At 44.9% G+C, this 288358-nt stretch overlaps 5 protein-coding genes and 6 gene segments (V, D, J or C); 4 read left to right on the top strand and 7 right to left on the bottom strand.

The window, feature by feature from the left end:
• Positions 1–4843: 4843 nt before the first annotated feature.
• On the bottom strand, positions 4844–5695 carry LOC119048489 (T cell receptor beta variable 6-5-like). The segment is given in 2 exon segments: positions 4844–5417; positions 5518–5695. Coding segments are annotated over 2 exon segments (465 nt in total).
• A 1258-nt stretch (positions 5696–6953) lies between these two features.
• LOC119048498 (T cell receptor beta variable 5-1-like) lies at positions 6954–7549 on the bottom strand. The segment is given in 2 exon segments: positions 6954–7309; positions 7441–7549. Coding segments are annotated over 2 exon segments (405 nt in total).
• A 17831-nt stretch (positions 7550–25380) lies between these two features.
• On the bottom strand, positions 25381–26072 carry LOC119048506 (T cell receptor beta variable 9-like). The segment is given in 2 exon segments: positions 25381–25736; positions 25868–26072. Coding segments are annotated over 2 exon segments (405 nt in total).
• A 12742-nt stretch (positions 26073–38814) lies between these two features.
• LOC119048505 (T cell receptor beta variable 9-like) lies at positions 38815–39435 on the bottom strand. The segment is given in 2 exon segments: positions 38815–39224; positions 39356–39435. Coding segments are annotated over 2 exon segments (459 nt in total).
• Positions 39436–55672: 16237 nt separating this feature from the next.
• LOC119044621 (T cell receptor beta variable 3-1-like) lies at positions 55673–56471 on the bottom strand. The segment is given in 2 exon segments: positions 55673–56100; positions 56212–56471. Coding segments are annotated over 2 exon segments (477 nt in total).
• Positions 56472–65278: 8807 nt separating this feature from the next.
• On the top strand, positions 65279–69518 carry LOC119044340 (trypsin-like). The gene is made up of 5 exons (XM_037138623.2): positions 65279–65339; positions 66962–67121; positions 67830–68083; positions 68632–68768; positions 69296–69518. The coding sequence occupies exons 1-5, from the start codon at positions 65300–65302 to the stop codon at positions 69443–69445; spliced, it is 741 nt and encodes a 246-aa protein (XP_036994518.2). The 5' UTR covers positions 65279–65299; the 3' UTR covers positions 69446–69518.
• Positions 69519–75650: 6132 nt separating this feature from the next.
• On the top strand, positions 75651–82439 carry LOC119044613 (serine protease 58-like). Its single transcript, XM_037139076.2, has 5 exons — positions 75651–75690; positions 76969–77125; positions 78846–79096; positions 81760–81896; positions 82290–82439. Exons 1-5 carry the CDS (start codon positions 75651–75653, stop codon positions 82437–82439), a joined length of 735 nt encoding a protein of 244 aa, XP_036994971.2.
• A 4274-nt stretch (positions 82440–86713) lies between these two features.
• Positions 86714–93293, top strand: LOC119044352 (probable inactive serine protease 58). Its single transcript, XM_037138631.2, has 5 exons — positions 86714–86753; positions 88575–88713; positions 88940–89196; positions 92917–93056; positions 93144–93293. Exons 1-5 carry the CDS (start codon positions 86714–86716, stop codon positions 93291–93293), a joined length of 726 nt encoding a protein of 241 aa, XP_036994526.2.
• Positions 93294–100834: 7541 nt separating this feature from the next.
• On the bottom strand, positions 100835–101902 carry LOC119044607 (T-cell receptor beta chain V region E1-like). The segment is given in 3 exon segments: positions 100835–100987; positions 101108–101406; positions 101691–101902. Coding segments are annotated over 3 exon segments (507 nt in total).
• Positions 101903–106633: 4731 nt separating this feature from the next.
• Positions 106634–114005, top strand: LOC119044334 (putative DBH-like monooxygenase protein 2). The gene is made up of 13 exons (XM_037138613.2): positions 106634–106921; positions 107827–107973; positions 108477–108638; positions 108886–108969; positions 109726–109893; positions 110052–110154; positions 110326–110492; positions 110824–110915; positions 111199–111295; positions 111433–111492; positions 112527–112657; positions 113221–113335; positions 113645–114005. Exons 1-13 carry the CDS (start codon positions 106634–106636, stop codon positions 113888–113890), a joined length of 1860 nt encoding a protein of 619 aa, XP_036994508.2. The 3' UTR covers positions 113891–114005.
• A 4330-nt stretch (positions 114006–118335) lies between these two features.
• MGAM (maltase-glucoamylase) lies at positions 118336–279722 on the bottom strand. 2 transcript variants are annotated; one of them, XM_037138991.2, is made up of 72 exons: positions 279597–279722; positions 271240–271418; positions 269259–269385; positions 266952–267043; positions 262402–262522; positions 261330–261439; positions 260637–260788; positions 259907–260078; positions 256233–256332; positions 253948–254060; positions 253545–253670; positions 252129–252260; positions 251862–251978; positions 250895–251008; positions 249155–249239; positions 247696–247813; positions 246276–246447; positions 244866–244982; positions 244175–244329; positions 243270–243354; positions 242471–242527; positions 241832–241956; positions 238804–238892; positions 237983–238032; positions 237391–237558; positions 234433–234585; positions 233864–234064; positions 231946–232100; positions 230664–230832; positions 230309–230405; positions 229141–229253; positions 227912–228037; positions 226498–226626; positions 226135–226245; positions 225791–225853; positions 224316–224450; positions 223786–223873; positions 222868–223006; positions 221905–222038; positions 221742–221776; positions 221532–221648; positions 217414–217562; positions 216972–217056; positions 216067–216123; positions 210630–210754; positions 160782–160870; positions 159961–160010; positions 156951–157115; positions 155401–155556; positions 153943–154212; positions 152205–152359; positions 151034–151202; positions 150075–150171; positions 149499–149611; positions 148932–149057; positions 147068–147196; positions 145803–145910; positions 144158–144220; positions 143178–143312; positions 141569–141653; positions 140446–140584; positions 136702–136835; positions 136446–136480; positions 136229–136345; positions 135526–135674; positions 135335–135419; positions 134648–134704; positions 134113–134237; positions 133340–133428; positions 127109–127158; positions 126274–126447; positions 118346–124316 (listed from the first exon to the last, which is right to left on the bottom strand). In XM_037138991.2, the coding sequence occupies exons 2-72, from the start codon at positions 271246–271248 to the stop codon at positions 121464–121466; spliced, it is 11004 nt and encodes a 3667-aa protein (XP_036994886.2). In that variant the 5' UTR covers positions 271249–271418; positions 279597–279722; the 3' UTR covers positions 118346–121463. The 2 variants fall into 2 exon arrangements, with proteins under 2 accessions (XP_053512591.1, XP_036994886.2); XM_053656616.1 differs by lacking the exons at positions 210630–210754; positions 216067–216123; positions 216972–217056; ... (40 more) ...; positions 271240–271418; positions 279597–279722 and adding exons at positions 161709–161833; positions 162364–162420; positions 163266–163350; ... (15 more) ...; positions 190864–190943; positions 195562–195667 and having other exon boundaries at positions 118336–124316.
• Between the last annotated feature and the right edge of the window lie 8636 nt (positions 279723–288358).

Genomic DNA, 288358 nt, shown 5'->3' with positions numbered 1-288358 from the left:
TTTCTGGGGAATCACTCTGCTCAATTCCTTTGCTATTTTTTAAATTGAATTACATGTCTTTATGTATTATTGATATGTAGGAAGTATTTATATTTTGGATACATGTCCTTTTTCAAATTACACGTATTTATGTGTATGTATATATACTTTCACATATGTGTATATATTTTAATATCTTTTGATGAACATGACTTTAAAATTTTATGGAAAAAATGTGCTTTTTAAGTTCAGAATATTTTTTTTTGTCCTAAGAAATGTTTGCCTAACTGAACATCGGGAAGGAATGGGCTGTGCTTCCTTTCAAAGCTTTATACATCGTTGTGAATGCTGACCCATTTCACATTCACTTTGGTTACCGCTGAGTCAGCCAACTCTTTCTGTAAAGGGGCAGGTAAATAGTTTGGTTTTCTGTGCCAGAGACTCGGCTCTGCCACAGTCTTGTCAAACCAGTCCGAGACACTGCATACCTGACTGAGTGGGGACATGTTCCCATAAATTGTGTGTATGAATGCCAAAATCTGAGATTCCTATAATGTTCATGTGTCAGAACATATTCTTCCTTTTATTTTCTTCAATCAGTTAAAAATACAGACAGTATTGGTTAGCTTCTGGGCTATAGAAGAATAAGGAGAGGCCAGGTTGGTCCCACTTCTGCTTCATGAAGTGAGGTAAGCACTGAGGTTCATTATTTTCCCCTATGGACATGGGCTTTCCAGCACTACTGTTGAATTGACTATTCCCCCCTTTCATGCAACCCTTAGTGTTGGATCTATAGAGTGCAGTGGGCATGCATCTTTACCTTTCACAGTCTACATCCCAAAATGTTACTAACCCTAGATTTTTCACAGATGCCCTGGATTCGGGGAAGGGTGCTTCCAATTACTTGTAATTTAAGAAGAGTTTTGAACAGAAATAGTTGTTGGAATGTATCAAATGTTCTTTAAGCATCTATAGATATCATCCTATCATTTTTTTGCATTTCAGTATTTGAGATGTTAAACTTCCTGGATGTCCCTATAAACGTTAACAGTCAGGACTCTGTAATACTGAGATAGACCCCCCCTTGGTTGTGGGGTGTTATCCTTTTCAATGTCGTATTTGATACACTGGAATTCTAAAGGTTTATTCATCTGTGCTCACTAGGGATATTGTCTGTAGGGTGTTTTTATGTTTTGTTTTGTTTTGTTTTGATGATACGTGTTTTTGATTTGGGTAAAATAGTGCTGGCTCAGGATGAGTAGGAATATTCCCTAATTTTTAGGTTTCTCCCTAAGTATTCCTAGTGTGGCATTCTACTGATTTTCATATATTATATTTTCATTTTTAGTAGTTAAAATCCCTTTATCGTTTCCTTTTGATTTATTCTTTACCCTATTGGTTATTTAGAATATTGTTGTTTAGTTTCTAACATTTGGAATTTTTGTAGAGCTCTTTCAGTTATTGATTTCTAATTCAGCTCCTCTGTGTTCAGAGAACACGATTTGTATGACTTGAATGTTTTAAATGTACTGTTACTTATTTTATGCCCCAAGTTCATAGTTTGTCTTGTTACACAATCTGGGTGCCTTTGGTAAGAAGGTACATTCTGCTGCTGTTGGGTGAACTATCCTGTAAATGTCCATCAGGTCAAGGTGATCGATCATGTTTTCTATGTCTTCTGTACCCTCACTTTTTTTTTTTTGGTCAAGTTCAATCAATTCAATTCAATTACTGACAGGTGTTGAAATGTCTGATTGTGATTGGGAATTTGTCTCTTTCTCTTTGCCTTTTCGGCTTCAGTATTTGGAAGCTCTGTTTTTAGATGCATAAATATTTCTGATTGCCTTGTCTTCTTGATCGATTGGCCCTTTTATTATAGAATATGACCTTTGTTGTCTCAAATGAGGCTCCTTGCTCTGAGATTTGCTTTGTCTGATATTAACATTGCTGCTCCAGCTCTCATTGGATTAGGGTTAGCATGGTGGATCTGTTCCATTTCACCTGTGAGTCTTTATGCTTCTAGTGCATGCAGTTGGTGGTAGGTGGCATACATCTGCTTTCTTTCTCTTGTATTCAGTATCACAATGGATGCTTTTCAATTTGGGCATTGAGATTCTTTAGAGTTTATGTACATATTGTTCTGGTCATCTTCATGTTTGTCATTTTACTATTTGTTTTCTACAATCATATCTGCTCTTTGTTCCCTTGTTCTTTGTTTCATGCCTTCTTGTGTATTAATTAGGCATCTTTATAATGAATCCATTTCTGTGTTTGTTGGCCTATGAGCTGTATAACTCTGTTTGCTATTTGAGTGGTGACTCTGGAGTTAATGATTTACCTCCCATCTCTACCACAGCCCATACCCCTCCACATGGATCAGGAAGACCTCACAATGGTAAGACACGTGTGCATTACCTGCTGCCTGTCTTGCTATGTCTGCTGCACGCATTTTACTTTCACCCACAGAAGTGCCCCATTAGCTGTAGTTTCACTTCCCAAAGATTCAGTTTCCAAAGGTCAACTGTAGTCCCCAAAGATTAAATGATAAAGGCCAGAAAAAAAGAATTCAACACTTCTCAATATGCATCATTCTGAGGAGTGTGGTGAAATCTCACACTGTCCTGCTTTCTCCCACCCAGGATGTGAACCACCCCCTTGCCCAGTGTCTCCACACTGTGCACCATCCCTGCCTGCCACTCACTGGCCTGTCTCTGGTATGTGACTGACTGTCCTGTTCGGGCAGTGCTTGAGGTCCAGTCACCCTTATTTTACCTACAACATCCATGAAATGCAGGGGTAGTGATGCCAGCAACCAGATCTCCCAAAGAAATGCTGTGAAGTGCTTCCTTCAAAGTGAAAGGTGCAAGTGTGTAGGGAGAACAGTGTACATCAGGTTCCATCATACCATTGGCAATTTCTGCATTCCACTTGGTGTTAGAAAGTATCTCTGGAAAATAAGGGGGGAATCATTATAATTATTATTTAGCTCTCATTTGAATTACTTCCCTGTAAAATGTTCTCAACTCAGGTCTTTATTAATCCAAGCTAAATTTAAATTCTATTAAAAATAGGCTAGAAAAGAAGGAAATTAAATATGGAATGCCTGTAGGATTGTCCAGAAGAGAATAATAAAACAATACTTATACATACATTAATGTTCTTTATTGTGCATGTGATGGGTGCTCATGATTGATTTCAATGACAGCTTTCACTAAGGAGTGTAATTTATTTATTTTTAAGGTTGGTGGCTGCATGTGACCTAACAGAGCTCTTCATGGCTGCTCACATGTGGGCATCACGTGTCAGCATCAGTGACACACAGGACGAGGAGGTTGTCACACATGTGCTGAGACTTTCTATTTGACAAGAGAAGATTTCACCACACCTGAGACAGAACTCTGCTGCTCCAGCTCAATTATAGAATCTTGAGGTGTATGAAGGAATCCCAGAAATCCAACTTGCTGTGTTCTGGTTTTTACTATGAGAAAAAGCATTGAAAATCCAAATGCACTTAAGTTTCTTGATGAGGGAAGAACAGGGCACCTCCTTTATTGGGCAGTCTTGGAGTCATGAGCAGAGGGGAGCACAGGAGGGTTTGTGGGCTGGGAGGTGGTGATGGTGACACACTGTGGTTGCACTGCTGGCACAGAGGTACAAGGCCGAGTCCCCTGGCTCTGCAGGATGGATGCTCAGAGTGGAGTTGGAGCCCTCAGGTCTCACAGCAGAGAAGCGATCTTTAGGCATCCCGGAGGTGTCCACCGCTTCCTTGCGTTGAAAGTACATCAAAAGCTCTGGGCCCTGGCCCAAAGTCTGTTGGTACCAGTAAAAAACATTGTGTCCAGAAATTGGATCACACCGAAATGTCACATTCTGTCTTCTCTTGGTGACCTTGTGGCTGGGGGACTGGGAGACTCCAGCCTCTGTGTGACCTGGGAACACAGAGGTTGACAAAAGAATCATGAAAATATTGTAATTGTCAAACACACACACACACACTGAACTACTTGGTATTCTGAGGACTCACTGGCCCCGAGGAGACAGAAGGTCACTCAGCAGAGGAGCCTGGTGCCCATGGCAGGGTCAGGGTAGAAATAAGAGGTTCACTAAGGCAGGTCCTTGTGAGCAGGAGCATATGAGGAGGAACGTCCCTTGTCCCCACAAGGCAGCTCCCACAGTGACTTCACTGTCTCTATTAGTCCTCTCGACCTCAGGGACACATGAGAGCACTTATGCATGACTAATTTAAGCACCTTTTGAACAAAATCCATGCACAGCAGTCACTTTGGATCTCGGCTGTCTGCATGCAGGTGACTCACACTGAGTCATTCACTTGTCATCCTGGTCAACTGGCATTTTCACTAGGACACATAAACAGCATCATCAGTACAGCACACCAAAGGGTGAATTCATTGCCCCCTCTGCAATTCAGGATCTCCTGGGTGTACCCTGTTCTGTCATGGTCCCCTCTACTCTCCTAGTCACACATGCCCAACCCTGTCTCTTTCTTAGGTGAGGGTGGGTGTCGGGGTTGACTTGGCTTTGCCCTGGACATGCTGACCTACTCAGAGATGCACAGATGGAGCATCTAACCCTGGAAACATCTCAGTGGGAAGCTCCTATTCCTTCTGAAGGTCATGACCAACTGTCCCCTTTGTGCTCATTAACTTCCATTAACTTCTGTGGGTAGTCTCCACTGCCCACAGAAAGGCCTCTTAACCTTCTCAGTCACCATGCATTTAAAAATATTTTTCTCACAGCATCTTTCCAGAGGGAGACTGGAATACTTGTGATACACCAGTGGGCACAGATGTGTCTGATTATTGATGACAGTCTACCCTGATGGCCTCTGACTCAGGCTGGTGGCAAGAAAAGCAAGAGCTGGGGACCAGCTAAAGGACCAGCTGCAGAGGACACAGAGACAGACAGCAAAGGTGGACACCTGTGTGTCCAAGGCCCTGGGTTTGGTCCCTGCCTGGCAGACACTGCCCTAGAGGGTGACCCCAGCATACACAGAGGGTCACCCTACAGGCAGCAGCCACCAGGGGCTCCAAGGTGTAGGAGTGTGCACAGGGCTCCCTGAGTCCAGGTGCTGGGCCTCCCCCTGACTTTCTGTGCAGGGAGGAGGCAGCTGTGCAGCACTGTGGACTCACTGCTGGCACAGAAGTACACAGACGTCTGGGAGGGGGTGGCCGCCTCCAGCGTGAGTGGGAAATCCTCTTTTTTGGATCTACTGACACTGTACCCATCAGGGACTTCTCCTTTGTCAGTTATCCCAACACCCACTGAGTTATGGATCAGCCTCAGCCCATGACCTAGGTCCTGTCTGTACCAGTACATAATGTTGTGGTTCAAGTCCTGGGTACACCTCAATGTCACCTTCTGTCCTGTTGTCAGGACCTGGAATGTTGGGGTCTGAGTGATGCCGGCCCTCCCCAGACCTGTAGGAATAAAAGAGGAAGAGATGCTGCAGCCACCAGAAAGCAGCTCGGTGCAGGGCTTGGAAACTCTTCCCACAGAGGGGCCCAGCCCAAGACCCACCTGTATGGAGGAGACACAAGGCCACACAGCACAGGAGGCCGCCATTCATGGCAGGAGCCAGGCTGATGCAGGGTCCAACTGGGTGTGTGGGAGGCTAGGATGGAGCACGGCTCTCCAGGAGTCTCTCAGAACTGTCACTCCCACTGCCTGGGCCCCAGAACCAATTTGTGACAAGAGGACACGCCCCTTCCCTAAGCATCAAATCCGAAAGAGATTTGCAGGTGAGCAGCTTGAAGAAAGAGGAATGCTTGTGCCTGAACCTGACAGGAGTCCTAGAGTCCTTCTCTCCCTCTTGTTCACAGTGTGTGACTTCAGGTGTGCTTCATCCTGTCTGCGCATCTTTGTGAAGCCCTGGTTTGCTGTGTATACAAGCCTCTGGGCTTTTGCATCTGAGGGAAAACCCTGATGGCTTTCTGATGCCTTTAGGACTCTTGGGTCCAAGTCATCTCTCAGCCTCTTTTTCTACTTTGCTGGTCAACCAGCATCTGCCCACTGTCCCTCCTCCCACAAGGATCCTCCTTGTCTCTGGTGGCCAAACCTCAGGGGCAGGCTTTTCAACCCTTGAGGAGCCCTTGGCTCTGTGTCCTATCCATCCCCCAACAGATGGGACCCCCACCAGATGCTCCACAGTAGCTTCAGAATCACCTTAGAAAGTACTTCCCATCTTCAGGATGAGGCAGCGGCCAGTACATCCAGTCCAAGCTGGGACCTCCCTTTCTGTGTGGTGCTTGGATCTGCAGATGCCCTGCTGGACCTTAGGGTTTCAAAGGGTTGTGGGGAAAGGTGGCTGCCACCAAGGTGAGAGAGTGAAAAATGCTCTTTTGAAATTGAAGCATTGTTCCACGGGAAATATCTCCCTGGAAAGCATTGCTGACATTAATTATGATAAATATAATGAGTCTTTAAACACTTGTAGCTAATCTACCCTCAGTCCCATGCTTGGCAGGACCCCAAACTTGCTTCAGGGCTCTGTGTAGGTGCAGGTGACAGCCACAGATTGGGAAACTGTGCCCTTCTTTTCTGTCACCAAGAAGGATGGATGAATATTGGTTGCCTGAAGTGGAATGTTCCTTGAAGCTGTCAGGAAAGAGGTTGACAATCCCAGATGGTGTGTGATCATCCCAGGCCTGTTCATCTAGACCTGGAAGAGGGAAGCCAATGTGGGCACAGCCCTGGGAGTGGGGGCGGGGCAGGAGCGTAAATCCACGGGTGTTGAGGAACAGATTTGAGTGATTTCTTGCTCCTTCAGTTATAAAGTCTGAGACCCAGGAACATTACTTCCCATCAAGTGTACATACAGGAACAATGATACTTAAGCTGCATGATGTCCATCAGAACAACTCTTACCCCATCTGTAAGCAGCAGAACAGTGCCTGAGACAGGCGAGCTACAGTCCTAGGCCTGAGCCTGCCTGGCTGGCAGCAGCCACTTTGTGCTCACTTCCTGAGTGGGGCAGAGGGTTTTTGTGCAGGCAGCTGCAGCTCCTGCAGGGCTGTGTCAAGGCTGCTGGCACAGAGGTACAGGGCTGAGTCACTCAGCTCCAGGGAGCTCGCATTCAGCTCAGAGCGGGAGTCACTGAATTGCTTCACTGAGAACCGATCAGGCATGTTCCCTTTACTTTGCTCTTGCCCATTGTAGTACTCAACAAGGAAATCAGGGCCCTGACCCTGGTACTGTTTGTACCAAAACACAGAGACGTGTCCAGAGATATAGGAACAGCTCAGCGTCACTTGCTGTTTTCTTGCTTTGATCAGGTATTTTGGGGTCTGCGTGACCCCAGAGTCTGCTGGGCCTGTTGGGAGGAGACAGAGAGTAGTCAGGGGTCAGACCACAGGGAGCCACCCCCGGCAGCCATTACCCCAGGCTTCCATGTCATGGATGTGACTGTATGTCTGAGACTTACACACAGTGTCCAGGGCTCACCTGCTCCCAGGAGACAAAGGGCCACACAGCAGAGGAGCCTGGGGCCCATGGCAGCTTCCCAGGACCTTTCCCAGCTAAGGGTGGGGTCCCCTGTTGTGAGCAGTCTACAGTTCCGTACTCCCTGGGCCCTGATAGGAGCATTTGCTATGACACCACTGCTCTGATGTTTTAATTGCTCCATTGAGACTCTCCAAGAAGGCTGCCCCCTGGTGCTCTGAACCCTTGGTCGGACCCAGGTTCGATATTCTATGCATCATTCCGTTTCTTGCACAGCCCCATGGCTAAGGGTTGCATATCCCCATGTGCCCACAACACTGTCCCTACCTGCCCCTGCCTGAACTAATTTCCAGACCTTGCTGCTGACCCTACATCCCTCTTTGCCCTGGGGGCTCAGGGAGAGGCCTCCTTGGTGTCTCCTGAGGTGTAGGCACGTCCCGTCTTCCTGGGCAGGAGGAGCCTGTGCCAGCTTCAGGCATCCTAGGACCCCTTGGTGATTACAGCTGCTTCCCTCTGCAGACATGTAGGACAGAGGAGACATCACTGTTCTGTCCTGGGTAACTCCTGGTTTCCCCAGTTCTGGGGGACAGTTAATTCTCTGTCTTCACCTGCCCCTGCCACCAAGGCTGTCTTGACCAAATCCTTCATTGTGGGTCTTTTAAAATTTAGTGGGACCTCCCACCCATTCCACAGCTGTAGGTAGACTAGTGATGACTGAAACCTGCCCTGTTGGATTCCTGCCCAGGTCTTCTTAACCCTTTCCTGCTCTCCCAGACTCTCTCCCTCAGCCCTTTCCAGGTCAATGGCTTCACAGCGCCATCTGCTGGCCAGTAACTGACATCTCATTACTGTGTCTTCTGCCACAGCCCAAGGGATGCTGGGACTGTCTGCCTGGTTTACAGGCTGAAGGTGCCAGAAGCACTATCCTTGATGTGGTGTCTCAACATCCTTAACCCTAATTTCAACATTAATTCCCATTGTGAGCCTCTTTCTTCCAGTTTCCATGCCTAGTATCCCACCCCTATTCTACTGAAGCACTATCACATAATCTACAGCTACAGGCTGGGATCTGCTTCCTTCAAATTGTCTTGTGAAAGGCAGAGGGAGAGAAGGGCAGTGAAAGAAAATAATACATATTCCAAAATAGGAAGGAAAACACACAAGATGAAGTATAAACAGTTTTTTAAATCTCCATTGCTAAAGTAAACATAATGGGAAAAAGAATAACAATGGTACTAAATAGTATCCTAAGTAAGCAGAGTTGGCCAGGGTCAGGTGCTTGGTGGTGTAATAAACAGAGACACAGTCGGGGAAGGGGTCCCTGATAGCTTCACAGGGACAGAGAGCTTCCCTGGGAGCCCAGGGCTTCCTCCCTCCCAGGAGGCACAGGGACCTGAGCAGAGTTCAAACATGACCTGGAAAGGTCCCTTCCTGGGACTCTAATTCCCTGGGTAAACAGATTTGGTGTCATGGCCACCACCATTTTTAGGTGGATTTGGAGGGATTTTCACTGTCGTTACCTGCTATGCAAGGCTCAGGCACCTCGATCTCCACAAACTCTGTGACATTCATCCCAGTCTTAGAGCCGTAGGTTACCTCATGACTCCCAGAAACCCATGATGCAAAGACCTAACCCCTCTGCCCACGGCCATAGATTTCCAAGGTATCTGCAGCTGCGCCAACAGACAGGGATTCAATTATTTATATTTATAACAAATAATATATACCTACATAAAATATAAAATAAAAGAAATAAGGGATGTTTTCAAGAAAAAGTCACGTCCTATTGAGTCAAAGAATTCAGGGAAATTGCTTCAAGTCAAAATGCGAGGACGCCAACAAAACCTTCATCTCTAGAAGGGTTTCCCATGGGGTCAAGATCAAACTGAGAGGTCATGTAAGTATCTGCAGTCTGACACTCAGGGTGCAGTGGAGGGAAAATGAAACCAATATAGAGTGTGGGCTTCTGCAGCCTGACAGAGGACATGAAGCTGTTCTGTGATCACTCGTGTGATTCACAGTCTGTGGGCATGAAATTGGTGTGGACCTTCACTTCCAACAGGAAGGAACCTCTGACAAGTTGCTGCACAAAGCTCCCAGTGTGATGGGAAACTTAGAGAAGGATGCGCAGGAAGAGAGTGTCACCAATTTTCCAGATGCAGACAACCCTGAGGAGCTGGCACACCCTCTACCCAGAGCAGAGCTGCATTTGGGGCTGAGACCCACAGTCCTACCAGAGAAAGTTCATGTCTGTGATGCTTGGTCCATGCCTTGGGGCACAGATCTGGATCTCGGTATTCTCCTTGTTTAAAGATTTCATTTATTTCCTCTAGAAAGGCGAGAGGGAATGAGAAAGAGAGGAAGACAAACATCAGTGTGAGAGAGAAATATCCACTGGTTGCCTCTCCTCTGCACCCCAACAGGGATCCAAATCTGCAATCCAGGCATGTGCCCTGACTGGGAGTCCAACTAGAAAGCCTTTCATTGGCAGTGCAACCCCCAGCCAACTGAGGCACAACAGGGCTTTGTTCTCTCTTCCCAAAGGACAGCTGATGAAGAGAACTGTGTCTTCAGTTGGGAATGATGAGCAATGAAGAGCTGCTTTAGCGTTGCGGGAGCTGCATGGAGAGAGAAGTGTGAGGGTTTTTGTGCATAAAGGGGGACACGTCATCACACTGTGTTGGAGCTGCTGGCACAGAGGGTCATGGCAGTCTCTGCCACATGCAAGGCACACATGGTCAGATCAGCTGTAGTTTCTGAACTGTTTTCCTTTGAAGCGATTTGGGAAGTTTTATTGCCCATACTCCTGCTGTTTGTAATACTGACTGAGAAATTGGGGATTGTGTTTGAGAGCCTACAAGTATCAGTATATAGTCTTGTGTCCAGAGATGGGGTGGCATTTCAGAATGGCTTCCCCACCAATACCATTTTTGAGGTTTCTTGGGGACTAAGTGACTCCAGTAGCCACTGACCCTGTGGATGAAGGACACGAAGCTGAGACCAGCCAAGGAGACAGATGCACACTCCAGAAACAATCAAGAATGTCAGGTTGGCGGATGTTCCACATTAGTTGAGACTCATCTGCACCCAGAAGACACAGGGCCATTCAGCAGAGGAGTCAGGTGTCATTGGAAGATTCCAGCAGGACAGGACTGCCCACGTCCCTGTTCAGGGCTCTGGTCTTGAGATGAGACAGCAGAGGTTTTGCCCCTCCCCTTGCTCTGTGCAGGGCTTGCCTGTGACGTCACTGTCTGTGTAGGTCCCACTCACCCCAAACAGGATAGTCTCATCCAGCGTTTCTACATTCTGTCCATCTTCCTATGAGCAGGTGCAGCTGGCTGTGCTGAGCTGCCCCTCCCCCCCAGATAAGAGGGCCGATGGCCACCCCTGTAGCTTTGGAGCAGGTGCTCTGCTCTCTACACCTGGATTGGATTTTCCAGGCTGCCTCACTGAAGCCCCATCACACTTTGCATCAAACATAGGCTCCAAGAGAGGCTGTAACTCCATACAAACTGAGTTCATGCCTCCCTGCTGTGACAGAAACCTGCATATCCGTTCATGGAAAAAGATATGGTCAGCAAACTGTTTACTCATCAGATAATTTCCCTAATGAAGGGACCAAGCCAAGACTCTCCCTCTTCACCTCCCTCTCCCACAGGGCACCCTCTGCATCTCACTCTGTGGATCCACAGCGCCCTCAACTGGCCACTTGTGCAGCAGCACTTTTGACACCTCCTTCCAAGGAAGCCTGGGAACCATGGGCAGAGAGGAGCACAGGGTTTGTGAGCAGGGAGGATGTGATGGTGACACACTGTGGTTGCACTGCTGGCACAGAGGTACACGGCCGAGTCCCCTGGCTCTGCAGGATGGATGCTCAGAGTGGAGTAGGAGCCTTCGGGTCTCACAGCAGAGAAGCGATCGTTAGGCATCCCAGAGGTGTCCAAGGCTTCCTTGTTTTGAAAGTACATCAAAAACTTTGGGCCCTGCCCTAGCATCTGTTGGTACCAGTAAAGGCCAATGTGGCCAGAAATTGGATCACACCGAAATGTCACATTCTGTCCCCTCTTGGTGACCTTATGACTGAGGGACTGGGAGACTCCAGCCTCTGTGTGACCTGGGAATACAGAAGTTGACAACAGAATCAGGAAAACAATTGTAATCATCAAACACACACACACACACACACACACACACACACACACACACACACACACTAAAACTACTTGGTAATCTGAGGACTCACCAGCCCCCAGGAGAGAGATAGTTGCCCAGCAGTGGAGCCTGGTGCCAATGGCAGGCTCAGGACAGGAAGGGGATGTCCATGAGGTTCTGGTCCTTGTGAGCAGAGGTAGAGGAGAAAGACATCCCTAGTTTCCACAAGGCAGCTCCCACAGTGACATCACTCTCTCTATCAGTCCTCTTGACGTCAGGGACACATGACGTATATGAGAGCACATATGGATGATGAGTTTAAGCACCTTTTGAACAAAATCCATGCACAGCTGTCACTTTGGATTTGTGCTGCCTGCATGCAAGGGACTCACACTGAGTCTCATTCACCTGTCACCCTGGTCAACTGGCATTTTCACTGGGACATGTAAACAGCCTCATCAGTACAACACACCAAAGGGTGGATTCATTGTCTACTCTGCAATTTAGGATCTCCTTGGGGCACCCTGTTCTGTCACCATCCCCTCTACTCTCCCAGTCACACATGCTCAACCTTGTCCCTTTCTTAGTGAGGGTGGGTATCGGGGTTGACTTGGCTTTGCCCTGGACACACTGACACACTCAGAGACTCACAGTTGGAGCAATGCCCTGGGAAATATCAGAGTAGGAAGCTCCTCTTCCTTCTGCAGGTCACGACCAAAGCCCTGCCCGTGCTCATTAGCCTCTATGTACTATAATGTCCACACAGCCTGTAGCAAAGCCTCATGTCCTTCTCAGTCACCACATATTAAAAATCAACTTCTTAAAGCTTCTGTCTGGAATAAGACTCAATTTCCCTGACCTTTAAGACACCTGTGTGTGGTACGCAAGAGGGATAGTTGGATCTGATTATCAATGACATTTGACCCTGGAGGCATCAGACTCAGGCTGATGACAAGGAAGCTGGAGCTGGGGAAGTGCCTTCCCAACTAACATGGCAGCTGCAGGGAGGGACAAACTGAAGGACAGCAACAGGGGAAGTGTGTGTGCCCGAGGCCAGCAGACACAGCCCTGGAGGTGACCTCTTCTCACATCCAGGCTCACTGTGCAGGCAGGAGCCACTGGGGGCTCCAAGGTGTAGGAGTCTGCACAGGGCTCCCTGAGTCCAGGTGCTGGGCCTCCCCCTGACTTTCTGTGCAGAGAGGTGGCAGCTGTGCAGCACTGTGGACTCACTGCTGGCACAGAAGTACACAGACGTCTGGGAGGGGGTGGCCGACTCCAGTGTGAGGGGGAAGTCTTCTTGTTTTGATCTGGAGACACTGTACCCATCAGGGACCTCTCCTTTGTCAGTGATCCCAGCAGCAACTGAGTAATGAATCAGCCTCAGCCCGTAACCCAGGTCCTGTCGCCCCTGGTGCTATGTACACTTGGTGTGACATAGCACCAGGTTTGATATTCTATGCATCATTCCCTCCTTGCACAGCCCCGTGGCTCAGGGTTGTCTTTCCCCATGTGCCCACAACATTGTCCCTGCCTGAACTAATTACCAGCCCTTGCTGCTGACCCTACACCCCTCCTTCCCCTATGAGATCAGGGAGAGGCCTCCTTGGTGTCTCCTGAGGTGCAGGCACGTCCCCTCTTCCTGGGTAGGAGGAGCCTCTGCCAGCTTCAAGCATCCTAGGACCCCTTGGTGACTCCAGCTGCTCCCCCCTGCACACATGTAGGACAGAGGAGACCTCAGTGTTCTTTCCTTGGACACCCCTGATTTCCCATAGTCTTGCGGGACAGTTAATTCTCTGTCTCCACCTGCCCCTGCCAACATGGCTGCCTTGCCCAAATCTTTCACTGTGGGTCTTCTAACGTTTAGCGGGACCTCCTACCCATTCCACAGCTGTAAGGAGATCTTTGACAACTGAAAACTGTCTCAACATCTGCCCAGGGTTGGATCCCTGCCCAAGTCTTCTTAACCCTTTTCTGTTTCCCAACTCTCCCCAGAGCTCCTTCCAGGTCAATGGCTTCACAGTGCCATCTGGTGGTCAGCAACTGACATTTCATTGCTATGTCTTCTTCCATAGCCCTAGGGATGCTGGGACTGTCTGGTTGGTGTACAGGCTAAAGATGCCAGAAGCACTATCCTCTAAATGGTATCTCAACATCCTTAACCCTAATCTCAATGTTAATTCCCACTGTTACCCGATTTCCTCCAGTTCCATGCTTAGTATCGCACCCCTATTCTCCTGAAGCACTATCGCATAATCTACAGCTACAGGCTGGGTACTGCTTCCTTTATATTGTCTTCTGAAAGGCAGAGGGAGAGAAGGAGATGGGAAAAAAATAATATCTAGTCCAAAGTAGAAAGCAAAACACACAGGGAAAGTATGCAAAGTTTCTTTTATCTCCATTGCTCCAAATGAACATAATAAAAAAAAGAGAAGAGGTATTTTATGTTATCTCCAAAATAGACAACAGCAAAAGACTGGAAAGATAATAATATTACCTTCAAGATGGAGTCAAATTGTGTGAATAAAAGTTAAAATTGAAATACAAGTAAAATGTAACACATACAGTTCGTTAGTAGTCATGGAGAAAGGATACCTAATGGGGAACTGAGGACACTGCAACTGAGACCCAAAAGCACAGTCCACACAAGAGGAACAGCCTGTACAATGGGCATCTGCTCTGTGACCCTGAAGTTGACTTGGGTAAAGCAGTGTCATTGTGGGGGATAAGCAAATACTGGTACCAAATAGTATTCTAAGGAAGCTGAGTTGGCCAGGGTCAGGTGCTGGGCGGTGGCATAAATGGAGAAACGGTCCAGAAAGGGTCCCTAATGTCTTCACAAAGACAGGGAGTTGTCTTGGGAACTCAGGTCTTCCTCATTCCCATTAGACACAGTGACCTGAGCACAGTTCAAACATGACCAGGAAATGTCCCTTCCAGGGACTCTTATCCCATGGATAAACAGATTTGGTGTCATGGCTACCACCATTTTTAGGTGGGTTTGGAGGGAATATCACTGCCCTTACCTGCCATGGAAGGCTCAGGCACGTTGATCAGGACCGAATTTTTTTTATTTTTTATTGATTTTGCCATTACAGTTGTTCTATTTCCCCCTTCATTCCCCTCCACTCTACCTCCCCGTCCCCATTACCTCCCCTTTAGTTTATGACCATGTGTCTCAAGTTCTTTAGATTCTTTATTTCCCATACTATTCTTGCCCCCCCATCTACTTTCTATCTACTGTTTATGCTACTTATTTTCTGTACCATCTCCCCATTTCTCCTCCTCCCACTCCCCTGTTGCTAACCCTCCTTGAGATCTTCATTTCTATGTTTCCACTCCTGATCTAGCTGTCCTTTTAGTTTGCTTTTGTTTTAGGTGTGGTTGTTAATAACTGTGAGTTTGCTGTCCTTTCACTGTTCATGTTTTTTTAACTTCTTTTTCTTAGATAAGTCCTTTTAACATTTCATATAATAAGGGCTTGGTGATGATAAACTCCTTAAATTTGATCTTATCTGAGAAGCACATTATCTGTCTTTCCATTCTAAATGAAAGTTTTCCTGGATAGAGCAATCTTGGTTGTAGGTCTTTAGATTTCATGACTTGGAATACCTCTTTCCAGCCCCTTCTTGCCTGTAAGGTCTCTTTTGAGAAATCCGCTGACAGTCTGATGGGAACTCCTTTGTAGGTGACTGTTCCCTTAGCTCTTGCTGCTTCTAGGATTCTCTCCTTCATTTTAATCTTGGCTAAGGTAATGATGATGTGCCTTGGTGTGTTTCTTCTTGGGTCCAACTTCTTTGGGACTCTCCGAGCTTCCTGGATTTCCTGGAAGTCTATTTCCTTTGCCGGATTCGGGAAATTCTCCTTTATTATTTGTTCAAATAAGTTTTCCACTGGTGGCTGTTCCTTTCCCCCTTCTGGTACCCCTATAATTCTGATGTTGGAACGTTTAAAGATGTCCTGGAGGTTCCTAAGACTCTCCTCATTTTTTTGAATTCTTGCTTCTTCACTCTTTTCTGTTTGGCCATTATTTGCTTTCTTCTGGTCGACTCTATTGATTTGAGTCCCAGTTTTCTTTTTCATCGCTATTGGTTTCCTATGCAATTCCATTCATTTCAATTAGTTTTGCCTTCATATGTTTATCTAATTTGTGGCTATAATCAACCAGTTCTGTGAGGATCCTGATCACCAGTGTTTTAAACTGTGCATCTGAGAGTTCCGCTATTTGTTCATCACTTAGAGTTATGGGCTCTGGGGCTTTGAGATCTTCTTGAGCCATTTTTGGTCTGTTCGTGCCCTTTAAGTGTGGGGAGCGGAGCCTTGGACTCCCAGATAGCTGGGTTGTGACACTGTATGTGGGGGCGGGGTCAGAGCGGGGAAATGACGGTCCCCTCTGCTGTTTCGCACTGGTGGGTGAGGAGTAGAGCTTTAGGTGGTTCCCCAGGGTCGGGCCATCAGAGTCACTGGGTTATGACGCTGTAGGTGGAGGTGGGGTCAGAGCGAGGAAATGGTGGGGCCCACCACTGCCGCTTGCTGTGGGGACCTGCTGGGTCCCGGGCCAATCGCCCACTCCCTCGCTTGTCTATCCGCGCACAAATGCGCGACCACAGTCAACCTGCAGCCCTGCTCCCTCGCTGTTTCCCCACGGTAGCTTGCTCGGTAGGTCGCTTGCTCAGTCTCTCACTAGGTCCAACCCTGTGCCTGGATTCAGTGCGCCTGAGTCCCTCTGACCAAGTTTTCCTGTGCAACCCCACTCCACCAGCTGCTGGTTTTGCTCCTTACCGGTCAGGCTGAAGAATTTGTTGTTAACAGACTTCCGAAAAGTTCAATTTTCTGTGTTCTGGCTGTGTTTTCTGTTGCTAACATTTAGTTGTCTCTAAACATGGTTGTGTGAGAAGGCACCACGTCTCCACCTTTGCCTCCATCTTGGCGGAAGTCCAATCAGGACTGAATTTGTGACATTGAGTCTTATCCTAGGGGCTGTAGGTTACCTCTCAGGACTCCCAGAAACCCATGATCCAAAGGCCTATTCCTTCTGCCCATGGCTAGAGGTTTGCTAGTTATCTGCAGCTGCCCCACAGGCAGGGGTCCAATTATTTATATTTAAAACAAGTAATACATGTTATATTGGTAACACAGAAAATAAATGAGAAATAAGGCATATATTCAAAAATAAGGTCATATTGAGTTAAGGAATTCGGGAAAATTAGTTCAAATCAAAATGGGAGGACTCCAACAAAACCCTCATCTCTAGAAGGATTTACCCATGGGGTCAAGATCAAACTGAGAGGTCATGGAAGTACGCTGCAGTCTGACACTCAGAATGGAGTGAAGGGAAAATGAAAACAAAATGAGTGTGGGCTCCCTCAGCCTGACAGAGGACATGAAGCCTTAGCGTTATTACTGTGGTGAGTCTCAGTCAATGGGAACACATATTGTGAAGACCTTCACTTCCAACAGGAAGGAACCTTTGACAAATTGCTGCAGAAAGCTTCCAATGTGATGGGAAACTTAGAGAAGGATGCATAGGAAGAAGGATGTGCAGGATCACCAACATTCCAAGTGCAAACCCTGAGGAGCAGGCACCCTCCCTACACAGAATGGAGATATGTTTAAGGCCAAGACCCACAGTCGTACTGAACATGGTTCTTGTTTGTGAAGTTCGATGGGTGCCTTGGAGAAATGAGCTGTCTCCGGGAATCCTAATTTTTGAAGATTTTATTTAATTACCTTTAGAGAGATGAGAAACGATGAGAAAGAAAGGGAAAAAAGCATCGATGTGAGAGATGAACATGGATCGGCTGCATCTCCTATGTGCCCCAATGGGGATCAAAATCTGCAACCCATGCAAGTGCCCTGACCAGGAATCAAACCAGAGAGCCTTTGGTTGACAGCACTATGCCCAGCCAGTTAAGACTCACCAGGCAGGGCTTTGTTCTCTTTTCCCAAAGCACAGCTGATGTTGAGAACTATGTCTTTACTGAGGAATGATGAGCAAAGATGGGCTAGTTTGGACTGTGGGAAGTGCATAGAGAGAGAGGTATGAGGGCATGTGTGCATGAAGGGGGTAATGGTACCACACTGTGGTGGAGTTGCTGACACAGAGGGATGCAGCTGAGTCCCCCAGCTCTACAGGCTGAACCCACAGAGTGGATTAGGAGCTCTCTGGCCTCTCAGCAGAGAACCAGTCCTTAGGCATCTTGGAGGAGTCTGAAGAATCCAGGATTTAGTACATCAAAATCATTGGGCCCTGTCCCAGGATCTGTCTGTGTTAGTAAAGATCAAGGTGTCCAGAAGTGGAATCACACCTGAGTGACACAGCGTTCCCTTCTTGGTGACATGTGAAGTGATGCCTGGGAAATAGCTGTGTTGGAAGCTCCAACTCCTTCTGCAGGGCATGGCCAAGAGCCCTGTCCTAATTCATTAACCTGCACATAGTATTATGTGTCTCTCCTGCCCATAGAAAAGCCTTGTGTCCTCCTTAGTCACCATGCACATGTTTCTCATATCTTCTGTCTGAAGAATGACTCAGCATCCTGCACCTTTAACACACCTGCAGATGACACTCGAGGGGATCTATGTGGATGTGCTGTTCATGAATTCCCACCCTGGAGGCATTACACTCAGGCTGATGACAAGTAATGCTATAAATAGCAACCACCTTCCTAGATAACAGAGCACCTGCCAGGACAGACTGACAGACATCAACCAAGCAGACCCTGGTGTGTGCCTGAGGCCCTGGATCTAGACCAGGCCTGAGAAAAACTAACCTAAGGGGGACCATATCACACACCTGAGATCACCCTGCAGTATTGGGCACTCGGGGCTCCAAGGTGTAGGGGTTTGCTCAGGGGTCACATGAATCCAGAGTGCAGAGCCTCAACCATATTTTTTGTATAGAGAGAAGGTGGCCATGCAGTGCTGTGGATCAGCACTTCTCTGCTGCCACAGAAGTACACAGATGTCTGGGAGGGGGTGGCCGACTCCAGCATGAGGAGAAAGTCCTCCATATTCAACCTAGATGCACTGTACCCATCAGCATATTCTCCTTTGCTGGTGATCTCAACACCCCCTGAGTAATATATTTGCCTCAGCCCATGGCCCAGGTCTTGTCGATGCCAGGACATAGCATTACGGTTATCAGTCTGATGACACCTCAGCATCACCTTTTTTCCTGTTCCTGTGACCTTGTACCTTGGACTCTGGGTAATTCCTGCATCCAAGTGTCCTGTAGAGAGAGTGACAGAGCCTTATGTTGTCATCCTACCACCAAGACTTGGGCTGAATGCTGGAAATTCCAGGGCAGGAAGCCCAGCTGCACCCACCTGCCCCCAGGAGACAAAGAGCCACACAGAAGAAGAGCCTGGGTACCATTTCAAGTCCAGCGCAGAATGTCATGTCTTCCAGTTCTGTTTGGGGAAATATAAGTTAGCCTCTCAGGGACTCAGTGATATCACTGTCCTTCACCAATGTTTGGGCTACAGAGCTAACCTGCCACACCCCTTCCCACAGGAACAAATAAGTGACATAGAGACAGTTGACAGTGCAGCATGGAATAAATGTGAGAGTCAGTTTTTTAAAGAAATCTTAGCAGTATATATGCTTTCCCCTGACTTTTGGGAAGGAAATTTATTCTTCCATCTATTATGATACAATTCCTTAATTGTGCAGTGTACAATTTTCCATTGTATTACTGGAGACTAGAAAATGTTCTCATAGCAACCGTCAAACTTTGGGGACTGCTCTGATCAATTTTAACCTCAAATATGTTCTTCTGGTTTTTTTCTTTGCATAAACTCCGGATAATTTTTATATCAACCCAGAGGGATCCCTTCCATTTAAGGAACTAAGTGTTATCCAAAAAGTTTTCACAACCTCAGGGTCACAATCATTGGAATCTGAGAATTATTTTATGTTTTCTCATGAATCACCCACTGGTAGATCCCCATCACCTGAGCTCAGGTCTCTGGGTGCTGACGGGTAAGTCTCCCTCGGTTCCAGCTGAGGCCCCAGGAGACTGGACACCTTTGCCCCTGTGACTGTGCTTTCTGTAAAAAAGAGAGGAGCCTTGCCAGTGATGTGGATGAGGTCCTCATGCTGCTACCTCTTGCACAGGCCATACCTCAGTGTGAGGTGACCCTGTCTCTGTGACTGTGTATCTGGATGTCATCTCATTTGGCAACTTCAATCACCCAGCAGCAAGAAAGGACTCAGAGTCAGGTACCAGAGGTAAGAAAGAAGTTGAGGTATCATCTCATGGACAGGCTTCCAGCTCAGGGCCTGGCAACCCCAGGAATGGCTGTGAGGTCACATCCAGGACATATTTGTTCCCAGGAGACCCAGAGCCACATAACAAAGGAGCCGACTTCCTAAGCTTGGACCAGTGCAAAGCACAGGACCCTTTCATGGAGGCTCACGTTCTTTGGGTTACAGGACTGGGATTCCCAGAGAGGTGAGGACTGTTCTCATGTGATGTGCAACCCACCCATAATATTAGTATTCTCAACAATTCCCTAATTCCTTTAGTGATATAAGCACCTACCAGGAATATTTCTTTTGTGATTCATTTGTAAGTTAATTCATTAGGGTCACATATCTGATGTTTTGGAAAACATGCACCTCATCTCAGAGCTCTGTTTGTTCTGTGTGTTTGTTCTGGCAGCTCCCAGCCCCATCAGCAGCACGGCCACCACTAACATGGTGCTGGCAGATTGACGACACAGAAATGACGGAGAATTTCAGGCTTCCTGATTCTCACAAGTCCTTTTCAAAACTTCTGCCATGTTGCTCTATTCTCTTTTTCAAAGAGCACCCTACCATTTCATCAGCTTTCATCCCCACAAAGCCCCACCTGCTCTGTACCTACAATCCACGAGGGCTCATTGAAGGAATGATGGAAGGAATGAATGGGTCTGAGTCCAGGAGGACACATCTTCTGTAAACATAACCCAGTCTCGTCAGTGACGAAAGGATCAGAGCGTGAAGGGAGCAGAGACCCATGTGAGTCTCTTGGGAATTCAAAATAGAGCAAGAAGAACTGGGAAGAGATCCTTCATAGGCATTATTGTAAGACTTTGTTTTTTCATAAGAGTTGTAGAATGAATGGATGGCAGAGTGAATGAAATACCAATGGTGGTCTCTTGCAGGGGGAAGGGTGTTCTGATGATCACTTTGCTCCATCCCTGTCACAGGTCAGGCTGCTTCCAGGGGCACAGTCTGAGAGAAGGACTTAGGAGCAAGAAGCACATTTGGAAAATGACCCCAGGAAGCAGGAGTCAGAGGTCAGAGAGGAAGAAACATTGAAGAAGAGACTAGTATGAGGTGCGGGGTTGCTCCTGTGCTGGGACATCTGGAGATGGATTTTGTTAGAACCAGCAGAGAAGGACCCACAGCACCTTCCAATCTGTCCTCCTGAGCACAGAGGCTGGAGCTTTTGTCCCATGCTGTGTTCGACTCTCTGACTCCCTGAGAGTGTCAGCACTTCTGTAGCTGTGGCTGTCCTGGTGAGCAGGCCTCCTGGGCTCCTGGAAGAAGGAGGATACCAGAGCAAAAAGCAGAGGGACTCCCACTGGACTGTGACTGGGTGCACTCGGTCCCAGGTAAATGAACACAGTCTTGCAGGGAATTGCCCACTGCAGCTGAGGCTGAAAGCAGGGCGAGGTCAGCATGGGATGGAGGCGACAGAGACCCCACAGGGATGGCTTTTCTCTAAATGAAACTGCCCCTTCTCCTGTCCTTCTGCTGTGTGATCACCAATCACCCTGGAGCCGCAACCTTCTGGAAGCATCACAGCTTCTTGTATGTCAGACTTCATGTCAAACAGGAAGTGCTGTTGTGGGTCCCATATTCAGTTTCCCTCAGAAACAACTCTTTGTACAATAGCTCACTCACCTAACAGATTATCAGAGGTCATTACTTGCATTTCAGAGGACTCTGTATGGGGACGTCTGTGAGGTAGGGAGAACTCACCTGTGCCTGCACTGATCCCTGCACCGCACTGAGTAGTGATTGTGCTGGACAAGGGAATTGTCACAGAGTTCATGGGCACCTAAGAACACTCAAGCCCATATTGTTTTATTAAGCAATTTGTTTTATTTGCTTGCGTGAAATCTATGCCAAACATGCATTATTGGCCCCACTTTATAAATGCAAAAATTCAGACAAACATCCGAGGCACCAGCCCAAGGCAGGGCAGAAGATGACAACACAGGTCTCTGAAGCTGGATCTCTTCCCTCTTCTGCCTGTCATTATACAGGTGGAAGGTGTTAGGCCAGTGATTTGCGTCAAAGCCAGCATGTCTGAAAGGGACCCTTGGGGCAATGTTCCCATTTTGAAGATGCCTCCTCACCAACGTGCAGAAGAGTGGATGACTTACAGCAAGGGTGGGAGTCAGCGTGGCCTGTGGTGGAGTCCAGTTCTGATCTGCGTTGCCTGCGCTCACTTTAGCAAATGCTCTAACCTCTCCAACAATCAGTGTTTTCACCTGTAATGTGGGTCGCACACCTACCTGACAGAGAAGGAGCAGTGATGTGAACAAACACGTGATTGACTACGGGAGTGGGCGGCTGTCCAGGTGAAGGGGGCAAAGGGGGCAAAACTTAGAGGCATGAGAGCATAAACAATAGAATGCTGGGAAAATGCTAATAACGAATGTAATTGAATTAAATGCACACAATGAGTAGGATTAAAGTCATCTGTGTTCCCCATAGATTCCCTCTGCACTCCGTGTATGCCTCCAACTTTCCTTCAATGGCCCTGACGCTCAGCTGTTGTCTGCAGCTCCTCACCTGGGAAGGTGTTGCAATTTCAGATTTTCTGACTGGAGGTGGTGGCTCTGAGGACAGGCTGAGATCCCTCACCCTCCTCTACCCCTTGCAGTGGTTTAGAAACACGCATTCCCAGCATGAGCTCCCATGATGCTGCTTGTTATTCCATGTGGGCTTCTGTTTCACTCCGAGAGTCTCCTGACAGACTGGAAATCCCCCGGGGTCACTTAGCTCCTCTCTTAGGGGAATATCATGGCCTCACCCTTGCTCTGTCTGGAACTATGTCAGGACAGACACATGTCCTCTGGCTTGAAGCTCTATGTCCTAGAATTTGATAGGGGATCAACCGTGCACCCTACATTTGAGGTGTTACCTCCTCATCTCAGCTCAGAGATTCTTGAAATGGGAGACAGTGTGCTCTGTTCTATCTCATGGACAAAAGCCCTTGCAGAACCATGGATCCAGGGTCTTGTTGACTTCAGAGGTGTGGACATGGAGGACGGACATTCATGGAATAGTTGGAACATCCAGGAGCTATAGCTCCCTGTCTATGAAATGGTGCACCGAGTGCTCCCCCTCTGTAAAGTGGACATAGGGTGTCCACTAGGACTGTGCACCACAACACACAAGGTGGGCCTCCACTGTGTCACTGAGGAGGGCTTCCTACCCTGTGCTTGGAATTGCACGGGGCTGGCAGAACTGAAAGAACATTCAGGAAGGCTCTGGCTCAGCTCAACAGGGCAAGGGGAGTGTTAGAAAACATCTAGTAGCATCTGTGGAACTCAGCTAAGGCCCTTTCTTATACTTGCAACATCCTCAGCTGGAACAGGGGGGTGTGGGTACAGAAAGCCATGGCCCCTGAAGGGCTATGTCTAAGCTGCAGGCACAGAGGTCGTGGCCAAGTCTTCTAGCTGCAAGGCTCACACAGCCAGCTCTGAGCGGTAGTCACTGAACACTTTGCCTTTGAAGGGTTCAGAGATATCTCCTTTCCCATACCCCTGCTGTTCCTAATACTGAGTTAGGATCCAGGGGACTTTCCCTGAGCCTGCAGATACAAGTACACACTCTTATGTCTGAAGATGGGGTGGCATTTCAGAATGGCCTTCCCACCACAACCTTTGATGAGGTGTCTAGGGGACTGGGTGACTCCAGCAGCCACTGACTCTGTGGAGGAAGGAGACAGAGCTGAGACAAGCCCAGGAGGCAGATGGACACTCCAGCAACACCCAAGAACATTGGGGTGGAGGGACCTCCCACCTGAGCTGAGACTCACCTGCCCCCAGGAGACACAAGGCTGCACAGTAGAGGAGCAAGCTGCCCCTGGAGGATTCAGGAAGCACAAGACTGGCCATGTGCCTGCTCAGGGCTCTGGTCTTTGGGGTGAAAGAGCAGAGGTTTCACCCCTCCTGTTGCTCTGTTTGCAGGGCTTGCCTGTGATGTCACTGTCTGATATCACTGTCTGTGTAGGTCCCACACACTCTGCACCCCCCAGACATGGTCTTTGGGCATAGCCTTCCCTGATTCTGTCCATTTTTCTATGAATATGTACAGCCGGCTGTGCTGAGCTGGGCCCTGCAGATGTACTGGGCGGGAGGCCCGCCCCATAGCTTCGGAGCAGGTGCTCCTCTCTACACCTGGCTTGGGTTTTCCAGGTTGTCTCCCTGCAGCCCCATCACACTCTGCACCAAACACAGGCTCCAAGAGAGGCTGTAATTCCATGCAAAACGAACTTCATGGCTCCCTGCTGGGACAGACACCTGCATATCCGTTCATGGAAAATGATATGATCAGCAAACTGTTGATTCATCAGATAATTTCCTTAATGCAGGGACCAAGCCAAGACTCTCCTTCTTCAACTTCCGTCTCCCACAGGGTGCCCTCTGCATCTCACTCTGTGGATCCACAGCGCCCTCAAGTGGCCACTTGTGCATCAATGCTGTTGATACCTTCTTTGCTAGGGAGACTGTGAACCATGAGCAGAAGGGACCACAGGGTTTGTGAGCAGGAAGGAGGTGATGGTGACACACTGTGGTTGCACTGCTGGCACAGAGGTACACGGCCGAGTCCCCTGGCTCTGCAGGATGGATGCTCAGAGTGGAGTAGGAGCCTTCAGGTCTCACAGCAGAGAAGCGATCGTTAGGCATCCCAGAGGTGTCCGGGGCTTCCTTGCTTTGAAAGTACATCAAAAACTTCGGGCCCTGCCCTAGCATCTGTTGGTACCAGTAAAGGCGAAAGTGGCCAGAAATTGGATCACACCGAAATGTCACATTCTGTCCCCTCTTGGTGACCTTATGCCTGGGGGACTGGGAGACTCCAGCCTCTGTGTGACCTGGGGACACAGAAGTTGACAAGAGAATGAAAAAAACAAACATAACCATCACACACACACACACACACACACACACACACACACACACACACTAAAAGTACTTGGTTTTCTGAGGACTCACCGACCCCCAGCAGACAGAGGGTCACCCAGCAGAGGAGCCTGGTGCCCATGGCAGGGTCAGGACAGGAATGCGAAGACGATCAGGTCAGGTCCTTGTGAGCAGGAGCAGAGGAGGAGGAACATCCCTTGTCCCCACAAAGAAGCTCACAATGACATCACTGCCTCTGTCAGGCCCCTTGAACTCAGGGAAAAGCAATGCACATGACAGCACACTTGGGTGACTCGTTTAAATACTTCCAAGCTGTCGGGAAAGAGGCTGACAATCCCTGATGGCACTTGATCTTCCCAGGCCTGTTCATCTAGACCAGAAAAAGGAAAGCCAATGTGGGCACAACACTGTTAGCAGCGGGCAGTGAGGAAATTCCAGGTGTTGAGGAACAGACTTGAGTGATTTCTTGCTCCTCAGGTTATGAAATGTGGGTCACAGAAATATTCCTTCCCATCATGGGTATAAACACAAACAATCATACTTAAGCTGCACGATGTCTGTGAGCACTAAATCCTATCCCTTCTCTAAGCAGCAGAACCTCGCCTGGCAAAGGCCTGAGCCTGCCTGGCTGGCAGCAGCCACTTTGCACTCACTTCCTGAGTGGGGCAGAGTGTTTTTGTGCAGGCAGCTGCCACTCCTGCAGGGCTGTGTCAAGGCTGCTGGCACAGAGGTACAGGGCTGAGTCGCTCAGCTCCAGGGAGCTGGCATTCAGTTCAGAGCGGGAGTCACTGAACTGCTTCACTGAGAACCGATCAGGCATGTTCCCTTTACTTCGCTCTTGCCCATTATAGTACTGAACGAGGAAATCGGGGCCCTGACCCTGGGGCTGTTTGTACCAATACACAGAGAGGTCTCCAGAGATATAGGAACACTTCAGTGTCACTTGCTGTTTTCTTGCTTTGACCAGGTGTTTTGGGGTCTGCATAACCCCAGAGTCTGCTGGACCTGTTGGGAAGAGACAGAGAGAAGTCTGGAGACAGAAAACAAGGAGCCTCCCCCAGCAGCCATCACCCCAGGCTTCTATGTCAGGGATGTGACTGCGTGTCCAAGACTTACACACAGTGTCCAGGGCTCACCTGCTTCCAAGAGACAAAGGGCCACACAGCAGAGGAGCCTGGGGCCCATGGCAACTTCCTAGGACCTGTCCCAGCTAAGGGTGGGGTCCCTTGGGTTGAGCGGTCTACAGTCCTGTACTCCCTGTACCCTGATAGGAGCATTTGCTATGATGTAACTGCTTTGATGAGACTCTCCAAGGAGGCTGCCCCCTGGTTCTCTGAACCCTTGGTGGGAACCAGGGTCCAGAGTCTATTCATCACTCTGTGCCCTGGAGAGCCCCACAGCTAAGAATTGCCTGTAGCTTCAACAGTGTACCCAAGTACCCACAACACTGTCCCTGCCTGCCCCTGCCTGAACCAATTACCAGCCCTTGCTGCTGACCCTACATCTCTCCTTCCCCTGCAGGCTCAGGGACAGGTCTCCTTGGTGATTCCTAAGGTGTACGCACGTCCCCTCTTCCTGGGTAGGAGGAGCCTATACCAGCTTCAGGCATCCTAGAACCCCTTGGTGACTCCAGCTGCTTCCCCCTGCAGACATGTGGGACAGAGGTTTGTTCACTGTCCTCTCCTGGGTCACTCCTGGTTTCCTACAGTCTTGGAGAACAGTTAATTCTCTGTCTCCACCTGCCCCTGCCAACATGGCTGCCTTGACCAAATCCATCTACAGTGGGTCTTTTAATGTTTAGCGGGGCTTCCCACCCATTCCACAGCTGTAAGGAGACTGGCCACAACTGAAATCTGCCTCAGCATCTGCCCTGTGTTGGATCCCTGCCCAGGTCTTTTTAACCCTTTCCTGTGCTATCAGACTCTCCCTCAGCCCTTTCCAGGTCAATGGCTTCACAGCACCATCTGCTGGCCAGTAACTGACATCTCATTACTGTGTCTTCTGCCACAGCCCAAGGGATGCTGGGACTGTCTGGTTGGCGTACAGGCTGCAGATGCCAGAAGCACTATCCTCTAAATGGTATCCCAACATCCTTAACCCTAATCCCAATATTAATTCCCACTGTGACCCTATATCCTCCAGTTTCCATGCTTAGTATCCCAACCCTATTCTCCTGAAGCACTATCACATAATCTACAGCTACAGGCTGGCATCTGCTTCCTTCAAATTGTCTTCTGAAAGGCAGAGGGAGAGGAGGGGATTGGAAGGAAATAATGCTTAGTCTGAAGTAGGAAAAAACATCCAAGTTGAAGTATGAAGAGTTTCTTCTATCCCCATGCCAAAAGCAAAAATAATGCAAAAATGCAAAAAAGAAAATGGGTTTCATATTATCTTCAAAACGTAGATCAGCAAAAGATTGGGAAGATAATGACATTATCTTCAAGATGGAGTCAAATGTGTGTGAATAAAATTGAAATTGAAATACAAGTAAAATATAACACATAAGGTTTTTTAACAGCCATGGAGATAAGATACCTAATGGGGAACTGTGGATGCTGGAAGTGAGACCCCAAAGCACAGTCCACACAAGAGGAACAGCCTGTCCAATGGGCATCTGCTCTGTGAACTTGGAGTTGATTCTGTGTAAAACAGCGGCATTGTGGGGTATAAAAAAACACTGGTACCAAATAGTATCCTAAGGAAGTGGAGTTGGCCAGGGTCAGGTGGTGGGCGGTGGCATAAATGGAGAAACAGTCCAGGAAGGGGTCCCTGGTGGCTTCACAAGGGCGGGAGCTGCCCTGGGACCCCAGGCCTTCCTCACTCCCAGGAGGCACAGGGACCTGAGCAGAGTTCAAACACGATCCGGAAATGTCCCTTCCTGGGACTCTCATTCCCTGGGTAAACAGATTTGGTGTCATGGCTACCACCATTTTTAGGTGGGTTAGAAGGGGTTGTCACAGTCCTTACTTGTTATGCAAGGCTCAGGGCACCTCAATCTCAGCTCTGTCTGTGACATCCAGTCTCAGTCTTAGAGCTGAGGGTTACCTCTCAGGACTCCCAGAAACCCATGATGCAAAGGCCTATCCCCTCTGCCCATGGCTGGAGATTTGCCAGGTATCTGCAGCTGCCTGCACAGACAGGGGTTCAATTATTTATGTTTATAACAAGTAATGTATACCTACATAAAACATAAAATAAAAAGAAATAATGCATGTTGTGAATAAAAGAGCACATTATATCGAGATAAAGACTTCAGGGAAATTACTTCAAGTCAAAATGAGAGGACACCAACAAAACCCTCATCTCTAGAAGGAAACCATGGGGTCAAGATGAAACCAAGAGGTCGTGGAAGTATGCTGCAGTCTGACACTCAGGGTGGAATGGATTGAAAATGAGAACGAAATAGAGTGTGGGCTCCTGCAGCCAAACAGGGGACATGAAACCGTTTTGTGATTACTCAGGTGATTCTCACTCAATGGGCTCAAAAGCTGTGTAGACCTTCACTTCCAACAGGAAGGAACCTTTGACAAGTTGCTGCAGAAAGCTTCCAATGGGAGCTTTTTCAGGGAGACTTAGAAAACGATGCACAGGAAGAGGGTGCAGATGCAGCCTCTTTTCAACATTTCAGATGCAGACAAGCTCTGAGGTGCCACCATGCTGTCTGCACAGGCACAGAGCTGTGTTCTGGGCCAAGGCTCCCAGTCCTAGCAAAGACAGTTCATGTCCATACCATTCAGTCCATCCCTTGGAGTCCTGAGCTGTCTCTGTGTGTCCTCGTCATTTAATTATTTCATTTATTTACTTCTAGAGCAATGAGAGGAAATGAGGCACAAAGGGAGAGAAACATCAGTGTGAGAGAGAGATATCAATCAGTTGCCTCTCACATGAGCCCCAATGAGGATGCAAATCTACAACCCAGTCACAGGCCAGGAATCGAACCAGAGAGCCTTTGGTTGGCAGCACTATGCCCAACCAACTGAGACTCACCAGACAGGGCTTTGTTCTCTGTTCCCAAAGGACAGCTGATGTTGAGAACTGTGTCTCTGATTGGGGAATGATGAGCAAAGAAGAGCTGCTTTCCACTGTGGAGCTTCATTGAGAGAGCAGTATGAGGGTGTGTTCCCACAAAGGGGGTGATGGTGCCACGATGGGGTGGAGCTGCTGGCACAGAGGGACATGGCCAAGCCCCCTGGCTCTGCAGAGTGAATCCACAGAGTGAATTAGGAGCCCTCTGGCCTATCTGCAGAGAACCAGTCCTTAGGCATCTCGGAGGAGTCGGGGGAATCCAGGATTTGAAAGTACATCAGAAACTCTGGACCCTGTCTCAGGATCTGTCTGTATTAGTAAAGATCAAAGTGTCCAGAAATGGAATCACACCTGAGGGCCACACCCTGGGCCCACTTGGGGACAAGTGGAGTGATGCCCAGATAGATATCTGAGTTGGAAGCTCCAACTCCTGCAGGGCACGAACTAATGCCCTCTCTCTGCTCATTAACCTCCACATAGTATCTTGTCTCCCCTGCCCATAGAAAAGCCTCGTGTCCTCCTTAGTCACCATGCAGAGGTTTCTCATAACTTGTGTCTGCAGGATGACTCAATGTCCTGCACCTTTAACACGCCTGTATGTGACACTCAAGGGGATCTACGTGGATATGCTGTTCATGAATTCTCACCTTGGAGGCATCACACTCAGGCTGATGACAAGAAAAGTTAGAAATAGCAACCACCTTCCCAGCTAACACACCACCTGCCAGCACAGACTGAGAGATATCAACCAAGCAGACCCTGGTGTGTGCCCAAGGCCCTGGATATCGACCAGGCCTAGGAGACAGTAACCTTGAGGGGGACCTCATCACACACTGAGGGTCACCCTGCAGATACTGGACACTCGGAGCTCCAAAGATGTATCAGAGTGCTCAGGGGTCACATGAATCCAGAGTGCAGAGCCTCAACCATATTTTTTGTATAGAGAGAAGGTGGCCATGCAGTGCTGTGGATTCACCATTTCTCTGCTGGCACAGAAGTACACAGATGTCTGGGAGGGGGTGGCCGACTCCAGCATGAGGAAAAAGTCCTCCATATTCAACCTAGATGCACTGTACCCGTCAGCATCCTCTCCTTTGCTGGTGATCCCAACACCCACTGAGTAATATATTCTCCTCAGCCCATGGCCCAGGTCTTGTCGATGCCAGGACATAGCATTATGGTTATCAGTCTGGTGACACCTCAGTGTCACCATTTTTCCTGTCCCTGTAATCTTGTACCTTGGACCCTGAGTGATTCCTGCATCCAAGTGTCCTGTAGAGAGAGTGACAGAGCCTTAAGTTGTCATCCTAAGACCAAGGCTTGGACTGAATGCTGGGAATCCCAGGGAAGTAACCCCACCTGCACCCACCTGCCCATAGGAGACAAAGAGCCACACAGAAAAAGAGCCTTGTGACCATTTCAGGTCCAGTGCTGAATGTCACATCTTCCAGTTCTGTTTGGGGAAATACAAGTCAGCCTCTCAGGGACTCAGTGACATCACTGTTCTTCACCAATGTTTGAGCTGCAGAGCTAACCTGCCATACCCCTTCCCACAGGAACAAATCAGTGACACAGAGACAGTTGACAGTTCAGCATGGGAAAAATGTGAGAGTCAGTTTTTTAAAGAAATCTTAGCAGTACATATGCTTTCCCCTGACTTTTGGGGAGGAAATTTGTTCTTCTATCTATTATGATACAATTCCTTATTTGTACACTGTATAATTTCCCATTGTATTACTGGAGACTAGAAAATGTTCTCATAGCAACTGTCATACTATGGATGACTTCTGTGATCAATTTTAACCTGAAATATCTTCTTCTGGCTTTTTTCTTTGCATAAACTCTGGATAATTTTGATATCAACCCACAGGGATCCTTTCTATTTAAGGAATTAACTGTTATCCAAAAAGTTTTCACAACCTCAGGGTCATAATCATTGGAATCTGAGAATTATTTTAATCACCAACTGGTAGATCCCCGTCGCCTGCACTCAGGTCTCTGGGTGCTGATGGGTAAGAGTCTCCCTCGGTTCCAGCTGAGGCCCCAGGAGACTGGACACCTTTACCCCTGTGACTATGCTTTCTGTAAAAAAGAGAGGAACCTTGCCAGTGATGTGGATGAGGTCCTCGTGCTGCTACCTCTTACACAGGCCATACCTCAGTGTGAGGTGACCCTGTCTCTGTGACTGTGTATCTGGATGTCATCTCATTTGGCAACTTCAATCACCCAGCAGCAAGAAAGGACTCAAGAGTCAGGTACCAGAGGTAAGAAAGAAGTTGAGGTATCATCTCATGGACAGGCTTCCAGCTCAGGGCCTGGCAACCCCAGGAATGGCCATGAGGTCACATTCAGGACATATTTGTTCCCAGGAGACCCAAAGCCACTTAACAAAGGAGCCAACTTCCTGAGCTTGGACCAGTGCAAAGCACAGGAGCCTTTCATGGAGGCTCACATTCTTTGGGCTACAGGACTGGGATTCCCAGAGAGGTGAGGACTGTTCTCATCGTGATGTGTAACCCACCCATAATATTAGTATTCTCAACAATCCCCTAATTCCTTTAGTGATATAAGCACCTACCAGGAATATTTCTTTTGTGATTCATTTGTAAGTTAACTAATTAGGGTCACATATCTGATGTTTTGGAAAACATGCACCTCATCTCAGAGCTCTGTTTGTTCTGTGTGTTTGTTCTGGCGGCTCCCAGCCCCGGCAGCAGCACAGCCACAACTAACATGGTGCTGGCAGATTGACGACACAGAAATGACGGAGAATTTCAGGCTTCCTGATTCTCACAAGGCCTTTTCAAAACTTCTGCCATGTTTCTCTATTCTCTTTTTCAAAGAGCACCCTACCATTTCATCAGCTTTCATCCCCACAAAGCCCCACCTGCTCTGTACCTACAATCCACGAGGGCTCATTGAAGGAATGATGGAAGGAATGAATGGGTCTGAGTCCAGGAGGACACATCTTCTGTAAACATAACCCAGTCTCGTCAGTGACGAAATGTTCAGAGTGTGAAGGGAGCAGAGACCCATGTGAGTCTCTTGGGAATTCGAAATAGAGTAAAAGGAACTGGGAAGAGATTCATTGACAGGTGTTATTGTAAGACTTTGTGTTTTCATAAGACTTGTTGAATGAATACATGGCAGAATGAATGAAATACAGATGGTGGTCTCTTGCAGGGGGAAGGGTGTTCTGTTGGTCACTTTGCTCCATTCCTGTCAAAGTGTAGGCTGCACCCAAGGGGCACAGCCTGAGAGGAGGACTTAGGAGCAAGCAGCACATTTGGAAAATGACCTCAGGAAGCAGGATTCAGAGGCCAGGGAGGACGAAACAGGGCAGGAGAGATCAGTATGAAGTTCAGTGTTGCCCCTGTGCTGGGACATCAGGAGATGGGTTTTGTTAGAACCTGCACAGAACCTGCACAGAGCCTTCCAATCTGTCCTCCTGAGCACAGAGGCTGGAACATTTGTCCCTTGTTCTTCCCACGCCTGCCTCTAACCCCCACTGAGTATTAATTAGCACTTCTGTGACTCTGGCTGCCCTGGTGAGCAGGTCTCCTGGGCTCCTGGGAGAGGGAGGATCCCAGAGCAAAAAGCAGAGGGACTCCCACTGGACTGTGACTGGGTGCACTCAGTCCCAGGTAAATGGACACAGTTTTGCAGGGAATTGCCCACTGCAGCTGAGGCTGAGAGCAGAGCGGGGCCAGCATGGGATGGAGGCACCAGAGGCCCCACAGTGATGGCTTTTCTCTAAATGAAACTGCCCCTTCTCCTGTCCTTCTGTTGTGTGACCGCCAATCTACCTGGAGCCACAGCCCCTGCAATGTACCCAGTAGTGACTGTGCTGAACAGGGGAATTGTCACAGAGTTGAAGGGCACTAAGAAGACCCAAGCCCATATGGTTTTATTAAGTAATTGTTTTATTTGCTTGTGTGAAATCTATGGCAGACATGCATTATCGGCCCCAGTTTATAAATGCAAACACTCAGGCAAACATATTAGCCACCAGCCCAAGGCAGGGCAGCATGTCTGAAAGGGACCCTTGGGGCAATGTTCCCATTTTGAAGATGCCTCCTCACCAACGTGCAGAAGAGTGGATGACTTACAGCAAGGGTGGGAGTCAGCGTGGCCTGTGGTGGAGTCCAGTTCTGATCTGCCTGTGCCCACTTTAGCAAATGCTCTAACCTCTGTAACATCAGTGTTTTGACCTGTAATGTGGATCACACACCTACCTCACAGAGAAGGAGCAGTGATGTGGACAAATACATGGGGATGACTACAGTTGTGGGCAGATGGCCAGGTGAAGGGGGGCAAAGGGGGCAAAACTAAGAGGCATGAGAGCATAAACAATAAAATGCTGGGAAATGCTAATAATGAATGTAATTGAATTAAATGCACACAATGAATAGAATTAAAGTCGTCTGTGTTCCCCCATAGATTCCCCCTGCACTCCGTGTATGACTCCAACTTTCCTTAAATGGCCGTGACACTCAGCTGTTGTCTGCAGCTCCTTACCTGGACAGGTATAGCAGTTTCAGATTTTCTGACTAGAAGTGGTGGCACTGGGGACAGGCTGAGACCCCTCACCCTCCTCTACCCCTTGCAGTGGTTTAGAAACACGCATTCCCAGCATGAGCTCCCAGAATGCTCCTTGACATTCCTAGAGGGCTTCTGTTTCCCTCCTAGAACCTCCTGACAGACTGGAAATCTTCCGGGTCACTTAGCTCCTTTTTTAAAAGAATATAATGGCCTCGCTCTGTCTGGAACTATGTCAGGACAGACACATGTCCTCTGGCTTGAAGCTCTATGTCCTGGCAGGAGATCAGCCATGTACCCTACACCTGAGGGGTGACCTCACCATCCCGGCTCAGAGGTTCTCGAAATAGGAAAGACTGTGCTCTGTTGTATCTCATGCACCAAGGCTAGGGCAGGACCATGAACCTAGGGGCTTGTTGACTTCAGAGGTGTGGACATGGAGGACAGACATGCATGGAACCTTTGGAACATCCAGGAGCTTCAGCTCCCTGTCTGTGAAATGGTGCACCAAACGCTTTCCCCTTTGTCAAGTGGACACACAGTGTCCACCAGGACTGTGCGCCACAACACACAGGGTGGACCTCCACTGTGTCACTGAGGAGGCCTTCCTGCCATGTCCTGGGAATTGCACGGAGCTGGCAGAGCTCGGAGAACATTCGAGAAGGCTTTGGGTGAGCTCAGCAGGGCAAGGGGAGTGTTAGAAAACATCTAGCAGCATCTGTGGAACTCGGCCAAGGCCCTTCCTTATACTTGCAACATCCTCAGCTGGAACACAGGGGTGTGGGTACAGAAAGTCACGAACCCTGAAGGGCTATGTCTAAGCTGCAGGCACAGAGGTCATGGCCAAGTCTTCTAGCTGCAAGTCTCACACAGCCAGCTCTGAGTGGTAGTCACTGAACACTTTGCCTTTGAAGGGTTCAGAGATATCTCCTTTCCCATACCCCTGCTGTTCCTAACACTGAGTTAGGACTCAGGGGACTTTCCCTGAGCCTGCAGATACAAGTACACACTCTTATGTCTGAAGATGGGGTGGCATTTCAGAATGGCCTTCCCACCACAACCTTTGATGAGGTGTCTAGGGGACTGGGTGACTCCAGCAGCCACTGACTCTGTGGAAGAAGGAGACAGAGCTGAGACAAGCCCAGGAGGCAGATGGACACTCCAGCAACAGTCAAGAACATTGGGGTGGAGGGACCTCCCACCTGAGCTGAGACTCACCTGCCCCCAGGAGACACAGGGCTGCACAGTAGAGGAGCAAGCTGTCCCTGGAGGATTCAGGAAGCACAAGACTGGCCATGTGCCTGCTCAGGGCTCTGGTCTTTGGGGTGAAAGAGCAGAGGTTTCACCCCTCCTGTTGCTCTGTTTGCAGGGCTTGCCTGTGATGTCACTGTCTGATATCACTGTCTGTGTAGGTCCCACACACTCTGCACCCCCCAGACATGGTCTTTGGGCATAGCCTTCCCTGATTCTGTCCATTTTTCTATGAATATGTACAGCTGGCTGTGCTGAGCTGGGCCCTGCAGATGTACTGGGCGGGAGGCCCGCCCCATAGCTTCGGAGCAGGTGCTCCTCTCTACACCTGGCTTGGGTTTTCCAGGTTGTCTCCCTGCAGCCCCGTCACACTCTGCACCAAACACAGGCTCCAAGAGAGGCTGTAATTCCATGCAAAACGAACTTCATGGGTCCCTGCTGGGACAGACACCGCATATCCGTTCATGGAAGAAGATATGGTCAGGAAACCATTGATTCATCAGATAATTTCCCTAATTCAGGGACCAAGCCAAGACTCTCCCCTTTCCCCTCCATCTCCCACAGGGAGCCCTCTGCATCTCACTCTGTGGATCCACAGCTCCCTCAAGTGGCCACTTGTGCAGCAATGCTGTTGATACCTTCTTTGCTAGGGAGACTGCAAATCATGAGCAGAAGGGACCACAGGGTTTGTGAGCAGGAAGGAGGTGATGGTGACACACTGTGGTTGCACTGCTGGCACAGAGGTACACTGCCGAGTCCCCTGGCTCTGCAGGATGGATGCTCAGAGTGGAGTAGGAGCCTTCAGGTCTCACAGCAGAGAAGCGATCGTTAGGCATCCCAGAGGTGTCCATGGCTTTCTCGTTTTGAAAGTACATCAAAAACTTCGGGCCCTGCCCTAGCATCTGCTGGTACCAGTATAGACTAATGTGGCCAGAAATTGGATCACACCGAAATGTCACATTCTGTCCCCTCTTGGTGACCTTGTAACTGGGGGACTGGGAGACTCCAGCCTCTGTGTGACCTGGGAACATAGAAGTTGACAACAGAATCAGGAAAACAATTGTAATCATCAAACACACTGAATCTGCTGAGTTTTCTGAGAACTCACCGGCCCCGAGCAGACAGAGGGTCACCCAGCAGAGGAGGCTGGTGCCCATGGCAGGGTCAGGACAGGAATGGGAGGTTCACCAGGTCAGGTGCTTGTGAGCTGGAGCAGAGGAGGAGGAATGTTTCTCGTCCCCACAAGGCAGCTCCCACAGTGACATCACTGCCTCTGTCAGTCCTCTCAACCTCAGGGACACGTGTTATATAGGAGACCACACTTGACTGACTGGCTTGAACATTTATAAGCTCCTTTTTCAACAAAATTCATGCAAGGCTATCACTTTGGGGTCCCCCACTGTCTAGCCACAGGGTTCTCACTTAGCATCTCATTCACCGATCACCCTGGTGGACTGGCATTTTCACTATGACATGTCAACAGTGTCTTCGATACAATACAGAGAAGGGTAATTTTGTTGTCTTCTCTGCAATTCAGGATCTCCTGGGAGCACACTGTTCTGTCACCTTACCCTCCTCTGTGCCAGTCACACATGCTCAGTCCTACCCATTTCTTAGGTGAGGGTGGGCACTGAGACACTCAGAGACCCACAGATGGAGCAATGCCTTGGGGACATCTGAGTTGGAAGCTCCCATCCCTTCCACGGGTCATGACTGAGTGTCCTCTCTGTGCTCATTAACTTCCATGTAGTATTATGTCCCCACAGCCCACAATAAAGCCTCTTGTCCTTCTAAGTCACCACACATTTAAAATTGGGTTCTTACAGCTGCTTCTTGGAAGAAGACTCGGTTTCCCTGACCATTGACACACCCGTGTGTGATATACAGCGAGGTCTAGGAGCAGCTGATTGACTGAAGACTCACTTTCCACCTTGGGGGCATCAGACTCAGGCTGATGACAAAGTTAGAGATGGGGAAGCACCTTCCCAGCTAGTGGAGCAGCTGCAGAGGACAGGCTGACAGACAGCCACAGTGCAGACATGTGTGACTGAAGCTATGGATCTAGACCAGGCTTGGCAAACACTGTCCTGGAGGTGGGCCCTAGCACATTCCAGGGGTCTCCCTTCAGGTGGGGGCCCTGAGGGCTCTAAGGTGTAGGAGTCTGCACAGGGCTCCCTGAGTTCCAGTGTGGGCCTCCCCCTGACTTTCTGTGCAGAGAGCAGGTGGCTGTGCAGTGCTGTGCACTCGCTGCCTCACTGCTGGCGCAGAAATACACGGATGTCTGGGAGGGGGTGGCCGCCTCTAGCGTGAGAGGGAAGTCTTCTTTTTTTGATCTAGAGACACTGTATCCATCCGAAACCTCTCCTTTGCCAGAGATCCCAACGCCGACTGAGTAATGGATCAGCCTCAGCCCGTTACCCAGGTCCTGTCTGTACCAGTACATAACATTGTGGTTCAAGTCCTGGGTACACCTCAATGTCACCATCTGTCCTGTTGTCAGGACCTGGAATGTTGGGGTCTGAGTGATGCCAGCCCTCCCCAGACCTGTGGAAAACACAGTGGAACAGATGCTGAAGCCACCAGGGAGCAGCTAGGTGCCTGGCCTGGGAACTCTCCCCACAGAGGTGCCCAGCCCAGGACCCACCTGCATGGAGGAGACACAAGGCCACACAGCACAGGAGGCCACCATTCATGGCATCAGCCCAGTCAATGCAGGTTCCCTCAGGGTCTTTGGGGGCAGAAAGGTAACAGGGCTCTCCAGGGAGTCTCTCTGAAGTGATACTCCCACTGTCTGGGTCCCAGAGCCAACTTGTCACAAGAGGACACGCCCCTACCCTGAGCATCAAATCAGAAACAGATGTGCAGGTGAACAGCTTGGAGTGAGAAGAACGCTTGTGGCTGAACTGACCCAAGTCCTAGAGTCGTTCTCACCCTCTGTGTTCACGGTGTGTGACTTCAGGTGTGCTTCGTCCTGTCTGCAGATCTTCGTGAAGCCCTGGTTTGCTGTGTGTACAAGTCTCTGTGCTTTTGCATCTGAGGGAAAACTCTGATGGCCTTCTGATGCCTTTAGGACTCCTGGGTCCCTGGTTTGCTGTGTGTACAAGTCTCTGTGCTTTTGCATCTGAGGGAAAACTCTGATGGCCTTCTGATGCCTTCAGGACTCCTGGGTCCCAAGTCGTCCCTCAGCCTCCTTTTCTCCTTTGCTGGTCCTCCAGCATCTGCACACTGTCCTTCCTACCACAGCAACCTTCCTGATCTCAGGTGGCCAAACCTCAGGGGCAGGCTCGTCACACTTGAGGATCCTTTTATTCTGTTTCCTATCCATCCCCCAACAAACGGGGCCCCTGTCACTCGCTCCACAGTAGCTTCAGAATCACCTGAGAATGTCCTCCTGTGTATGGGGTGAGGCAGCAGCCGACACATCCAGCTCGCCCCTTGGGAACTAGCTTTCTGTGTGGTGTTCAGCTCTACAGGGGCCCTGCTGTCCCCTAGGATTGCTGAGGGATGTGGGGAGAGGTGGATACTTCCAAGTCGAGAGAGTGTAAATGCTCTTTTTAAACTGAGACATTATTCCGTGGGGGATATCTCTCTGTGGAGGATTCCTGACATTAATTATGATAAATATAACGAGCCTTGAAAGACCTATAGCTAATCTACCCACATTCCCATGCTTTGCAGGAACCCTAACTTCCTTCAGGTCTCTTTGCAGGTCCAGATGATGGCAACAGTGCAGGAAATTGTGCCTTCCTCAGTCGCTAGTTCAATTCCCAGTCTAGGTAGGGCACATGCCTGGGTTGCAGGCCAGGTCCCCAGTAGGGGGCGCACAAGAGGCAACTACACACTGATGTTTCTCTCCTCTTTATCCCTCTCCTTCCCTCTAAAAATAAATAAATAAAATCTTTAAATAAAAAAGAAAAGAAATAGTGCATTTCTTTGCTGTCATCATGAGGGATGGATGGATATTCGTTGCCTTGAAGTGAAATGTTCCTTGAACCTGTCAGGGAAAGAGGTTGACAGTCCCAGATAGTGTGTGATCTACCCAGGTCTGCTCATCTAAACCTGGAAAAGGGAAGCCAATGTGGGCACGGGACTGGGAGAGGTAGAGGGGACCAATCCACAGGTGTTGAGGAACAGACTTGAGTGATTTCTTGCTCCTCAGGTTATGAAATGTGAGACCCAGGCACATTATTTCCCTGTCACGTGTATAAACAGAAACAGTGATACCCAAGCTGCACAATGTCTGTGAGCACTAAATCCTATCCCTTCTCTAAGCAGCAGAACCTCGCCTGGCAAAGGCCTGAGCCTGCCTGGCTGGCAGCTGCCACTTCCTGAGCAGGGCAGAGTGTTTTTGTGCAGGCAGCTGCCGCTCCTGCAGGGCTGTGTCAAGGCTGCTGGCACAGAGGTACAGGGCTGAGTCTCTCAGCTCCAGGGAGCTGGCATTCAGCTCAGAGCGGGAGTCACTGAGCTGCTTCACTGAGAACCGATCAGGCATGTTCCCTTTTCTTCGCTCTTGCCCATTGTAATACTCAGCCAGGAAATCGGGGCCCAGACCCTGGGGCTGTTTATACCAATACACATAGAGGTGTCCAGAGATATAGGAACACTTCAGTGTCACTTGCTGTTTTCTTGCTTTGATCAGGTGTTTTGGGGTCTGTGTGACTCCAGAGTCTGCTGGACCTGTTGGGAGGAGACAGAGAGAAGTCCGGAGGCAGAAGACAAGGAGCCTCCTGTGACAGCCATCACCCCAGGCTTCTATGTCAGGGATGTGACTGCGTGTCCGAGACTTACACACAGTGTCCGAGGCTCACCTGCTTCCAGGAGACAAAGGGCCACACAGCAGAGGAGCCTGGGGCCCATGGCAGCTTCCCAGGACCTGTCCCAGCTAAGGGTGGGGTCCCCTGGGGCGAGCAGTCTACAGTCCTGTACTCCCTGTGCCCTGATAGGAGCATTTGCTATGATGTCACTGCTCTGATGGGACTCTCCAAGGAGGCTGCACCCCAGTGCTCTGAACCCTCAGCGTGACCCAGGGTTGAGATTCTATACATCGTTCCCTGTCCTGTACATCCCCACAGCTAAGGGTTGACTGCAGCTTCAGCACTGTCCCCACCTTCCCACAATATTGCCCCTGCCTGCCTGACACTATCTGCCCAGCCTTTGCCACCCCAACCCCCACATCCCGCCTTCCCCTGCGGACTCAGCGAGTCACCTCCATGCGCCTCCTGAGATGTAGGCATGTCCCCTCTTCCTGGGCAGGAGGAGCCTGTGCCAGCTTCACACATCCCAGGACCCCTCAGGGACTCCAGCTGCTTCCCCTGCAAACACATGGGTCAGAGGTCCCTTAACTGTCCTCTCCTGGGCCTCTCCCTCTGCCCCTCCCAGTGATGCTGGCAGCCCTGTGATCCACAGCGCCCCCCAGGGGCCACAGTCCACATCTCCAGGATTCACATCTATCTACACCAAGAGCTAGAATTTGCCCCCACCCCCTTCCCCTCCCACTGGCAAACTCTACTGTTTTCCCCAGCCTGGCTGACACACGGTTGATCTTCACATACACTCTTCATTTTGAAGCAGAGATTGTATGAACCAACATTTCAATCAGAAAAAAATTACTTTGCACCATTGCAATCCATGTCCAATAACAGAAGAGACAGCCAAAATGATACGGGCCTGAACACTGAAGTTTGCAGATCCTGAGTGGGTCCAGCCCGGAAACGCTCTATTCCATTGCTCCTCCTAGTAATCACATTCATATATTTCCAAATATGTAGTTAGATACTCAGGTTTCTCTTGAAAGCATATTAATCTCTTTCCTTTTACCAAATATGTAGTTGGAATAATTATTAGCACACGTTAGAGAGTGCATTTTTAAAAACATTTATTCATTCTTAGGGAGGGGGGGAGGGAGAAAAACATCAATATGTGGTTGCCTCTGGCATGCCCCCTACTGGGGACCCGGCCTGCAACCTAGGCGTGGGCCCTGACTGGGAATTGAACCAGTGACACTTTACTTTGCAGGTGGGCACTCTGTCCACTGAGCCACACGAGCCAGGGCAGTTAGTGCGTTTTTACAAAGACAGTTTAAATATTTTAGCTATTCATTTCTGAGACTTCATACCTTGCCTACTCCACCCTGTGAGCTCTAATTAGGTGAGACCCCGTGGGACCTCGCATGCTGTCCTTACCCAGAGTGTCCCTGAGCCCTGCTCAGTGACATCACCCCTTAAATAAATGCCCACAAAGAGAAACTCTTTCCACCTAGTGTGTCTCCACAAGGAAACACACACACACATAACGTGCACAGACACCTCTGTAAGTAGCAAGGACGCCAAGGGTCTGCGAATGAACACAGCTCTCTCTTTTCTGGGTGTTGAAGGTTTAGGGAGGACAGAGAAAATGATATGATACAAATAACATATTTAAAACAATCTTCTAGCTCTATCTTTATTTTAAACCATCTTTGCCATATTTTATTTTCTAGACTTTCTCCAAAATCTGAATTTCTTTTCCCTGAATTTATAAAACTAATCCCAGGGATTCTATTTGCTAGACTACACATTTAACCAACAATTTTGATCCTCCAGTGAACTGTCCCCACAAAAAATAACTGGGCAGCTATTAAATGGCCAATCTTTCCTCTGCCCGAGAACCCCAGAGTGCCTGCAGGGAAGGGAAGGTTGCAGTGAGCATGCTGACGTAGCACCTGAACAGGAGTTCTTCTCCTCTGTTGCCCTAGAAAGGCCGAGGTAGCTCTCCCAGTGCCCAAGTCACCCCCAGTACCCAGCGGGCCCCAGGTTCTCCCAGGTCTATCAGTTCTGAGGTTGCTACTCGTTCGCGCAGGGAGGTATGTGAACAGAACCCAGGTGACTTTGCAGGGCTGTGCTGAGCTGCTGGCACAGAAATGCAGGGCTGAGTCCTTCAGCTCCAGGGACCTCACAGTCAGCCCAGAGCTGCAGTCACCCAGCTGTTTCCCTGAGAATCGATCAGACATGTTTCCCCCATGTTGCTCTTCCCCGTTGAAACACTGAAGGAGGAACAGGGGGCCTTGACCACAGGCCTGTTGATACCAATACACAGCGGTGTGCCCAGAGATCAGGGAACATCTCAGTGTCACTGTCTGTCCTCTGGGTTTCACCAGGTGACTTGGAGTTTGTGTGACTCCAGAATGCACTGGGCCTGTGAGAAAGAAAGACAGGAGCTGGAGAAAGAACAGGACCCAGACTCTGATGGAAACTGTAAATGGATTCAGGCCCTGTCAGGATTGGAACAGACATGTCCCAGCTGTGGCAAGGGCATACCTGCTCCCAGGAGACAAAGGGCCACACAGCAGAGGAGCCTGGAGCCCATGGCAGGACCTGGCAGCACAAGGCAGTGGCTCCCTGCTCAGAGCTCTGGTCCTGTGGAGCTGATGTTCCGGGCACCTTCTCTGATTGGGTGTTAGGCAGTGATGTCTCTGCTCTGATATCATTGTCTCTGCTAGTTCCCTGGAGTCTGGGTTTCCTGCCAGCACCCTGGCTCAGCTGATGAAGGCTCCTGCTTTGTCCTGGAAAGGCTCATCCCTGACACACAAGGCTGGGTGAGGATGACGGGGCTGCGACCTGTTCAGGCAGCATGCCAGTCCACACAGATCCTATACCTTTCTCTCAGGCAGAGGTCCCTCTGCTGGGCCTGCTCCCAGGGCCTGCAGGCTGCCCCCTCCCAGCTCCACACCCTTCCCTTTTCTTGTCTGCTCACAGAGCCTCCCTAACCACTCACTGCACAGGGGAACTTCCTGGCTCCCCCCTGAGACAGCACCTAAAGTTAGTGCTTATACTATCTGACCTTGCAGTGGATAGAAGCACCAATAGGCCTGGCCCTTAACCATTGCCATCCCAGGCAGCCGGCTCTGACCCTTCTGTCCCAGGAACATTTGGAGCTCAGCATCAACACAGCGCCCCCTTGTGTGGTGTGTTGGGGCAGAATCCAAGATATTTGCCTTGGCCATGATGCAAGAGGACAAGACTCTTGAGATGTGTTTAAATTAGGAACGATTCTACCCTTTGCTGTTGCACCGTACATTTTAAAATTAAAAGTACAAAAACTCAGTTTGAGCTGAGTTTGGAATTTGTATTGTAACAGAAAACATGACTGGGAATGGACACCCAAAGACTTTTTGAGGATTAACAATTAACAGAACTTGTTTTAACTTTGATGACCCCGACCATTGACTCAAGGCAGATGATTTAGACAGACCTCTTTGCAAGATGCCCACTAGTCAGCTTACCCCCAAATGTAAGTAATAATAAAACTCATTTTTCCCACACTGCTAAAAAGTGTATTTCTCTTCTACCCTCTTGCTTTTAGAAATCCTTTATTTTTCCCTCTATATATTGATAATAGTACACTTCCCAATTTCTTGTATGGAAGTGCACGCATGTACATGATTAATTTTCTCTCAGTGTTTCTCTGATGCCCAAGTAGGAAATAATATGTTCTAATCCTCTACACTAGTAAGTGGGGAGGAAGAGGCCAGTCTCAAGGATTAAAGAAAACAGCACAGAAACTTGGGAGAAAAGAATCTGATGAGGACTCAGTTCAGACCAGTTTGAATGGTAAGACCCTGGAGCTGGAGTTGGCCCCCGAGAGTAGCCTGAGGTGGACAGACACCATGACTGTTGCCCACAACGCTGTCACTACAGGAGAGTACAGGGCACACACCCCAGACCAGGGTGATGGGTTCAGTCTAGCTTGCTCAGAATCCATTAGAGGGCATTGCTAATGCCAAATTTGTACTTCTTTGACCCATGTACCCTTCAAGCACAGGTTTTCTGACCATAAATTCAACACTGGATTGTGGGTCAGCCATAGTCCCTGTGCTGGGTTTTGTTGATACCACTACATTGCAAAATGGTTCATATCTGAGAATATTTTAAGATCAGCTGCTTTTTTAAATCTCCACAATAGAGATCTAGTCACCTGTTTGACTTAAGCATCCATGGGTTCTGTTTAGGATGATATGGAAACTCAGCTGGAGATAAGGAAGCAAGCCATTGTCCAGGTGAAGGAAATACTGAAGACCTGGCAATGAAAAGCTCACATCAAAAGTTTCCTTGTGTTTCTGACTCACCAGCTCCCAGGGCCACAAAACAAGAGGCTGGTGCACATGGCAGGTCGGGGAGGCAGGGTGTCTTCCCCACTCAGGGCTCTGGCTTCTAGGGTAAGGACCAGAACTTTGAGACAGTGCCTGTGTAGACATGTGACTGCCAGGGCTCAGCCCCACGTCCTGCAGCATGCAGTCCCACAGGCTTTGCCTAAAATACTGGGGCTGAAAAGGGCCCTCAGAGGATGGGGGCTTCAGGACAGTAGGACCAGGCTGGAAGACCTGCACCCAAGGGGGACCCAGTGTCCCCTCTCATGCTCAATGATCCAGTGCTATGATCCAAGGCCAATGATTCAGTGCTATGATCCAGAGGCCTGAACCATGTGACTGGTAGTCATGTCAAGGGTAAAGAGATAACCCCAAAAAATGAGGGAACTATTGTCCTCAGGGGTGGGAACTGACAAAGTCACATGGTGGGGGATGAGAGGTTTTGGTAACAGCCAGAGCACATTTAGAGCTGGATCCGTGTTGGGACCCAGGTGTCACTTGGATGGAAAATGAAGTCAGGGAAAGGTACCTAACAGAGGGAGTCTGGGGTCACACTGTAACGTGTCTCATGAAAGACTTCCCAGGGTCACAAGCTGATAGGAAGAACCTGAAAAACTTATGCTTCAACTTTTCTATCCAGGGACAGTGTTGTTGAGGACGAGGCCAGGTCACAGGCTGCTGTCTGTGTGGGAACCCAGTGAATTGACAGGCAGGATTCTGCTCTGAGGTTGCTGTCTCAGGTCTCACAGGAACTGCCCTAGGGAACCTGGTTTCCCCACAGCTTCCTGGGTGGACCCTGGAGGTTTGTGCACAGGGACATGGTGGCTCTGCAGGGCTGTGTCTTGGCTGCTGGCACAGAGGTACAGGGCTGAGTCTTCTGGCTCCAGGGCATCCAGGTGAAGGTGTAACTGAGAGGTGTCTGGGCGCTGGGGTGTGAAGCGTGTGGGGATGGTATTATTTTCAGTCATATCATTATAGCTATAGATAAACAGGAGCTGCAGTGCCTTGTGAGCCCTCTGTTTGTACCAGTACATAGTGTTGTGTCCCAGATGTTGTTCACATTGCAAAACCTTCTTATCTCTCATTCCCATCACCAGGAACTTTGGTACCTGAGTAATTCCAGTGTCTGGGCAGACTGTGGGGGAAAGGGACAAAACTCAGACCCATCCCAGAAGGAAGGGTGTTGCTGCAGCCACAGGGGCATGGCTGAGGGTCCAAGGGCAGCCCACTGGAGCCCCACACTCACCTGCTCCCAGGAGACAGAGGGCCACACAGCCCAGCAGCCAACAGTCCATGGTGGAGTCTGGATGAGTGGAATGTTCTAACTAGGATGTCCTGGAGCAGGAGAGAGTGGGCAGGATCCAGGCTCTGATCTCCTTGTCCTTGGTTGGTGGCTCTGCTTGGTTGATGTCACTGTCCCTGACAGTTTCCCCAGCCCCAGGAGACACCTCCCCCTCTAATGCCTTATAAAGGTTCTGATAGAAAGAGGAACTCAATGGACTGAGGTGGATTGTTCCCCTAACAATTGCTCTTTGCCTTTAGCCTCTTCCTCACTGTGTAGATTCTCTCTCCACCCTCCTCCCTTCCAGGACCCTCTGTGAGACACAGACCCTCTCAGTCAGGCAGGATGTTACTCCAAATATTGTTTGTCTCCATGTCTAGGATCCTTGGAGCCCCTCTGCCCAACTGAGTGCAGTGGGTAAGTTAGGATGGACCCACACCCATCATTTTAAATGTGTGAATGTGATTCCAGCCTGGGCCAGACACCTGGAAGCGTGCTAAGGGACGTGTATGAGGGTCAGCCAGTCTCTGCACCTGCTTTGAGGTTACAGGGTTTGGCTGGGCTTAGCACTAACAGTTGTTGAAAGAGAACACGAGTGTTGGTGTTTGACAAAGGTAGATCAATTTGAAGACAATTTTAGTCTAATATCATTGGGATGGTCCCAGCTGGTATGAGGTTGGAGCCTCAGGCTCTAGTGTCCCCTCATCACACCCCTCCCCCACTCCCAATCCTGTCCCTTCCCCAACTCAGAGGTTTCAATGGAGCCACAGCTCCTCCTTGTGGCCAAAGCAGCAGATTTCTCAGATGTTAGGACTCCTACCAACCAGCCCAGGGCCAGCAATGCAGACCCACCCCTCATTCTATGGGCTAGGAACAGCTATGATGGGTTGAAAACCTAGGGAAGTGTGAAGAGGAAAGAAGCAGCCAGAATAACAAAAGTAGTCAGCAACAGCACCCACTGATCTACCTACCTAGGACAGCCAGTGCTTACTCAACAGAAAGGGGCTGTGTCTCAGTGCTCAGTAATGAAGGAAACACAGCCCTGCAGAAATATCCCAGCCCCTGTGGAGCTGAGAGGCCAGCTTGGTTCACCAAATGGTCCCCCAGCTTCAGCCAGGAGCAAGCATCAAGCATGGAAGGTCATGCTCACCCACGGAACTCTGCTGCAGTGGGGTCCTCCAACATAGTCACAGGAAATGGCAAGGGGACTCCATGCATCATACAGTGTCTCAGAAATGGATTCAGTGTTTCAGGGATCAGGGCGCTTTGAAATGTCTGACACTGTAGACAAGGATTACATGAGGGGCTGCAATGAAGTGACTCCAAAGCCCTGTCCAGGTCTACCATGTTGGAGTTCAAGCCAGGACTGTCATTTCTGGAGAGAGCTCTCCAATTTGGGACTAGTTAGGGTGACCTAGCAGGAGCCATTCCTACTTCACTGCCTGTTTGTCCTTTTTACCTGCTGAGTTACTGGTGTATCATGTAATTTGCTCACAGGTACCATTTGGGCAAATATTGAATTTTCATATCAGAAAATGTACATGGATGAACAAATACAAAAATGAAAGCATCTATAAACTGCTAAATGACTTTTTACTATACCAGGTATTATTCTGTTCAGTGTTCACCACCAAATGGGAATAACAAGGATTTATATTCATCCGTGTTGGGGGTAGAGAGCTTTACGTCTGAGTGCTGTGTCAGATGGAAAGTGGTAGTGATTTCTAACACAATAAATTCTGTCAGATTTTAAATAGGGTCCAAAAAAGAACTAAACATGAAGGCACACAGGTTAGAATGTAAGCAAGGAGGGTGGATATTCTCCCTGAACATGTGGCATGTGTGGTGGACCCTCAGTCCACTAGGGTAGGAGATACTCCATTCTCAGATAAGAACCTGGAGTTAGACCTCCTTGCAAGGCTGGCATTGTTTCTGTTAACATTGCTATTTTACGTACATCCACCACAGCAAGATCACACTCTGATGGCCCCTCTAGATGAAACAGTGAAAGTCTGAATATATAAAGTTGAATGACATTTCTTGACTCCCAATAAGTAAGACAAATTCCAAAGATTTTGCAAAACAATCAGAACTTGACTGAAACCTTGAACAATGAGGGAAAGTGAAAGGCTTGTTAGCCCTGAAACAATGGCCAATGTAAGTGATCCTGGAAGCCGGCGGTGGGTGAAAGGTGGGTTAAATTTATCCAACTAGGGAATGAGCCTGAAGAAGGAAAGTATTTGACAGGTGGTCTTAATGACAAGAAGACATAGTAAGAAAGTGAATAATAAATATGTAACTATATTCAAATTAACGTTGCCGATATAAAATAATAGTGGCACCTGTTGCTGGAAGATGAATAGGAAAGACAGAACTGATTCCAAGACAGCTAGGGTTTGGAGTATAGGGAACAGAAAAGGATCCCCAAGGATGCATGGAAGGAAGTCCTTTTTTCATGACTAATTCCTAATGGGTATAGACAGTGAGGCACTAGAAGGCTCAGACCAAAACAGGTGGTGGAAGGCTGGAGAGCTGAACAAAGATTTGAGAAGACTCTCACATGGATGAATATGCTGTGATTTGCTCCAAGACCCCAGCAAAAGCATACACTGGCTATAAGAACACTCATGGGCTCACAAAGAGAAAAAAATAAATTGAAATAAATTCTGGCAAATGCCACATTCAAACCTTCCAGGATAACACTTAACACTCTTCAGAAGAACATATCATAATCCAGAGTCCTCATTCTACAACATCCACAATGTCCTATGTAAATAAATCCCTTTATAATTCTTCATGTAGAATATTTTAGTGGTCTCCTAATTGCTCATTCCATTCCCAATCTATCCTTCTACCACTGTGCTTTGTATGAAACCCAAATTTCATCATGTCATTTCACATCAGGTAGGATCAAGGACTAGCCACTGGCTGCGGATTTGTGTCCAAAGTCCTTCCTTTCCATGTCTCATAACATCCTCCATTATGTTGCTGCTGCCTCCTCTGCAGGGGGCTTCTCAGATGAGAGTCAGAATAGGGAGGGATCCCTGGTCAGCTCCTGGGAGTGAGAGTCTGCAATGCACAAGGCTACCTCTGTCAGCTCTTCACCCTCCCCCTTTCTTTCTAGCTCATCTATTCCCATGGACGTTCATGCTTCTCCAAATATTTTTCTATTCAGCATGGAACTCACTGATAACACAAATTTCCTTTTGCTCTTAGAAATGTTTCACTTCATGTCTCCTTTTGGCTTTCACTCATCAAACATTTTCAACAAACAGTGTGTTTTTAGTAATATTGTTCTGTGTAACATGCACCAATATGTACAGTAGAGAAAGCAAAGGAAAGGCTCCTTCCATTTGTTAAGATCTTCAGTGGCTGGGCCCTGTCATGTCTGTGGGGTCCTGCGTGCTTTGGTGAGCTTACTGGAACCCCTGCTGTAGCTGGTGGGTGGAATCTGTAAGAGTTCTGGGTGCATGAACTGCAGAACTGCCCTGTTGGGTATTAAGGGCTGTGGTATAGATGAAAGTCCATCAGGGGCCTCACAGATGGGAGCAGAGAGCCTTGTTGTTTGAACATGTTTTACCCCAGCTTCCTGGCTGGGCCTGTGGGTTTGTGTAGAGGGAGGTGATGACTCTGCAGGGCTGTGTCTTGGCTGCTAGCACAGAGGTACAGGGCCGAGTCCTTCAGCTCCAGGGAGCTCACAGTCAGCTCAGAGCTGTAGTCACCCAGCTGTTTCCCAGAGAATCGATCAGGCATGTCTCCTTTTGCCCCCTCTCCTCCTCTGTAATACTGAATGAAGAACTTAGGACCCTGGCCCTGGGCCATTTGATACCAATAGACAGCGGTGTGCCCAGAGATTGGGGAACATCTCAATGTCACTGTCTGTCCTCTGCGTTTCACCAGGTGACTTGGAGTTTGTGTGACTCCAGAATACACTGGGCCTGTGAAAAAGAAAGATAGGAGCTGGAGAAAGAACAGGGCCCAGACCCTGACAGAAACTGTAAATGGATTCAGGCCCTGTCAGGATTGGAACAGACATGTCCCAGCTGTGCCAAGGGCATACCTGCTCCCAGGAGACAAAGGGCCACACAGCAGAGGAGCCTGGAGCCCATGGCAGGACCTGGCAGCACAAGGCAGTGGCTCCCTGCTCAGAGCTCTGGTCCTGTGGAGCTGTTGTTCTGGGCACCTTCTCTGATTGGGTGTTAGGCAGTGATGTCTCTGCTCTGATGTCATTGTCTCTGCTAGTTCCCTGGAGTCTGGGTTTCCTGCCAGCACCCTGGCTCAGCTGATGAAGGCTCCTGCTTTGTCCTGGAAAGGCTCATCCCTGACACACAAGGCTGGGTGAGGATGACAAGGCTGTGACCTGTTCAGGCAGCATGCCAGTCCACACAAATCCTATACCTTTCTCTCAGGCAGAGGTCCCTCTGCTGGGCCTGCTCCCAGGGCCTGCAGGCTGCCCCCTCCCAGCTCCACACCCTTCCCTTTTCTTGTCTGCTCACAGAGCCTCCCTAACCACTAATGCACAGGGGAACTTCCTGGCTCCCCCCTGAGACAGCATCTGAAGTAGTGCTTATGCTATGGGACCTTGCAGTGGATAGAAGCACCAACAGGCCTGGCCCTTAACCCTTGCCATCCCAGGCAGCCAGCTCTGACACTTGTTCTGTCCAAGGAACTTCTGGAGCTCAGCAGTTACACAGCGCCCCCTGTATGGCCTGTTGGGGCAGAATCCAAGATTTTTGCCTTGGCCATGATGCAAGAGGACAAGATTCCTGATATGTGTTTAAATTAGAACGATTCTACCATTTGCTGTTGCACTGTACTTTTTAAAATTAAAGGTACAAAAACTCAGTTCGAGCTGAGTTTGGAATTTGTATTGTAACAGAAAGCGTGGCAGTTGTAATAGATAGACTGGGGATGGACACCCAAAGACTTTTTGAGGATTAACAATTAACAGAACTTGTTTTAACTTTGATGACCACGACCATTGACTCAAGGCAGATGATTTAGACAGGCCTCTTTGCAAGATGCCCACTAGTCAGCTTACCCCCAAATGTAAGTAATAATAAAACTCATTTCTTCCACTCTGCTAAAAAGTGTATTTCTCTTCCACCCACTTGCTTTTAGAAAACCTTTATTTTTCCCTCTATATATTGATAATAATACACTTCCCAATTTCTTGTATGGAAGTGCATGCATGTACATGATTAATTTTCTCTCAGTGTTTCTCTGATGCCCAAGTAGGAAATAATATGTTCTAATCCTCTACACTAGTAAGTGGGAGGAAGAGGCCAGTCTCAATGATTAAAAAAGACAGCACAGGAACTTGGGAGAACAGAATCTGATGAGGACTCAGTTCAGACCAGTTTGAGTGGTAAGACCCTGGAGCTGGAGTTGGCCCCCCAGAGCAGCCTGTGGTGGACAGACAACATGACTGTTGCCCACACCGCTGTCACTACAGGAGAGTACAGGGCACACACCCCAGACCAGGGTGATGGGTCCAGTCTAGCTTGCTCAGAATCCATTAGAGGGCATTGCTAATGCCAAATTTGTACTTCTTTCACCCATGTACCCTTCAAGCACAGGTTTTCTGACCATAAATTCAGCACTGGATTGTGGATCAGCCATAGTCCCTGTGCTGGGTTTTGTTGATACCACTACATTGCAAAATGGTTCATATCTGAGAATGTTCTAAGATCAGCTGCTTTTTTTAATCTCCACAATAGAGATCTAGTCACCTGTTTGACTTAAGCATCCATGGGTTCTGTTTAGGATGATATGGAAACTCAGCTAGAGATAAGGAAGCAAGCCATTGTCCAGGTGAAGGAAATACTGAAGACCTGGCAATGAAAAGCTCACATCAAAAGTTTCCTTGTGTTTCTGACTCACCAGCTCCCAGGGCCACAAAACACAGAGGCTGGTGCACATGGCAGGTCAGAGAGGCAGGGTGTCTTCCCCACTCAGGGCTCTGGCTTCTAGGGTAAGGACCAGAACTTTGAGACAGTGCCTGTGTAGACATGTGGCTGCCAGGGCTCAGCCCCACGTCCTGCAGCATGCAGTCCCACAGGCTTTCCCTAAAATACTGGAGCTGAAAAGGGCCCTCAGAGGATGGGGGCTTCAGGACAGTAGGACCAGGCTGGAAGACCTGCACCCAAGGGGGACCCAGTGTCCCCTCTCATGCTCAATGATCCAGTGCTATGATCCAAGGCCAATGATTCAGTGCTATGATCCAGAGGCCTGAACCACGTCACTTGTAGTCTGATCAAGGGGAAGGAAATAACCCAAATGAATGAGGGAACTATTGTCCTCAGGGGTGGGAACTGACAAAGTCGCATGGTGGGGGGATGAGAGGTTTTGGTAACAGCCAGAGCACATTTAGAGCTGGATCCGTGTTGGGACCCAGGTGTCACTTGGATGGAAAATGAAGTCAGGGAAAGGTACCTAACAGAGGGAGTCTGGGGTCACACTGTAACGTGTCTCATGAAAGACTTCCCAGGGTCACAAGCTGATAGGAAGAAGCTGAAAAACTTATGCTTCAACTTTTCTGTCCAGGGACAGTCTTGTTGAGGACTTGGCCAGGTCACAGGCTGCTGTCTGTGTGGGAACCCAGTGAATTGACAGGCAGTATTCTGCTCTGAGGTTGCTGTCTCAGGTCTCACAGGAACTGCCCTAGGGAACCCGGTTTCCCCACAGCTTCCTGGGTGGACCCTGGAGGTTTGTGCACAGGGACATGGTGGCTCTGCAGGGCTGTGTCTTGGCTGCTGGCACAGAGGTACAGGGCTGAGTCTTCTGGCTCCAGGGCATCCAGGTGAAGGTGTAACTGAGAGGTGTCTGGGCGCTGGGGTGTGAAGCGTGTGGGGACGGTATTATTTTCAGTCACATCCTTATAGCTATAGATAAACAGGAGCTGAAGTGCCTTGTGAGCCCTCTGTTTGTACCAGTACATAGTGTTGTGTCCCAGATGTTGTTCACATTGCAAAACCTTCTTATCTCTCATTCCCATCACCAGGAACTTTGGTACCTGAGTAATTCCAGTGTCTGGGCATACTGTGGGGGAAAAGGGACAAAACTCAGACCCAGCCCAGAAGGAAGGGTGTTGCTGCAGCCACAGGGGAGTGGATGAGGATCCAAGGGCAGCCCACTGGAGCCCCACACTCACCTGCTCCCAGGAGACAGAGGGCCACACAGCCCAGCAGCCAACAGTCCATGGTGGAGTCTGGATGAGTGGAACGTTCTAACTAGGATGCCCTGGAGCAGGAGAGGGTGAGCAGGATCCAGGCTCTGATCTCCTTGTCCTTGGTTGGTGGCTCTGCTTGGTTGATGTCACTGTCCCTGACAGTTTCCCCAGCCCCAGGAGACACCTCCCCCTCTAATGCCTTATAAAGGCTCTGATAGAAGGAGGAACTCAATGGACTGAGGTGGATTGTTCCCCTAACAATTGCTCTTTGCCTTTAGCTCCTTCCTCCCTGTGTAGATTCTCTCTCCACCCTCCTCCCTTCCAGGACCCTCTGTGAGACACAGACCCTCTCAGTCAGGCAGGATGTTACTCCAAATATTGTTTGTCTCCATGTCTAGGATCCTTGGAGCCTCTTTGCCCAACTGAGTGCAGTGGGTAAGTTAGGATGGACCCACACCCATCATTTTAAATGTGTGATGTGATTCCAGCCTGGGCCAGACACCTGGAAGCGTGCTGAGGGAGGTGTATGAGGGTCAGCCAGTCTCTGCACCTGCTTTGAGGTTACAGGGTTTGGCTGGGCTTAGCACTAACAGTTGTTGAAAGAGAACACGAGTGTTGGTGTTTGGCAAAGGTAGATCAATTTGAAGACAATTTTAGTCTAATATCATTGGGAGGTCTACCACTGATGGTCCCAGCTGGTATGAGGTTGGAGCCTCAGGCTCTAGTGCCCCCCCTCATCACACCCCTCCCCCACTCCCAATCCTGTCCCTTCCCCAACTCAGAGGTTTCAATGGAGCCACAGCTCCTCCTTGTGGCCAAAGCAGCAGATTTCTCAGATGTTAGGACTCCTACCAAACAGCCCAGGGCCAGCAATGCAGACCCACCCCTCATTCTATGGGCTAGGAACAGCTATGATGGGTTGAAGACCTAGGGAAGTGTGAAGAGGAAAGAAGCAGCCAGAATAACAAAAGTAGTCAGCAACAGCACCCACTGATCTACCTACCTAGGACAGCCAGTGCTTACTCAACAGAAAGGGGCTGTGTCTCAGTGCTCAGTAATGAAGGAAACACAGCCCTGCAGAAATATCCCAGCCCCTGTGGAGCTGAGAGGCCAGCTTGGTTCACCAAATGGTCCCCCAGCTTCAGCCAGGAGCAAGCATCAAGCATGGAAGGTCATGCTCACCCACGGAACTCTGCTGCAGTGGGGTCCTCCAACATAGTCACAGGAAATGGCAAGGGGACTCCATGCATCATACAGTGTCTCAGAAATGGATTCAGTGTTTCAGGGATCAGGGCGCTTTGAAATGTCTGACACTGTAGACAAGGATTACATGAGGGGCTGCAATGAAGTGACTCCAAAGCCCTGTCCAGGTCTACCATGTTGGAGTTCAAGCCAGGAACGTCATTTCTGGAGACAGCTCTCCAATTTGGGACTCGTTAGGGTGACCTAGCAGGAGCCATTCCTACTTCACTGCCTGTTTGTCCTTTTTACCTGCTGAGTTACTGGAGTATCAGGTAATTTGCTCACAGGTACCATTTGGGCAAGTATTGAATTTTCATATCAGAAAATGTAAATGGATGAACAAATACAAAAATGAAAGCATCTATAAACTGCTAAATGACTTTTTACTATACCAGTTATTATTCACTTCAGTGTTTACCACCAAATTGGAATAACAAGTATTTATATTCATCCATGTTGGGGGTAGAGATGTTGGATACCCATGCTTTACATCTGAGTGCTGGGTCAGAAGGAAAGGGGTAGTGATTTCTAACACAATAAATTCTGTCAGATTTTAAATAGGGCCCAAAAAAGAAACTAAACATGAAGGCACACAGGTTAGAATGTAAGCAAGGAGGGTGGATATTTTTCCTGAACATGTGGCATGTGTGGTGGACCCTCAGTCCACCAGGGTAGGAGATACTCCATTCTCAGATAAGAACCTGGAGTTAGCCCTCCTTGCAAGGCTGGCATTGTTTCTGTTAACATCGCTTTGATACTGACATCCACCACAGCAAAGACACACTCTGATGGCCCCTCTAGATGAAACAGTGAAAGTCTGAATATATAAAGTTGAATGACATTTCTTGACTCCCAATAAGTAAGACAAATTCCAAAGATTTTGCAAAACAATCAGAATTTGACTGAAACCTTGAACTATGAGGGAAAGTGAAAGGCTTGGTAGCCCTGAAACAATGGCCAATGTAAGTGATCCTGGAAGCAAGGGGTTGGTGAAGGGTGGGTTAAAGTTATCCAACTAGGGAATGAGCCTGAAGAAGGAAAGTATTTGACAGGTGGTCCTAATGACAAGAAGACATAGTAAGAAAGTGAATAATAAATATGTAACTATATTCAAATGAACGTTGCCGATATAAAATAATAATGGCACCTGTTGCTGGAAGATGAATAGGAAAGACATAACTGATTCCAAGACAGCTAGGGTTTGCAGTATAGGGGACAGAAAGGGAGTTCCAAGGATGCATGGAAGGAACTTCCTTTTTCATGACCAATTCCTACTGCGTATAGACGGTGAGGGCTCTAGGAGGCTCAGACCAGAACAGGTGGTGGAAGGCTGGAGAGCTGAACAGAGATTTGAGAAGACTCTCACATGGATGAATAGCTGTGATTTCCTCCAGGATCCCAGCAAGTGCATGCACTGGCTATAGGGACACTTGCACAGGCTCCCTCAGAGAAAAATATTAATTAAAATAAATTCTGGCAAATGCCACATTGAAACCTGCCAGGATAACACTTAACACTCTTCAGAAGAACATATCATAATCCAGAGTCCTCATTCTACATCATCCACAATGTTCTATGTAAATAAATCCCTTTATAATTCTTCATGTAGAATATTTTAATGGTCTCCTAATTGTTCATTCCATCCCAATTCCATCTTTCTACCACTGTGCTTTGTACGAAACCCAAATTTGATCATGTCATTTCACATCAAGTGGGATCAAGGACTAGCTACTGCCCAGAGATTTGTGTCCAAAGTCCTTCCTTTCCATGTCTCATAACATCCTCCATTATGTTGCTGCTGCCTCCTCTGCAGGGGGCTTCTGAGGTGAGAGTCAGAATAGGGAAGGATCCCTGGTCAGCTCCTGGGAGTGAGAGTCTGCAATGCACAAGGCTACCTCTGTCAGCTCTTCACCCTCCCTTTTTCTTTCTAGCTCACCTATTCCCATGGATGTTCGTGCTTCTCCAAATATTTTTCTGTTAAACAGGGAATCCACCCAAATTTCCTTTTGGTCTTAAAAACGTTTACTTTCACATCTCCTTTTGGCTTTCACTCATCAAACATTTTCAACAGTGTGTTTTTAGTAATATTGTTCTGTGTAACATGCACCAATGTGTACAGCAGAGAAAGCAAAGGAAAGGCTCCTTCCATTTGTTAAGATCTTCAGTGGCTGGGCCCTGTCATGTCTGTGGGGTCCTGCGTGCTTTGGTGAGCTTACTGGAACCCCTGCTGTAGCTGGTGGGTGGAATCTGTAAGAGTTCTGGGTGCATGAACTGCAGAACTGCCCTGTTGGGTATTACGGGCTGTGCTATAGATGAAAGTCCATCAGGGGCCTCACAGATGGGAGCAGGGAGCCTTGTTGTTTGAACCTGTTGTACCCCAGCTTCCTGGCTGGGCCTGTGGGTTTGTGTAGAGGGAGGTGATGACTCTGCAGGGCTGTGTCTTGGCTGCTAGCACAGAGGTACCGGGCAGAGTCGCCCAGCTCCAAGGAGTTAATGTGAAGTTTCAACTCAGCTTTGTTTGGAGATTCTGGTAAGAAGCAACTTGGAACTGTCTCATTTAGAAAAAGCTCCTTATTATTGTAGGCAAACATAACCTTCAGCAATTGCTTGGAGTCTTGCTTATACCAGTACATGGCATTGTGGCCCAGCTTCTGTTCACATCTTAGGGACGTCTTCTTTCCCGCCTGTGCAAGGAGGTACTTTGGAGTCTGAAAAACTGCTGCGTCCAAGAGATCTGAGAAGAAAAGAGGCAGAATTCAGACAAGACCCAGGATGCAGCATGTTGCCGTTTTTGTGACTATGCTGGAGACTCTGAGTGGGTCATGTCACCTGACTCCACACTCACCTGCTCCCAGGAGGCAGAGGGCCACGTAGCAGAGGAGCCTGGAGCCCATGGTGGGTTCAGGGCCCTAGCACAGGATCTTGTTCCCGGTGGTGAAAAGACCAGTGCTCCGCGGCCCCAACGCAGGCTTTGCTGTGGCATCAGAGCCTAGAACGATTTCCCCATTCTCAGGCTCTCCTCAGATGGGTTCTCTTCTTTCTTTACATCCTGCCCTTGCTCCTTTCAAAGGAGTTTCAACTTGCACTGTTTTCAAAGTACAAGCGCAGTCCTTTGACTTTGGGGTTTTGACTTTGGGGTAGTTGGATGGGGCAGGCAGGTTGTCTCAAGGATGTTCATCTGACGTCATCCTGCCCCAGCAACGGGCCACCTCCTCCCTCCCTGTGCCGCCTGCACTCAGCCTGCTCTCCTTCAGAGTAATGCAGGACGATCCCACTCACATCTTGGCTCCCTTCCACGTCTGATTTACACTCACACATCATTTCAGCTGTGGGCAGAGACTGGCCGTGAGGTCTCCCCCGAGAACCAGCAGAGACCATTTCAAATGGCATGAATTGATGGTGGTTAGGAGCAGACCCTGTTCACGGGTCCTGGGGGAGATGAACCGCACCTCTGAAGTTTTTCAGCCTCAGCAGTCCTGACATGTTGCACAAGATAATTCCTCCTTGTGGTACCTGTTGTCCTGGACAAACAAGGTATTTAGTAGGATCCCTGGTCTCTAGCCACTACATGCCAGTGGCACTCACTGCCTGCCTCCACTTATGCCAACCAAAACTGCCTCCAGATTCCACCAAATCATTTTCCTGGAGAAATAGCGTTCTCTTCATTCCTCCCTTCTGTCCTGGACCAACCTTAGGGGTTTGGGTGGTGCCACAGCACCTCCTGGAGGTCAGCAAAGCACAGTTCTCAGCTCTCAGGGCCCACTGGGCCAGGCTCCAGCCCTTAATAATCCCAAATCAGCAAGGACCAAGGGTGAGGTGGGGAACCAGGGCAGCCTCTTGCCTCAGGGACATCTTACACACACACACACACACACACACACACACACACACACACACACACACACAGTTTGGCAACACAGTCAATTCCCAGTGGGAACCCCTTCTAAGAGCCCCCAGTGTTCATATTTTCTTTATCTCAACACAGAGCAAGGTCTGGAGATACAGGAGTAAACCAATCAGGTGGATATAGTAAAAAAAAAAAAAAAACAACTCTACCAAAAAAACTGACAAGAGGCTACATATAATACTTTGAAGATATGTGAAGATTGTGAAGATATGAAGATGTAACCATTGTTAACAAGTAGATTCCAGGAGAATTATGCTTTACTATTTTTTGCGAGAGCTCTTGAAAAATCAGATGCGCCTCATCCAATGAGGCCCTTGTAAAGGGCCTGCTGTAAAGGAATGTGAGCTGGTGACGTAAGGTTAGTTCCGGTTGTTTTATATTTGTTACAGGAGAGGTAGGAAAGGACGATTTTTTCATTGCTTGTCAATAATCATGCAAGGGATAAAACAGAATATGGAAATGGGTCCTTCGATCCCTCTTTGCTGAACTGCAGAAGGGGAAGCCTTGACAGAAAGAATAGATGGCGGGCACGGGGGTGCCTGGGCAGTGCCCGGGTTTGATAGCAGCAACAAAGTAAAGAGGAGAAGACACTGCAAGAGAATTAGCATGAAGATAACTTGATCCACGATGAGGTGGGGGGTCCTGGGACCAGTGGGGGTGAGGCTCAAGAAGAACTGGAACAAAGGGGCAGTGGCTGGGCAAGGGGCAGAGAGCAGAAAGCGTATCTGGACATCGGTCCTATTTGGGGCTGTCCAATATTTACTCTCCTGCTTCTGTGTGGACGCCTCCCCAAGGTCTGGTGTTCCTGGGAAAAAGCATGTGTGCTGGTTTGTTTAAAAGCCAAGTCTGCTTTCTATTCTAGAAACAAGACCTCCATCATTGCTTCTGCTTTGTGTGACTTCAACAAGGACACGACTCTGCCTGGTGAAGCTGCCTCCTTCCACCAGCTCTGGAGAACCCAGGCTGTGTGCTCTGGGGAACAGGCACAGAAGGGAAACCTCTTGTGTCCAATTCTGTCACACTTAGTTACCTGGGCACGGAGTCCCAGGGAGATGCCAGTTTCATCAGACTCTGTCTCTCTCTCACCGGTGCTCAGAACTGGTTTCTAAAACTAGGACCACGACCCTCTCCCGTTCTGCTCAGCTGGCTGCTGGTTCCTGCTAGCTCTGACCTTGAAAGAAATCCCCTTTCTGTCTGATAACAATACAAAAGTCAACATACATATCAATTCTTGAAGTCACTTGCCTGTTGGTGGACCAATGGTTGTTGGTTTTCTTTAAAAAAAAAAGATTTTATTTACTTATCTTTAGAGGGGAAGGGAAAGAAAGGGGGAGAGAAATATCAATGTAAGGTTGCCTCTTGTGCATCCCCTGCTGGGAACTGGCCTGCAGCCCAGACATGTGCCTTGACTGGGAATCAAACCATGATCTGGTTCTTGGTTTTCCAAAAGAAAATCCAGATCCAAACCAAATGGTACAGGCTGCTGGTCATTCACCTTCATGAACCTTCAATCCATGCTGTTGCCCTGTGTAGCTACTGAAGTCTCATTTAGCCACTTAAAATATCCATGCTGACTATTTCTACTGGATTGTAAGTGTTTAATCTGGAAGTCACTTGAGTGTAACATGAGCAACAATTAACAAAAATTAAATGTAATACTACGATGCACAGGCTTTATTTATTAACTTTCAAACATGATTATATGTCTCCTATTTTTTTTAATTTAGAAGAAGCTGTAGGTGTTTTGTGGTATGAGGAAGATTTGGGGGGACTCTGACTTCTCAAGCCTTAAGTTAAAGTTAGTCTCAAAGAACATTCAATATTGAGTTTAGAAGTATGAAGTGTGTGTTTCTGGGTTTTCTGGTAGTGATAACTTCCAACTGATTTTGAAAGTGACTTAAAATACACACAGTTAAGAAATTTAGATTTGCATGTAGGCAAAGGAGTTGGCTGTCTTTGGCAGGTTCTTCTGTTCCAGACTAAGGTGAACCACAAAATTAACCTTCACAGAAGGGCTAACAGTTTTGCTAGGGCTAAGGGTAAAAGTGCCCACCAGCTAGACTTCCGCATCAGGCAGTCAGGTGGAACATACACCTATTCTGAAGCTTCCTCCTGCTGTGTACAGCTAGAGTTGGCGTCAAATGTAATTTCATGGACTTCTGGGATTTTTAAGAAGCAAGGAAAATTCCAGTGGTTAAAAAAAAATCAAAACCGGAGCCTGGAATGAAAAACAGTGAGAAGCCCTGTCTTAGATCCGGGTTTTGGATGTCTGTCTTTTTTATCTCTAGGTTCCTTGGTATCAAGTATTTTCGACAATGTCCAGAAGGACGTCGTTGCTGGTATTTTGACAGAACCGTTTTATCAAACCCAGAAGGGTTTCCTGTTATTGCCAAGAACTCTCCTGCTCCAAGAACTCAGAAGACCACCCAGCAGAGGGACAAGAATGAAACCCTTCCTGGCTCAACTCCCTGATTCTCTGGAGTGAGGGGAGTGGGGCCTGGGGTCTCCCTCAGCTTGGTAGTTTCATGTCCCTAGGTTAGTGTCATCTCTGCAAGGTCCCCAAGAAACTTGTGGCCGGTCAGGCTTCCTGCCTGAGCTCCAGGAGCTCCCCTCCCAGCCCCACAGCCTTCAGGTTGTCTCAGGAAAGCCCCTAGCCCGCACCTGTCTGCGGGCTCCACTCTCCACCACCCTGCTTCTCCCTACTTGCATGCAGGCCCACAGCAGCTGGTCTGGCAGTGCGGGCTGTGCTGGGACAAGAACACCTGCAGGTCCACACCAAGCAGGAGACTCTGCATTTAACCCCTCACATTGCAGCGCTGACTCCCAGCCTCTGCCAACCACATGTTGCAAGCAAAACCAGACTTTTCCTTAACCCTCTTCCATCCAGGGGGGTCCTCTCAACTGCTTCCTGCCTCTCAGTAGAGTCACAGCTCCTCCTTGTGGCCAAAGAGAAAATGAACATCAGGACCTGGTTCTCCCTCAGTGGAGAGTGGAGGGCGGTAGGGGCCTTAGAGAGAAGGATGTATAGCCACAGGGTTGTAATTGGCCCTCAGCCCTCCCGTCTCAGAAGGAAGTCTGTCAGGATGAGGCTTATTGTTGTAGCTAGACAGGAGCCCTGCAATTCCTTAGTTAGCATTCTGTTCATATCAGCACATAAAAGCATGTCCCAGCCATGGCTGGTGTGGCTCAGTGGATGGAGTGCCCAACTGCAAAGCAAAGAGTCGCTAGTTTGAATCCCAGTCAGGGCACATGTTGCCTGGGTTGCAGGCCCGGTCTCCAGTAGGGGGCACACAAGAGGCAATGACACATTGACATTTCTCTCCTTCTCTTTCTCTCTCCCTTCTCCTCTCTCTAAAAATAAATAAATAAAATCTTAAAAAAAAAAATCATGTCCCAAATGTTTCCACTTCCATTTTAGGGCTTCTCATACTTTGATCCAGTGTTCCATCTGTCATCTCTCCTTTCCTCTGCCCTGTTCTCTGTCACCCCAGCCCCAACCCCCCTCTCTTCTTCCTTTTTCCCCTAAAACGTGATTTGAGGTAAAGGCAACAGAGAGATATTTGTTTTAACATTACTGATTTCCTTTCAAGCCAGACCTTATCATTGAAACGGAGCCACTCCCCTGTTTCAAGTCTGGATACAAGGCACTGAAAGAGTTTCTTCTCTAGCTTCTGGAGCAGGGTCAACAAGCTGTGTCCCAGGGACAAGTCGGGCCCCCAGTCTGTTTCAGTAAATGACATTTTACATGTGGTCGCTTTCCTGTTTCAACAGCAGAGTAATTGTGACAGGGGCCAGGCTGCCTGCAAAGCCTAAATTACTTCCTATCGAACCCTCCACAGAGCATCACAGGTAGCCAGCATAGAAATGACTCCCAGACAAATGCCACCCTTGAGTGGGCTTCTCAAGGAAACCCAGGTCTGGTTCTGGGGTTGACTTTACCCAGGAAGAACATGCTAGTCATTGATGTTTCATGCATGGCAAAGGGCACAAGTTCAGCTTAGACACACAGGTCAGCATCGCGGTTACTCCACAAGCACATCCTTTGTCCCTTGGAGGTTCCCCCCCCCTGTAATTTGCTGCCCTGTTTACTCCAGTTTTTTTAAAAGATAAGTTTCTTAGTACATGTTTTTTGAAGGAGAGTAATTCTCATTTTTTACATTTTTGCGCAGTGGATCTGCTAAGAGCCAGCATGGCCTCAGTGAACAGAGAGGGTGAAGCAGGGAGGTGGCTGGAGAGGCTAAGGGAAGAGAAGAACCAGCCCCTGTGAGAGAAACAGGGTGAAATGGCTTTCAGAGGCCGCTGACTTGCTCCTCCCAATACAAAAGTCAATATATTTGCTGGAGCCCGGTCAGACTGCAGTTTAGGAAAAAGTTAGTGTAGTCCTCCAAGGCCACTGAGTGATGTGCATGGGAAAGCAAGGGGCCAAGTACAGATTAATTAAATACAGACCCACGCCTCTGGGCCACCATGGGGGTGAAGGGAGGGAAAGAAGACCAGGCATCAACCTACTCTGCACAGGTAGAGTGCGGGCATTCCCCACACGTGGCTGACAGCTCTGTTCACAGGAGGGACCTGTGGAAACAGACCTGCACACCATGTGGCATGTCCTGTGTTGGTTGTCAACGGAATTCATCAATGTCACTGAGATCATAAGTTTTGCTCACATAAAGGACAGGCAAGAATATCTTTTGACTCTGGGAGCCTGCAGCCCAATTCTTCAGGGTCCAGCTTCACAGGATGACTCACAGTATTTGAGAAGGAAAAGGCATCTTGTTGGTCTGTGAAGGCTGGACCTTCACAGTCATGTGAGAGTATCTTCTTCAGATCTGTTCACCCCGTTCACATCAGTGACAAACTGCATGTGGGGGTTTACATAGAGAGACTCCTCACGGGGACCCAGTTTTCCTGTCCCCTTTGGCAGGGAGCTTCGTCCTAGTCACCTTCACTTAGAACACTAATGGCTTTCACCTGACCTGCTGATTGGCTCTGCCCCACCCCCTCCACACATGGCCACCACCACCACCACCCTCACTGCCAGTGATCTTTAATTTTTCCCCCTCTTATTTTGTCCAACCATCTGCCTAACCTGTGGTGTGCTCATCACTAGTAGTCTTCAATGTGATTTTATTTTTATCTATTTATTTATTTTAGAGAGAGAGAGAGGAAGGGAGGGAGAAATCAGGGGAGAGAAACATCGAACAGTTGCCCCTCATACATGCCCCAACCGGGGATTGAACCCCACAGCTTTGGCATGTACCCTGACCGGGAATCAAACCTGCCACCTTTTGGTCTGCAGGACCACAGCTCCAACCAACTGAACCACAGTGGCCAGGGCCAACATGATTTTAGATAGTGCTCAAAAAGCCGGATGTATTTAAAGAGTTATTTTATTAACTTGCATATGTTCACATTAATGTGCATTAGGTAAAAACTCACCAACATACAAAACATCAATGTCTTTGCTTAAGGAGAGACTTGTGAGTGGGTAGGGAGGAAGTCTATGTAAATATCAGAACAAAACTATGTTTCAGGCACTGGAAGAAGTGGCTTACGTGCTCCATGCGTGACAAGGGGAGAACTGAAGCCCGAAGCCCATTGCTTGGCACTTTCGCCACATCCCCACTGCTGCTATAGGTGAATGAATCATCCCACTGCAGCCAGACAGGCCCCTGTGCCTTTGCTTCAAGTGTGTCCTTGGGGATTTGCAATCAATCCTAGCTAACTCCCCTTACCTGGCAATCCCCACTCTTTCCCTCCCTGGCAGAAGGGGCAGGGGGTCTAAGGGACAAAGCCAAGGACACACAGGAGACAACATTCTAGGACAGAGCTGCACACGGGCCAGCTATTGGGAAAACTCTGTTGTAAGACATTGTATTTCTTATGCTGCCCAAGATGTCTGGTAGGTTCAGGAGCAGTTTCAGGGGTGACGTAAAATCAGACAGCCTCCCATATTGCATCGTGAAGGTATCAGCAATGCAAGGGAATCAAACAGGACAAGAAGCCTCTCCTTTTCTGGACCAAACCCTCCTCTTCCTCCTTAGTATCTCCTGATTTTTAGGGACCTGTAAAAAGCAGCTCACTGCCTTGTGAATCACTCTTGCAGGAGTTACTGAGCACCTCAGGTGGCCTGAAGCCAGAGGCACTTCCCCATAGAGCCTGAGTAGTTCCCTTGCCCACCTTCTCATTCTCAGCTGGGGATGACTTTGACCCCTGAGGGACATTTAGTAATATGTCTGGAGACATGTTTCTTTGTCATAACTCGGAGGAGGGACCAGTGCTACTTGTAACCCAAGGCCAGGGTAGCTGATTAATATACTACAGTATGGCCCTGGCCCAGTGGCTCAGTTAGTTGGAATGTCACCATGCGTACCAAAACGTTGCGGATTCGATCCCCAGTCAGGGCATGAACAGGCGGCAATCAATCAATGCTTCTCTTTCTTCCCTGCTTCCTCTCTCTCTCAAATCGATAAATAGGTTCTTGGGTGAGGATTAAAAATATACATATGTTTAATATGGTACAGTGTGCAGGGCAGTTCCCCACAACAAAAAATTATCTGGCCCAAAAAGTCAATGGGGTTGAGAAACTCTTCTAGTAAATCATCTTCATATCAGCAAAATTTCAAAGGTAAAGGAAACAGGACCTACTTCTGGAGGGATGCTTTGCTGAAGCAGCCAGAGCGCCCCAGTGGACCGTTCGGGTGTACCTGCGGATGTAGAAGCCGGGGGTTAGCTCTCACTGAGTGCCACATACTCTGGATTTCCCTTCTGTGCCCCATTAGTATGATAATTCCCGCTCCGGGAACCCATTTCTTAGATTTCTCAGAATTCTCTATGCTTCCTGGGGTCATCCCTTAATTGGATAGCATGCAGCTTGTTGTCTTTGCTTATGATCATGGTGTCACAGTGGAAGACATGAACCTTGATACAAGGCTGCTTGAGTTTGAACCTTGTGTTGACCACTCTATAGCTGTAAAACTTAGCGCAAATCACAAAACTTCTCTCAGCCTCACCCTTCTCACCTACAAAAAGGTAAAAACCATAGGCATAGTCATAAAGCTGTTGGTGAGGACTGGATGAATCGATATATGGAGATTCTGTTCACGGTGCTTGACACATTGTGAGCACTCCTCAAATTTCAATGGTCCTATCATTGGCCAAGAATTCTGTCATCTTGGTCTCCAGGTTTTGGTGAACTTACTGGAGAAGTGTTTCCCAGTGGTTAATAGCATGGACTCTGAAGCCCAATTTCCTGGGTTGGGATCCTGATCCTACCATGTACCCGTTGCATGATTTGGGTCAAGTTCCCTACACTTTCGTGTGTCTCTGTTTTCCCATCTGTAAAGTGGGGATAATAATAGGTGTTTGGTAGGGTCAGTATGAGCATTACTAAATTAACCATAGGCAGAGTATTTAGAAAAGTCCTAATACACAGTAAGTTCTAGATACATGTGAGTTATTCTTTCACTCTCCTGTTTAAATCTCTTGTAATTGCCAATCAGAGTAATTTTCCTCTTCTCAGGGGAGTAAGATGCTTCTGTTAGTCACAAAAAGTTAACATGAATATATGAGACCAGAGTTGCCACAAGAAAAGTTATATAATTGCAAAAGAGCCAGAGTTAATTCAACATCAAGGGTACAGTGTACAAGGTCCTCTTCAGGATAAAGGTTCACAGCTGTTGGAGGAACGACCAAGTGCTGAAGCCTTTTGCCTGGGAATCAGAACATCTGCAGCCTTGTTCCATGACCTTTTTCCAACTTACTTTTCTATCACAGGGCACAGCTCCCACCAGGTGGGGCCCTCACTTTCATTCCCATAACCTTCTGGGAAAAGTGGTTAATGTTTACATTTAATGCTGAATTATCCTCAATTTGATACAGAACTAAAATGTAAATTGGGATTTGTGAGTTGCCCATGAAATCACGTGTCTGGCACCTGTGGCCATGGCGGTGATGGCAAGCCTGGAGGTATAAATAGTGGAGGAATAAAGCCCTTCATCCTATGCGAATCCAGACCTGGTGAGCAACCATGAAGGCCTTCATCTTCCTCGCTCTCCTGGGAGCTGCTGGTGAGTCTCTGTAGCTAAATGAATCCATAGGTGTCCAGCATATATTTAAGCTTGCATGTCGTACTCTGGAAGACAACAATGAGTATGGAATGTAATCTCCTTTGTAGTCAAGAGTCTTAAAACATCAAGACAGCAAGTGCATAGTCTATATGTCTACAGACACATAAACCATACTTGTTGGGGAGAGATTGCTGAGTGGAAGTGATCAGGGTAGAGTAGGCATAAAGGGGCAGAATCTGCCCTAAGATTGAAGGTAAACTCCATGAAGGAGAGGAGAGAGGAAGGGATACTCAGTGGTGAGGAAATGCACCTCTGACCTTGCTAAGGATTTGGAGTTAATAACCAGGACTAATGACAAACCTTGCGCCCCTTGCAGAGGCTGGGAGGGTCAGACCCTGAGTCTCCTCTAGACTAAAGGGCATCTTAGCAGGGATCATAACAGGCCAAGATATTTTATTTCTCATGAATAAAAGCTATGGGTAGGGTTTTATATCTCTGCTAATTAAACCTCTCCACTGTAAAAATAACATGTCAGTCGATCATCAAATGAGATAGAGAAATGACTATTTTTATACTACTAAATTTTCTCAAATTGGGCAGGTATAAATTCCATACAGTGGTCTGTATACCTGGAAATGTCTTTCTCAAAACTACTTTAACATACATGGACAACAGGGCACATAGAATATGATGAAATACTTTGTGAGCCATAAGAAACCTTAGCATATCTGAATCAATTGAAAAATATTGGAGAGCTAATTGGGGTAAAGGGAGAAAGGTAGGCGATGAAAAACTTACAATGCTCTATAAAATTATTTTGTGAAAATTTTAGGTGAGAACCTAAAAGAGAAATTCTGGGGTGGTGGAGGGGGATGGAAGTACAGAAGTCCCTTTTTTTTCTAGGATAGCACATTCTCAGGTGACTTCTCAAGGCTTTCTTTCTGTTACCTCCTGGGCATATGTATCCTGTGCCAACACAGACAGACAAACATAACCCTGGGTACTGAGAAGCTTTACTGAACACCCGTTTGCATGGATGCTGAGCACAGCCTTATTCTTAGGTGGTGGGGTTTGGGACATTTGTTATGTAAAGAGTCTCCTATCTATGTGTGGAGGGCATCACATATGAATCAAACAGTATATTTATCAAACTGAAAGCATAAACTAAAAATCATGCCCCTGGCTGGCATGGTTCAGTTGGTTGAAATGTCATCCTGTAAACCAAAAGGTCACAGGTTTGATTCCCAGCCAGGGCAAATGCCTGGGTTGTAGGTTTGGTCCACAGTTGGGGCGACTGAACATTGATGAGAAACATTGATGAGATGTTTCTCTCTCTCTCTCTCTCTGATCACTCCTTTCCACTCTCTCTAAAATGAATAAGCATGTTCTCGGGTAAGGGTTTAAAACAACATAGATACTTACCAGTGGATAAGTAGGGTATGTGTTAAAGGTAAAAAAAATGAGGTTTTAGAAAAATTACATTCAATATCACTATTTCCTGATTATGTGTGACAGGAAAATAGTATTTGATCTTTTCTGGTTAATCTGCAAATACTTGGAGGTGAGTCCAAATTCCAAGATGGACTCATTTAACGGGCAGTTTTCCAACTTTCCTCTGTCAGTTGCTTCCTCCAGTGATGATGATGACAAGATCGTCGGGGGCTACACCTGCGAAAGGAACTCCATCCCCTACCAGGTGTCCCTGAACGCTGGGTACCACTTCTGCGGCGGCAGCCTCATCAACAACCAGTGGGTGGTGTCCGCGGCTCACTGCTACAAGTCGTAAGTAACCGAAGCTCACATCCCTGTGCGTATTAACTCATCCATCCCCCTGCCCTGCACGGCCCGAGAGGGGTAAACAACAGAGTTGGGATCAAGGGGTGAACATGCATGTTCTAAGAACTTCATTGTTCCCCCAGGCACTGAAAGATGTCTTGAGGGACTTTCACGTGGTTCCCTTAGCGTTCCCAGATATCCTTCCCAATAAAGACAGGGAAGGGGAATAGGGAGTGGTGAGGTATATATACTGGTGAGGACAGCATTAATCCTTATAGCTCACCCAGAAACAAGGCGATATGGAGGTAATAAGATACATGAAATTCCCTGGACATTGACAATAAGCAAGCTCATTCTGCTCTCATAACTCTGATTGCCGCCACATCTCCCTACCATACTTGGTAATCCCAACCAGGGGAGAAATGGTGGGCTTCCCTTATTTCCTGTTGTTTCACTGGTGTCATTGGTTCCCGTTCCTATACCTCACTCTTCCAATGAGAGCAGGGACTGTGAGTCTGTGCCTGCAGTGACACCCACCTAAGCAATACTCTAACTGCACCGTGTCTGCTGGGAGTACCTTAAGTGTACAGCTGCCTGTGTGTGTGAATGTCGGAAGCAGGTGGTGTCTATGCACATGCCCGTGACTGGGGCTCTCCAGTAAGGGGGAAAGCTTGAGTTAAAAACTTAGAGAAAACTTTTAATCCTTTCATCCAGCCGAATCCAGGTGCGTCTGGGAGAGTACAACATTGAACTTTCGGAGGGCAACGAGCAATTCATTAATGCGGCCAAGATCATCCGACACCCCAATTACGATGCCGATACCATCGATAATGACATCATGCTGATTAAACTGAAATCACCCGCCACCCTCAACTCTCGAGTCTCCCCTATCTCTCTGCCAAAAAGTTGTGCAAGTGTTGGTACCCAGTGTCTCATCTCTGGCTGGGGCAACACCAAGAGCTCCGGCAGTAAGTGTCACATGAAATGTGACAGGTCTGAGAATCCTGAAGGTCAAAGGCATGTGGGGGGTCAGTTAGTCCAAACTGCTGCTCAAGTCAAGGTTCCCAGAGGAAGTCTGTGGATATATGGAGCCTTAGAATATATTCATGGGAATGAGGAAGATTTCTTTGCTGAAAAATACAACACAAATGAACTGTAATAAAGATGCCAGGTAGTCAACAGAAGTGATTAGTGATTTGCAGAGAATTGGGAACTGAGCAGTAAGCAGAGCCAAAGCTAAGGGATTTGGAGCTGCCTGAGGCAAAGACATGCTTGAGAAGTGAAGTCTCTAGATTTGAGATCTGTGGCCACTGACGCTAGTCTCAGAGAGGTAACTGCTTGTTGATTAAAACTCTTTGGAAGGTCTTCCAGACAAATTGTTCTTCCAAAGTAAACCTTACTGGCAACCCGAATGAAAGCGTGGCAGTATTGGGAAGGAGAGGAGAGATTGTGGAACAGAAATTTGCTAGGAATCCTATGGATAACCTTCTTCTATTCTCACTCCTGTGCCCAACAGCTAGCTACCCTGAGCTGCCACAGTGTCTGGATGCTCCCATCCTCTCCAGCAGCACTTGCCGCAGTGCCTACCCAAACCAAATCACCAACAACATGATTTGCCTGGGCTTCCTGGAGGGTGGCAAGGACTCTTGCCAGGTGAGTTCCTTCACATCCCTTCTCTTTCCAACTCTATCTCAGCCACTGCCACCCAATTTTCCCTCTCCTGGAACACAGAACATTGAAAGGCTTTCTCTGGGACTGATCCTGAGGGGTGAGGAGGAGGTTTGTGACAAATGAGTTTTTCTTTTCGCCATATGAATGGTTAGAATTAAGGGTAAAAAGATACACTGAAGGTAATTTGCAAATAGGACATCTAAGGTGCCCTTCAGAGGAGGCCTACTGTAAAAGGGCACTCTCTGAAAGGAGAAGGGCTAGCAGGGCTTACACTCGGCCATTCCCACCTCTTCTTGGACAACTAAGGAACAAGAAGGAGCTAGAAGGAGGGAGGAGGAAGAACAGGGATAAGGTATGGAGATGGAGGCTGAGATTTCCAATGGGGAGAGAAGGGGCTTTATGCAGGACCAGCAGCCTGAAGAGATGGTCCCTAGATAATGAAGAGACACTGAACCTTTACCCATCTGGGTGTGGCTGAGAGTTCTGAGTGGCTTTTCCCTCTTGCTCAGGGTGACTCTGGTGGCCCCGTGGTCTGCAATGGGCAGCTGCAGGGCATTGTCTCCTGGGGCTATGGCTGCGCTTTGAAGGGCAAGCCTGGTGTGTACACCAAAGTCTGCAACTACGTGAGCTGGATTCAGAAAACCATAGCTGCCAACTAAATGCACCTTCCTGCCAGACAACATCGCCTTCTTCCTATGCCCAAAGACAGTACCTAAATAAAAGTGTTTTGTCCCGCACCAAATATGTCCAAGAACTGGCCTTACTGCTATTCATCAGCTTTCTCTTGAAACTGGCTGCTGCATCAGAGGGTGGTCATAGAATGGAACTCTTATATGAGGGTAGAATTCGAAAGGTTGTTTAGTTATTTATTCACCTAATCAAAATAACTTCATTGCTCACCTACTCTATGTCATGCTGTATGGGACATTGAGGATATGAAGACGAATAAGGTGAGGGGTCACTGTCACCATCACATTTTTAAACACACAGTGACACTGCAATGTAGAAAGTTAAAAACTGCCTTCCCGAAGTTACTCAGCTAGTGTGCAGGAAAGCTGGGAGGAAGCCCTGGCTGTCCTCATCCCCCAAGCATCCCTAGAGCTGCCACCCTGCGCTCTAGCTACATTTTCCTCTAATCTCCATGCAACTCTGTGAGGCTGGATAACAAACATCTCCAGAAGGAGAAAGCTTTTAAAATCTCAGAGCTCCTACATTATTCAAGATTTCAACTATTTATGTGACAGCTGTCCAAGATCTTTCTTCTTTTCTAACTGGGATTTTATTGCTCTAGCAGGCATGATGCCAGCAGCAATCCAGGCCCCTCTTCCAACACCAGTCTCTCCAGCCTCCAGCCCAAGTTATTTTGAACTGTATGCAAAGAAAAAAAAGTGAGAATGCAGATAAGATTGCAGAACATAGACCTATAACTTTAAGGTCATAGAAGTCTTGGTGAGAGAGGGCAGATATTTGTTCTCTCAGTTCTACCTGGAAAGGCAGCATGGGCAGCCTGCTGTAGCTCTGCAACACCCTCCCCCAGCTCCAGGTTTTCCCACAACCATCCAGAGGATGGCTGGGAGCACGAGGCCCAACACGTGGTTTCTGTGCATATCTGGCTTGGCTCAAGGAGAAAGACATGGCGAGGTCTGAGCATGGAAAGACCTCCATGCTGGAGTAGATGGGGGAGGTCTGAAAGAGGAAAACGTTTGTGGTCCCAGTGGGCAGGTGAAAAAGAGGTGCGCCTTTATCGGTTTGAACTGCTGTCACCAAAGAACTGTAGACTTGGTTTCTTGAACAACAAACAATTTCTCACAGTTCTGGAGGCTGGGAAGTCCAAGATCAAGGCTGGGAAGTGCCAGCAGGAAGTGGTAAGAGCCTACTTCCTTATAGACAGCTACCTTATCCCTTCTTCTCACATGGCTGAGAGAGCTAGTTCTAACGTCTTCTTCTTATAAGGACACCAATCCATCATGGGGATTCAACCTGGATGATCTCATCTAAACCTAACTACCTCCCAAAGGCACAAACTCCCAATAACAACCCTCTGGGGGTTGGGGCTTGAACTTATGAATTTGGGGGGGATACCAACACTCCACAGTGAGTACCGTGGGGGAGGAGAGTATAGGAAGGCACATGTCCCCACAATAAATTTTCTATCCCTTTGTAACTCTGGGTGGTATGCTTGAAGGGAGAAGCCCTGACCCCTTAACATCACCTATTGCTGCCATTAGGGAAAAGTCCAAATTCCTGAGCTTTGCATTCCAGGGTCTTGAACATTCAGTCATAATTAATGGGCCCTGTCTAATTTCCTTAGTTCTCATTGGTTGCTTCTATATTTGCACATGGCCTCAATTAATTACAGATATAACTTCTCTTTATTAAAGTAAGTAGCCTTACATTTACTCAATGAAACATATCAGGCTTCTCCCCAGAAACAAATGCGTTGAAAGAGTCCTGTTTGCTCTGAGATGGTTTTCCACCCATCTCACCCCCATCATCAATATACAGCTATGCACCAAACCACCTTGGGTAGCGGGGAGATTCAGAGACCTGACAAAGATTAAGTGAGGTGCATAAGAGAAGAAGGACCAGGGCAGCACAGAGAAAACAATGATAGGGACAAATGAATCATTTTTCTTGATGCCACCCACAAGTCCCTTTTCAGCACATCTTGTCACTTTCTCTTTTGTTTAAAAGCTGTTCACAGTTTGTGAATTTATATTAAGGTGAAAGTCTGCATGCTCTTTAACCCAGGAATCAACTTCTAGAAGTCTATCTCATTAACATATGCATATAAAAATGTATAAATGGCCCTGGTTTGTGTACCTCAGTGGATTGAGTGCAGGCCTGTGAACCAAAGGATCCAGGTTCGATTCCCAGTCAGGGCACATGCCTGGGTTGCAGGCCAGTTCCCAACAGGGGACACACAAGAGGCAACCATACACTGATATTTCTCTTCTTCTCTCCTTCCCTTCCCCTCTAAAGATAAATAAATAAAATCATTAAAAAGATGTATAAATTTGAGTGTATGTTTTAGGAATCACATGGCTGTAAAGAAAAGAATATCCAACTCATACAGCCTTTAAAAATGCACTAATAAAAGTTTAGAATTAGGGAGGCCTTCAAGGATGGTTTGATCTCAGCAATTCAAAAATGCTATCAAGGACCCACTTCCTTTGTGTCTGCTCTCCAAGTTACTGTTGTCTCTCCCCTAAGAGTAGAGTCTCAAGGCAATGCTCCCCCTGGTTTGCATCTAGGCAGAGGAAGAAACAGAGTGGCTCCCAGAAGGTCTGAGAGGCTTCCTTTCCCAGAAGCACCCAGCAGATACTGCATGGTATCACCTTAGCAGAATTTGGTCACTTATACATCCTTAAGCCAACCATTAAATGGGGTTACACTATTAACTTACAATTGAGTTTCAAAGCATTCCATCAGAGTGAGGGGTGGACCTTTCACTCTGCATGAGATAAACATGGCCTACCTGGCACACATTTGGTGAACAGAATAATTTAAGGGTAGTTAACAAGAGGAGGAGGAGTGGGTGTTAAGAAGGCAGCCACCACCTCATTAGACTAATCCAGGATGTTTCTCAATGCATTGTCTGCCTAACCCTGAAATTCCAGCAACAACTCACATATCTATTAATAGAGAATTGATTAAATAAACCTGGTGTGTCCAGTGGGGGACTCAATGTAACTCTTCTATCCATGTATCCAACCCTTTACTCGACACACTTATGGACAGCCTGACCCTGCTTTAGTCACTAAAGATACATTAGGGAAGAAAACAGTCAAAACCCAGTCTTCATGGCACATGCGCGCTCACTGGGTAAGCAAAGAGAAGTTATAGACTATAATGCTAGAAGTTATAGACTATAACTAGACTATCAATGCCCATGCCCCCCGTCAAACTGGAGAAAGGAGTGGGTGAGTGGAGAGCAATCTCCTTGTAATGAACTACAAGAAGCATTGAGACCAACGAAAACACAGCACAATTTAAAATAAAAAGCCATTTTATAGTCAGAAAAGATAGCTCTGACCAAAATACATTTACTACAAGTAAATACTGAAGTTCTGATTCAGTAAGACCCAGAAACACATGCTATTTTTGTAGCAAAACTAAGAAGATTTAAAGAGGGAACAATCTGAGAATAGGGACAAAGCATAGAGATTAAAGATTTGGGTTTGGGTTTTTGTTTTTTGTCTAATTACAGTAACAGATAAATTTAATTACCACTTGCTCTGAGGCGAAATTCTGAGGTAATGGCACTCACCTGTCAACTTCGAGGTTACGACCTATTTCAGGCATGAAAGATAAAGCAATATCAGCACGTAGAAGCTCAGCTGTAATTTTCTTTTTCACATAGGCTGCATACACTGGGTAGTCTACTCAGTACACTTCATAATCTAGTCTCTCAGCAGAGGAAGCTCTGCTGAACTGGGAACACCTTCACCCCACAGGTGTGTGACAATTCTGAATCCCTGACTCCAGGAGGAAAGGTGCTCTGGGGCCTGCTGGGGCTGAACACACAGTCTGTGGGCCGGGAACATGCTGAGGGGCTGCTCCCTGGCAGAATTCAGGACACATTGCTCGCTTCTGCAGAGAGGCAAATATGTGTTCATAAAAACAAGCATTTCAAAGTATTTTCTCTGTGCCACATGCAATGTTTGTGCTTTTATATTTTAAGTTTTTTAAAATTAATTAATTTATTTGTCTTTAGAGGGGAAGGAGAGAGGGAAACATCAATGTATGGTTGCCTCTCGTGAGCCCCCTGCTGGGAACTGGCCTGGAGGGAACTGGCTTGCAACCCGGGCATGTGCCCTGACTGGGAATTGAGCCGCGATCCTCTGGTTCAGAGACCTGAGCTCAATCCACAGAGCTACACCCAGCTAGGGCTTATGTTTGTGCTTTTAAATAACACTTAACTAGTTAATCCTCACAAGTAGCCTATGAACTAGGTACTAACATCTCTCTTACTTTATAGTTTAGAATCCAGGGGCTCACGGAGATCCTGAGGCTGGGATTGTAGCCCTAGAAGTTTGACTCCATGTTCTCTGCTCTTTGCTGTTATGTTAACAAACATGAAAATGCTTGTCTTTCATGCCCTCAGCCATGAAGATCCAAAGAATTAAGGACTTCACAACAATCCCTGGCCACTCAGATAAAAAGATGTCCCCAGAAGCCTGGAAAACATGGGGATCCTAAGGGTACAGCTATTTTATTTCACAAGCTTTTATACAGCATTTACTGTTCACCACTGCGCGGCACCATTCTAAGCACTTTATAAATAGAAAATCTGAACAAATAACCAGGAAAGAGATGATAGTGAGATGAATTCTACCAAATATTTGAAGAATTAACACCAATCCTTTTCAAGCTCTTCCCCCCAAAACTAGGGAGAGACACTTCCGATCTCATTCTATAGGGCCAGCACTTCTGTGATACCAAGGCCAGAGAAGAACACCACAGAAGGCTATCTAGGGGTGTCCAAGTTTTGGCTTCTCTGGGCCACACTGGAAGAAGAGTTGTCTTGGGATACACATTACCTTTCGACATAAAATCACACAAAAAAACTCATAATGTTTTCATTTGCAATTTTGTCTTGGGCCACATTCACAGCCATCCTGGGCCACATGGGACCCGAGGCCCCAGGTTGGACACCCCTGCATAGCCCTGATTGACCCTGCTGTTTATCATCCCTTGGAGAGGGGGGATGGGAAAGTTTTCATGTAAGGCTAACTTACAAAAATGAGTGTGGGGCATCGGAAAGAGTAAGTGTCAAAGACCCCTGAACAGGTGAAGAGATCGATTTTATTCAGACTCTTGGAATAAGAAGACATTCTGGACTCAAAGAAAATCTCTCAGCAGGATGGTTTTGCCTCAGAGTTTTGTTGGGAGAAACAGACAAGTTGCAAGCAAGGAGATTCACAGAGAGGCTGTTTTGGGATCAGGGCACTTCTCAATTTACTGTCCACATTTAGCTAGTTTCCGGGGAAACAGCCCTAAGCTCAGCTAATCATTCACAAGGCAAAGAATGAGAAGCTGGAGGGTCTGTGTCCCGCTCAGGGCAAACAGGGAAGGTCTGTGCTTGACCTTGTCATGGGGAACCAAGTAGTCATCTGAAGTCTTAGGGGAGCCTCGAGAAAGTCTCTTCTAACTCACACAGGGAAGGGTATTTCTTTTTGGCAAGCCATTTGCCAGAATACAAAACTGTCAGGGGACATGGGAGTTTTTGTCTAGGGCCAGCAAACCGAGAAGTGCCCACTGCTTTTCTCTGGGAGCCCAGGGCTCAGGCACAGGACAACCTGTCCCAGGACATCTGCAGACTCAGGTCCAAGTCCTGACACTACATTGACTTCCCTGAGGACCACAGCATCCGCCTCACTCAAATGCAGGGGGCCAGGGATGATTGATTAAATTTGTTTCCTACCCCAGTGTTGCATGCATCTATGAGATGGCTCTCTGAGGGCCTCTGGGGAAGGGGAGGTGACAAGTGAGGGCGGGGAGAGAAGGTAGCAGTCACAAAGACAGGAGGGGACAACAGAGAAGGGCTATGTCACAGAGAGGGGTGGGAAAATGGCAGCAGACACCTCAGTACTCCTGAGATTTTAAGGGGAACAGAAGAGGCACCAGGGGCTTCACTGGGTGGGCTCCTTCCTCTCTTTCACCCACAGCAGTCACAGCTCCCAGCTTTTGTCCTATAAAGGGTTCAGATATGGACTAGATAGATCCCGTAAGATCCCTGCGTCCCATCCCCCCCATTAAGGTTCCTCCCCAGCTGTTCTTAACACAGATACTTGGAGCAAAGACTTGGAATTGTTTCCAGTTTGAGCCAATGCATAAGCTCCTGGTGAGATTGCAGCCGCCATGAAGCACTGTCTCTTTGTCACTCTCCTGGGCGCAGCTGGTGAGAGTCTGGGCCCTTGCCTTGCGAGAGATGGGTTGAGGGGGAAGGGTCATAAATGGGGGGAGTTGCTAGCCACAGGAGAAGGGCTAGGGAGCTGAGGGCATTTGCTTCAATTAACTGAAGGAAACAGAAGGAACCACTCTCGCTCAAGGGCACAGCCCACTCCATCAGCGCTCTCCCCAGGCCCTCCGAGGCCCAGCCCAGGAGCCTGTTAGATGTGTCCCTAGTAAGTGCCTGACTCTTGAGTGTGGTATGTGCTGATGGCCATGGTTCCTGCACAGCCACAGGAAAAGTAGGCCTTCCCTCAATGTGGGTTGCGGAGGCTTGAACATGGGAAGCCTGGAGGCCCCACCTCAAGCTTGTCCATCTCTTTCATTACTAGGAAACCCAAGTTAGGGGGCTCCCCCTCCTAAAAGATGTTACTGGGGAGACCTAAGTCAGGAGCTCCTCCTCCTCAGTTCTTACCTTGCTCACAAGAGAAGAATTCAGACCAGAGACAAACATGTATAGTGGGACTGAGAGAGCAAGTTTATTTATGGAACACATACAAGCCCGAAGCCGCAAGCAGGCACCCAGCTAGTCTGAGTGCCCCCCATATGAAGGAAATAAAATCATTAGTGAGTTTGTTTTTAAGTTGATTAGTAAGTTTGTTCTATTCACTTGAGCACCTGGCAACAAGTGGGCTGACTATTGGCGTTCAGGGGTGATGTACTTCAGTCAGTGCCTAAGTTCCCCTCTTCTTCCCACTTCTAGACCTTTGGATTAATCCACAGTTTTAAAGGTTTTCTTTCCCAGCTAGTGGAGATGATATATAAGAATTTCAAGGGCTCGCCTCCCCCTGAGCTATCATAGTGTTGTTGCTTGTGATTCTCAGAACGCCTGGCAACTGCATCGGACCAGGCTCAGGACAACTGGGTCAGCGGGTGTGTCTCCCTTTTGTCTCCAGCCTCCTGTGTTAAGTTCTCTGTTAGACTGCTGTGGCAAGGGGCCCTGCTTGACTTCTCCTCCAGCTGCTCATTCCCAGCTGCTACCTAACGCTTTCACCTATGAAGTCAGGGAGCATTTAACTTTGTCCTTCCATGCCTGGCAGGGTTTCCTTAACAGGGACAGCTTGAGCGGCACACTTGGTTCTCCCCAATTTAAGCTGAATATTGAATGTAATTTGAAGACCTCGAAAATATCTTTGAAAACCTTGGGCTAGGAAAAACTACCCTGGCCAACGTTCACCTCTCAACCTCTTTGTCTCTCTTTCTACCTATGACCTCATCAATTCTTTAGCAGTCATTCTGGCCAAAGAGTCTAAAAAGGAAAAGTTGAACTCACCAGGCGATTTTACTATTCCTTACTTGGTCTACCTGCAGTCCAGCCCGGAACCCTGTGTCGGGTCTCTCATTAGCCCAGAGTGGATCCTGACAGCTGCTCATTGCCCCTTACCGTGAGTATCCCTTTGCTCAGGAGCCAGGAGGGGCATGGTTAAACAAAAGGGGGTCTGGCGAGGCATTCCAGCATGTGCTAATGGCATCCTAAGGGAATAGGAGGGCCCAGTAAGAGAGAGGATCTCCTTCCCAAGGGGGAAAATCAGACACATTTGTCAGTTTAAGAGAGGTCAATAGCCTTGGCTGCTATGGCTCAGTGGATTGAGCACCGGCCTGCAAACCAAAGGGTCACTAGTTTGATTCCCAGTCAGGGCACATCTCTGAGTTGCAGGCCAGGTCCCAGGGAGGGGCAAGAGGACACCACACATTGATGTTTCTCTCTTTCTCCCTCTCTAAAAATAAATAAATAAAGTGGTTTTTAAATAAAGAGAGGTCAATAGGAAGGTGCCAGGAAGACTCTAACTCATGCAGAGTAAACAGTGTCCTTCCCTTCAGTGTCTTTACTGAACACTCACTGTATGCCAGGGACTGCTTAATGCATTGAGAAAACGACAAGGGGAAAAAGATGGAGATACATTTCCCCTCATGGAGCCTACATTCCAGTAGAGGAAGTAAGCCAAAATAAATAAACAGTCCCAAAAAGGAAGCATGAAAAGAGTGGCACGCTGTAATATACAAGAATGAAACAAGATCCGCTTCAGTTAGGGTGGCCACGTGTGGCCTCCTTGCCTAGAAGGGACCCACAGGAAGAGGGGGCTGGAGCCAAGTAACCACAGCCTGGGAATAGAGTCCCCAGGTAATCAGGGTATTAGAGGGACCAGTGTTGGCTGAGTATACCGAGGGGGCAGGGCAATTCCCAGGACAAGGCTGCGTGGCACAAAATGATGCTGTCCCTTGCAAATCTCAGCATCTCCATTGTGACTGGGTCCCATCGCGTGGTGCGACCAGCACCTATTCAGAGTTTCAAGGGTATGCAGAGGTCATTTCACACTCAGAAATCTCAGCTACCTGGTCACTTAAGACAATTTGCTCGAACACAGATGGAACCCTTGCTCTGCACACTATGAGAAATACAAAGGAAATAAAGACAGTTCATCTCCTCTAAGAAACTGACATTCTCCATGAACTGTCCGTAGCAGGCAGTGGCTCTTGTATCTGGTGCATGACTGGATTTCTGGCGATGGAAGTGAGTGGGTTTGAATTTGTCCAGGGAGCATAATGGAAAATGGTGAATGGGCATCCCAACGGACTGCCAAGGGTTGGATCGATCTGTGATCAACGCAGGCAGCACATGGGTTCCGTACAATAACATGGGCCTGAGAGGAACTAGGAGGGGATTAAGGGTGTCTAGAAACAAAGCGTACAATATGCTTTCTCAAGAGGTGCTTGAGACAGGGTGGTATAGGCAAGGGCTCTGGATGTGTTGTGGTACCATCTCTATTGCCTGCTCATTCAGATTATCCAAATCATCTTCATCGTCATCATCATCATCACCATCATCAAATTAGACTGCACAGGTGGCAGATACCATATCTGGTTTTTTATATACATTGATTCTAACATAACAGTGCTATAAACTATTGTGACTACTGTTTTATAGACCAAGGCAGGTCGTTTCAGTTCTCAGGTCTGAGAGATAAAGTGAAGATGATTGTAGAAAGGTGCCTCTTTTGTATCTTGCTGTTCTGACATTTTATGACCCTGTTTTGTTGTGTGTGCACGTGTGTGTGTGTGTGTGTGTGTGTGTTTAACCATCTCTCTTCCCTCTTTCTTCCAAAGCATTAAAATTCGACTAGGAGTTTTTCAACCCACCATCAAAAATAACAAAGAGCAGATACGGAATTACTCATTGACCGTGCCCCACCCTGAATTTAACCTGCACATGCTGGAAAATGACCTGATGATGATAAAACTATCCAAGGCTGCTGCACTCAACACCCACGTGGGAACCATAGCCATAGCCCTGGAACCTTTGGCACTTAATGACTCCTGCTTTATCCCAACCTGGAGGTGGAATGAATATAAAAACTGTAAGTGCTTGGCTTCAAGCTGGGGACAACCTAGAGGGATATACTTGAGGGAAATAGGGGCTCTGAGGTAATGTTCTTGACTTTAGAGCAATTACTTTCAGGACCTAGTAATACTGAAATTAGAGGCCAAAAGATAAAATTCATGAAGGCTGATAAAGAGCAGCCAATGGACATCAACGAATGGAATAGGCAGTAATTGTTGTATCTCCAGAACCAGAATCTAGTCCTGGGAACTGAACTTAAATGAAGGTGGGTTAGTGGCTCACTCTAAAGATAACATCAGCCCTGGCTGGTGTAGCTCAGTGGATTGAGCGCGGGCCTGTGAACCAAACAACTGTGGTTTGATTCCCAGTCAGGGCACATGCCTGGGTTGCAGGCCAGTTCCCAGCAGGGGATGCACAAGAGGCAACCATACATTGATATTTCTCTCCCTTTCTTCTTCCCTTCCCCTCTAAAGATAAATAAATAAAATCTAAAATAAATAAATAAATAAATATAGTATCAAGGCGTAGTATGGGAGAGCGACTTGCTGCCTCAGGGGCAGCTACTGGAAGTCCACCAAGCCATCACTGAAACAGCAGTGGGGAAACCAAAACAACACAAGTGCTGTGAGGAGGCGGCCGAGGATACTTCCCACCCTGGCCACAGACAACCCAGCCCGTGTCGATGGTGATTCAAGCGGACCCTGAGCGATATGGAGGTGGTGCAGCGAGCCATCTCTTCTGTCGCTAGATCTGTTTCCACAAGGAGAGTGCTTCTCTTCGATCTGCTGCTCCACCAGATGGTTCCCACTTAGGGGTGGGGACTGACAGGGATCACAGGAGTTGAATGTTATGAGACACCCATGGTGTCTCTTTGGCCATCTCTCTGGCCAGACAGGCATTGGAAAAGTTGCCACAACCCAAACACGCTGCGGGTGCCCCCTGCCCTCTGAGCTCTAATTGGGGTGAGCAGAGATCTGACCTCTGCAGGATCATGCCTTATCAAGACACTGGATGAAGAACAGTGCTTTTTTACACATTTGTTGGTCCTTGGTGGCCTTTGCTTCATGGGGCTGCTAATAACCATTATGTTCTCTTTAGGTATTGTCAAAGGATGATGGAGCCACCACTCAGTATCTGACATGAAATGATAAAGCTAAATGTATGGCTTATAGTAAGGAAGAGCATGCTGAGCAGGCACAGTCTTGCTCAGTGTAGGAGACTGCTGGGCTTATGCAGGGTTTTGTGGGAAGCTTGTGGACAGGGATTAGAGGACTTTTAGAGGCTAAGGAGAGTTGACATCATCTGTAAGAAGCAAGCTTACTTGGGTGAGGTTGCTGTTGATTGGTTGGTCCTCTGAGGAATTTTTTTGGAGGGGTCTGACTGGCTGATTTTAAAAAGTGACATTGATTGATTGACTTGCCAAGGCTCTGTCCACTGAGGCAAAATGTCATAGACAGTAATTATAATAAATCAAAATGTCATAGACAGTAAACCCCAGTGGTGGCTACAAAACAAGCCATCTGTTCTATAAAAATAAATATAAAGTGGGAACTTTTACATTCTTCCCTTTTGGCAACTTCATTTTCAGTTCAGAAGCCACATTCCTGGGAATCTAAGTGAATATATTTTCTGAACAAATCAAAGATTCATGATCTTTGTCCTTGACTTTATAAGTCTAATTCAAAGTAATTACATCACATATCACAAAAGTAAGTACATACCATTTGAAAACAAAATAAAACTATAGGAAAGTTTCATCACACAGGCCCTGGGTGACAAACCCATGGTGAGGTCCTGTCACCTGCGGGTCAGGACCATGGTGACAAGCTAATTCTGTAAACTCTCTAGTGCGAGACTCCCAATTGGGAGTTTACTATTTCAGGTAACTAGATTACTTTCACCTAGATTGTTCTATGTATTTTGATTCAATTCCCCTAGAAATTGAAAACTGAACCTAATTCCTCTCTTTTCTGACCCAACACTTTTTGGTCTAATCTGCTTTAGGACACAGGATTGGATACACCCCAGGAGAAAAGTTCTAATCCACAGACTGTTAAGTTTTGCTTGAGTAACCTCTGGTCAGTTTTTTGTTTCCTCCTTGTTATTCTCTACCAGAGATTAAAATTGTACAATATCTTGATTAGAATCCTTGCACCCTGACATCAACAGGATACTAATAACTGCTATCGTAGAGATACTAACAACTACTTAAAGGAAAATATGTATGTATATTTACATATGCACTTATAAATAATCCATTTAAAAAGAAACATCCCAAAACACTCTTAAACACATTAAAAACAGTTTTCTCCCTTTAGTTCTACATTTAAAGAAGATGAAGTAGGTACTGAAAGACAGATTTCTTGGAGACGGAGGCTTTGCATCTGTCTCTTCTTACAGTCACTCATGATTTTCTCCTCGGTCCTCAAAGATTTCTGAATTATGCATGGTGTAGAGGAACCAGATCCATCGTCCGATGTGAGGAGGGTCTCCTGCTCTGTATCCACTGCTCCAACACAGAGACACTGAACCAGGGACCCTGAGGAGGACGGAATGTTCACTACCAGCAATGAACATTCTCAGGGATTCATGCATATGCAAAATTGAGGCTGAACCCGGGAGGACATGGATCCAGAGAGTAAGTCAGTCTGGGCTTCATTTCTCTTCTCTTTCCCACAGTGAGTGAGCCTGACATTCTCACCTGGACGAGCCAATATTCTCTTCCCTCCCATGAGTGCCAGGGTATACTAAGCCCAAGAACAGCAACCAACATCATGTGTGTGGGACAACCTATGAACACCCTGTATGGAATTAAGGTATCTTTCCTTTTCCCTGGACAGGAAGAGAGCAAAAGGTCCATGAGGAGGGAAGGTGACTGTGGAAAATCCAATGATACTTATCCCAAAGGCCCAAAGTCCTTCTCCTTTCCCCACTCAGTCTCTGGGTTTGTCATCAATTCCTCTCAGTAGAGAGGAATTCTCCATAGAACCATTTGTCCTTTCTTTACCTGCTTGCTCCCAGGTTGGGCCAAGCTTGACTCAAGAGAGGTGAGGCCTGCGTGGATGTGAGGAGAGGGTTGTTACCTCTCAAAAAAAAAAAAAGTCCAGTCCCTTCAATGCCCCTGCTACTATAATGTGCCACTTATTGGGATTTATTCTTGTTCCATGAGGACAGAATGACTTTGACCTTCTGTTCCCTCTCCCTGGCAGGAAGTTTCAGCTGCTCCAGCCATCTGTGCTGGGAGGTTGCATGGAATCTTGTCCTGGGCAGGAGGCAGTGTCACCCTGGGAGATGAAGGGTTCTTCACAGAAGTTCACCCCTATGCAAGATGGATCCTAAAAATCATTAAGAGCCACTGAGGCTCCCGTGTCCCTCCCTTCCCCCAGTGCAACCCCTTCATGACTTCTACACTGGAGCCCCAACTCCACATTTAGAATCCATATTTTAAAACCCAATAAAAAATGACGATAAGAATTCATGCTGTGATCCCTGACCTCTTCCTCATATTGACTGTGAGAACAATGAAAAATTCAGCAACATGTCTACCATGTGTTCATTCATTCAAAATTTATGGAATCATCGGCTCCTCAGAGGGCACCGCCTATGCTAGGGGTACGTGGGTAAAGATGACATAGTCTTTGCCATCAATCAGCCAGTTATAATAGCCTGTGACAATTGCCGTAATAATGATGAGCAAAATGTGTTGTGAGCACATAGAATAAGAACATGTGACAGGAGGTATCACCAAAGAGACAGACAAATCAGGGAGACAATATTGTAAAGCTGAGGGTGTGCTGAAGTCAGAAAAAGCATTAAAAATGTGGCATTTTCTGGAAAATATTTGTAAATAAGTAATACTAGAGACAAAATGGAGAGAGAATTCAATAAAAGATTGCTGTTTGTAGGTGAGCAAGTGTTAGCAAAGGACCTGACCTGTAAAAAATTTTAGATTTTCTTATCTCATAGGCATCAGAGGGGGCATCATTAATGTCCAAGCTAGAGAGAATATCACCATATTTCTGAATTGGGAGAGAGTGAGGATGCTGTGTCTGTACAGTAAATCCACAGATGAATTTGACTGTGAGTAGAGAAAAAAAGGAAGTGTCTGAGCTAACTCCCAAGTTTCTGACTTAGGAACTAGCTAGGGGATGGTTCTCAAAGATAACAAAAACAGAACCAATGTTTCTATCTTTGAAGGATCAGGAGCATGAGAATGAATCAGGAGAGTTGGGGCATGTTATTTTTGAAAGATTGGGAGGCCATCATTTCTAGCAGACAGCTGGAGACAAAAGGTCTGGATCCCAGATGATGTCTAGGCATAGCAGCTGGGGAAATCTGTATTTACGGAAAGCAGCTTCAAGCTTTGATAGAGTTTTGTGCCATTAGGAAGAGCTCTGAGGAATGCTTAGTCCTTCTCTCACCATGGTGTATGGTGGAAAGATGACTAGCAGCCCAGACACAAGATACCTAAAAAGACAGAGGATTCCCAGTGACATAAGCATTGGGGTTCAGACTGATATTTGAGAGGCCATGGACTTCTGTGTAGGAGAGGGACAGTGTAACATGGGTCAGGGAGATGCGGGGAGAGAGAATTGTGTCATGGGAGAAAGAGACTCTGCAAAGAATGAAGAGGTTAGAAGATCCATCCTTTGATGGAGAAGTGAATCTGTGTGTTAGTAGAGGTTGCAGAGGTAGGCTGGTTCTTGGACATTGATATATGGTGAACCTGAATGCTTTTTATTCCCTACCAAAGTGAAAAGCAAAAAACAAAGAACAGATCTGTGTTCTGACTAATATCCACAGTTGATCCTCTCATGTACACAAAAATTATCTCAAATTTGGACACTAGGCCATTTCCTTCAACTTTGCTGCTTTTTCTAGTAATAGCTGGCCCATCCAAACCACAGTCCTCTCTTTGCCTTATCTAGGAGCCTCACTCTTAGTTTCTCCATGCTTCCTGCCTCTGATCCATTGCCCAATGTGCCCTGCTGTGATCACTTTTAATAACTCTGAAATTATGTCTTCAATGCTTACTGACAAGTCTATATTCTCCAAGTTCACTGTGCAGTTGTCCATAATGGCCGCATCAAATATCCTCCTCTCTCTCATGACCTTTGGGGCTCACCATCAGCAGATGATCTCTGGGAATAGAAGGATGGTGAAACCCTCAGAAGATACCTCATGTACTTCCCACCATCCAACCTACAAGAATAGTTTTTTTTCCTTGCTAGCGAAAAAATTGTTTTTTTTTCTCTAAGCTAAATATTCTTATCTCTACCCTTCATAGGGATCTCATCTCCTATGACTTCCTCATGGATTTTCCTTATACATTACTTCCCCTTTACCTTATTTTTCAACTTCCTCAATCTATTGGATTCTTCCTGTCAACATCTAAGCAAAATAAAGCCTCTCCTATCTAAATTACAGAGACCAAGGACCTTCTTCCCATATCTACTCTCTGGTTGCCTCCTCTGTCTTCTTCACAGCACATTCTTGACAATTCCTGAAAGTTCTGTTCTGTAAAAGTCTTCTCTGTTTTTCTTCACACTCTGGTATGCACTCTACTCTCTTTTCTGTCCTGGTTCATCTTCCCAGCAATTTCTTCCACCACGCCTTCCTTTGGTTAACTTTTCCTCACCCTTCTAGCCTCAATCAACTAGCACTTTGTCAAGAAGGTCTTCTGACCCTTACATGGCAATTCCACTATGTGTTTCTCTATCTCTCTTTACTTCCCACAGTATGACATTCATGGAAACATCCACTTGTTTCCCCTATTAGTCTTTATGATCTGTGAGAGCTCGATTCTCATCTCCCTTGGCATTACATCATCAATATCTAATAAAACACCAGCACGCAATAGTCATATGTGTTAGTTTTCTATTCTTGCATAAACACATTACTACCAATTGAACAGCACAAAGCATTTATTATATCACAGTTTCCATAAGTCAAGAGTCCAGGCATGGCTTAGTTGATCTTTTCTTTAGGGTCTACTAAGGTTTTGAGGGAAGCATTTGCTTCTAAGCTTATGCAGGTGGTTGGTAGAACCCATTTCCTTGTCGTTGTATGACGCAGGACTTCTGCTTTTTCTGGTTGTCAGCTGAAAGCTGCCCTGGGCTCCTTAAGATTCTCGTCAGTACACAGAGGCCACCCACACAGAGTTCTTTGCCAAGTGGGCTTTCCTCATCAAGCCAGTGGGAAGAATCTCTCTTTGCATGCTAGCAAGTAGAGGCATATACATAGACATAACCATGGGGAGGACATGCCATAATTTTTCCCATGGGCCATTAGTTAGAAGCAAGTCATATGTCCCACTCATTCTCAAGGGGAGGCAATTCAGGGCATAAAACATGAGCATGTCTGTCCTCCACAATATTCAATAGAATTTTGTTAAATAATTAATTTATTGGCTCCTGAGCTACACAGTGAAGGCTTCTACAAGACTTAAATATGTGAGGCTTATATAAGAAGGCTTTTTATAATTCAATCCTGCTTATCTCTTCTCCCAGCTCTTAACATTCTTGTAATACTCACAAATCCACAAACTCACCATGTCATTTCACATGTTTGTGCCTTTACGGAAGCCTTTTTTCTTCTTTAATAGTTTTTTAAAAGATTGCATGTATGTATGTATGTATGTATTTTAGAGAGAGGGAAAGGGAGGGAGAAAGAGAGGGAGAGAAACAATGTGCAGTTGCCTCTCATGCGCCCCCTACTGGAGACCTGACCTGCAACCTAGGCACGTGCCCTGACTGGGAATAGAACCGGCAGCCCTTTGGTATACAGGCTGGCACTCAATCCACTGAGCCACAATAATCAGGGCCCTTTCTTTCTTCTTGAATTATTTTTTCTCTCCCTTTTATGCCGGACAAGCTCCTTCCCTTTCTCTGAGCCCTGGGTAGAGTGTAGTCTCTGGGTTCTCCTTCCTTACACCCTCTTAGACAAAAGTGCCCCAAGGCAGAAACAGTGTCTTCCCACTTAGGCATCCTCCACAGTAAGCACAGAACCTCGCACAAGTCTGACGTGTAATATAAACTATGGGCTGGCTGGCTGGTTAAATACATAAAGGCATGAGTAGAGACACCAAGGAAAGGGCTAATGTATGTCGAGGCAGTGTATGGTCAGACACAGGGGCTGAGGTCAGCACAGGATGCCAGGTTACAGCCACCGGAGTTGTGTGTCGGTGGCACACAGCCAGGGGCCCGCATCACACAGAGGGGTGGGGCCAGCATCCTGCAGGCAGTTCAGAGAGGGACATGACTTCAGAGTTTGACAAAGCAGGGGCCAGAGGGGAGGAGGCTGTGGACACACTGTGAGCTTCCATGTCTCTCGGATTAGGGACTTTCTAATCCAACAGAGAGCAAAACACTGAGATGTTCTCTACCATGTCCCAACCCAAGTCAGCTGATCTCTGTTCTTGTCCTTCTGACGCTTGACACCACAACCTATTCTGACTGACAAACAGCTCTTCTGGAACTGAATCCTGCCACTGCGAGAACTCAGATGATTTTTTTCTAACCCTAGAACCCCATCCTGCCTTATCTTATTTAGTCCTTTACTCTCTCTCTCTTCTCTTCATCCCTTCCAGAGACCTGGAGCTGAACCTCATTCTTTGAAAAGACTTGGCATCATTATGAAGTTTATCCTCTTCTGGGTGACCTTGAACCTGCCTTGTGAGTGTCTGCTCATTTTTCTTTACTGGCCAAAGAAAAATCCTAGGGGCAAAGGAAAGGTGGATAATGATAGGAACAACATCCCAGCCTACAAGTGTAGGCTTGATTCTCTATCCCTCAACACTGCTTCCACCCCTACCAGGTCACCTCCTGTGACATTATCTGCCTGCCTCACCCCAGGTTGACTATTGTATGCTTTTGGGGGAGGCATGGATATTGGCCCTCCAATATCCATGGATACTGGACCTCCTTCTTAGGAAGACTGAGAGCCACCCCTTGCTCGGCCTGTCCAGAACAAGACTGACTTTGGTATAAGACACTGAGAAGTGGGGGTGGGGGTCCAAATAATGGATCCAGAAGAGCACTCGAGGGTTTGGGGGTCCAGACATGGTTCCAATTATTCAGGCCAAAGCCATTGAGATAATTAGAAATCCTCATTCTCTAACATACCATGTTCATGCTGTTTGGATCATTTTATTGACACCATCTTCTAATCAAATCCAAAATCCAATTACATCTTACCACCTCCACTGCTCACTGTGGTCCAGGCCACCACCTCTTGCCTGGATTATCACATTGTAACAGGCCTCTCTGCTTTATACGCCTATACTCAACACTTCTCCCTAAGGGAACTATCATCCCTCCTTTATCATACACCACATGCTCCATTTCTCCAAGAGACAAGTCCACAACCTTACAACACTCTACAAAGCCCCACCCACATCACTCCTTTGGCCTCTCTCCTTCCCTGCTCTTCTCCCCCTCACTCACCATGTCAGCCACATCAGCTTCTGTGATGCTCCTTAAACAAGGGTTAGGACTCTCCTCCAGCTGCATCCTCTGCCTGGGATCCTGTTCCAGACATCTGATTACCGTATTTTGCTGTGTATAATATGCACCCACATTTTGTGCACACAAAACATGAATTATTACACCCATGCATTGTACTCATTACAATTATGTATAATGCACATCCTTATTTTTCCCTCAAAACTTTTAGCAAAAAAGTGCATATTATACACTGCAAAATACAATATCTCCTTTTCCTAGTTTCATTTCATTGTTCACCCCTCACATCCATGAGGTCTACCCTGTCTACTGATGCGATACCACACAGTGCCTCCCACACACATGTGCGCACACACACCCCTGCTACTACCTTCCCCTCTTTTCTTCTACTTTTTCCAAAGCATTGATCATCGTCTAGCACACTGAGTCATTCACTTATGACTGTGGTTGTTATGTTGAGTTTCCCCTCTCACTAGATGTGAGAGCGGGGATATCTCTCTGTCTTATTCCCTAGGCAGCCCGAGCCCCTCAGATGGAGCCTGGCACACGCCAGGTCCTCAACAGTTTCTTGTTGAACAAATGGATGACTGTCCCTCCTTTGACTTTGTTAGCATTTTGTCTGTTCTTTAAGTGGCACTTCTGTCACTCTGCCTTGTATGGTTGTTGAGAGGACAGGATGAGATCGGTCAAAGCATTCTAAAAATGGTAAAAATAGTTCAGTTCTTTGTGAGTTGATTTAACATATGCCCACTGAGTTGTGGAACCTATTTGAGAAAACTTGTGTTTTCACTGCAAGGATATTTATTGACAACTAAAAGGGAAAATGTCTCACCTTTTGAGATAAATACATTTCTATCATTTTTTTTTATAGTTTACAACAAAAGAAACGAGCTTACAAATTCAGCTCACAGTTAAAGGTACTGGTGAGAAAGGCAGTCGAAAGCTGGGTCTATTAAGTCATTTTTCTTTTTTTCTTTTTTTCAACTGGTTCCTAAAAAAACACCTTAGAATTTCCTATGTTTCTCTTTCCAGGTGCTTTGACCTATGACCCAGATTACACCAACACCATCACTTCCCCCTACCTGGCCTACTTGAAATCTGATTACTTGCCCTGTGCTGGTGTCCTGATCCACCCACTGTGGGTGATTACCTCTGCCAGCTGCAATTTACCGTGAGTCCTAAGCCCCCAGTGCCTTTTCGCACTTGGGGTTCTCAGGTCAGACCCAGGCCAAGATCCCTGCCTGGGACAGCTGCCTATTAATTGCATGGGGTTAGGGAGGCTTCTGGGGATGTTCAGGAGCAGAGAAATAAATCTGCAGGGAGGAGCTAATAAAGGCCCAGATGGGTGGGTAAGCCAGCTCTGTCCATCCCCCTCAAGAACACCCATGTTGTTCCAGGAACCTTAGGGTGATACTGGGGGTTACCAATCCCTCGAGTCACACTGAACGAAATGTGCAGGTCGTTGGGGATGAGAAGATGATTAATCACCCATACTTCTCGATCACTTCTATTGAGAATAACCTGATGTTAATCAAGCTGGAAAGATACATTGAAGTCAATGACTACGTGAAACTGGTCAGCCTGCCCCGAGAACCTGCCACCGAAAATGCCATATGCACTGTCTCCACCTGGGGCTACAACAGATGTGACCTCTGTGAGTGATGTCAAGACCAGCCTCTCTCAGCATTCGACACACTTCTACCCCTTGTCCATTCTGGCCTCCCTCTGCTCGCTTCTTTCCAGCTCTTTCTCCTAACCTTGTTATTCATCTGTTCCATCTCCTACACCTCACTGAGGGGGTCCTTTGAGCTCCCCCACCCCCACTGTATCTTTCTACCATTTTTGCTTCCATATGTGACAGCAATGGTGTTAGTGGAGGGAAGACATTTGTATCCTGTCTCAAATTTGCTGCATGACAGTGAACCACTTCACCTTGGATCCTCAGTTTTCTTGACTCAAGAAGATGGCACGCACTGTATCAGATGTTTTCAAACTATTCCAGGCAATCAAGAAACATAGAGCCTTGAAATAGCATCAAAAATATTTATGTATTAAAATTAGGCATATACATACTATTGTGCTTAATCAGGCAGACTTTCCTTATGCAAGACTGTGATACAGATAAATAATTACAAGTTTAAGAAAAATATTTCTGAAACACTTTGAAAGGATAACATTCTGAACACTCTCTCATTTATTCAGGAAATCAAAAAATGGCCCTGATGACTTTTTTCAGTAAAAGACTCCCATGTATAATTGGAAATCACCAAACTGCACGTTCTAAGCTTTCTTCTATGTTGCATTTTTCAGATTCTGTAAAAAAAACTTAAGCACAGCTTTCTCTTGTCTAGGTTTTGTGTTGTCTGCTCCTATCCCATTCCAAAATTTTCATGCAAACTTGAATCAACTGTAGCTGTGAATCCATATAGCTGTGAACACTGGGAAGGGGTACTGATTTAACTATAAGAAAAACAGAACTATATGCTATTGTCTCTCAGGAAAAAATCATTGATGAAATTTTATTTCTGAGTAACTTATCTGAGTATATTTAACATATATCATCCAACAGACACCATAGTATGGGAGGAGAGTCATTTTAAATAAGACTGTCAAATTATATTCATCCACCCACCTCTACTTTCCTTTTCTAGAAGCCAAGAGGCAGCTACACACATATCCTAATAATACTGCCATCACTCAGACCTTCGTTAACCAATCTTCACCATATACCTTCAGATCTCGGCACATGTTGTTTTCAATATATCAAAGAGTAGAAATTGTTTTTCCCCAGCTTTATTGACAGATGGTTGGCACAAATGCATGTATTGCATATAATGCCATGTTTGATGTATGTACACATTTTGATATATGTATACATTATGTGTCTGCTCGTGTATGTACGTGCATGGTAAGAGTTACAAAACACAATATACAATTATGTACTGTAGTCACCATGCTGTACATTAAACCTTTATAACTTATTCACTTTATAACAGAAAGTTTGTGCCCTTTGGCCAGCATGCCTCCATACCCTCCTCCCCGGCCCCAGTGACTGCCATACTAGTCTCTGTTTCCAAGAGTTCAGCGTGTTTCCAGTCCACATTTAGGCGAGATCATGCAGTACAGTCCCTCACTATATTGCAGTTCACTTATTGAGGCTTCCCTGTATTGCAGGTTTTTAAAATATATATGTAATTCTGTATCACAAAATTTTTGCTATATCATGGGATTTTGCTGTAAATAGGTATTTATATAATATTTGTGATTTGATTATTTTTGCCTAAAATTTTTAAAACAGTATAAAAATATATAAAATGTTAATTCGAACATATTAAAAGAACATTAAATTGAAAAAACAAAGAATATTAAATTGAAATAAAATACAGTATATATTTCATCAGTGGGTGAATACCCTACTGTACAAAATTATGTAGGTTTAAGAGTGTAGAAAGTGTTTAAGAGCATATGAAGTGTTTATAACAGTGTGGAAAAGGTTGATAAGAGAGTGGGGAGGGTTTATAGGAGTGTGGGAAGGGTTTATAAAGCTTTAAAATGTATATAAATAATAAAATAAATATAACTTTGTGGATTTTCGCCTATCACGGGGGTCTCTGGAACATAACTCCCGAGGTTGGTGAAGAAGGATTGCTGTATTTGGCTTCCTGTGTCTGCCTTCTCTCACTTATCAGAGTGTCCTCTAGACAAGCAGGAAGTGCTTGTTCTTCTGAGAGTCAATGAGTTATGAAAGTAAGCAAATGTCCCTCTTGTGAGCAGTATGTTTGGTTCATTGTGTTTACCAAAAAGCAGAGACTTACAAAAAAAAAATCTAGCTTATTTGGATCTGGCTCATGAAAGAGCGAAGCAAGGATTTCTTGAAAATGAATTTGTAGACACACGATATGGTATGCACCTGAACCTAATACAAAAGAATATTTAATATCAACTGTAACTGAAATTTTTTAATTAAAAAATACATTTCCAGAAGAAATGTTGACCCACACAATTATTGCTAGACTATAAAATGAAACAAAGAACTTTAAACATCTTCTTTTCAGGAATAAATATACCACCTACAAATAAAGACATTCATATAAACACACTCCCACTAAAAAAACAAAATCTCAAAATAAAATACTTCTTTCCAATGAAAAGTCCTTGGCAAAAGCCCCTAAACATATATATTAATATCATTTTGTTCTTGTTTTTCTCATTTTATTACATTAAAAAAGCTTTGTTATGGGCCTGAGCAGTCCATAGTATTTGTAAACCATTGATATAAAGAAATTCACTTGAATTAGGAATCAAGAGACCCTCTTTTAATTCTAGTTTTATGAGCTTAAGAAAATCATTTTTTGAGTGATTTTTTAGCAGATTATAGATTTTGTTGATCTGACAATAAAAAAACTAAGGTGAGAGGACTCTACATTTCTTTAAACGAAAAATATACATGTAGCAACCAGCAGAGAAGTAGTTCCTCAAGATCTAATGCACAGCATGGTGAATATAAACAATAGTATTGTATTATAATTGAACTTGCTAAGAGACTAGATCTTAATTATTCCCACCACAAAAAAACACTGGCGATTATGTGATGTGATATTGATGCTCACTATGGCTACAGTGGCTTTCATATTGCACTGTACTATGCATATACTATATAAATGTATCAAATCAACATGTATACCTTAAATGTACACAACCTTGTGAGTCCAATATAATTCATTTTTTTAAAGATTTTATTTATTTATTTATTTTAGAGAAAAGGGAAGGGAGGGAGAAAGTGAGGGAAAGAAATATCGCCGTGAGAGAGAAACATTGATCAGTTGCCTCTCACATGTGCCCCAACTGGGGACTGAATCTGCAGCCCAGGCATGTGCCCTGACAGAAATCAAACCCTTGACCTTTCACTTTGTGGGATGACACCCAGCCAACTGAGCCACACTGGTCAGGGCCAAGCCAAACAGCTTTCAATAAATAAAGTGGAAAGGCATCCGTGATGAATTTAAAGTAGGGGACAAATAAAAAAACCTAAAACCTGAATGAATAAGTAAAATTCCATCCCAAAGGACACTCTTTAAATGTTTACATTTCCAGAAGTTTTTCAAGTAATTTCTTTGTGTCATTGCAGAGATCTCTCACCTTTACATATAACTTCCAAGAGTTTAATCTGTTTTGTAAGGAGACAGACGCTTGTATCGTGAGAAATTGTTGAGCCGACAATCCCTATTGTCCCAGCGGCCACAGTTCTGATTTCTCTCCATTCTGTGTTGGACCTCCTTTCCTTTCTGCTGGGAGAAGTGTGTTGAAACAGAGGGGAGGGAGAGGAGAAGGCATCTAACCATGCTTATAAACATTCAACCTCTCTTTCCTCTAGCCAAGGAACCTGACTCCCTGCAGAGCGTGAACATCTCCATTGTCCCCAAAGCTGAGTGCCACAATGCCTATAAAAGCCACAACATCACAAAAAGCATGCTGTGCTTGGGCATTGTGCCAGGGAGAAGGCTGCCCTGCAAGGTAAGCTGCTCTTCACACTGTCCAGTCCCCGTTTTGTTACTTGTACCTTTTGCCAGACAATGACCTGGTTGCCTTTTTTCTTGGCAGGAAGTCACAGGGGCTCCAGCAGTCTGCAATGGGGTACTTCAAGGAATCCTAACTTTTACAGACGGATGTGTTTTGAGAGCGGATGTTGGCATCTATACCAGAATCTTTAACTACGTGCCCTGGATTGAAAAAACAATTCGTAACAACTGAGCTCCCATGGCTGGAAGGAACTCTGGGCCATTTGATGCAGCCTGTACCTATGTCCAGCCTCAGAGTCAAACCTAAATAGACTCCTTGGGTTGCATCCTGCATCCCTGTCTCTTCTGCCCACAGGGAAGGTGGCTGGTACATACCTGTGCTGTGACAATACGTGACAGCCCTTCTTCTTCCCCTCTCAGTGAAGATAGCAAACTCAATATCCCTTAGGCATCAATATCCCTTCATCCCTTATGAAGTGGGGATAGTGTTCTCTCTAACAAACCAATCATGGATTTATTGAGAAAACAGGCCACTAGGCACCCATTTGGGGTGTCAAAAGCCCTACTACTTGCACTGAATTGAACATGTGCAACTTACACATGCCAGTAGGAAAAACGCAGAGTGACAAGGAGTGAGCTAGCCAGGAGTACAGATGAGTGGAAAGGGCTTAAGGAGGGAGGTTGTGGAAGGCATTGCATTTTGTTTCTCCTCACGTACACCAGGCAGAGATTCTGGTCATTCATTTTGTGGGATTCTGGGCAGGGACCTGAGCCAGGAGAGGTTAATATGAAAGTTCCCTGGGGCTTAGGACAGAAGAAGTTACAGCAGTAAACTCTGTCTTCTCTATGGTCCTAAAACCCCTAAGGCAACGAGGCCCAGTGTGTAGTGTTGAAAAGCAACATTTTGAACATGGGTTATTAAGTTCAATTGTGAGAGCTTCACCTCTATGTAAGTTATGACTGAAAGTTTCACTTTGAGGGAAACAGGTGGCTTTTGCAGGTGAGCACCTCAGCCTCAGGAGATGCTTCCCAGCTTGAATTGGTGCTAACATTTCAATAGGTCATCCTGATGTCTTGTAAGCCCTGAGAAGTCTAGGTGAGGAAGTATTTGTTAGGGGCACTGAATTCCAGGGACAATGGCTAAATGACCACTATCATTGGAAGGTGACTTCTTTGGTTGAAAAATACATTCCTTTTTTTGTGGAATAGATAAGGCATTCAGTTAATTCTGGAATGTGGTTCTGGGACTGAGGATGGCAAGGGAAATGAAACCCAAATCTAGAATATGTCATTTTTAGTGAGGACAAGGCCCTACTACCCCCACCTGGCTGGTAGGTTACCTGGGCTACAGCAATAGATCGGGGCTGAGCTTGTTCACCGACACTGCAAATGGGGTCTTTAGCAGGTATGGTAGCCAAGTGAGACTTGCAAGAGGTCCCTACATGCATCCTATTTGGTCCCATTGTTCCCTTGGTTTATGAAGCCATAAAAAAACACTTGGAAAAATGAGAAAAAAAACTTCAGAGCAGACCAGCTTGTCTATTTGATTATCCAAAGTCTTCTGAAGTGAGAGCATTTTGGTGAGAATTCTCATTGGATGCAATTATTCTCCTGCACAAGCTGACTCTGACAACCCATGCTACATAATTCTTTTCAAAGAATGTATCCTCATTTTCTCCATTGTGCCCTCTGAGCATTAACCACTCCTAAGAAATCCCTATACATCTAGACCTCCAGGAAGAGAACAACTAGATGTGCTGATTGAATTTACATTTCCTGAGAAGATTTCTCTTCTCTTTCCTTCAGGGCATCCCTCTGAGGGGTTTTAACATCACAGAGGTACACAATAGAGCGGTGGGTAGCAATAGAGCAAAACAGAACCATTCATACATGAGGTGACATCTTCTCCTTTTCAGTGAACTGTTCATGGAAAAGTCTTTTTGGGGTGCAGGTTGAAGAAAGATGGCCCAGAGGAATGGCTTATGCAACTTATTTGGACCTTCAAGGCCTCACTCACTTCTGTTTCATTTATGCTTCTCGTTGAAAATGGAGCACTGCTGAGTCCATCCAAGTTGATGGCAGAGAGGCAGCCCCACCTAGAGCGCATTCCATGGCCACCTGGTGATGTGGAGTCAGGCATTTAGTCTCCACCGGACCACAGTAACAAGCCAGAGGCTGTTTCCCAAAGAGGAGAAAAGGAGCATGACTTTGCTGCCCCGTGTAGGGATTCCTGTTCTGATTTTCCTATTAGGCTTTACCATGAGCTTCATTTGGCAGGCTCAAGATGCTTCTAGCACTACCAAATCTACAGAGTTTAAACCCAAGAAACAGAGCCAGTTGGACTTCCACAACTGTGCTGGGTGGAGAGTCTTTTCTGACTTAGTCTCACACTAAATTAGCAACTTCCTAGATCTCTCATTAAATGGCTCAGAGCATAATATCCTAATGAGGCATATTTTGCTTATAAAATGTGGAGGCCTTCAGGCAGCATTCCTAATAGTAGAGAGCACAGGGTACAACGGTGTGTTCATTTCAGTGGAAGAACTCAGCATCCACCTACAAGTTTCACTGTAGAAGCAGGTGACAATATTTTCACTGCGTGTATCACCTACCCACTACCATATATCTGTCTTTGCAAGACATCCAGGAAACTTGCTACCTCCTGTTATCTAGTCCGATCAACACAGTATCATCAATATAACAAACCAGTATGGTAGGTACCCTTTGAGATTGCCAAGTTCGGGGCCAGAGTAACAGTGATTGCCTGAGCATGGAGGTAAAAATATATGCTGACTGAAAGCTAATTAATTCCGAGCTTCTCAAAGACAATGTACAAAAGGTACTTTCTAGGTGAATAGTTGCACACCAGATGTGAATGACCAGATTTGCTACAGTAAGGAGGCTACATACAGAATAATAACTATAATTGTTACTTTCCGATTATGCAGTAATCAAACACAACTGTTCCTCATTATTCTTTTGGTTTGGCCATGCTGAAGTACCGAATGGGATTATGATAGAAATTATCAGCCAGCAAACTTCAAGGCTGTGTTGGTAGTTCCTGTCACTGCAATGTGCTCATGCTTTAGATTTACTAATGGGAAACTTCACCAATTTCCTCATAGACCTTCCTCCAACAAAAGCCCTCACTTCAGATGCCAGGCAGTGATTGTAATAGTTGAAGAGGCTCTACAAGTTGTAGAAGAAACATACAGCTCCGCCCCCTACCTATGCTACAGTGTACATAGGAAATGGGGGGGAAAATCTAAATTTTTAAAATTACTCTTGGAAAAACTCAGGTTAAAAATCCATTTATTCATCAGTTTCCATAAGCCTCACCCTGACCAATGGATCACAAGGATAATAAGTCTCCCCCATGACTACCACCAACACAAATTAATACTAATTTGTGATCCAGGACTCCTCAAAAAATTAACTATGTTCTTGTTCCTAGAGCACAAGTCACCAAGTAAATAGACTCAGGTCATTTTTATATACGCTAGCAGGAAGACTAGGTCAGAACAGGGTTCATTCTCTCAGGTAGCCAGGCAGGCTCCCCTTCATTCAAGGGGCATTGAATCAGTCAATATAACTGAGTTTTGCTGACTCACATCAGGCACTAGTATCAAATATGTCAGGAGTTTTGCTCGTTTGCTTTTTGGTTATGTAAACACAATGGAATCCATCACTCAGTATCCTGGATGGTGGGTGACATCTTTCTAACTTGTAGCCTTGGGAATCCAGACGTTGCCACATATCTAAGCCATACTCTCTATCGGCTCTTTAAGTAACTTTGCTAGAAATCTCCTCTCCACTTGCTTACTCCTTTATCTCTCTCAATTTGTTCAGAATTTATGTGAGAAAATAGGGGTATCCTTCATTAGCCTCCTCAAATCCTAATGACATCAAGATAGGACTTAGAGGCCCTGGCTGGTGTAGCTCAGTGGACTGAGCATGGGCCTGTGAACCAAAGGACTGCGGTTCAATTCCCAGTCAGGGCATATACCTGAGTTGCAGGCCAGTTCCCAGCAGGGGACACACCAGAGGCAACCATACATTGATATTTCTCTCCCTCTCTCCTTCCCTTCCCCTCTAAAGATAAATAAATAAAAGCCTTAAAAGATAGGACTTAGAGAACATTGAGTAAGGGAATACCCCTTAAAACTACCATACCAAGGCTGAAAAGCTGGGATCCCCAAACCTGATCAGTTTATACTTAACAAGCACCCATCAGCGTGTTCAAGCAGGGAGCTTACGGATATTTGTATAAACTCAGGAGACTTGAGTGGATCCTGAAAGCCCTGATCATTATTAACCCATTATCAACTCCCCTCTCCCCAGGCCCACCTGTATGTAAGCCCCTACCTTCACAGACCCTGTTCCTCTCCTGTTCAGGGGCCCTAAAATGATGCTGTGTCCCTGCTCCATGCTCAAGAATCTGAATTATAATAAAGGCATTTGTCCTCCTTTCTCTGCCTCTCAGAACTGCCAGGGAAAATTTAAATTCATGCTTTCTGCTCTCTGAAGACCTCCTAAATGAAAGAATAAGAAAGAAAAGAAGAGGAATAAAATTTGGAGGAAGTCAATGGGAAGAAGCATGGCTTATATGTCTTGAATGTCACTCCATATCTAGTTAAGTACTGGAAACTAAGTAGTCTACACACTGATTGATTAATTTGGGGAATGACTGAGACAAAGGTGAATTAATAGTTGTCTCAGGTGGCTGTATTCACCTGCTGGTTCTAGAATTCCACAGTCTTAAAACTAATCTGAACTTTGGATTAACTATGGAGCAGAATCAGATTTACACAATCAGAAAATATACTACTTTCCCTCCAAACAATTAGATTTGATTAGGATAATTCTGTCTATTCCCCCCTGGCCCTGTTGAATCCCAGGTATTTAAAAGTATTAAATGAGAAACTGAAGTTGAATACACCAGAATAAATTCAAAATGGATAAAAGACTTAAATGTAAATTGTGACACCATAAAGGTCCTAGAGGCAAACATAGGAAGTAAAATTTCAGATATCCCACATGGCAATATTTTTGCTGATATATCTTCTAGGTCAAGGGAAATAAAGGAAAAAATAAACAAATGGTACTACATCAAATTAAAAAGCTTCTGCACAGCGAAAGAAACTACCATCAAAATAAAAAGGGAACTGACTGTATGGGTGAACGTATTTGCCAGTGACACATCAGACAGGGCTTGATCTCCAAAATATATAAAGAACTCATACAACTCAACATCAGGGAAGACAAACACTCTAATTAAAAAATGGGCAAAGGACCTGAATAGACACTTCTCCATGGAGGACAGACAAATGACTCATAAACATATGAAAAAATGTTCAGTATCACTAGCCATCAGAGAAATGCAAATTAAAACCACAATGAGATATTATTACCTTATGCCAGTCAGAATGGCCATCATTAATAAACCAATAACAAGTGCTGGCAAGGATGTGAAGAAAAGGGAACCCTAGTGCACTGTTAGTGGGAATGCAGACCGGTACAGCTCCTGTAGAAAACAGTATAGAACTTCCTCAAAACACTAAAAATGGAACTGCCTTTCCCAGCAATTTTAGTGCTGGACATATACTCTTAAGAATCCCAAAACACCAATTCAAAAGACCTTATGCATCCTTATGTTCATAGCAGCACTATTTATAATGGCCAAATGCTGGAAACACCCATGGGTAAATGAGTAGATCAAAAAACTATGGTACATTTACACAATGGAACACTACACAGCAAAAGAAAGAAGGAATTCTTACCCCTTGCGACAGCATGGCTGGAACTGGAGAGCACTATGCTAAGTGAAATAAGCCAGGTGCTGAAAGACAAATATCATATGATCTCATCTATAAGAGGGACCTAATGAACAAAAATAAACTAACAGGCAAAGCAGAGCCAGAGGCATGGAAACATGGAACAGAGTGACAGCGACCAGAGGGGAAGGGGGAGAACAGAGGGGAATAATAGTGGGAAGAAGGGGGAAGGACTAGTCAAAGAACACATATGAATGACCCATGGACATGGACAATGGAGTGGGGATTCACTGTCGAAGTTGGGAGTGGGCTGGGTGGAGAAGGGCAAAGGGGGAAGAAATGGGACAACTGTAATAGAATAACAATATAAAAATTAAAAATAAATAAAAATGAAGTTGTGAATACTCTATAATGACATGGGCAGAGCACTCTTATTAACCTAAACACAGGAGACTACCAACACATAGATATTTCCTGAGTATCTCAGTACAAGGAGTTAGATAGCATAATTCACTCAGTGAAAAAGCATTGTATGTTAAATACAAAGTTCAATGTCGACTGTAATTGAAAAAAATTTAAAAAGCAAAACATTCTCAGATTGGATGGCAAAGCACAACCAAACTATAAACAATCAATTAAAAGCTATACCAATAGCAGCAAAAAAAAAAAAAAACACATTGTTTGAAGTCCTAGCATCTGTCAGTCTAGGAGGACTAATCACCGTGGAACCAAGGGTGGGCAATGGTATTAGGTGAGCAGAACTGCATCTGGGAAGTCTCAGGGACCAAAGTTAAAGGGGACCCATCAGAGCAATGGTGAATTCCATCCATCACTCCAGCCAGAGATGCTCGGCTGTAGTAGTTTCAAGAGCTACCTGCAGGAAGCCTCAACTTTTAAAGAACAGCAGCTTGCCCAGGGCCTTGCTGGCTTGCCATCTCCTCGGTATTAAACAGCCTCTTGGTGGCCAAGGGCCTCCCAGTGAAGGTGTTCTGAAATAAAGGTACTGTTCTTGGAGATAGGTGAGAACACAGGCATCAAAATGGCCTCTGGACCTCCTCCCACTGCTGTCTTTGCCTCTAGAGCTGGATGGGTGTTCCCCACAACACCTGAGAGTAGGGTGAGAGAAGAACAACACCTGTGGCCCTCTGTCTGCGCAGATAATGAACTATGGGCAGATGGCGCCCTCAAGTGGAAAAAGCGCCCCCCTCTACACAAAAAAGGAAGGAGGAAAGAATGCGTGCAGCCCCTCTGCACCACCCACCCCACCATCAGACAGCAGTGCCTTTGCAATGCCTCCTCTTCACTCACGCCCACCTCACACCCCAGTTACCTGCTCCTTTGGGATGGAGAAGTTCCGAACTGGAAGCAGAGTGGCTCTGCTCCTGTAGCATGCCTGCCTCCAGGCTCTGCAGAGTTCTCAGGATCTGGGCCTCTCCCACAATGCACCTCCTGGCTGCTGGTTTCCCGAATGCTTGCAGGATCTGGCCTAGCCCTGCCCTCCCCTGACTCCGGGTGCAGAGTCGGCCCTGAGCGGAGTGGTGGCTTTTTACATGATGTTGGGTAAGCTCTCCACCTGGATTCCAGATCCTGGACCTTTGCAAGTGAGGCCCTCTTGGAGGATCTCACTTTTAAGTACTGATCAGTCTGAGGGGTGTGAGAAGCTGAGGTGGTGGTGAGCACTGAGAATGGGGATCCAATTGGAAAAGTGGGTGTTTATTTATTCCAGGGGTGTGAATGGGGGCCACAGTTCGAGACATTCATTCTCCCCCTTCTGAGCTCCCAGAATTCCTCCAGGTTTCTTTCCGGTGCCCTCTGGACATTGAGATCGGTATGAACGTACAATATGCCTGTTTCTTGTGTGCAGACTGTGTGGACAAGAGCTAATGCTCATTAAGTGCATCCCATGTACCTCCGTCTTATACTAAAGGTTTTACCTGAACTGGGGTGTTTAATCCCTACAGGGCCCTCTGAGCTGGGTAGAGTTACTGCCTGTACAGACTCAGAAACTAAGTTTCAGAACGAGGATGTCTTCCCCACAGCTCACAGATGACAGAGCCAAGGCCTGCAGGCGAGTCTTCCAGAGCCTGTGGGCCACCCCTGTGCTATGATGCTGGCTGAGTCCACGTGCAGTAAAGAGGCCAGAAGGGAGGACCTGAGGAGGGGACAAGCAGGCTCAGGGGCTGTAGGTAGAGGCAGAGGAGGAGGAGAAGCTTGGGCCCGTGGGTGGGAACCCAGGAGGTTTTTATTCACTTGTCCAAGGAGGGTTTCTCACTGTGTCTGTGCTACAGCTGCAGTACAGGGTTCTGCCCTGTGTCACATTGGCCACATGCAGCCTCAGCTCCTTGTCATCCACACGCACGATCTGGTAATCCGCTCCAGGAAGGGATACGACCTCCTTGTCCCCAGAAAACCTCAGAGTGGCCAGCACCTGGAGTTGCCCCTGGAGATCCTGTTGGTACCAGCTCATATAGGGGTACTGGGTATCCTTCAGAAAGCACTGCAGCATTTCAGCCCGTCCGAGTCGCACCAGGGCCCACTTGGGCCTTTGCTCCATCAAGCTTGAAGTGGCCCCTGAAATACACAGGCAGGTCAGGCTGGAGGCACTGGGGGGTGGAGGTCACCCCCAGAAATAATTAGGGCAGCCAAATCCTGAAGTGGGGGTCCCTGAGTGATGCCAATAGGAGGCACCAGGAAGCAGAAAGGATACTTTCTCAGGACAAGAGGCTGTGTCTGGGAGGACCCGGGCCAGGCTGGGACCAGGAAGCAAGACCTTCTGTGCCCCCTGGTGCCCCAGGGATCCCGTCTCGCCTTCTTTCTGTCCACCCACTGAGTGGCTTTCTCTGCCCAGCTCTGACCTGTCCTGACAGCAGCCACGAGCACCCAGCCCCACAGAATGGGAAGTGCTGCCATCCCCTGGCCCCACAGGTCCTCTCCCGCAGGGCCGTGGTGGGACAGGGCCAACCAGGCAGGGTGGGAGAGCAGGGTCCGGGCCTGTGAGGTGGCAGTTAGTGGTTGACACTCCCTGGGCTTGACTCTCAAAAGGGAGTGGCTTTTCCAGGAAACACAAGGTCTCCTCTCATCTTCTCACTGAGACTCAAACCTCAAACCGGAAAGTGTTTCTTAGTTCCTGGCCCAGCCCCCACACAGGCACACTCCCCATGGTCACTGAGTGCCTTCACGCACGGGCCCCGCACCCTCCCAGCTGTGTCCCAGAAGTTCCTAGAAAAGGGCTAAAATATCTCCCTGCAACCAGACGACCCCCATAGATTACACAAAGACCTCCCTCCACCCCCCAGTGGGTCACCTATACGCAGAGACTGCCACCAGGCCACACTGGGCATGCACAACGGATGCTCATCTCCAATTTCCCACGTTCCGCTCTAAAAGGGCGAGCAGAAATTTAGCATCGGACGCTTAATTCTCCTGGTTAAAAATAAGGGAAGGGTCTTCCCTCCCCGCCATTTTCTTAGAGTGTTTACTTTAGAAAACTTGTGAGTTCTTTCTCTGTCTCTGAAATGTTTGTAAATCTATTTTTTTTTTAAGATTTGTTATTCACTTATTTTTAGAGAAGGGAAGGGAAGGGAAGGAGAAAGAGAGGGAGAGAAACATCTATGTGTGGTTGCCTCTTGCGCCCCCTACTGGGGACCTGGACTGCAATCCAGGAATGTGCCCTGACTGGAAAATGAACTGGTGGTGACCCTTTGCTTCCCAGGCCTGTGCTCAACCCACTGAGCTACATCAGCCAGGGCTGTATGTAAACCTTTTAAAAAGCCAAACAACTGTCCCTGTCCTGGTGGCTCGGTTGGAGCATCGTCCCATACACCAAAAGGTTGTGGGTTTGATTCTTGGTCAGGGCACATACCTCAGTTGCAGGTTCGATCCCTGGTCAGGAGATGTACAGGAGGCAACTGATCAACGTTCCTCTCTCTCCCATGCCTCCTTTCTTTATTTCTAAAAACAATGGGGGGAAAAACCCCATATCCTTGGGTGAGGATTTAAAAAAATTTTTTAAAGACAAAAAACTGTTGCCAGGGTTAAGACCCAGGAATGCCTTTCTCAAAGATCTGCAGCCATCTCTTTGCAATATTAATGTCTAGGACGATGAGCCTAACTTAATTTAGAGCAGACAGCTCACACCAAGTTGTAAATGACTCCCTGTCATAAAGATATGTTTATTTTTCCTTCAGATAAAGCCAACCAGCGAACACAGAGGGACACCCCAGTTACCCAGTGGCTCTGAGATGAACTATGGGTTAACAGAGGGTCGCAAAATAACCTTGCTTATTTTGAGAACATGCCTGTAATGGACTGGGTCTCCAGGCCTGAGTAAAAGGCTGAGGTTTCTTTGTCTTAGAAATCTGTTCAAGAAATGCCAAGGGTGTGTGCCACGTTCTGATTTAATGCTGATTGAGTAATGGAAGGATTTTCTTTCTCTTCTGCCTTTGGGACAAGATCTTCTGAGTTAAGAGATTTTGTTTTCCACTGTATTTCCCCAGTGACTCATTGTGCTGTCGTTAAGTAGCAGTGTGACTTTGGGCCTCAGTGTCTCCATTTGTGAGATGTAGATAGTAATGAAAGCGACTTCATACCTGGCTGATATAGCTCAGTGGATTGAGCCTGGGCTGTGAACCAAAGGGTCACTGGTTCAATGCCCAGCCAGGATACATGCCTGGGTTGCAGGCCAGGTCCCCAGTAGGGGGCGCAAGAGGCAACCACACATGGATGCTTCTCTTCCTCTGTTTCTCCCTTCTCTTCTCTCTAAAAATAAATAAATAAAAGCTTTCAAAAAAATGAGCAAAAAATTTCTAAAAAAAAGAAAGTGACTTCATAGGAATAAATTAAAAACACATGAAACATTCTCAGAGTAACGCTTGGCACAGAGTAAGCACATTGTAAACTGGACCTCGATTATTCAATGGCAAGTTTCCCATCCATTAAAATATGATCAAGTTAACAGTAGCATTTATCTTTCTCTCATCGTCTATCACTTAGTAATCAACAGAGATTAGAATCACAAGTGCCTCTAACTTTTTTAACATTAAGAGGCCTCGTTTTTTAGTGGGTTCAGAAACCAGTGATCTCCCACCTCTCCAACCTCCGTGTTTTACAGGTAACAGTACAGAGATACACAGGGGTCAGCAACCAAACTTCACTATTTCAAGATGTTCAAGTCAGTGTTCCCAGTGGGTGTCTATGCACCGCAGATAATAAATGAAGATGGGAATTGGAACAAGGCAAGATCCCAGAGCCACGACCCTGGAAGAATCCTCACGTCAGGGCCCAGCAGTGGCCTGGCGTCCTGGAGGTTTACACCTCCCAGGTTCACTGTTCATGTTTTTATTCTTCCAAAGTTTTAACACACACAGCAATAGGGTTCGCATGATTTTCTCAAAGGATCCATTGGGGGACAGCATAATACAGCTTATAAATCCACTTGGCTTGCTGACTTTGAAATCGTGTGCTTCTCGATTTAAACAAAAGACAGATTTTTCATGCTGTACCACTTTGTGTATGAAGTGACTTCACTGATTTTTTTTATCACCCTATTTCAAAATTGCACCATCATCCACTTGTGCACAAAATGTCCATTGTGCTGCCTTCTGAGTAACGTGCTGATTCACTTTTGCGTTTTGTTCCCTTACCTGTTTCCAACTTCATCACCTGGAGAGGGAAAGGCATTGCCCAAATCGAACGTCCTGAATGGCAGAAAGATGCATTTCATCCTGCGTTTTGCTTCGGGGAGAGTCACTCTGGGGATCAGATGGTGAAAGGAAAAGGGGCTGGGAATCCAAGGACAGGGAGAGCAGGGTCATGGGCAGCAGCCTGCCGGGGCCTTCAGCAGACTCCCTGAGTTGTGGTGGCTGTGACTCTGGTTCCTTCCCATGACTGTGCCTCCTCCTTAGGCCAGTGCTGAGGCCGGGAGACAGACTGTGGCCCGAGGAATCTTGGGCACATCTCAGTTTACAGGGCTGGCGGTCCTGTCTCCCTGCTGTCCCCTCCCTTTGCCTTAATCCCCAAATATGATTGGGATCAGAGTGTCTCTGATACTCCTGTTATCTCCTCCTGGGATCCCTGCTCCTCAAGGTCAGTGCCGCCCCAGGCTCCTTGTCTGGTCTTGGCCTGGTTCCCGTCCTCGGCCAAGGTAAGCCTCTTCTTTCCAGGGGGCTGCCTAGCTCCCTACCTCCTCCCATGTCCCGAGCTGGGCATTAGGGCTGTGCCCCTAGGAAATGTGTTTTCTCCACCACCATATCCCAGTTGCTATGCAGTGGCTCAGAGCCGCTGCAAACCACCTCACCTGGGCCCTTAGCAGCTCTGAAGGACTCACTCAGTAGGTAATAAGAACACAGAGGTGCTGAATGTACGCACAGGCAGGTGCTCCAAGTCCTGTCTACCCCCGTTGAGCTATTCCTGTGGGAGGTGGGGGGTCCAGTTTCTGTGCCAGGAGAGGCTCTCCAGACTCAGGTCCTTGTTAACTTTTCTGAGCTGCTCCACTGACTCCTGGAGAAAGGACCCCGGGGGTCAGTGACGTGACTTCCTTCCACAGAGGAGCTATGTCTGACCTGGGGAGGAAGGAGCTTCGGGGTCAGGGTGAGACTTTGGTGCCCTTGCTAAGAAGCAGTCAGTGATGACACCAGCTGCCTCCAGGATGAGCCCTGGTGCCAAGACCGGCTGGGGTGTTTGGGGCCTGGGGGGAAGAGGAGTCCTAGGGAAGGGTGGAGAGAGCACTGGCCTGGGGGCAGGGCCCTGTGTCCCCTGCTAACTCTGCCTGCACAGTGACGGCCACTCATGTTACCCCTGGTGTTTCCTCACCTAACAATTTGGTGGATTGGAATGTTTCTAACATTAAGTGGATCTAATACTCCTTTCTACTCGTGTGTTCTCGTATTCTAACATTCCTTCTGCCCTTTTAGTATCCGCCTGATACCAAAGTGCTGGCACATGGGGACACTGGGCCAAGCCTCCAGTGAACGGCCCTAAAGGTAACCCCTCTGAAAGGCGATTCGTGGGAGGAAGGATAAAGCCCAAAGCCTCTCAAATGCAAGTTCACGTTTATCCCCATCTCACCCTCTTCTTCCCCTCACTGCCCCCTCCCCTTTGCTCCTCCCCAAAATGTGCAGAAACGCAAAGCTACCCAGGCTGGCCCACCTGAAAGCTGATTACGGCTCCCTCACCTCTGTGTGTCCTTCCCGGGATTAGCGGCAAAGACTCCTTAAAGAGATGGAAATCACAACCTTCCCTTGACCCCTCCCAGCAATGTCTCTCCTTCCTGCTGGGCTGGGAGGCTGAAAGGCTGGCTCCCACGCACCCCTATGGGACCTGTATGTGTGCTCCAGTTCTGTATAGAGACAAAACAGAAACTGTCCATAAAAACTGGGGTGAGGGACATGTGCCAGAGGACGGAGTGCTCAGTAAGGACATCCAAGGATCCAGGGATGGGAGGAAGGAAGGGAGGGAGGGGAGAGAAGAGAGGAGAGGAGAGACCTCCTTGATTCTGTGAGGACCCTGTTGGCAGGACACCAGCATGAGGTTGGGGTAGACGAGTTTAGTAGATTTACTCCTGACCACTTGCTGCCAGGTCCCCAGTCCAGGGCAGGAGCGAGCTGCTCCACATGCTGTCTGGACGCCTCACTCCTCCGGGGTTATGTAAGTGGCACCACTCTGCACCCAGGGGATGGTGATCAGATCAGAAGAGCCCCAGTCTGTCCCTCCCCCATGGCTCAGTGCCCAGCACAGGGAGAAGCACATATAAGTCCACACCTCTTGAGTGTCCACTGAGGAAGAGATGACCCCCGGAGCCATGGCCTGCACCCTCCCCTTCGGAGTCCTCCTACTTACAGTCCTTGCAGCCCCCTCCCAAAGCAGCCGTCAGGGCCCAGCATCTCGCTTGCGTTATTCCAGGTTTCTAGATTCTTCCAATGCCGTTTTCCTGCGCTGGGACTTTGACCTTGAGGCTGAGATAATTACCTTTGAGCTCCAGGTCCAGACAGCTGGCTGGGTGGGCTTGGGCATCACGGACCGCTACACCACCGTGGGCAGCGATCTGGTTGTTGGAGGCGTCTTGCCGGAGGGCAATGTCTATTTCTCCGTAAGTCCCAGGGTGACTTTCTCCCCAGAGTGAGGGTCTCTTGCTGGGTTCAGCATAGCTCTGAGGCCAGGAAAGGGCCACATTTTCCAAACATAGGCAGGCACATGCCCGGCACACCAGCCAGTGGCTGCCTGTCCCAGCAGAAGGGGTCCACTGGAGGGACTCAGGCTACGCCTTCCAGACTGCGACATATCCCTCAGTGCTCAGGGACAGACACACTGGATGGAGAGAGCCCTGACCCACATGTCTGCTAATAGCCCCTAAATGCAGGTCACTGCGGGGAGAGGCGCAGCTGCTGAGATATAGCCCTCACCCCCAGTTTCCTGTGAGCTCTGTCAGGGGGACCACAGCATGAAATAATCTAATAACCACAGCCCCCAAGGCTGTAACAGCTTAACATCATTATGCACTTTCAATTAACCAGCCATTGCTCCAAATCATTTGCACATTAGACTTCCCAGCATCATTGTGAGGTGGATGAGTATTACTCCAGTTTTCAGGTGAAGAAGCTCACTCGTCTCCCAGTCTCATCCATCTCAACTGTGTTTATAGGGGACTGCTAACATTAAGAGCCACAGAACTGGGTGAATTGAACCGAGAGTCCAGAGCATCAGTGAGCTTTCCAGGGTTAGGGATACAGGAATGTTAAGACTGAGGGGGATGAGATTTAAAACAGAAGTCAAGCAAGGTCAGGTGGCAAAACTCCCACTGGACGCTGTCCATTTCTCTCTCCGAAGGCTCCACCCTCAACACCATGGTCTGTCCTGGAAGCAAACTCCCTAATAAAGAAGCCCTGGGTTCTGTTGAGCTGGAACCTTGGGGGAGCTAATGGGACATGAGCTGCTCCTAAGTCATGAGCACTTGGGGCTCCTGGTTCTTACTCCTTGACCTTCCCTGGACCTCAGGATCAGCACCTGGTGGATGAAGACACCCTGGAGAAGGACGGCAGTCAGGATGCTGAGCTGCTGGGGCTCACGGAAGATGCCGTCTACACCACCATGCGCTTCTCCAGGCCCTTCCGCTCCTGTGACCCTCACGACCAGGACATTACGGTAAATTTGGGAGAGAGAAAAACACAGGCTCCTAACTTCAGCGGGGTGGGGGAACGTGGTCACCCCCACACTGGAGCCCCTACGCATCTCAGGTAGCCAGTTGCAGTCCCCAGGACTTCTGTCCCTCCCACCCCAACTGTCCCCTCTTAGAATCCACAAGCCTGGGCAGGGGGGCTTCCCACCCACTCAGCGGCCACCCCACCCGCCCCAGCCTTGCCCTCTTGAAGAACCCTGCTCGACCACACTGAACTTTGGAGAGTCACTTACCAGATGGGGACACAGGCATAGAGAGGGAATAAGAGAGGGGATGTGACTTGCTCAAGGTTCCTGGTGAGTTGGCCTCGGAGGCAGAACTGGGCCCTGACTGGTTCTGACCCTCCAGACAGAAGCCCTTCCCACCCCACTGTTTACATGTGAGCAGATGGCTTGTGTCAGCCCCTGGGTGTGGGTGAGTGCCGAGCGCCGCTCATGGGCGCAGCACCTCAATGCCTATGACCCCCCAGAGCGACACCATGAAAGTGCTGGCCGCCTACGGCCTGGACGACACGCCGAAGCTGGATCGGGAGCGCACGTTCATCAAGTCCATCTTCCTGCTACAAATATTCCACCCGGATGACCTTGACGTCCCCGAGAACACCATCATCCATGACTTGGAGCTCACGGATGTGAGACAGCCCCCATCCCACCCAGCCTGCTCCAGCCCCCTTCCCATCTTCCTGCTCTGGCCAGACCCTCCCCTTGTTCCCAGGACTCAGTGCATTCCTAGAACTGAGGTTTCTCTGACTTCCCTCAGTTCCCGGAGCACAGCCAACTGGGCATCGAAGGGAACACCCTTCCCTGGCCTGGCCCTTTCCTGGTTTCTCTGGGAGCAGCCCCCCAACTGCAGCCCAGCCTCTGCATGTCTCTCTCCAGTTCCTCATCCCTGAGGATGACACCACATACGCCTGCACCTTCCTTCCTCTCCCCATTGTCAGCCAGAAGCACCACATCTACAAGGTAGGGCGAGACTGACGGGGACCCTGTGAAGGCAGCTCAGTGGGCATGGCAGGCGCAAAGGGGATGGTGTCAGTCGGGAGACTGCTGGGAGGAAGCAGCGGGACCAACCTGGGGCCAGGCCAGGTGGGGTGCATGTGGGAGGGTCAGGAGCTCCTGGGCCCGGAGCTTCAGCTCCCAGCACTGTTTCTTTCCAGCACCACACTGCAGCCCAGACGTTGATGAAGGTCACCAGTTAATTAGGAGTTAGTTTTTGCAAACAACCAAGGGCAAGCCCCACCCTGGCCCCAGAATTGGGTCTCAGCCCTGGAGGAAGTGTTGGCTGGGAGGGGCGTGGCCGAGGGAAGTCTGGCCAGAGGGAGCGCAGACTTGGGCACCTGAAGTCACATTTGGGTGATCCCAGTTTGGATCATATAAATAAAAGTGTGATCCTGGAATACGTGGCAAACGCGTGGGAGCCATATATTCTATAGAGAGTGCGTCCAACAAGGTGTGCTAAGTGCCCAGAGAGCAGGGACCCGCTGGGGTTATTCAGGGAAAGGCTGACTTCCCGGGATTTAGCGTGCGGAGCTCTCAGCGACGGCTGCTGAGAGGAGTCAGACGGGGACAACAGGTTGGGAAGAAAGAGAGAAGAAATGGAGGGGAAAGAGAAACAGAGAAGCAGGGGACAGGTGTAGTTTTATTTGGGGAAGGGGAAGGTGGGGACCAGGACGGACACGGAGGATCTTGACTGTGCCCCGCCCTCCCCCGCCCACCCAGTTTGAGCCCAAGCTGATGGAGCACAACCAGACCATGGTACACCACATCCTCTTGTATGCCTGCGGCAACGCCAGCGCTCTGCCCACCGGCATCAGCGACTGCTACGGGGCGGACCCCGCCTTCTCCCTCTGCTCCCAGGTCGTCGTGGGCTGGGCTGTCGGGGGCACAGTGAGTACCGAGATGAGGAGCTAGGTGGCTAAGCGGGGTGTGCCATTGGGAGTTGGGGTGGCCGGGCTGGTGGAAGGCCGGGAGGCGAGGGAGGTCTGGGATGGGTCGCTGCACTAGCTCCCAGCCCTTCTCGCTGCCCCTCTCCCTCCATGCAACAGAGTTACCAGTTCCCGGATGACGTGGGCATCTCCATTGGGACGCCCTTGGACCCCCAGTGGGTCCGCCTGGAGATTCACTACAGCAATTTTCACAATCTTCCTGGTGAGCATCTAGAGCATTTACGGAGGCTGCCTGATGCCTTTAGGAGTTGAGAAGGGGTTGTGGAAAGGGAAGTGGGCCCCTGTCAGTCATATCCCACCCCAGCTTTCCTGCACCTGTTCCCATGCTGGGACCCGCTCTCCTGCCTCCTGCGATCCTGCCTTTCTGCACCAGGTGTGTATGACTCCTCCGGCATTCGGATGTACTACTCGGCACAGCTGCGCAAACACGACATGGGAGTCCTGCAGCTGGGCTTCCTCACATTCCCCATCCACTTCATCCCCCCGGGCACTGAGTCCTTCCTGTCCTACGGGCTGTGTAAGACAGAGAAGTTCGAAGAGGTGAGGCTGGGAGGTGCGCCCTCCCCGAGGGTGCTGGTTCCCCACCACAGGTCTGGCCCGATCCACAGCCCACGTGGCTGAGCCACACCCTCACTCGATGACCACAGCCCAGCACTCAGGAACATCACTCACCTGGATTATGCACAGAATGGACACATCTGTCCATCTTCTGGGGACCGGGGGGCAGAAATTGCAGCTAGGCTGGCTTGGTGGAAGCTAAAGGGGTTCATGTCAGTCTTGAGAGGAAGGTGTCCGATACTAAGGGCAGAAAATCAAGGGGCAGGGAAGTCAGAGTTCTCACCAACCCAGATGCCCCTTCTCCCTGTCACAGATGAATGGGGGCCCGGTGCCTGACATACAGGTGTTTGGCTACCTGCTCCACACCCACCTGGCTGGGCGGGCTCTGCAGGCCGTGCAGTACAGGTAAGGGAAGGAGACACGCATCTGAAGGTTTCCCTTGTGCATGTGGGACATAGAGCTTAGAAACAGTTATTTATTCTGCAGCAGAAGGCTGGGAGTAAGGAGGAGCCAGAACCGTCTATAGAGCAGAGAAGCCTGGAGGAAGATGGTGGGAGGAGGAGCCGTATTGCTTTAGGGACAATCTGTACCCACAGGGTGACCCCACACATGGCGTCTTCATCTACAGACACCCTCCCACTTCACCCTCCTCTTCTTATTCCTGCCCCCTCCCATCCTCTCCCTATAGAAATGGAACACAACTCCGAACAATCTGTAAAGACACTTCCTACGACTTCAACCTGCAGGAGACTCGAGATTTACCTCATCGGGTGGAGATCAAGCCGGTGGGTGCCCAGGAGAGGCACGGTTGGAGTCAGGGGGACAGGCAGTCTCGGGGCTCATGACCTCAGCCGGGAGAGCTCTGTGACTGCACCAGTGCCCCTCTGCCTTACCTTCAGCCTTTGTGATTCACTCTCGATAGGGAGATGAACTACTGGTGGAGTGTCGCTACCAGACACTGGACCGAGACTCCCTGACTTTTGTAAGTAGCTCCCTCCCCACCACAGTCACCATGACGACAGCCTCAGAATGCAGCCCCATCCCTGGCCTTGGATATCAAGCAACTGATTGTTCCAGCTGAATCCCCCTCCTTTCTCCAGTGGTGTTGCCTATTCGCAGAGAGGGTTTCAGGTTCTCACATCCCAATGATAGTAAGATGGGTGCAAGGATTCCCGAAAAGACAGCACGTTAACACAACTCTGAGCGTGGACTCAGGGCCAACTTGGCCAGGTCAGAATGCCATCATGAGTAGCTCTTTGACCTTAGACAAGGTACCCAGCCTCTTCCTGTCTCAGTTTCCTGATTTATAAAAGAATCAGCAATACTATCTACCACAGAGGAGTGTTGTGGGAATTTATTGATGCAGGTAAAACATCTAGGCCATTGTCTGGCTTGCAGAGATGCTCAGTTAGAGTTAGCTACTGTGTGTCAGGGACGGTTCCAGGCTTGTCAGAGTCAAAAGGCATTGCTTGTCATTGTCATTGAGGAAGAAAATGATGCCCTTCAGAGGACTCTACTACAAGGTCACTCATCGGTGAGGATGTATTAGAAGGAAAATGGAGAGAATGCCCTGAGGGAATTCCCAGGGGACTGGCAGATCCCACCACAGTGCTAAGAACCTGTGACACTTTGGGGGGATGGGTCCCACTTTAGATGTGCACCCATGAGGCATTCTGGAGGAATTCCTGAGGAAGTGGCTTTTTTTCAAGAAGTTCAATATTGTATTTTACCCTCCTAAACCAAGACAGTGGCAGTGGAAAAATAGAGGATAGGGCAGGTATGTGGGATTATTTTTGGAAATCATACCCATAGCTGTCTACTGGTCGGAAATAGAGGAGGAGGATGGAGGAGGTGCAGTGAGCAGGGGTAAGTAAGGACCAGTGAGCTGGCTGGAGGTTAAGGGGAAAGGAAAGCACCATCATCAGTGGGATGGCCTCTCCCCCACCCCCTCAGGCCTTGTCCCCCCTGCAGGCATTTGTATCTTTGTCTCTCCATCTGGCCCCTCTTCTTCTCCAGGGTGGTGCCAGCACTATCAATGAGATGTGCCTCATCTTCCTCTTCTACTACCCCCGGAACAACATCTCCAGCTGCATGGGATACCCTGACATCATCTCTGTGGCCCACGAGCTGGGGGAGGAGGTGTCAGAGTGAGTGCCCCTGGATGATGAGCCCCCTCAAGCGTGATCTCTCAAAGTTAGATCCTTTGTGGACAGATTGTTGGCCTGCCTTTTTCTTGTGCACGACCTGACTCAGTCAGACTGTGTTTACTTTCCGGTGGTGATGCTCCATTATTTGGGGACAAGGGTCCTCCCTGAGACTTCATGAAAGCTCTGAAACTCCTTTGCAAGAAAGAGGCATGTCTGTGCAGACGTACCCCACTTCACATATGATTTGCGGGCATTTACAGGTTCGCTGAAGTCACTCCACCAACCTCCCTGAACTTCATGACCCACAGATTAAACGCCACTTCTTTAAATCATCAGAAGTTTCTTTTCCTCCCTGGTAAAAGTTCTCAGCTCTGAGTTCCGATGATACTTCTCTTTCGCCAAACTCCTGACGGTCTCATGCAGTCGTAAGACATTCCTTAGAGTTTACACAGACATGAAACTGATGCTGACGACAAGGAAGGGATTTCCCACACGTTTTGTCAAAGCTGTGAGTCCATCTTAAGCTAATGTCCTCCCCCTGAACCCCGCCCCCACCCATGCAGTTCCATGGAGGCCGTGATGGCCATGAACAATGTGGAGTGGACCCCGGAGAACATCAGAACGGCTGAGAAAGCCTGCAAGGAGGCACAGCAGATGGTGATAATAAAGACCATTGATGTGAGTGTGTCCCAAGAGACACTACCACCTCCGGTCAGGGAGGCAGGGGTACGGGATGGCACTGGGAGAAGCCAGGAACAGAGAAGAGTGAGGGAGGTGCAGGATGGTGGGAACATGGGGCTGGGTGGAGTGGCTGGGGGAGCAGGCAGTTGGGCTACTGCAGCTCCAGGTTGGGGGTGGGACCATAGTCTTCCAGTTAGCCTTCAAGGCTGCAAGGACAGGGGATGACCAAGTAAGGTCCAAAGAAAGGAAACGAGGTGGGAGGTGGGGAGGCTTCTACCACAACCTGCTTTTTTCCTTCTCCTGCAGGAGACAGTGGAAAACACAACAGGCCAGATCCCGGAGATTATCCCCACACCTCGGGGGCCCTGCTTGGAGTCATGGGGGGGCAAAGTGGAGCCCCAGGACCAGACCCCTGCAGGCTTCAAGGCCGCTGCTCCCATACCCCTCTCAGCCTCAGGCACAGCCTCCCTGAGCCTCCTCCCCCTCGCTGCCCTCTTGTTTGGGCAGGGGGCCTTCTCTTGGCTCCTCGCCACCCTGCAGGCTGCAGTCTGACAGTGTCTCCTCCTGTCCAACCTTGAAGCCACTCTCTGCTCAACCCTCCCCTGGCCATCAAACACAGAAACTCCCCTCTGCTTTGGTTCCCTGAAGTCCCCCATCTGTGTCCCTTCCGTGGCCCAGGGCACATCACTGCAGGCCTGGGCACTGTGGTTCTCTGTAAAGTGATGCAATTCATCCTCAAAAGCTTCAGAAGCCCTGGTGGGGCCACAGATGTTCTGACAAAATCAGGATCCAAGGGTAGGTGTGAGGTGGTGGGGCACTCCCGGGCAAGTCTCCTGCTCCAGCTCACTCAGCGGCAGGCCACGTGGGGAGGAGGGGGCTCAAATGCAGATGGAGAGCCCTGGGACCCCTCCTTCTCCCGTGCTGATGCCTGAGGGGGTTCCTGCTTCTCTCTTCTTCTGACATTCTGTCCACCCCTCCCCGTGAGGCAGAGACGGCAAGCCACATGGGTGATATGTAGTCAAGAGAGATGCTGTGTTTATAAGGGACAAAGCTTGAGACATCTCATTAAAATAGGACTAAACTTGCTTCCTGGTGCCTTATCTTTCCTTTAAGCCTTTGGTCTGGGACAAGCAACCAGGAAGTTTCTTGAATGGCTCAGTAAAAGGCATCTCCAAATGCCACATATAATGTGGTCCTTGCTGTTCTCACCATGCCTCTACCATTGAACGATATTTATTTATCCCATCAAATGTCACATTCTCAACACTCAAGTCAGCAGGTGTGGAGAGCCTTCCAGGGCCAGACCAGCAGAATTGGGCTCTGAGAACAGGTCAAGGGCAAGGTAGGGAGGCGTAGTCCTTAGCTCTGGGGCACAGGCCATGTAGAGGAGGTTCACACGGACAAAGTCGGCAGGTTGCACCCACCATAGCAAGGCTGGTGGTGGCAGTGGCTGCTCTGAGAGAGAGCATCTGGGGGGCACTCTGTCTTCTAAGCATGAGAAGTTCTGTGCCACCCTGTCCTTCGGGGTTTAATGTCACTGGGCCGCTGCATGAATTGCCTGGCTCATTGTTCATGTCCGCGGAAGGGATTGCTAGTCTGGCTATGCCCAGGTGCTGAGACGGATCTTGATTCCTGGTAGAACAGCTCCCAACCTCTGGGAATGGTGAGGTGCTGGGAGGTAGCCAGCTCTTTACCTTCACGGTCATTCCATCTAGAGGATTCTGGGTGCTCCCTTCTGAGATTCCAGAAACCCTTTAGTGTAGCTCCTCCATTCTCCGCTGGGCACTCGCAGCACCTGGGGCCCCTAAGCAGAGGGACTCGCTGTCTTCAAATCAAGGAGGCTTTTCAGAGTTCATGGTTATGGGGAAAACTAGGTTCCCCCAAACCCAGAGGGTCTGTGCCCCCTTTTGGGCATCTCAGTTATCATCATGCAAGGAAAGTGGAGGCTTTCATAAAAGTGAGCCGTTCTCCCAAGCAAGAGTTTTTGACCCCTCAGAGCAGAGAACCCCATTCTGCATGCCGTGAGATTAACTTCAGCTGTCAGGCATAGCAAGGGAGTGACATGATGCATTTCTTAGAGCTATAAATCACTAGATTTTGTAGACAATTACTGAAATGGCTATGTTATTGAAATGGCTACATTTGATAAAAGTCAACAGGCTGTATTTTGTTTGCTTATTGTTTCCAAGCCAGAGGTCATGAGAGGGGTGTTTGAGAAAAAGGGAGCTTTAATCTGGATGATCAGTGGGAAAACAGCAGCTACATTGAAAAGATGAAAGGCTAGCAGAGAGATGATTTAAGATGAAAAAAAATCAACTTTCAAGTGGACTTCCAAGAAGCCAAACATTATCTCTATATCAGAAAAATTAACACTGCCCATCAATTCAGTGGGCAGACTTCTGAGGAAGTGTGTGGATGCTGATGAGGATTAGAAAGACCTGATGCAGGGGAAACTTTTTAGGAGTTGGACGTGTCCAGCCATGTGGGCTCTAACATCTGTCCCACTTCCGGTGTGCTTTTGTGTGGCCAACTACTGGGAGATTAACTTGTGCCGCATCTGTAACGCAGTCTGTCATCTACATTAGCAATGCTCTAATTAATCATCTTTTTAAATAATTAGGTAACAGACTAATTTTCTTCTCCAGCTGGAATTAGAAATATACATATTTATGAAGGTCATGGGAATTGTTGTGATGATAAATTATAACTTGCCAGAGAGAGAAATATAACCTCCAGTCTAATCTGAAATTAGTAGACCTCGTATTACTCTTGTCATTATCCTATGATGAAACTTCTAGCCTTGAGCAGCTTCCCAAAGATCTTTAGGCACCTTGTGCTGAAATGAGCAATTCTGGGTTGAGGTCGACATCTCTGAGGTTTTACCATCACTGTCATTGAAACGCCTGCTGCTTCTCCTCCCAGTGCAGAACCAGCCCCATCTCACCTCACACCCGTTCACCATGGGCAGGTGAATTGAGGAAGACCTATCAGCCTGCCCACACCTGAGAGCAGAGGCTGGACACATACCATGAAGCTCAACATCTCACTTGAGGGCAGGGCTAAGCCAAACCCTCATGAAGCGATAACCCTCACGAAGCGATAACGCTCACGTTTATTCAGTGAATCACCATCAAATTACAGTGTGCTCTTTGAAAAACCGATGAAACACTCATAAGTTGAGTTTCATCACACAAACCAAAGACAATTTTACTGCCAGGACATATGTTTGCCCTATAAAATAATGCACGTGCACACACACACACACACAGCCCATGTGAACTGGATTGGCTATTTCAAAATTTTTCTTCTCTGTTATTTGTTGGTACATCGTGTTCTCAGCTAGAGCTCTCTAGAAGGCAACACATGAGTAGCAGCACGTGCAAAAAGCTTAAGAAAAATAACGAAAGTCCACTGACTAAATAATTTTATAAAGTGAGAAAAGATGGGCATTATTTAACTTAGCAGTGAAACATTTTGTTTCAGCTCCAAGCGAGCAAACAGAAAACAACCCTTGCCCCAGAAGGCCAGTCTGAGACACACCAGAAACATTCCTGGAGAAGAATTTTCCTTTACAAAACTTCAGTTTGAAAAAACACACACTCAGAGCAGCCTCCTTATAAAGTACCAGCACTATGGAGAATGTGCTGTGCTCTCAGGAAAGGCAAGGGGGAGAAGCAGGGAAAAGCCTGCGGAGATGTCGGAACACCCAGGGAATTGTGTAATAGCCGTGATAAACCTTGCATCGGCTTTTACAGAGGGAAAGTGCATCTATGAACAGTGTAGCGCTGATGCTTACGTCACCTTATAGACGGGCACACTGAGACAGGAGAGGGAAGGAAAGGAGTGTCACCCGGAAGCAGTAGACCCTGCGCCCACCTGGTAGTGGGTGATGCTCTCACAACTGGTCCCATGGAGGCCCCTGTGTGCAGTTGGGTCCGAGGGAGGCCTGGGCTCCAGCAGATTCCGGAGTCAGAGCAGCTGCTGATGTTTTCTGCCTGTTTCCAGGGCTACATCTCATGCGTAGATTTCGAGTTTCCAATTCTCAAGTGTCTTCAACCATCTGAAGTTAACACCAGGTTTTCTTTTTTCTGTTTGGTTGTTCTGTGTTTGTTTTCAGGAGTACTTAGCGTTCAAAATCCCAGGCCTTAGTCACCGTAGAATTCTACACTCAAAGGTCTGAATTTCAGTAACTGCAGAGCTATGGTTGTTTGGACAAACTCATCCTCAGTTTTCCAAACTCCAAGTGTTTTAAGTGAAGTCTTTGGCCAGCTAGTCTGTGCTGGTGTGGGCTGGCTGCAGGACCGGTGTGCCTCAGGACCCAGAGCCCCTTGTCCCCTGTCAGGGCTCGTAATGCCAACAAGATGAGCATGCTGGGAACTTCCTCAGTTAAGAACCAGTGAGGGAGTCCATGACTAATTCCACTGGCACCATTGAGAACTAGGAGTTCTGTTGTGTTCTGAGTTGGAAGGGCCTGTGAAGTGTCTTGTGTACCCTGGCATGAGGTTTATCAACTTTGTTCAGAGGACAGTCGCTTCTGTGTGGATTCCAAAAGGCAAAGGGAGCTAACCAATGATCTGTGCCCGTCATATGGAACAACATCAAGCCACCCAGACAATAACCAGACAGCCATGGAACTAGGTCAGAAAATTGTGCAAATGTGTTCAGAGTAGGTAAGAGACTTTCAGGTGCCGTAAGAAACTTAAGCCACAGATGCTAAAGCTCCTACGTGGCTCCTACATGCCGGGAAATCTCATAGCATAAGTGACCAGGCCCCGAGAGTGAAACTAGGCTGTTGTTGCCCCAGGGAAGCGCTCCCCAAACCCTCTGATCTCAGGACCCCTTTACATCCAAATTTAGTGAAGGCCCTATGCTTCGTGTAGGTGGGTTAGATCTGCTCACCTTTACTGCATTAGATATTAAAATTGAGTCATTTGTATAATGTTCTGTAAAATATTTCTTTTTTAATTCATTAAAAATAACAATATTATCAACTCCATGTTAACATAAATAATACATTTTTATGAAAAACAACTACATTTTCCAAAGCAAAAATAAAATGAGTGAGAAGAATGACATGATTTTATATTTTAAAAAACTCTTTAGTGTCTGGTTTAACAGAAGACAGCTAGATTCTCATAGGAATTCTCATAGACAGATTCTCATATCTGTCTGTATATTCATCTATGGTGACATCACACAGCAGAGAGTCTCTAGAAAATGCCATTGTATCCTAATGAGAGAAGGAGAGTGGAGAAGGCAAATAACAACATAATATTATGGAAACAGATTTGAGCTTGTACACCCAAGGAAGACTTTTGAGGCTGCCCATGTGTCCCCAAACTACGTTTTGAAATACTGCACTAGAGTTAAGCCTTCAGTAGCACTCAACCATGAGTCTATGCAAGGGAGTCTGAGTGATATAAGAAAGTAATAGATCAAAGATAAAGAGTGAGTTTGGGTGTGAAAGACCAAGAACATGCTGGAAGTCCTAACCCCTTGAAGAAGAGTAAAATAAGAAAGGAAAAGCTTGTGAATACAAGAAAAAACAGAGAAGGATATGAACTCTGATTCCAGGGCAGAAACTGCATTTCTCACGCTGTGGCTTTACATGTGTATCTCTGCCTGGGTGATTTCTGGTCTATGAAAGATTAGATCCTTGTGAGGGAATCCAGCCATTAGTGGTAACAGCAGGAATCTAAAATCATCTCCTAAATAAGATTAATTGTAATTCCCTGGAATTATATTTACTATCTATAAATATAAGTGCTTATCAAATCTGTACTAAGAGTATCAGTAGTACCATGGTAGCAATGGTTGCCAAGTTTGGGAAGTTATGTTTTTAACATCTATCATCATATTTTTACTTCTTCTTATAGTAAAGTAACCTGTAATATTCCTCATTTAATGATTTCATTTCCTGGCATCAAAGTATATAGAAGATCTACAATGGTAGCATTTTTCATATTTATAACTATAGATAGGATCCTTTTAGAAGCAATAATACTTTCAGTATGTATAATAGCAAATTACTACATTGGTAGCCATGGTATTTGGAAAAGCTCTTAGGAACCTAAAGTGTAATGTTTAGCGTTCTAATTAAATAATGTACTGTAATACTAATAGTAGTAGCTGTTCTATAGCAGTCATATGAGTGGCAGGCATTACCAGGCTCTCAGGTATGGCATTATTGCCTGTGATGCCATTGCTGAGGTATAGTACTACAGAACAAGTCGGGTTATTTCAATGACAACATCTAAAGCAATAGTATTTACAGAGCGATAGTATTTACAGTATTATCCAAGATATCAAAATCACATGTGAAGTCTGTAGCAACATGTATGAAATAACTGTAGTTTAAATGATGGGACTATCAGACATATAATTCTAATTTACAAAATAGTACTATATATTGTGGTTTCACAAAAAGTGTCCACAGAGTTAGTACTGGGCACATCTTGAGATCAGTCTTCAATGTCTACAGTGCTTGCATTAGCCATAGCTGTGAAAGCCAGTGCTAATATTTGTGAAAACATATATAGTATAAAATCATGTATCGGTTCATTGACTTCCTATGTCTGTAATGGTTGTTTTTCAAGAGATGTCTTGGGTATTTATCCTGCCTTGAATAGTATTTAGAGAACTAGAGTGGTATTTGTCGTGTTTGCAATGTAAGTCGAATGCAGTGGCCGCATTCACGGCCATTCTATCAGGAGCAGTAGTATCTGAAGCATCTACAGTAGCATGTGTAATGTCTCTGGTAACATTAGTTGTAAGTACAGGTAAAAAGCTGGCTGTAGAATTTATGATCACAAGACGGCCAGTCACTGTACCTAAGAGAGCAGAGGTTAACGTGTCTGAGGCTATCACGGTATTTGGAATAGAAACCTGTGCAGTGTTACCTGCAACTCTCCTGGAGCTACCTGCATCAACAGTACTTACTGTGTGCTCTGTACTGCTCACAGTTTTGGTGGTGGGTATAGCTGTGGCATTTGGAATGGACGTGTTTATAAGGACTGTGTCAAAAGTAGTCATTGAGTTTGTCATTTTAGTACTGAAAATATGTGTAGTGAGAGTGGCAGTGTCTGTTGTGGTGGAATTTTCTGTTGATGCAGTAGGAGATCCCATACCTGGTGTGTTTATGTGTGAGGAAGTAGCCAAGTCTTCAGTACCAGTAATTACTGTGTCTGCAGTAGCTGAAAAAGTGTTCGCAACAGGAATCATTGTGATGTTAACATCATCAGTAGTAGGGCTGTCTCTAATGGGAGTTCCTGTAATGCCACCAACACCAGTTATTACATCAGTAATATTTGCATTAGGGGTGCTTTTGGTGCCCATAGATGTGGTGCTCAAAGCATGGGTAGGGGCATCTGGAGGGTAAGTGGTGGTACTGACACTGGTCGGTGCCATTGGAGACATACTGTCTGGGTGGTGGTACCACCAGTGCCTGTAGGAAATGCCATGGGCACAATCTCAGTGGTAATTTGTTCAGAAGTCACATCTGAAACCAGAGCAATTGTGGTGATGCCTGTAGTTGTTTCTGTGCTTCCAGCAGTGGTAGTACCATTTAAAATATTTGTAGTAACCGAATGCATGGTAGTAGTATCAATGTCAGCATTTGTAAGAGCAGGAATAGTTGTAACTAGAACAGTGTTATTAGTGCTAGTAGCATTAGTACTTGCTGGGGAAAGAGCGGTATCAATACCGGTAGTACCAATGGTAGTATTAGTACTACTTGTTGGCAAAGAGTGGTTGGAATAGGAGATGTAACATAAGGGATAACAGTAGTAGTATTTTCAGAAGAGAGTGTAGTAGTGTTAGGAAGAGTAGTACTCCTTCTCAATTCAATAGAACTTGGGAAAAAAGTAGTTGCTCCAAAAGGGCAGTTCCAGTGCTGGCAGTAGTAATATTTGTAGGGAAAGGAAGAGTAACATTGGGAACAGCAGTATTAGTTGTCACTTCAAGAGTGCTTGTGGGGAGAGAAGTGGTTGTGCTAGCTTAAGCAGTAATAGTACCAGAAGTAGTAGTATTTGTAGGGAAAGAAATAGTGGTGTTAGAAATAGTAGTAGTAGTTATACCTTCAGGAGTACCTACTTGGACAGAAGTGGCTGTGGTAGGAGTATCAGTACTAGTTGTTAGGGGTAGTATAATTTGTAGAGAAAGGAGTAGTGATGTTAGAAATAGTAGTACCAGTTGTAACTTCAGGAGTAGTTAATGGGAAAGAAGTGGCTGTGGTAGGAAAGTCAGTACTAGTGTTATCGGTGGTAGAATTTGTAGAGAAAGGAGTAGAGGTGTTGGAAATAGTAGTGGCAGTTGTAACTTCAGGAGTAGTTAATGGGAAAGAAGTGGCTGTGGTAGGAAAGTCAGTACTAGTGTTATCGGTGGTAGAATTTGTAGAGAAAGGAGTAGTGATGTTAGAAATAGTAGTACCAGTTGTAACTTCAGTAGTTAATGGGAAAGAAGTGGCTGTGGTAGGAGTATCAGTACTAGTGTTAGCAGTGGTAGAATTTGTAGGGAAAGGAGTAGTGGTGTTAGAAATAGTAGTGGCAGTTGTAACTTCAGGAGTAGTTATAGGGAAAGAAGTGGCTGTGGCAGGAAAGTCAGTACTAGTGTTAGTGGTGGTAGAATTTGTAGAGAAAGGAGTAGTGGTGTTAGAAATAGTAGTACCAGTTGTAACTTCAGGAGTAGTTAATGGGAAAGAAGTGGCTGTGGTAGGAGTATCAGTACTAGTGTTAGTGGTGGTAGAATTTGTAGAGAAAGGAGTAGTGATGTTAGAAATAGTAGTGGCAGTTGTAACTTCAGGAGTAGTTATAGGGAAAGAAGTGGTTGTGGTAGGAAAGTCAGTACTAGTGTTAGCGGTGGTAGTTGAATTTGTAGAGAAAGGAGTAGTGGTGTTGGAAATAGTAGTACCAGTTGTAACTTCAGGAGTAGTTAATGGGAAAGAAGTGGCTGTGGTAGGAAAGTCAGTACTAGTGTTATCGGTGGTAGAATTTGTAGAGAAAGGAGTAGTGATGTTAGAAATAGTAGTACCAGTTGTAACTTCAGGAGTAGTTATAGGGAAAGAAGTGGTTGTGGTAGGAAAGTCAGTACTAGTGTTAGCGGTGGTAGTTGAATTTGTAGAGAAAGGAGTAGTGGTGTTGGAAATAGTAGTGGCAGTTGTAACTTCAGGAGTAGTTATAGGGAAAGAAGTGGCTGTGGTAGGAAAGTCAGTACTAGTGTTATCGGTGGTAGAATTTGTAGAGAAAGGAGTAGTGGTGTTAGAAATAGTAGTACCAGTTGTAACTTCAGGAGTAGTTATAGGGAAAGAAGTGGCTGTGGCAGGAAAGTCAGTACTAGTGTTATCGGTGGTAGAATTTGTAGAGAAAGGAGTAGTGATGTTAGAAATAGTAGTAGCAGTTGTAACTTCAGGAGTAGTTAATGGGAAAGAAGTGGCTGTGGTAGGAAAGTCAGTACTAGTGTTAGCGGTGGTAGTTGAATTTGTAGAGAAAGGAGTAGTGGTGTTGGAAATAGTAGTACCAGTTGTAACTTCAGGAGTAGTTATAGGGAAAGAAGTGGCTGTGGCAGGAAAGTCAGTACTAGTGTTAGTGGTGGTAGAATTTGTAGAGAAAGGAGTAGTGGCGTTGGAAATAGTAGTACCAGTTGTAACTTCAGGAGTAGTTAATGGGAAAGAAGTGGCTGTGGTAGGAAAGTCAGTACTAGTGTTATCGGTGGTAGAATTTGTAGGGAAAGGAGTAGTGGTGTTGGAAATAGTAGTGGCAGTTGTAACTTCAGGAGTAGTTATAGGGAAAGAAGTGGCTGTGGCAGGAAAGTCAGTACTAATGTTAGTGGTAGTTGAATTTGTAGGGAAATGAGTAGTGGTGTTAGAAATAGTAGTACCAGTTGTAACTTCAGGAGTAGTTATAGGGAAAGAAGTGGTTGTGGTAGGAAAGTCAGTACTAGTGTTAGTGGTGGTAGAATTTGCAGAGAAAGGAGTAGTGGTGTTGGAAACAGTAGTACCAGTTGTAACTTCAGGAGTAGTTAATGGGAAAGAAGTGGCTGTGGTAGGAAAGTCAGTACTAGTGTTATCGGTGGTAAAATTTGTAGGGAAAGGAGTAGTGGTGTTGGAAATAGTAGTGGCAGTTGTAACTTCAGGAGTAGTTATAGGGAAAGAAGTGGCTGTGGTAGGAAAGTCAGTACTAGTGTTATCAGTGGTAGAATTTGTAGAGAAAGGAGTAGTGATGTTAGAAATAGTAGTACCAGTTGTAACTTCAGGAGTAGTTAATGGGAAAGAAGTGGCTGTGGTAGGAAAGTCAGTACTAGTGTTAGCGGTGGTAGCTGAATTTGTAGAGAAAGGAGTAGTGGTGTTGGAAATAGTAGTGGCAGTTGTAACTTCAGGAGTAGTTATAGGGAAAGAAGTGGCTGTGGTAGGAAAGTCAGTACTAGTGTTAGCGGTGGTAGTTGAATTTGTAGAGAAAGGAGTAGTGATGTTAGAAATAGTAGTGGCAGTTGTAACTTCAGGAGTAGTTATAGGGAAAGAAGTGGCTGTGGTAGGAAAGTCAGTACTAGTGTTAGCGGTGGTAGCTGAATTTGTAGAGAAAGGAGTAGTGGTGTTGGAAATAGTAGTGGCAGTTGTAACTTCAGGAGTACTTAATGGAAAAGAAGTGGTTGGGATAGGAACCCCCGTACTAGTGCTTGAGGCCATAGTATTTGTAGGGAAGGAAGTCGTAGTTTCAGAGACAGTAGTATCTGATATAAATTCTATTGTACTTGTTGGGAAAGAAATGGTTGTACTAAGCAGGGCAGTAGTGGGAGTTGCAGTAGAGAAACTAGTGACAATAGTCCCAGAAGTGGTAGCCTCAGTAGTAAATGTAGAATGTAGAGTGGTGGGCAAGATGGTACTTGTCCTCGGTGTAGTAGAAACTATGGGACCACCATGAATCCAAGTGACCTCAGTTAAGTTTTCCAGGCTGATAATCTTGTCACCCAATTGAATATTTAGTATCTGCCAGAAAACAAGAAATAACATTAATATTTTAGATCTTCTTAAGTATCACATTTAACAACAACCATCAAAACAATGTGTCATTTTATTTCCCGGAGAGTAATAAAAGGTTTGCTCTTACATCACACTGATTCAGACAGTTTAACATGGAGAGATGTGCTGGGAATGGTTCTTACCATGTACTTCCCTTAGTTAGAACCGCACACCCCCAAGTAATCGAGCCTTTGATGAACTCAACGATCATAAAGATCTCTGGGTTTTGCCTCCCAATATTAACCTTCCTGGAGACAGGCTGGTTTCTTGTTTCCACCAACCTCAACCGCTAGTGTACTGCCTGGCACAAAATAGGGTAGTGTGAGCCCTGTTATTTGGGTTTCATTTCTTTTTTATTATGCGTCTCTGACTTGAGCTTCATTTGCCAGATCTGCCCATTCCAAAGAGACATCCACCACAAGCCCACTGAGGCTCCATTGTTTTCCAGATCTCAGTTAATTTTAATACCTAACCTTTGGGTCACTTGTTTGTTTTCTCTTCCCAGGCTGGAAATTCACCATGTTATTGATTATTTTAAAAACATTTATTAATTTTAAGAGAGATGGGGGGAGAGAGAGAAACATCGGTTGGTTACCACCCATACACACCCAACCTGGGATGGAGCCTGCAACCTAGGTAGGTGCCCTGACTGGGAATTGAACCCCCAACATTCTGGTGTACAGGGAAAACACTCCAACCAAGCCACATTGGTCAGGGCAAAATTCGCCCTGTTTTAAATTCACCAGTAAAGAGTGATCCCTGGAAGCACCAGATCTCCCCATCCTCCCCCTCAAAAATGCTGAGCCCTAGGCCCATGCCCAGGCTCTCTCTCTCTGCCCAGGACCCCCTTCTGTGGCCCTGGGGCTGTGTGGTTTCCAGGACTTGTTATACGCCTGTATCTTTCCTGATGGTTATCACTGAAGTAGGTCTTGCATTCATATTAAGAACCACAAGAGCTAGTCTGGCCACAACCTTGGTTACTGACAGGCTGACACCAGCACAAAACCAATAGGTATGATATGCTGCAAACTTTTCCAAAAGGAAGGTGTTCAAAGATCTTCTGTTATCAGTCTTAAGTAGAAACATTCACTTATAAAGCATGGTTTTGAACTCAACAGTTCAAGAAAAATGTTTTGAAGTGGAGAACTACAAGAAACTAGACAGAGAATCTGCTTGAACTTCAGAGCGTCATTTCCCAAAATTCAAATACCAACATGGCAACTTTTTTACCTTTTAGAAAACAGTAACTATTCTCATCCATTTTCACTTTTCTAACCCACCCTCTCTGAGTTACTGAATCTGTATTTATGGAAGATCTAGTAGCATTCAAAAGCGGGACACTCTTCTGTCTTTTGTTACTCTTCGTAACTCTGCTTTTAATTTGTCTTCCAACTAGTTGGCTGTGGTTTCTAAAGCATCCTTTATGAGAGGGTTTAGCAGGGTCTGTTATGCAGGTCACCAAACCATTGGTCTCATATCACAGGTGGGACACAGTCATCATCTGGATCACCATAGTTCACTGCCAGTTTTCACCAACCCAGAAGACCGATTTGTCCCCCGCCCTTTTACCTCGGTGTGGACAGCTACTTAACTCGATTTACTTTTAAAAGATTACCCTTTTCTTTGTCTGAGCCTCTGCCACAGCCATAAGTTTTGTTATGCCTGGGAGACCAACCTCAACAAAGAGCAGAGTTTCTTTGGGACACACATGGAATGGATTTCAGGAGACTGTTGGCCTTTGCTTCCTGGGGAGAGCCACTGGTATTTTATATTTTACAATATAATTCAACACACACAACTTTTCAGGAACATATCGATTATACACACCTATAACCTCTCAAATATAAATGATAATAATAATGGTGATAACTTTGCAAGGTAACAAAATTAATGTAGGCTATAACAACATTATTCTGAGACTTACCTGTTGGTAAGGGTCACTGATGAAATTCGTCACCATGGATTGCTGGTTGTCATAGGTGACACGAACCTGTGTCACATAAGTAGGATGGACCCCCCAGATTGTAATATTTCCAACTTTCAGTGGATTTGAGTTACTCAAATACTTATTGTGTATGGTCTGGATTCTCAATGTGTTCTATAAAGAATGCATAAAGGTAAAAAAAATACACATTATATCTGTTGATCAACTATATTCCACATTAACATATTAAGAAACCTCAGATTACTATTGCACAGGTTTGCTATTTATGTTTAATTAAGCACTTTCATGAACACATACTTTCTGAGTACCAGCAACAATAAATTTGCTGATACCAAATATTAACGTAGCGATCATATAGGATAATGCAGCTCTAAGAATTTCTCTAAAGCCTGGGTACCATTTTTAAACAAAATCTATAGTAATAGTAGTCCAAATGGAATAATCAGATCTGAAAACTAGTTTAAGCACAGAACAGGGGGAGTTAGCCTAGAGGGTATAATTCTAAGAGGAAGGGACAGACAGGATATATGGTAGACATCATCGAATGCCTGAAGCACTATTATATATAAAATACTCATTTCCCCTCAGCATTAGATAAATTACAAGTTTCTTTTTATAGAGTGATGGCATATTGGATAACTATCAAAAGAAGGGCTGTTTTCTTCCTTATTTTAACATCAACATAACTGATTTATAAAAGCAGGGAGGTCTTCCCATGAAGACGTGGGAAATTACATTTACACAGTTCATGGATAATGTTTAATCTGTTGCTAACAGAAAGAGGATTTCTAAAATCCCACTTAAAAAGTCTTACCTGAGCTGCTATGAAATCTGCCAAGAAATAGTTTCCATTTTCATAGGTATCTGCAAGCAAGAAACAAAATAAGCAACTACTCATTCCTTCAACCATAGCAGATAACCTCACATAGAGTCCAAAAGTGTCTGAATGGGATCCTTTATTCCTGGTCAGGATGATCCTGACTTCTCTAGGGAGCACAGACGAGAGGACTTGAGGGAATACCCACTCCAGGTCAGTGCGGGGAGGTACATGTGGAAGAGGGTGTTTGAGGGTAAGGGTCAGATGATTGCAAAGACCTGAGAATCTGGGTTGAACTAAGGTTTCCTATCACTGGTGAAAAAGTGTGAAGGCTACTGATTTTTTTTTTCTGTGACAACACAGCAAGCACATGGCCATGAGAATTCACATGGCTGTGATGAGACAGGCTCAGTGCAGAGAAGAGCAGCTAGGGATTCAGGCTTTCAGGTCAGACTGACATTCAAATCCTCACCCTTGTACTTGGTAGTTGTGCAAACTCAGGCATGTTTCTTAACATTTTATCATCCAGAAAACAGAGATTTAAAAAAACAGGACTAGTTCTTTAAAAAAATGGGCAATAAGGTCCATACCATGCCCTTGTGCACAGTACGTGCTCAAAATGTGTGGTTCACTATCACCACCAAAGTCACCATCGTCTTCATCTTTATTATTCTCTCCCTACTGCTAACTTCCTTCCACAGTGCCCTACATCCCAAGCCTCCTCACCTCCCCAGGACGTACTCCGTCAGCTCTTTCCCATCCTTACCTATTCCTCCAAGCTCCAATTATACTCCAGAGCATTCCATTCTGACAAACCCCTGACTTTTTTCTCTTTGTCTCAAGCTACCATATCTCCTATCTACTGCCATAGGTCTCAAAAAAAAAGTAACCTCTGCTCATTATGTCTGCGAACTCAAGTCATAATTCAATTCTCCCATCTTCTCTACTAAAGCTCCTGTGCCTTTTTTTTTTTTTTTTGCTGAGTTGGATCCTTTCAAAGCCTCCAATAATGTGGTATGTTAAGTCTTAATACTCATGAGGCTTCTAGACCTCCTATTTTCTACAAGTCCATTTCACTTCATGTTCTTGTCTTGACCCTTGTCGTCATCCCACCTCTTACCCCCTAAGCCAACAAATACACTTCTTCATCTTCTAAATCACCTCCCCTTTTGTGGAAACAATCAGAAAGGGCTGTTTTAAAATTTAGTCTTGGCTAGAAAATGAAACCTCAGCAAATATTATAGCCTATTTTAGCAGTTTTAAAGAACGTTTAAAGAATTAGCCCTGGGTGGTGTGGCTTAGTGGGTTGAACCCTGGCCTACAAACCAACAGGTCATCAGTCAATTTAATTGCAAGTCAGGGCACATGTCTGGGTGTGGGCCAGGTCCCCAGTAGGGGGTGCACAAGAGGCAACCACACATTGATGTTTCTCTCACCCCTCTTCTCTCTAAAAATAAAATCTTTGTTTTAAAAAAAGAACATTTAAAGAATGAGATTCTGTTAACATAGGTGATTTAAGATCTTTAAACTAGCTATGAAATCTCCTTATGTAAGTAAGGAAAAGCTTAACAGTTACAAACCTGTTAATAAACACTTTCTATTAAATTTATACTTATATTGTATCTTGTTACTTTAAATTTGAATGTATAAGTCTGTTTGGTGAAGCAGAGAGCTTCTCTACAGAAATTAAAAAGCTTAAAACTTTCAGGGACTATTGATGTTTAACCTTGAGACTAAAACCTATTCCTTGTAGAAACCTAAAATTTTATAGAAAATTGGTTTTTCTCTTAAATTTTTGAAATACAGGGTCCAGCAAAAGTAATGCCTGCTTGAGTATGGTTGGTAGAGTCATAATCTGGGTGTAATAATTTAGTTTTAATTTGAGCATTTCACGTAAAATGTCATATGGTGTGCTTGAGTATAATATTGTTATGTTACAGAATTATATGCTTATGATTTTGTAATAAAAATTCTGTCATAAAAAAGGGGCATTATTTTTTGCTGGACCCAATATCTTGTCCATAGGGGGCTGATTTTACACCCTAACTGTGGGGTTATTAACTCATGATGCCATCAATCACTAGTCCTGATCAGGCCAAGCTGAAAAAAAGACTCTAGATGCCCATAAAACACTGGTTTCAGTGAGCAGTGACTTTGCTGGTGAAACACTTGGCAAAATCTAGAGACACATTTGGTTGTTGCAACTTGGGGTTGAAGGGAATACTTTGGCATCTAGTAGGTAGAGGGTGGGGGTGCTGCTAGACATCTTGTAAGTAACAGCCCAGCCATTGCCAGCAACAATGAACGTCCATACTATTGAGACTGAGAACACCTGACTTGAAAAAGCCATGTCTTTGAAAAAGGAAAAAGAAGAAAGTTGGAGGACTCTTTCTTCCTGGTTCCAAAACTTACTTCAAAGTAACTGTACTCAAGACAGTGTGGTACTGGCATACACACACACACACACACACACACACACACACAATCTTTTATATATAATAATTATATAATATATGCATATATATTCTTTTAAATGTGAATGTTTTATCTGTGTCTTCAACTGTGCAAATATACCTTCACACTTAAAATCACTTGATCTTTAACAAGGGTACCAAAAGAAAAAATGATTCAATGGTGAAGAAATAATCTTTTCACAAAAAGACTGGGACAACTGGATATCCATGTGCAGAGACCAAAGTTGGACCCCCTAACTCACACCATATACAAAAACTCACACAAACTGGCTCAAAGACCTAAACATAAGAGCTTCAACTATAAAACCCTTAGGGGAAAAAGGGTAAATCTTTGTGACCTTAGAGTTGGCAACTGTACACAAAAAGTACCAATGACAAAAGAAAAATAATCAATTTGACCTCATCAAATTGAAGAACTTTTATGTTCCAAACGGACACTTAATAAAGTGAAAAGACAATACACCGGATGGGAGAAAATATTTGCAAATCATAAATCTGATGAAGGACTTACCATCTACCTAGAATATAAAGAACACTTACATTTCAATAATAAAAAGGCAGCCTAATTCAAAAATTGACACAGGCTATGATATACATTTCTCCAAAGAAGATATATAAATGGCCAGTAATTACATGAGAAGATGTTCAATGCCATTAGTTTCCAGGGAAATGCAATTCAATTGGAACCACAATGTGATACTACTTCACACCCACTAGGATGACTATTCTCAAAAAGACAGAAATAACAAGTCTTGAAAAGGATGCAGAGAATCCGGACCCCCTCATACATTGCTGGTGGAATGTAAAATGGTGCAGCCCCTTTGTAAAGGAACCCGGGAGTTCCCCAAAAAGTTAAACATAGAGACACCGGTTGAAACTTGAATACATTATGTTAAGTGAAAGAAGCCATAAAAGACCATAGCTTTGCATTTACATGACTCCACATGATTCCATTTATATGAAATCTGCAGCATATATAAGTATGTAGTGACAGAAAGCAGGTTAGTTAATGCCTAGGGCCGCATGCTGTTCCTGGGGTTGGAGAGAATAGTGGGTGGGGGTGGGGGCTAGAAGGGTGATATCTGAAAGGTACAGGGCTTATTTTGGGAGTGAAGAAACTGTTCTAAAATCGATTGCATAATAGTTAAACAACTTGGCACATAGACTAAAACCATGAATTGTACACTTTAAATGATTGAATTACTTGGTGTGGGAATTATATCTCAATAATGCTATTATTAAAAAAATTTAAATCAGGACCAAGAACTAAAACAAAAAGAAGAGATTTCTTTTTCATAAAAAATATAGTCCCCCCCCCCCGAATTTCTACTGATTCACCTTTACAATCCAGTGTATGCTTTTTATGTGTCATCATGCTCCCAGGTCTACGGTCCCGGGTCTACTGCTCTGCTCCTCACCAGGGTTTCAGTCAATCATCACACCCATGTGTCCAAACTCATCTGTCTCTCTCGACCCCACACGCATCTCAGACTCCAAGTGTGCCAAGCTGACGTCATATTTCATTCTTCCCTAAACTGGCTGTATTGGCCACATTTTATACCATGATGATGGAATTATTGGGTTGACCAAAAACTCTGTCTAGTTTTTTTTCTGTAAAATAAAAGGCACATTTTTTATTTTCACCAAGAACTTCATGGATTTGGATATTTTGAGTATGTCGGCTCTCTCTCACTATTGGCTTCAGTGGATAGAGGCCAGAGGTGCTGCTAACCATCTTCCAATGCATCAGACAGCTCCACCGCAAAGAATTTTTTGGCCAAAATGTCGACAGTACCAAGAAACTTCGCAAACCACTTTTGACATGTTTGATCAGTCACAGCACCTTCTCCATACACAGCACAAAGCTTTTTTTTGCATTTCTGTTGTGTTTTCACCTTTCTTGAAATGATACACTGAAATATACAGTGATAATACACTGAAAATGTTGCATATTTTCTTCCATCTTCAATATTAAAATGGCTGCGCAAAAATCCACCAGTTTTGATAAGTATATTTTAATGCACGCTGATATGACAGCTGTCACAATACAATCTAACAAAATGGTTTTTCTGAATGAAATTAAAGACAACTAAGAACTACTTGAGCCATCATATGGAAAAAAATGTAATGGAATTTTTGGCCAACCCAGTACTTCCTGCCTTGTCACCCACATGTATTCTTGGCATAACCTGACAACACGAATCATCTGGAGTCACCATGGCAAGTGTGTCTCTGAAGTGACAGAGTGTTGAACACCTCATCGTGGACACTAACTCTTTTTCCTGTGAATTCCTGCTCACCAAACAAATCCTTGATGAAAATGTCATCTTTAACTGAAGGAGAAATATGTACTTCCCAGTAGATGAGAGTATTCTAGCCCATTCATAAACACTGCTGTTACATTTAAAAACTGGCATTGTGGCACAGTTCTCTCTCACAGGCTTCGGACCTGCCACTCCCATGAAACCTGGATCTCCTTTCTCTGACTTTGGAACTTTTTGCTGTAATATTAACCCCAGTGATTTAAGTGTAAAATATCTCACCTTAACAGCTTACAGTGGAGGTTTATTTATCTTGCATGATAATGATACTTTTTATCAGTATTCATGGGCCAGAAATCCTGTGTATATATTAAAACATGTTATCTGTCTATGAAGCCTCCATGTTTATAAAAAGATTTCATCACCTTGATCATCATGATGGCTGAACAACTATATACATTTGCCAAAGCTTATTAAACTATACATTTAAAATGGATATGTTTAACTTATGAAATATAACTCAGTAAAGTTGATTTTTTTAAAAAAATAGTAATTTTACTTCTAGGAATCTATTCTATGGAAATAATCTGAAATACAAATAAAGGCTAATACTCAAGCATGTTATTTACAAAAATGTAAAGTGAAAGTATCCTGTATCCTGTACAGAAAATAATTAGAGACAGATAAATTATGGCGTAATCTCTCAGTGGAATATGCTAATTATAGTGGTGTAGGAAACCTTTAGAGATACTAGTGAAAAATAAGCTATAATTTTGGAACATGTGACATATTACAAGATTAGGTAATAAGTATTGGAACTAAGAACTGGCAATCCTCATAAGTACTGGAAAATGGATTGGTTGGTTAACAGTGCATCAGTATACCCATGGGACTGTCTCGGGATGAGGATGTTTTCATCACAGTGACAAACACCAATTATCTAGAGTAGAACTATCAGGGCCCCAGACTGAGAAAAGGGAACATACATACTAATATGTCTTTGATAGAGTTATCCTTTTGACAACATATAATTCCCTGTTTCTGAGACACTGGGAAATTTTCTAAGCCCTGATTCATCTCCTGGGTGGGCCTACTTAGGAGGAAAAGGGTGGCTGGGGATAGACGGTTAGTCCAAAAACACAGCCAGGTCTGTGGACCACCAAGACTGAGTGAACTGTCAGCCTGATATTTGCAGCCACACTTTTTCTTTTTTAATCAGAGTGAGACCGTCATGCAGATAGTTCACCCCAGCTGAAGCCCTGACATCGGTTTGCAGAACCTGCAGAGCTGGGGATCACATACTCTTCCATGATAATTACAGTGCAATACCAAAATGAGCAGGCAAAGGGTGCAAAAACTCTCCCAACACCATCACTGTACTAACAGTAGCAGAAGTGAGATGGATTTTCAATTTATGCTGATTACATCCCAAACCTCAGGGGGGTGCAGTTTTTCTGAATGGCGTGTGGAGAACCTGGGACGCTCCGACTCACCAATGCTTTCTCCATCATCCCAGAACATCTGGCCTTCAGCTCCCCCAGTGTCATCCAGAGCAACAAGCAATCCCATCAATTTTTGTCGACTATGGGAAAAAAGAAAGTTATTTTTCTCTACGTAGTAAGTTGTAAGAATAAAAGAGAGCATCTGTTGATACTATTATCCATCCAGAACAACAAAATAAAAGTAATGGAGATAAAATGCTCATAAATTTCCAAAAACATGTAATATGAGATAAAATACAAGATAATTCAAAGGTAATAGAAAGAATATTTAAAGTTTAATGAAACATTTGGTAAAACTCTTTCAAAAACCAAATACACATCCTTTCCTTATAATACATATTATAAGTAATATGATAAGAATACTTCTCGTCGTATTACTTATAATACTTCTTTATAGGAAGAAGACACCTCTAAAACAAACAAACAGAAACCTTTCAGTAGCTTTCAGAACAGGGAATGTGCACTGGATAGCCACCACAAATCAAAGAGCTCATCAGTATGTTCCCAATTTTTAATAGTACAGATGGAGGTACGTGCTGCTGTGCCCCCCGAACTTTTGCCCCGCCCTCTGACACAGAGCTCCAGAGAAACCATCTCCCTGAGGCAGCCAGGATGAACTCGTCCTCCGCCAGGCCCCGCTCCAAGGGCGCTCACAGCATCCGAGGAGTGAACGGCCTGGGACCGGGGTTACTTATGCACAGAGCCCACGCCTAGGGTGGGCGGCCCTCGAGAATCTGCCGCGTGAAGCACCGTGCCTCTCTCACCTGGAGCGGGTGTTCATTCCTGCCTCTTGCCAAGGCAAGATGTAGCCCCCTCTGATGTGGAGGTTGATGTGGTCGAGGGGAGCCTGCAGGGTTCTCCACTCGCCCGTGGAAGCGTTGCCAGATCCCTAGGAGGGACAGAGAACATGGGCAAGAGTTGGTGGCAAGGGAAACAAGCGCACGCTTGTCCGTCCTCCCCAAGGGGGTATGTTGGGAAGTCAGCAAAACACTGCAGACCGAAAAAGAGAATCTCCGATTTTCAGCTTTGCCGAAAACTCTGGAAATCCGGTCTTCTCTCCTTATTCTCCAGAAAAGGTGGGGAATGGGGGGAGGACTCAGGGTGATATGGGAGCCAGATTCTACCCAGTGACGCTTTTCTGGATACTTTTATTTAAAGAAACCTTGCACCGCCAAGAGGTTAAAAGCTATTGCCTCATCATTAGCTTTGTGTCTAGAAATCAGGAGGGAAACTCCAGCCACCTCTCCAGCCTGCACGGACCAACCCAGCTCTTCACAAAACACTTCCCTTCCTTCTTACCGTGCTAAAGTCATACCAACGGGCTGGGGGGAAATAGGCTCGGACCTCAAACGTGCTCTGAAACAGAAAATCAACGGGTCCAGGTGAGTATCTCAACAACCCAGTTTTGAATTTAAAAAAGTCTCTGTAGCAGTCACATAAAAATGGGACATTTTTCTTAATGGTTTTTAAGAGTTTGGGAGGTTTTGTTGAAAAGATTCTGGGAACTTTCAAACACACAGAAAAATAAAAATTTTTTAAAAGGTCAACTTTATAAGGATGGAAGGTGACAAAACATTAAAACAAAAAAATCAGCCCTGGCCAGTGTGGCTCAGTTGGTTGGAGCATCGTCCCATCCACCTGAAGGTCATGGGTTCAATTCCCAGTCAGAACACATACGTAGGTTGCAGGTTTGATCCCTGGTCGGGGTGCATATGAAAGGCAACCAATCTGTTTTTCTCTCTTTACCTCCCTTTCCCTCTCTCTAAAATCAATAATCATGCCTTTGAACGAGGATTAAAAAATAATTAAAAAAAAACAAGAAATCCACTAAGGTTAAGTTTTCATTAACGGAGACCTTGAAAAAAGGAGAAAAAACATTTCCCAAAATATTCTAGAAATAGTGAGCTGGACCAGAGGGTCTTTGAAAGCCCTTCCTGTTCCTCGGGTCGCGGTTGGAGGGTATGTAGTCTGGGACGGAAAACTCACAGCTTGCAGCACCGGGCTGACCAAGACGGCAGGGCCCAGCAGGAACTGACTGTCTATGTTCCACGTTGTTTTGTCCTCGCTGAACCTTAAGTAGTAAGTACAGAGAGTCTGCTCAGACCTTAATGGCTGCGGCAGGGGGTTACGCTCAGGCCACACCCAGACCAGCTGCTAGCGAAACAGGCCGCACTCACTCGTGCAGAAGGGGGCGCACGACAGTGCTGCCCTCCGCGTGGGCCTTGTGCATCAGGCTGTACAGGTACGGCAGCAGGGTGTATCTGGTCTGCAGGACTCTTCTCGAGTACATCTCAAAGGTTGAATTCCAGGCCACGGGATCTTGTCTCTAAGGGGATAAAGGAGCACGGGAAAGAGCGCTCCTTTTTCACTTTGTCCTAGTGACGTCAGAGAAGTACCACAAGGCATGTACCCCTTAGGCGGACTCCACAACACTCCTCCCTTCATTTCTAGCCTGCCCTTCCCCGCCACTCACACCTTCTTACTAAACCCAAGCATCTTGCTTCCTCCTCTTTATCTCGGGCTCCTTCCTCCCCTGTTCAGGTTAGTCTTGACCCTGCCTATGTGCAGAGAGATGGGTCTCTGGGATGGACTGGAGCAAAATACATATTCACTCTCCTTAAGGGCAAAGGCAGCTTCTTCTATTTCAGCCCCATAGGGCAGGCATTATCAACAATTCCACCAAGAGATGAGAAAAAGTACATTCTTGAAAAATCATTGGTTATTATGGGTTTTTGAACTTGGTGGGTTTTCTTAAGAAATGGGGGGGTTCTGTTGATCTGCATGAGCTTTCTCCATAAATAATTATGGTCCTTCTTAACACCAAAAACAAAGTCGTGACTTGAGGACATGGGACACCCGCAGCGCCAGCTGCTGCCTCACCCTGGTCCCCACAGTGTTGTGGTTCCTGGAAAAGGGGTAGAAGGCCCCCAGCTGCATCCAGCGAGCGCACATCTCATATTCGGCATCTCCGAAGAACCCACAGATGTCTGCTCCTGTCTGAGAAGATGCAAAATTGGGGCATGAGGCGGGACTGGCGTACATTGCACACCCCCTAAAATCTGCCTGGGTAATTAGCGACGGCCCCAATAGGACTTACATACGGAATTCCAAAGAGGCTGAACTCCATCATGCCTGCAATGAAAAGATACAGCTGCGCTGGACTGAGCAGCCCTTAGGCAGGGCGGGTGTGCCCTGTCTCTTCTGTACCCCATTCGAAAGCCCCAGCCCAGTCGTGGTGAACAAATAAACAGATGGGTGTAAACGGAAACTCAGGTCCCTGGAGAACTCAGCACTTGCCCACAAGAACGACGATCAGGCATAAGCAATGCACAGGCCCCAAGATGACCACACACCGATGATAGATTTCTGCAGCTGGTCCCACGCGGCCGTGTTGTCCCCCAGCCAGTGTCCTCCCCAGCGGCCAGATGAGGGGAACGTGGAGCGGGTGATGACGACCCCTCTCTGTCCTGTCACCTCCTGCACAGCTCTGGTTGGAGGGACACAAGGAGGTGAATCAGAGGATGGACTGGACAGCCACGGAACTTCACTAAGGAGCAAAGCTTCAGCCCCGAGCGCGGGGCAGCAGTGGGGCTGAATTTCAGCCAGAGAGCCTCTTCCCTCAAGCACCTGCTATTCAAAAGTGGTGCTGAGAGTCCGAGGGAACTTCAGAGTCAGACAACCAGAGACAGAGCATCACCTAAGATGTGGATTTCCTTTTTGAAAAAAAATTTGAGTTAACTAGCTGCCCACATGATGGTAGGAGGAGGGGTGGAGAGGAGGGCCAATGCATTTATGGAGCGATTACTCTGTTCCAGGTATTATACTGGTGGTCACTTTCCTGTACAGGTCTCACTACCTCACAGGGAGGGTTTCCTTCACCTCCATGTGCTGTTCAGAAACAGGCTCAGAGACAGTGCGTAATTTGTCAAAAGGCACTTGAAGAGCAAGGAGACAGTTATGGGACTTAAATAAAACTACATATAACTATAGCTTTTTTGGGGGTGCAATATTCACTCTCCTATGAATCTCCTCAAAAAGCAGAGTCATGTTTGCACACAGAGACAAACATACAAAAAAGATGTTTAAATATTTCTTGATCAAAGGTGGGCCTTCTGCACCCAGCCTCAGTCAGAAAACAGGCAATTTGCATGAGAGAAAAATCAATGGAACCAAAGAGAGAGTCTATTAACAGATGCTAGGATATAATGCAGTCCAAATATTTGCTAAATAAAGCATCACAAATCAATAGACACAGATGAATTATTCAATAAACGATGTCTGGAAAAGAAGTCAGTGAGTGTAGTGGAGGCTAACCCACTTAGGTCACTGCCTGTATTTCACAGCAAACTAAATCCAAAAATGGATAGAGATTGGGTACACGCAAGCACACATGTGCACATGTATGAGTGACAGATAACACAGGCCTGCCACAGGCAGGGAGAAGAGTGAGGATGGATGTGAGTGACTCCAAGAACCCTGACACTGACAAGTTCAGAGCTTTAGAAATTGAACAGCCATGCAAAGAAGAAGAAAAAGAAAATCACGTATCCAGGAGAAGCTACTAAATCTTGGCAAGGCAGGCAGCTATGCAGGATTTTAACCTGGCCTATCTCCAACCTGACCCTCCCCTAGCTCATTGGCACCATAAGCCAGGAGCCCGGAAGCAAACAGAGAGGTATGACTGTTTTTGTAGCTCTTTTAAAAAGCCCCATCCCAAGAGCACAATAAAAATTTTATTTCTAACTTCCAGTCCTTTGGAAAATCTCTGTTCCCAGGGTGCTGTGGCCATTTGATTAAACTCAGAGCTCAACTCAGCAGAGAGGAAAAGTCCCCCCACCCACCCCCAGGGAATGACTAAAACAATAACCATTTTCTGGCAACATCACGGGCACTCAGGCTGTGGTTTCAGCTGGGGCGAACAAAAGCGTGGCTGGTAATTTAAAAGTCAGTCCTGGAGAATTGGAACCCATTAAAAAAAATAAAAAAGCTTTTCACAGCTAAAAGCTTTTTTGGAAAGAAAGGGTTTATTGAGCCCCAGGCTGGCCCAAAAGAGGAACAGGTCCTGGGGCATTTGCGGTCTAAACCACCCCCAGCAGGGCTGGGTGGGCCAGACCAGAGGTGCACCATCACCATGGAGAACTTGGAAAAGTTCCTACATATTTCTGAAAATCTAAGACTGCATACGCACAAGGCTTTGTGCATGCCTGAGAAAAAAACAGGGAAGGAGAAAGTTCCAGGGACTGACTTCCAGCTGCATTCAAAGGCCTGAGCAAACAGGCAGTAAAAGGCTGTCTCACAAACTGCTTGAAGCCGGAAGGTGAGCCTTCTCCTACCCACCCCCTTAGAAAGGGGTGAGAGACACAGATGCAAGGCATTTAACGGGGACTGGGAAGGCTAACCTGAGGCAGGCTTCTTCTTGACTCTAAGACCTGACCCTGACCTCCCTCCGAGAACATTTGCTTTAAGAAAATTTTAACTGCAAATTCTGGGTCCCCAGAATCTATCAAATGAGACAGCAAAGTTGCTAAACAAATAAGCAACCAATGAAAAAAACAAAAGCAGCAACAATAAAAACAACAAACCCTGTGGGGGCAGATTTTTATGCCAGACTTATTACAATATATTATTTAACATCATGCAAAAGGAACCCCATGGAAGTGTGCTATACACACAGGAAAAAAAAAAACAGTCATAGAAAATGTTGCTGAGAGACTTGGCAGACAGAGACTTTAAGTTACTTATTATATGTTCCAAGAGCCAAAGGGAAGCATATTAAATAATTAACAAAGTATGACAATGATTTCCCACTAAATAGAGGGTGGCCATAAAGGGACAGCACTTATTTGAAAAGGAATAAACAGACATCCTGGAGTTGAAAAACACAACTAAAATTACAGATTTCCTGGAGGGACTGAACTCAACATCAGATTTGAGCTAGATGAAGAAAGCATCAGCAAAACTGAAGATAGGTCAATAGATATGATCCATTCTAAATAACACAAAGAAGACAGAATGAAGAAAAGTAAGCAGAATTTCAGAGACCATCAAAGGTACCAATAACACACACACATAATTGGACCTTGGAAGGAGAAAAGGAAAAGGGGTAGAAAAAAATATTTCAAAAAAATACTGCCCAGAAATTTACACACTGAAAACTGTAAAATGTTACTGAAAGAAATGAAATGAGATCTAAAGAAATAGAAAGACATCCCATGTTCATGGATCAGAAGACAACATTGTTAAGATGGCTCCCCAAATAGTTCTACAGATTCAACACAGTCCCCACCCACCTCCCTATTGCTGTTTTGCAGAAATTGACAAGCTAATCTTAAATTTTATATAAAAGGTAAGGGGCAGCCCTGGCTGGTATGGCTCAGTGGATTGAGTGCCCACCTGCAAACCAAAGGGTCGCTGGTTCGATTCCCAGTCGGGGTACATGCCTGGGTTGTGGGCCATGTCTCCAGTAGGGGGTGTGCGAGAGGCAACCACACACTGATGTTTCTTTCCCTCTCTTTATCCCTGACTTCCCCTCTCTAAAAATAAATAAGTAAAATCTTTAAAAATATATAAGGAACCCAGAATAACTAAAACAATATTGAAAAGAAACACAAAAGGCCACATGTGGTGCGTTTCCGTGTATACAAAGAGTCCAGATTAAGCAATCTATATAGATAGAAACTAGATCAGCAGTTTCTGGGGCTCAGCAGGTGGAGACAAGGGTGGGGCATGACTACTGCTGGGTAGTTACTGCTATACAACTCTGTGGATATACTAAACACAGCAGAACTACTTAGCTTATTTTTTAATGAAGTTTATCTGATATAGAACATTGTGCAAATTACTGGTGCACAACATGTTGTTACATTTATATATTGTAGGAAGAATGCCATTGTAGCAATGACCAGTGCCGGCTCACTTTATACAGGTGACTTCAGCAACCTACTTGGTTGATACAACTCCGAGGTGGTGCGGTTGCCTGGGAAACCACTCCTGATAGTTTGACCTTCACCCATTAAACTCGCATCCCTCTATATATGACAAGACAAAAGTCACAAGGTAGAAAATGATCCTTACTGCAAGGGACTGAACACACTCACTCGTATGTGGGTCTGGTCTGGGACCACCCGTACAGGCTGTGCACGTCGTAGTGCTGCACCCGGGAGCCGTCGGGCAGGACCTGCTCGCTCTCCATGCACAGGGTCTTGCTGCTCAGACCGCTGTCCCTGGACTCCAAATCTGAGAGGAAATGCCGAGTTATGTTCTGAACAACCGGAACTGCCCATTCACTAGAAATTCCCGTCACCCTGGCATTGCTTATTTCAACCAATGACTCTGTTACCAGTAACAGCTCCAATTTTAATCATTACTTTTGTCTTAAAAAAAGGGAAAAATCAATGTTCTGTGACTTTATAACTAATGAAGGGTAAGGACAGGAGATGGAGCTGGTCAAGGCACCCTCCTGGTGTCATGACTGTGTCTCCCACTAGATGGCAATGTTCTCAAGGGAATAGATCTGCTTTCAATCAAGTTTGTATTGATGTTGCTAAATCGTTCTGGTGTGTCAGTACTTGCCTGATAAACAAATATTAAACCAAGGGAGGAAGAAGGAAAACAAGGAAGGAAAAAGGGAGGGAGGGAGGGAGGGAGGGAGGGAGAGAGGGAGGGAGGGAGGGAGGGAGGGAGGGAGGGAGGGAGGGGGAGGGGAGGGAAGCATAGCCGTGACCTAGACATTAAAAAACTTGATTTCCAGATTTCATCTCCCAAATTACTGGCATGGTGCTTTTAGGAAGGCGAGTCCCTTCCTTCCTCCCCCATGTTTATGTAAGGAGAGAGAGAGCTCAACTTTCTGAAAGGCCTTTGATCTTCAAGGCCTAGGATTCTCTGTTTCTGTTTGTACCGTAAGACAACCAGAGCCTACGTGAGTGTATGCAGGGCGGGGAGGGAGTTATTTACAGTTGTAGCCATCAGTTCATAGTTACCAATGTCGTCGGATGCACCCTACATTGCCTGGTGTCTTCCACACCACATCAAGTCATTACTTCCACACTTGATTAGTAATTTGCTTGCACTTATTCATGGTTATTCTATGTGGGCTTTTTAGCTCGTGTTTGAGAATGTTTTTCTCACTCTGCAATGAGGCTTCACTTCGACAACAAGGGGAAAACTCGCAAGGGTTTTTGAGCCAGGGAGGCCATTTAACGAAGTCATCACTGTACATACATGGCATATAAGGTGGTTTATTAAGAATTTCGTCGCGGCAGCCCCCGACAGATCCATCCACGAAGTTCGATGGCTCATTCATATCCTGAAATGAACCAGCAAAAAAGGTTCCGTGATGTCAGAGTCTGTATGGCCTTAGCTTGGGGGCACGCTGACCTCCTGGAGACAAAAGTGTCTTATTTAAGCTCTCCCCCCCCCCCCAGCTGCTTGATTCCCTGACCCGGTTTAATCTCAGGCACAGACCCGAATGGACCCTAAGAATGCGTGTTGGTTTAAGTAGCATGTTCAATTCCCAGTCGAGGTTCCAGTTTTCAGCTCCTGAGGACTGGCAGAAAGACTGAGATGAGGTTGGATCTAAGACCTAAGGAAATCTCCTCCTGATTCAACTCCCCCATCTGACCTCGCTCTTTTACAACCTTTTTATTGGTGGCCAGTGGTCACTATTCTCTCCCCCTACTTCTTCTCAGTCCAGTAGCTGGACTAATTTGGGCATCAGCACAGTCCAAACACGCGAGTAGCAGTGTCTCCCCCTCTGCCATCCTGAGAAGCTGTCGGAGACTCGGAAACAAATCTGGAAATCAGGGATCCTTGCAGGGGTTTATTTCTTAAATGCAGGCAGTAGCAATTCCTGCAGCAAGTGGTCTTTGCCTGCTTTACCAGAAGTTAACACATTGAGTATCGGGCTGTCTTAAATAGCACATACAAAAAGACAAAAGCAGGTATTTCAGAAACTGATGACTATTTCGAGTTATTCAGCTACAGTTTTGCTCCAGTGGAACCAATATCCTAAAGTGATCTCCATTCCTCAGAGCTCCCCATACCTCTTCGCCGTGTGCTTGGCCTGCCTGGCTTAGCCTGTGCCCTTTATTATGTGTCTCCTCGGTGTCCACGTCCTGAAAGTTAGTGGCCGGGAAGCCCCCAAGCACAGCCCGTGGGCTCAGACTTCTGTCTCTACATGAGTCACAGGCAGCTCAGTCCAGACCTGAGGGGCTCTTCAGAGCTGGCCTAGACCCTGCTCAGGGTTTTGGGCTGCTCAGCCCTGGGGAAGGAGACTGGGAAGTTGCTACACTTCCCAGCCCTAGAAATGCACAAACAGAAGAGCCTTTCGACACCTGTCCCAGGAAGAGACATCGCGGGAAGCCTGCTCTTTCGCCCAACTGACATGTGTAACAAATGTCTCAGGCGTCTCCACGAGTGAGCACTGTGATGAACATCTATTTTGTCCCAGATCTGGGCCTTCCTTGCCTCGAGTCCTGCCCCGTGTCACAGGATGGTCCCTCAGCTCACCTATTGCTGCCTTCTGGGTAGGTGTGGCCAGTGGGAGGCAGTGGCAAGAGATTGGAAGATGGGAGATTAGAGAAGCCAGGGTATCTGCTGCCTTTTTCTCTGGCAGCCTCTCCAGTGGTGGCTCGTCCCCCATGGGCCTCCGACTTCCTCCAGATAATATGTCCCTGCGACTCCCTCCATTTGTCCTGGTGGTCCCAGCAATTAATTCTGTGCTCGCACCCTCTCTTTCATTCCTAGCTCCCTGCTTCGCTAGTCTAGGAATCGCGTCTCCAGGTTTGCAGTGCTGGCGTTTCCAAAGACAAACCACTAAGAGTGCACTTACGATCCACAGTCCATCGAACTTCAAGCTCTTCGTAGGCTCTCGGGGGTTGGTGTAGAGCTCACTTATTTCCTTCTTCCACCAGGCAGCCGTGCTGTTCCGCAGGAAGTCGGGAAAGGCGACGGAGGCCCGGAACCTCTGTAAGAGCAACACAGGCCCTCACACGGGGTCTCAGCCAGTCCAGTGGAGTGCGGGACTGGAAGGGGCCTGAGCAGGTGCGGTGGGAGGCGCCACCCCCAGCAGGGGGAGCCCTAAGCCAGGCCTGCTGCTTCCACTGCACAGAGTCCACTGCAGGCTCGGAGTTCACTGCAGGCGCAGAGACCAGGGACGGCTGATTTTAATCTTATTTTCCAAGAAGGTTAGATAGTCTTGAGTCCTTTTTAAACATAGCATTCATTTTATAAATGAATGTTTTCGTTGTAAGAACTGGAAAATTAACTGTCTGCGCCTAAACTATGAGACTTAAGAGATTCCAGTACTGCTTTCTACCCGGGTCAAAGAAAGGAGACCAGTCGCCCCGCAGCAGAAGCCTTGGAAACTGTGCTTCGGAGTGGGTGGGGTGCTGGATGCCCGAGCTGAGGAGGCTGCTGGGGCTGAAATCGGAGACATTGCTCCTCCCAGCTGGATTCCATGCTGACAATTTACTGCCCCTCAGTGTGTTCACACCCTCTGCAGTGAAAATACTCCAGGCTTGGGTTCAGTATTTTTCGAGCAACATTAGATTCGAACAAAACAACCCATTAAAAGCACACCTGTAAAGGTATTTCATTTATGATTTCCTCCTACACATTTCCAGTTTACTTGCTTGTTGAGTTTTCCATTTGGGGATCTTTTTTTCTGCCAAGTAATTACTAGGCGACAAACACACTCATCTTAGAGCTGCTACTTAACCAAACAGCGGCATAAAACTCATGTGTATCTAAGGATTTAGAGCAATGGAGACAAAAAAAAAAAAAGAAGAAGAAATCTGTCTGTAACGATACCTTAACCTGTGTTTCATGGTCAAGGGATGTATCCACCTCCACGTTGGGCAAATCTGGCCAAACCTAGAGAAAAACAGGAAAAACGAACACCTTTCAAAGGCATTGCATACAGGCGGTGAGATGTTTCATATGTTACACTCTATTAACATGCATCTCCACAACAATCTCAGGGATCTTGGCCAGTAACTGAATTCTAAGGTCTGGATGAATGAAATTCTGTTAGGTGAAAATAAGTGGGGTTTCTTGACTCATTCCGTAGCTATCACAATTTCACTTTTGATCTTAATGATCAACTAAATCCATTTTAAATAAGTCCTCTGAACAAATCAAATCACCTTTCAAACAATTACTCAGTTCTCTGATGTGCTTGTCATGGACCTATAGCAAAATTCCCTTTTTAAATAAGAAATGTGAGTAAAGAAACAAGATCGTTCATGGGTTGTTCATTTACAACCCATGAACAAAGCCTCAACACTTTAAAGCAGCATCATGACTTACTGGGAAACCCAGTATATGTAGCATTTAAAAAATCCATATTATTGCCCTGGCTGGTATGGTTCAGTGGTTTGAGTGACAGCCTGCAAACCAAAAGGTCACTGGTTCAATTCCCAGTCAGGACACATGCCTGGGTTGCAGGCCAGGTCCCCAGTAAGGGGCATGTGAGAGGCAACCCCAAAATAATGTTTCCCTCTCTCCCTTCCCTTCTCTCTAAAAGTAAATAAATAAAATCTTTTAAACAATTAAAAAATCCATATTATCAATTAATTTAGGAGGATATTCACTATATACATGAATTAATTCATTCGAGAAACACTGATCAAGCACTTCTCTATGCCAGGCACTGTTCTATAGTCCGTATCTAAAGAAACAGACCTTATTTTTTAAGAGCTCAAAGACGGAACGTAAGTGCTGTGTTGTACATTGTCTTCTTTGTGGGCAACAGTAGAGAAAAGGGAGAAACAGACAATGAGGCATTGAATATGTCCCGACAAGAAATGTTTCAGTCGCTCTTGAGTGCATGTACTACTTGGGTACGCTGGGAGAAGGCAACAGGCCAAGGCACAGCGAGCACGGCACACACCAGAGCGGGAGAAAGTGTACAGTGTCATGACAGAGCAGAGTGTGAAGCCTGGCTAAAGGCCACTGTCACTCGGAGTGAGGAGGTTCACCTAAAACCCTGTCGTTCTACACCAAACGATAAGGATGAGGATGGGGGCCCGAAAAGGAATTAAAGGAGGTGAAAGAAGGAGGATAATACGTAAGAGTTAGTGATTTACTTAAATATGAAGGCTGACTAAGCATCATAAGCCAAAGATGAGTATGAATCTTAAGTGTGGGTGACTGGGAGACACAGATTTCAGGGCTGTTCTCGAAGGGATTCTTTATGTGTGTTAAATGACTCGCTGGCCTACGTGAGTGGTGAACACCATATTTCCAGGCAACAAAATGAAACTCACTGTTTTAGAGATGGGAGCTGTGACCTTGGTCTTATTAATGTCTATTAAGCTAATGAGCGTTGGACAGATTTCTACTCACTCATAGTTTATAAGTTACCCGATACACTTTACCAGGATTTATGAAGAGCATCTTTTCATCAGAACATTGTGATGCTGATTAATTATGGGCACCTCCTCCAAGTCCTCACCTTTCCCCAGACAATGTCACTGCTGTCTGGCCACTTGATGAACACGTCGCTTTCCTGGCCTCTGGAGAATGGGAGGTACTGGGTCTCATTGCCAGAAATGGCTGGATCCTGCAATAAATGGGTTCAACACAGAAAACATGAGGAAAGGATTTCCGAGGAAAATGCTCTCCAAAACTTTAACAATTCACCATCCAGAAAGAAATGGTGGACTTTCAACACAACACAAATGAACAAACAAAAAACTCAGCCCATGGATAATATGCCTCAGGTCCAATGAGCAGCTGAGAAGTAAAAGAATATATTGACGTCTCTCCATAAAATTCCCAGGGGGAAAAAGGGTGCCAGTTTTGGTAAACAAGTCCTGGAGATAAGCCAGGTGAAGAAGACAGTACCTTCAAACAGAGAAAGGCAACACCCTGTGTTGCAACAGCGTCACAGTGATGCCCCTTACGACAAGGGAACTTCTTCTATTCTGCGGTCAGACTTGTACATCTTCCCATTAACCCCATCCCTCCCCTGCCCAGTTCCTTTCTGTACGTATCCTATTTCACGATGGTCCCATAAATCATCGCTATGCAAAATGAGATTGTTAATGTTTATTTATTGGCTGTATCCCTCCAATAAAGTATAATCCCACTAAGAAAAAGGATATGGTCTTCTTCATTCATTTAGATTACACACACACACACACACACACACTCCTTTTAGAACAATGATTTTCAAAGACCCTGTGCTTAACAAATACTTGAATGAATGAATGAATGAACAAACAGAAGTCAGCAACTAATGCTTTAATGTATGAAAGCTAGAAGGGAGGACCATTCCCGGGTAACTACTTCTGCCTTTGACTTCCAGTGTAAATAATAAGTCAGTCTTCTGGATCTCCACTAGGTTGTTTGTGAGTTTCATTAAGGAGACGTAAGTCCCCTGAGCCTTACCACAGCTGGGTGATGGCAAAAGGTGGGTTTTTGAAACCCCTTGGGTAAAGATGAGACTAGCTACCTTTGGTGTTTTTAGCCCACAGTTCTAGCTCTACCAAGAGTAAGAAGAACTTGGTCATGAAAAATAAAGATTGTAAGTATTATTTTCTTAAAAGCCCTTTTTGTTTGTCTCCTTTGTTTATTTGCATTTTTCAAACTTAAAAAAATAATTATAGATCAACAGGTAAATGTCCTATGCTCTTCACCTCATCTCTAAAAATGGAACTATTTTTAAACCATGGATACAGAAACAGAAAACAAGGCCACATCTTCGCAAGCACCTACCAGAATGAGGATGAACCTCATGCCGTTTTGCTTCATTCGCTCCATCAGGAGACTGAGGTTTTGAAAGCTGCTGCTGAGGGTGAAGTCCAGCTTCCGGTCCATGTAATCTATGTCTACATGTTGAACATCCTACAGGAAGGGGCAAGCAAGGTGTTGGGGGTCCTGCAGTGGTATCCCTCGGGGCACCCAGCTGCTCTGCTGGGCTCCCTCTCTGCTGCTTGCGGACCCCAGCCCAGCGCCCTCCGAATTTACCCCATGACTTTACCAGGGGGGCTTTCAATATGGCTGATTACAATGGCTTCCTGAGTCCTGCACACAGATCGCCCGTTCCCATTCCTTCTCCGTTTGCCCCTCTTCCTCAAGTAGGACTCTCCCCCCTTTCCTTCCCTCAATTCATGTCTTTTCCATTCTTCAAATCTCAAATGTAGTGAGCCTTCCAAAAAAAAAGGGGGCTAGTTAAATGTCCACAGAAATCAGGACTCTGCTGAAAAGCAGAAAAGGTTGTGTATCTGTTTTCTCTTTTCCCCTCCACCACACTTGACTGGATTTATTCACATTTAAGAACTGCATTACTTTATAGCACCCTAAAGTAGACTAACAGTATACTTTTCCCACCATCCCCATTTGCCTGGATGGTCTCTGAAAGGGGAACCTTGCCTTCCCTTTTCTCAACACAGCACAAACCAACCTATGTTTCTGCAAATGAAAGGTACCCGGTTCAGGATTGTTGAATGATGGCTAAAGTGGTTAACACCATATTTTGCCATGTACTATGCACACTTTTTGCCCAAATTTTTTAGGGAAAAATAAGGATGCACATTTTACATGGGTATAATAACCCTGTGTATAATGTGCACAAAAGCATGGGTATACATCATACACAGCAACATATGGTATCAGTTGAAGTACGAGATAAACCTTTTCTTTAGCCTGAAGGTTATAATCACCTGTATGGTCTTATGACTTTAACTCAAACTTGTTTGAGGGAGCAGAGACTTGGGCATAAGCCAAAGCTTAGAAAAGAATGAAACAACGTATATTATTAACATTGGTTGCCTTGGTGAGAGAGACCTATGGATTTCTTTCCTCTTTTAATTTGCCTATCTTTTTAAATTGATATTTAATAAGTATCTTGTATAGTAGTATATAAAAAGGAGAAAAACAATAAACCCGAGTGAATGTTTCAAGCTATCTTTGGTGAGAATATTGGAACACTTTATTCTCCTCTTCTAAGCACTGACTGCCCTCCAGATCTCAGGAGGAAAGTTAAAAGCAGAGAGAGAATGTGGGATGAAAATTCGATCATTATAAGAGATGAAAGAATGTGCCATTTATGCACTTCTGCTTGTCAACAGTGACTGACTGTACTTCTCAGGGCTTATCTAGTGGCCAGGTAGTCATTGTAGGATTTACACACATGAGTATTTGCATTTAAGTCAGAGTGAAGGCTTGATTTTAACTATATTCTTTCATATTGTCACTTTATACCCATCCTCTTCAAAACTAGTCACAGTATAGTCTAAAATTGTCAAAATATTGACATGATTCCTACTTAGAAGTCCCCAAAGTCATGGCTTAAGACCACCCATGGCTTCTGTAGGATATTTCTGGCAAGAGGCAGTAAGTAACAATATCCTCCATTAACTTCTGGAGGATTTCTGCCCTTCAATTTTGAACCCTTGACTTAAAAGGGTGGCATGAAATAAGTCTAAAAAGCAATGTTTCCACAGAGGCCATGCTCCACAGCTACATTTTCTTTGTGCCTAGGTAGTCATCAGTGATTTCTATGAAGATATTTTCAATCTATAGTAAGCCACAGATTCCCTTAACTAATTCAACCACAGGCTGGGGGAGGGCTTCATACATAGGGAATCTGGGCCTCCATCATCGCATCATACAAGTTGGAGATTTCAGTATCACTCTGGTATCCATAGCGACTCAGCTGGAATCCCAAGGCCCAGTACGGAATCATTGTTGGCCGACCAATCAACTAGAATAAAAAAGAAAAACAGATGTAGGTAGGTTTCTTAGGGAAAGAAAGATGGTTGGCTTATGCTTAAAGGACCTTGAGCAAGTCTGCTGAGTATTGTCTTATTTAAGAGACTACATTCAAGGAAAATAAGAAAGTCAAATAAATGTGATACAACCATGGAGAAGCAGAATGATGGAAAACCTCCCTGTATTTTAAAGCTTCCGCTCTAGAAAACCTGAGAATTCAGGAGTAATTGCTTATTTTTAGCGAATAATTAAGAGACAAATGGGATATAAACACGCTTTTACAGGCCCTTAGGGTTTTTACTAAAGCCCTGCTCTCAGAAAAGACAGTGATAATGTAGTAGGGACACCCAAAATTGGCCTTTCTCAGTACTACGAATATGGCAACACCCAATAAGCATTGGATGGTGTGTAAATGAATAGGATGACTTCTGACCTCCGTGTATTGCTGGGCTACAAGCTCAGGGGTTGGCCCCAAAACCACATAAAAGTCCAAAATCCCTCCCGTGGTGCGGTATGTCAGGGCAGGAGTGGGCTGGACTGTCACATCTGTTAAAAAACAACAACAACAAAAGGTGAGGAGCATCCTTGGCACTATAAATTACCCAGGTAGGAAATCTGCCCTAACATTTACTATTTTCTACTCTCTACCTTTCATGCCCAGCTCCTCTACAAAGTTCTCTCCCATGCAGTGGGGTCAGGGAAGGGTCTCCAGGTGCCCCAAACACAATCTCAGTCTCAACATTTTCTAACCCTCCATGAAAGGGAATTAAAGCGTCACAGTAAAATAAGGTCATACACAACTAGGGACCCTGTTTAGTCGGAAGTTTACTTCTCATACCTGGGCTAGGGATCTTCATAAATCATGAAGAAATGAATGAATGAATGAATGAATGAATGAATGAAAGGTCAACTAAAGTGTCCTATTTCCCTTCTTGGTCCCGGTTGTCCCTATTCCTACTGATATCCCAGATCCCAATAAAAGGGGCCCAGGAAGGAGCCTCTGGCTTACCCATGGCATTGCTGTTGAGCAGAAGCACTCCGTGGGCACTGCCGTCCTCCTCCAGGCCCATGTAGTAGGGGTGGACGCCATAGGAATTCTTCTTGTACTGGGAGAGTCGTGGGGAAAGTAGTTGAGAAACAAAAAGAGAAAAGCCCCCAAAATTCATTCCACCTTATACCCCAAACAGCCAGCCCCTCTACTCAACACTGAAGATTTAGAACAATGTCAGGCCCTCTGTGAAGCCTTCCTTGACCCTCCCTTCCACCACAAGCAAGAAGCTAAGTGCCATTCCCTCTATGCCCTCCTTGTTTATTATCACACAGTTCTATTATCACACTGATTACATGGCCACCACTACTTCTGCAGCTTACTCATGAGCCTATAAGCCTCTGGAGAACAAAGACAGTGTTTTGTGAAATAACACAGTGACTTATTAAATAAGACGATCTTATTCTGTGTGTGCCTGGCACATAAAGTATATTAAATAAAAGTTTATAAAATAAAATTCATAGTACACATAGAATATAGTATGTATATATTCTACATATATGTAAGTATGTGTGTATATATATATTCTAAAAGACATTTATGAACAGGAGAGCATTATATAACACGTGGCCTATTTCATTTGACAGCACAATTTATCGACATAAGCTGAAGTTGGTGAATAGGGTACTATGCATGAAGTAAAATAGATTTACAGAGTGCCCTGGTCAGATGGCTCAGTTGGTTGGTGCTTTGTCCCATACACTAAAAGGTTGTGGGTTCAATTCCCAGTCACAGGCCATGCCTAGGTTGTGGGCTCAGTCCCCAGCTGGGGTGCATACAGGAGGTAACTGATTAATGTTTCTCTCTCTCTCCCCCTCTCTAAAATCAGTAAACATATCCTTGAGTGTGGATTAATAATAATAAATAAGTAAATTTACACAGAGAGAAACTGATCGATAATCTCACTCTTCTGTGCTTACCGCTGGTGGCTCATCTCGAGCAAACATTCCCCACGTGTTCCAGCTAATGTTCCTTCTGAAGGCTGTGTGCTCAGTTTCTCCAAAGCCATAGATGTTCTCAGAGGGGAGGCGAGTAGAAATGGAAAGGAACTTGTCATCGAAGGTGAAGCCGGGGAGCTGAGAGTCCCAACTGGAACACAAAGGCGTGCTTTCAAGCTAAGCTGCTCACAGAGCAGAGCCAACAAGGAACACGGTCAGGATGTCTAGCTCATTCCAAAGCTGGCTGAATGACTGCACACCTGGATGCAGGTTCAAATACTGGGCGCTGACCCAGGCTTTATGAATGGCCATGACTCACTACCAAGGTTCTGTGTTTGCATTTTTATTCCATGGTTTGCAAGACTGGCAACTAACTCCTTTGCTGATTTATGGACCCTTGAGAGTCTCACTCAGCTCTGTATTTTTAGTTCTCATTGCCTGGCATATCAGCTTGAATCAATGAATAGTGTCCAAGCAAATGTTCCAATAGAAAAGTCTGGGAAATCAATGAATAGTGTCCAAGCAAATGTTCCAATAGAAAAGTCTGGGAAACGCAGACTTTTCTGGATTGGCTAAAGCGCTTCTTTATCAAAGAAGTCAACAGACAGAAAGTCAGACACATGGTCAAAGACAACCAGAGGCTGTCCACACGTGCCCATACAGGTGACGGTTTTCTGTGAGGGTGGGGAGGCAAAACCCAGACCTTGGGTTCATGCCAATCAGCAGCAGGACTGGGATGAGAGGTGGCAATTCCTTTCACGCTCAACATTGTGAACAAGCTGTAAGTCTACAGTGTCAATAGAAGCAAAGACCATAAGACACCATTTCTCTTTCCTCAGTGACCTTTACCCCTCTCTCCTGACTCTTCTTTTACTATTTCTTTATGGGGCAAACAACGTGTTCTTCTACTTAACAAGAACAATGAGTAGGACATGGATTTTGCTTTTTCTGAAATCAAGCAACATTTAGTACTTTTAAACCTTTGATTGGTTTAAAATGAAATCCCCATTGAAGTAGGGGGAAACAGATATTCTCTCTCTGTAGAAAAACAAACACACACAGTCTCAAAGGTCAACATTTCACTTGCATTAATTATAACCACTGTGAGTAGATCTATAAGCACTCTAATTAGAACCAAACAAATAGTGCTTACATCACAGTGCCGGAGCTATTTCGTCGAATCTGGATCCCGAAAGGATTGTTCTGAATCTCGACATCATACAGACGGTTTTCGGGGGAGCCAACTGGAGAGGAGGGGGTATTCAGAGGCACTGGTACCTCATACCTTTTATTAGTGGGGTCATAGACCTGACAAGGAGAGAGGAGGAGACTTACTGATGGAATCTCAAACCGAAGGGCCCTCACACCAGCTCAGACAATTCAGTTCCCATCAGGAGGTCTCCACTGTCCCAAAGCAGACAGACAGACGAGGGTCCTGCCTACCCACTGTGCCCAACACAGAGCCTCAACTGCAAAAATGCCTCAGAGACATGCATTCAAAGCCAGGCGGGGCATATCCTCTAAAGAATTTGTCGTTTAAGGGTACAAAATCTCACAGACAGGATGCATGTGTGTTTATCAGTGCGGCATGTGAGCAGGTATGTACACGGAACTATACGAGATCATGCGTGAGCATGTGTGCGTATGGCAGAAATCAGAGAACTGAGCTGTCATATACATGCTGAGATATTCTTACTAGTTGAGCTTCCAGATGTGGCTCAGCTTTTCTGTTCTGAAGATTGCTCCTCTGTGCCTATCGCTCACTTCTACCCATCAGAACTGCTGTGAGGGCAGAATGACAGAGGGGCCACACATCATGCAAGGTTGGGTAGCGTCGCCATCATGAGCAATCACCCTTTTTCTCAAATCAGTATTAGCCCACATATTACCCTTAGGACACATTTTGTTGGAAGTCTTGCTTCTCCAAATTCTGTTTTTCAGACCAAAAGCAGCAATATTATCAGGGAACCTGTTAGCCATGAAGAAACTTGGCCCCACCCCCAGACTTTCTGAATCAGAATTTCCACTTTGACAAGATCCCTACGGGACTCCTCCCACGTCAAATGTGAAAAGCAATGTCTGCAGTGAGCTGTCCGGGGTGGTACCCATTACCTACATGGGGCCATTAAATCCTTGAAATATGCTAGTCTGAATGGAGACTCACTGTAAATGCAAAATCCACAGCAGATTTTGAAGACTTCCCATGATCATAAGATTCAAAAGTATCTCAACAATGGATTCCATGATGAAATGAAAACATTTTAGTACATTGGTTGAATTAAGTGCTATTACAATCAATTTCACCTGAATTATTTCAAATACGTTCTTTAAAAGATGGTTGTTGGAAAACACACGCACTTCTCATTGTATTTTTACTGGAGCGGAGCGGTGCCTCTCCAAGAGTGGTCCCTTAACATGCGTGCAGAACCACACTCACTTGGGAACTTGTTAGAAATGCAGATTCGTGGTCAGGAAACCCTGGGCAGGAGGCCTAGCAATCTGAGTTTGAACAAGACCTGCAGGTGATTCCGATGCACATGAAGCCAAAGTATCAGCTGCAGGAGAAGCCACGGTAATGGGGGAAGTGTGTTAAGTTTACCACTTGTGTGAGCTTATCACAAAGCAGGCACATTTTTCTCTGGGCTGAGGAGGGATTCTTGGAGGGTCTTTCTGATGTAGAGGAGCCATCACTGTAGGAAACTGACAACCCTGGTGGTGCCAAGGCCACAGCCTGGACCCTACTACCTCCTAAATTCCTGACCTTTATTTACCTCTCTGGGCCTTGGCACTCTCATCTCTAAAATGAGGGATCTGGACAAAAAGATGTTTTCAAGGACTTCCACCCATAAGAACACCCTGTTGAGGACCAGAATCTGCAACATGGGGGTTACCTTGAACTGCAGCATGCTTTCTGTGTGGTAGGTCACGCTGAGCTTAAGGAAGCTGATCTTTGCAGAGAGAGTGTCAGAGGTCCTGGCTGCTGCAGACAGAGGGAGGGCACCCTGTGGTAATGGTGGTGCTGCTGCTGCTTGTGGGGACTCAGAGGCCGTCAGATGTGTAAGGTCCACGCTGATGCCAGTGGGCAAATACTGAATGTTACTGGCAGCATAATTAGGGATAGTGTCGTAGAAACAGGTGGGCACACCAGGAACGGTTGTGGGCTGTAACGAGAGGAGGAATCTCTCAGTTGGCCTCTAACACCACACCCTGAGGCTCTAATTACTGAAGAAGTTAGGTAACCCAGACTAAGTCCGTGACACCATGCTGTTGTTATGGGTTGAACTGCATTCCCCCCCACAAGATGTTAAGTCCTGACACCTTGTACCTTTATGTGGATGTCTATAGGGCCTTTGCAGATGGCCTAGTTAAATGAGGTCATTAGGGTGGGCCTATGCCAATATAACTGGTGTCCTTATTAAATAGGCAAATTTGGACACAGAGACAAACATGCACCTGGGGAAAGGACATCCTGTAAAGATGAAGGCAGGGATTGTGGTGAAGTTTTTATGAATCAATGAACACCTCAGATTGCCAGGAAACTGCAAGAAGCTAGAAGAGAGATTTGGAACAGATTCTCCCTCCCAGCCCTTGAAAGGAGCCAACCCTGCCAACACCTTGACTTTGAACTCGTAGCTCTCAAAACACTGGTGTGATATATCTCTGTAGTTTTCAATCACTCAGTTTGTGGAACCTCATTATGGCAGCTCTAGCAAATGAATGCACCCGTTTAAAACACACACACACACACACACACACACACACACACACACACACATATACACACACCCCTCCTGTAACACGTGAGAAGTGAAGGGTCAGCAGGAAGCCTGATCTGGAGACTGGGGTCCTAAGGCAGGTTCTGCTCCCAGAATCCCCCCCCTCGTTTTGCTGTGGGATAGTTGCCCCCACTGTCATGTTGAGGAAGTCATGTATTTTCTCTGACTTTCATTCCCTCCATTTTTCAAGTGGAGAGGAAGACTTATACCTTACCTTCCTCCTTGGACTCTAATGAATGAAAAAAAAATCACTCAATATACTCAATGCACAGTGTATTATTATTATTATTATTATTATTATTTTTAAATACAAGTGGGGTTTAAAATGAGTCAGCTGGAGGAAAGAGAGAGCCAGAGCGGCAATGAGTTGCCTCCGATTCCGGCTCTCTCAAAGGAAAACACCATTGCCTCTCACTCAGAGTTCACGGAAGAAGTTATCTGTCGGCACAGTGTGGAAGAACTATTCCCGTTCTACCCAACAATGTTTGGAAGTGTTTTCTAGGTGCCTGATTACTCGTGTGGCACTTTCGACAAACTTCCTGCCCACTGGGGCGATCTGCCCCTCGTCCTTACCTCCCAAAGGCACCCCCGCTGACTGCACTTCTCCTCAGAGGCTGTGGGCTCCTCAGGGTAGCAGTTGAACTTCTCCAGGTCGCTGACTGGGAGTTTCCACTCAATAGAGAATTCCTGTCCCAGTACCAGTCCCTTGAGACCAGTGATCTTCACCACCTACGGAAAGAGAAAGGAGGCCACGGTGACAGATGAGGAGAGGTAGAGACACCTGGGTAACGTCCTTCCCTGATGGCCTGGACGTCAGGACAGGGGTGGGGGAGCTAGCCGTTCCTGCAATACTTCGGGGTAGTTGGGATATTACTGTTTCTCCTCGGGGGCTTTTCTCCCGGGAAAAGGACTGAATTGATGGCTCTGAGTCGAAGGGAGGGGCCTTTGCCGACTGCAGGCAGGGCCATCATTGTTAGGCGATTGCCTTCTAGGAGTGGTACGCACACCTTTCCATCGGGGTGGCAGTCACAGCAATAACTAAGTTTTATCGCGCATGCGTGTGGGCCAGGCACTGTGATGACTACTTTGTATGCATTCTCCCCATTAATGCAGCAGCGATCCCGTACTGCGAACTGGCTAGCTCCAATTTGGCTCTCTCCACACGGCTACCTCCGGTTTGTAAAATAGAAATCTCAGGTCTGTAGAGGGTTAATGCTTTGCCCAAGATCTCACAGCTAAAGGATGGCAGAGCTCAGATTAGAATCCCACTTGGCCTAATTCTAGAAGCCCAGCTCCTACCCTTTGCCATAGGTGTTGTCTAAATGGAAGGGGCCGCCCTCAGAAATGGTGCACTTCCCAGCACTTGGCATACTCAGCTAACAATGGGAATCTTTTGTCCGAGATTATGATGTTAGAGAATCATTCAAAAGGGACAAAACCGGACTACCCCTTATGTTTTAATTAACTCCCCTTTTCTCTAATGATACAATAATTGCTTAAAATACTAAGGAAAACTATCAGCTGTGTCTCATAGAGAGCCTTTAATTTAAATGAGAGGGCATATAGGTAAATACCCTCCAAAACTGGGCTGATGCATTATATAATGTAGCTTCAGCCTTGGCTGGGTAGCTTAGTAGGTTCGCACATTGTCCCGGTACATCAAGGTGGTGGGTTCAATCCTCAGTCAGAGCACATACAAGAATAAACGAATGAATGCAGAGATAATTGGAACAACAAATTGGTGGAACAACCAATCAATGTCTCTCTCTCTCTCCTTACTCTCTCTCTAAAATCAATAAAAAATAAAATAAAATAAAAATTAGTACAGTTTGAATACTGTATCAAACTGTATCACAGGTGGGATCAGCATGTCTAGCTTTAAATTCACCCAGAGAAGAGTTGCCTTCTTTCCGGGCCCCCTGACATGAAGCACAGGGGTCTGTGCTTAGCAGGCCCTTGTTTCTTTCTCTGCATCCTGCCTGTGTGTGGTAGATTTCCCAGCATGCCAGGCATCTCTGTGCCTGTCCAACCTCAACAGGGCAAGAGAGAGCTGCCTGTCAGAATCTTGGGCCAGGGCCTTCTGCAAGGGCCCTGGAGGACAGCAGGATGGGGCAGTCACCCACCTTTGCTGATTTGTTGTAGCTGACGTTTGAAATGGGGGTGGAAGCACCAATAAAGAGAATAAAATCAGCAGGTTGCTTGTCCATTCCCAAGATTGTAATATCTGTAAACATGAGGTTGTCGGTGTCCTTATAATTATTAGTCGTGATCTTTGCCTGTAGACGGTTCTGGGGGGAAAAAAGTCAGTTTAGAAAACAAGTACCTCAGACTCTAACTGTGCCCAAATAGCACTCAACATCTTTCTTCCTGAAACTGATGCCACGCCCTTTATCGCTGAGGTTCTATATGGTGCCACGGGATCATCCCAGGGAACTTGTTAACCCAGCTCCTGATAGTCCTCAGTCCTTTAGTAATAGTTTGTGCTTGCCCCGGTTCACTGGTTATTTATTGATTCTATTCATCAGAAAACAGGTTCCTGACATCATGGAATTTTCAAGCAGATAAGATGGATACTAACAAAGCAAACAAAAACCTCAGGCACACAAGAAACCCACAGCACACAAAGGTATAGACATGTGCATACACTCAAAATAGTGCCCAAGTAATTTTTCTTTTTATTCCAATGATAAGGTGGATAAGAAGTAACTGTATAAATGTGTACGATGTGCCAGGCACTGGGCTAAGCATTTTACATGTGTTACTTCATTCAATTCTCACGACAAACTATGAGGTTAGAGCTATAATGATGTCCATTTCTCAGATGAGGAGACTGAGGCCCAAAGAAATTAGATAACTTATTCAGAGACCTATAGTTCAAACATGACAAAGTTATGTCATGAAGTAGCTATGACAAACTATGCTATAGTTCAAACCTGACAAAGCTATGATGAAGAAGGTATAGCCAAAGACTAAAGAAAAAAAAGGGGGTCACTTTGATGTTTAAAAAAGACTAGGAATGCCCTGACTAGCCTATCTTAATTGGTTGAGTGTCACTCTACAAAACAGAAGGTCACCAGTTCAAGTCCCAATCAGGGTGCATAGCTGGGTTGTGGGCCAGGTCCCCAACTGGGGCATGTGCGAGAGGCAACCGATGTTTCTCTCTCACAGCAAAGATTCTCTCCCTCTTTTTCCCCCTCTCTTCACCTCTCTCCAAAATAAATAAACAAATAAACAAACAAATAAATAAATAAATAAAATCTTTTAAGAATAAAATAAAAAATAAAAAAACTCAGCATCCCACAAATATGAGCAACTGGTTTCTGCAAAGGTGCAAAAGCAATGCAGTGGAGAAAGAAGAGCCTTTTAACAGATGGGACTGGGGCAGCCAGATGAACACAGGGAAGAACTTAAACCTCAACCTAAATTTCACATTGAATATAAAACTTACATATAGAATTATACATACTGCATAATTATGTAACTCAAAATAGATCGTGGACTTAAGTGTAAAAGGGTCAAACTACATTTTTTAGGTAAAAATAGGAGAAACTATTCAAGCCCTAGGGCTAGGAGGAGTTCTTATTCTGGTAACCAAAAAGTTTGATCCACACGCATACATAAAAAATAAATCAGACCCATCCAATTTAAAAATGTTTGCTCAATGAAAAACTGTGTTACAATGATGAAAAGAGACATTTATAGACCAAAAGAAAATATTTACAAACTGTAAACACAACAAAGGACTAGTTTCTAAAATATTTTTTAAAAACACTCTCAAAACTGAACAGAAAAATAAGGCAAATAATCCAATTAGGAAATGGGCAAAAGACCGGGATAGACATTTCACCTAAGAGAACATACCAATGGCAAATGGGCACCTGAAAAGATGGCCAACCTCCTCAGGCATGAGAGAAAGAGAAACTGGGACCACCATGACCTGTCAGCACACCCTTAGGAGAAGGGCTAAAATAACATTGAAAAATCATGACATCAGATGCTGGTTAGGATGCATGGAAACTGGGCCATATACTCATGGTGTGAATGAAAAATGGTCCAGCCACTTTGGAAAAGTTTGTCACTTTCTTATCAAACTAAACATGCCCTTGCTATAGAACCCAGCGTTGGCACTCCCGGACATTTACACCAGAGAAATGAAGATGTATGTTCACACAAAACCCTATCCATAAAGTTCACAGCAGCTTATTTGAAACAGTCCCTGATAGAATCAGCCTAGATGCTCTCTACTGAGTGAACTGCTCAATGAAAGCTGGGCAGCTATGACTTGGAACGCTACTCATTACAGAAAGAACTGTGGATACACAACATCATGGATGAATATTGAGGGAATTACACTGAATGAAAAAAGCCCATTCCCAAGACTTCATGCTATATGATTCCATTTAGAGAACATTCTTGAAAGGACAAAACTATAGAAATGACAAACTGAATAGTGGTTGCCAGGGACTAAGAAAGGGGGTGGGGGGAGGAGGCAAGTAGATGTGGCTATGAAAGGGCAGCTGAGGAATCCCTGGGGTGATGGAAATGTTCTCCATCCTGAGAGCATCAGTGTCACATCCTCGTTCTGATATTGAACCGTGGCTTTCTAAGATGCTACCTTTGGGGAGAGTGGGTAAAGAGTAAAAGAGATCTCTCTGTATGACTTCTTACAACAACATGGGGCTCTACAGACATCACAAAATAAAAAGTAAAACTGAAAGAAACTATAAATTTAAAAGAAAAGAAATAAGGGAGAGATCCGCATAAAAGAAGGCTTTGTCCTCACACAATCAGACTTCCAAGAAACCCAAAGGACAATGCTCCCCTCCTCTGGTGAACTAACTTGCCTTTCTTCCTGTTCGTCCCCCTGGGAAACAGACCATGTAAACAATCTTCTCCCAGCCTCTCAAAACTTGGCCTTTATACCTGCACCCAAGGCCAAGTTTAGGGACTAGAAAGGAAGGTCGTTATGGAAGGACTTCAAACAGGCACTGCACCACTCCGCACTCTCACCCACACCCCACACCCCACACCCCACACACACTGGCAGCCCCACCCCCTGCCAAATAAGGGCACATCTTGGAAGCCATGACTCACCATATAAAACTCAGAGTCAAGGAAAAAAGTAGTACTTACGGAGGTGACAGAAAACTCATAGAGAGTGTAATTCTTTTCAGTTACAGCATCTGAGAGAGAGAGAGAAGGAGGAGAGCCTCTTACAGGGGAAGAAGAGGCATTTCTCTTCCTTTGCCATGGGATCCCTCTTAGCCAGGTACCTGTTTTTGTCAAACCTCCACAAAGGCTTCCTGGCGCCTTCAGCACAGTAAAGTGGCCCACCCTCTGAGCTCTCATGGCACTATGAAGTACTATATCACTGGCATTTAAAACTTTTGACTCACATTATAGTTACCTGCATGCAGGATGTGTCTATCCTGCTGTAGCAGGAGATCCTCAAGGGCAATGTCTATGTTTTATTGACCTCTAGATCCCCTGTATACAGTGCAATGATAAATAGCCAATAAATATTAATACATGCTAATTCCGTGTAGGGCTGGATTTTCATATAATCATAGGCCATAGGCTTATATGAGGCGCTTACATGGAAATCCTACAGTGGAAAAACATAGTACACAAATGAGATCCTTCCCCTCAATAGTAACCAAAGAAGTATTTTGCAAAACTACTAGCAAAATGTATTATTAGGTATTAATAATGATACCCAGAGGAGAGAATAATTAAATACAATAATGTCTGTTGTTTGAATAGAGTCAATAACAGACATGTTGATCACCTGAAGTCTTCTTTAATGCATTGCACTTGGCCAACCAAGCCTCAGAATATACTGGCTATAAACTGCAGAAGTAAGCAGCGGTGACAACAAAGTCAGCGCTGTGCTGGGCAGCCTGCAATGACTAATCTCACGGAGCACTGCAGGGACAGTGTGTGGGGAAGTCTACCTGCAGATTCACCGTCATCCCAGTACAGCTGTCCCTTTGCTTCTCGCTTATAGTCCAAGGCAATGATGAGCCCCAGGGAATTCTTCCGACTGTAAAAGAGCAAGTCTCAGTTTCAGAGAATGAAGATGAGATAAGAACTGGGGTAAATCAGCCCCCCTCGTGCCCCACAGGTGGGTCATCCCAGAGTCTCTCCCAGACACTGTGTAGATACTGACCTTGTATGGAAACAGGGCAGTGGGGTGTGAGTGGACAGCAGAGGTTAGCAAGGAATGAGCATAAGAAGAAGAGTCGAAGGAGAGGGTTCCTGCTGAAAACTGGATTTGTAATAACACTAACCATCAAGTGAGCACCATTAGGGTCCTACCATGTGTCAGGGACTCTTCTAACTACCAAATATACATGAAATCATTTATGTTAGTCCATTTGATCTTTATAATAACTCTAAAAGTAAAACTACCATCATCCACAGTTTATGAGTGATAAGCAGAAACACAGAGAGTAAGTGGTCATCATAACACGTCTGGTATGTTGTAGAATTAGGGCCCCAAATTTCAGACTCTTGACCTTGAAGCGATGTTTGTTGACTTTGGCTCCTATTTAACCTGCATTCTCTCTTGTCTAAGGGAATCTCCTTGAGGGCAATTTTTGACCATGAGGAAATTCCCTGAGCGATCATTTGACTCTTCTTATAATGTGATTCAATCCATGAGTGAAAGACTAGGGAAACGCAACAGACACTACAATTACCCACGCTGAGTGAATTCTAAGATGTTAATGTTGGGTCAACCCTGAAACAAGGGAGGAGGATCCCTGACTGGACATGTCTCCCTGGTTCATCCACATTTAGTCCCTATATTCACCTTTCCCACAATGCCCTACCTCTTGGAGCTTGAGAGCCGTCCCACCTTGGAAGAGTGAGGAGCTTACCTGGCCTCTGTGGTTGTGCTTGGCTGCTGGGTGGGAAATATGTAGCCCCCTCGAAGGTGAAGTCCTATCTTATCAGGGGGCAGCAGCATCTGTACCAATTGTTTCCTCCATTGGGTGGCTACTCCCTAAGCAGAAAAAAAAAAAGAAAAAAGCAAAAAAAAAAGCTGATCATTGGCTGTTTGGGCTAGAAGACACCGTGGAGAGCTTATTGCTTAGCTGTCTCATTTTAAATAAGAGAAAACCAGACACCGCCCACCCCCTCCCCCTGCCAAAGTGAAGTGACCTGTCCAAGGCATACAAGCAGTAAGTAGACAGCAAAGCTGAGGCTCCACCTCATTTCTTTGTACGACCCCACGCTGTGATTCCACCAAGGCTTTTGTTCCATAAGCTATCCCAGCCTACGTCCAAATGGCTAGTCCTGACAGCTGCAGAGTGCTCAGGTGGACATAATGAAAATTCCCATCAACCTACCCTAGTTATTCAAATTATTTCATCGTACCTTTGGAAAGGCCTTCCGCAGGGAAGAACACCCACAATCAATTACAATGTAAAACCTTGTATTATCATCCTTCCCCAAGCTCCTAACACAGTTGCTGCCTTACAATGGTCCTCTGCTAGAGCCAGGTCTCTGGGCCAAGTGCACCACCTCACTTACTGTCTCATAGTCGTACCAGATGGCATCCGGTATGTATGCTTCCACTCCATCCGCACCCTAGGGAAACAACAGTAATGAGCAACATTAGCACACTTCCTTGCAGTTTACACACACCTCCCCATGTGCCTCCAGGTGCCCCTCTGAACAGCTTCCCACTCTACCAATAAAAATGCAGACACTCAGTGAGGCTGAGCTGTGCCAGCAGTTAAGTTTGTTTTGCTTCCTGGCTCCTGAACTTCCTAAGAGATGCAGAGGAAGTTCATTCACTGAGTTACTTGTGTAATCTGACAGGTGGGAGGAGACTGAACTAGTCAGACGCCCAGGAAAGCCTTCCAGTAGGACCACTCACTGGTCAGCTGGACCCACCATGAAACAGTGTGGCCAAAACACCAGCTCCAAGGGCCTTTGACATGAGAAACTTGGTGATTTTTCATGTTACAAACTGATCAGCATACTACTGATCCTGCTCCTCTTTCCCCCACTTTTCCCCACTCACAGTTGCCCCAATCACACCATGAACTCCCCAGGAACGCCCTCCTCTTACCCTGCACTCCTCTCTCCCTCCCTGCCCCTTTCTAACCCCCATCTCACATGCTTTCTGGTCAGAGGGAAACATAGGCAGATGGCCAATCCAAGGCATTTGAGGGCCCTGTCGACATCCATATGCTTAAAGACACAGGCTTGAATGTAATCTTGCAAAATGGAAATTGTTTTTCTTCGTCCGGCAGTGGAACCAATAGTTACTATTTTTCTAATTTCCAAACTTTCCAGAATCTTTCTCTCCTTTATATTCATAGTTATATTTAAATGCAGCCAAAGACACTCAGGTTCCAGCTTATTCAGCTATAGATCCATGAGGACAACTGCAAGGTCCCACCCCACTGTTCAGATTATAAACATACTTCATATAAAACCGGTGTGATGAGGAGTCCAGGCCCCCATAAGAACTGCTCGTGCACCTCCCACGTAGCTGGGTCCTGGTAGAACCTGGAAAACAGAGAAGGCAGGTGAAGCCCCCAGTACTGGCAGGCAGCTCATTGTATGGTAACGAGGTCCTTGTGAACCTTGTTGGCACTAACAAGGGAAGTAGAATTACGATCTGAAAGGATGTCTTCGAGGGTCAGGAAACTTACTCGTGGACCAGGGGCCTGGCCACGGTCTCCCCCAGGGTGTGAGCGCGGTAGAAGAGGGTGTAGAGGTAGGGCAGCAGGGTGTAGCGGATGTTCAGATAATGCCTGGAGGAGTTCAACAGCAGAGAGTCGTCCCCAAAGGCTGCAGGATCCTGGTCCTAGAAGGAACCGTAAGTAATTACTAAACATTTCCATCGTATTTTAAAAGTTCCTGTTGATCAGAAGCTTTCACATACGAAAGGAGTTATGTTATGGAACTTGAAGATGTCAAAGCATTTCTAGAACTGTAAGGAGCTGGGTCCTGCCCCTTGGTTTTATAGATGAGAAAAACACATCAGAGGTTACGTGACCTTCCCAGGGTGAACTGCAAGTAAGTGGCAGGGTTTAAATTTGATGGTGTCTTTGGATATCAGTCTGTGGCAGCTTCGGGGTGGTAGAGGAACCTACAGAGGTTGCCAAGCAGATAAAGGGCCTAGCGTGGGCTCTGCCCCTCAGGGTTGCGCCAGTGGATTTCAGATATTGAGGTTTCTCGAGCTACATCATTTGGCAAATAATAAGAATAAAGAGAATTTGAAACCCATTGCCTTAAGCCGCATATTGCCTAACCACCACGGTCTAGAATCCATGTCTTCTTTCCATGCTCTTTTATGAATCTGAAATTTTATTTATTGATCTTTTGAATTTTACTTTAATCAAAGTTGATAAAGAATCTATTAGTTTCAGGTGTATGACATAGTGGTTCAACATTCATACAGGTCACAAAGTGACCACCATCGTTAGTCTAGGAACTGTCTGCCATCACACAGTTATTCTCTTACTGGTTCTATTCTCTATGCTGTGCATTATATCCCATAACTTATTCCATTTATTTTATTTTTTGTTGTTGATATTGTTACAGATGTCTTCCATTCCCGACTCCATCCCCACCAGGCCTTCATTACATTGTCTATGTTTGTGGGCTATGTATCTACAATCTTCGGAATTTATGTCTGGTTTCTCGTATAATGTTTTCACCAGGAAAATTTGTTTTACTTTCTCTGTCCCCAAGACAGTGACCTCTATTTGTTCTTCAATACACAAAGTGCAAAGCAATCATGAAGAGAATTTTTAGCAGATTTTAGCTAGGAGGAATAAAACAACCCTTCACAAGGGAAATCTAATTGTGTTAGGACCCAGAAACATAAAGTTTCCCTCATTTTGTTCACTTGCCTTGTACTTTGAAAGTGGTGCATATATTTAGACTTGCCAGCCTGTAGTGTATTATGGGGACTGAATTTTAGAAAAAAAATTATCTGAATGTATCCCCTTCTTTTGTTTCTTAAGTTGCCCATTTCCCTCTCCAACTAGAACTACTCTGTGAGACCACTTAGTGCCCCAATACAGGGTTCAGCGAAAACCCTGAGGCCAAACACTGAAGAAAATAATACTCCAGTGTCACCCCGGCCTCCAACTGAGACGACCTAGAGCTGCCCTGCCCCCCAGGACGGCCACAAGCCATGTGAAGCTACCGAATACTTGAGCTGTCGTTAGTAAGACTGAGGAACTAAACTTCTAAATTACATTTAATTGTACTTATTTTAAATATAAACCTGAAAATTGAATCAATGTAAAATATATTTTTTCAATGAAACACAACTTTATTGTTCTGGTGGGACTGCATTTCCCTCCAGCTGCTGCAAATATAGTATCCAAACTGAGATGTATTACAAGTATAAAATGCACACTGAATTTTGAAGGCTTAGTATAGAAAGAAAAGAATATAAAATAACTCATTTATTATTAATATTTTGTATAAAATAGGCATTGAAATGATATTCAGGATAGATTGAGTTATATAAAATAAATTTAAAATAGTTGCTCCTGTTTCTTTGTGCCTTTTGGACCTGCTTCTAAGCTTCCATGTGTGGCTCCCATTGCCCTGGGTGGTCAGCACTAGTTGGGGGGGAAGAAAACCAGCCCTGTACCCAGGCAGCCTGGGTGACTGCATGCTCTTACTGACAAAAGTCCTTCCGGGCCACTCCTTCAGGAAGAGCATCCACCCTCCCTGCTCCCAGCCCCTTGCTTAGAAATCAGGAAGAGTCCATCTCTTTCTAGATCACAAATGGCTAGGAACAGCCTGGGGATAAAATCCTTTGAAGATCCAACTACAAATCTCTCCCAGGTCAGAGATATGACATTGGATAAAGTCCAGAACTGCAGCTAAAATGATTATCAGTGAGTTATTATAGTGAGCCTATTAGGAGCTAAACCACTCAATTAGCAGATTTCTTCATTTAAAAAAAAGGGCCTCCCCTTCTTGCCTGCAGGGTCTCTTTTGAGAAATCTGCTGACAGTCTGATGGGAACTCCTTTGTAGGTGACTGGGTCCCCTTATCTCTTGCTGCTTCTAGGATTCTCTCCTTCATTTTAATCTTGGCTAATATAATTATGATGTGCCTTGGTGTGTTTCTTCTTGGGTCCAGGGAATGAAGGGGGAGAAATAGAACAACTGTAATGGCATAATTAATAAAATATATTTAGAAAAAAAGGTACCACAGGCCATTAAAGAGCATAATGGAGCAGCAAAAAAAAAAAAAAAAAAAAAGGGCCTCCCACCTGACTTGCTCGTACTGTCACCATACGCATCTCCTTAAGAGGGACCTTGAACCCATTTCTATCTGCTTGCCAAAATTATCAAAAAAATGTAATTTTGGATAGAAGAGAAAGGTGGGATATGTGGTGAAAAGTAGTGGGAAGTGGTCTCTCGAACCATTCACAGAAAGATAAAAAGGTTGCAACAAGGTGAAAAAAAATGTTCAGATCACACGCCTGTCCCTCTTGAAATCCTTTCCCCTTGCTCCCCTGTATCTAGGAGTGGTTTTCCTTGTGTTGGTTGAAGTATCAATGAATTCCAATTGTCCACCTTATATAGGAGGTAATAGAAGTGTGTCAGAAACACTGTGGGAACTTCAACCACCCTTCTCACCTTCGTTGGTGAGTTTCCAACAAGAGTCCATACATACCATCACCCCCATACCATGCTTTTTTAGGTCTATCACTTGAAATTTACCTATTCTGCTGCTGCAATTAGGGCCAACTCAGAGAATATTCTTCAACATCTCTTTGACAACAAATAGATTAGATAACCCAAGAAGTCTCTGTCACTTCTCGTGGGGACCTTACCCTGAAGCCAGGCCCGTTGTGATTCCTAGAGAGGGGATAAAACGCTCCAAGCTGCATCCATCTTCTGCAGAGCTCCTCTGTGACATCCTTTGTATAACCACAGATATTGGCACCTACCTGGAGAATGAACACACATGTGAATGAGCACAGTGGTCAGCAAGAGAGGAGAAAGCATTGACTGTATACCTGCGAGATAAGGGAAAAGGGAATCTCGCATTCCCATCATGCCATGCTTCAAGAGGTCTCAGGCTTTCAGGGCAAATCCCCCAGCCAAAAGGGGGAATAAAACAAGTGTGCCACCAAGGACCGGCTGAAGAGAGGAAGACCGACGGTCGAATCAAGGGCTCATCCCCAATATGCAGTTCCCAATTTCACTGATGCTCTGTTAATGGAATTTTTCTGTGATACTAACACATTTCACTTGTGGAGGCTTCTTCCTAATTTCAGAGATTCCATGGACGACAACCCAGCGGTAAAACGCTACTATCCAATCTTCAGAAAGCAGTTCACACCACATAACAAAAATGGACTTTCGCAGTGCATGTCACAGTGAGACGTACGCTCCTTGGTTTTCAAACACCTCAAAGAAGGGTACTGGGAAGAGTGTCCAAGGACAAAGGGTGAAAGCTCCAAGGTGAAACTCACCAAGGGGATGCCAAATAGGTTGAACTCAAGGATACTAGGGATGGACCATCGGAGATCCTCCCAGGTGGCTGCATTGTCCCCCAACCAATGAGCAGCAAACTTGCCAGATCCGGCAAAAGTAGAACGGGATAAGATGAAGTTTCTCTTTTGAGGGAAGATACTCTTCAGGGCCCTGAAAAAGAGCACAGCCAACTGAATGGGAAGTGAGCTGTGAGTGTGTGCAGCTTACCAGTTCCCAAGGCAGCAGAGGTTTCCGGTCAAACTGAGAAAAGACGGCAGGGTATCATGAAGGTGAGCAGACTAAAGTTGCCTCTTTAAGAACTTCTATCTCACTTCTAGATAAGGTTTCAGACCTCAGATGAAAGAGTACAAGCCTCTACAGTTTAGCACCCCTAAGGGCTCTCTCTGGGCTCCTGTCCTCCAGATTATGTTTTCTGCATCTTGGATCTATTTTGCTCTTGCCCTTTTGGTCAACAATACATTGGAACCATGGGTTCTTGACCTTCACCTTCTCCCGCTAGAAAAAAAATTTCCAATGTCCCTGGGTAGACATTGTCCTTGGCTCAACCTTAGCAGGAAGTAAAGGTGCCTTGCTGCCCATTCATAATCCTGTTTAGCTCAACACCAGCTAAGGTCAGAACCTGTACCTGCTGCTTGCCTGAGAGAAGATTTGTGTACCATCTGGGCTCCTTTGAAGCTTCAGAAATTATTAGAAATTCCCAATGTCAGGAGATCTTAACCTGCACAAACTAATATCAATTAAAACAAGTAAGTCTCAGAAGACAGCATATGATACTCTTAATGAAGTTAAAAGCAACTAAAATATAACATATTTTCATTGAATTACATATAAAATATTACCTATCCAATACAACTGTCCAATACAACTATATAGAAAGTACAGCAAAGGAGTTGTAGACAAAGAATTCAGAAAGTATGGGGGGGGCAGGTGGGATAACATACAGTGAGATGTAGGTGCTTTTCTAGCTTTTATTAGGAATGCTTTTTCAAATAGGCCTCTCCCTGCCCTCTCCTTCCCTAAACAGTTCACATCTTCTTTTAATGTTTTAAAACTGAACGATATTACAGCAGGAGGGTGGTGATAGCTGAGCCACAGTCACTTCTAGCTCTTCACAAGCAAGCTCTTCTGTCTTTTCCTCCAACACATGGTCTGAGGCAAGTGCACCCAAAGGCCCTGGGCTGTTCCTGGCAACACTATCACAACCACCAATGCTTTCCGTCTCTGTATCCCTGAGAATGTCATGGGGAGTCATACATGCAGGACAACTGATAATGGGAAAAGGGGGGGTAATTTGCAAGTACAGACTCATTTAGGAAAATGAAGTGCCCTGTTCTGACAATTTAATGAGCAAACTATCAGGGTGCAGTGGAGAGGACTCACTATCTGACTCCTGTCCTCATTTCTCCTTGATCAGGACTAATGATGCTTTGCCTTTATCACCACTGGCTAGAGAGGGTTTACTGCACCCTGCAATCACCTGTCATAAAGGAAACACCTTCAAGTGGCATAAAGTGAAACTGAAACAGGAATGAAGTTATCCAAGTTGAGGGTTTATTTAGTTGGGCCATTGGGGTTACACGGATTAAAGGACGGTCTGTTTTTTATTTTGGCTCAGAGGAGAAATTTTGCTCAGACATGCCCAAGTCTTTGTTTTGCATCCCTCAGGTTTGGTCTATTTAGTCAGGTCTTGATCTCTGAGAGAAACTGGTTTCCTTCTGGTTTTAGGCCACAGGAAAGCAAATTTTGTCATCAGAGTTGGCCAGTAACCACTGTCCCTAAGCTGTACTTCCTGCTAAGGTTGAGCCAAATCTTCATTAGATTTATGGCTTAAATTCTCCTGATGGCCAGATCCCACTGAGTGAGAATCTTGTCTGCTTTTTAACCAACTCTATCTGATGCCCAAATGCCAAGTTCCATTTATCTCCACTGTTCTCTGGAAACTTTGACCTTTTAACTATCAACCATAGCTATTAGGACTCATTAACCAACCCCATTATGATTATATAGCATTTTTATCACATGGAGACTCCAACAATAAAGTAATTGGAATATTTTCTTCCTTCCACACACACTCTCTTACTCTTTCCTTCTCACCCTGGCCATTTACTCACTCTCTCCCCACCTTCCAGTCTCAGAGAGAAGCATCTGTGTGTCGAAATAGATCAGAAGAAAAAGGGATGTGGGAAACATCGATCTAACACTCTCATTCCAAAGATGAGAGACCTGTCTTATTCATCAGGAAAGGTCAAGTGAAAGAGAAAGAAGTCAGAAAAGAGAAGATAAAATCAGATGTGGGTCTCTCTTCGAGAAGCATTTCATTTATCGAAATAAAAACGTCTGCATTTACTGCATGAGGACACTCTCTCACCTGGACAAGCCAGCAAAATAGTTAAGTCACAAGGACAAAAGAGTGCAAGAAAACAAAAGAGGACCTGTCTCTGCCTCTAAGTCACCAGGTCCCTTTGGGCCTATCCTGCCCTTCTTCTCTTTCTCAGGCCAGGCATTTATTTAATGACCATGCCTTTAGGACACACCCAATTCCTCAGGCTAAGGACACATGGGGTGACTGTACCCTCAAAGAACTTACAGTGCAGCAAGGGAAAAAAGTGAATAAAAAGTATAATACAGGTGTTTGGAATTTAGTGCAGTGCAATATGAACAGGGAGAGCACAAGATACAGGCAGAGGGAAGAGATCATCTTCCTAGGCCTGTCAGGTAGGTTTCCAGAATTAACACATGAGGTGAGGTTTTAAAGATAAGTACATGTTTGCAAAATGGATGGGGCGGGAAAGGACATCCCATGTAGACAGAGCCACCCAGGCAAAAACATGAAAGAATAAAATAGCTTTCAATTCAGGAGCAGTAAGCAGTTATGTTTGCCACAGCATAAAATATGAGGAGTAGCAGAGATGAAAGAAAAAAACTAAGAAAGGGTTATTTTATGAAGTGCCTTACAGGTTTGGCTAGGGTGGTGCCTTTTATTATACAGAAGATACCAAGGCAAAAGTAGTTTTTCACTAGGGAGAGAAGTGAGCAGATTTTCATCGGGGAGAGCAATGAGCAGGCATGTGATTCAGAAAGATCACCTCGACAGTGGTAGAAAGTGGTGCTGTGGAAACTTTCACATACATTTAACACCCCTGGAAATCCCGCTAAAACTCAGATGCTCATCTCCAAGGTCTAAGGTGAGGGTTATGATGCTGCATTCCTTATATATTTCCAAGTGATGCTAATGTGGCTGGTTTTTGGACCACACTTCAAATAGCAACAGAATAGGACAGATGAGTGGGAGATAAAGCTAAAGTCAGGAAAGGAAGACTAGTAGTCACAGAACTCATGTAAGCTTTGTGTGAGTGTTGACGATGGAAAGGAGTGTCAGCAGGGAGAAAGGAGATAGTTATAGAAATGTTTTAGAATTAAAAGGATTAAAGATTGATTGTAAAAGAGGGTGTGATGGGAAGAAATAACTCAAGAATGATACCAAGTTTCTCATTTGGGAGGCTGGGAGATAGGGATGGTGTAGCTACCAACCAAGATAGGTAGTTTAATTGTTTCAGAAATGATTAGCCAGTCTGTGGAGATGGGGCAGAAATAGGTAACAGAGTAAGGTGAATGGCATTGGAGGAACAAGAAGACATCTAAGTAGACAAGATCAGAGGGTTGTTGTGGATATCTGGGTCTGATAATCAGGGAGAGACCTAAGCTGTAAAGTTATGAAATTATAGACTTTAAAATGATCATGATAAATTATAGTAAAAACTGAAAAGAAATAAATTACCTTTGCATTGGCAGAGAATAAAAAAAAAGGAGTCTAGGGATTGACTCCTAAGGCTTATCAATAGTGAGAGAGCAGATGAAAAAGATCCAGAGGTTGAAAAGGAACAGAGGTCAAGAGGGACAGCTGGGAACAGAGCAGGTGAGCCAAACAACAGCAGTGTGTCGGAACCAAAGGAACCGAGTTTCAAAGGAGTGGTCAGTGATGTCATGCACCCTAGAGAAGTCAAGTAAAAGGACTGAGAAAAGTTCTATAAAGACATCAAAGTCTCTCTGTCCCCATCCTACCATCGAGTTCTAGAAACAACAAAACACAAGGAAGTAAGAAGAGAAAAACCAAGACATTCTTTCCTAAGTCACCTCATCTGTTTTGTACATTCAAATTAAAATCTTCTTAAGCTTAGCCCCGAATTTCTTCTCTTCTAGGTGTAATGATTATATTTTACCACCTTCCAAGGAAGGAACTTGGTCAGGGTTTGCAGGGAGCTAGTCCTCCATTTATAAAGTCATTAGCAAAAAATTCATGTGACAAGGTGTGAAAAGGACTGAATCCTTTGCAGGAAGCATCTGTCTCTTAGTTAGACTTTCCTATTGAGTGGTGGTGCTGATGGTAGTGGTGATGATGGTGGTGGTGGTACTGGTGGTAGTAATGGTGGTGGTCATGCTGGTAGCGCTGATGGTGGTGGTGGTGGTGATAGTGGTCTTGATGGTGGTAGTGATGATGATGGTGGTAGTAGTGGTGGTGATGGTTATAGTGATGGTGGGGGTATTGGTGGTGATGGTGGTGGTGGTGGTGGTGGGGTGGTAATATGTGTGTTTTGGGGCTGAGGGGAAAATTGAGAGGGAGACTGGGGCAGGCAACAGGGAAGGAAGCCTGGAGGGTGTGGTATAACATTGCCATATAAATATAGGCCACTCAGGTAAACTTGAATTTCATATAAACAATGAATAGTTTTTAGTGTATGTATGTCCATTGCAAGCTTAACTGGGTGTGCTGTATTTTTACTTGCTAAGTCAGGAAACCCTAGTATGACGACCATAGCATATTCAGTAACAGAACCCAAGCAAGAGCTGACTTCCAGATAGGGATTCTAAATACCTTGCACATTGTTGCCTGCTAGTATCAAGTTCTTAGGCACAAGCCAATCAAAAATAATCCTGTGCAGAAACCAAGGGGATGTGTGAGAAGCCCTCTTAAGCAGCCTGTAAGATCTGAGTTCCTAGATTCTTGCAAGCACAGAACATATTTGGAAAAATATACTTCAAGATGACCAGGGAAACCCTCCACCTCCCAGCTCCCCATATCTGGAATGAGGCGGGAATCGAGTGCTTACGCATCGGTGGCTCTTGCCATGGAGTAGCCGTACAAGCTGTGGACGTCATAGTGGAGGCCCCAGTAAAACTCGGCTTCCATGCAGAGGGTCCTTGCAAAAAGCAAGCGGTCCAGCACTCCTGTGGAGAAACACCAGTCAGCAAGCCCCTTCCCTGTCAACAAACTCGCACAAAATAACTGCCCTGTGTGCTTCCCGGTGCCAGACCTTCACCACCAATCTCCACCCGACAAAACCCTTTCCAGATCTTAAATCCTATCCTAAATGCTCTTCCTACCTGGGGCAGACACTAAGCCCCTTGTGGAGACAAATCATTAAAATTAATTTGCATTCTCTTGAGCTCACAGAGAATGGTGCTGAGTGGAGGCGACCTGGAACAAGCTCAGAGCAATGGAACGTTGATCTGAGATAAAATATAAATAAAGCACACACATCTAACTACATCAGCTTAATCTAGGAGAGTTGAGTGCACAAAGAACAGATATGAGGGCAGTGAAAAGGGAGCATATTCATTCCAATAATCCAAACATTCTCACCTCAGTCACATTTTTAAAAAAAATATGAGATATGACACATGGGTGGTTTTATGAATAGGAACTTAGGTGCTGCCTTTAGAAACAGCATTGTTACTGCCTTTTCCCTTTCTCGTGCCTAAAATGCCCAACGTTTTCTATTCTGAGGCCTGCAGTCTCATTCTTCTCCTTCTTCCAGACCAATACCTGGGGGGACCCACCTCCCCTCCTTCAGGAAGCCTTCCTGTTCATAGGACCTCAGTCTGGGCACAGTTCCAGAGAGAGGTGGAGCCAGGAATGACTGAGGTTGAGTCTTCCCACCAGCCCAACTGAATCAGGGTTCAAAGTGAGGAATCACATTAAACAGTAAGTTATAAAGACAGTTATATTTCTGGCATGGCAAAATTTGTGGCTTGAGTTTCACAATCCCTTCAATTAGAAGACAGGACACTAAAACTGTCCCATGGGCAAAGGTCATACACCTAAATCTTTTTCAAGCTAAAGCATATGTTCTATTCCTGAAAGGTAAAAAGTAGACCAGAGGCTGAGCAGCTCGTCCTGCGCAGGTAGAAAAAAGGCTGGGAGGTAGGAAGTGGGTGCTTCCCAGAAGCAGACAGAAGGTGAATGAGATCGCAGTGTTCTGCAGCAAAACAGCAACTTAGTTTGGGCCAAGTAGAAGATTGTGAAACTAGAGGAGAATAATAAGAATAAAAGGTAGGTACGAAATAGACAGAGGGAGGTTAAGAATAGTACAGGAAATGGAGAAGCCAAAGAACTTATATGTATGACCCATGGACATAAACTAAGGGTGGGGAATGTGGACAGGAGGGGTTTGCAGGGTGGAGGGGAATAAAAAAAGGGGGGGGGAATGGGACAACTGTAATAGCATAATCAATAAAATATATTTTAAAAAAGAGATTAAAGGAGAAAAATGATAAACTAATCCACAGTGAAAAAAAATCAAGGAACAAAGAATGAGCAGAGAGGAATAAAGAATAAGCAGGGGAAAGAAACAGTAGACTTTGCAAGAAGTTCAACAGTCTGAGGTCAAGATTTCTCCTGAAAAGTTCTTCATCCCTTCAGTGCCCTAACAGGGTATAGGAACAGCTAAACCTTTCTCCGAGGGTACAAGTGGAAAGACCAGAAGAAAACTGGTACAAACTGATCAGATGCTCACCAAATCTGTGTCTTCTTCCTGGGAGTATAATATTATATTTACATTTTCACTTGAAGTTTAGTAGACACTGTCTGATTGGATTCTGGCCAAAAAAATGTGAGCAAATTGAATTCACTGCACTTTCAGGCCTTTCCATAAAGCTCCCACTATCCTTCTCTTTCTCCTTTACCTAAGAAGCTGTAAACAAAAGACTCCAGAAAGGAGAAGCAGGCAATGGAAGTTAACTAGATTCCTGAGTCACTGTGTGGATGACAGTACCTTTCACAGTGGAGTATTATACGAACGGAAAATGAACTTGTAGTGTGTACTTCACTGAGATGCTGGAGTGCATTTGTTTCTGCAAAGAATATACTGTTGCACACACACACGCATTCTCTCAAAATCAGGGCCTGGAAAATTGACTTGGACTGCAAATGGGATTCAAAATAGGAAGGACTAGCAGGAACCTTTGACGATGCTGTTGGTAATGAGCTAAACAAACACACACACAAATTACAGATTTACTCCAATGGAAGGTAATGTGTACTTCCAGTATTCTGACACTGTCATGAAGTTTAAACTTGAACCCATTTTAAAGGGGTTTAATGGCAGTGAACAGGGTGGGAGCATGTAGAACTTGAGACAGGAGGCACTGCCATGGGAGACATGACCTTCACCATGTGCTTGCCCTTGGGTTATGGCAGTGAAAAGGCAATCAGAGGACAAACAATGCAGCAAGGTCCCCAGGAAGGGGTGGTCAGCAGGCTTCAGTGGGGGGGAGGGTCCCTTAAACTGAGAAGGAAAATTGCTCCTGGCCACACTGAGTTCCACTGAGGTGGTTTTAGATGTCTCATACCTGCATCATAGCAAACAGGTAAAAACTTACGAGGAGTGAAAGGAGGATAGTTCAACTGGTTGGTTTCACAACTACGGTCAGAAGCTGGGAGCAAGTTAGTGACTTCATCCAATTCCTTCAAAGACACAAAATACATAGAGTGGAAGAGTCACTGATAAACAGGTAGCTGTTCAGGAATGTTTACTAAACTAGAAGCTGGATAGCTAGGGTCTCTTATTAATAGATTTGGGGATCTTAAGTAATCTTAAATTTTTTTGACCTCTGTTTCATCTTTTGTAAAAGGCCAGTAATATGATCTGAAGAAAAACCAGAGCATATCATCTTTTGGATTAGATTTTATCTAAGGTACCTTTCATTTCTAAATGATATCAGGTACATTTAACCTTTACACATTGATTGCAGTCAGTTAATTAAGAAATACTATCTCATAGGCTGATTCTTACAAGTTATGATTTTATAGTTACTGATATGGTTTCAGTATTATTTTAAAGAACCTAAGATAGGGTAATATTCTATTTTATAATTTTTCCTTTTATTCTGCTTAATGCAGTACAAGAAGAAGACACAATTGAGATAAAATCCATTTCTTTAAAGAAGATTAAAAGTAGGTGATGCATAATCCTGCTAACAGAGAATTTTTTTTCAAATTTCAGACTCTTCCCCACTTCCTGTTCTCTAAAAATTAAAAGGTACCCACTAAATTCTTCTCTAATAATTTAACTTGAATTTTAATGAACCATTGCTACAAATAATAGTACCTGTAGTTTCTAATAAAATAGTATTTTTTAAAGATAAAAGAGAGTTAATGAAGCAAAAAGCTGAAGCCATGAGAAAGCAAAAGACTTTCTCAAAAAGAACTTAACCAGTTGGTAGCAGACTGGGAATAAAAATCCAGAGTTTTCCCTGGCTAGTGTGGCTCAGTGGATTGAGCACGGGCCTGTGAACCACATGATCATTGTTCAATTCCCAGTCAGGGCACATGCCTGGTTGCAGGCCAGTTCCCAGCAGGGGACTCATGAGAGGCAACCATACATTGATATTTCTCTCCTTCTCTCCTTCCCTTCCTCTCTAAAAATAAATAAATAACATCTTTTTTTAAAAATCCAGAGTTTTGAGGTATCTAATTTATTGCATATAAACCCAGCATTAAGTAAAAGGATTTTAATATCACTATGACAAGTGAACTATTTTATTACAAATTAGACTTAAAATTTGAAGTATCTGTCTCTAAAATAAGTTTAATCCTGGAATAACGACTTACAATCCATACTCCATCAAACTTCAGACATGTATTAAATCTTTGGAACTCTTCTGTCCACCACTGAGTACAGACTGGATTTGTATAATCAGGAAAGACTGTCCATCCAGGATACCCCTAAAGGACAAAGAAGGCCAGGTGGTTTGTTGGACGGGTCACTCATGTATTCATTGCTGGCTACTGACTCTTCTACTGGAAGCCCCATGTAACTCACCATTTTAGATCACGATTGGTGACTCTCCTCCCTAAACTAAATGTTACAATAGATGCAAGGAACCAAAGCAAGAAAAAAGGAAAAACAACGTATTATATAGATGAGAAACCATCATAGAAAAAAGCCATCAAATGCTGTTTTTCTATGATTAAAAAAAAGCAAAATTTCATGTCAGGCCAATTGAGAAAATTGTTTAAAATACTAGAAAGTCTAACTAGATAATATTTTAGAAAAGAATGATTGATTTTGTTTAATATGTTGCTAATTGAAGATCATCTAAAACTTGCTCTGAATAATGCTGTTTATAAATAAGATGTTGGTTTGAGGCATATAAACAATCTTTTTTAAATGGTTACATGAATCTTGTGCCCCTTAGGTTAAATATTTCATATTCTAACTTCTAATCCTATCTATTTCTGTCAAAGATTTCATTTTAACATTTTCCACAAATAGCACAAAGACATGATCATAGCCAAGTTGCCAAAAATTCTGAATTAACAGGATACTGCTTTTGTACATACACTGTTGCTTATTTTCCCAACAAATTTATAGGTTGTCATTTAGGGACAATATGACGTTCAGCCAGTATAATGAGTATCTCTCTCTATATCTATCTATCTATCTATCTCCTGGTTCTTTGTTGTAGGTGATGGGGCACCATATAATAAACACAGGTAACTTTGAATCTCAGGGAACAGGTGGTGTGGCAAAGTAATCACCTACAGCAACATGGTACCTGGAGCAGGCCCTAGAACATTCATTTTAACCAAATTCCTTCATAATTAACCAACACCACCTCTAGCACTACTATCTGGGCCAACATCTTAGATCAAACAATTGCTGTTATCTATTGGTACTTGGAGGTAGCTCTCTATTACAATTAAATTTTTGTAATTATGTGCAAATTCCTAATGATATACCACTTAAATAAGAATATTACTGAAAAGACTCACATGTCTGGATAGTCTACTTTTCAGATAAACAAAACAATTTTTACATGACCGTGGCCTGATTTTGTACTTGCATATGAAATCAGTCTACCTGATATTTTAGAAATTCACATCAAACAAAATAGTAAAAGCAAATTATTGGTTTGGAGAAGGAAGTAAACTTCTCTACTGTTTCATGAAAAAGTTAAAACCAATGAGAAAGAAAATTAACAGAAGTAAGCATTGCACACAAAGTCAATGGTAAGAACTAAGTGAGCAGTTAGGTATGGGGTCACTGATAACCCTGAAAAGACAAGTTTTGCAAAGTTAATTGTCCAGGAGCAACAGAAAGTACAGCCATGTGAACTTTTAGGTGAAGTACCCATTTTAGTAAATCTCCCATCATCCAATTCTCAAGGGCTGACCCCACATATAACTGGCAGAGAAGGCTGACTACATGATTTGATTTAAAATATTTTCAAAAGCTCAACTGCCCCTGAAAATCAGTTTCTAAGCAGCCTACTTAAATGCCTGAAATCACAACCTCAGAATGAAAGCTGGGCTCTGTAAGTCTCATGTAAACTAAAAGTACATGAGCTAAGATAGGTTTCACATGAGCCCATCTACATCTTGCTCCATTATCACAGTTGAATTTATTGTCGTGAGAAAGAAATAGAAATTGTGAGGCAAAGAGGACTTTAAGGATAAATAACACTTTCTTTTAATCACATATTGCCTCTCAACTCTCAGTATTATTAGAGGGTCAGGGGCAAGCTTTCTAGAGACTAGATCTTAATCATTCTAGAAAGAAAGAAAAAGAAAGAAAGGAAGGAAGGAAGGAAGGAAGGAAGGAAGGAAGGAAGGAAGGAAGGAAGGAAGGAAGGAAGGAAGGAAGGAAGGAAGGAAAATCTGTGATGTGATTAGAGGGGCTATGGTGATGAGGGCAATCATATTGCAATAGTGAAATGTATCAAATCAACATGGTGGGCATCTTCAATGTACACAATGTTATATGTCAAATACATTTCAACCAAATAAATAAATAAATCCTTAAGAATTTTAATCATTCTACTATTACATCAACTGGATAAAAATAATAACAGAAACCTCTACACCTATGATAGGTACCTGGTGTTCCTTCCACCCATTGTCCTACCAAAAGCACAAACTTCCCCAAATGACTGTCGTTTATTCTGATTTTTTTTTTTGAGAAATTACCTGCCCAAGGACATAGCCATTGTCACCCAACACCCACACTCTCTTTTTAGCTCCATTCATAAAGGTAGAGTAGTCAGAATTGTTTGAGATGCCAGGATTCTAGAAAACAAACAAGATAATAAAATATTGTTTTAATAAATTTTTTTGCATTTTAAAGGAAAAAAGCCACCAAATAAGTGTTTCAACATACCATGATAATGACATATTTCAGTCCATGTTTATGTAAGTTCTCGGAAAAACTTGAGAGACCAGGGAAAGCCTTTTCATCAATAGTGAAGTCCTTCTGTCCATCCATGTAGTCTATGTCTGAGTACTGGACATCCTGGAAGAGAGTGCTGGCCAGTTAGAACCTAGGCAATATTACCACGCTGATACAATAACTCTGGTTCTTGGCCATTAAAATGTGAGCCATATTTTCTCAATGATCCTGGAACTTCCAGGACATGGCTACTTCCTAGGGGTCAATAAGCCTTTCTTGAAGGACACAGGCACTCTTAGGTTGCCTCTTTGCCTTGATAGATGCCTGTCATAAGGTATTGAAAGGAGTGTGATAGTGGGACTATGGGTGGCTTGTCCCTGTGATTTGAGGGCTTAGATGCTCATAATAAAACAGGTGCTCTTTCATTGTTTGTTTAAATGAGCCCACAAGTAATGTTATAACCATGTACTATCTTCAACCTTAGACAACAAGCTAGACTATAATGTAAGAGGAGGAAACAGTCTTCTGTTATAAAACTTCTCGGGTAATAATTAACAAAGACAAATGACAAAGGGATAGAGCTTTCATTAATGAAACTCTCATACACACATTATTTTTGTGTTCACATACCAACCTGTGGGGAGCAGATGTTATTCTTAGTGAGAAGTTTGAAATGTGGTTAAGTGACATTTCCCAAGGTCACATGCAAGAGTGGGTAGGGGTTCATTTGGGGCTTTGGTGAGAGACCCTTTGATTCCATGGACTCTTTGGTTCCCCTGTACCACTACTTCAAAGACTCATGAAGGTCTTTGAAATAAGTGTTCCTTCTGCAGTCATGCCTTAGAGACTCTGGCTTACAAGCCTGAAGGAAAATGTGGCCTGTGGCCTGTTGCTAATGCAGCACCATCTGTTCTAATACTGAGCAGTTATTTAGGACCCAGGGGCGCCCCACAGCCATATGGTGGGAAAGATCCAATCTGTGGGAGAAAAGCTCATTTGTTTCAGAACCAGCAAGACCTCAGACAAGCCCTCCCCATCGGAGGTCTGAGGGGAGACTGACACCACCACCACCTGTAGCCAAAAGGACTGTTGGTGGATCCTGGTCCTGCCATTTGGCCAGCTGCAGTGACCTCAGGGAAGCTATTTCCCATGCACCATCTACATTTCTCCATTTACAAAATGCCAGTCAGTGAGGGCCAACCACGAATAAGAGAGTAGTTTAGAAAACAGTGAAGATGTGGCAAGATTTGGCCTGATTCCTCCTGAAATTGGGGGTTTGCAGATAGCAGACATGGGAGAAGTAAAATGAAATATATAATCATTTCTCCTTAACGACAAAACAACGCAGTGAGCAGGTTTTCTCATGAGAAAAATTTCACCTTGTTGCTACTCTGAAAGGGGACTAAATACTCCTGAGACCAGGCCAAAGTCATTGCCAGCTGCAGTGTCTTCCTTCAGATATCAACCAACCATCTGTTTGCCTCACAGTTCCCAAGGTCAAGCCCCACATAAAATGCTTCGGTAACTTCATTAACTACATATCATGCATCCTCAGGGGGGAGCTTTGTGAATATTATACACTTAATAATGATCTTTCTATTTACTAGTGGACATTGGACATCACAAATACTTTACAACCACAGAGCTTTCGAAATTAGTCTGCTAGACCCGGAAGGAGTACTCAAGGTCGCTATGAGAAACTCGCCATAAGTTGCCATCATCATAATCAGCACTCATTAACCATGCCACCCAGGAGCTGCTTTCTCTTACAGAACAGCCGCCCACTCTGATGGGGTCCATCCTCTGTTCTCCATGCTTTATGTGCATAGAATAAAGCACTGCTCACAACCCACCCACCAGAGGAAGTCTTAGATTTTCACTTCGTAAAGAGGGAAACTAAGACACAGAGGTGGTCATTAACTGGCCCAACATTGCACAAAACTAGAAAAGAAAGAGCTAAAATTCAAAATCATATCCATCTGACTCCATAACTGTGTTCATTCCATGATGACATAGGTTTAGTTTGCAAATTTATAAGAGGAGTTCTGTCTATCTATTTACCTATCTACCTATCTATCTATTCCTCCATCTACCCATGCATCCATCTACCCATCTACCCAGTATATTTTAACTAATAAATTGAATTAAATACAAAAAATAAAAGATACAAAATGCGTAAGAGAAGTTCCAACTTACATATGGAATCCCAGCTTTCCGAGTTCGGTTTACAACTTCTTCCAACCCCTCAATGTTACCATAACCTCTGCGACTGAGCTGGAACCCAAGATTCCAGTAGGAAGGCAAGAATGGTCGTCCAACAAGCTAGAAACGTAAAGGAGTGTCTAAGCATTGGGAATAAACACTGTTTGTAGCACCATGTCCGACACAGACAGCCCTGGCTCCATTTCACTTTCTGTTAAGCTCTCAGATCCAAAATCAGAGCCCAGAGTAAATGCCAAGGGTAATCTGCAAGATTCCACAGCTCCCATCTTTCTTTACCAAGTACTAAGTACACTCCCAGAGCCAGATGCAACACCAGCAAATGATGGAATTTGCATAACATGCTTGAATAACAGTATCCACTGAGTGGGGAAGAAGTGACATTTATTCACACAATAAATATTTCCTCATTGTTGGTGATATGACAGGTGCTAATAGAGGCACTTGGGATATGGTGGCATAAAGCTAACAGTTCTGCTCACACAGAGCTTGAAGGAAAGAAACACATGACCAAGAGAATTTCAGGTACTTGTGCGTGCCAAGGAATAAGGACTGATAGGATTCAGTGTGGGATGGTGAAGGATTGCTGCGGCATGTTTGAAACCCAAGTCTGCAGGTCACTCAAGCCCACATTCTGAGGAGACCCCAGACAGAGTCCTGTCCTATAATGTTCTGTGAGAGCCCTTCTCTTCCCACAGGACTGTCCCCTCAGCACCGTGCTTTCTTTCATGCATCTGCAGTCCATAGTTTATTTGTGCCTCAGTCATGGTATCTATTATAAGGAGTTTCCAATGATAATTATGTTAGGCCGCCATATTTCTCCTAATGGACTATAAATTGGCTGGCACCTGGACTATATTTCATACACCTTTATGCATCATCTTGAACAAATCGCTACCTTTTTCAATACCTGAGTTTTTTGTCTGCAAAATAGAAAGTTTGGCCAAAATGATGTCTAAAGTTCCTTCCTGTCTTATAGTGTGAGTTCAAAATAAATAGCACAGTTCCTTTTACATAGTTTCTTTTCACTAAATTATTATTAATTGAATGAGTGAATCAACTTTGCTGATGTGTAGCCTCAGATCTTTGGAATGACTGATCATACATGGATGCACCGTGTTCATCTTGAAAAAAGCACAGCATCTGCCTTGTTGTGCATTTCTTGACCCTTTTGCATAGTGACTCTTTCGTATGCAGAAGGCACTCGATAAATGTGCATCAGAATAAACATACGATGAATGAAAGACTCACGATCCCAACATTTGTAATCTATGATTTACCCCCCAATTTTATTTTTTCTTGGGCTCTACCAGAAATCAATAATGACTGTCTAACTGCAAAGCCTCACCTCCAGGTACTCCTGAACCACGTGTTCTGGGGTGTCTCCCAGGAACACATAGAAGTCCAGGATGCCCCCAATGGTGCGGTAGGTGACTGCAGGAGCAGGCTGCAGGGTGACCTCTGAAAGGGTTAAAATAAGAGCTATTAGGATTTCATGTCTGCACATAGGTTCTTCTCCAGAATTTAAAATACCTGAGCTACCCCAAACAGTCTCAGACTTATTTTGAAAATCACAGTTGTTCCTTTATATGATTGCTGAAGTTTATCAAAATATTAAATGAATACAACACCAACAAGGAATTAATTGATGTTTTTAAGAAGAATAAATTCAATTAATAATTTGGCCATATTAAAAATTCAAATGTCTGGGATATGCTAGTGATGTAATCAAACAATGTTTAAAACCTTACTGGATGATTTTACCTACAATTAAAAAGAAAAATACAACCTCATTAGAGCACCCTTAGTCCAGAAGTTGAAGGGGGAAGATTCTGGAGTGGGGAAGGGGTGGGGGATGCAGTGGACAGCATGGTTTGCATGTTGAGATCTATGGACACCTTTGGAACATGTTTACCAATGAACCCTGCAATCTACAAAATACTGCAGGAAGCCTAACATGAAAAGAGACCCCTGAAGCAGTTTTCGATAAAAGTAGCTTTCAGCATGAGCTGGATTTGCAGGCAGGTTAACCACCTTCTATTTTTAGTTTCCTTAGGACAACAGTGGGTCCGATATGCTTCCTGGTAAACACCAGTCTCACCATGCAAATCAATTTTACAGAAGCAGCTCCCCAAACACACTCCTGCCAAGATAAAGAGATGCTTCCTACCCATAGCATTACTGTTCATCAGAAAAACCCCAAAAGCAGAGCCACTGGTGTCTTCAAGGCACAAGAAGAATGTATGAGCTCCGTACAGGTTAATCAAGCCCTGTCAACACAAATGGAAAGAAATAATAGTGTCAGTCTCAAATGTTTTTAGTCACCTCAAAGCAACATCAAAAGCCACACACAACATATACTGGGTCGACACTGGATGCAGTTAGCATTGTACAAAAAAGATGTGAAGATGGTAGCATCACTGTGTGCGTGATGCAATGGGATATTCCGATAACAAGAATCAAAATGCTAATACATGCAATACCATGAGTACATTTCATAAACGTGAAGTGGAAGAAACAGACACAAAGGATCCTATATGGCATTGCTTCCCTTACATGAAATGACCAGAAAAGCCAGATGGATAGAGACAGAGAACAGATTAGTGACTGTCTGAGGCAGGAGACGGCACAGGGCTGAACACAGGAGTTCAATGTCAAAGGGTAGAGGGATCCCACTGGGGAAATGAATGCTTTCTAAACCTGGGTTATGGTGATGACCACACAGCTCATAGAAGCACTGAAATCGCTGCACTGTGCACCCAAGTGAGTTTTGTGGTATGTGTTACACCTCAATCAAGTTACTGTTGAAAAAGTGGCAAACATTTGCAATGACATAGGATAAAATCTTAGTAGAAGGTGATGATATTATGAGAAAATTTGTGTTTCCTTTTTATGCCTAACTGTATTGTCTACTATTTCTATAATAAACATATGATGCCTAGATAGTAGTGAAGTTTAAAATTTTTTAAAATGAAGACAATACATTGAACCTGCCACAGGGCCCTGATGAGGGCACTGATATAAAAAGAGATAGTGTGTGTAATTGTAAGTGACGTGGGAATAGAAGATATGAGATTATGATACACAGGAAGCTTTTCGGAAGCTCCCTGTGGGATGTTGCAAAATCAGTCCTTGGTATACAGGGCCACAGTACCGATTATGCTAAATTTTGGGAGAGAAGAAAAAGAATCAGCATGGTGTGTAAAGTAGAGAAGATCAGCAGAACTAGGCCAAATCGGGCCATTTTTATGATTTACAATTATAGCCAGGAAAAGTTCTGGTATCAGCACCTTGCTGGAATGCAGATTAAATTGAAAATGCTAAGAAGAAAGGAGGAAAGGTAGGAGAGAAGAGGAAGGAAGGGAGGGAGGAAGAGGAAGGCAAACTAGCTATGACGCAATCATTAAACAATATTTTATTTAAACATGAAATGTTTTTTAAAAATTGTTGTATTAGTATTGTGAGTCTATACACCTCAAGAAGAACAAATACCCTCCAACATAGTCTACATTGGGCAAAGCAGCAAACAGATGCCCCTCTGTAAGTCACTTTCCTCTGTAGCTTACCTCACCTATAGGCTACTTTCTGAAAAGCTAGGAGGCCCCTCTCTCACTGCAAGCAGTGGGGAGGAGGGGCCCTCACCTGGGTGGGGGTGGCATCTCGGGTGAAGATGGGCCAGGTCTGCCAGGCCATGCTGTGGCGGTACTGCTGGTGCACGTGCTCTCCCAGCCCATACACGTTGGCACTGGGCAGTCGGAAGGACAGCTGCAGGTACTGCTGGGCAAACAGGAGGGGCCCGATGTCTGTGTTCAACCTGGGCGGTGGAGTAAGGGTGAGAGTTACCGCTGTCTCTCTCTGCTTCCATCCTCTACCCTTCGAGAACGATGGCTTCAGGTCTTACCATCCACTTTCATGCTTTTGAAGAAGGCCTGTCTAGGGTGTCTCTGATTCTTTCATTCTAGAGGAGCATAGCACTGCATGCAAGACCAGAAGCTCAGGGGGGATGAACAGACATGACCTTATGCTTTCCGTACATCCACTTTATGTATACACTATGCTGGGTGCTTTACAAGCATGACCTCGGAACACGTAGCCACAGTGATGTCCTAATGCCCTTTCTCTGGACAAGGAAACTGAGACTGGGGAGGTGAGATGCTGTACATCAGCACACAGCAGGCAGGTGAGCTATGGGGACCAGCATCTGAATGCAGGTTTTACTGACACTGATGCTTGTAATTCCTCTAGTGAAATTTGTGATTTAAGCTCAGGCTAGCATTAGGTGCCTGATGGTAAGTTTCTCAGGAAATCATCATTTGGAATGATGCACAGTGAGGCTGAGTCCCAGTGTGAATGGTTATCCAAAATGACAAAATTCCCTATTTCATAGCCTATGTGAACATGAAATTATTTAATATAACTTGGCAAAGCAGGGCACTGCATGTTAGGTTTTGGTTGGTTTGTAATCATGACAAATTAACAGTGTTAACAATTGGTCCTAACAGCTTTGACATTTTTCTGCATTTCAATCATTTTCCCAAGTATAATTACCCGATCGCCTCGCCTGCCCACAGGAAGTCAGAATGAATGACTCTGGGACCGTGTATTCCAAAGACATGCAAAGAGTGTCAAAAAACTCACAAGACTTTGTTGTTGCTCGTCCTCATTATTTTGATGCTGAAGGGTTTATCAGTGACCTGGATATGATAGCTCAAGTTGGCGGCACCAGCAGTGCCATTAAATGGCTTAATATTTTCATGGGGGACTTCATAGCGCATGTTATTGGGATCCGTGATCTGTCAGGGAAAAGAAAACGACAAAGGGACACGTCCAGATAAGACCACTTCCCTGTAGAGCTACAAAACATTCTCACCCCCATGTGGCCCCCAATGCGAACAGCTTCTCATTCTTGACCCTGCGTTTCCTGATTTGCGAGAAGAAACCCCCCAATCACGTGTCCCTCATCAAATAAAAATTACCCTGCCCATCAAATCCGGAGATCCGGGCAGAGCGGAACAGAGGAACGCTCTGCCTCCGCACGTCTACGACGTGCGTAAAGGAGACCACGCTGCACGGGCCCTGCTTTCTCCAGAGACACGATCAGTGAGAACTACCAAACTGACCTTAAAACGGAGCCGGTGGGATGTCTGATATTCAGCTGTGAAGAGGGCGTCGACGACATCATTTCCAAAGAGAGATGGGGAGGGCAACCTATGCAACCTGGCAGTAAGCCCTGGGGGCGAGGGAGCAGAGAGAGAGAGAGAGAGAGAGAGAGCATTTAGCCTTTATTTTGCTGTTAACTTACCTGGTCGTAAAGACCTGATGGGGGACACAGTGCCCACCTGTGCTTTGCTCTTTTTTGCTGCTGTCGCTGACTTTGTAGCCCCAGTTCCTGGGGAAGAAGCACCTGGGGACATTGGAGTCTGCTGTAGCCTTCCAGCAGCACTTATATCGCCACTGGCAGTCTTCCTGTGACAATGGCACCGAGTTAGCATTACACGAAGTGAAAGAAGAAAACTATTACACATTTATTTATTATACATCTATTTATTTATAACCATTTTCCCCCAGGGAGGATTTAAGATGGCTCATAATGCTTTCAGTCACTTATCCATGCTTCTTTTATTTATACATTTATCTAGCCATCCAATATGCATGAATCACCTACCAGACAAGGAACTAAGAATATAGATAAATGAGACACAGTTCTTGCCTTGAGCACACGTACCCACTAGTAGTACATTCAACAGTCTGATGAGGTCAGTGCTCGAGTAGATTGTGCCCAGGGGCTGAGGGAACCACACCACGCCTGGTACCCAGCCTAGAGGGCTGCCAGTGGGGTGGGGGTGGGGGCATCCTGGTAGGTGAAAGGTAAGTTCATTCCTAATGCATGAGAAAAGGTTAGACAGGGGGACAGTAGAGCAATACTCCAAGCAGACTCAGGAAAGCTGCACGTTCACCGTGCCAAGAACATGGAGTAAGAGAAATGAGGCTGGAAGCACCCAGTATCCCTGCCAGGGGTGAGCTGGGTGTGGGCCAAGGGGATTGGACTTTCTTATGAGGAAGGGTCACGGAAATGGCTAACCACACGGCTGGAAGAAACACATTTCTGAAAAGTAAGAAAAGGAAAGCACAGGAAAACAGAGAAACGTAAGATAGAGCTGGGACAGAGGGTGACATTAGAAATTTCACAATGTCAAAAATAAATCCCATGTGGCTTCTCCGAGGGATTTGAGGATGGATTTTTAAAATTACCGTTGTTTGGTGGGAGGTATTTTCTAAAGGCCCTATCACTTTCAGATGCACTTATATAAAAATTGTTTTGTTATAATGAACTAAATAGATGGCAGACTGATTCAAAATGTTGAAATAAACACAGACACCCACCTCTTCACCCAACTAAATTTACACAAAGTTGACAAAAATGCCAGTAAGAAAAAAATACATAAATTCATCATAAAACAGCAAAATGTGCAATATGGCAGACCAGAATGTCAGTGAGACTCCTGAAACATAGAAACTAGACCTTACCAACTCTGGAGGAAAAGGCACTCGCAGCCTAAAGCACAAGAAGAGGAAAAGCAGTGCTCTAGGCCAGGTCAGTGTGGAGGTGAAAACAGGAAGTGAGCACCTGCCCTGCCACAGGTCACGTGACACGGAGCTGTCAGCAAGCCCCGTAAGTGAGACAGACGTCACCATTAACTAAATAGACCTCGTTTCCACCACTGATTGGAAATGCCACTTTTATTGTAAACTAAATTTAAGTGCACACATACGAGGACATGAAGAGGTATTTTGAGATGTTCTGTTATATTCCGGTAGCACATGTATCAATTCCTGCTATAATTCCACACACTGAACTATGGTGGGAGGATATGTTTGGCTCTTAGTTTGGCTATGAATCTAAAGGAAAAGATCAAAGAAATACGAATTTTTCTTATCAAATCCTATTTTGACAAAAAAGAAGGTGAACATGGTTAGAAATAAAAATGGGGAACAACATATGACTTTTTAACACAGATAATAATGGTGAGACAACTATTTGTATATATATTTGACAATCACGTGAAAATGCACTTTGAATCTGTAAAGAGTAAAATATTAAAGAATGCAAATGAGAAGAGATAGAAAACCTTCAATGGACCAGTAGCCATGGGAAACTATAAAAAGTCATCAAAGATATTTCCCTAAAAGAGTGGTATCTTGTCCAGACAATTTGGGGAATAGAATATTCTCATATTATATGTCTATGTCTTTTAAGGACAGAGGAAAAGGTGGAAACTTTCCTGACTCATTTTATTAAACCAGAATAATTCTAACCACAAACTAGACAAGGAAAGTCCAAATGAACAATTAAGTAAGACAGTTTCACTTAAAAACGTGATGTATAAAGTTTTAATTAAATGTTAGATTTGAGGTCATTAGTGCATTAAAAAATTAATGCATAATAATCAAGTAAGGATTATCCAGAGAAAGCTGGAATGGTTCAAAGTTAAGAAATCCTTTAATGCAATTTATAACATTGACAAGAGAAAATCATGTGATCATCTAAACAGAAGCAAACTATTTTAAAAATACAATAATGTGGTAAATTTAAATGCCCTAAATTTAAAAAGCAAATTATAAAATAATACAGGGTCTGGCACAAGTAACAACCTTTTTTTTACTACAAAACCTTTTAGTACAAAATCATAAGCATGTAATTCGGTAACATAACAACATCACACTCAAGCACACCAGATGGCATTTTAGATAAAATGTTCAAATTAAAACTATAAATTATTACACCCAGATTATTACCCTACCAAGCAGGTGTTAGTTCTGCCAGACCCTATATATACGGTATAATCAAATCTGTGTCAAAAATACATAAATATCTCTGCAAAACATATAAGTAAATGCAAAAGCATAGGGAGCCAAGAGAAGAGTGCACACAAAGCTGTCGACTGGTTCTGGGGAGCGCGTTTAGAGGCAGAAAGGAAACTTTATGAATAGGGCTTTCCTGTTCTTTCTGTACATAACTCCAATACCTGAATGTTTCTTGTTAAAAGAATGTGTCCATACAGGTATTATACAAAAAGAATACGCCACAACACTACTCATTTGGAAAAGGTTTGTTGCTGACAAGTATCTTAGATGCTAACGTCTGATGGAATTGCTCTGAAAAACCACAACAAGGATATAATTTAAATCAATGTTCTGGGCCTATTATAAACAGAGCAATCACACTATATCTATAAAGTCTTCTTAAATGTGTTCCTTTGCTCTCCACATATGTAAATTATATTCAGAAAACAAAAGGCCAAGGGCTCCATGGAGAAGGAGTTTGGGCGTACAGGTAACCCCTGGAGAACTGGTATTCCTAAGTCTGAGACACTTCCGCTACCTCTGAGACTGAGGTCTGCAGAGTTTAAAAGGTCAGTTTCATTGTCATAAATGGTTCTGAAGTCTACAGACCTCTATAAAAGTCAGTAAGACGAGAGATCCAGTACATTCAGGTTAACTCAATTAGTTTTGCATGCAGTCTTCCCCGACATCTCTATTTCAGTTTTACGCCATTATCAGCACCCCAGAAATCAAAGGTCAAACTTTTGAGAGATACACAAGGTGGGGCAAAAGTAGCTTTACAGCCCTGGCTGGTGTGGCTCAGTGGATTGATCCCCGGCCTGTGAACTGAAGGGTCACTGGTTTGATTCCTGATCAGGGCCCATACCTGGGCTGTGGGCCAGGTCCCCACCTGCAGGTGTGCAAGAGGCAACCAGCTGATGTTTCTTACACATCAGTGTTTCTCTCCCTCTCTTTTTCCATCCCTTCCCCTCTCTCTAAAAAATAAATTAAAAATCCTAGGTTTACAGTTGTAAGTATGCAAAACACAGGTTATTCTTTGTATTATTATTATTATTATTCATTAATTATTGTATTATTTTCCATGCAAGAAACTGTAAAGCTACTTTTGTGTCACCCTACATATTTCCTTTTCTTTTCATTTTCAATGCTGTCACAGTAATGCAGACTAGCACCACTTACAAAATATGATGGGTTGTATTTACGATAGAAACTATGAAGATGAAATAGCTAGGAAGAAACTTCATTATATATGTAATATAGTGCATATTAAGAAAAACATAAAACTCAGTTGAGAAACATATATGAGTGAAACTGCAGAGACTTTTTATGTTTTTAAAATGGGAAGATTCTCAAAATTATGGCAATGTCAATACTGTCTAATTTTAACCTAAAATTTAATGTAGTACTTATTAATATCCAAAGAGGATATAATGGGATATGGAATATAAAATATGAAGTAAAGGAATAAAATCTCAGCGTATACAACCTTTATTATGAAGCTTTTAATCAAAACTAGCAGGATTCAAATAGCTGATTTTCTTGTAGGAGCTACACAGTGGGGGGAAAGCTGTTTCTTAGCTCATGTCCATTGGGATCCCCTGCCAATAATATGATTCCAGAAGGTTCTTGTTACAACAAGTCACTGAGTTTGCAAAGAGACTCAGCCACCTGACTGTGCCTGATGGCCTCTCTTCTCAAGAGATACAAGGTCCAGCCCACAAAAACCTCTCTAAGGCTGCCCTTGCCCTTGCACTCATGACACATGTAACCACACTGGGAACTTCCTCCAACCCTGGACTTCAGACCTCCTGGGCCGACAGTCCTGTGAGCGCCTCCTCCCCTCCCCTCTACACTGCTCTGCTCCCCCCACTTCCACAGACTGCTGTTTATTTCAACAAGGCCAGGACGAATGAACTCCAAACACATCAGAGGCCCACAGCCCACGCCGCCACCAGCCTCCCCCACTTCACGCACTCACTTCTCATAAATAAAACCCAGGCAGCCCGCAGCAGGGAGCCCATTTCTCTGACCTTTGTCACCACCTGACCAGGTGCACAGTCTATCCTTTCTGATTCGGGGATTTCTGGACACTGTGGAACAAATGAAGTATCTGCAGAGGAATTAAAGCACAGAGTTAAACATTCATGGCATAATCACCGTTCCAGGAAGGAAGCCAGCAGTGACATGGCAGGCTTTTGGCCAGTTCTCCAGTCGGTGGTCACTACTGGCTGGTACCTACATTTGTATACATTCTCCAGGTGTTAGGCACATCTGCTTTCTGTGTGGTTGGGCTTTCTTGAGATGTAATTCACATACCATGAAACTTACCTCTTTAAAGTGTACAATTTCATGGGGTTTTTTTTAGAATTTAACAAAAGCGTGCAACCAATCACTACTACACAATTTCAGGCATTTTCATTAACCCTCAACGAAATCACATACCCATTAGTGATCATGCCCTTCCCCTCTTCTTCCAGTCCCTGGAAAATGCTAATCCATTTTCTGTCTCCGTGGATTTGCCTATTCTGAACATTTCATATCGAAGAAATCATAAAGTAGATAACCTCTGGTGTCTAGCTTCTTTCTTTTGGGATAATGTTTTCAAGGTTCATCTATGTTACAGGGTAAAACAGTACTTCATTTCTTCTCATGGCTGAATCACATTCCACTGTATGTCCATCACAGGTTTTAAGTCTATTCATCAGCTAATGTACACGTGGGTGGTTTCCAGTTTTTGATTATTATACTGATTTCTTCTGTGAACATTCACATACAAAGTTTTGTGTGGACATATATTTTAAATTCTCTTGGTGCTACGCCTGGAAGTGGAATTGCTAAGGAATGTGGTTAACTCTACATTTAACTTTCTGAGGGGACTGCCAGTCTCATTTCTAAAGGGGATGTGCCAGGTTACAGTCCCATGAGAAGTGTCCGAAGGTTCCAATTTCTCCCCATCTTCAACAACACTTACTGTTGGCTATGCTTTTATGAGGGTATGAAAGATATTTCATTTTGACTTCCATGCCTCAAAACACCAGTGATGTTGAATATCTTTTCCTGGCTTATTGGACATTTGCTGATCTTCTCTGAAGAAATGTTTGTTTAAACCCCTTGCTTGTTTTAATAATTGGGTTCTTTCCCTTTTTCTTTTTGAAATGTAAGATTTTCTTACATAGTCCAAACACTAGACCATCATCAGACATGTAATTTGCAAATATTTCTCCCATTCAGTGAGTTGTCCTTACACTTCCTCAATAGTGTCCTTTGAAGCACATTTTTCCATTTTGAAGTTCAAGTTGCCTCTTTCAGCTTCAGTTGCTAGGATTTCGGGTGTCACATCTAAGAAACTGTGGCCTAACACAAAGTCACAAATATTTATACCTATGTTTTCTTAGAGTTTTTTTATTTGGGGCTGTGAAATTTTGACCTTTTATTCATTTTAAGTTAATTTTCATGTATGATATCAGGTAGGGATCCAACATTATTTTTTTACACATGAATATCTAGTCATTCCATAGCTCTTTGTTTGTCTGCTGTGTTTTTTTTTTCCACTCTTTTTCAACGATCTGTGAGATGAACTGGGAAAATATTATCGTCTCCATGTGAAATAAAGACTTTTACTGAACATGCTATCCTCCCTCTGGCCTCTCCCATATTTGCGAAACTGCCCCTCCCCTTCCATGTAACAGTATCAGAAGTGGGGTTCAGGTTCAGCGGGCCCCATGAGCATCCCAAACCCAAATTCCATCTGAAGTTTGAAGCAATAGTTACAGTGGGCATAATAGATGCCCTTGAATAGCTCTGGTTTTTATTTAAAGACTTCAAAACATCTGTACTACCTTTATGGCTCTATACTTGTCTGTACATATATTTAAATAAAACATTGTTTTAAAGTTGGATTAAAGACTTAAACATAAGACCCCTTCAACTGCAAACTCCTAGAGGAAAAAAACGTAGAAGGAAATGTTTCCTGAGATTTGTCCTGGCAATTATTTCATGGATATGACACCACAAGCACAGGCAACAAAAGCAAAAATAGACCAATGGGACTATTTCAAACTAAAAAGTTTCTGTGTTGCAGACCCTGTCAAGCAGAGTCTGCCTGTTGTGGCTTAAGATGAGAATCAATGCACAGGCAACAACAACCCTGTGTGGAAAAAGGGAACAGCACGGCTACTCTCTCACGGGGAGAGTGACTATGGTGCCTCGGCCACTCCCTCAAGAGGGGAGCGCCCCGACCCTTGCCTATACAGGCTTTTCTGTTTTCCTTGGGTCTTACATCAAAGAAAGATTTATTATCTATCACATAGAACATTATTGTCTACATTCTAGGTACAGTCAAGGAAATAAAAATAACATGCTGAGGGGAATGGCAATGAGCTGATTAGCTCTGTCCTTGGGAGAGCTCATACAGGCTTTGGAAATTACCTTGAAGATAAACAATATTCATTTGTTGCTTTAGACCAGGGTGAGAGAGTTTTAGCAAGAGCAAGCCATAATAATCTGTAAGCATTTTCTAGGCCTGATTCCCACGGGAAAACTTGGTTTGAAGGTCTGGCTCCTGCCCACCACTTCACATCTGTAGGTTTTCCATACAGAGCTGAGTAACATTTGCCAGGCCAAGACAAACCGGTCTCCTACACTTCTGTAAACCAAAAACCAACCAACCAACCATCAACAGGATGAAAAGGCAGCCTAATGAAGGGGAGAAAACATTTGCAAACCATGTATCTGAAAAGGGGCAATTTCTAAAATACACAAGGAACCCCTACGACTCTAGCAAAAATAAGACAAGCAAAAATGAATAACCTGATCTAAAAAATGAGTTAAAGACTTGAATTGACATTTCTCTAAAAAAGACATACGAATGGCCTATAGGTATGTGGAAAGATGTTCCATATCACTAATCATCAGGGAAATTTAAACCAAACCCACAATGAGAGATCAGCTCATTTGTTAGGATGGCTATTATAAAACAAACAAAGAAAGAAAACAAGAATTGGTGAGGATGTGGAGAAATTAGAATGAATGTATACTGATAGCGGAAATGATGCAAATCGGTGCAGCCACTATGGAAATCATTATGGAGGTGCCTAGAAAAATTAAAAATAGAAGGACTATATAATCCAGCAATTCTACTTCTTGGTATTTATTCAAAAGAATTGAGATTAATACCTAGAAGAACTATTAGCATCTCCATGTTACAGCAGCACTACCCACAATAGCCAAGATGTGAACACCCTCCAATGTCCATTGATGGATGAAGGGATAAAAAGAGTATGGTATATACGTAGACAATTACTACATAAAATGGAATATTGCCTAGCCTTAAAAAAATGTAGTCATTTCCCACAGTTTGGATGAAGCTTGCGGACATTATGCTAAGTGAAATAAGCCGGGCACAGAGAACAAATTCTGTATGATTCCACCTATATGATGTATCAAAAATAAGTTGAAGTCACAGAAGCAGAGAAGAGAATGGTAGCTGCCAGGGTTTGGGGGAAGAGAGAAATGGGTCATTGCTAATTAATATGTATAAAAATTTCAGCTACACAAACTGAACAAATTCTTTAGGGCTGATATACAAATTGTGCCTATAGATAACAATGGTGTACTAGAAACTGGAAAATATACTAAGATGATAAATTGCATTTATGTGTTCTTACCACGATAAAAAATTAAATAAAAACTCCCTTTTGACTCATGGAAACCTGTCTTCACAAAACACATCAGGAGCAGTCCACTGGGCAAAACAAGTAAAACTAGAACTATTCTACATGAAATAGAATGTGGTTTAGAATGAATGAGGTGTGCACATCCACCTTTACGTTGAATAAAAGAAACTACTTATTCATCTACACTGGATAGTAATCTCAGGGGACTTGCTACCCCAAAAAAAAGTTTTACAGGGAAAAAGTAGTAAATGGCTTCTATCAATGGATTTCAGATCATCCTGCAAAGTCATAATTGTTCCTAGGAAGTCTTTAGTTTACTGTGGAGAGCGGTGAAGAGATTAAGCAGGTAGGGTTGCACTATCAGTATAATATCTCTTTGTTGCATGCTTCATCTACCTTTATATGGTGAGCTTTATCGAGCAGAATAAACCTCAAAATTTTATCTTAATTGAGAACAGATTTTTGTACTGCATATTTCAAGTATAGCATGTATTACATTTTTTTCTTATTTTGTCTGTAACCTGTGTTTGGAGGAGGAGGCGTTCTGTTTGATGCTTCTATGAGAGACAAAAAACAGTTTCAAAGGTCTCCATGAAGAAATCACAGCTATTCCAATCAGAATATAGGCTGGTGAGTAATCGTAGTTGATAAATGTAGGTCAAGTGGATCAGCCCTAAACTTTCCTGTAACCTAATCTCTTTTCCCATAGTGTAACAGGATTGGGTACTGTTACAACTGTTCTTTCTCCTTGAAGGCTTTATTACTTCTTGACATTAGGTTGAAAAACAGGCATTTAATGATCCTATTTGTGCATCTTGTTAAAATTGCTTCCAATGGGACTCGTGATACCCTGCATATCACTAGCATTCGAAGTTTAGTTGCAGAAAAAGAACACATGTTCGGGGGACTGACTTAAATTAGTTATGGATGTGAACTGTAAACAATGCAATGTGGAGGCATGTCAAAGAGTGAAGAAATTAGAAAGATTTCTTTGGCATCCAGAAGGGACTTCCTTTACCAGTTCTTCCATAGCAGACACAGCAGCTCCCTTACCTGAAGGTTTCTCCAACACCAGAAACAGCAAGAAGATGTCCACAGCCAATACAATCAGGAAGAAGATCATCAGAATGACTTCCAGCACACTGAGCTTCCTCGCCATCTAGAGGGACACAGATAACAGGGTTAAAGCAAACCACAAAAATTCCCTCAATTGAAAAGAATAGATAGCCATCACGATTAGAATGGGAGCTCCTACGCTGGCCAGGTGGCTCAGTAGGTTGGAGCATCCTCCCAGGCACCAAAAGGTTGCAGCTTCAATTTCTGGTCAGGGCACATATCTAGGTTGTGGGTTTGATTCCCAGTCAAGGCATGTACGGTAGGCAACCTATCAATGTTTCTCTATCACATGGATTTCTCTCTCTCTGATTTTTTTAACTTCATTTTTCCTTTTATGTCCATTTATGTGCCTCCCTGCTTGCCTCAAACCCAGCCTAATGCCATGACCATTTCTCCAAGTACTTTCATATACATATCAGTTTCACTTGCTAGTTGAGGCAGCCTTTGGGTTAATGTGTAACAAGCCAAGAAAAGAAGCACCTTAATCATAAAATGGGGTGAGAAGCAAGAATCTACAAATAATTTTCCAAGGGGGAGGTAGGGTTACATTTGGGGTTGGAGATTGAAGTTGGAGTGCATAACTATTTTTTCTTATTAGCCTAAATCTATCTTATTAGATACACCTAGAGGTGTGTCTCCTCTAGTTTATATTATTCTAAGGTTTATTCTAATCCTGATAAGATATATATCATCTTAATATATTCCCATAAAATCCCCATATCAAAGTTGATCAGGCATGTGTGAAAGTTGACATAAGTTCAGCCCTTTGAAAATGAAGATAAAAAAAGACCTTCCAGAGAAAGCACCTTGCACATCTTGCCCTTGGACCTTTGAAATGCTGGGAATGGGCAAAATAAGCTTTGGGCTGGGTCATGGCAACATTGTTTTATGAACAACTGTTTGTAAGCTAACAGGAAAGCAGACATCCTGTCCTCAAGGACTAATTACGATAGACTCTGTTTGGATTCGTAACCAGCCATGTATGCTACGTCATAACTCAGCTGTTAACAAGAACAGAAAGTCCTTTCCTCTATTCATATGACAATCTCCCTTCCTGTTCACATAAAACCCCTTCATCTTCATCTTGAAATTGGGACGCAATATGGGCTTCTGTCTGAATCTGAGTTCCCGAGTTGCGGCTTTTTTATTTTTAGGGTAACACAGGCATCAAGATTCCCATTTTCACAAATTAATGCCAGGAATTCTGTCTAACCACAGTGAGTAGTAGCACGGAGGCAGAGCGGTCCTGCATCTTACCCTCAATACTCTCTCCACAAAGTCACCTCCACTGTAGACTCGAGGCTGAATCACCAAAGGTGGAATTTCAGAAGATGATGCAGTCTGAGACCCTGCCCCACCTGCTCATAATACCTACTTTAGTTTCTTTTTTTAAATATTTTATTTATTTATCTTTGGAGGGGAAGGGAAGGAGAGAGGGAGAGAAATATCAATGTATGGTTGCCTCTTGTGCGTCTGCTGCTGGGAACTGACCTGCACCCCAGGCATGTGCCCTGACTGGGAATCGAACTGCAATCCTTTGGTTCTCAGGCCTGTGCTCAATCCACTGAGCTATGCCAGCCAGGGACCTAGTTTAGTTTCTTAAACCTCAGCACATGGCTCAACAACACAGCAAACCCACTGGCGATAGGTGAGACTCCTTTGCTCCTCTCCATGGGGAGGAGGCTTTCCTTTCCAGCCACTACAAACCAGAAGAAGGTTCCTCCTCTACAGCTGCCTAACCCTCCTGGGGCAGCTGGTTCAGCACCTGAGGCTGAGGCTTGGGACACTTTGGGGACACTCCCAGGCATTGTTCCTGTCGTGGGGACTATTGTCACCCAGAAAGCAGATAGGCATGGAGATTCCTCACGGTAGAAAGTCTTCCCTGCTTAGAAACCCTCCCTGCTCAAAGCCGCTTTTCTGTATCATACAAAGTTTTAGAATAATTAAAATCCAGGTTATTATGAAAAACCTTAATCACCATATAGCCATTTCCCTCTCTGCCTGGAAAGATGTGTTCACCTAACTCAACCCATGCCATGCCGCATTCAGCCAGCTGCCAGAAGGATCCCACCTCATTATTCCTTCCTTGGCTTCTCCCGGTGAGAGAGAAACATCACACATTAGACCTTCCCCATCTGTCCCCCAAACACACACACACCTGTCTCCAGACAGCCTGCGACCCCATACACTAGCTCTTCCCCTCTCCTCATTCTGTATATAAAGGGAAGAAAACATCAGGACCAGAGAGAAAGTAGGGGTTGTCCAGCTCACTTAGCAGTGAAGGAATCAGGGGCATTTTACAAGAACACAGGAGCACAGCTTGTTCCAAGTACTGCCTGTGTGGGGAAAAGTACTTACCTCATAACCGTATCTTCTTATTTGCTGTGACTGTCCCTCAGTGGTTCTTCGGGAGCACTGAGCAAAGGTGGCCGGGCTGGCAGAGCCAGCTTCTGCCAGGATTGATTTATTGCCCTGTAAAGCCAATGGCCATTGGAGGTGAGGAACGCATTTTCCTACGGACCATAAAAGGCCCCCACTTTCCCAGTGATATGGAGGAGGCTTCATTTGTTAACGAAAGAGGAAGCTGAAGTTTTAATCTAACAGTTATGCCTCCTCTGCGTTTCTGTTCATATCCAATTTCTTTGCTTGTCACACGACATTATTCTTGCTTGCCTCACCACGTAGCTTAAAGAGCTCAAGAGCTGCGGTCTCTTGCATCTTCTCCACAGTTGTGTCTCCCGTGCTTGGCACTTTGCCCAGCATCCATAGATACTTTAAAATGCATGGCTATTTGCTGAATAAGTGAAAGAAGAAACACCTTCTGGTTCAACACACTATTCCTTTCTCCATGTTTGTCTCCCAAAGTTCTCTTGGTATACTCAGCCCTTCATCAATTGAAATAAGCCTCCCCACCCATCAGTCTAAAAAACTGAAGCAGCATTAAAATAGAAATGGTATAATCTTAAAATGGGAAGATACCTCTACTGGAAATTTCTCATGCTCTTGGATCAGCACCATAAAAAAAAAAAAGCCTCTAATACTTGAGGAACTTCCCACTTGGAGAATCCTACATCTCAGAAAAGAGGATGGAAATTCTCTTTCCTAGGCTGCCTTTTAGACAAGGTCAAGGCCAATGGCCTGTGCTTGACTGATGAGCTGTGCCTGTGACCCAGAAGACAGTGGAGAAATGGAGGAGGTGCCATGTGGAATGTAGGATGGTAAAGAGACCATTTCAGAAATAGCAGGACAGGCAGGAGACCTATTGGCACTTTACTCTCAGTACTGGGTGGGGGGGGGTGCAAGCTGCCAGACATGCGCTAAGGGCAGTGCAGGGGACCCCCCCCCCCAGGGTAATTGGGTTGTTGTCCCCAGCCACCTAGCCTATAAACCTGATACTAGCCCTTCTGGAGTTTCACTAAGTCTCTAACAACTTTTAAATTCTTCAGCTCTCTTTAAGCTAGGTAAGAAAAAGAGTAGTTTTGAAAAAATGGAAATATAATTCACATACCATGACATTCAAGTCAACCTTTTCAAGTGTGTAGTTCAGTTGCTTTTAGTATATTGGCCAAGTTGTGCAGCCGTCACCACCATCAACCTCCACAGCATTTTTATCATCTCCAGAACAAGACATACACTCCATGGTGGTCCCTACCCATTCTCCTCTCCCCCATCCCTATGACCACTAATCTCTGTCTTTATAAACCTGCCTATTCTGAACATTGATATAAATGGAATCCCGTAATGTGTGGCCATTTGCGTCTGACTTCTTTCATTCGGCATAATGCTCTCCAAGTTCAATGTTGTTGCAGGTCTCAGGCATGAACAGGGATCAGTGCTTTATTCCTTTTTAAAGCTGGATAATATTCATTAAATACAGCACATTATGTTTGTCCACTCATTAATATGTCTGTTTCTACTTTGTGGTGATTATGAGTCATGCTGCTATGAACGTGGATATACAGGGTTTATTCATGCAGACATATATTATCAGGTTTTAAGGGGATATACCCAGAAGTGGGATTTCTGGGTCATATGGTAACTCTATTTTAATTTTTCAAAGGACCAGAGAACTTTTTTCCAAAGTACTGGCAACAATTTACATTCCCATCAACAATCGATGAGGTCATATAGTATGTATAGGGTACCACATAGTCTATATACACAGGTGTGCCACCTTCTGATGCGGTTTAAGATCTGAAAGTAATACGGTACCCATGGTAGCCCACGTTTGCTCAAAATGCTTAATGTGTGGTGAGTACGCACACAGACACACACAGAAACTTGGTTTCTACCTTTAAGAACTCCCCACCTTATTTTCCTGCCAGTACAAAAGGGCCTTTGTTAGAGGGAAATTTCACTTGGCAAAAGATCAAGGAAGGAGATTTATATTACATAAGGTCTTTCTATTCTTTGGGTGATGCTTCCCCCTTAGCTCCCCACATCCCGTGCTCATTTGTGACAGTGTTCACAGGACGGTGCTCACCAGCAATCCCAGCTATAACCTGATTTTTAAATGCACACAATAACCAACTACGCCACACCTTTTTGCTAAGGGGCACCTGGAAAGTATCAAGTCACATGCTTGTGTGGTCCAATGAAAAAGGAGCAAAGGTATTTTGGAGGTAAGAGATATGCATGTGAGCCAATAACTTTCCACTTATTATTAGTCAGGAAGCCATGATGACGTTAGCTCTCAGCAGAATGCCTAAGGTGACCAAAGCAAGCAGGCCTCACTGATGCTGACTAAATATTTTGGTTTTGGATAACATAGATATGCTATCGTTTTAATGTTTTTAACTTTATTTTTATTGCTGGCACAATTACAGATGTCCCCATTTTCCCTTTCTTTGCCCCCAGCCCTCCTTCCCTCTGACCATCCCCACACTGTTGTCTGCAACTACCGGTTATGCATATATCGTCTTTGGCTGCTCCCTTCATCTTCTTTTGATATTTAATAAGAGAAATATCAACATAGGTAACACCAGAAACAGAAGCCCTTGGACTCCTCAATAATTTTTTAGTGTAAGATGATCCTAGAACCAAAATGTTTGAGGACTGCTAATGTGGTGTATTAATGTTCATAATTTTTACATATGTATTATATATGTAAAGTATATGGGAATATATATGTGTATATATGTATAAAGTATATGGGAATGTGTGTGTATGTGTGTGTATATATATATATATATGTATATATAATTTTTTACTCAAATATAAGTCCAGTATATAGAGAAGTGAATGACTGAAGCCAGGGTGGGGCACTCCAAACCCCGGGGTCATCCTTTGCCCTCTCCCAGGGGGCAGTGGAACATCCTGAGGCTCCGTACAGTACCATGGCTCAGAAATCACAGCTTTAGTCTGATGCCAGCATCTTGCAGATGAGAAAACATAATCCCAGAGAGACAAAGGACTGAAATCAAATCTTCTAACCCTACAGATTGCTTCTGAGTTCTTCCCACTCAGACAAAACCAGCATAAAATGTCCTGACCGTGCCCCTGACACCAGAGGGGACAGGATACAAGCCTGTTGTTAGAGATGGGCAGCTCTTCTCCAGAGAGAAAGACTCGGGAACCACAAACCCAACTGCCCCACAGATTGTCTTTCCCAGAGCTGCTGGAAAAAATCTAAGTCTACACTAAAGGTCTTCATGTCTATCAGAAAAACTGTCAGGACTAATAAATGAAAGTGTGTTGCATTTCTATATATTAATAACAAATTCTCAGAAAGACAGATTAAGAAAACAATCTCATTTACAATTACATTAAAAAATACTTAGGAATAAATTTAACCAAGGAGGCAAAGGCCTATATATTGAAAACTCCAGAACATTAACATCAAAAATTGAAGACACAAATAAATACAAACATATTCTGTATTCATGGATTGGATGAATTAATATTGTCAAAATGTCCATACTACCCAAAATGCCAGACATTTTCCACCAAAATGTCCTAAAATTTACATGAAACCATAAAAGATTCTAAATAGCCAAAGCAATCTTGAGAAAGAAAAACAGAAGCAAAAGCATCACACCTCTTAATTTTAAACTATATTACAAAGCTATAGTTTGTGAAAACAGTGTGACATTGGCATAAAAGTAGATACATAGGTCAATGGAACGAAACTGAGAGCTCATAATTAAACCCACATATATATTGTCAACTAATTTACATCAAAGGAGCCAAGAATATATGATGAAAAAAGAACAGTCTCTTCAATAAATATTGTTAGGAAAATTGAATAGCCACATATAAAAGAATAAAACTGGACCACTGTCATATCCCATAGACAAAAGTTAACTCAAAATGGATTAAAGACTTGAAAGAACCATAATAACCAAAACCACCAAACTCCTAGAAGAAAGCATAGATGGTAGATTCCTTGACATAGATCTTGCCAATATTTTTTTAAATCTGACACCAAATGCAAAAGCAACAAAAACAAAAATAAATAAACGGGACCACATCAAACTAAAAAGCTTCTGCAGAGCAAAGGAAATCATCAGTAAAATGAAAAGACAACCTACTAAAATGAGGAAAAATATTTGCAAATTGTGTATCTCACAAGGAGCTAACATCCAAAACATACAACTCAATAGCAAAAAATAAATTTAAAAAAAATGGGAAGAAGATATAATTATACATTTTTCCAAACAAGACATGCAGATGACCAACACGTAAATGAAACAATGTGCTAAACTATTAATCATCAGGAAAATGCAAATCAGAACAGCAATGAGCTATCACCTCACACTTATTAGAATGACTATTACAAAAAATTCTAGAAACAACAAGTGTTGGTGAGGGTGTAGAGAAAGTAAACCCTTGTGCACGGTTGGTAGGAATGTAAATTAGTACAGCAGCTATGGAAAACAGTAGGTTCCTCAAAAAGTTAAAAATAGATCTACCATATGATCCAGCAACTCCACTTCTGGGTATCTATCTGGAGAAAACACAACACTAGTGAAAAACGCACGTGCATCCCCATGTTCATAGGGTTTATAGCATCATTCACAATAGCATGTATACATGCTATTGTGTGTATATGTATATATGTGTGTATATATATATGCTATAATGTGCTATAATAGCATATTATATACGTAGATATATAGATGAATTCAATAGTAATTATTGAATTCTATTTCAATATGAAGTATAATATCAGGATCTCTTACCTTGAAGTAAGCTTCTAATTTTACCATGCAAGTCAGGCATAGGCAAAAAATACAATCCTCTGTGAGTTTTTTCCAAGAAGGGAATTAATGGACAGACTTCACAAGCAGGTGCTGGAAGAGGATGGAAGTCTACCAGGGGCCACCGAAGCCTTAAAGTTGAGAGCAGCAGGAGGAAGCTGCCCCGCCCTCTGGTTGTGGAGACGGAGGAGATGGTATTGCCTACACCAGGAGCAGGAATGGGCAGGCCTATGCCAGAGCCGTGGCAAGGAGACATGGAGGAGCTGACGAAAATCAAACTTATGACAGTAAAAACAAACAAAATAAACATCTCATGTATTACTATACTGAACTTTTTAAACGCTTGGGTACGTGTATTTTAATGGAACAGGATTTTTAAAAAATTGTGTGCGTTTTACTTCATGCAGTAAGCACACATCCTAGCAGGAGGTGCAGAGACCCTCAGGGGTCCATGACCCTGCGGACATTGCCAGCCCTCCCATGCCTCACATGGCAGCTTGGTGGTCAGGACTCTCTGGCTGGAAGCCTCTCCTAGAGCATTCTGTGGTGGCCAGAGCCAACCTCCACCCATGCCCTCAGCAGTAACCTAAACTACTTCTCAAGTATGAAGGAAGGAATACTTTCCTCCTGCGACCCTCCTGGCCTGATCAGAGGAGAGCTAATGGCTTCCCACGTGTTGGAACAAGGGACTCCCAGGGTCACCCGTCTGCATCTCACACTGGTTGTGTACTTAGCTCAAGCTATGACCCACAAGTTCCTTATTTTGATAATTAGACCATGAAGCCCATTTAACTAGAGTGTATTCTGTAGCGTTACGCAGGCCCTAACCCAGGAATCTACATGCAGAATGTGACTTCCTGGTGTTAAAAAAAAGTCATAGGGATAGAAACACATTCATTTCTAACATACTCATTTCTAAGTCATACTAACTAAGACTAATTATCCCTACTGAACATGAATATACAGTTTCTTTACCCCAATGTTTAAACATCTAGTGTTTTAACCAGTAATGTTGCAACTTCTGTTTTGCCAGAGTTTATATTTTACTACGTATCATAATTGTTAGGGTGATTAAAACAACAACATTCAAGTCCCCTCTTCCACAAACCTAAATCCTGTAAAAAACCAAAGGTGCAAAGAAAAGGGCAAGTCCTCCTGAAGCTAACCGTTCCGTTGGTGGGCCGGCCTGCAGGAATGCTGATGCCAAGTCACAGGGGTTTGCTAAACAAGACACTGCCTTGATCTGAAGTGACATGACCCATGGCCAAAACATCACAAAATTCAAAATCTCTGGTAAATATGTCGTTTTATTTTGCTCTGGCACAGCAGGTGCATACGTAGGTATAAACAGGGCTTATGGACATTGGGTGCAGAGTAGAAAAGTAAGGTTTACGCATTTCAAAGCACAACACTGCAAATGTAAGTTATTTTTTGCACTCAAACTCCTTCCTTCAGATTTGCCTGCTTAAATTTCATCCTCAGCCCCACTTTCATATGCTAAGAATTTCCTCTAACCCTTCTTGCTTTCAAGTGACTTGGCTCTTCCTTTCTCCTCCCCCTGGGGCTAATCCTCCTAATATCTCCACGTCATCTTATTTGTTGTGATCACTTTTATGACCACCTGTTCACACTCATCTTCTCCCCTTACCTTTCCTTGTGTTTGCCTTTTCTTCCCTCTATAGCCTGCTCCCAACATAATGCTCCCTTCTCCCTAGAACCAGCCAGCAGCCATTCTTTCTGGGTACTTTCTGGGAGTGTTAGCTCCAGGGTCTAGAACTGGCCTGGAAAGCTTTTTCCTTGTGTAGTTAGTAGAGCAGGACCTAGTCCCTGGATGGATACACACACACACACATGCACACACACTTCACTAAGGATGCGGTTAATCTTCAGCAAATGTGTGATGAACAGTAGACGCCGCACTGATGACATGGAGACATTAAGGTCACCCATAGATGTTCCACCCCTCCCTACTGCCTGTCCCAGGGGCTAAGGCACAGACAAAACATGCAGCAAAATGAGTAACAGACTGGACCCAGACTGGGCATGAACCAATTAGCAACACACAGTAATTGCATAAACATGAAGTATAAGGAGTTTCGAAGTCATTCGTGGGATCTTGTTCTTAAAATTCATGGAGTGCTTTTCCATGTCAGTGAAGTGAAATGATGTAGGCTGATATTTCTGCTGGTCACATCGATATTTAACACCTGTTGGGAACCAAAGGAAAGGACTTGCTGTCAGGTGATTGAAGTTTCTGCAGACAAATCAGACATGAGCCGATGGTCTACATAACACTGTGATATTTTCACAGGTGCAGCCTAGCTTCCAGAGTGCTTCAGATTTTCAAGTGAGGGGGACTTTCTTCATTCCTTATAGTACCAAAGACCATTCAGCCCTGGCTGGTGTGGCTCAGCAGATTGAGCACCGGCCTGCAAACTGAAAGGTTGCTGGTTTGAATCCCAGTCAGCGCACATGTTTGGATTGTGGGGCAGGTCCCTAGTTGGGAGCCTGTGACAGGCAACCAATTGATGTATTGCACACTGCTATTTCTAACTTTCTTCCTTCCTTCTCCTCTCTCTAAATGTAAATAAATAAAATCTTAAAAAGAAAAAGACCATTCAATAATGCAATATGCAGCCACTGTAGAGATACAAACCCACTGACAAATTGGAGAAAATGTCGCCATTTCCATTCTTTTGGAGCATTGGTTTCCCTCATATCTCCTTTGCTTTTCCTTTTACTTCCTCCTGCTGCTAGTCCCTTACAAGCCCCGATGAGCACCCACGAGAGGCCAGTATTCTGGCCTTTTTCTAGGCAAATCCTTTCTGTAAAGTTTCCGCACATGTGCAGTCCACAAGTGGGTCAGCCATAAATAGGGGTCAAGTCCTTTATGAGCTCTTGTAAACTTGGGGAAGTCAGTTGACAAGAAAAACACAAATATGAGGAAACAAATAATAAATGCAAAACAGAAGGAAAACTTTTCTTGCAGGCCTTGTAATCAGGGAGGATTATGAAAGAAAAAGAGTTCACAGAAAAGCAAGGGGTGAGCACATATGAAAGGACCCCACTAACCATGACTAGAGATGCCAGAAGTGCATTAACCCCCAGGTGCAGAATTTTCACATATTTAACTGTCACGAAATCAGAATCACTGTGAGCACAGCAGCACTTACGATAATTGTTACCGTCTGTGCCAACTTGGCCGCCTTTGCCGTTACTGGTGTTAAGAATGGATGAACGGCAAGCCTCTTAAGGATTATTTTGGGAAGGAATATAAACCCTGGCTGATAGTAAGATCAAGAAAGTACTAGGATGGCCCTGGGTGGGTGGCTCAGTTTGTTGGAGCATCGTCCCAGACACCGAAAGGTCACAGGTTTGATTCCCAGTCAGTGCACATAAATCACTAGGTTATGGGTTCAGTCCCCTGTTGGGGTACATACAGGAGGCAGCTGACCAATGCTTCTGTCTCTCCCTTCCTCCTTCTCTAAAATCGGTAAATATATCCTCGGGTGAGGATTTTTGAAAAAGTGCTAGGAGGAAAGCATGTAAACATGTTAGTGCCTTGAGAGAAAAATCTCATAGACAATATTGGAAGATTTTTATGAAATTCTGAATCAGCAGCACCTCAGAGAGTACATAGGAAATGCCTTCCCCCATTAGTGCCATCTAGTGTTTTAAACAGTAATACATAAAACGATAAGAGACTTAAAGAATACAATAATTTAAATATTTAAATAATAAAAGAAAACCGCGGGACACAGATTGGTTAAGGTATTTCTGATATTTCTCCCTGTTCGGGGTCTCCTTCTTCTTAATGACTGAGGTAGAATCATCAATGCCCGGGTGTCTCCGCCCAACACTTTTCCGCGTGTGACCATTTAACATATTAAAATGATAAAAACCCGTGTTTCAAGATTTACGAAAACTCCCCGTAAGTTCAAAATAGAATTTTCAGTGATGGGAAAGCACCATATCATGCTTTTGTCCTACATTTTTCTGTCTCTGTGGCACAGGAAATAATGGGCTAACTTTTGACTAATGGTACCCTACCATTGATAAAATACGGTAGTTCAAGCTATTAGGGAAGTGAACCTCTGTGCAGAGAGGTGAGGGAGTAAACATGGTTTTTACATAGCTTTGCAGACGAGAAGACAGATGCAGAAAGTAAGGATCCACACCTGCAAACCCGAATGAGGGTAAAGCCTGATTTCCCCTTTACCGCTGTGCTACCCATTGTTGGCACACTAACAACGCAGGGACTGGTGACAGGCTTTGCAGGAGAGGGTGTCATCAGAAAGGAAGCAGGCAGGCACGCACAGTGCACCTGAGGGCTGGACAATGCCATTTCGACTTTTTGCTGGTCACAGACCTGTGTTGCAGAGTCGTAGGTGAAGCTGGGTGTTATCACCGTGCCCTTCGCAGAGAGGCTGACGTCGGCAATGGCAACGCTGCCCACTCCCCAGATCTCAATGTAGCCCAGCTTCAGAGGGTTTGTGTCACTGATGTACTTGTTGAAATATACATGGCTCTCCATTGTATTCTGTCAAATTGAAGACAAAAGAAACCAGAAAAAAAACAGCAAAATTTCTTCAAAAATTGTCCCCCACTTCTTTTTAGGCACAAACAAAGATCATGGAGAAAGACAACTGTCTTGTGTCCTTGTAGTGGGGACCATGATTCTGGGACTTATGTCCTGTTGCCCACTATTATCCACATTCTTATTGGCTCAAAAGCACCTGCAACGTCTTTAGAATTGCCCCGAATGCTAAGGAGACAAAGAGTCTTCGCTCTCAGGAACCTTACATTCCACACGTGAGTCAGAAAGTACAGACTATTCCAAGGCAACTTAAAAACAAGAGCTAGATAACATTGAAAGAGGGTGTCCCTCTTGGCCTTGGTAAACTGGAATAAGTTGCTGATGAAACATAAATGGGTCTGATCAAAAAAGGACTTCCTGGGAACACACTAACTCTACCTGAATCCTAGAGGAAGGGAAGGATGCCGACTAGCAAGGTGGGCAGTGAAGGACTTAAAGGTGGTGCTTTCTGCCTTTGTGATGCCCAGCACCCTTCTAAGCCAGCAGAACTCTAGTCCCCTTTGGCAGTATTGGTCACACTCACCTGGCTGGCAGAAAAGTGGGCCAGATAATAGACTCCATTTTCATAAGTATCTGCAAACAAGCAATAAGGTAAATGTGATCAGGAGTTACGCTCTGAAATTCTCATTGCCTCCCTCTCTTGGTTGAGAAAATAGGGATTGTTTCTGGGTTTTTTTTTCTTTACAGATTTCCATCTTGTGATTTAAGACCTCTTCATGGAGATTAGTTAGGCTCTGCCCCTGACCTCCACTTACACAGCATGTTTGAAATGAGCTTGTGTAGACACAGCTGTCTGGCAGAGTCACCCCACAAAATGGAGCTTCCCAACACCACCCTTTCATCCACTTCTCTTCCTTGTCATCTGCCACTCCCGATCTCCTCCTAGGCACCTGAGAACTTCCAGATTCCTTCTGCTAGAAGCACACCTATGCGAACACACACGCCTGTCCACGCATGTCACAAACACCAAGACTGGAGTCTTCATCAGTTTGTCTTAAGAGATATCAGGCAATTTCTTAAACGCAATCTGCAGTCTTTTTAACCTCAGTTTATGCTGTAGGACCAGGTAGAATAGGAAGCTCAGGTTATCCAGCACAGGTGGACTTACTAGAGCCTTATTGCAGGTATTCCCACCCTACTCCCTCCCCCTGTCGCTTGCTCTCTTGTCCCCATGTGCTCCCCTCTTTCCAATTGGCTGACCACTCATTCAACCAGAGGCCATGGACTACGCTCTAGAATTGTGCTGCCTGAGGCAGCCACTAGCAAAATGTTCCTATTTATAATTAAAATTAAGTAAAATGTAAAACTCAGTTCATCAGATGCACTTGTCACATTTCAAGTGCTCAGTAGCCACCTACAACTAATGTCTACTACATTGGACCACCAACATACAGAAGAGGTCCATCATGGCAGAAAGTTGGGTCAGATGGCATGGGCCTTGAAATGGCTAATGATACCAGAGCTGTTCCCCCAAGAGTTCACCAGTTCCTGTAAACTCCTAATGGAAAATACCCCCAAACAAAGAGCACAGTTGATAGAAGCATTATCTCTCTTACTAGGGCAATAAACCATGCAATCAGGGAATGTGCCCTTGAACATAAACCATACAGAAATATAGTCAATTGGTTGCAAAGAAATTTTTACCATGGCTCCTATTCGACTGTCTTTCACAGTGGATCTGGACAGTGGAGGGTGCTGGGAGATTCAGAGCTAAGCTTCATGTACATGAAGCATAAGGACTGAGTACATTATGTATTGCTCACCTCAAAGTAATGGCTATCTTTAAAAAATGCAAAATTGCTTTCATGTGAAAGGGGAAAAACAGGCCTTTAGGCTATCCAGGAACCTAGTCAATGCTACTGACTCGAATCTGAGGCAACCCTTACTCACCAATGCTCTGCCCATCGTCCCAGAAGAGCGAACCTTCAGCGGTCCCCTTATCGTCCAGGGCAACCTTGAAGCCCATGAACTGCTGGCGGCTGCAGTGAAGTGGGAGAGAGGCCTTAGTGAAAATCCAAGCCACAGTCTCAAACCAAGGGTTTTCAGAGCACACAGTCCTTCATGCTATAAAGACTGAGTGCTAGATTTTAAGAGACTCATGATCCACTTCCAGTTCTGTCTCCATTAGCTCTACAACTCCCTGCCAGGAGTGAATGAACTAATGACTGAAGCAAAGGGCATCTTCCTTTAAGCTTCTCCCAGTGCTACTAAAAACTTTGCACACTCGGTGGGTTCCTTCCCTTCCCCCTGTAGGGAAAAGTCCTGATGCTGTGATCTTTCTTCTCTAGGGATCTAACTTCCGAAAGACATGTACACGTGTCTTAAGTTATAAATGTCCTAAGTCCTTCAGTTTTTAACTCAGTTTTGGGACTCAAATGTACAGGGTTCTAAGAATTTCAGTGTGACATCAGAAAGACATAGATTTTAGTCCCTGCTCAACTACTTACTAATGGTGTGACTCTGAGTTCATCACTGCCTGCTCCCCAGATATCAGAGAAGCCTACACATCTGTTATGTAGGGATAATAACATACTTGCGCCATAGGGCTTGTTTTCTAGCTTTGCTTAAGGAAAACAGAAATTTCCATAGTATTTCAGTTCTAGACACAGAGCAAGCAGTCATTTGATATTAGCTATTATTTATTATAGCTAGAATTTTAAATCTGCGCATGAGGAACCTCGGCCTCAGGCATCAGCTGCTTTATGGCTCACACAATTTTTCAGCACCAAATCAGTGAAGAGCCTGCCTTCTCAAACTAGGCTAAATCGTGGTGTTCCTGTTTGATTTCAATTACCACTGAGGCAGGGGTGTCCAACCCGTCGCCCAGGATGGCTAGGAATGTGGCCCAACCCCAAAATCATAACTTTACTTATATATTATGTGATATCTTTTGTGATTACATGCCACAATGTATTTAATGTGTGGCCCAAGACAACTTGTCTTCTTCCAGTGTGGCCCAGAGATGCCAAAAGATTGGACACCCCTGGATTAGACCCAGCATCTCATCCACTCCGATCTAAGATAGTTGTTTATAATTGTTCAAAGAGGATTGTCTGAAAAAGGTTAAAAAACAAGCAAGCGATCAAACCAACCAACAAAGATATTTAGTACAACTGCGTTTGGGCCCCAGCACAGCTCGCAGATGGGCAGGCTGTGCCGGGGACCTGAGCTCACTGCCAGGGGAGGGAGGGACCAGTCCCGTCACTCACCTCGCGTGGGTGTTCAGTGCAGGCACTTGCCAGGGCAGGATGTAGCCACCCCGGACGTGGAGATTTATGTGGTCAAGAGGGGCCGACAAGGACTTCCACTCTCCGCTCGCTCCAGTGTCCACACCCTGGGAGCCAGAAGAAGGTGATACACGGTGAGGGAGAGAACACCATAGTTGGCGCCTTTACCAGACATCTGGTCCACTCTCCCCAACCAGCTGCCTGTTCACGATCCTTCCACACATGCCTATTATTACATTTCCCACAGTCACTTGGCTGCCGTGGGGAATCTTGTGTTGCTGCCACAACATCGTATCACGGTCCTTTGCCTTTTGCAGCTTCTGCAGTACCTACCACAGGTCATAGCGTGGGACTCACTCCACCCTAACTCCGCCCCTTATTTCTGTGGCCCGGACCACAGCTAGAGGAGGCTGAAAAGTGCTTTCACTCATTTCTTGTTGGCCCAACAAGGGCGTGTCTATACTTCTCTTTCACTCTTTCTCCCCTTTCTTTATCTTCACATCAACTTCACCTGTCTTCACTCCCCAACGCCCCACACCCACCAACTGAATTCACACGCTTGGCACATTTCACAGAAAAGATTAAAGTGAGCTGACTCAGTTGACAAATCTTTATCTTCCACTCACTGTGTCTTCTTTCATGCTTACATCCTGATCTTGCCTCCTGTGTGACAGGGGGAAGCACTGTCTAACCTCACTATAACCCTGAGTTCCTAAGACGCCATCCTTCCGCATTTTCTCAAGCTTTTCAACTTCAGCGCTGTGAACAACCGGGGCTGGATAATTCTGTGTTGTGCTTTTTGGATGTTTATCAGTGTCTACCTACACCTCTGCCACACGTGACAACCAAAATGTCTCTGGGTATTGTCAAATGTCTCCCCATAGTCAAAATTCTCCCATCTGAGTGCTTCTTTAGAGGTAAGGAGCAAAGCTACTGGAACATTTCTTTAATTTTGGCTCCTGGCATTTAATAAAGACTCAGTCTGTATGAAAGTGTAGGGAGAGGTGGTGGAAGGAAACTGTGTGACTGATGACACATTTGCTAGGGTGGACCTATCTGGGGACTCCATAGTCTCCGGGACTCAATAAAAATTCCAGCCTATGGCTCTGGGAATCTTTGCGGATGTCACAGGAGAATTGAATGACATGCTCCCAAATGACATTTCATACCACTGTCTTATGAATACTGCACATTTTCCTCCACTGTCCTATCTTCACCTGAAACTCAACACATGTACATTCATCAATGTTATCTCTAGGGCATTTCCATTCTCCTGCACATTATGGCTGAATATGATAAGCTTTTTCATCTCATGACTTCGTTTCCAATGCCTAGTGAGTCATGAGTTGTAGCTTCCTTAACTAGTTTCTGACCAGAATAGCCTAGCTAATTTGTGGTAAAACACCCATAAAGATAGGACTACAAGATGAAAGACAAAAAAAAAAAAAACAGCACTTTTAAAGTAAGAAAAGACAAGCCTACATGCCCCCGCGCAAGAAGTTTCCATCAACTGCACAGTCATAGATTAGGATTGAGAAGTGCTGTTTTAGAAAACCCAACCTAGGTCCCGCACTGTAAACAACCCCCAAAACGGCCACAGATAAAGCAGTGAAAACTTTGATGTATACACACCGTCTGCCTTCCCTCTTCCAAATAAAGTCTACAAACCAGAGTGCCCAGTATGACAGTAGGGAGAGGGGAGGGGGTAGAAATCCTTCATAGGATGCCCAATCCCATAGGCTTGTCTGGGGCAGTGCAGAACTTTCCAAAGCCTATAAACTGTGCAGCTTATCAAAGGACCAGAGAGTCAGGCTGATGGAGACCCAGCTTCAGTCCTATACAGCCCCTCGTGTTAGACGAAGCCCTTCACCCTGTCCTGTACTGAGGCACCCGCACTTCATAAAACAAGTGAGGCCCACAGGGCAAACAGTGAGGGATGGCTTTTTGCTTCTGATAGTGAGAGCATAGGAGGGACAATGAGGGGACAGGAGTTCCAGCCACCGAGGCAGCTACGATGTGAAGAGTCAGGATTCTCAAGAAATGGGAACCAGTGAGATAGGAGTCTTATTTACATTGTCTCCCCCATTCTTCGCTCAGGTTCCACTGGACAAGCAGCAAGCAAATTGTGCACAAGTGGTGACTGGAAAGCTAAGTAGGGCTTTCTTATTTTTTCCTCCTATTTTCCATCTATGCCTCTTTGTTCTGCCTCCTCAGTAATTTCTTAGGCTGCATTTATTATTTATTTTTAAACAAAATTTTAAATATCTGCATCATGCCTTTAATTTCCAAGGATTGTTTCGTGAGGATACCTGTTTATAGTATGATTTATTATTTTAAATATAATTATCAGTTTATCATTCTGAGGATATGAATTCTCTAGTAAACTTTTAAATAGCATAGGAACAGAAGAGGTCTCAAATCATAAGCATACGATGCAATAAAATTTTACCAAATGAACATACCCATGAAATCACCACCTAGCTCAAGGAAGGGGTAGTAGCAGATTCCAGAAGGTTCTCTCATTCCCCCTCATAATAAGCACCATATGAAAGGTAGCTACTATTCTGATTTCTATCACTTGTTCCTGTTTTTGAAATTATATTTGATAAATGGGATTCTATGTTCTTTACTTTCTTGTGTAGAGCTATTTGTGCTCAATATTATGTTTATCATTTCCATTTCTGTAGCAATAGGTCATTATTTTCATTGCCCTGAAAATGCTATTTTCATAAGCATTCAGTTTGAAAAATGTAATAACATTTATTTGTCCATTTTACCATTGATGGACATTTGGTTTATTTCCAGTTTTCTGCTGTCTTACAGATGATGCTGCTATGAAATATTTTTGGAGATCTCTTTTGGTCAAAATATATATATTCTAGGGATAAATATATAACATTTATTATTTCTCCCCAGATACATGTACATAACATATTAATGTAATATATAATGTATAATATAATATATAATAATATAATGACATATTATATGTATTACACATGATTAATATAAATCCTAGTGCAAGTATGCTTTATTTCCTAGATTGATAAAATTGTTTTATGTCTTCTGGGAGAATATCTGAAAATAACAATCAAAAACACTTCTGAAAAGGATGAGGGAACACTAGTCTGCCACACATTAAATTGTACTGGAAGGATACAACCATTAAAAATGTTCCATACCGACAGAATAACAATAAATTAACAAATCAAAAATAGAAAAGAGAAAATTCTTTCAGATAAATTCTAGCATATATAAGAACAGTATATTATAAAAATGGTTAGCAAACAAAAATATTGGAAAAATTGAAAGGGAATTTGAAAGGGAAAAACTGATGTCTTATTCACTAAAATGAATTCACTAAATGAATCCTAGGAACCTAAAACATTAATTTGACTATATGGTAGTCAAAATCTCTATCTAAAGTCATAATCAATTGAAAAGCAAATATCAAAGTACAAATATGGCAAAGTGTTATTAACTTAAATATGCACATATAATTTAAAATTAGTGGGAACAGCTTAAATATCTTCATAAGAAAATAGCAAAAGGATAAAGGTCACAGAAGTATAAATGGCCTGTCAAAAATAATTGCAAATCAAATCAACAATGAACATTAGAAATTACATTGCCTGTAAGAGTCATACAAAGATGAGCATAAAAATTAAAAAAAAAAGAAAATGTAATAGTCAAAACTGACAAAGTGTTAGGGAGATGAACAGTCTCATCAAGTGCAAATGGGAATATAAATTGTTTCTGGAATTTTGCCAATTTAAATTAAGAATTCTTGTATTAAGCATCTTCTCAGGCTAGAAATGTACATAGCCACTGGGTGATGGGTGGTGTGGGGCATGTACTAGGTTACATTCTCTTGAACATACAAGACGGAAATTTAGACTAACTTGATGTTCAGCTGAATGGAAGGGACAGAAATGTAGGCTCAGTGCAGAAGCGGTAAGTATATGAGTTGTGCGTCACCTCCTGCCTCACAGAAGCCTGCAGCAACCTGTGCGACACTAGAAAAACCTGGTGTTTAGGAACAAGTTCTGCTGGAATCCTGTGCTGCAGGTGGAGAGCCTATCTCCATCCTTATTTACCAAGTCCAAGCATTTTTCTGTGCTCTTGCCAGCATCTGTGAAACACCCCTCCTCTCCTTCTCTTAAAATGTTAAATGAGATAAGAGTATCTTTATTGGTACTTCTGTAAATTGTCACTAGGATTGGGTATAAAATATTAAGTCATACTAATATTTTCACCTAATCCCATTGCAACCCCCTTGGTGGAAGGGGGCTGGAGCACGCTCTGCCTCTTGTCCCCCTGCTACCTCCTCTCTGAGCCATCTTCAGCCCTCCGCCTTGTTCTCAGAAAATCCAGGAGAGGAGGCCTGGTTAAGGGAGAGGAAACTCTCCCGGGACCCTTCCTCAAGAATGCTGCCCTGACCCAGAGAATAGCATGATGCCAAGTGGAATATTACGTCAGACAGGAAAAGGTAAGAACCATGTGATTTCACTCCTCTGTTGAATATACAACAACACATAATAAACAAACAAACCAGACAAACAGAAAGTCCTAGACACAGATAATAGTATAGCGCTTATGAGACAGAGGGGCGGGGGTCGGTACAGGGGGCAGAGGGTCAACCATATATATACACAGTGATGGGAGAAGATTTGACTTTGGTTGGTGAGTACACAGTGCAATGCACCACTGTAGAATTGTGAACTTGAAGCCCATATAATTTTCTTAAGCAGTGTCACCCCAATAAATTTAACAATTAAAAATAGTGCTCTGAAGCTGCTTCTGAAGGCCTTGCATTCCCAGATGAGTTTCTGGGGTACAGACTAGGGTAGAAATGTTCCACCACCGAGAATGCTGTGCTAAGCAGGCACTTCTCAGTGCGCTTGCCCTGCCCGGGGCACCAGGGTGGGGCCCAGAGCTCAGTGCACTTCACACAGGGCCTAAGACCTCGCTCCCCCTTGGAGTTAGGTTTAACAGCTCCTCCTTGAACATCTCTGCTATAGAAGATCTGAGACACAGAGAGGAAGAGGATGAACTTGCAGTCTAGCAGGGAAGAATTAAACAAAAACTACAGATTCCAGCACTTCCTGGTGTTACCATTGTACGCCACTGCAAATGGTGCTGGTATAAGTAAGGAAAGACAAACACTAACACATAAAGAACACGCACGGAAGTCAGGCAGTGAGTGAGATGCTTTGTTGTGTGTTATTCACACTTCTGTGAAGGAAATGGTCTTCTGGACTTGGAGGTGAGAAAATAGAGCCTACAAGGTTAAAAGTGATAGGTCAAGATCAACATCAGGTGGGTCTCAGAGCCACGATGGCAGCGGAGGTCGGCCAGGGGCTAACACCCGGGCAGACTCTTGCTTTCCCTGGTCCTGTAAACAATCAGAGAAACTTACCGTGTAGTAGTCATACCAGCGGGCCCTAGGGAAGTATGCAGTGACATTTCTGACATTCTGAAATTAAGCACAAACACGTCATGGGCAGTGGGCTCAGGAATCTAAGGGAAGAGTACCCTACTTCACGACCTTTGACCCACATGCTTCACCTCTCTAGGGGTCAGGATTGTGGGGGAAGCCTTCCTCTGTCCCTGCTTCAGACAGGGGAGATTGGTCTTCCCTAAACTAGTGCCTTCAGGATTCGGGACTTTGGGGAGAAATTATTATTTGCTTATAGACTTAATTAACCCACACATACCCTCTCAAAAAACAAAGAGGCTGGGTCTGGGGCAGAAGAAATTTTGTTAGGTTTTATGCCGCCAGTACTTCGGAGATTATAATTAGTGCAGCAAGTTTTGGAGAAGATGCAGTTAACTGTGGTTTTAAGCAGAAGCCTGGTCATCAAGAGAAAAAGTGAGGAGATGGCTTTTGCTACCACAAGAGCACCCACAGAGGAAGGGCAGGGCTAGCCCTCAACCACAGGATTATATACCTTGTCCCAAGCAACCTTTATGTAAAGGTCTGTGTTAAAGGTGCAAGAGAGCTGTACCAAATTTCTGCAGTACTGCGCCTACTTGACCCACACTCCTTATTTCAGTTAATGCAGAAATGATTACATCTCCAAATATACCACAAGGTGTTTCCCTTCTCAACTGTCCTATGGATCAGAATGTGTTAGGATGATTTTAAAGATGAGGGAGCTGAGGGCGGCAATGCCTAAGTGATGGGCTTCAGTTCAGAGGGAGAGGAAGGGACAAAGGCAGGATAAGGTACCACTGGACCCCTGCCAGTTAGGCCTCTTCTCCTGGCCCCACTCGCCAGGTTTTGTAACTGGGACCCCTGCTCAGCAGAGACCTCGTACTCACAGGCTCCAGGACAGGGCTGACCAGGAAGGCAGGGCCCAGCAGGAACTGCTTGTCTATATTCCAGGTCACTCGGTCTGACACAAACCTGCAAAGGCAAAGCAAGGGGCCACCATCAGGACTCCAATGGGGGCCCAGGCCAAGGCCTTGAAGAAATTCCTCAAGTTCAGACCCAAGTCTGAAACCCAGCTTCTCTAACTTAAGTTACTTTCTCTCCCTCAATCACATATGCATTCACCCGCTACATGGCATGTTCTTCAAACTCCAGACATAATTGGATTTATACATTTTCTCACCTATAAACACCTCCAGGTGTCTTAACCATGGCACATCCTAAATGCAGGAAAGGCCTTTGTCCCTCAAACCACCCCTAGAATGCCTTGTGACCTGAGCTTCTATAAAAGATGGGTAGGTCCTTGCACGCCCGGTTTAGCTGGACACTCACTCATGGAGAAGAGGCCGCACAACAGTACTGCCCTGTGCGTGGGCCAGGTGCATCAGGGTGTAGAGGTACGGCAAGAGGGCGTATCTAGTCTGCAGGACACGTTTGGAGATATTCACAAATGTATCATCCCAGGACACAGGGTCTTGCCTCTACAGGAGGGAAAAAGGAGTTGTAGAGCTCACCATAGGAGACTTATTATTGCAAATGAAAATCACATATAGTTAAATCAAAGAGGACTGTAGATGAGACTCAAAGAATATTCTTTACAGATCGAAAAAATCACTGAAGCTCTCCCAGGACAGCCGATAAAATTTTCCAGTAAGACATTCTTTTGGGGATCAAGCTGATACAACATGGCCTAAATGAAAAGACTACTCTAAAGAACACTGAAGAAGATGGTTCATTGAAATATGAGGATCTTTTTGGGAACCTACTGGCCATTTGTGTGTCTTCTTTGGGAAAATGTCCATTCCATTCCAGTGTCCATATATTAATCAGCTTGTTTGGGTTTTCCTGTGGTTGAGGTGTACGAGAGCATGACATATTTTGGATATTAACCTGTTTTCAGATATATGGTTTGCTAATATTTTCTCATATTCCATAGGCTGCCTTTTCATTTTTTTTAATTGTTTCTTTGGCTGTGCAACAGCTTTTAAGTTTGATGTCATCCAATTTATTTATTTTTGTTTTTGTTACTTGTGCCTTCAGTGTCCTAGCAAAAAAAAAAAAAATCATTTTTAAGACCAATGCCAAGAAACTTTTCCCCTGTTTTCTTCTGGGAGTTTTATGGTTTCAGGATTTATGATTAAGTCATTAATCCATTCTGTGTTAATTTTGTGACTGAGAAGATAGGGGACCAATTTTATTTTTCTACATATTTTCCCAACACCGTTTATTGAAGAGACTAACTTTTACTATTGAGTATTCTTGGCTCCCTTGTCAAATATCAGTGGACTGATAATGCAAGATTTTATTTCTGGGTTTTCAATCTGTTCCATTGATCTATTTCTACTTTTATGTCAGTGTGATACTGTTTGGATGACTATAGCTTTGTGATATAGTTTGATATCAGGAAGCAGGATGCCTCCAGATTTGTTCTTCTTCTTTAGGATTGCTTTGGCTATTACCAGTCATTTTCATTCCATAAGACTTTTAGGGTTTTTTCCCTATATCTGTGAAAAATTCCATTGGAATTTTGCTAGGGATTGTATTGGATATATAGATGGCAATACAGATATTTTAGGAATATTAATTATTCTGATTTATGGACATGGGATCTTCTATTTGTGTCTTATTCAATGTCTCTCATTAATATCTTATAGCTTTCAGTACACGGATCTTTCACCTCCTTATTTCACCTTAAATTTATTCCTAGGTATTTCATTGTTTTTTGATTCTGTCATGAATGAGAATGTTGTCTTTATTTCTTTTCATGCATTTCAATGTCGGTGTATAGAAACAGAACTTATTTCTGTATGTGGATTTTGTATCCTGCAACTTTACTGAATTGATTGATTAGTTTTAATAGTTTTTTGGTAACATATTTAGGTTGCTCTCTTTATAAGACCATACAAACTATAAGGAGAGACAGTTTACCTCTTCCTTTCTAACTTGAATGCCTTTTATTGCTTTTCTCATCTGATTGCTCTGGCTAGAATTTCCAGTACTATGTTGAACAGGAGTAGTGAAGGTGGAAACCCTTGTCCTGTTCATGACCTACAGAAAAAGCTTTCAGACTTTCACTATTGAGTATGCAGTAAGCTGTGGGCTTGTCTCATATGGCCTTCATCATGTTGAAGTACATTCCTTCTGTACCCAAGTTGTTGAGAGTTTTTATCATGAAAGGATGTTGTAATTTGTCAAATGTTTTTTCTGCAGCTATTGAGATAATCATATGACTTTTTATTTCATTCTGCTAATGTGGTATACCACGTTTATTGATTTGTGTATGTTGGACCATCCTTCCAGCCCAGGGTTAAACCTCACGTGATCTTGTTGTGTGACTCTTTCAACATCCTGTTGAATTTGGTGTGCTAATATTTTTGTTGAGAGTTTCTGGATCTATATTCACCGGGAATATTGGCCTGTAGTTTTCTTCTACTGAAGTGTCCTTACCTGGCTTTAGTATCAAAGTAATTCTGGTCCTGTAAAACGTGCTTGGGAGTGTTCAATCCTCTTCAATTTTTTTGTAGAGTTTGGAAAAGACTGGCATTAGTTCTTCTTTAAATGTTTCATAGAATTCCCCAGGGAAGCCATCTGGCTTTTCTTTGGTGGGAAAAAATTTTTTTATTACTAATTCGGTTTTCTTACTCATTATCAGTCTTTTCCAATTTTCTATTTCTTCATGGTTCAGTCTTGGTAGGTGGCATGTTTCTAAGAATTTATACATTTCTTCTAGGTTAGCCAAATTGTTGACATGTAATTAATTATTTATGGTAGCCCCTTATGATCCTTCGTATTTCTTTGGTATCAGTTGTCATGCCTACTCTTTCATTTACAATTTTATTTATTTGAGGCTTCTTTTTTTTCCTTAGGAAGTCCAGCTAATGGTTTGTCAACTTTGTTTCTTTTCAAAGAAATAGTTCTTAGTTTTGCCAGTTCTTTTCTATCACTTCTCTGGTCTCTATTTCACTTATTTCTATTCTAACTATTGTTATTTCCTTTCTTCTGCTAACTTGGTCCTTCTTTTCATACTTACTTGTATAAAGCTAGGCTGTTTACTTGAGATCTTTCTTTTTTCTTAGTGTATGAGTTTATTACTATCAACGTACTTTTTAGAACAGAATTTGCTACATCCTGTAAGTGTTAGTGTGTTTTTTCCATTTTCATTCATTTCAAAATATGTTTTTGATTTATCTCTTGAATTCTCTTTTGACCCATTGGTTGTGTAATTCATACACATTTGTCAATTTTCTAGTTTTCCTTCTCTTACTGATTTCTAGTTTCCAAAGAAGAAATGCAAATGGCTGACAGGTACATGAAAAGGTGCCAAACATCACTAATAATCAGGAAAACACAGATCAAAACCACAAGGAACTATCACCTCACACCTGTTAAAATGGTTATTATCAAAAAGACAAAAGAAAACAAACAATGGTGAGGATGTGCAGAAAAAAACCCCTTGGGCACTATGGGCAGGAATTGGAATTGGTGCAGCCACTGTGAAAAAGAGTATGGAGGTCCCTTTAAAAATTAAAGATAGAACAACCATATGGTCCAAATATTCCACTATGGGTACATAGTCAAAGGCAATGAAATGTGTTTCTTGAAGAGATATCTGCACTCCAAAGTTCAATGTAGCACTATTCAAGGTAGCCAAGATATGGAAACAACCTAAGTGTCCACGGATGGATGAGTGGATAAAGAAGGTGTGGTATGTACACAACAGAAGACTATTCAGCCACAAGAAAGAAGGAAATCTGGCTATTTGCAGCCACATGGATGGATCTTTATGGCACTATGCTAAATGAATTAAGTCAAACACAGAAAGGCAACTACTGTATGATAATACTTATCTAAAACAGAGTAACCTAAAAGGGAATCTTAACAAGTAGAATTCATAGAAATAGAGAGTAGAATGGTGGTAATCAGAGAGGCTGGGTGTTGTGGGAAACAGGGAGGTGTCAAAGGATGAAAAACTTCCAGTTATAAAATAAATACAGGATGGGGAAAAAGTAGGTTTACAGTTGTTCACATGGAAAACAACACAGTAATTAATAAAGAATAATACAAGAATAAACTCTGTGTTTTGTGTACTCACAACTGTAAACCTCCTTTTGCCCCACCCTGTATGTTCCAAGGATGTAATATACAGCATGGTGAAAACAGTTAACAATACTCTACTATATATTTGGAAGTTCCTAAGAGACTAGATATTAAATTAAATGTCCTTGTTACAAAACAAATGGTAATTATCTGAGGTGATGAAGGTGTTAACTAACCCAACAGTGGTAAATCACTTTGCCTCCACTGAAGTGATTTTTTTTCATACTCTTAATATATGAGTATTGGGAAAAAAAGAAAAGAAACATGAGTATTTAACAGTTTTAAAGATGTCCCTGGGGAATATGACCAGCTCCAAGCTGGAGGCTATGTGCCCAGTGACACCCTTGTCCTACCCTCGTCCCGATGGTGTTGTGGTTCCTGGAAAAGGGGTAGAAGGCCCCCAGCTGCATCCAGCGAGTGCACATCTCATATTCAGCATCATTAAAGAACCCACAGATGTCTGCTCCTGTCTGAGACAAGATGGAATAAAATAAGCTTGTTGGTGATTTCTGAAAGGCATCACCATCTTCTTGGGTAACAGGAGGGACCCAAAGGGCACTTACATAGGATATGCCAAAGAGGCTGAACTCCATCATGCCTGCAACGAGAGCCGCGGCAGTGTCAGACATGCCACTCCAGGCCTGCTTGCCCCGCCTCCCAGAGCACCCCTCAGCGGGCTCCCCCCTTCCCCTCCCCGCCAGCGTGGTCCCTGGGATGACCACGCACCGATGATAGATTTCTGCAGCTGGTCCCACGCAGCTGTGTTGTCTCCCAGCCAGTGTCCTGCCCAGCAGCCAGACGAGGGGAATGTGGAGCGGGTGATGACGACCCCTCGCTGTCCTGTTACCTCCTGCACAGCTCTGGTTGGAGGGGCACAGGGAGGTGACTGAGATCAGAACAGGAGAAGTAAGGCCACAAAGCATTTCCCCCCAGAACTTCTGACCCTAGGGCATGGTGACAAAATGCCTCCTGATACTGAAGGGAGTATGAAGACGTGAGCTACAGTGAGCTCCCCGCTGGCCACCCATAGTGATGGGGAGGACAGTAACAGTTATACCTTCAGAGTGTTTATGGTGCTTTACAAAGACTTCACCTTGTTCTAAACTCACTGCATCACTTACAACAAGAAGAAACCACCAAATCTTACTCTTTATACATTTAGTACTTAGTTTTATATATTTGGGAAGGAAGAAGATGAATTCCTTTTTTTAAGGCTTTCCTCAGGATAATTCTTATTACTCACTGACCAAGCCCACAAAATGGGACAGTGTCGATTCAGTGGGACACCAGTTGGCTATCCAGCAAGAATGACCAGAAAAAAAAATTTCCAAAGAGATTAAGTGACTTTTGAAATAAAGGAGCTATCCAGTCCTTTACATCCTCTTTTCTTCTCATAACTCACGTTACAGCATCAGCTGCACTCTGTGACAATGGCCTTGGTCATCTCCTCCAGGACTTGGACACTCACTGGCAGGTCCAGCCCTTATGTAAACCTGTCCTGGTAACTATGACCTCAGGGCCTAGCTCCATGCTTGAGAGTGTTTGTCTAATAAGTAAGAATTGCTCCATAGTTGTAATTAAAACCTTTTAAACCCCACTGGGAGAGGGAATTGGAGGAGACACAGGACCGCTTCATCAGTTGCTGGCTGTCCCTGTGGGTTGTGCCAGTAGGTGGAGACGACCACTCACTCGTATGTGGGTCTGGTCTGGGACCACCCATACAGGCTGTGCACGTCGTAGTGCCGCACCCGGGAGCCGTCGGGCAGGACCTGCTCGCTCTCCATGCACAGGGTCTTGCTGCTCAGACCCTGGTCCCTGGACTCCAAATCTGCAGAGAAAGAGCTAGTGATGGGAAAGCCATCCTTGGCCCCGTTTGTCCCTGACCTCACCTCAAGGGATCGAACTCAACATCTGCATTGGTCCTTCTCCTTCCCAGAGGCACAGGAACGTGTGTCTCCAACATCAAGTCCTCTGGAGTGCTCTCCAGGAAAAGGCCAAGGGCACGGGGAAAAGCACAGAGTTGTCAAACATTGTGTGATGGGCTCTTGACCTAGGCTTTCAATATGGTAATTATGTTACACCATCCTTAATTCTGTGGGGAAGATATCATTATCCTCTCATAGTTTAAAAACCTGAGATTTGGAAACACCGAGTAATCTACTGAAGGTCATACAACTCACAGAGAGAATAATTTCTAGGCCCAACATATAAACACAAGGATGACGCCACAGCCCATCAACTCCATTGTACAGGGAGACTGATATTGTACAGGGTGCCTGTACCAGCACCTCCGTGTGGAGGGGTTAACATAAGCCTGAAGAAGTAAGGGATGTAGCTGTCGAATCCTTTGGAGACATAACCACTGTTAAGTGTTTTTTGAACAAGCACAAAAAACTCACTCAGTGGGGCCAGTGATTTTCACACACCAACTAAGTAAAGAGCTTGAAGTGAGTTTGTCATGCCCTTGACCCGCCCACCCCAAAAAAACCCAAAAGCACTACTGCAGATGTGCCCTGAGCAGTGAGGTTAAGCCCCTCGACACTGGCTCCTACAGGGGTCACTCCTGTGGCCAGGACCTTGCCAGGAGAGGAGGCCCAGGGTCCTTACGTGGCATATAGGGAGGGTGGTTCAGGGTGGTGTCCTTGCAGCCTGGAGGCACTGCCCCATTCACAAAGCTGGCAGGTTCGTTCATATCCTAGAATGTCAAACACAGACGTATCTCACTGTTCAAAATAGTTACAGGCAGTCTATCAGAGAGGAGTAATAGTGAATAAATTATTCACCCTCCAGTCATTTAATCCAGCTGAGAATGGACTAGAAAGATCAATTAAGCCCTATAGAATGACTGGCTAGAGGATTTTTTTTTTAATTCTCTTTCAGAATTGTGAAGTGAGTCTCAGTTCCAAGAAACGTCTACTAATCACCATGTGGCTCTACAGCAGGCACAGGTAGCAGGGTACAAGGTCTGAGGACTACGGGGCTGGTCTCCTCCCAATGGGAGGAGCCGCAGTCTGACACATCCAGAGTCTCTCTGGGGTGATTGTAACCTCTCTTGGTGAAAGGTCAGTGATACAGACACCTGGATACACGGAGAGAGACACATCCCTGCTCACATGTACACAGACACAAACACTCACAATCCACATGCCATCGAACTTCAAGCTCTTCTCAGGATCCCTTGGGTTGGAGTATAGTTCTTGCATCTCCCTCTTCCACCAGGTGGCAGTTGAATTGCGGAAAAAGTCTGGGAAAGCCACATAAGCTCGGTATTGCTGTGGAAATCAATTATAATTTATTTGTCACAAATATATTAGACAGCAAACAGGCATTTATGAGAATTTAATTCATGCATAGCCTTCGGTTATCTATGGTGATAAGTAACCTGAACAGAGTCAAAGTAATGTTCTTCCTCATTTCAAATACCAGAGTGCAGAAGTGGGGGGAATTAGCACAAATGAGGCACCTCCTTAACATCTGGAAAGCGTCCCGAGACTGACTTCCTCTCCACATCAAGGTGAACAGTAGCAGCGAGGACCGCTAGACCTCACTATCTCAAGTCCTGGATGCCCAGCCCTCAACTTCCATCTGCAGTTCCCTAAGCACGCCTCAGAGACAAAGCATCAGCCAGGGAGGCCTGAAAGGGGCAGACGTCAGGTGCCCTGTCAACACGCTGCAAAGGAACTTCCAGTTGATTCTCTCCTGTCTCATTCCCACTAGGGAAAGGGGGTGAGAAGCAAGATAGCACCTGTGGGTCAAGTTAAGTTGGGAGGACTTGAGGAGGTTGCAACTGCCCCTTCCTTTTAATTTCCTCACACGATAAAAGGCACATCTTTATTAAAATAAAGCCTGGAAAGTAGACCCAAGGTAAAACTCCTTAATACAGTGTAAGGTGTTTGAGAGCAAGGACCCTGTTGCGTTGTCCTCTGATTGAGCTCTGTATCCCCCCACAGTGCTCGGCTTAGGACCCAACACAAATAAACAGTGAGTAATTGTGAACTCACACTGCTTAGCAGCAGCGAACACTCATCAGTTTCTATATAGGTCGTGTTGCTTGTTATGGAACTTTATGGTTCTTGGTATGTCTCCGTAAATGGGTTCTCTGTGTTCACCAGTGCATTTTAAGAGATAAAAAGCTCAATAAGGCTGATGGTAAGGGTAGGGGAGCAACAGCAAGAAGGCCTGGTTGAGGGAACCTCCGGCTCTTATACACGAGAGACAAAAGGAAAGGAGGAACACGCAAGTCTAGATAAAAGGCAAAGAAAGAACAGGAAGAAGAAAACAGAAGCAGATCAGTATGTGGGGATTTGGCTCACAGAGAAGTGGGCAGGGAGTGAGCCACTTCGGAGAGATTTTGTGATAGGAGGCAGGCCAGGGACACCTCTTTGTTAGGAAACTAAGATGGACACATGGAACTGGAGGAAGAGAGTGTTTCATCAAAGGCACAGACCGCCAGCTCGGGCAGGTTGGAAAACACAGGGAGGGCAATGGAGGATTGGAATAAGATTAATAGCAGCTGTGTCTAAGTCACTTTTTAATACAATAAATCAATTAAAAGATAGACATTCCCAGCAACCCTGATGTCCCCCCCCCCACATCCACAAAGGCCCTTTACCTCCACTTGGCTGTCCCAGTCCAGAGAGCTGTTTATGACAATGTTAGGGAAATCGGGCCAGACCTGCGGGGAGAAGAACACTCAAAGCAGTGCAGCAGGTGATCCCTCTCACACAGCACGTCCTGAGGGACAGTGCGCCATGGTCCCACAGGTGTGCACACAGTGACTGTCATGCAGGACCGATCTAGACAGAAGTGCATCTCACAACACACACGTTGACAGGTATCGACTGACAAAATGAGAACTTCTGACCCCAGAGCCCCAGTGGAAAAGGTCAAACGACAACAGGCACAGACACATGAACAGTGACCCGTCCCCAGGCTGCACCAGCGCTGTGATCAGACCTTTCCCCAGACGATGTCTCCACCATTAGGAGCCTTGATGAAGACGTCTTCTGCCACACCCCGCGTGAACGCAGGGTAGGGCTGTGTCTCATTTCCAGAAATGGCTGGGTCCTAAAACCAAAGCACAGGTCAGCGAGAAAACCAAAATGGGAGACAGAAAAACAAACCCAGAAAAACTCCTCAAAAGACAGGCAACCCCTGCCACCTGAACTGTCGAGCTTCTGTGAATCCCAGAAAACATACTTTTCTTTTTGACTCTCAACTTCTCTAGTTGGAGCATGGAAGGAAACACAATCACATATAAAGCCTTCTCCACCAACGCTCATTCGCTCCCCGAAGCAGGCCCCTCGCAATCACACTGACCAGAATGAGGATGAACCGCATCCCATCGGCCTTCATGCGAGAGATCAGAGCTGGGAGTCCAGTAAAGTTGGGGCTGAGGGTGAAGTCCAGCTGCCGCTCCATGTAGTCGATGTCCGAGTACTGCACGTCCTGGGGGCACACGAGGGGACTGAGTGGCTGGTTATAAAAGTCCACGCTCCGCATGTGAATGACCCGCCACTAACCCAACCGGCAGTGAACTTCAGACGTGTCTTTCTGATTCTTTCAAATCCTAGTCCTGTCACTTGTTAGGCATTAGGTTCAGGGAAATCTACTGAACTTTCTAATTTTCCTTTGTAAAATGCAAAAATCTAAATTAGCAAAACATCAGATGACAATGCTTATCTGGACAGGGCTGTTTTGAGGATAAATGTAAACAGTGGGTGAGGAAGTAGCCAATATAAGGAGTGACTGTGGTTACTCCCTGCGAGTAGCTGCCCTGGTATCAGTGGTTCAAGTTCAGAGAAAATAACAACGTCAATTACCCAGTATGAACACCACACGGATGGTGAATCTACCAAAAACAAAACAAAACCTCTAATTGCTTTGGAATAGCCAATCCCAGGGATTGATAAACACAGATTTCTTATTAAGAATTAAATATTGCAGGCTGTACTTTCCTTTGGTAGAAACAATGGTAAATCATAGGAAATAAACAGAATGAAATTAAATACAGAGTTGGCAGAGTAGGTTGACAGTTGTTTGTATGGAATACAATACAATAATACAATAATTAATAAATAACAGTACAAGAATAAACTGTGTTTTGCATACTCACAACTGTAAACCTACTTTTGCCCATCCAGTATGTAATAGGTTCGCAGGATCAATTCTCTTATTGGACCCCTCTCATCCTTAAGTGGAAGGGTTCTCTTCCACATGCATACTTCTGGAAGCTGGTTCCAAGATCCCTACATTCAACCTGGATTAGCACAAAGCTGGGGGAACACTGTGCTCCAACACTGGAGAAGTGTTGGAACTGAGATTCTAACTACATGCACACAGCCTGACTGAATTTGGGTTGATTTTTTAAAACTTAAACAATACTACTCTTTGGGGGATCCTTTCATTCTTATGGAACCAAGGATGTTTTAGACAGAATTTTTTGAAGAATCGAAGCAGAAATGGAAGCATGAATGAGCAGAAGGAGCCCTGAAGCTGGCCCTCTGTCCTCCTCCTTTTACAAATTGCTGTGCCTCTAAGGTGGGGACCATGACCCCCACTTGTATTACTGGGCTGGGGTGAGGTTCAGTGTGGCACTGCATGAGAAAGCACTTCGTAATCTTACAGAACCCTGTGGAAATCAGACAAATGAATCCAGATAGAGAGATGGCTGGGCTGGGCTGGGCTGGGCAGTGAGGACCCAGAGCAAGTGCCCCACAGGCTGAGAACGTACGTAGGGGACCCGGGCAGCCACCATCTCATCATACAAGCTGGCGATCTCAGAGTCGTTCTGGTACCCATAGCGGCACAGCTGGAAGCCCAAGGCCCAGTACGGAACCATCACTGGCCGACCAATCAACTGGAAAACAGACAGAAAACATTAATGCTTAAAAAGAAGAATCTGGCTCGAAGTCATACACAAAGTAATAAGAATTCTAGTGCTCCAAGTTAGACAACCAACAAATTCAAATCCAGAGAGAGACTGAGAAGATGCACAGCCACCGGAGTAGCTTGGAGACAGCCTCTTGCTAGAGGACCTCCCTCCCCAGGAATTTTGGGAAACCTGATTTTACTCTGACACCTAGAGGCAGTCCAGCATACTGGGTAAGGACACAGAACCCAAAGGCAATGTGCTTGGGCTCCAACACCTGCTGGCTGTGTGACCCTGCGCAGATGTTAAATTACTTCTTAAACATCAGTTTCCTCACTTGTAAAGTGAGGATAATAATAGCACTTGCTTCATGGTATTTTTGTAAGGATTGAATGAGCTAATATGTGTTTGTAAAGTGCTCTGACATGAACTATTATATTAGTGACATACAGTAAATTATATATATATATATATATATGTTTATTGCTGTTGCCGAAACAACTGTCATGACTACCATCAACACCACCACCACCACTGCACCACCACCACCACCAGCACTTCCGCCAATATCACCACTATATTATCATCACCATTACCACCACCAACCACCACCACATCCTCATATCACCAAGAACCACCATCACCACCACCACTATCACTACCACAACTACTACAACCACCACCTCCACCATTATTACCACTATACTACCATCATCATTACCACCAACAACAACTATGTCATCACACCACCAGGCGTCATCACCACTATCACCATCACCATCATCACCACCACCACCATACTACCATCACTTTTACCACCACCAAGAACAACCATATCATCACAGCACCACTACCATGGCATCACCACCAACCACCATCACTGGCACCATTAATTCTACTTCTCTGAGATGCTTTGAGAGGCTATGAATTTAATGATTATTAGGATGTATATATTGTTCCCTGTTTTATAATTTCCCCGTATCCCAGTAAGACCAATGATCCAGTTATTATCTGAGGACTATACTGATGGTGGGTTTTGGAACACAAAATATACTGTTTAAATACTTGGTAACCAATTGAATTCCTCTTACCTCAGTGTACTGCTGAGTGACAAGCTCGGGAGTTGGCCCCAAGAACACATAAAAATCCAGAATCCCCCCCGTGGTGCGGTATGTCAGGGCTGGCAGGGGCTGGAATGTCACATCTGCAGACGTAGAAAATACCACTCAAACTGCAAACCTTTGACATGAGGAGCTACCCCTAAAATGCATAACTTCTCCCTCTTCCTGTGCCTCCCTATTGCAAGAAAGTACTTTGTACTATACCCATACAGAATTGAAGAAATTAAGTGAACATCTACAGGGTTCCATCTCTGGGCTTTTTTCCCTTTAGTGTTCTTTAATATCTTATTATATGTCTTGTCATTCTTTTAAATTAGTATAACTTTTATTTTAGAATAGTTTATGGCATATAAGTTGCAAAAAGCATACCAAGTGTCCCCTTATAGGCATTACCCAGTTTCCCGCAATGACAGTATCTTCCATAACCACTGGACACTGTCAAAACAAGAAACTGACACACATATAATACCATTACCTCAGGTATAGACCTTATTCAGACTTCATCATTTTTTACACACATGCTTTCCCCTCTGCCTCCCAATTTTCTAACCACTTTCCAATATCCTACACAGATGTTCTTCACATCCTCATACCCACACAGAGTCCTCTGACCCGTAACTTCAACACTAATTCAATTTAGATAAATAGCTCCCACTGGCTGACCTCCAGAACATTTGGACCTTGCTTGGTTTTGCTATCCTTTCGTACATGATTTTTTTCCTGTCCTCACCTGAGAACATTTTTTGTCATTGCTTTCAGAGAGAGAGAGATAAACATCAACTGGTTGCCTCTCACACACACCCCAACCAGAGATTAAACCTGCAACCCGGGTATGTGCCCTGATCGGAAATTGAACCTGCAATCCTTTTGTCTACAGAACAATGCCCCAATCAACTAACCCACTCTAGCCAGGGCTATTTTTACATGATTCTTGCCAAAAAAAAAGTTTAGTTAATTCTTATTAACACATGTTACTGAACTGAAAGAAACAGAAAGATGAAATAGAAAATCTATGTAAAAAATACTGCTCACAGAATACCGATTTTGACCTCAGGCTGCAGCTAGGTCAAACACATTCTGAAGTTTCTCAAGAATGATTGGTTCACAGAAATAAGGGGAGAGGCTGGCATCATCTTACCCATGGCATTGCTGTTGAGCAGAAGCACTCCGTGGGCACTGCCGTCCTCCTCCAGGCCCATGTAGTAGGGGTGGACGCCATAGGAATTCTTCTTGTACTAGGAGAGTCATGACAAGAAGTGGTGAGAGGTTAAAAGTCACTGTGGCTGTAAAAGACACTTAGACAGAAATTAATTGGTAAGATGTGTCTAATCTTCTCTGTGAGATAAATTAAATGCATAAGAAACAAGGAGCCTGAGAACTGGCCCACTGGTCTAGAAGCAGAACGTGACCGCCTGTGGTGGGCCTGGGAGGATGAACTGGGAAGCGTACACAGTATGGATGGAGGGGGGCAGACATCCAGACCCCCACCTTACCCCCGGGGGCTGGTCTCGGGAGAACATCCCCCACGTGTGCCAGTTCAAGTTTCTCTGAAAGGCGGTGTGCTCATTTTCTCCAAAACCATAGATATACTGGGAGGGAAGGCGAGTGGAGATGCGGATGAACAGGTCGTTGAAGGTGAAGCCCAGGAGCTGAGAGTCCCAGCTGCAACACAAAAAGGGTGGATTTGGGAAAGAAATGGGCTGTTCTGTTGGCTCCAAACAGCTGATTTTCGAAGGACAAGTAAACCCTTGATTCCCTCGTCCCCCACCCAGAACCCTGCTGATCTCCCAAATGGAACAGAAAGTCCACTTGATTAAATAACCATAGATGCCTTTGCTAAAAGCCTGGGAGGAGCTTCATTCCTTATCTGCCTGCATCACTGCCTTCCCTCAGCTCCCCTCCAGAGTGACCATCTCATCACATGCTCCCCCTGATTGCTTCCACTCCGTAACAACCCCAGCTTCCGCACTTGCTCCCCTACAGCCCATTGGCTATGAAGTGTCCAGGGTGAGATTTTTCCAAGTATCTCACAGTATGTCAGGATCCTTTCACAATTCTTCAGTGATTTCCATTACAGCATCCTATGAAGTCTTCAAGGCCATACCTGACCTGAAACCTTCCTAAACCCCAGCTTCATCTCCCATCACTCACCTCCCTGCTTACAACACTGCACCAACCATATTGGCCATTTCTCCCCCTAATGTGCCAAGTTTGCTCACATTTCATGGCCAGAGCATTCTCTAGCTCCTCTGTCTAAAGTGTTCTTCCCAGCCCCTCAGACTTCTACAGGGGTGCCTCTACCACCTCAGCCGGGTCCTATTTTCAGTGTCACCTCATTGGACAGATCTACTCCGACCACAGTATCCAAAGCAGTGGCCTTCCGTAAGTCTCAATCACACTGCTCTTTTCCTTCTTAGCATTTGTCACGATCCACATTTGCATTTTAACGTGTCACAATCGTTATTTATCTTTTCACCTGAATTGCCTTTGTGATTTAGTTATTATTTTTTGTCATGAAACATGAGGCCTTGTCATCTATAACCGCATAATAGGGACAAGGCTCTCCCATAAATGTGTGTTGACTGAATCCCTCAATGCATGCAACTACCTCTAATTATGCCCAGGGGACTGAAACTTTCTCAGAAGAACAGACCCAAAGGAAATAACTTATTTATGAATCTACAAATGGATGGCGCATTGTTTTGAGCCAGGATATGCCCGAGGACAATGTGCGGAGCAGTTCCCAATCTGCAGAACAGATGAGAAGCCATTTACATTGCAGTGCCTGTACTCTTCCGGCGAATTTCAATCCCAAATGGGTTCTTCTTAACGAGGACTTCATAGAGTCGACTCTCCGGGGTGCTGGATGGATCTGTGGCTACATTGAGAGGGACCGGAACTTCATAGCGATTGTTGTTGGGGTCATAAATCTAGGGACAGAGGAGATTGATTTTAGGTGAGTAGAGTACTCTATAGAGCCTACATCCTTGGCAGAAGAAGAACCTGATGACTTTGAAAAGAGTCTGAATGCTGTATTTCTTCATCTTCTTTAAACTCGTGACACTTAGGATTTAATTAACCTATCAAAGAACAATGTCAGATTTAACATTTGAGTCTGTCATATCTCATTTTTAAGGCCTCTATTACAATAACACATTCACTTTGACATTGGTACTATGCTTAAAAATCAGTCTAGAATCAGTGTGGTATTTTATGAATATATTACTTTATGTGTAGGTATATGAATCTATGTGAATACCTGAAAAACAACCTCCCCTCAAAAACCATAAATTGTACTCAATTAAAAATATCAGATGTCCTTGCTAAAAATGGGATCTAAATCGAGCCAATGTGTATTGACTATATTTCCACTCACACTGTACTGGAAACTAGGGATAACTGAACTGCCTTGGACACATTATTGTTGCTATGAAGTTCACACACTAGTGGGGGGTGAACGAGGGACACCCACAGTACTTGAGTGACAGCAGCCAATGTAAATATATGTAGCAGTGTTGTGACACTGTAGGGAAGAAATCCTAACACTGTTTCAGGGAGACTGAGATAGTTTTGTGGGGAGAATACAGGCTGAGTCTTAAAACCTTTGCAGCTAATCACCGAGCACATAAAGGAGAGCAAGTCATTCCTGGTAGAGAAATGAATGCAAAGGCACCGAGTATTAAAGCAGGGGCAGAAAGAGGCAAATAGAGAGCTACTGTGTGTGATCAGGAGATAGAGTGGTAAAGAGGTAAAACTGGAAACCTAGGCAAGGGGTCACTGATTTCAAACCCAGTAGGTGCCTATCACATGCCATCAGTGCTATGGTGAAGACAGAAAGATAAACAAATTTCATCCTTCCATTAGAAGGTGTACAAGAATTCATGGTCCAGGCTGATGTTAGATCATGAACAATCTTTCAGGCAATGCCTGATGTCTTTCGTTTATTCTCTCAATGAACAGCTGAGTGCTAACTCTCTATCAGGCTCTGTGTTGGGTTTCAGAAACCCAAAGATAAAAGGACAAATTCCTGTCTTTCAGAACCACACAATTTAATAGAGAACTACCTACAAAGCAGTCCATCACTAAATCCTTACATGTAATAAATCATAGAAAAGGGAGATCAGTACATTGTCATGGCTGTTTCACAGATACCCCAAATTTGAGGTCCCAAACTGAACTCATGGTTGGTCCTATTTCACCCAACCTCAAACCTTTCCAGGGTTCCCACTCCAGTTAATCCCCATCATCCACACAGAGGTGAAGGCTAGAAACATGGCAATCATCCCCAATGCTTCCTTCTTGCCATCGTCACCTACTTGCCATCATCACCAGATCCTGTGGTAGTATCTTCTCTGTCTCTTGAAGACATCCACTGTTCCCCATTTCCTTGCTGTACCTTGACTGAGCTCAAGCCCTCATCTGGACTCCCTAACTGGTAGTCTCCTAATTTGTCTCTCTTCTTTACTCTTATCCCAATTTTCCTTACAGCAGACACATCAGTGTGCCAGCGGCAGCAGGTCTCCCAATTCAATCACTAGGTTCTCACTGCTATTAGGATGATGATCTAGTACATTGTAGCATGACCAACTTAGGAGAGCACCCTTATTTTAGGGCTATGGACCCTTGACTAGCAAAAGGTGATGGCACTGAAGAGTGCCTTGCCATACTGGACACACAGATGGTACATGCATACCTTAAACTGCAGCATGTCATTCTTGTGGTAGGTCACACTCAGCCGGAGGGAGTCCACGGGGGTTGATGGCAAAGCATTGGCATAAAGAGAAGACTTTAAGGAGATGGCAGCTGTGGCCCCGTGTGCATCATACTGAATGTCACTGACAGAGTAGAGCTCATTGGTGAAATAGCAAAAAGGGACTCCAAGAGAAGTGGATGCCTGAGAAAGAAAGTCAAAGTCAGCTCAGCATTCGGTCCCAGGATTATCACATATAAAGGGTCCGGAAAAGGCAATTTACAGGGAGGCAAAGCCAGACCATCACTCACCTCTCTATAACCTGACTGGTTGAGATACAAGTTTAAATTCTTGGTCTCTGGGCAAAATATTTGTAAATTAACAATAACAACAACAAAATCTCACTCCTGTCCTTAGCTGTCCTTCATATACAGGTAAAAACTCAGGTGCCTTTGGAAGATCTTTCTTCCTGTGGATTCTAAGTAATAACACAGGTCCTGGTTCTATGCTCATGCAACTGCAGGGTAAGGGTAGAGCCTTCGAACACAGGATAACAGCATCAGCACGGTTACCTCCCAGGCACAGCCACGGGCAGTACAGTTGTCTTGGGAAGCACCATTCTCATCAGGGTAACAGTCTATTTTTTCTGTGTCTTGGATCTTCAGGTCCCATTCCACAGTGTATGCTTCTCCCAGGACAAGATCCAGTCCCGTGATAAGGGCAACCTATAGGAATAAGGAGGTGACAAGGAAATGGTCCCTCAGGACAGAGGCCTTGAGAGACCTGAAACTTCTTTTAGGAAAGGAATATAAATCAGGACAAACTCAACAATCCAAGTAACATATATGGAAGCTGGGGTGGGGACCTGCTCACGGCAACAAATGTCAGAGGGCAAATGTCACAGCTCTATGTGAATCTTGTATATAACATTTAAAAAAAAAGAATTTGGTCAAATAAAATGTTCTATCATCTTTTTCTTTCCCAACTCCTCCTCTTCCTCCTGTTGTCAGGAAGGCTCTCTGCTGGCCTCTCCTGCAGCACAACTCACACAAGCACAGATGTCATCCCAGGTTGAGTTTATCTCCCTGCCCTCCACTCCCCAAACCAGCATTCCCCACTGTCTGTATGGATGGCAAGAACAAAGCAATAAAACCACTGTGGTCTGGGTGCCCATCTCCATTCTGCTGTGGAAACTTAGACAAATTATTTCAATTCTTTGAGTCCCAGCTCCATCAATTGAAAAATTGGTGAGTTGGTAAAATTATTTCATTTCCTTCTATTTCTGACATCCCAGCCTCTTCATTTCTCCAAGTTCAATGACTTAAAACTCAAAACTTCTTTATATTCCACTCACTGATTCAAATATTTAATACTTTATTTATGTTTATGTTTTTCTCTTATTTAATTAGCAATTTCCTTTAAAAAATTCACATTTGTCTAGAGTTATAAAATTGCATTCTAAGAATTATTACCTTCTTCCAGCCTCTTCCCAGCCTAAGTCCATCTTACACTTCCCTGCACTACCAACCCCACCCTGCTCCATAAAAACACTCTCCCAACGGCCCAGCCTTGATTTGAGGAGCAATATGAGACCCTTTGAAAACCAGGTCATATCCTTCTCATTTCAATGCAGACCTTCCAAAGTTTGACCATGAGCTTGTATCCAAATTGATCTGCTGCCAAAGGTGAATCCTACCTATTCTAGCTTTGCAATATTCACAGATTCATGTAGGCTCATCTCTTACTAAAATAAGGCTGCACTTAGAGTGGCTCTTTCTCATTTCTCAGCCTTGAAGGCTCTATGCCAGCAAATGCCTTCTCTAGGAAAATGGTGCCCATCTGTGGAATACCCTGCTAGTTGCCTACCCTACATGACAGCTCCCTTCTTACTCACTATTTCACTTGAGAATACTAAAGTTCCCACTTCAGAATTACATTTTTAATTCATGCAACACAGCTGTGGCCATTAACAGGTACATGCAAGTCCCCTGGAAATTTCTCAAGTGTTTCTTTCTTTTTTTTCTTGACTTTGTTAGTATTTAATTGTTGTTCAAGTACAGTTTTCTGTCTTTTACTCAAGTGTTTCTTTCTTGATTTAAGGGCTGGCTTGCTTCCTTCCTGCGTCCTCTCCCCCCAACCTCGCCCCCACCCCCATACTAATAACAAGGCCCTAGTGACTGGAATTAAGCAGGAGACACTCCCAAACACAAAAGAAAAAAAACATCAGCCCCAACAACCTCAAGCTACTAAATAGATGCCAGCAACTGACCTCTTTCCAACCTCTTATTGCATAAGTGAAAAAAAATCCCAATTTGTTTAAAAGGCCATTTGGCTGAGTTTCCTGTCATTTGCAGCCAAATGACCCTCTACCTGATGCATGTGTTTCAAAGTCCACTCCAGCCCTGCATTCTCCAAGGGCTTCGCTCAACTACTCCATTAAGCTTTGAACCTCAAATTAGCATAGTGGAAATTAACACTTCCTGTATGTTAATTTGGGTTGCCTGTCCCCTTCTCAATAGTTTCACATGTATAAATCATGTCTCCCCACCCCCCAAATTGAAACAGTTAAAGTGTTCCTTTGGTGTTATATTAATCAATGTATTTAACAAACACTTACTGAGTTTGTTTTCATATCTGCACCTATCAAATGGCTTGCACTTTGCTATATTCATAACACAAAACCATAATAATTCACTTCTAACTTTATAATGTATGCACCCTCAGTGGATGTTGTCAGGATGAGTGTCAAATGTCTTTGAGATACCATTACAAAGTAATGGTATCTTATTTTCTTATTTTCTTATTTTCTCCAACTTTGGAAGGTTCCTAGGATACCACACTGCCCCCACAGCTGCCTGTCCCTGACCACACCTGTGGGGAGGCACACCTGAGGACAGGATCCCTGGTAATGCTAACACGTCAGAAGAATGCATGACAACCCGTCCACGGGCATCAGGTCCTGTCACAACTGATGAAAATTATTTTCTTATTATCATCTAACCGAATAAGTAGCCATTAATTAGCTAGGCTGCTCAAATTCTTTGACTTAAAATATCTCCTAAAGATGTATGGGTTGGAGTGAGACTCTACATATCTCAACACAGTAAAAACAAAAACAAAAACAAAAAACCTACCTCACTTCAAAATTTCCATTAATGGGAATCCCATGTCCCATCTTTGCTGTTCTCACATCAGCCAGCAGCTTTCAGGTCTACATTTCCTCTCATCCCATCCCCTCACTCCTAACTTCTCTCTTCCTCTGTCTCAGTCAGAGAGAATAGAAGACTGAGGGACCAATGGGGAGATGAGGATAAAAAGACTATTTTACTTTACCCCGGTTTTGCAGCAGCTCCCTCATTCACTCCTGTTCTGGCCCACTCCTCACTTTTTCCCCTCTCGTAACCCTCTGAGTTCCCACCCTGGGCCTGGATATGCTCTGGTCCTTCAGCACCCACATAATCCTGGTAAGAAGGGACACCGTGAGCTATGAAAAATTCCTGATAAACTCTCTCAACCAGGTGGATTTTTACCTGGAGGTTAGAATCGTAAGTGACGTTAGGAGAAACCTGACTTGGGACATCATTCTGCTTCACCCTAATGTTGTTAGGTTCCTGGGTCCCGAGGATTTTAATCTCTTTAAATGCCAAATTATTGGGGTCTTTGTAGGTTGACTGCAAAATCTTCACATCCAAGCGGTTCTGCAAAACAATTGAGCACGGAGGTTTAACTAGAACGCAGATTCTCAAGTCATTCAAATATTCCATCCTAACCACATACCCAAAACTGCTTTGAATGCTTCTTGGCTGTCTCTACTAATGTGTGTTCAATCAGTAGAAACTGGTTTTGTTACTCCCCAGGCAGAAAGAGAGAGAGAGAAAGAGACAGATTGAGAAAGAGAGAGAGATTTTTAAAAACAGCATGTGAAAAACTGACTGCTTTCTTCATCCATGTCATAGCCTCCCTGGTTCTAATGTGGCTGATTCAGTTATTGGAAGAACGTGCTCATCTATACCATAAATGCATATGAAGCTACAAGTATAATAACACACATACACAAACACATATGAGCCTCACAGTCAGACAAAAACCCACACCTAAGACTCACAAAAACGTTCTACTCACTTGGGTGACGGAAAACTCACATAAGAGGTAAACCTTATTGGCCACCGTATCTGCAAGTGAGACAAAGATAAGTCAGACCCCGGTCTGCCCGGCACCGAAGGGCAGATTTCACCCTGGCCGTCACTGAGGCTGCATGTTGAGAATGACAGCATTACAGACAGAGCCTCCCAGGCCACGCCACTGCTTCCCCTTTTCCTTTCTCCTTTAATCTTGAGAAGGTCCTTTCCAAGCACTTCTGAGGCATGTACCTCAAGTGAGTCCATTTCCTAAGCTCAAGCCACAAGAGTTGTTAGTATATTGAAGGGAGAAAAAATGGGCTAAGACGCAAGAGATGGAAGCTTAGCTACATTCTCGCTGCCTCATTGGACATGTTCTTCATATCACTGACATTGGTTCAGTGGTGTGCGGGGGAAGATGTCTACACAGAATGGCAGGGACACTCTTGAAAATGTCTCTTTCATTGTGGGAGGTGAGGGTAGGGCAGGGGAGAGTTATGGGGGGAAATGAGGACAACTGAATGATTTTTTTAAGTTTAAAAAAGAAAAAAAGGAAAACATTTCTCTCAGGTGCCTGGTGACAATGAAGTGAGATCCTATGAACTGCTGGCCAATGGGAAAATTCTAAGAGATAGAAATATATTTTTCTTCCATCAGAACACCATCTACTACTAGCCATGAACAGCGCTACTAAAAACAAAACCTGCTCTCCAGTGACAAATCCGCTCACTGTGCTTGGGAACATTCTCCCGCAGCCCAAAGACTGGCAGGAAAAATTCAAAGATGCGGCTTCAGAAAAGGTGACATGGTCAGCACAGTGCTCACCTTTTGTTTCCCCATCATCCCAGAACAGTTCGCCTTTGGCTTCTTTGTTGTCATCCAGAGCAATGATGAGACCAAGAGGATTCTGTCGACTGTGGAAGAAAGGATTCATGTGAGAGACAAAGACTTAACACATGAAGAATTGGGGCAAGTGAGCTCAGAGTGATTCTCTCAGATTTCTAATGGGAAAGGAGCCAGCAGCAGATGGCTCTGCTTTTCTTCAGGCACAAGGGCGAAATCAACAGGTGCATCTTTGTTTAGAATCAGTAATGTCACAGGAGGTAAAAACACCCCCAAACATTGGCAATAAACATCTACATAGGAAGCAAGAATTTAAGCACCAGAATCACTGCAGTCACTGCAATACCAGCTGCCAGCTCTAATTTAGAACACAGGCTATGAGAAGACAGAGAAATGCTAGAAAATAATAAGGTTCAAACTAACCATTTTAGAGATGATATATAAGGAAGTATAAACTGTGGTTGGGGCAATTTTTCCCTGCCAAAGAATCATTTTGACTCAGAAAGCAATAAAATACAATAAGGTCTAATAGTACTTTTCCTAATTTTGTTATTCATTACTAGTTTGTTTTGAGAGAAAAATAAAATATTCTAATTCTCTGCTTTATAATTATGAATAGGATGCACAAACACTACTCAAAAAGCCAGTAAAACAATAGAGGGACATAGAGAAAGAGGGGGAAAAAGAGCAATGTCAGATGGAATCTTTCCTGCGTTGGTGCCCCTCTGGTCTCCCCCCAGCTTCCTGCCCCTGCTGCAGCATCACTGACCCCATGACCTGGGCTGGTCTCTGCCACAGTTCAGCCTTCCACGATGCCCTGCTATGCACGTTGGTTCCGCTACCAGAAAATCACCTGCTCTCATCTAACATCTATGCATGTGTTGAGTGGTTGTTTTATTTTTTAACATGCTAGGGAGTCTAAAAGATCCAAAGGCGAACAGATCACAATCTATGGATGGCCTTAAATATTGTAAGAGAGATTAAACATATTCACCAAACAATCAAAGCAAAAAAGCAGAGTGACAGAAAAGATAAAATAGTGTGGAAGTCTACCATGGTCCACTTCTAGAACCATGGTGGACTAGATGGCCTGGGGGACCCACCCACTCAAACACTACTTGGTCCCAGATAAAGTACAACATGTGATCCCTAGAGGGAGCTAATGTGACCCCAACTTGACTGCAGTCCTGGCTCGCAATCAAGAGAGGGCAGATTATCTCTGGAAGAACGGGACCTACATTCGGATCCTTGAGATCACCACATCTAAAACACAAAAAGTGCTAAACACACAAAAGGATAAGCCTGCATGAAAGTTGGAGAAAACAAATGACTATTTATTTAGATTCCACCAAGGACTTTAAGTAATAGAATTGTCAGGTACAAAGTATAAAATAACTATGATTGACATATTTAACAATATTCAGGAGAAAAGAAAAAAATCAGCTAAACAGCAAAAAAGTACAGGATATGACCAGGAAGTCAGAGTAGGGGAACTCCCTCGGATTTGCAGCAGATGAAACTTGAGCTTCATTGGAAGGATTATTAAGAATGCACCAGACAAAGAATGTTGGACCTTGAGGACAGCATGCTAAGTCAAATCAGTCTGACAAAGTCAAGAACCATGTAATTTCACGCATATCTGAGATATAAAACTGAAAACAACAAATGAGCAAATAAGAGAAACAAACCAACCTCATAGACACAGAGAGCAGAGTGCTGGGTACTCAAGGGGATGGGCAATGGGAGGGGCCGTGAATGGTAAAGAGGGTCCAACACATGGTGATGAAAGGAGATTTGACTGGGAGGTGAGCACACCATACAAGGGACAGATGATGTGTCATAAAATTGTACACTTGAAACCTATATAATTGTATTAACCAATGTCACCCCCATAAATTTAATATTTTAAAAAAATACCAGGCAAAGAATGTTGGAAAAGGCAATGTCTGCTGCAGCCCAAATGCAATGAAAGAGAAGAGAATGTTGGGGGAATAGCGAGATTTTTGGCTTGGTGGTCTACAGGTGTGTTCAGAGACACAATTATTAAATAACTTGGAACCAGATCATGATTGGCCTTGAATGTCCCACTAATGAAACAGTTTGCTCTAAGCAGGGGACCAACATGCTGAGATCTTCATTTTGGAAAGATAATTTTGGTATCAGTATGCAAAACAGCATGAAGCTGAACACTTAGAAACAAAAAAACCCCAGTTGGTATTGGATATAAAAGTATTTTCCATCAGTATCATAAAAGGTCTAAATTTGAAAAATTAAGGTAATAAGGGAAGTTCCAAAGAAAAGACAGGTTTCTAACCTCCAGAGAACTTTCACTGTGTTAAAAACAAATAAGCTAATATTTATAGAGGCTCAGATATAAATGTGTGCCTCATCGATACAGATGGAGTCTATAATTTTAGAATCAAAGAATCATAAAAGAAGTATCAGTGATGAGGGGGATCTGAAGTACATAAGAGTAGTTTTTAGCCCCATTTTTTCATCACAAAAAAATAAATGGCTCAGGTAAGAAAGAAATGGGAAATTGAGATGATAGGGAAATGGAAAGTGTACCCTGTCTTCCATGGTCCCTAAAAATGACAGTGACTAAGTCTGGCTGGGGCAGGTAAGGTGATCAATAGACCCCATTTGTCTGGAACTGAGAGATTTCCCAAGTCGTGAGATGTTCAGTTCAGTACTCAAGCTAAATTGGTCCTGGAAAAACCAGAGATTGGACCACCCTTAGAATTAGTGTGTTTTGAGGAAAAATTCAGGGGGGTTCAGGCAGAGCAGGGTTAAAGGTATTTCAAAATCCATCTGAATGCAGCTCTAAATCACAGCTTCCTCACAAGAGGCAGAGGTTAAGTACCAATCACACACACACACCCCCCTCCAGTGCATCTTCTTCCCACCCTCCACACGATGCACCAGCATTTTCTATGTGCAGAGCAGATGGGAGCAGAAATGACCAGCTCCGTTAGCTCCTGCCTCAAGGAAATGTCCAGCTATGCTGTACCTGGCCACAGTGGTTGTGGCTGGCTGTTGGGTGGGGAAGATGTAGCCTCCTCTAAGGTGAAGTCCAATTTTGTCTCCAGGAAGTTCCATTTCCACTTTCTGCTTCCTCCATTTCACTCGGCCTCCCTGATGCATGAAGACAAATCAAACATGTTGGCATGACAGGACATTCACCTCCAGCTCTCGTCCACCCCCGTGCCGAGTTACCAATGGCTCTGTTTTACCACTCAGCTGAATGACAGTCAAGTTACACAATCAAACAAGATAAGGGAAAAAATCAAGAGCAGCGGGTTTTGTCTTCAGTTGGGTTTGGAGGAACATGTACGCCACGCTGAGGCTATGGGACATATATGAACTGATAGTTCCAACTCATAACCAAGCTCCAACTGTCCTTTGGCCTCTCCAGTATTTGCCATGAGACATTCTACTTGAGTCTTTATCTTGTTGACTCAAATAAAGTACATGGAAGTATGTTTGTCAAATTTCACCATGATTGATGTTAAGTGACTTAGGCTTCCTTCATCGACTTGGCTGAAGTTACAGAGGACACTACAGAAACACTCAGTTCGTGAATAGATGCTTCTCTCTTGTCTACATGGCCAGTCTTAAAGAGTCTCGAAGAAGAGTCGGTGCTACTTACAGTCTCATAATCATACCAGACGGCATCAGGCATATAGGCCACCACTTTCTCTGCTCCCTGAATTAAAACAAAATAGTGATCTTCATTGCCCAGCCACTGAAAGGAACAAAGTAAATGCCCTAGTGTTCTTCACCATATATATGCTGAGAGTGCACAAATGGCCTTTCTTGGCCCTGTTATCAAATCATGCCTTTCTTGTAACAGGAATAATAGAGGTGATATCTCAGCAACCAAAAAAAAATCCTAAATGGAACCGCATTTGGAATAATCATAATAACAAAACATGTCGTGGTGAAAATTCCAGCTTTATCTTGATTATCTCTTTCATACATCACAACAGTCCCCAGTGATAGGGACCGTTGTAATCTCACCTTCTGGCTGAGGAACTAGCATGACAACTTGTGCCCAATCATGTTGGTGTAAGTGGCTCGGGTCACAGTCACACCCCGATCAGCCTGATCGTGGGGTGATGCTGCGTCACTGCTCTATTCTGTCTCTGCATCATGGAGCAAGTAATAGTCTGCTCTGAGAACCTGACAACTCGTGGGACCACTCTCAAACCCAGAGTCACCAATGTGGCCTCTATACTGGTTGGAAACTTGGTCCAGGAAAAGGATTTCAAGAGAAAAAAAATGTGCTAAGTATCAGATATCCACCTTCCCCAACCCCCGCACATTATCTTCATGGCCAACTCGGTCACAGAGGTTGGAAATGGGTTTGGAATAAAGAGAAATGGCTCAAGAAGAGAGTAGCGGGGACAGAGTAGAGACCACCAGTGTGTCTCTTTGGGGACACTTGCCTCGTCCAGAACTGGAGTGATGAGGAGGCCGGGGCCCCACAGAAACTGTGTGTGCACATCCCAAGTGTTGCTGTCCTGGTAGAACCTGGAGATCAGAGAGGTTTCCTCTGAGGTTTGGGCTGGTGCTTCCTGGAAGCTCTGGGACAAAGCCCCCAAGCCATTCTATGACACCCACTCAACTGCCACCTCCCCACTCCTGCGGAGAGATCTGCCTTCCTCAGCCCACGTGCCCTCCACGTCTTCCCCAGTATCTATGCTAGACGGGACCAAGGCTGACCTCTATCTGCCACATCTCCCTTTTCAGAAACAATAAGTAAAGTAGCTAATACATCTTAAACCCTTAGCTATCAGGAAGGAACTGGACCTAATCACGAAAAACAGCTGATCATTAATAATTTGACTCTCTTGGGTTGCCTGCCTTTTAATGGAGAATTCCAGGACGTGGCAAAACCCCCAGTGACTATGTAACAGAGCAGGCATGTGCTCAGGGGTTTCAAATGCCAGACACGTAAGGACATTGACCGTATTCTGACAAGGAAAGCCTCTGAAGTCCATAGCACCTTGCAAAAGAGACCCCCCAGTTCAAGCCACCAAATCCTTTAGATGAAAGTTAAAGAAACTAAGGATAAAAGAACTAAAATGCCTTGTGTCAGATGAAGAGTTAGTTGTTAATAGAACCAAGTATAGAGCTCAGATCCATGAGGTTTAGTCTGGTTTCCTTCCTGAAAGAGGACAGGCTATAATACTTAAAATACCCCTAGAATCACATGCAGGCAACAACAGCTTTGCAAGTACCGACTGGGTTTCCAGATATATTTTGCTTTAATTGTCACTCTTCTATTTGATGATATAGTCAATGCCACCCCCTTGCACTAACCAAAGTCCTTTGGGAGAGGTGTACTCACTCATGCAGAAGGGGCCTGGCCACAGTGTCCCCCCGGCTGTGAGCCCGATAGAAGAGGGTGTAGAGAGAGGGCAGCAGAGTGTAGCGGATGGTGAGGTAGTGCCTGGAGGAGTTCAACAGCAGGGAGTCAGCTCCAAAGGAGGCAGGATCCTGGGCCTGGAAGGAAAGAAGTTGCAGTTGAGATCCGGTTGTGAGCAGCAGAAGTGGGTAGAGAAATCCAGGCTCCATTTATCACAACCACGAGTTTGTGTCTGGGAAGACCTGGGGCCTGGCCTACAAATGTGTCCTCTGATCGGTACAGTTGGACACAAGGAGATCGTTCCACCAAGGAAGTGGCTGTCCTGCGCCTTGCAGCTCAGGCCCCTTCACACACTCTTTAGGACCGCCCTCTCGGGGGACTGCCCTCTAAATCATTTTGAAGCATTTCATCATTTGATTCTCATTGCAAAATGCAATGCAGATCAAGTGCACAGACTGGCCCCTTCCTTGACCGCAGCAGTAGAAATAGCAGTGGCTGTGTCACAGGGCCATTCATGGTACAGCTGAGGTCCTGGCTGCTTGCTGACAGTGGTGCAATTTAGCCTAAGGGAAGCACCAGGGAGGAGGATGGCTCAACACACCCCCCAGAGGCCCATAGGTCCAGTCCTAGCATAGGCCAAGTTTATTTTGATTCTGCCTCCTGGGAGACTTGCCTTGTAGCCTTGGCTGTTATGATTCCTGGAAAATGGGTAGAAAGCCCCCAGCTGCATCCACCGCCTACAGAGCTCCTCAGAGGTGTCCAGCGCAAAGCCACATATGTCAGCACCCACCTGGAAGGACACACAGAGAGCTCAGGGGCACATCCTTCCTTGCTTCTACCAGGGACCTCCCTCCTGCTCTTTGCTAACCTCTGACTGAAAAAGCTCACATGGTGCGATGGAATTAGGTGACATCCTGTTCTTGCTCCTGAGTGCCAGGGGACTCCCAGTAACTCACCTAACCCTCCCGTGCCTCAGTTTCCTCACTCTGTTTCGGTAGGCACTCATTACCTGCAGAGGGTTTTACTAAATGAAATGATGTCAGTAAAATGCTTGACACACAATAGCTTTTTGATGACTGGTTGCTAGAAGTACTGCCAACACTATTAGTTTGACCACACCACGATCAGACCTAATTTCCCAAAGCCTCAATCTGATGCTGTCGCTCACCTATTCACAACTGCCAGGGTCTCCTTGCAGCTGATCCTATTAGCTCCCCCAAACCTGGCCCCAACCCACCTTTCAGCATCACTCCCCACTTCAGTTCCGCACACCCACCTGCACAGACCCACCGGTGCCTCCCTTTCACTGCTTTGGCTCATATTTACTTCTCAATATTAAAATGACCTCCCCCGGTGAGTCAGATAAAACGTACCCACTTTTCAAAGTTAAGCTCCAGTGCGGTCTTTTCCATGAAGTTTCTGTTGACTCCCTCCCCTGACCCACTTTATCCCTTGTCATCTCATCAGAGCTAATAAGTCCCTGTCACAGGATCTCCCTTAACAGCTGACATGAGTCCCTGCTGGCATGTTTACCCTCATTTGTCATAATTGTTTATCTATATGCCTCCTCTTGCTAAATTATAAACTCTTTGGGGAAAGAGAAGAGTTTCTGTTACTATACTTATGGGTTTTTCCACCCTCACCAAGCATAACTAACTCAGGACACACAGTAGAAGCTCAACAAATATTTATGTTTAATTGAACTAAAAGATGAGATGGCCAGGATTAGGGTGCTGGTAATGTTGTTTCCTCCTCTGGGTGCTTTATACATAGATGTATAGAGTGTGCGAGATTCATCCACTGTACATTAAGGATATGTACACTTTTTTGTACGTGTATGTTATACTTTAATAGAAAAAAAGTTCCAGTGATATCCCTTCCAGGTTGAACTTTCTATCTTTGTAAGGCAATAGAGGAAGAATGTTGTGGTATGAGAACCACACTGATGTAGCTAAAACACATGCTCTCAAGACATGAAACTCCTGGGCTCCAGAGAGTAGAAGGGAGCCTTGACTTGAAAACTTTCTAGAACAAGGCTTTCTGGGAACTTAGGTTCATAAGAGAGCTTGGGATGGGGACTCACCATTGGGATACCAAAAAGGTTGAACTCAAGCATGCCAGGGATGGACCACTGAAGGTCATTCCAGGTGGCCGTGTTGTCTCCCAGCCAATGGGCTGCAAACTTGCCAGATCCCGCAAAGGTGGAACGGGTTATGATGAAGCTTCTCTTATTAGGGAAAACAGTCTTGACAGCTCTAGGGAAGGAGAGAGAGACCTGGGAGTCCACGTGCAACCTTAGTGTGTCTCAGCCCACCAACATACACCAGGGACCTGGGAAGTCAATACCTGCCTCCTATAGTTCTCTATCCATGGGGTAGAATTGCTGATGGGGACAGGCTGCACCAGTAAGTGTATTTATGTTTTCTTTTACTTTAAGGTTTTTTATGTACATCAATAACTCCACACTTTCCAAGACTTATCAAAGCACACTTGAGAAGGCTAGTAACTAGAAGTATACAATTTTTAAGGAACAAAGGTGAAATTTAAATTCACATAGCTGTATATATACAGGGTGGGGCAAAAGTAGGTTTACAGTTGTGAGTACACAAAACACAATTTACGCTTGTATTTCTATTTATTCATTATTGTATTCTTTCCAAAGAAATCACTGTAGTGCTGCTTTTGCCCCATCTGTGCCTTAGTCTTTCACATGGTGCAATTTTAAACATACACAAAAACGAACTGATGAATCCCCTCTTGGAACTTAAACTGTTTTTTAGTAAAACCCCTTTGGTCACAATTTCATAATAAGAAAAGACATTTAAAAATTATATGTTTATGTGGGAATTTTTAAGTAAATGTAAATAATATACTATCTATAGTTTTAAAGTAAGAAATCTATTATATGCTTACAAATGTTTGCTTTGTAATTTTTTTTAACAACTTTCAAGAAGGCCGAAATGATACCATGACTTTGCTAACAAATGACTGTGGTTTGGGTCTGGCCACCTTCAGTCACAGCTGCAGTAAATACAGTAAATGCCCAAGTCCTTCTCACCACAGAGGTTGAGTCCACACATGAAGGGAGACACTGCTCTGTAGGAGGATGCTGGGCTGGCAGCTGAAGCCCCAAAGCACATGAAGTCAAAATTGCTTAGTCAATACAGTGTGGCAAAGAAGAAGATAAATGGGCCTAGGACTCTTGCAGAAATGGGCTTAAATTCTGCTTCTACTACTTATTAGCTGTTTGACTTTCATAAATTACTTCTCTTTCTTTCTTCTGACCTTCTAAGTATTAATTTATTCATTCATTCTTCCATTTCATACATTCTATAAATATTTATTGGATTCCTTCTTCCCATGACGCTAGGTAGTTTCTTCATTGTTCTGTGAAAATAACCATACCCCTTTTATAAAATTCTTACAAGTAACACACTGGCACCTCACATCTAGCAAAATCAGTAATTCACCATGCGGTAAGTCCCTAACAACAGTGGCCTTACTCTGCTGTGGCGATAGCCATGGAGTAGCCGTACAGGTTGTGGACGTCGTACTGCTTGCCCCAGTGCTGCACTGCATCCATGCAGAGAGTCTTGCAGAACAGGTACCCATCCAGGACTCCTGGGAACAAGAGGGATCAGAGAGCCAGCACTGGAGGTGCACGTCCCCTGCTCCTTGACCATCACAGACCCTGACATGGTGCTCCCCAGGCAAGCATTTACTGGGGCCACCCTGTGAATGATCACCCAGCTTCCTCGCTGTCAGAGGGATCTAGATGGGGCCGTTTCTCTGATGTACAAAGAAATTGTGCCGGCCCACCACGTTCTTCCCCGCCCCCCTACCCCAGGCACTCTTGTGACTAGAGGCAGGCATTTGGAAGCAAGAGGATCCAGGTGGATTTGAGATTCAATCTGAATTCTTCAAACTCAGCAAAGTTAACAGGTTCAAAGATATAAATATTGGATGACAGTAAAAATGAATTTCTCAACCCTTCTCTCCACTGACCCAATATTATAAAGGGCGATTGCCCAATCTCTCTTCCATGCATGGATTCTTTCCTGCTCTGATTGCACCACGCTGGTTCAGAACCAAATGACCTTTGGCTCTTAACCATTGCAAAGGGTTCTTAATGGCTTATTGACTTCTGACCTATTGATCTTTCTAATTCATACTGCATATTAATGCCAGGTTAATACTTCCAAACCATTTGTCTATTGCATTTCCCTTTTATTAAAACATAAAAAGATTCTCTCATGAGAAGAATAAAGTATGAGCTGCTTAACCTCTCATCCAAGTCCTTCAACATTTGGTTCTGACCCAGGTGCTCCAATTTCCTATTTCCCACCAGATTGGAACTCATCATAAAATGCTATAATAATTCTAGCAGCTCATTCCTTTCTGGTTGAAGATACAATTGGCTGGAGAGCCTCTAGCTTTCTTCAGACTACAATAACAACTGTGAGTTCAGGGCCACACTCTGAGGGGTAGTGCTTTTGCATCATATTCACTGACTTTGAATTTGACCTCTTAAGCCATTATCCTATGGTTCAGGTCTGTTCTTCACACTCTTGATATCAGTACACTTGACCCTCATCTAAAAACCAAGCCTAATTACCTGGTCTTTCTCCAGTAAATCCTGATATGTGGGGGAGACTCCAGAGCCACACAGACTAACCACTAGCCACTGGCTTCTGCAGCACATCTTCACTAGAACTTCCTCTAGAAACAGCTTGGACTATAAGTAGAAGGAATAGATTGCTCTTTTTGAATTGTTCTTCATTTAGAAAAGCATGGAGTGTTTTGATTTTCTTTCTTAGTTTTCTTTATATATCACCCACATTCTCCTTTCCATATGTGCTCTTATGTACAAATTCTCTTGCCAAGTTGCTCATACATATCCTTATGAACTTAAAATACCAAATGTGCATTGCCACTTTAATCAGACTAACCACCAAGACTTACTGGGAGTGAATGGGGGATAATTTAGATTGCTCGTTGAACATCCTGAAACTGAACCATCAATGAAGTTGGAAACCTCATTCATATCCTACAAGACCAAGAGCAAAAGTTATTAATAAAAGATGACATGTCAGCTTATGTTTTACTAATGGTATCCTTTTTGAGGAATCAGAAAAAATAAACCCAGATGTTTTAAAGAGGTTCTTATGTACATGGAGAGAAATAGAATTTACTATATTCTCTATACATTGAAGATTTCATGAAGACAGTTCTTAAAAATACCTTCAAAATTATAGATGTTTGTAATCACTGACAACAAAAAATTTCCAACACACTAGTTGAAAAAAGATTTCAATTTATATGATTCAATATAGATTAACTTACACATTCTCTGTATATCCAAATATAGCTATGAACACACACACACATAAACATGTACATAAGCAGAGAGAGTGAGAGAACAAGAATGTGCCAACAGCTGTGCACACGAAGGGCCCGGAAGATACATAGCAAAATATGTCTTTGGTTGACATCATTTTACAAGACTTTGCTTTCATCTCTTTATCTCTCTGTATTGTTTGAATTGTCTATATTTCTCTTATAAACAGACAAAAAGTTCAACTTGAGAGCTTCCTCGGTTTTGCTAAATGTCTGTTGCTTTGCATTTGTTTTCATTTGACAATATGTGAGATATTTGTCCTTCCTGCAGTCACAGCTTTGTCATGCACCTGGGTCCTCTGGCTCTGATCAATTTATCCAATATCTCCACATGAAAGGGCTTTGAATGGATAATTGAACCATTTGTGTACTTGTGACAATGTAAGGAGTATACGACCTGTGGGTATTTCTATTTTGGTTCATTCATTTGTAAAAGAAGTGCTAGAGGGGCCAGGGTACGGGGGACTGATTACTTCCAGTTCCAATGATCTGATTTTCATTCTAAGCTAGCTGCTTTGGTAAGATCATTTGAATAGAAAAATAGGGAGTTTGGACATCAAGTAGTTAAAAATCATGAGCACAAAAGAAATACACAACTTAACAGACAATGAAGGCACTGAAATTGTTAAAGATTTTGCTTTCCTTGGTTCAGTCATCAATTTAAATGGAGACAGCAGCCATGAAATCAAGAGAAAGCTGAGATTCAGAGGGACAGCAATGGAAGAATTAGGAAACACCATCATGAGAAACAATGTGTGTCATTAAAGACCAAGGCCAAGCTCATCCATGTGCTTATGGTTGCAATTACTATGTACGGATGAGAAAGTAGGCAGTGGAGAAGGCTGATTCCTTGGGCCAGCAGGAAGACAAACAAAGGGGTTCTAGAGCACAGGAAGCCTGAAACATCGCTGGAGGCAACAATGACAGAACTGAAGCTGTCCTGTTTCAGACACATCGTGAGAAGGCAGGTTTTTTAGAAGAGACAGAATGCCGGGGAAAACAGAAGGCAGCAGGAAAATAGGAAGCCAAATAGGAGATGGATGGACTCCATAAGAAACCACAGACATGAGTCTCAGGGGCTGAGCAGGGCTGCTGAGGATGGGACATCGGGACATCGGTCATTCACTGGGTCTCCAGGGTTCAGAGCTGACTCAATGGCACGTGACCCACGCAAAATAGGGAATGCTTTCTTATTGCCATGCTTGCTTTCCTCTCCTTCATCCCCCCCTCTGATCCACACCCAGGGATATGGATATACACAGTCTGAATGTTGGTCCCCTAATAATCTGAACATTAAGAACTCACAATCCAGATTCCATCAAACTCCACTTGGTTGTGGAAAAGCTCAAATTCCTTTGCCCACCAAACAGCACACTCAGGGTTGGTGTAATCAGGAAACACAGTGTTTCCAGGCCAGACCTGTAGGAGAAGAAAGAAAACCAATCAGACTAAATAAAACGAACACAGAGTAAATGAGAGTACTTTGAAAAAAATTCCTAATAAGATCATAGCAACAGAGGTACCTGAGCACAGGTCCTTGTCAGGAATGTAACGCACTTTGAATACCCCAAATAAGTGTCAGGAGGAGTCCATCACTTGAGGGAAAACTTACTTTAAAAAATTGGTTATGTCCTTGCTAGCCTCCAATTCTGGTTCACGCTTCCTCCCACTTTCTCTACTCCCAGTTCTAGGAATAGTAAATGAGGGAGAGTACTGCATCAGGTTCCGCGGGTCCGTTACAGACTGTGGGCTCTAACCACCAGTGACTTCTCTCTTCCTTTCCGACCCACTCCCCCTCAGACACTGTGTACTTGGCTCTGCAGTGGGTTGGAGATGAACCAGCAGATAACAGCTTCATGGAAGACAAGGACAAGGGAAAGTTTGAGAAAGAAGCAGTCAAACTTGTCAAATACTATGGAGACTTCGAGTAAGAAAAGGGATGGAAGAGTTCCATTGGATTTGCCAGTGAGGAGCAGCATCAGTAAAGCGATGGGAGGAGAGAATAGACTGCAGTCAGTGGATGAGTGAATGGGTGTGCGATGAGGAAGTGGATGTTCCATTCGGGGGCTGTTGTGCGAAGGGGCTTGACTGTGAAGGGAATGTAGCAGCCGGATAGGATGGCTGGCAAGTGCTGGGGGATGAAATGACAGGGAAAGTGTAGCCCCAGGATACATACGGCACCTGAAAATGTGAAACAGAACCATCTCACACTCACACACACACACACACACACACAGCCCCTCCTTCAGCCCTCAGTTTCCCCATAAGTTACCTCCCCAATGAGTGGAGTCACTCCGTCTGAGGCATGGACCCATATCTTCATAGCTGAGCCCCTGTCATATGGGCCGTAGGGATCACTGGAGGAAGAGTTGTTGGAGATGGCCGGATCCTGAGGAGGGGAAAAACACAGTGAAGGACCGAGCTTTAAGCTAAAGGCACTATAAGGAGATTGGGAATTAGGGGCCAAGGAAACAGAGCTGGGCGTAATGACAAGGAAGAGCAGTCTCTGGGCTGAAGGGGACATGAGGATGGTGCATACCATGATGATGACCAGTTTCTGTCCATTCTCGTGCAACTCCTGAGCAAACTCTGAAAAGCCTCTAAAATCCACTGGGTTATAAGTGAAGTCCTTCCTCCCGTCCATATAATCGATATCAGCATGCTGGACATCCTGAAAGAACGCACAGGTACACAGCTGAGCACTCAGAAACTTTCCAGTCATAGGACTCGGCCCAGTTATTAGTGTTCCTATTCAGGGTACCCAGTGACTCTGTGCTGGGCTCTAAACAGGGCTTTAATCAGTCCCTGACATCTAAGGGCTCCTTTTTCCAGGGGTAATTTCAAAACAAAGGGCCCATTATTTCTCTAAGGCCTGGCCCCGCCACCGAATCAAGTTAGCTGCATCATCCTACCTTGTCTCACTTGGACTTTGGCATTAATAACCAACCTAACAAATAAACCAGAACAATGATAACCAACCACAATGGATATCAAAAACATAGCCATTCCCCTAATTCCACCTAATCCACAGGATGAAGGGAAGAAAGAACTGTCTTCTCCCTCATGTCATCACCCTGCATTTTGTAGGGTTGCTCCTCTACTTCAAGTCTTCTTTGGTGACTACTGTTTCCTAATTGAACCTGTATGAACATAGTGGAGCCCAGAATGAAACTGACTCTTGCTCTGGAACCGACGTACCTGCCTCCTGTGAGCTGGGATGGGAGAAAAGAGGTTTATTCCAGAGACTATTGGGTTTTTCTCTTTGTATCACTTGTAAAAACCTCACTCCGCAGTGCACAATAGAACCATTCAAATTTAACCATTTAAACATAAATATATTTCATTATGTGTATGTCCTGTATCCTTTAGCTCACTTAAATTAGGAAAAGAGAAGTCTTGAAAGTGAAATGCATTATGTAAATAAAATGCATTTTATGAAGGATAGTTGATACAGTAAGCATAAAAAATTTTACTAATAAAAAATGTAATAAAAAATATAGACAAAAACAGATAATCTCCTAACCCCATAATTGTTGTCTCTTAGTACTATTTCCTACTAAAAGGAACAAGTTCCTTGAAGGATGGAAGAATAATCCCCAAAAAAAGTCTAATATTCTAGATACAGAAAAATCTTTTTTAAAAGATTTTATTTATCATTTTTTAGAGGGGAAGGAAGGGAGAAAGAGAGGGAGAGAAACATCAACGTGCGGCTGCCTCTCATGCGCCCCCTACTAGGGACCTGGCACAACCCAGGCATGTGCCCTGAACGGGAATCGAACCAGTGACCCCTTGGTTTGTAGGCTGGTACTCAATCCATTGAGGCACACCAGCCATGGCCAAATACATAAAAATCTTTACATTAAAAAAGAAACTCAGGGGGAGAAAGTACAAACAATTAGTCTTATTCCCCAAGGGAACACTTTTATTTCAGGAGGATTTTTAAAACCTTGCTTACGTAAGGGAGCTGCGCCGCTCGGTTTCTCTCCACGACTTCCTTCATGTTGTCTAGGGAGCCGTAGTCGTACCTACTGAGATGGAAACCAAGTGTCCAGTAGGCGGGTAGGGCTGGCCGTCCAATGAGCTGAAAGGAGTATTGGAAATCAAAGTTAGCAAATGCCCCATTTTAAACAAAACCTTTACCAAGCATTGGTTTGGTGGTGCAAAACACCCCATTTTCCAACACACTTTTTCATTAATGTTAGGCTGTAAGTCTACTTTCCTGGTCCCTCTACCCATCACTGAGGGCAGGGTCAATTTGTAATAACAGATTTATGACAGCTACTTATAATAGCAGATTTTCATGAGTCACAGTTGCCTGTCGAACTTGCTTTCCTTGGTGCTATTTGGGATTTTCTCACCTCCAGGTACTCCTGAACCACGTGTTCCGGCGTATCTCCCAGGAACACATAGAAGTCCAGGATGCCCCCGATGGTGCGGTACGTGATGGCTGGTGTGGGCTGAAGGACGACCTCTTGACAGATTAAAAATGAAGAGAATACAAATTTGAATTTATTCTAGAGTTACAATCACAAAGCTTTAGACCAGAGGCCAACAGTCGTCCGAACATTAACAAACTGATCCTCAGATTTTGCACACACGGGGCAAACTCCAATCATCAAAGTCTATCCCCCCCAGTACACAGGAGTCCAAGCCTTGGCTCTGTGACCAATTTTGATCATCAGTGACAGGAGGGTCTTAGCTCCTGCATCAGGACCCAGGCTGCCGTGAGAAAGCGGCCAGTTTCATGAAGGTGGCCAGAACAAGCCACTGTAGTGTAACATTTATTTTAGGCTGAAGACATTCAAGTTTCTGAAATATGTTATCAACCTCAAAGCAGTGCCTCCTAAAAGTACTCAATTGCCATAAACCGCCTCCCCTGGAGCAACCCTGATTTTCTCTGAGACAATGAATTAGCACCACATCCAAACAGATATTGTCACACAAGTATCATACCTCCCACTGTCCTCCTCAGGGCTCATGTGCTTTCCCATTAGTGCCCTTTACACCTCCCACCTCCTCTAAGAAGCCATTTATTTGTTTCATCATAGTGCTTTTCTCCCCCTCCCATTCACCTATTAGGATGCTATATGTAAGCCCCAAATTTAACCACCTCTTTCAGGTACCCTTCCCTGAGCATCTTGAGTGTATGTATGTTACAGGTCTTTCCTCCTGCTAACCTATCCTTTGTCAATTTGATTCATAGTCCATCAAACACTGAACTTAAGTGGGTATAGGACAGAAATGTTTTCTTTGACGTTCACAACTATATTAAACACGCCGTGTCTGCCCTGCCCTCCATCATTATTGCAGGAATGTAACCCAACTGGACACACGGGGGCGGTAGCCTCAATGAATCTCACATGATGCAGGAGCCGATCTGAAAACAAAGTCAGAGAGGATAAATAAACTCAAAATCACTTTAAGCCCCAATCACGGCTCTCGGAAGTGAGGTCTCCCCATGCTCCTGGTTTGCACTGAAGGATAAAAGTCCTCGAAGTCTACTGAAATGTCCTCTGTGGCCATAAAAACAACTCACACAGAGTGCCTCAGATCCCAAAGCCTTTCCACTGTTTCCTGGTTCCTTTCATCAGTCTGAAACTGTACAATCCTTACATTATCTCAGTCTCTTCTTAGACGTCTAGGTGTCTCAGAGTCCCCTACAATTCTATTAGGTGCATTAGAGCCACTTTAGATCACCCAGGATGATTCTCGAAATAGTCTGTAGTGAAGGGTCAGGTCATAGTTTTCAAATTTATAATTCTCTGCAAACTGATACTTCTGGAAAATGACACAAAAATGAATGGCTAGGAAAAAGTTGGTGTGTGCACTTGGATGCAACGACGGTGCTTACACTTGAGTCCTGTACTTGTCTTACTACAGAACTGAAACAGCTTGTGAACCCTCTGTTCACAAGCTGAACCCTGTGGGCCATGCCCTCAGGGTCATGGATCTGGTCCACTGATACTCAGCTGAGAAGAGGATGGGGATCAATGCCCACCATCAACCCTGGGAAATTCTGATACATCTCTTCTTCCCTTGTGGTGATTGATTCATTGCCACCAGGAGCTGTTGCTGGCCACTGAGAATCCCTGATCTGGTTTAAAACCCTCAAAGAGGAGGAAGCTAGCTGATTTCTAGACCCCTACGATGTCACTCTGGTCTTACACGATCTGTCCTTGCTTTGCATGACCCTTGCCACTCAACTGGACCCTGCTCCCCTTGGAGTGTCTGAATGTGACACTCACTGCTCAGTTGTACATCCCTGGTTAGGCCCAGCTCCTGCCATCAACAGGCCCAGAGCAAATGGCTGGTTTCTACCAAGGCTTATATCAACCCTCTCCTGGATGGACATCTAAGGAAGGAGAAGAATAAATCGGTACAAACTTCCCCTGAGTAGATTACAGGAACAGGTTTGCTGTCTTAACTCTGTGATAGAAAATATTCCAGTAGAGGAGACACATTCAGGAGAAACATAAGCTCAGGGAGAAGCCCTGCCCATGGCTACCGTAGGTCAACACACAAGGCCTTAAGCTGTGGCTCAGCCTTTCCTAAAGGTCTCCATTCCTTTCACCATCGTGCTATAAGAGGCAGACTGAAGACCACTCTGATGCATATTTTCGTGAATATCCCTTTAGTCCTTTACCCATGGCATTGCTGTTCATCAGAAACACTCCAAAGGACAATCCACTAGCATCTTCAAGGCACAGGAAGAATGTCTGGGCACCATACAAGTTAGTTCCATCCTGTAGAAACATAACGAAAAGCCAAAAATTCACAATGTGAAAGGCTAAACTCCACTTGGCCAGAAATGACTGAGGAAATCAGTGCTAAACTAACCATGTGAGTAACTTACAGGAAACTTCTGGTCCAAGAAGACACAACTGCACTTTGAAAATGTAACTTTGATATTTACTTGATGTTCCCATTAGTGAACCAGTGTTCCCTGATTAAATGAGCCAACTGTGACCACTGAACTAGAAAGAATGTGAGAGTCTGTGATACCTGTTAGGGCATGGGAGAACAAGAATTTTGCAACAAAAGCTCTGAAAGGCTCTTCTCTCCATGAGGTATCTCTTATCTGACCTAAGACCATCTGCAAGAGCTCCATTAGGCCTTAATGTGAATCAGGCCCCTTTCTAACATGCAACTAGATGGAGCTCTCCTCAAGATATCTGCCCTGCCAGCCTTCACAATGGGAGAGTTCAGAACTTGAGCTGGTCTTCTAGACTTCAGAATCACACAGTAGTTCCCGAGTGGGGCTGCAATGCATCTCAGCCCAGTGAAAACAGAATCCCTGGTGATGGAAGGAAGCACTGATGGTTTGTTAAGTTTCCCCAGGTGTCCCAGTGTATTGTTATGATGAGGAATCACTGCTCTTGAACAGCATTTCTCAAAATTTGGTGTGCGTACAAATCATATAAGCATCTTAGGTAAATGTGGATTCCAATTCAGTAGGTGGAAGAGGCAACTGAGAGCCCATATTTCTCACACAGGAGTGTCCATGCTGGACAGGTCGAGTGGCCAGGACCCGAGCTCCTCATGAAAGACCCATCACCAGCCATTCCCGGACAAGCTGCTCCAACTCGACAGCTTTTCTATTTTTCTGATGGGTGTACATATAGTACGGAGTAGGGTTTCAAGTTCAAAAGGCCAGGGATCAGATCTTATCTCTGTTACTTACAAACTTTTTTATTTTTTTTACATTGAGGGGGTTATTTGGATTTTCTGAGCCTCGGTTTCCTCATCTGTTACATGGAGTAAATTATACTTATCATCTTTTTTCAGAGTTTTTTTTGGGGGGTAAATAGTAACAATGTATAAAAATAGTCAGTAAATTACTCTGATGATCTCTCTTCATCTAGCCACTGGTTCTGCTTAGTCAGGAAATTTGCTGAGTAAGACCTACACTGCTAATCCTAGAAAGGACCTCTACCCAGAGTTAGCAGACAAAGCAAAACAAAACATACGAGCAACAGAAAAAAGAAATCAGGGGACTTCCGCCAAGATGAAGGTATAGGTGGATGTGCCGTGCCTTCTCACACAACCAAGTTTAGGGACAACTAAATATTAGCAACACAAAACACAGCCAGAACACGGAAAATTGAACTTTTCAGAAGTCCGTTAACAACAAATTCTGCAGCCTGACCGGTAAGGGGTGAAACCAGTGGCTGGTGGAGCAGGGTTGCACAGGAGGACTCGGTCAGACGGGCTCAGGCGCGGAATCCAGACGCAGAATCCAGGCGCAGGGTTGGACCTAGTGAGCGACCGAGCGAGTGACCAGGCGAGCGACCTCGGAGGAGACAGCGGGGAAGCGGTGCTGCGTGTTGACTGGGGTCGCCTATTTGTGCGCGAGCGGACAGGCAAGGGAGTGGGCAGTTGGACCGGGGCCCGGCGTCCCCGCGGCAAGCGGCAATAGAGGGCGCCGCCATTTCCTCGCTCTGACCACGCCCCCACATACAGCGTCACAACCCAGCGACCTGGGAGTCCAAGGCGCCTCTTCTCACACTTAAAGGGCCAGAACAGACCAAAAATGTCGCAAATTCTCAAAATCCGAGCCCATAGACCTAAGCGATGAAGAAATAGCAAAACTCTCAGACGCACAGTTTAAAACACTGGTTATCAGGATCCTCACAGAACTGGTTGATTATAGCCACAAATTAGAGAAACATATGAAGGCGAAACTAATTGAAATGAACGGAATTGCACAGGAAACCAATAATGATGAAAAGGAAACTGGGACTCAAATCAATGGAGTGGACCAGAAGAAAGCAAATAATGGACAAACAGAAAAGAGTCAAGAAGCAAGAATTCAAAGAAATGAGGAGAGTCTTAGGAACCTCCAGGACATCTTTAAACGCTCCAATATCCGAATTATAGGGGTACCAGAAAGGGGAAAGGCACAGCCACCAGTGGAAAACTTATTTGCACAAATAATAAAGGAAAATTTCCCCAATTTGGCAAAGGAAATAGACTTCCAGGAAATCCAGGAAGCTCAGAGAGTACCAAAGAAGTTGGACCCAAGAAGGAACACACCAAGGCACATCATAATTACATTAGCCAAAATTTAAATGAAGGAGAGAATCCTAGAAGCAGCAAGAGCTAAGGGGACAGTCACCTACAAAGGAGTTCCCATCAGACTGTCAGCAGATTTCTCAAAAGAGACCTTACAGGCAAGAAGGGGCTGGAAAGAGCTATTCCAAGTCATGAAATCCAAAGACCTACAACCAAGATTGCTCTATCCAGCAAAACTTTCATTTAGAATGGAAGGACAGATAAGGTGCTTCTCAGATAAGATCAAATTCAAGGAGTTCATCATCACCAAGCCCTTATTATATAAAATGTTAAAGGAACTTATCTAAGAAAAAGAAGTTAAAGAAACATGAACAGTGAAAGGACAACAAACTCACAGTTATTAACAACCACACCTAAAACGAAAGCAAACTAAAAGGACAGCTAGATCAGGAGCGGAAACATAGAAATGAAGATCTCAAGGAGGGTTAGCAACAGGGGAGTGGGAGGAGGAGAAAGGGGGGAGAAGGTACAGAAAATAAGTAGCATAGACAGTAGATAGAAAATAGATGGGGGGGGGCAAGAATAGCATGGGAAATATAGAATCTAAAGGACTGGAGACACATGGTCATAAACTAAAGGGGGTAATGGTGGGGATGGGGGGGTAGGGTGGAGGGGAATGAAGGGGGGAATAGAACAACTGTAACAGCATAATCAATTAAAAAAATAAAAATTAAAAACAAAAACAAAAAAAGCAGAAAAAAAGCAACCATAAAACTCTGTTCTTTCACTGCCCTAAATATCCTTCACACGAAGAATGATCAATACAGCAGTTTTTTAGTTGACATTTTGTCCTATTTTGCTGACAAACCTGGTCAGTAGTCCATGATTGGTAAAGGTCAATCTGAAATATGCAGATTATAACAAACATTTTGTGCAGAGTCCATATCAGTAATGTTCTCTCCGAAACTAGTTAGTCTAAAAGGAAGATACAATGAAAAGTAGTCGACATTCACTGTCACTTTCTACGTGGCAAACGCTCATCCAGGGACTCTAGAAGCACCAATTCATTCAATTCCCATTGCAGCCCTTTGGGGCAGGTACATTGCACCCATTTTACAGATGAAAAACTGAAGACAGAGGTAAACCAGCCCAGAACCGAATAGCTGGTAACTGGCAGTGCCAGCATTTAGACCCAGGGGGCCTCCCCCAGCATCTTACTCTTAACCATTACACTGTGATGCTGGGAGTGACCTTCAAGAATGAGGCTGCCATGTTCAGTGCAGACAGGCCATCCCCAAAGCTTACCCCATTAGGGGTAGTGTCCCTGGCGAAGATCGGCCAGGTCTTCCAATTCATGTCATGGCGGTACTGCCGGTGCACATGTTCCCCCAGTCCGTACACGCTGGCGCTCGGCAGCCGGATGGAGAGCTGCAGGAACTGGTCAGCAAACAGGAGGGGCCCAATGCTTGAGTCAAACCTGGACACCAATAGAAAACACAGTGATGGGTGGGCAAATGGGGTGGAGAGAGAGCACAGCTGCTTAGAAGAGTGGTCTTTCTGTGTCAGTGACTCAGTACCCCCACTTAACTGGCCCCATTTGTCCCCCCGTGCATTTTCCCAGGGACACCAAGAAATCAGGACTTCTTGAGGGCAGATGCCATGGGGCACACTTCTTAGATGTGTCCCATAGACACCCTATCACACGACCTGAATACCATTCTTACATTATAGTAGACGTTCTGTAAACAGCTGCTGGTGAATGAATGTGGTTAAGTGAATGGAAGGAAAAGGGTGGCGGGGAAATGGCACAGCTCAGTGCCTGGTTTATAATTAAGGCGTAGTAATAGCATTAAAAGGGGTGGAGGGAGGAGGAAGGCAGGCTGAAAAAGAAGCATATGCATTAGGAGGCAGAGAGTCTGGTCTCCAACAGGGTGCCGGTAACCTTCAAATACATTGTTGGAATTACCCCTTCCTGGGGCTGGTGGAGCTCCCTCCCCTCCCTATTCTGTCCCCCAGGGGGGTTTTCCGAACTTACAGAACACGATCGTTGCTTCTTCTGGTCACTTTGATGCTAAATGGCTGTTTAGAGACCTCGACTTTATAAGCCAGGGAAGAAGCAGCATTTCCCTTGAAGGCTTGGACATGTTCATGGGGCACTTCGTACCGGTCATTGTTTTGGTCAGTTAACTGTCCAGAGAGATGAAGGAAAAGAAAACCAAAATGAAAATGTCTGTTTTCCCAAAATAGAAACCTCACTGCCAACACCAGTGCTTCCCAATATCTGGGCTCAGGGTAGTGGATCTTGGGTCCAAAGGCTACCATGTCTAAGGTGCATGCATACATTATATTATCAAATTCAGATATTGAACACTTGGGTATAAGTTAGTCTTTAGGTAGAAATATACACTCCAAGTCTACAGAGATGAAGTCTCTAGAATTTTCCAAGAAGTGATCATGTTTTCCTTCCCTACTACATTTCGTATGGTATTAAGGGCAAATAAATGAAAACCAAAGCTCACCAGTCAGCTCTGTAATATATATTAAGAAGTCTTAGTCCCACTGAGGTAAGACTAAGATGCCCTCGACACACAGGTGTGAAGTAAGAATAATGGCAGAAGAAAAATATACCGCTATTAACAAAATTCTCTGTCTTCTAGTAATTGCAGTCATCAGGTAGGAAGCCAGAACCGCACAACAAAGATAAAAAAAATAATAAACCATCAGTAACCTTAAAGTGGAAACGACTAGACGTCTGATATTCCGCTGTGAGAAGGACATTGTTGACATCATTTCCAAACAGGGACGGAGAAGGCAACCTTTGCAACTGGGCTCTGAATCCTAAAATACAGAGAGAAAAAGACCAATGCAGCTGGCTGTGTGCACTCACGAAAGACGGGAGAAGGGAAGGGAAGGACACAGACCCCACCGTGCACTCACACAGTCTTGGGCCAGAATCTGAAGCCAGACACTGTCCTTACCTCGTCCAAAAGCCACGCCTCTCTTCCACAAAGTTTTGTTGGAAACCTCCCCCCAAAGGCCTAACTCTCATTCCACCGGCCCAACAGGGACTCTGTTAATCACATGCCCTCCACACTCTCAGCCCTCAATGTGCATATATACCATATTCCGTCCTGATTACTTTCACATTACATTACAGGTGATATACACACCGATGCCATCTCCCTGGTTAGGTAAGCCAGGTGAGAGTGGAGACCTTAGAAGAGTCTCCAGATGGGGAGCATATCTCTTTCTTTATACTAAGAGTCCCCCCAAAGTATATAGTCACCCTCTGTGATCCCCTGGATGGTCATTAGTATGTTTTGCATTTTAGGGTGGAAGGGAAAAGAGGGAATGTTTAGTCCATGCACAATGACACTGGTTAACTTTTCTAAAAGGTTGTAAAACTTGGAATTGTTTTCCCACCATTAAAACCACATTATATTAGCATTGTAAGTAGTTTCAGATTACTAGGTCCAAATCCCTGTCTTTAAAAGTTAGAAACTTGGAAACCAAAGAAGCCATGATATTTGTACAAGGTTACAAAGGTACATAAAGGGACAGCCAGGAGTTGAGTATGTCTCTGAAAGCCCCAGACCCAGTGACCTTTCCTTGACACCAAAATAAGTTTCAGTCCACCTTCCGTCACATGCCTGAGTGTGGCCATGAAGAGGGGCACAGCTACCTCTGCTGGTCGCTTGGGCTCTCACCTGGAGCAAGCAGAGCTGATCCCTGGGGTGTCAGGAGCTCCTGCCCCTGCCCCTCGCCCACCCCGACCCCTGACCCTGCCCCGCCCGGATTACCTGCGTCTGTGTCTGCCAGGCTGCCCACCAGCTTGTAGCCATGGCTCTTGGAGTAGTAGCACCAGGGCACGCGCATGGCCCCCTGAGGCTTCCAGCAGCAGCCACGCTGCTCACACGTGGCCTGCAGTGAGAGATTTAGTCAAAGTGACCCCATCTGTGACAAGAGCTCTATCACTTATCATTTGAGCATGTAATACCATTAACTTCATTTTACAAATAAGGGATCTGTCATTTAGAGAAATTGTGTTATGTCCCAGTTGACGCAGAACTTGTACTCGGAACCAATTCTTCTGGCGAATGTCCTTCCTTCTCATTGTCATTACATCACAACAGAGGGATCATATGCAGTCCATAGCTCTCATTACAACAAAACTGAGGAGTTTAAGCATTCTAAACTGCAATATAGTTATATCACCAGCAACCAAAATTACCATCGGAGCTTCACGTATATAGATTTTGGCTTTAACAAGAAAGCAGCTTTGCAATCAAATGTATTCAGAAGCTTTAAAATCAATTTGCTCTGACATTTGCTATGACTTTTAATATGCATCTTACCATATACAGGAATATATATAAATGATATATATATATATATATATACACATGACATATATGATATATGACATCTATTTATTTATTTACTCTCTCAACTCTTCCCACGGAAAGTAATTGTCCCTTGAAACCCAAATAATTCCAATTTTTCTTTGAGAAAGGGGCCTCCTCATACCACAGTTAGTGACTGAGTCAAGTGGAGACTAAAATGAAGACAACCCATTCCCACCTCCTTTAATTTGGGAAAAGCAACCAGGTTAAATACTAAAAAGTACAAAGAAGCCTCTCTTCCTGCATGTGGCTAGACTGAATGACCGTAGAATGTAGCAAAAATAACGTGTTAGATCGGTCCACAGGAAGATGGTGTCCGCCGGCTGGCCGGCTCTCCTCCTCTCACTCGGTTGGAGCCTTGCTCTGGGAGAAGTGACATGTGTGGTGCAAGGAGCTGAGGGAGGTCCATGGCCTATGGCAAGCAAGGAGCCGAGGTCCCCACTCCACTGGTCCGTGACAAGCTGAATCCTGCCATCAGTCACATGAGTGAGCTGGAAAGGGATCACCCGCAATCACAGTGGACACCATGATTCTGTCTTCTGAAAGACTTCCAGCCAAAATTACCCAGCTAGACAAAGGCCAGACTTCTGACCATAGAAACTGGGAGGAAATGATGTTTGCTGTGGGAAGCCATTAAGTTTTTGATAACACACCTTGCAGCAATAGATAAGGAATACATCCTGTTTCAGCATTTTAGAGACGATGCAGCCGAGGTAAAGGTTCACACGGGTGAAGTGGCCTACCAAAGTTTCTACACTACGGAGAAGGCCCAGGCCAAGCCTCGTTCTCTTCTGCTGGTTTCCTTTTGTCTACAGTTGGGGTTGAGTATCTGCTGAACACATTTTTCAGGAGGACATGGTGTAGACCTATGAACAGTTAGATTTAATCACATGCTAAGTTTTAAGCTAATAGCCAATATCAAGGATGGAAAAACTACATCCATCTGTGGTTTACATTGCTGTGAGGTCAGGTGTCACTGTGAACTCAACTTCAACCAGCAGTTTTTGCTTTTTCCCTTAAAAACACACTGAGATGTAAGCTCAGTATCACAGGAAAAGAGTAGGTGTTTGAAAAGGGTGCTAGGTAGAAGTTTCCCTACGCTCCCCAGAGCTTCACCCTCTCTTCGGCAAACTGGGAAGGGCAAAGATCAAAGAGGGGCCCAAGCAGGAAGAAAAGGGACCAGTGGGTGCTGGCCAGTGCAGTGTGGCTGGAATGCCCAGCCTCTGCAGTGTGGCTGAGTCGCTGTGAGGAGACGTGGGAAGGGAAGCAAAGCATGTCGCACACAGGCAACAGCATGAACACAATGCCAAACCCAGGAAACGCCGGGAGAAAGGAGCTCAAAAACATGACGGCCTGAACCGAGGGAAGGCAGCAGAAAGAAGGAGTCCCAACACACAGAAATGCCCCCTTCAGTTGGACATGAGAATCACAGTCTAAGAGTAAATTTAAAATTTAAGGTAAGAAAACGTGTATAGGGCAGTGGAGGGGTAGAGAGTAGTAGATTAAAGCAAAATGAATAACACAAAGTGAGACCTTAGGAAAAAATTGTCATGTCAATTATCTTGTTCTAAATACTTAACTCTAAAGATAAAGATACTCTGATTGTGTTTAAATAAACAAATTTGGCTAAATTTGCTTAAAGGGCACATCAAAAATCGAAGTTCACCAAAGAACCAAGAGTAAAAGTGGGTATAACAGATATATGAGAAGAATGCTAAGAAAAGGCAGTACAACTATGGTAATATCAGACAAATAGGCTTGAAGTAAAAATTCATTATTAAGGAGACATTGAGTCACTACTCAATGATAAAAGGTTCAATTTACCCGGAAACTTGATATGCAACTAATAATAAAGACTCAAAATATTTACAGAAAAAAATTTAAAGAATGAGAGAGAGAGAAAGAGAGGAAGTTAATTTATTTGAACCCACAATCCAAAATGCTAAACTTTGTGGCATTTGACCCCATATGGAAGTGCTTTTGTTTCTTTCCCCTTTATATTCTTCTTTTTCCTTTATTTCTAAGTCTTTTATTCTCTTTTTTTCTCATTACATGATTTCATTCATCCTTAAATGGCTGCTCCCAGCTGCTGTGTATCAAAAACCAACCTCCTATACATGATTCCCAAGGTCTTCCAAACTCCAAATCCACCCTTTCTGTTCAGCCTCATCTCTTCCTATTGCAAGCAGGCAGGTCTCCAGACTAACCCAAGAGAAGGTCAGGATAAGATGTCAGATGAGGGAAGGAGCCAAACACTACAGGAGTCTCGGTAAGGTCAGCAGGACTAACAGGGATGACTCCCACCTTAGCAGGCTTGCTGCTATTCTGTGTCCTAGCAGCCGGTACGGGCACTGCTTTATCCCGTCCTGGGGATTTCCTGATCGTTAACTATCAATCCAATTGCATCTCTCTGTTGCCTTTGAAACAACCTCTAATTAGTTTTGCCCCCTCACTCTGCTCCAGTCTGCACTTCGTCGGCATTTTCTCTACCCTGAGCTCTTCACCTGGCTCTGGCTGCCTTCTGGGCCCTCACTCCAGCTTCCCCCATCCTCATCCATGTGCGCCAATTCAGCCAATACCGAAGGCTCAGGTTAAAACAATTTCCACTTTCCACAGCCCCTGCCTCTATGACTTTGTCCAGATTATGGGCTGAATTGTGTCCCCGGGAGAAATATGTTGAAGTCCTAATCCTCAGCACCTCAGAATGTGATCTTATTTGGAAATAGGCTCATTGTAAATGTAGTTAATATGAGATCATACTGGAGTAGAGTGGGCTCATAATCCAATGTGGCCAGTGTCCTTAAACATGGGAAGTTTGGATTTGCAGAGATTGAGGGAGGGAACTCCATGGGAACGTGCAGGCAGAGATAGGAATGAGGTGGCTACAAGCCAGGGAATGTCAACACCCAGCACAGTCATCAGAGGCGAGGAGACAATCAAGGAATAGAGTCTTTCTCAGACCCCTCAGCAGGACCAGCCCTGCCCTCATTTTGATTTGGGACATTTAGCCTCCAGATGTGTGAGAAGAAAAAAAAAAACAGAAAATTTACAACTGTCTTTTGGTATCAGGACCCCTAGATAAGCCATAGCATCAACCCCTGAGCGCATTGCACATCGTCCCAGCCCGGGAGCAACAGGACGGCCTCAGGGACACATGGGAGAGTGCCATGCACCCAGGTGTCACCTGCAGCAGCACCCTATCTGTGTCTGATCCAGCTTTGCCACTTCAAGTGGCACTTCACCCCAAAGGCCACATTTTGCTTTTATTCATTCTTGACACGAAAAGGGGCTGATATGGTAGGTACAGTGTATTTTATGATCATAATATCCAGCTGAACTTCATTCAGCTGGTGATCAAGAAACACTGCCCTAAAGTAAATAAATATCCAGATGCCAGCCCTATCTTTAATCTCACATTTATTGCCTTCTTCTTTCAAAGCGTGTCTCTCGAAACTTTGTCCTCGTCTTGAATGTGTTATGCATGCTCATGACTTTTTATTGTTGATCCTAGATAACCTCTTGGAACTGTGAGAAACACAGAGAAAGGGCAAGAAACAGAGGCAGTACCAGAGTCAGAGAGAACCAGTAACCAAGTAGTATTGCCAGACGAAAGACAAAACCACTGTAGTGTGAGTTCCAAGTCCTGCATGGGAGATATTCAATTCTTACACTTAAAAAAAAATTACTCATTGTTTATCTGAAATTCGAATTTCATCAGGCAGCCTGTACGTTCATTTGCTGAATCTGTCAACCCAAAAGAATCTTCCAGCTCTTCCTCTCCCAAAGCTGTACTACCATAAGCATGGATACAGGATGAATTTGCCTGAGCCACCAAGAGCTGCAGTGTGAAAAACTCTCTGGGAATTATCAACAGAAAAAAAACCCCACAAGAAACGACTGTCTACCAGTATAAATTCTTAAAGGAAAACAAGACCCATAACACAAACCTTTGTGGGCAACTGGTCAGGGATGCAGTTTATCCGTTCCAGTTCATTTACTGCTGGGCACTGGGCAGGGTCAGGAGTACTCGCCCCAGCACCTGGGATGACCCCAAAAGCAAACACGAATGACCGTTACACAGACAATATCACATCCAAGAGCCCTGTAGTTCTCAATACCTCCAATTAAATTAACTCTACCACCGACTGGCCTGCACTCTGATGTCCTTGAAATGCATTCACTTTCTAAAGCCTCACTTTGTTCTCACTGACTGCATTTACCTCCACACGTACCTGCACCGTCTCCTTCTGCCACCAAGGCCCTCCCCTAGGAGACAGTGCTATACGAACAGGGAGCCTGCTCTGGCTGCTGTGGCTCAGTGGATTGAGCACCAGCCTGTGAACCAAAGGGTCGCTGGTTCAATTCCCAGTCAGAGCACATGCCTGGGTTGTGGGACAGGTCCCCAGTGGGGGCATGTGAGAGGCAACCACACATTGATGTTTCTCTCCCTCTCTTTTTCCCTTGCTTTCTCTGAAAATAAAATAAATAAAATTTAAAAAATACAAACCAAGACCTGATTCTGCCATTCCATTGGAAGCTCACCAAGGCAGAAACTGAGTCTACGTTTTCCAGTTCAGGGATCAGTAGACAACAGCCTTGGGCCAAAGCAGGTCACTGCCTGATTGTTCAATGTGAAGCTTTGCTGGAGCACAGCTGCATCGGTTTTTACACACTGTCTGTATCTGCTTCTGCGCTACACTGGCAGAGTTAAGTAGTTACGCAGAGACCCTGTGGCCCACAAAGCCTGGAGTATTCAGCATCAGGCCCTTTACAGAAAAGTCTGCAGACTCTGCCAGGGTCCTTCACTGCCATCCCAGCACCTGTGTCACCTAGGTTTGCATGCAGAACACATGCAGCCCATGCTGTGATCTGCAACAGCACCACTGTCACCATGGCAACCTCAGTTGTGCCGGCTGGGTCAGCAGGCTCCCTCCTGAATGCCGCCACTCAGAGCAAGGAGCTCGTCTGAGTGACGGCAATCTTTCATCGACCTCACATCTCCTTTGACATAAAATGTAAAGGGGGCCCCCAGTCTAGAAATGGCAGCTAAAATTTGCCCAAGGGCTGTGATGCACATTTTTAAATTAGTCAAAGTGAAAAAGGCACATTTAATGCATTCTAATATAAGGAAGTGAGATTTCTTGGAGACACTGCAGTAAACAAATAATGACATTAATTTGGAACAACAAGGCTTTTCATTCATTTTCGTTTCATTGGGATTTTCCAATTCAAAAGTGTTGGACTAAAAGAACTCCACATTTGTACCAGCTTCTGCACAAGGGCCTGAGTTCCACTCAGAGAGTTTTAGGGAGTGAACAAACTTGAGGTTATTTAATCTAACTTCCTGTGGGGGTGGAAACTGCCAAGACTAGGAATTTGGGGAGGGTTTACTCCAGCCACAGACTGACCCCCCCTCCCCGCCCCCCACTGGAGGGTGGGAAATCCTGGCTGACTCAGCACAATCCAGCTTCTCTTTTATAATCAAATGGTTCAACAAACTTTTTAACTTCTAATTTTTTAATTATAGTTCACACTCAATATTATTCTGTTTTGGTTTCAGGTGTACAGCAAAGTGGTTAGAAAAACATGGACTTTACAATAAACTTTTAATGAAGTAACTCTGGTCATTGTTATTTTCTTTCTTTTCTCTCTCTTTCTTTCTTTCAAGAGACAGAGAGAGGAAGGGAAGGAGAGAGGGAGAGAAACATCAGTGTGTGGTTACCGCTCGCATACCCACTATGGGGGACTTGGCCTGCCACCCAGGCACATGCCCTGACTGGGAATCAAACCTGCAATCTTTTGGTTCACAGACCTGCACTCAATCCATTGAGTTACACCAGCCAGGGATCATTGTTATTTTTTTAAGGAACCAAACTTTGGCCTAAAATATTTTAATGAATTATATGCTTATTAGACCACCTTCCATATAAGGGTATTGTTCATCACTGTCGTTAACAAAAGTAGAGTAAGTCAATAAAATGTGGCAAATATGTCTCATGTCCATCGTGGAATCTGCACTGTGCGAAGTGGGAAGTGAAAGTGTCAGAACCAACAGTGATGCCTCAGTGATCAACAGCTCATCACTGAGCTGCCACCGTTCAGTGAAATGCTCTCCAACACCTACAAACCACACACACGCACGTGCACCGGCGCGCTCACAGCAAAGAACACGGAGCACCCCTCCCCCACCACCTGTGAGGACTGGGCTCTGATAGGAGCAGCCTGTGGAGGGCGTGCCCTGGAGTCCTGGGTACCTTTGGGCCCCAAGCACTCTCTGGCAGAAAGCACGAAGACAGGGATGATGACGACGAACATGATGAGCAGGAGGGCGCTGAGCGTGAGCTCCAACGTGGTGAAGTTCTGCCGCTTCTCTCCTGCCATCTGTGGGAGCAGAAAACGGTGCTTGATTTGAAAACCGTTTTAAATTTCCTGTACTTATTTAACCTACAGCTAGTAAGGTTATTAACGGAAAAGCTCAAATGTATATCTAAGTAGCTGAATAACAAATCCCATGTACCCATCATCTAGAATAAAAAATTACTAACAGCCAATTCTGTCTTTAGTCCTACTTCTCTCCCTAACCTCGTATTATTTTAATGATCTCACATTTTGTATGTTTTCATTTGAAAATGTCGAAGTATATTTATAAAATAAGAAATGTCACAGAAGACAAGTAAACTATCATCCCATTTAAGTTATTTTTAAAATAATCCCTTAATCATCAAATATCTAGTCAATGTCGAAATTTTCACCATTGTCTGATAAATTTTTTACAGTTTGTTCTACTCTCATAAGTATTCAAGTGAATTCATATATTATGATTAATTTTTAATCAGTAGGGTTTGGTCTGTAGATTTTTCCACTATTTGGGTTTCATCAATTGTATCCCAATGCATGCTAATATGTTTCTCTATAAATTAATTATTAGATCTAAAGTTTTGACCAAAACCAAGAATGGCACATAGGTGGTATAGGGATTTCCAGCAGGAGGAGTATTATCTAGCAGATTCTCTCTTCTTTATGGTAACAGCCATTGGTGAGCACTGTCAACATCCATTCTTTGATTAGGAGTTACGAAATAGTGGTGCAGTAATTCTATCATGTTTTACTTACTGGAAGAACTATTCCTATAGAAAGACACTTCCCCTCACCTATTATTTGGATCATAAAAGTACAGTTCATATAGGGAAGGTAGGATAAATGTTTGGCTCTTTATTGACCGCTTCTCAAAATTAGGAGCTTTCTCCTGAGCACCCCCCAAAGGAGACCGGTGAGATGATTTGTCTGAGATCTTTACGAACTCACAGGCTTAAATGCATTGTATCCATATCAGTTCTCTGATGTTACTATTATTAAAGCTCGTGTCTCATCTCTATCCGGTATGAGTGTCTTTAAGGCAGATCCTAGTAGCCTTTGGTAGTTTCCTTGCCTTCTGCTACAACCCGGTAACCTCAGCTCATGTACTACATTTCCCACCCTGACTCCCAAACCAAACATCTCCAAGGAGTTGCTGCTCTTTTTAGTGGGATGAGGGTTTAGCAACCATAATTTGGAGGAAACCTAGATAGACTTCTAGAACGGAAGGTACCTACAGGTCATCTTGACCTGTGGCTTACCTTTGGAGTCCTTAAGGATTTTCAACTTCAAAAACATAAAAAAATGCACATTTACCTATGTTAGACTTGTTATGAATTTTAGTTCAGGGTTTGGATACTTTGTCAAGAAGTTTACATCAGATGTCCCACACCTACTCCCTGCCCCGGCCCACTTAATTGGTATCTCTGGGGTTAGGCCTGCATATCTGATTATTTTTTAATCTCTATACGTAACTCTGATATGAAACCATGTTTCAGAAACAGTGAACCTGTTATAGGTTGACAAATTATAATAAACATGTTTATTAGGCAAAAATATTAAAACATCGTATCCACAAAGTTGAAAAATAGAAGTGAAACTAATGGATTCATCAAATCCCTTCATTCACAGATAAGTAAAGTGAGATATGCAGGGTGAACTGCCTTCCTTGCTCAGAGTCTCATAGTCTGTGGCCAGAGCCCAGATTGTCCAGATGAATATAGTTTTCTTTGGCTACAATGTCTGTCTGTTTGGCATAGGTACCCATTCAATAGGTGGGTACTTATGAATGGAACACTCTGGGGCCTATTACAACCTCAGGCTTCAACAACTTTCCTCAAGCTATTCCTTTTTGTCCTCACAGGTTGTGTCTGTCCTTACCTCCTCCATCAGATTGGATTCAAGGTATTGCCTTCCCGACTATGAAGGACTTGATACAAGTAGTCAGTTGACTACTATAAGCTGCCTTGGAGTTGAATATCCTCCTTCTGGATACATCGGACTTGAAGGACCTCCAACCACAGAGCTGTCCACGGGGATAGTGTTCTCCCTCACGGAACCTGACGCAGCATGTGTGATTCCCCAGTTCAGTGCTTCTGCCAAACTGACCCCAGTACTCCCACAATGCCTCGGGAACCCCAGAAGCTTGTGAAGCCCAGCACACTGAAATCAAATGCATAAAGCTCATCTGCTTGAGACGCTCACTTTAGACCAAATCTAAGTCAAAAATTGTGTCTTCAATAAAGATCCACGAAGCTCAAAACCTAAAAACAGTACCTTTGTATTCAAAGATCCACCCTACACTGGACTTTGAAGTCTCTTCTCACTAGTGAGGAAGGATTCAGCAAAGTCACACACACTCATTCAATCTCTCTGTGATGTGAGAAGTTATAGAGAAGCCTGTGCCCAGAGATGGGCTGAACGGCTCAGACAGATGGACACTGATATCACCTGCCCTGATATGGAGCCTAGAAACATAGCAAATGTTCAAATCATGACACAAAGTACCCCATTCCTGAGTATTTCTGAGTGTTGTGACCGACACAGACTCAGGATTTAAAGGGAGGAAGAACTGGCAGCTGTCACAGCAGGGCCCACTGGAGGGTCAGCACCTTCAAGGCCTCTGTGCTGGCTCCCCCAGTCTCTAACCAGAACGGCACAGGCCACATTTAAGGCTTTGTTCCTGAAATGGAGTTAGCCACCATGCCCACCTCGGATGAGATGCGTGCCTCACATGCAGTCCGCTCCAGAAATCCCCCTTAGTGCCTTCATCGTGGGGCTTCATCTTCTGTTAGAGACAACTCTGACTCTCGGCTTAGTGGAGGCACCAACCTGCCTCAGTAGCAAGGGATATAAAGCCTCATCACTCATGTCTGTCCCTCCCATGGCTTTCCCAGATGTCACTGCCATTACCCCTTCCTTCCTCTGACCCTCCTACTACTGTCATTCTTTAAAGAGTTTGCTCTTCGCAGGTCAGCACTGTATATCAACTAACATTAACCAAAACACATTCCCTGGTCACTCGTGCCAATTCCAGCAGCATCTTAGAAAGGGAAACCTCGCCATCTGGTGCCACTGGTTTAGCTAAGACCCGAGAAGCCGGGGATGGCCCCCGTTAACTAGGAGAGCAATACTATGCACTGGCTGCATTCTATCTTCACAACAACACTGAGATATAAGAATGGTCAGGCTCATCTTTCCATCGTGCAGATGCAAGGACGGGGGCGCTTTAATGACACTGCCCAAAGCTGACCACCAGCCAGTGGGACAATCAATAGCCCTGACTTCCACCTCAGGAATTCTCCTGATGACCTCAGGTTAGGTAGGGGCCCATCTGTCTTTCACGTTTTGTGTGGGAATACAGATCTGTGGACACTAATATATCGCTTCTCCCAGAGCATAAGAAACTATGTGGAGCAAGAGTATAATGCAGAAACATGCCACTCAGCAGGGAATGCAGCCAACAGCAAGTCGCAATCAACACAGAAATCGGAATGGAGGGAGGGACTTCTAGTGCCGTGTAAGAAGAATTAAACAAATCCATTGTAAAAGTGGGTGGGGTGTTGGGATAATTTCTAAAATGAGTTTCATTGATGTAGCCAACCTCTTGGATCCCCTTAATTCGTCTGTAGAATCAGATTTAAGTAAAAGTGTAAAGGAAAAAGGGGGAGAGAACAGACAAGTAGAACAACCATCTACATGAATGGGGCGGTTAGTCTTGAGACCTGAAGAGCTTGCACTGGCTTCATTGTTTGTGATACCAGAGGGTGCCACCTACAGTGTCTTAATAAAAAGAAGCTAAGACTTTTGCGGGAGATGGCCTCTATGTCTTGGGTATTTTCCAGATATTACTAGTCACGTTTAAACCCTGTAATTCAGCCATTCTTCACCTTTATTTTGCAAGAGGAAACAGAAGTAGTTGTGGCAATCCTGAGAGGCTAGCAGAGCTGAGATCCACTCCCCGCCTCTGCTCCAAAGGCGGCTTCCTTTCCCACCTGCATCAAAGCCCATCCCCTCCCCCACCCCACCGACTTCACTGATCAGAATCCTGTTCCATTCAAACTGTATCTCCTCAGGGACTTAACCTAATCTGCCTTCCCCCTTCTCTTTCTCACAAGAACTCTATCTGCATCTACACTGTATAAAGTATAATGTTGAGGAGCATCCATCTTTCTTCCTACTGATCTTTAAGCCACTAAAGAGCAGTGAGCAAGACAGAGCACCCCACCTCCTAGAGTGGCCCCTCTTGGCCTGAGAGCCTGCCCTCCTGATTCCTTTGCTCTGTGGGCAGCTGGGCAGTGAAGCCAAGACAGAAAGTCTGGTGCCTTCTTCTGCTGCCAGTTGCCTCCTCTGGAAATCCAAATCCCTCTCGGCCAGCCTGGTGTGTTCATGGTGTGAGGAGTATTGTTGGAGAGAACCCCACATTGCCTTGCCTGTACTCTGAATGAGCGTTTGCTGGTTTGGGAGCAAAACTGAGTGGAAACACCCCCACCAAATCTGTAGTGCCCTAGAGGCACTGCTGGGTCGCATTCCTCTTTCTCAAAAGGTAAGGGGAGGAGGAGGTGGGAGGTGGGCCAGGAGCCTCACCAGTATCCGTGGAAGTACAAGCAAAAAGAAGAAAGAACATTTGGATTTTAAAAACAGTGTATGTTACAGGGCTGTTGTTCATTTTACAGGAGGATCAAGTCTATACAAGGATCATTGGTATTTCAATGCACCCTCTACTCCCAGCTTGAGAACAAGTTTTCCTAAGGCTTTTTTCTCCAATGGCATGTCTGCTTCCCTAGGTTGACAATGGCCCTCCTCTTTCTCAAATTGTGAGTTCCCAGACTATATGCCTGCTTATTCCTCTTTATTTTCCTCCTAAGTACTTAGTAGTCATATCTGCATAATCAATACTTATTGACTGATAATATTTTATTCCCCGATTAAACATTTGCAAAATACCTGTATACTTCCTACTGATGGTGCACCATGCAACTATTTCAGAGGATGACACGATGGCACCTGCCTTCAATGAATTTGAAGTCCGGAACTGTTATTTCCTTCTACACAATGAAAGCAATGTTTGGTAGGAAGAGCACTCTGCCTGGAGAATTGGAAGATCCAAATTTTATTTCACAGTCTGAAAGTAACTAGCTGGACAACCTTGAGAAATTCACTTAAGGTTTCTGGTTCTCAGTTTCCTCACTTACAAATTAAAGAGCTCGTCCTGGCTGGTGTTACTCATGGATTGAGTGTCCACCTGTGAACCGAAGGGTCACCTGTTCGATTTCCAGTCATAGCACATGCCTGGGTTGTGGGCCAGGTCCCCAGTAGGGGGCTCATGACAAGCAATCACACACTGATGTTTCCCTCCCTCTCTCTCTCTCTCTTCCCTTCTGTCTAAAAATAAATAAATAAAATCTTTAAAAACAAATTAGAGGTTGGACTAGGAGATGTATAGAATTCATACCAGCATTTCATACACAATTTTTTGAATGAATCACACAAGCTGCTTCTTTACTCATCCATTCCACAAAAGATTCCTGTGCTAAATATTTTGTTACCATTTTCCTTCATCATATCCCCACATTCTCCTTCTCAGAACAGCGAACATGCTAAACACAGCATGAGAAGACTTGAGTTTGATCCCCAGCCCTCCCACTGCTCGCTGCAATGCCTAAATAATGTCCTTAATGCTCTAGAGTTAGTTTTCTCATCCATGAACATGGAATTAATAACACCTACTGTTATATTACCGATCACCACCTTATTGTGAGGATCAAATGGAACTACTTTAAATAAGAAGCACCACATACCATTATGTTATTATTTGCCATGGAGAAGACAGGGAGTGCTGGGTAAGAAACAGGTCAAAACCCTCTTTCCATGGGTGTGGCGCTGGCCCGCACCCAGCGCCCTATGAAGGGCACATGTGTGTTCCTGGCTGCTGGCTGCAGGAGCCTGTTCTGACAGAGGCTCCTTATCAGCTAAAAGCTTTATGGCTTCACAGGCCAGGTGACTCACACATCATCTGGGCTGCAGGTGCAGAGAGCTTGGAAGAAACTGGAGGAGCCTCGAGCAGTCCTGCCCATTCAGGGTCCACTTTCCCCCCACAATGCATCCACTGACCCTCTCCCAGGAGGCCTGCAAATCACATGATCCTCACTCAGAAAGCCCATCTTCTTCCTTCATACCTCGGGCCTCAATTCAAAACTCCCCAGCTTGGGAATCACAGTTCAGCCTTAGTTTGCAGCCTCCTCACCCAACCTCCACTTTCTTCTCTGCCTTCCTCAGTCGTTTGCCCAAAAATTAAATGGCAAGAGGTTTTGTTTCCCATGCACTGGATGAGAAATTGCTGTTTGTCAATGTAATGCTGTCTTGCTGTAAAGGAAATGTGGCCATACCTTCCTCAACAACAAGGATTGCCTCTCTCTTTCTAAAATAAATTCCCCAGTGCTAGTCTTTCTTACCACCCCTGCCCTCAATGCCTCACATCCTCACAAGACATCCCGAAATGTCGATCTCCCATGCAAAATCCCATAAGGACTAATAACCTTAAGTGCCTGGTGTGATTAAATGAAGCAATAAGAGCAGTCTGATGCTGCCCAAGATCACGTCCTTGTTTCTTTTCCTAATGATACTCAAGCAGGTGTGTAGAAAGGCCCAGCAGCCAGGAAGGAACTGAGGCCCTGCAGCCCTGTGAGGGAGGCATCTCAGTAGCAGATCCGCCAGCCCCAGTCAAGCCTTCACATTACTGTTGCCAGGCAATACCTCAGCTGCAACCTCCTGAGAGACCTTGACTGAGAACTACCTACCTAAGCTGCTTCGGCATTCGTCAGCCATAGCAACAGGGAGATAATATAAGTGATTATTGTTTCAAGCTGTTAAATTTGGGGGTAATTTGTTTCTCCACAGTGGATAATTTACATGCAGGGGTAAATATGACTTTTGAATGATATATCAATTGCATTTAAAAAGTATCTGTTTGCTTATCAAAAGTTCTCATGCATCATATAATCAAAAATGGTTACCTGCTCCATGGTACAATAATAATTATTTTCTAGCTGTAAAGGAGAAATATTTCCTTAGCAGTAAGAGGGGGGAGAAAAGCCCTTCTCAGCATCTTCAGATTGACCTTCCTTCCCAATTTACAGGAATGCAATTTAGGAAAGATCAAAATCAAGAAAAATGGCAAAATGCAAATCAACTAGGAAGTAATTTAAATAGCTAGCCTTAATTGTTTTTAGAAGAAACATTTTTTTAAATTTATTTAATTATCGTTCAAGTACAGTTTTCTGTTTTTTACTCCCACTTGGAAGTCTGTCGTTAATCTTTGAATATTCTGTTTCAGATGACAAAGGCAAATTGTGTGACTTTAATGACAAAGATAATATTAGCTAATGACAATTGAGTGAATGTGCTGGGAGACTTCAGAATTTGTCACAGGCAACCCTCCTAACAACCCCAAAATAATGACTGTCACCATCCCTGTCAAACAAGGAGATTAAGCTTCTGCAAAGTCAAATCCCTGTCTGATGTCACACAGCTGATAAGGAACACAGCCACAGCTGGAACACCTGCCCTTTGACCCCACAGCCAGAGCTCTTCACCATCATTCTATGCTCTAGGCTATAATGCCCTGCACTGCATACCAGCCAAGGCGTTTTGTGCAATGTGATTTTATCAGAGAATGCCTGGGTCTTTAACCAAGGACTTAGAGGGTGTGTGGCACGACGCAGAGCCCTTACACGTGCGATTTCGTGTCATCCTCTCAACCACCTACAAGCCAGGATTGCTGTTATCCATGCTTTGTAAGTAAATTAGCTGAGCCTGATGGAGGCCAGATTGGCCAGGTCCACACCTCAGAGCCAGGCTTCAGACCAGGCAATCTGAACCCACAATGCAATGCAAATGCAGAAATTCGATATACTCAAAACTGATTACAGTTGCAATTAAGAGGAGGTAGGGCAGGAAGGTGCCTGTGTTTTTCTGAAGACCACCATGGTGTCAGCAGGCTTATGGAAAGAAAAGGAAATGAAAGTCCTGCCACATTTCACCTGGGGGACCCAGAGTGCCTTTGTAAGCATCTATAGAGGTCAGAGCACTTTACTGCACAGCAGCCTTGTGTTGAACTCTCTGCAAGTCGCTGACTCACTACAACTCTCATTGAATTATCAATGCTTTGTCTTCAGAGGAATGGGGGACCTCATGAAGTTTATGTACTCATTCATTGATTATTTATTAAGCTCCTACAAAGTGCCAAGCATTCTTCCAGGAACCAGTTATAAAAAATAGATAAAAATCCTTGCATTCTTGTGGGTACACAAGAGACAATAAGCCAAATAAACGTACAATAAATTAGACTGTAATAAAATGCTACGGAGAAAAATAAAGTGGGCATGGGGCGAGATGAGGAATGTGTGGACGAGGACTGCTATTTTTATTAGGTTGTCAGGGAAAATATCACTGAAAAGCTGCAAATGATGGTCGTATATACTTTGCACAGACTTCAACAGTCACTTTTTCCTCTTGGTTTAAAAAAGAAAACCACCAAGGCTGGTACTGTTATACTTATTTAGGCAAAGTAGGCCAGGTGGGGGCTCAACTTCTGGAAATAGCCACCTAACTTCATTGGGAGGAACTGGATAATTCTTTTATGAATTATATTGGTGTCTGGTTCCCGTGTGGTGAGCTAAGCCCTTCCTTTAAAAATCCTTTGATAACGCAAGGCAAGAGATCTAGTGGAACAGAGAGGGTTAGTTTTACAGAGACTGAGAATGACTTGCAAAGAGGACCCCAGCAAGCCATGGCCAGTCCTCAAAAGTCCTGGGCAAAAGCGACTGGGTCGGTCCATTGTCACCAGCCACTTAGAGAACAGGAAGGGGAAAGTCTGGGCACATCCAAAGTGCAGAGACCGGAAAGCCAGCTCCAATGACCCTCCTTAGCTGGTGACCTTGGAGAAACTGCTTGAGCCCTCTGAGCCTCAGCGTCTCCATCTGCACCACAAAGGACATCACCTCTAGCAGACAGCTGTGACCTACTGTGACCTGGGCACCAGGGCTTATCCTCCTCATCGCATTCAGTGGTTCCCTGCAGAACCACTTTTAAATGAAAATTTTATTCTTCTAAATCCATTAGTATCCCATGCTTGTGGAGCAGTTTGTAAAGTTCCTTCATCAACCCATCGAAGCTCATTTGTGAGAGAATGCCAGTGAAAAATCACAGGCATCCAGTGTAAGTGTGAGCAAAATAACGACGAGCTATCTTAACTGTGGAGAATGGGATGGAAGGTCCTTCTATTTCATTAGATCCCTGACCCAGCACAGCAACCCAAAGACCTCCCTCTCTCCTTCCCCAGCACCGTACACTCCCTGACACAGGACACCAGGAGGTCGCTTTAGCTCAGACCCTATGTCAGGAACCATCGGCAGCCTATTCCAGCGAGACCCATCACTTGACCTTGGCCTCCCTCCCTTTCCCCAAGGGTAACTCTTCCTTCCCTTCCCCACCTCAGTGGCCAACTAGAAATGCCCACACGTGTGTCTAGCTAGACTCTGACAACTAATTGTAGGTATTTATCAGAGGAGGACCAGCAATAACCCATGACCTTCCACTCCTTCTCTCGGTGCTGCCGTTTCACCTTCACACCTGCCTGCCAGTCCGCATGCTGCCTCTTCCCCTTCATACCCTCCAACCACCCAAAACCTCTCACAGCCCCCGCTGCACACGGTGCACCCCAAACATTCCACATGCACACTTGTAGGCTTCCCTGTAGCAATCCTTCGATTGGGATTGATCGATAAAAGCCCAAAACTCACAGAGGTTGTCACAGTTTTCTCAATTTCTGAGGATGACACATTCTCTAATTACCACTCCTTCATCACAGTTCTACATCCTTTGGGAAGGAAAGTCCCCACATTCTCTAACCTAACTCCTAGGCCTCATCTGTCCAATCAGAAAGAATCTCCACCAGCTACCTCTCCCCAAGGATTGAATAGTTTATCACTCCACACACAAACACAGGTTTAGCTACAACAGGGCTTGCAGATCCAGCCTTGTGCCAGATGAACACACGCTCCACAAGAAAAGAGATAAGTGAGCTGAATCTAGTTTTACGTGTCTGTGCAACTCGTGCCTCATGTGGGTGCTTATTTTTGTCTGTGTTTAACAAATTAGCAAGGAGATCGACACAAGTCCACGCACACTTGCACACACACATCTGAAGCCACAGTGAGCAGAGCCTGCAAACATACCTCGTCGCTGCCCACCGCCACTCCCGCCCTGTCTGAAGGACCACCTGGCAATAAAGGCAGAGGCACAGAGTCCAGAGAAAGCCACCTCAGTCCCGTAACTGGTCACTGCGTTCTTCGCTTAATGGATTTCAAATGCAAATGACCACCCAGCTTGCATCCCTGGGCTCAGATTCACTAGTTAATTAGTAATCACAGCTTTCCAGAGGAGAACAGCCCTAAGGGCATGGAGTGAACTGCAGCTGCCCTGACCCCCTCCAGCCTCCCTGGGCACTGAATGTTTATTCAGCAGGGAGGACACTCCAGGTGCCTGGTAAGAGAACACAGCCCACTCAATTTGTAGACAGATGATCAAGAGCAAAAACCAATGGACTCAGTGTCCCAGAAAAGTCCCCTCTCTCTCAGGGAGCCCTAACCTCCCAGGAGCCCACTGAGACTTAGTCATCCAATCAGCTGATTTTTGTTTGAAGGAAATCGTCTCCAAAGTGTTTCAAAGTAGCTGTCTTTTTTTCCTTGTCTTTGGAAGAGGTGTCTTTAATATTTGCTGCATAGGCAGTCTCTTGGCAGCCTGGCAGAGTCTGGAGGAGAGGTCCACTCTGCTCAAAGCCCATTCAGTAGAGCCCGAAAGGATGGCCAAGCACTGCCCCTCATCTTACAGATAAGGAAGCTGGGACTGGAGGTGTTGTGAGGTTTGCACGAGTGTAGCCGCGATCAGGTGCCAATCTCAAGTCAGGAGACCTGAATTCAAAGGTCACTTCTGCTGACCGGCTGGGGATCCAAAACCTAACGAGCCTCCATTTCCTGAACTTCGGTGAAGATAAAACTGGTTACCTATCCAGTCACATTGTAAGGGTTAAACAAAACGGTGCAAGTAAAAGACTTGGTACCACATAACTACTCAGTTAAGTGTCAGTTGTGATAATAACTATTATGATGCATCTGCCACCGCTGTGGCTGGAACCCAGAACCCGGACTCCCAACCCAAGCTACCTTCAACTATGCCAACATGTCCTGCTCTCTTAAATCAGAATTCTCCATGCAGTAGGCACTCACTGATGTCTCAACAAGGAAAACCATCAAGCACCTACTTTGTGTAAGGCCTTGTACTACCTGCTAATACCAGTGACGCTGCCCAACTGCAGCCCCTGGGTTGAAACCGAGAGATGATCCAGGCCCATTTGAAGAACGAGGCCCATAAATGCATCGCTGTCCTGGCCACACAGCCTCACCTGGGCATGAGGGTGTCAAGAAAACAGGTCTGTTTGGGAGCCTTGGGGGCCAGGCAACAGTGAGAATGAACAACATGGTGATGAACCCCCCTCCCCATTCCTTACTCAGACCCTAGTGACTCTGTGTCTGGATCACGCATCAGCTCCTGGGCAGCCTTTCAGCCTCTGAGCCCTAAAACGCAACAACAGCCACTTCCTCAATACAAGTTGATTCAATGTGTATTTATTACAGGTGCGCTATAAACAAGGGACTCTCCGAAGAGCAATAACAGCAACATTTCTGAACGTGTAGAGGGCCTGTGCATTCAGTGAGTAGCACCCATGGCTTCATTTCCCGCTCACAGCTACACTGTGAGGCAGAGGCTGTTATTATCCCGGTTTTTATAGAGGAGAAACCCCAGGCACAAAAAGCAGTTTTCCCAAGGTTATGCAATTAAGCCTGAACTTGAACACAAATGGAAGCGATATCTCGATAGCCTCACAGCCAAGAATAAAGAAGTCAAATGGCTGTGATGCAGCAGAAAGACAGCACTGACAAGTGCCACTAAGGAAAGAGCACACACCATGGGCGGGGACAGGGAAGAATGCCACAGGCAGATGAGAATGCAAAAGGAAGGAGGGCAGGAAAGACGTGGTGGGCTGAGGGATCTGCACAAGCAAAGCGCAGAGGCAAGGGAGCTCGGGTCCTGGGTAGAAGCTGCAGCAAACAGCCCCGACAGGGATGGCAGTTGTGGGCAGGTCAGGGGCACTGTGGGAAAAGTACAGAGTTGCATCATGGAGATTCCAGCCTGTGAGGAAGAAGACTTCTGCAGCAACAAGGGCCCATCACAGCTAAGAACGTGCCCAGAACAGTGCATGAAAGAGATTTCCGAGGTCTTTGCTGAGGACTCAAAGTGCCAGATTATCTGTCTCTGTGAGTTCCGACCCCTCCAAGCAGAACAAGTGCATGTGAGCAGGGAACTCTGGAAGCTGTGCAACCGGCCTGCCCACTGTAGTGGCACAAAGGTGTAGAGGTCAGCTACCTGAGAGCCTCCCCAGGCATCGCCGAAGCCCAGTGTGTCCCACGGTCAGTTACAGAACCAGGACGCTCTGAAACTGATTTATCTTGATTTTTAATCTGAAACAGTTGGGTATCACATTGAACTCAAGATCAACCATTTCTCAGAGACTGTTCCCCTGTTAAAGCTTCAGATGGTGATTTAATATTCCCCCGTGTAATACCACAGAAAGAGCATGGGGTTTGGAACCAAACTAGCCTGCAGTTGGCTATCAAAGTCTCTACTTCCTTGCTGCAAGCCTCAGGCAGTCATTTAAATTTTCTGAAGCTCCGCTGCTTTCTCTGGGTATTAGACATGGTGATATGCATGCCACAGTCAGTATTCTAGTCCTTTCCCAACTTGTTTTTTCTCAAAATAAAGTCAAAGAAAATCCAGCCAACAATGCCATTCACTGAAACGTTGTTGAGAATTCTTTCTCCAAGTCATCCACTTTCAGAAACAGCTTCACTTAGCTGGGGGATGGAGGAGGTGGTCTCTTCCAGCCGTGACCACTGACATCAGACAAGCAGAGGGCCTCAGAGCATCCTACACCAGACAGATTCCACGGCCAATGAAAGAAAGTGAAGCCTAGCCCATCGCTTTCCTCTATGTGGCTCTGCAGTACTCTCTCCCTCTCTGCATCTCTCTCTCTCCCTCTCTCATTCACACACACACACACACACACACACACACACACACTCACACACACACCCTGTATCACACTACCCGCCCTCACAGCACACACCACCAGCTACATCCCTTCCTGTCACCAATCACCTCGAACAGTCTCCATTGAGCCTACACACTGTAAATCGTACCTCCTTCTCCTTTTCTGCAGCCAGGTTAGTTCTCCCTCTTTGATTCCAAATGTAAGCCCTTCACATCAGAGGCTTCCTGAAAAGGGAGAAATGGAGTTGTTTGGGGGAGGAGTTATTTCTCTGCCCAGAAATGTCCAGAGGAAGATGAGAGCAGTAGCTACTTACATGGATCATTACAACATTTCCTTCTCTGGTGAAATGTCTGTTATTCAGCAGTTTTACACCACCTTCCATTCTTTCCTGCCTCTAACCTGCACAGTCAGGGACCCGTGGACCCACAGAGGGGAGTCCAAGGAGAGAGTTCATACCAATAATGCATTACCTGGCATCCATGTGTCAGTAATCGAACTCTCCCTGTGCGGAGCACGTAGCAGGTTTCAGAGCACTTTAATCTACAATATCTCTTTAAGCACAACCCTGTGTGATAGGGTAGGTATTTTCAATCCCCACGTACGAACAAGGAAAGGAAATAAAGAAAAGTGACTTGCTAAAAGTGAGTCCAATCACAGCAGAATCAAAGTGATATGAATTTAACTTCATTCCAGTAATCCAACGTGCACTGAGTCTGAAGTCCATAAATCTAGAAAATTGCCTTTTCAGGCTAAATATTGCTTTATTCATTAAAAAATGTCCAAGTTCACCCCCCACCATGTCTCTCAAAGCGGAGACCATCCCTGTGACCCTATCAGTTATCAAATTCTACCATCACCCCTCACGGATGGCTACTCCTCTTCAAGCCTCAATCTTGTACTGGAGATTCCCATCACTGCCTGCCTGGCTCCCCTCCCCCACGCCCAGAGAACACCAGCCCACTGCTGGGAGGGAGCCCAGCATAACCTTAACCCAATGGCCATGGGGGACTGGACCAGCACTGGACAGTTGACCCAGCCTGGTCCAGCTGGATTCTCCCAACCAGAAATAAGGATCTGAGACAAAGAGTCTGACTCATGTTATGTTGGGCACTAAGTATTGAGAGGCAAAGACTAAGGCATTTTACTGAAAATACTTGTTTTCCCAAAAGAGAATGGAATAGACATGTAGAAAGTAGCAGAAATAAGAGACCATTCAAACCCAAAGAAGGAAAAACAGACAGCCCAGCTGCCAGTGTTTTTCCTGTTTTTGTGAAGGCAGATGTGCAACTGAATTTCATGTAATGCTCCTGCTTCTTGACCAAAATGCTTTCTCTACTGTTACCACCACCACTTCTACCACCAACCACCACTATCACCGTCATTATCCTTGTTGTCATCATCATCATCATCATCATCCTTTCTATCAGCCAGGCTCTGTGGGTTTGTCTGCCTGGCAACTAAATAGTAGTCCCTGATAGCCCTCCTCTGATAGGCTCCCATTGCTTCCCTTTGTCCAGTGGAAATACCTTCACCAAAACTTCTAACCCCTGCAGCAGAACCTGCAGGAGGAGGACAACATGCATCCTCCCCCTGTGACCTCTGTGTCGCTGCCTCTACAATCACTTGCAATCGTAGGACCTTCAAATCCCCATGAAGTCTCTCTGAATTGTTTGGTGTCCCCATAGAATTGTAATTTTTAGGTCAGGACACACGTAACTTAGGGGTGTACAGTGACCTACTGAGAGGTACATGACACATCTTCTTGGGAGTTCAGTTTTAACCGAAGATCATTGGAGAGGTGCAAGTAGTTTGAACCAATACTTTGAATGATAAGAAATGTGGCTGTATTGTGTCATGGCATGCAAAGTTGCCTGCTTTTTTCAACACGAAACACTAACTCTTACAGAAAGTCTCCCCGTGATGAGCCCCTGGTGAGCCTGCTTCTCCCCAGAACCCTCTCAGGGGAGGAAACATGAAAGAAATGCCACCAGAAATGTCCACAAGGCACTGGCAGTGTCTTGTAGCCGTCCAGAGACTCTGTCATGGCCACTCTCTCCTGTGGGTCGGCCTCACCCCCACTAGCCCTCTGCTCTGCACTCTGTCACTCAGCATGTTGACACTTTGTCCCCTGTCTCCGACAGACAAAGGACCCCCAGAGTGTCCACCCTGCACAATGTTCTCTTGCTTTCTCATGTTAGAGAGAAACAGAACAGGACTGGTTATCATCCAATGTCTTACAGCTCTATCAGCTTTTACTTAAAACCTCCTCTCGCCTAATTCATGTTAGTGGAAAAAATGAAGTTTAAGAAAAGGTCCAGAGCTTCCTCTAAAGGGATCTCTACCTACAGGTGCCTGCTGAGGAAAGTGACCTTACTACGATGTCCCTAACCCAAGACTCCATGCTGGTACCAAAGCCCACTGGGCCAGGATGGCACCCAATGCAGACAGCCAGTCTTTCAACCGGCCTGCATCTCACGAAGCAGCTTGCTGCATGGCCACTGGATGACTCAGATTCTCTTTCTGAATGTAAGACCCATGGGGATCAATTAGTAAGTGATGAATCAGCAGGATCCGTGAGTAGCGAAAGCAACACCAAATGGTATCGAGGCAGAAAGAAGAGCTGTGTGAGACCATCTTTAACCTCATCGCCACATATGAGTACCAGCCATCCCACCTCCTTGTGACTGTTATGATGCACAAAATAGAACTTAAAACACAGGAAGTAGAGACAACGTTCCCTTCATTTCCTTTCTGGCCCTTTCTATCGAGTGCCTCTTCATGACAAGTGGCATGGACGGAGAGCAGGCCGACCTCCTCTCCTTGGCACTCCCTGGTGTGCCCTGCTCAGACAGGCAAATAGACTCCGGCCCTGCTTCCCAGCAGTTACCAGTCAGCCACTGCATTCGGCTTCCAGGAATAGTGGCCCGAGCACTGGGACTCAAAGACGCACAGAGATTGCCTTTCACACAACGGGAGGAGCCTGGAACACAGAACTGCTAATGCAGTAGGTCCCAAGCACCCAAAACTGGCAGGGAGGGTGGTGGCTTGGAGATGCTCTCCAACTTCCCTCAGGGGTGAAGCACCAACAGAACCCTTGAGTTCAGGCACAGAGAGAATAAAAGGCAACCAGGGCTCTCTAAGGATTCCCACTGGACGCCTTCTTGCATCTGGTTGGCCACTCTGACCTGAAAGAGAAGTGCCCGTGGGAATCCTGGTGTTCCAAACAGCACAGGAGTCCTCTCTGGAGTGAAGAGGAGAGTGGACGATGGGTGTAGCATTATTGTTACCGAACAAGAGGTCCAAGGGAGGGGCAATACAATATTTGGCCCACTTAGGGATGCCCAAAACTGCTATACAACAGGGGCCCCTCCCAAAACAGAATACTAAAATCTACTGGGCCCTTCTGTCCGCCGCCAACTGGAAAGACATCTCTTAATGCCAGAGATTTGTGAAAAGGAAACAAAATGTTTATTTAATGCTATTCAGGCCTAATGCCACCACTAAAATATCAAAGTCCTTTAGGGTATACACCTACACCCACACAGCGCTCCCTTCTCCCACTGTCTCAACTCCGGGTACCGTAAATCAGGAAAAGAGCACACGTCTGTGTTGCAGGCCTCTGGCACCGTCAGCTGTGTCACTGTGCAGGCAGGATCTCGAGTTAATCCAAAGTACTGTGGTACCCTCTCATGGTCCACTGGCAAGAGTCCTTTGTACCCAGTTCCAGTCAAAGTCTCTCTTGCTTTTTCAGGCCACGTGGCCAAAGGGGGCACCCCAAAGCCGTGTGGGCCTCTTCTACCAAAGCTGCAGGAGTTCACACTCCACCAAAAGCATGTGGCTTTCTTCTTCACCTGGCTGCAGGGATCTCCATTCTGGAAAAGGTACCTGGTTTTCCCTTTCACCTGGGCAGCTATCCCCTCATGTCCCGGAGCCCGTCTTTTCCAAGCTCCCACACACCGGCCCTTCCACTCAGGGGCACAGCCCCTCGTTACATCCTGAGTCCAAGCCCTTTCTCACTCAGGAGAGCAGCCCCTAGTTACATTCTCCTGAGTCCCAGGCCCAACCTTCTTCCTGGCTCCAAACTTGGCCACTGCTATTTAACATATCTATGAAACCAGTTAAAGGTTATACATATGTTAAATAACCATTCCAGAGGTTAGCTCCAAAACTGTTGTTATGCAAAACAGCTCTCAATGGCCTGGCTCCATTCGTTTCTTCCCCCTGGGGGGAGGGGGGAGGACATCTTATATGTCTCTCCAATATTCCTATACACTTTGAATTCTGGACACCACTCCAAATCTTTTTTGGGGGGCCCCCCCCCCCCCCCGGCTGCACCCTGTATCATTATCAGCATCTGCCATGAACAGAGCGGCGAGGCACATGTGTGGACTCCACCTGGGTCCGCTGCACGTTCCAACCCTGTTCGTTTGGGGGCTGGTGTAGCTTTGAACAGAGTCGTACCCTACACTCCATTTCACCGCTGTTCTCAGATGACAGGAGTGATGGGCAGAGCAGGATTGGGGAACTTCTGGGACTCTTTTCTCCACATCCTCACCAACGCTTGTTTCCTCTGGTCTTTTTGGTGGCAGCCATTCTGTGAGGCGTGAGGTGGTAGCTCTGGGCAGCTCCTCGCTGCCTCCTACCCTGAGGTTTGCACCCTATTTCTGTGCTCTCTCAGGTCCCCAAATAATTGCTCATTCTTCAGGGCATCTTCAGTGCCCATCACAACCTCCCAAATATACTTTTGCTCTTAATAAACATAATTCAGTATAGCCACTGGCTCTATTTAAGTGAGTCATTGGAAACACTTAAGTAAGGCATCCTAAAGGAACAAGGTTTAATATGACTGGTAACAACATTTTTTTGTGTCAAGCCAACCAATAGCAACTTTTAAAGATCATTTCAGAGAATTCAATTCCAACATCCAAAAAAGAAATGGCAGCAAATGTCCAAACACGTGTATTTTATACAATTTGTAACATCCATTTATTTGCAAAATTCAAGTGACTATAATGTTTTATCACATCTGGTGAGGATTTTGTTCCGGCCACTGCTCTTAGCACTGCGATTAATTTAGCCGTTCTTAGCTTCCTGAGTGGACCAGTTTTCTAAAAACGGCCAGATGGTGAAGACCATCCACACAGATTAATCCCAAGCACTGATTGCACATACATTAAATGGAGGATGGATACCTATGAGGGTTTTGCTACTTATCTCTAAAATAGCTATTGATCATTGAAAGACTGCGGCGGGATTTGGTGCTCATAAGGATATTACTGATTCTTGATATAAAAGGGTATAACCGTGAAAAAGTGGCTGTAACTCTGTGTTTACATATCTCTGCAGCTCTTTGTGCAATAGAGCAAGTACTTACCGTCTGGACTCTAGGAAAGCCTTTCTAGAACACCTTTGGTACAGTACCGCCCCCTGGCGGGCTAAGAGGGGTGGTGCGGGAACAAGCTTCTGCTGGAAGCAGAGAACTCTGTCTCAGGACTTGGCATTCTAAAAGAAAAAAAAGACCGGAATGAGGTGCTCAGAATAGGTGAATGAAATATAACTTCAATGCTATGTGACCTTGTACAGTGAAGGACCGTCTGACTAAAACATTTCAGAATACGAGAGGAGCGGAGCATGTTTAATAAGCCCTGATTTATGTCACATTACTTATAAGCAAAAGGGAGGAGCTTTAGTTAACATAAAACATATCAAAGACAAAAGAGTCTACAGAAACAAGTGGGACTTCCCAGGTAACTCTCAGCTTCAGGAACAGCTTAAAGGGACATGCAGGAAAAAAGGCAGGATGCAGGACTTCCGCCAAGATGGAGACGT

Source organism: Artibeus jamaicensis, unplaced genomic scaffold (assembly GCF_021234435.1).
Source record: "Artibeus jamaicensis isolate MK-2021 breed Jamaican fruit bat unplaced genomic scaffold, CSHL_Jam_final scaffold_2172, whole genome shotgun sequence".
In the NCBI taxonomy this organism is placed as follows: Eukaryota; Metazoa; Chordata; class Mammalia; order Chiroptera; family Phyllostomidae; genus Artibeus; species Artibeus jamaicensis.
The sequence above is the reverse complement of the archived record's forward strand: the minus strand, read 5'-3'. Positions and strand labels throughout refer to the sequence as shown.

Bases quoted from the DNA above. Each gene is read 5' to 3' on its own strand.
- LOC119044613 (XM_037139076.2), top strand. From the start codon at position 75,651: ATGAAGCACTGTCTCTTTGTCACTCTCCTGGGCGCAGCTG. The intron at 77,126-78,845 runs GTGAGTATCCCT...TTTCTTCCAAAG, and splicing joins GCTGCTCATTGCCCCTTACC to CATTAAAATTCGACTAGGAG. The intron at 81,897-82,289 runs GTATCTTTCCTT...TCTCCCTGGCAG, and splicing joins ACACCCTGTATGGAATTAAG to GAAGTTTCAGCTGCTCCAGC.
- LOC119044352 (XM_037138631.2), top strand. From the start codon at position 86,714: ATGAAGTTTATCCTCTTCTGGGTGACCTTGAACCTGCCTT. The intron at 88,714-88,939 runs GTGAGTCCTAAG...ATGTTGTTCCAG, and splicing joins TCTGCCAGCTGCAATTTACC to GAACCTTAGGGTGATACTGG. The intron at 89,197-92,916 runs GTGAGTGATGTC...TCTTTCCTCTAG, and splicing joins CTACAACAGATGTGACCTCT to CCAAGGAACCTGACTCCCTG.
- LOC119044334 (XM_037138613.2), top strand. From the start codon at position 106,634: ATGGCCTGCACCCTCCCCTTCGGAGTCCTCCTACTTACAGTCCTTGCA. The intron at 106,922-107,826 runs GTAAGTCCCAGG...CCTGGACCTCAG, and splicing joins AGGGCAATGTCTATTTCTCC to GATCAGCACCTGGTGGATGA. The intron at 107,974-108,476 runs GTAAATTTGGGA...ATGACCCCCCAG, and splicing joins CTCACGACCAGGACATTACG to AGCGACACCATGAAAGTGCT.
- MGAM (XM_037138991.2), bottom strand. The intron at 230,833-231,945 runs GTAAATGGCTTC...TTTGTGTTGCAG, and splicing joins AAGAGTACAGGCACTGCAAT to CTGGGACTCTCAGCTCCTGG. The intron at 124,317-126,273 runs GTAAGTCTCAGA...GTTTTCTGGCAG, and splicing joins TCAGTGACCCTTACCAACAG to ATACTAAATATTCAATTGGG.
- LOC119044340 (XM_037138623.2), top strand. From the start codon at position 65,300: ATGAAGGCCTTCATCTTCCTCGCTCTCCTGGGAGCTGCTG. The intron at 65,340-66,961 runs GTGAGTCTCTGT...TTCCTCTGTCAG, and splicing joins CGCTCTCCTGGGAGCTGCTG to TTGCTTCCTCCAGTGATGAT. The intron at 67,122-67,829 runs GTAAGTAACCGA...CCTTTCATCCAG, and splicing joins GCGGCTCACTGCTACAAGTC to CCGAATCCAGGTGCGTCTGG.